The sequence below is a fragment of the Callithrix jacchus genome, chromosome 3, assembly GCF_049354715.1.
Source record: "Callithrix jacchus isolate 240 chromosome 3, calJac240_pri, whole genome shotgun sequence".
Lineage (NCBI taxonomy): Eukaryota > Metazoa > Chordata > Mammalia > Primates > Cebidae > Callithrix > Callithrix jacchus.
The window spans coordinates 128,512,912-128,801,269 of NC_133504.1; the positions used below are offsets into that span (position 1 = coordinate 128,512,912).

At 36.4% G+C, this 288,358-nt stretch overlaps 4 protein-coding genes and 2 pseudogenes across 6 annotated transcripts; 5 read left to right on the top strand and 1 right to left on the bottom strand.

Moving 5' to 3' along the window:
* The first annotated feature begins 16,219 nt into the window (after positions 1 to 16,219).
* Positions 16,220 to 210,765, top strand: LOC100413404 (UDP-glucuronosyltransferase 2B4). 2 transcript variants are annotated; one of them, XM_008993237.5, is made up of 6 exons: positions 16,220 to 16,975; positions 18,568 to 18,716; positions 24,932 to 25,063; positions 30,804 to 30,891; positions 31,736 to 31,955; positions 37,731 to 39,370. In XM_008993237.5, exons 1-6 carry the CDS (start codon positions 16,255 to 16,257, stop codon positions 38,008 to 38,010), a joined length of 1,590 nt encoding a protein of 529 aa, XP_008991485.2. In that variant the 5' UTR covers positions 16,220 to 16,254; the 3' UTR covers positions 38,011 to 39,370. The 2 variants fall into 2 exon arrangements, with proteins under 2 accessions (XP_008991485.2, XP_054109289.1); XM_054253314.2 differs by lacking the exons at positions 31,736 to 31,955; positions 37,731 to 39,370 and adding an exon at positions 210,527 to 210,765.
* LOC100412562 (UDP-glucuronosyltransferase 2B7) lies at positions 78,265 to 97,496 on the top strand. Its single transcript, XM_002745778.6, has 6 exons — positions 78,265 to 79,032; positions 80,622 to 80,770; positions 83,185 to 83,316; positions 87,813 to 87,900; positions 89,034 to 89,253; positions 96,750 to 97,496. The coding sequence occupies exons 1-6, from the start codon at positions 78,312 to 78,314 to the stop codon at positions 97,027 to 97,029; spliced, it is 1,590 nt and encodes a 529-aa protein (XP_002745824.1). The 5' UTR covers positions 78,265 to 78,311; the 3' UTR covers positions 97,030 to 97,496.
* LOC100415073 (putative UDP-sugar transporter protein SLC35A4) lies at positions 126,408 to 131,731 on the bottom strand (annotated as a pseudogene).
* LOC103792017 (UDP-glucuronosyltransferase 2B4) lies at positions 162,710 to 180,235 on the top strand. The gene is made up of 6 exons (XM_008993230.4): positions 162,710 to 163,465; positions 165,085 to 165,233; positions 169,336 to 169,467; positions 172,210 to 172,297; positions 173,227 to 173,446; positions 179,268 to 180,235. The coding sequence occupies exons 1-6, from the start codon at positions 162,745 to 162,747 to the stop codon at positions 179,545 to 179,547; spliced, it is 1,590 nt and encodes a 529-aa protein (XP_008991478.1). The 5' UTR covers positions 162,710 to 162,744; the 3' UTR covers positions 179,548 to 180,235.
* LOC100411743 (UDP-glucuronosyltransferase 2B7-like) lies at positions 205,373 to 209,703 on the top strand (annotated as a pseudogene). The gene is made up of 3 exons (XR_013533451.1): positions 205,373 to 206,135; positions 207,314 to 207,400; positions 209,552 to 209,703. The product of XR_013533451.1 is annotated as a UDP-glucuronosyltransferase 2B7-like (transcript).
* A 59,751-nt stretch (positions 210,766 to 270,516) lies between the features above and the next one.
* LOC100388812 (UDP-glucuronosyltransferase 2A3) lies at positions 270,517 to 284,353 on the top strand. The gene is made up of 6 exons (XM_002763546.8): positions 270,517 to 271,277; positions 277,087 to 277,235; positions 281,026 to 281,157; positions 282,501 to 282,588; positions 283,287 to 283,506; positions 283,990 to 284,353. Exons 1-6 carry the CDS (start codon positions 270,563 to 270,565, stop codon positions 284,267 to 284,269), a joined length of 1,584 nt encoding a protein of 527 aa, XP_002763592.4. The 5' UTR covers positions 270,517 to 270,562; the 3' UTR covers positions 284,270 to 284,353.
* Positions 284,354 to 288,358: the final 4,005 nt, after the last annotated feature.

A 288,358-nucleotide genomic window follows, 5' to 3' on the forward strand; every position in this document is an offset into this window, starting at 1 on the left:
CCTAAACTTGTCTTCACCTTAGAGCATTTGCTCTTGCTGTTCTCTTTGCTTGGAACATGTTACCTGCAAATATTCAGTGCTGATTCCTTCCTGTCATTTTGGTCTCTGCTTATTTGTCCTCCAGAAGCATCATGTGAACCACCCTATGCCAAGCAGTCCCTGCCTCATTTTATTTGCCACAACACACTTAATGCTGAGATTACCTTGTTCATCTATTTACAATTTCTTAGGAACTTTGTCTCTCTGATACACAGGTGTATTTCCCTCTCTTTGAAGCATACGAGGACTAAATAAATATTTGCTGAATCAACGAATATACTGTATTATTTAAACTTCATGCAAATCAGCGGCTTAGAGAAGTTGACAAATGACCTGACATTTCAAGTCTTTTCTCTTTCTTTTTTCGTTTTAGACGGAGTCTCACTCTGTTACCCAGGCTGGAGTATAGTGGTGCGATCTTGGCTCACTGCAACCTCTGCCTCCCGGGTTCAAGTTATTCTCCTGCCTCAGCCTCCAGAGTAACTAGGATTACAGGCACGTGCCATTGTGTCTGGCTACTTTTTGTCTTTTTAGTAGAGATGGGGTTTCAAGTCATTGGACTGCCCTGCGTCTCCATTTTGTGATCTGTGAAATAAGATGATAAAGATATGTACCTCATCAGGTGACTGCAAAAGTTACATGAGTATAAAGTTTTCAATTTCAAGTTATTATCATTAAGTAAATTGATAACATTCATACATTAGCAAGCATAAGAGCTGACACTTGAACCTGTGACTTTTAATTCCAGTTTCAACCTTGTTATTTTTCCAGCAAACCAGGAATTTCCTTCTTTCTCTTCTCTATAGGCAAGCGCTTGCTACATTAAGTTGTTAGTGAAGGGGATGGGCTTTGGAATAAAAGACTTGGAGATTCTGTGAGAACATTGACCTCCTGGAATAAATCAGCAAATTATTTAAAAATGTAGAAATACACTCACTATTATTATGAGCTGCTTGGTTCTAATCTAAATTGAAATTAAAAGCATCCCTCACTTTGAATTACATTATTAGTACATGAATACTTTTGGATGTATCAGTTGATGTGATGTATCCATTGTTCTTAGCAGGGGTTAAGGATGGATGTTGGATTTCCACATAATAAGTCCTCTTGCTACCCTCAACCTTTCCCTGCATGGGCCCGGTGAAAGTGAGGGGTGACGCTCACAGACTCATTGGGGAACAAAGCATGGTCTCGTTTGCACTGTCTCCTAAGCAAATCAGTTAGAATAAGAGCAAAAGAACAAATTAGCTTGAGAGACTTACTGAATTGGGATTGCCCCTTGAAGTGTTTACATTTATTTCCATCATGCCCCTTCTCTTCCAGGGAGCCTTTCTAGAGCTTTCTAGACAGCCTAGTGGGCATGGTGGCTGCTGTGGTGCCCACCACGACACAGCTTTTGTGCTTGTCTGCACCATAGAGTATGGGCATGTGCACACCTTCACTTCCTTCTCTGATTATAAAAGTAATAATACCTGACCCTTACATAGTGCTTGACAGGTTCCAAAGCACATTTGTATACAAAAATGATTCTGAGGGACCTTTAGAGATTATCGTTTTTGCTTTACATGAGAAAATACAGATCTGAAAGGTGAAGTGAATTACCCCCAGAGATGGGACAGGTGTGAGAAATAGGACTTGAACATTCCGAATTGGTGTTCTTTTTACAGTACCTACAGGGATATCTTCTCCTGGAACAGAATTAATTTGTTGGCTAGTTAATAGCTTCTCACATTCTACAAAAGATTTGAGGTGTCTTGTACTAATAAGATATGAGTGGAACTAGAAACTGAAACTAAAGAGAACACACAATATCCAGAACTACTAGGCTTAATATTGTTTCTAGAGTTGAATTTAATTTGTCTTTGAGCTTCCTGGCAGCCAAGATAAAAAGAGAGACACAGTCAGTTACATATTTCTTATTAGAAAAGGAAAAGCATGCTACAGAGAAGTAGAGATTTTACTAGAATTTTATTCAAAACAATTCTAAAACAATTCAAAACAATGATAAGGAAACTCATCCTCAAATAATTTATACTACTTCTTCAAGGTCACATAGCAGTAAGGAGTAAGCCAGCAATTGAGATCCAGACCTTGTCTGATTCCGCAGCCCATGTCCTCCCCACTCTATTCATGCTGCCTGTAATGTGTTAGAGATGTAAATTAACTAAATGCAAGCATATTATCTTCTAGTGGTTCTACTTTATTCAAAGATATGTTTCACAGGACCCAGATTATAGGTTGATCTTCTGCAAACACCATTTCTCTCATCCAGGCTTCAGTAGGAGGTGGGTGTAGAAAAGCTCATGTTACAGTGCTGCTTGTGAGTGTTTCCCCAGAGTGGTGATTGTGGCCACGTGTTGTTGTTATTGAATGTTAAGCACTTTATATACAATACCTTCTTTAGTCTTCCCAGTAGCCCAGTAAGAAAGTACTTAGTCCCACTTTCCAGATGAAGAAAGTATGGCTTATGGAGGTTAAATGACTCAAGGCCATACAGGTGCTCAGTGGCGGGATTCAGATACAGATCCTCCTGGCTCTAATTGGCATGTGCTTCACCATTGTGCTAGAGGGCCTCATGTAAAGCACATAGTAATGTTGTTAATCCCTTGAAAAATGGATCTGGACTCTTGTTTGGAAAAAAGGCCATCTTGCCTCAGCATTTAGGTGACTGTAGGAAGACCTAGAGACAAGTAGGAATTTTCCTAAAAAGGGAGTTGGGTCAGCCTAAGCATGTGGTCAAGCTTTATGTGCACAGTTCCAATCATAATGCATGAATAATATGACTTTGAAGTGAAAAATATTTAAAGATGGTGTAAAAGTCTGAGGATTTTTTTACAACTACAGGAAAATCTTAAAAATAGTTCAGAGGATTTTATTCTATGGGGTTTCTATGGAATTTACAAAGGTGAATTAAACACTAGATATAGTAATGTCAAAAATTGACTTCAACAAGTTTAATTTTGGGAAATGCAGCCGAAGTAATAATTCTAGTTTAAAATGGTTAATTTAGAATGGTTCTCCTTGACAGTCATTAAATATCAGGATCAATTATGTAAAAGATGTCCTTCCAATTTTGTGACTGGTAATAATAACTGCTATTCTCCTCTCACTACTGTAAAAATAGGCAATGTTCACTGTCTTCTTCTGAATACTTGATAAGAAATAGCTCAATTAATCCTTATAACAACCCTATGAAATGAATATAATTATTAACTAAATTTTATAGGTGAAATGTAGAGAAGTGAGTAACTCACTCAAAGACATTCAGTTGGTAAATGATTGGTTCACTGCACTAGTCTGTCTCTACATATATGATGTATCAGATAAAGCTATACATGCCTCTCTTCTCCATTGCAGGGAAAAATGCAACCAGTTCATATGCGAGTACTTTTAAATCATTACAAGCAGAAATTAAAAATGACTGGGGCAAGAATTCAGAAAAAGTGTAACATTACTTACTTAGTTATGAGGAGAGTATTTCTGACTACCCTAATTCTTGCAGTGGGACAAGTGTAAAAAAATGTCTCTATCGAGCACAAGTACATAGACGTTCTGCAGGGCCTGGGTCAGTTCTTTGAATTAGATTGGAAAGATATCATGCTATTGCTTAATCAAACCCTAACTAACAATGAAAGAGATGCTGCTCTAGCAGTGGCTCAAGAGTTTAGGGACAGCTGGTACCTTAGACAAGTGCATAACCTAATGACACCAGAGGAAAAGGATAGCTATACTACAGGTAATCAAGCAGCCCCTGGCACGAACCCTCACTGGGATCCAGATTCAGAAGAGTGGGACTAGAGCCATAGGCATTTCTTGACCCGAATATTTGAGGGATTAAAGTGAACTAGGAAGAACCCTACGAACTATGCAATGTTATCCACCATAACTCAGGGAAGGGAAGAAAACCCGATAGCCTTCCTTGAGAAATTGTGGGAGGCTTTAAAAAAGTACACTTCCCTGTCACTGGATTTCATTGAGGGTCAGTTAATACTAAAGGACAATTTCATTACTCAGTCAACAGCTGATATTAGGTGAAAGCTCCAGAAGCTGGCCTTGGGGTCAGAGCAGAGTCTAGAATCATTACTGAACCAGGCAACCTTGGTGTTTTATAATGTAGGCCAGGAGGAACAGGCTGAAAGAAACAGGAGAGATGACAGAAAAGCTACTGCCTTAGTCATGGCTCTCGGGCAAGCAGACTCCAGGGGTTCAAATGAGAGAAAGGCTCGGATTAGCCAGTAGCCTGGCAGAGATTGCTACCAGTGTGCTCTGAAGGGACATTTTATAAGAAATGGTCTATGGAGGAATGGACTACCACCTCATCCTTACACACTGTGCCAAGGGAATCACTGGAAAGCACACTGTCCCAGGGGATGAAGATTCCCAGGGCCTGGGGTGTCTAACCAGATGACCCAATGGCAGGATTGAGGGTGCCTAGGGCAAGTGCCAGAATAAGGCTTCAGCCTCACAGAGCCCTGCGTAACTCTGGCCATAACAGGCCAGGAGGTTAATTTTCTTCTGGACGTTGGCACAGGCTTCTCAGTATTTCTCTCCTGCCTTGGGGACTTGGTGCTTGTTAAATCTCTTCCCTCAGACTCTCTCTCTCTCGGCCCATCTTGGGAAGGACCATTTTCGGTTATTCTGTCTAGCCCAATGGCAGTTAAGGTGGTGGAAATTGATTCATGGATTTATCACACTTGGCTGAAGCCTTGGACACCTCCTAAAAAAGTCGTAGACCCTCCACTCTGCAGTCTGAAGATTCATGAGACGGCCTTTCATATACCTCGGAGCCATTAGAGGATCCTCACCTGCTTTTCCAACAAGGTCCCCAGTAAACTAACTCCTTATGAGTCTAATTTGTATCCTGGCATTAACAGGACTGTAACTCTTAACTTTGCCATCTCTCAAACTCCAATTATTCCTTTCATGGGGTGTTAAAAAATAGAAAAACTTGATGCTGGTATTAGGAAAGTTACTACCTCTATTTAGTTACTGTAAGCTATCTCAGGAGTTAATTAATAACATAAAAATGTTGCTGATTCTCTCTGCAAGGGCAACTCTCTCTGCAAAACAGCTTAACTCTTTAGCTGCCATAACTCTTCAAGGTAAATGGGCCCTAATTCTTCTAACAACTGAGAAAGAGGGAAACTGTCTCTTTCTAGGAAAAATTCTGCTACTTTGTAAGTCAGTTAAGCGTTGTTTTAAACAAAGTTAAAGAACTCAGGAATCAATTAAACACAGAACTAAAAACCATCCAGAAATAGTATTGTGGAGCTTGTTTAACAACTGGCTGTCCTGGCTATATTCTCTCCTAGGCCTGTTTATAACCATTCTATATTTGTTGGCCTCTGGGCTTTTTATCTATAACTTTTTTGTCACATTTGTGTCACCTAGAACCATACAGTGACAAATAATCCTGCCGCTGGAAACACGAATGTCCTTGGCTCATAAGCTCTATTGTGGACCTCAGAATCAACCTGCACCCCTGAAAGTCTCCCCTCTGGAGGAAACCTCAACTGCAGGACCCCTTCTATGCCCAGTTTCAGCAGGAAGTAGCTGTAGAGCGATTGACACCCGTGTTCCAACGGAAATTGGACTTTCCTGTTCAGAGGGGGACTGAGGGAATGTATTCTCTTCTCGAGTCCACAAGAGGGCGTAGTTTCAAAGGCAAGAACTTCCCAGTGCCATGCCTCCCCCACCTCTCCATCCAGGGATTAGAGATCTTTGTTTAAATCTTCATGCCCCCCCGCCACCAAAAATAATAAATAAATAAATAAATTTTGATGCCCAAAGGAAAGAATCAAAGACCAATCACTCCAGCGGAAGTTTAAAGGACCTTCTTTCATAGATCAAGTGGCATGAAGAGGGAGGGAATTCCTCCCAGGTTAAAAGTCCCCTTCTTCCACACCGCTTCAGACTCCATATCTGGATCCCCTTCCACACTAACTTGTAGAAGGTTTTCTCTCTTACCTTTTTCTTTCCCCTTTTTCTCTCTCTCTGCCTAAGTAAATCTCTTTCTGCAAAACTCTTTGGGGTCCAATATCTACTTCGAGCACACCACACTTGGTGTGGTCCCCTCTCCCATTCTTGGGTGAGTGAGAGATCAAAAGCCTGGATAAACGTCCTCTCAGGGAGCTGAGCCTCCCTGCACCCCCAAACCTGGCAAGAATACTGTCTGACTCATGGAACTCTTGTAACGATTAAATGAGAAAATCAATATAAAGTGCTTAGCCTGGCTGGGTGCAGTGGCTCATGTCTGTAATCCCAGTACTTTGGGTGCCAAGGTGGGTGGATCACGAGGTCAAGAGTCCAAGACCAGCCTGACCAACATGGTGAAATCTCATCTCTACTAAAAATACAAAACTAAGCCAGGTATAGTGATGCACGCCTGTAATCCCAGCCACTCAGGAGGCTGATGCAAGAGAATAGCTTGAACCTGCAGTGAGCCAAGATCATGCCACTGCACTCCAGCCTGGGTGACAAAGGGAGACTTTGTCTCAAAAAAAAAAAGTGCTTAGTCTAATAATTGACATATAAACTTTCAGTAAATACAGTTGAAACTTCAACAACATGGGAATTAGAGACACTGACACAACACAGTCAAATCTATGTGTGACTGTCAACTCCTCAAAACTTAACTACTAATAGCTGACTATGTATTATATACTGCATTCATATAATAAAGCTAGAGAAAAGAAAATATTATTAAAATGTAATTAAGAGAATCATAATGAAGAAAGAACATATTTACTACTTATTAAGTGGAAGTGGATGATCACAAAGGTTTTCACTCTTGTCATTTTCACATTGAGTAGGCTGAGGACAAGGAATAAGAAGAGGGTTGGTCTGGCTGTCTCAGGGGTGACAGAGTCAGAAGAAAATTTATATGTAAGTGGACTCATGCAGTTCCAACCTGTGTTGTTCAGTGGCAAACTGAATGTGCCATATTAGATGGCCCATTAAAAATGGTATAAACTGTGTACTGAGTCCATTCAGATAGAATTAGTCATGAAGAATTAAAGCAAATAGTTTGACAAGGAGTGGGGTTCCCCAAACAGAACATTCCTAAGTAATTCAGGTGTCAGAAGTGAAGTTCCTAAACTCAGTTATTATCTGTAGAGGCATTAGAGGTTCTGATTATCAGGCTCTGTAGAATTTTTTTTCACCCTAAGAGAGATGAGGGTGATCTCATGGTAAAGCAGAGAAAACACTCAAGAGGTGGATTTCTAGTCTAGCTGTGCCTTTTACTAGCTCTTGACTTTTGACACTTGGTTTAATGTTTTGAGTCTTCAGTTTATTGAGCAGTGGAATGAAGAGTTAGTGTAGATAATCTCTAAATTTTCTACCAGCTCTCATATTCTTTCACTCTAAATTAGTTTAGGTGATACAAAACTAGATAAATTCATCAGTTAAAAAAAAGTTGCTCGACTTTCTTCAAATTGTCTTAAAGAAAACAGAGAGGAAATACATGCACATTAAGACAAAAATTCAGAAATAGGTTGTTGAAGATTTTGTTTTTTATTCCAAAATGTTCATTTAAGGCCAAATGACCATTTCTTGTCTTTCACTGATTCCTTTGGAGAAATGTCCTCAGCTCATTCACTGGCCTAGGAACTTCTGCTTCCTTCCGTGGTTAAAGAAACTTCTTTAAAAAATTATTGCACTGCAACAGTAGGAGTAAACCCAAAGGATTCAGGAGCAAATGATCATTTAAACTGAAGATCTGTTAGCATAGTGCCTTGGGATGGTTTTTCACTTTCTTTCCACAATACTTCAGGAAAAGTTTTTCTTTCACTTGAGACTTGTTCAAACTGGTTATTGTAATTTACCTTAAAACATTGGTGACAGGGAGTGATGGTTAAACACAGAATAAATTTTAGAACTGGTTCTTTGCCTTTCAAGGTTTCAAGGTAATAAAATATTCCTCATAAAAGTCTCTCTTTTTTCTCTGATAGTGCTTTAGGAATAGTAGTATTTTTTTAGCAGGCAGACACATCAGAAATTTAAACCTCCAGATTTAACAGATAAGGCAACTGAGGATAAGTGATTTGGCCAAGGTGACACAAACAGTTAACTTAGGCCTTTGGCCCTCGAGCAAGTGTTTTCAGTACCACACCACAGTTCCTTCCTGTATTGGGCTGTGGCTTCCTAGTTCTTACATAATAACTCGAACTTGCCACAGCAGTAACCATTTCCCACCAACATGAGAACTTCAGAAGAGTAGAAAGATTTTTCCATCTTTCTGAAGTCATACTTATAAATGAAATTGAAGCTTGTGATTTACCTCCGTTAAATACACAAGATGTGGCTGCCAGTCTCCTAAAACAAATGAACACTAGTATAACAAAGTGAAAACACACATGACTGAACTGAAGTTTCCAAGACAATTAGCAAGCCAGCTCCAAGTGCAGATGGAGAACCCACTGAAGGGGAGACAACATGGCAATCATTCTGGAATAATCCTGCAGCAATACAAAGTCAATTCTAAGAAAAAAGAACAAAGTGGGAGGAATCACACTACCAGACTTCAAAGTTTACTACAAGCTTACAGTAATCAAAACAGCATGGTACTGGTACCAAAACAGAGATATAGATCAATGGAACAGATCAGAGGCCTCAGAGGCAACACAACATATCTACAACCATTCGATTGTAGACTATTGTAAAAAAGACTATTTCTTTTTTAATTTTTTATATATATTTTATTGCACTTTTTCTTTGACTTCAGCAACTGCTATATCAATGCATATGTACTCCTTTTATCACACAAATTCAGGCCCACAGCTTACTGCCTAGCCTATTGGCTTATGGCAATGACCAAACAGACCTACAGGTTATGACATCACTGCTTGACCAAGCTGCCCAATTGCATCAATTTTTCCACCAAAATTGGAGAAACTTAACTAACAATTTTAACTTACCAAAAGATTAGCTACACAAACTATCTGCAATGCCCAGTTTGTCAGCTCACAGGCACATCCCCTCCTTTAACAAGTGTTAACCCTAGAGGACTAGAACCTAATCAGTTAGGGCAGACAGATGTTACACACATTCCTGAATTTGAAAAAGTCAGATATGTGCATGTATCTGTTGATACCAGCACTCATCTAATTAGTGCACATGCTCTTCCTGGAGAGTCCACTTCATATGTCATTAAACATCGTCTCTTAACTTCTGCATTTATGGGGCGTCCCACAAAAATTAAAACTAATAATGGTCCAGCTTATGCTAGCTCACAATTTCAACGATTTTTGTCACACATGAAACATCCAACATTCCACAGTCATCCATATAACCCCCAGGGTCAGGCCATAGTATAATGTGCCCACTCCACCTTTAAAAATATGCTCAGAAAATAAAAAAGGGGGAAATGAGTAAAGACTCTGAAACAGTACTAGCACAAGCCTTTTTACTGTTAATTTTTTAAATTTAGATGACAATTTAAATCAGCTATAGAAAAACACTTTGCTAAACTCTCTCCAGACATAAAAGCTGCAGTTTTAGGTAAGGTTGTAAATAGTAATAAATGATGCAGTCAAAATGATTTTCTGACATGGAGGAGAAGATATGCTTGTGTTCACACCCCCTCAGGTCCTCTTTGGATTCCATCAGGACACACCAAACCATCCCATGGTGTTGGTGCAACCCAACCTGATACCAGAAATGAAGGAGATGACCCTGCAGGACTCATAGCTCTGGAAAATGTGGCTTCCTTGGACAACACAGGCCTCAAACAGAATGCTGAAGAAGGCAACTCAGAAGGCTAAGAGAATCTTGCTCCAGACGAAAACACCGTTCACTCCAGATATTATTTTTTCATTCTCTGACTCTGCCTGAAAGCTGTACCTGCTACACTCTATTGAGCCCATTTCTAAACTTGCTTTTTTCCCACATGTTACTTAGACAGATACTCCCTTCCCAGCCTCTAATGCCTCAACTACTTGACTAAGAGGAATTAACATACCCCCAGTGGTGTCCCTCGGTAATGGCACACATTAGACTGAGGTGCCAAGTAATACTACATGTCACTCCTTGATTAGAAAAAGATGTTGTTGATTATACTCATGATTGTCTTATGTTATTTACTAATTCTAGGCTGCAGAGCCAGAATATGAGCAGTGACCACCACGTATGACAGACCTGTTGCTCCACACACCTGTGATCTTCAATCAACAAAACCTCATGCAAAAAAACAGAAAAGGAAGAGCTGTATGAGTTCAGTCAGGGTAGTGGGAAAAAAATTATAAAATGTACATAAACCTTCTTGGAAGGTCAAAGGATCTTGCAAAATCTCAGAATAGGATTTGGCTGAAGGCAGCCAGATTCTCTTATCTGTTGCCTGAAAGCTTAGGTTACAACAAGGAGATATGAAGAAATGGATTTAGATAAGTTAGTTTACCTAGGCCTTGGAACCTGGCCTTTAATCATCTGTAGGACTGCTGTCTCCAGGGAGGGTGATCATGTTAATTATCCACAAGTGTGTTGACTGGAAGCTTCTGTCATTAAATCTATGCTGAATAAATGCCTGCAGCAAAAGCTGGCGAGGGTCATGGCAGTTGACTCTATGACACCCTCCTCGGTGTCTGGGAGTGGCCCAGACCCCTAGTCCACTCTTTCACTGGATATCTGCGTCTGAGTGCATTTGTTCATCTGTTGCTGGGTCAAGATCTAGGTAGGTCTACCTACAAATATATGTAGGTAAGACCCAACATATTTCCAAAAAAACTGTTCTTTAAAAATTAGGTAGAAATTAAGACATTTTTAGATTTTAAAATTGCAGTGAAAGTGTACTATTTACATACCATATACTAAAAAAAAATTTTAGCTCTAAATAAAAGGCCGCTATTAGGAACACAAACACATGTAAAGGAATAAAGATTTGTAGTGAAGATAAATTCATGACAATTTTAAAAGAAAATTGTAATGTTGGTTGTGATTCTACTTTTTATTTCCTTAATAATTTAGAAGACACTTGCTTAAAAGACAATTAGTAATCCATGTTATTCGGCACCTGATGTATAGAGATACAATTTGTCACACCAATAACAGAAACAGAAGAGTGATGAAACTATATAGGAGCAGAATATTTTTATGCTATTAAATATTATGGCAATTTTTATGCTATTAAATATTACATTAATAATATTAATATTATTAATATTAAATACCACAACCAATAGGTCAAAAAAAATCACAGGGGTAATTACAAAATACTTTAAAATCAATGAAAATGCAACATCTCAAAACATTGGGGATACAATGAAAGCAATGCTTAGAGGAAAACTTATATCAATAAATGCCTATGTTAAAAAATGATTAAAATATGAAATGTTAAAGATATATACACAATAAAAATAATATATTTTAAAAAGTATTATTTTATCACTAACTGTGTCTATTCTCATGAAATCAAGTGTATGCTTCTCTAAGAAAATGATGACCATTTTTCATCCCTATGTAACTGCTACTTCCATCACCTAACACACATCCACATTTGCCTACCAGAGACCAAACAACTGAAGCAACTAACTGTAGATTCTAAACAAAGCTGTGGTGATGAAATAACATCTGCATGTGTATTTGTAAATAGTTAGCTGGACACATAAAATGAGTAATTATTCTGGAAATTTTAGCTAAATAAAGATGACATACAAATAAAAATGCATGTATTTAAAAATTCTTTCTATACCATTATAAAGCTCACAATTTTTTTTCTTATATTTAAATGGAAGGATCTCACAAGCTAAACTTGGCAACATGCTTACAATGTTTGTGAAGAAAATGTCTACTTAAATATCAAGGTATTTATAAAGGCAGATCCTAAGTGGATCCTAAGTGAAAACTAAGAGTGAAGGTTTTCCATAGCTTTTTTCCCATAAACTCCTTTAGCTCAGAGATATGATTACATACATTACCCAGCAATTAACACAAAAGTAGTACAATCTGGTGTGACCTCAGTCATGTCGAGGTCACCACCTGAGACATCATCCACCACCTGCGGAGGTCTGGCCTGCACACTCTGACTCAACTATGCATGAATGAATGCACTCTCACAGCATTTCAGTGATTCAAGTGGGCTAGGGATGGTCGTCAGCTGCTTTCAGAGAATGAACTGCAGTCAATTGACCAAGATTCCCTCTCCATCATTACATATATTCAGTCAGATTTTACAACAAAGGTTCTAAGTTAACACACTTGTGCATAATTAACATGGTGAAAAGAGTGGTTTTATGAATGATAAAAGCTTTAGGTTTTGAGCCCAGAGTAACAGTATTAACAGGTAATTCTCTGATTTTCCCCTGAGAGGGTCATCAACACAAAATTTACGTGAGTAAACAGAGTAGAGACAAAGGGATATGGGGTAATCAGACTTAAACTGGGAAAGCCTTTTATTTTCTCTGTCTCTTTCCTATGCTAATGCAAATGCCTGCCTCTGCCTTCAGCCTGTCCCAATAAACCCTTTTCACCTTCCAAAAGTCTGAGATTACAATCTATAACTATTCCTAATATTTAATGTTTTGCCAGCTACCCTGAGGGAATCTCAACCATCCTGTGCCTTAGTACATTTTTGCTGCTTTAACAAAGTACCTCAGATTGGGTAAAATACAAAAATAGATATGTGTTTTTCACAATTCTGGAGGCTGAGTAGTGCAGGATTAAACCTGTAGTGGGTTTATCATGTGGTGATAGCTGTTCTCTGCTTGGAAAAATGCTGCCTATTCTTGCACCCTCTGAAGAGGAGAAATACGGTGTTCTCAGACGGTATAAGTTACAAGGACAAAAAGGCTAAACACTGCATAAATCTTCTTCTATATGGGCCTTAGCTGCAATCAGTAGTGAGAAACCCTCATGTCCTAGTTGCCTCTTTTAGGCCCCACTTCATAACTCCATCACATTGGCCATTGTTTCAATATGAAGAGTAGTTCACACAAAGTTCTTATTTATGTATATTGCAGTTACTTAACAAATTAATTATTTTCTTACAAAAAATAAGGAGGTGTAAACTCTGTGACTGTAATTCTTTTGAGAGATGTGAAAGAAATGTTTTCTGAAAAGAAATCAGAACAACCTACATAGAAGAAAAGTAAATCAATATAATAATAATTATACCAGATATAGGAGGGGTTTACAAGTGGTCCTTGAAGTTATAGATTATCTCTTAATTCTGCTTTCCAGGAAAAAAACAAGCTTATCTTTATCATCAGTTTCTAATGACTATAATCCATTTCCATGAACTGTTTACCTGCCTACTAATACAGTTTGAAGGCATGTCCTCATCCATATCTCATGTTAAATTCCCAATGGTAGAGGTGGGGCTTGGTGGGAGGTGTTTGGATCATGGGGGTGGATGCCTTGTAGCTTGGTGCTATCCTCACGATAGTGAGTTTCCATGTAAGGTCTGGTTGTTTAAAAGTACGGGACACCTTTCCCCATCCCCAGGTTGACTCTTGCTCCTGCTGTTACCATGTGATGTGTCTACCCCTCCCCACTACCCCTCACTTTCTGCCATAATGGTACACTTCCCGAGGCCATCCCAGAAGCCAAGCAGTTGCCAGCACCAGGCTTCCTGTAAAGATTGTAGAACCATAAACAATTAAGCTCCATTTCTTTGCAAATTACCCTATCAGAGGCATTTATTTAAAGCAATGTCAAAATTGCTTAATACACATAATTTATTTGTAGTTTAAGGGATATAGGCCTATGTCATGCACTGTCCTAGGGAGAAGACATGGGTAGTCTTAGGACTTAGACTGGCTTGTAGGATTGGGGTAAGACATATAATTCTGATCTTTTTTTCAACAGTAAGAAGAAAGATGTGAAGAACACATCTATAGAAAATTTTCTGTAGATTCCAGAATCTATCAGCCTGACTACGGAGGAGTTTCCCTTCCTTAAATACAGACACCAAAACAAAGTTGTAAGAAACATTAAAAAGTAGAAAGATATGAATCTTCTGATGAAACAAAATAAATCTTCAAAATTAATCATGAAAAAATTGATACCTATTAATTTATGGCAGAAAATTCTAAATAATCATCTTATAAACATCAGTAAGCCACAAATGAACAGCATAAATAGAACTAAATGAATTCAGGAAAACAATACATGAAGGAAATGAGATATCAAAACCCACCCATGCAGATATGCACTAAGCAAAGCTGTGTGAGGAGTTTCTGTGCGTTCAGGGGAAGCTGCAGTATGGGGATGGAACACGCAGACTGGTGCACAGTCATAGGGGCTGCCTCACTGGAGCTCTCAATTGCTGAGCGTGGTCCTCTGGTGCAGCAGCTGTGGTGTGGGCCACCAGGGCACCCGACACTACCCTGTAAGTAGGCATGCATGGAAAGGCTGGGGCCCCAGGAGAGGGTAGAAGATCAAGGAGTGCTCAAATCAGACCGGCCATGTCTGATGTGCAGAAACAACATGCAGGAATCAGGTCTGACTGTTACCCAAAGGCTAGGGTTTCTTATTCATGAAATTTGAACTTAGAAAGACCGCCATTCCTGGCCACACTGTGCTACAAATTCTCCTGCACCCACCCCTCTAGGCTCCACATCAGTTGGCTTCCTGCTTTGCTACTTTGTTTGCTCCTGTGGCTTCATTTCTGAGAGATGCAAGTCAGCGGTGGCCAAGTGTCTTTGCTCCTTTGTCTGGCCAAGGGAGGTGAGGAAACTTCCATTGCAGAGGCTGTGGCAGAGAGGCTTTCTGTTGCCCCAGGGGCTCTCTCCAGAGAGGAGCCAAGTTGGTACTAGCTAGATAGCTTGGGCAGGGAATGGCTAGAGACCCAGGCCAGAAAGATCTTCCTGAGGAGTTTATGTGGAAATAGGCACCTATATTTCACTGTAATCACTTTTCTGTGGGGCTGCTGTGGTATGCTGAGGCCTACTCCAGTCACTAGTCACCTCAGATTTTCTAGTACCTGGAGGTATCATCAGTGAAGGCTGAGAAACGGCAAGAATGGCAGCCTAGGCTTCTCTCTGGTAGCTCCATCCCAGGGAGGTATGGACCTGTTTCTGGCACAAACACACCTCTAAGAGGTGGCTGGAGACCCCAGTTGGGAGATAAGAACCCTTGTCAGAAGGAATGGTATCAGGTACCTGCTTCAGGTAGTCTAACCACATTTTCTTTAAGCAGCTGTGCTGTGCTGGGGGTACACTTCAGCCTTTGGTTGCCTTGGACACTCCAAAGCTAGAAGGCTGAAATGGCTAAGTTGCCCAAACAGCAAAGATGTCAGCCTGCCCCGCCCCCTGGGATCCCTTTACCAGGAAGGGCCTGGAACCTCTGTCAACTGAAGAACACCAGTGGTGTTAGCCAGAGATCCCAGTTGGAAGGCTCCACCCAGTGATGAGGATGGGGGTCAGGGACTCAATTAGAAAGGCAGTCTGGCCACATTTTTATATGGCTGCTGTGCTGTCCTGGTGTATCATTTTTACTCCAGTCAGCTTGGACTCTTCAAAGCTTGCAGACTGGAGTCGATAAGTCACTCAAATAGCAAAGATGCTGGTCCATACCTCTTTCTGGGAGCTCTGTCACAGGGAGTTTTCAAATTTCTGTGGGCCTGAGAACAGTGGTGGGAGTGACTGGAGTCCCAGTGAGGTGGAACAGGATCTGGTACCTGCTTAAAGAAGCCGTCTGGCAATGTTTTTGTAGAGCAGACATGCAGCAACTGGTGGATTCCTTCCACCACCAATACATTTGAACTCTCCAAAGCTCAAAGGGCAGAACAGCTAAGCTGTCCAAATAGCAAAATTGGCAGCCTGCCCTGCACACCATGCCTCAGTTGATAGTGATGTATGGTGTATAGATTACATGTGAACAAAGTATACAAAAAATTATTTGATCCACATTTTGTTATTTGATCTTTAGTTCTGTGTCAAACAGAATGCAGAAACATGAACCTCCCATGACTAAGGTTCTGGAAACTTTTAAAATATATTACAAAAGACAAGTCATGTGTCCATACAAGAACATTGATATTGCTGAAAGATGGCACTTATAAACATAAAAGGGACATCAAACACACTTGCATAAACAGGTCATCTACCTTCATTTATCTCCTTGCCATCTACATGCTCAGACTGTTAATCTGATGATAATGTATTTACCTTGAAGTGTAAGTTACATTTTAACTTCTTGATTGATTTATCCACGAATATAACCACAGGAAACGACAGAAAGAAACAGCAAATTGAAAGAAAAGCATTGCATTGCACCAGAATGTCTGTGAAATGTACTTCAGTGTTTCTGCTCATACAACTGAGCTGTTACATTAACTCTGGGAACTGCGGAAAAGTGCTGGTGTGGCCCACAGAATTCAGCCTTTGGATGAATATGAGGACAATCCTGGATGAGCTTGTCAACAGAGGTCATGAGGTGACTGTGCTGGCATCTTCAGCTTCCATTGTTTTTGATCCCAACAGCCAATCTACTCTTAAACTTGAAGTCTATCCTACATCTTTAACGAAAACTGAGTTTAAGGATATCATCCTGAAGCTGGTCAACAGATGGTTAGACCTTCCTAAAGACACATTCTGGTCATACTTTTCACAAGTACAAGAAATCATGTGGACATTTGGTGACATATATATAAATTTCTGCAAGGATTTAGTTTCAAATAAGAAACTTATGGAAAAACTACAGGAGTCAAAATTTGATGTTGTTTTTGCAGATGCTATTATTCCCGGTGGTGAGCTGCTGGCTGAGCTACTCAACATACCCTTTGTGTACAGTTTCCGCTTCTCTCCTGGCTACTTTATTGAAAAGCATAGTGGAGGATTTCCATTTCCTCCTTCCTATGCACCTGTTGTTATGTCAGAATTAAATGATCGAATGACTTTCATGGAGAGGGTAAAAAATATGATCTATGTGCTTTATTTTCAATTTTGGTTCCAAATATTTAATATGAAGAAATGGGACCAGTTTTACAGTGAAGTTCTAGGTAAGTAATTTTTTCAGTGGGCATGATGGAGATCTAATTTTCTTGTGCCTTTGAAACTGTTTCCTGTGCCTTTGAAGCTGAACTTATATAAAACAATAAAGTCAGGGTAGTGAGTTTGGTTTTGATTTTTTTTTTTTTTTTTTTGGAGTCTTGCTCTGTCTCCCGGGGTGCCAGCTTGGAGTGCTGGAGTGCAGTGACACTAGCTTGGCTCCCTGCTGGGATTATAGGTACGTGTCACCATGCTTGGCTGATTTTTTTGTATTTTATTAGAGACAGGGTTTCACCATGTTGGCCAGTCTGGTCTTGGACTCCAGACCTCAGGTGATCCACCTGCCTCGGTCTCCCAAAAAGTCTAGGATTATAGGTATGAGCCAGCACTCCTGGTTTGTAGTAGAGGTTTTTGTAAGTGAATTTATGAAATGAAAACACAATATGATCTATGAATCACACAAATATTATATAAAAGTTTAAATTATAAGATCATTCAATACCCTGTGGCCATTGCTCATACTGAACACGCTAGGAAGCCATAAACCAGTATATTAGTGCACCTAATATTTCTTTAAACAATCACACATCTCTTTTAGTATACATTTTTTCATCCTAAAAAAAGGCCCATCAACAAACATCTTGCTAAATGCATACATGTAGGTTGAGTAGTCACACATTTTTCTACAAGTCTCTATGTAAGACTACAGATATTTTTTCTTGTATACCTCAGTTTCCTTATTCTGGAATTAAAATATGTCCTCATGTTACCAGGTTTCCTTCACAGGTGAGTGAAATAGTGTCTCCATCTCAAATGCAAAAACAAATAAGGAATTTGTAGTTTCTAATGTCTCTACATTCCTTTACTAAATGATTGGAAATCATTCTTTTTAAGGCAATCATGTTTTTGAAGTCTGAACATTGTTATATCTGTATCTTTTTTTTGAAACTATGTCTATTTATTAAAAAATATGAGCCAAATAAATTTGAGTACAAATCTCTATTTCAATAATTTCTCAACATTTTCTAGCTGTAATTTACAAATGTTTTTACTTAAAAGCTAATATTACTAATACCTTAGGGTGAATCAAAAGCAGTGTTGGGTACAAGTATTTCAGCCATACTCTCAAAACAGCCCACAGTTCACTTGAGTAACTAAAGATGAAAAGATTAGCTTCATGAGTTGTGGAAACTAGACTATTTCTTTGAAAATTGTTTCATAGGTAAAGCAGAATTATTTGATCATGTGGCTCAAAGAGTTGTTTAAGTATTTATATGCTACTATTTTGAAGCTTTAAAGGGTAAAGAAATGGATGTTTAATTCTCTAGGGATTATTTTAATAATTGTTTATGCTTGTGAGTATAATGATGCGGCATTCACGATGTCATTTATCCTCAAAATTATCTTATCACTTTGATTTTCTTATAAATACACATGGGCAAAATATATAATTCATCAAAATTAAATTATGTCTATATTTGAATATATGTTTATGTATTTCAAAGCACAGATACTTTGCCTACATTGTTTCCATCCATTTCAGAAAACTACCAAGTGTCATTATCTTGTGTCATCTACCTTTTCTGTTCTTTATTCTTGTCAGGAAGACCCACTACCTTATCTGAGACAAAGGGGAAAGCTGACATATGGCTTATTCGAAACTCCTGGAATTTTCAATTTCCTCATCCACTCTTACCAAATGTTGATTTTGTTGGAGGACTCCACTGCAAACCTGCCAAACCCTTACCTAAGGTAAAGAAAAAATATTTTTTAAAATTTTGATTTGTTTGCTTTGAATTTTTGGTAGGAATGATCCTATAGTCTTCATTCCAAGTGATTGACTCACAGTGAAAGAAAGATGGGAAGTGGGCAGGGTGAAGCGGATACCAATTAGAAACTCATGTACATGTCCATTTGTTGATACCATCGCAATTATGTGAGTTTAATCATTACTAAAGATAGAGAAGGAACTAAGGAGACTTTAAAAATAGGGTTGGTTAAATTAAAGCCTTGATTATGCAACACATAAGCATGTAAGAAGGTATTGGTCATTCATTGAAGGAATATTTATCAAAGGTTTAGCACAGACCCCAGGCAACAAAAAAAATAATAGACACAATTTCTGTTTCCACACACATTACATTCTACTTCAAAAGATATGTATATGTGCAAGTAACAAAAACTATGCAAAGCTATTATTTTGAGGAAAAACCCAATGCCAAGAAAATATCAGTGAGATAACAGAAAGTATTCTGAAATAACTGATAATTAAGATGGGAGCTGAACAATGGGAAAGGCTGAGTGAGAATCAGGTGATACTGAGAGTCAAGTTAGAACCAGATACTTATTAGGAGTTAAAATATTTATTAAGCACCTTTGGAAACTGCTAAAAAAAAGTTAAGAAATGTTGATATGTGATAAGATAATTTTGTTTTTAAAGAAAGGAGACAAATTGGGAAATTTTGCATGGAATCTGGTAGCAGATGAGGGAAAAATAAGCTACAGTGTTGACAGAAATAATTTTGCCATCATTTACACTAATAGTACCCACTTCATATTGTGTTGTGTGGAAAAAAGGTTAACATAGAAAAAAACACTTAAAATGTCTCTGTTATATAGTCAGTGATTTAGAAATAGTATTAATTTTGCAATTATGGTTATTTTATTATGATTACTAATACTACTGATTACTTAACCTATACAAGCCATTTGAGATAACATTCTCCATTTAGCAGAACCAGAACCAGATTGTTCAGCACATCAAGATTACATTCTCTTGCAAAGTCATAGGTAGCAGATATCCTGTGGACCTGAGTAAAAGTAGATATGCTAGTTTTGCCAGTAGGAAGAGCAAGTTGAATTTCTAAAATTCAACTCTAAGTGATGAGGATCTTAAGTACTGTGACTTAAAATAAAATAATTACTTAACAACACAAATGTGTAACCCTAATAATAGTTGCAGCCAAACTTAGTGTTCATCTGATTTTACTCAAGGATGTAACTCATTGTACACTGAGATCCCAGAGGTTTACATCTTAGAACAGAAACACACCCTATTAGAGCAGGTGTTTTTAGCCTTATGACAAGCAAATCAGTAAAGTTGCCTGGGGGAACTTGTGTCTAGACACCATCTGCCTACAGAGAAGCAGTGAGAAAATGAATGACATACTTATAATAAGGACCAAATAATTTCTATCAATTGTATCTGAATAGTAAACTTACTTTACAATAACAAAAGAATTCTGTCTGCATACCAGTAGAAGATGATATATTTTATAAAGGAACACAAGAATCTCATATATTTTAAATTAATATTATACTTTTAAGACATTTGTAGAAAGTGAGTATTCTTTAATACATTACTAAGTAATCTCCTAAGATCTTTGTCTACATAAAACTGAGAATTTATTCCATGGTTAAAATCCAATATCTATGTTGCATGCAAATTGTATTGCTTTATATAACTTTCCAAAGAGACAAAAGCTGAGGTAAGATTAATTAAATTTTTATGCCACCCTGTTCTGCTATTGAAAGATTTCCCTATTCACATTAAGGGAAAGTGATAGTGACAGTAGGAGGGGGAAGACAGTAGGAGGCATAGAAAGACAAGAAAAGGATGACTTCTCTTTACAATACAATCGTGATAATTACTAATACTAGCTGTTGTTATTAATTTGCAGAAAGATTTCAATGTTAGTCAATGGTTATAAGATCATTTCTTTAGTTGTTTATTACATAAAATAATTGTTAACCCAAGTTGCCTTATTTTAATTAAATATTAGATTCTCAGATAATTTATGTATATTTCAAAACAAAAAGACACTAGGCAAAAGGTATCAAGTGTTTAAAGATGCACATAGCCATTGGTTTCATAATATATTCACATGAAATCATACAGAGAAAAAATAATTCAAGATGTATGTACTTAATATTTATGGAAAATATTTGTAAAATTGACATTGGAAGTAACTCAACATCTTAAATTAAGCAATGATTAAAAACATATACTATGTGCATACTATAGCATTATAATAATTTTAGTAATCAAATGTTAACTTACACTGTCAGCCATAATACAAGTAAAGTGAGGTAGAAAATTATACATATAACAAGATGATAAATTTTTCATAGGAAGAAAAGGTATATACAATAAGGTTAAAAATTTTTAAATAAATGTTACGTGCACACGAGTAAATAGAACAAAAGCCATGATGGGAACATACACAATTTACATTCAGAATATCTCTAAATAGAAATTTTAGAAAAATGTTCTTTTCTTTTTAAAACTTTCATACGTTTATCAAATTACTTACATTGATTTTGTATTATTTTTATGACGTTCTCACAGAATGGTAAACAAGCAGCCCACATCAGTGATGAATCAGTAAACAGAGGTTAGATTACTTCAACACTGGGTGGATAAAGAAGGCTCTGGGCATCAAGCCAGTGAGAGCAAACACTGAACATGAGTTACATTAAATGTGGCAACAGGTAACTGCAATTACACAAAATGCCTAGATTCCCCATGTACTACCTATAATAGTAGTACAATGGCTCTCACATTAACACTGATGTCAGAAGATTAAAAACCGTATTTTTAAAAATACACAGCAACATATGGTCTTCACAGTCAATATTTGGATTTTTTTCTTTGTTTTATAAACAACAGTTAAAAAAAGTTTTACCCTAATGATTAAATCTGAAAGTATATAAATTTAAAAATTGGCACAGATTGGAGTAAGCAAATCAGAATAATTATCAATCAATTTTGGCCAAGCACATCTTCACCAGGAGTTTATGTAGTGTGAGTGAGCTACTCATGAGGGTGACCAGATCTCCCACGTGGGAAGGCCTGGTGGCCTCTTCTATCATGGTGCATATGCTGCCTCTGAGACACAGCAAAGTAATGATGAGAGTTCCTCATATGCAGTTATAAGTAGCACATCAATTTAACAGTGTGATTTCAGGGCAATAGGGGTTTCACCTAAACAATAACCTGAGAAATACAATCATACAACTATCTAACTATATACTATACAATTCTGTGTTACAAATGAGACTCTCAGGAGTAATTCAAAGAAATTTCAAATCAAATTTTATGGGAGAGAGATCCAAGAAGGTTGATAGAAGCTCGGGATTGTGGCTCCCAGTGAAAGCGCAGAAAACGAGAGGACACCACACTTTTAGACGAATTTTTATTGCTCACAGACCAGGAGATTCCCAGTGGAGGAGCCCCACGGGTCACCACCATGGCTTTTGTGGCCGGCACAGTGGTTTTGCCGGCACCTTGGCATGGCGGTTCTTGGTGCAGAGTAAACGGGACTGGTTCCCCTTTTGGCCAATGTTTAGAGCTCCGGGAAGGCAGAGTTGCCTATTAATGAAGGCAAACCAGAGATTTCTGGGCAGAAAAGAACCATCAATCTTAACACTGCTGTTTTAGCCGGTGCAGTGGGTTGCTCAGATTCTGACTCTGGGAATCAATAAATTGGAAATCCACTCAGAAACCTAATTAGATGGTGATAATTACAAAGAAGACAGATAGATAAATTTATAATGAAGGGAAGAAACCAGCCTAAAAAGGCTGAGAATACCCAGAATCAGAACGCCTCTCCCTCTACAGGGGATTACAGTTCCTCATCAGCAAGAGAACAATGTCTGATGGAGAATGACTGTGTTCCATTAACAGAAATAGGCTTCAAAAGGTGGATGATGAGAAACTTCTGGGAGTTAGAAGAACTTGTTTTAACCCAGTGCAAAGAAACTAAGAACTTTGAAAAAAGGTTTGATGAAATGCTAATAAGAATAGACAATATAGAGAGAAATATAAGTGAATTAACAGAGTTGAAAAACACAACACGAGAACTTCACAAAGTATGCACAAGTTTTAAGAGCCGAATTGATCAAGCAGAAGAAAGGATATCAGAGGTTGAAGACCAACTTAATGAAATAAAATGAGAAGATAAGAATAGAGAAAAAAGGATAAAAAGGAATGAACAAAGTCTCCAAGAAATATGGGACTATGTGAAAAGACCTAATCTGCGTTTGATAGGTGTACCTGAATGCAACAAAGAGAATGAATCCAAGCTGGAAAATACTCTTCAGGATATTATTCAGGAAAACTTTCCCAACCTAGCAAGGCAGGACAATATTCAACTCCAGGTAATACAGAGAACACCACAAAGATATTCCTCAAGAAGAGCAACCCCAAGGCACATAATCATTAGATTCACCAGGGTTGAAATGAAGGGGAAAATACTAAGGGCAGCCAGAGAGAAAGGTCAGGTTACCCACAATGGGAAGCCTATCAGACTCACAGGAGATCTCTCAGCAGAAACCCTACAGGCCCGAAAAGAGTGGGGGCCAATATTTAACAACCTTAAAGAAAAGAACTTTCAGCCCAGGATTTCATATCCAGCCAAACTAAGCTTCACAAGCGAAGGAAAAATAAAATCTTTTGTGAACAAGCAAGTTCTCAGAGATTTCATTACCACCAGGCCTGCTTTACAAGAGCTTCTAAAAAAAGCACTACATATAGAAAGGAACAACCAGTATTAGCCTTTCTAAAAATATACCAAAAAGTAAAGAGCATCAACATGATGAAGCATTTACATCAACTAATGAGCAAAATAGCCAGCTAACATCAAATGTTAGTAACCCTTAATTTAAATTGACTAAATCCCCTAATCAAAAGATACAGCCAAAACCCATTGGTATGTTGCATCCAAACCCATCTTACATGCAAAGATAGATAAAGACTCAAAACAAAGGGATGGAGAAAGATTTGCCAACCAAATGGAGAGTAAAAATAAATAAATAAATAAAAAGAAGAGGTTGCAATTCTCACCTCTGATGGAATGGATTTTAATGCAACAAAGATCAAAACAGGACATGATGATAAAAGGATCAATGCAACAAGAAGAGCTGATGATCCTGGATGTGTACGCACCCAATACACAATACATAAGACTTGTAAAGAGACTTGGACTCCCACACAGTAGTAGTGGGAGATTTCAACATCAATATTAGATAGATCAACGGGACAAAATATTAATAAGGGTATCAAAGACGTGAACTCAGATCTGGAACAAGTAAACTTAATAAACATTTATACAACTCTCCACTTTAAACACACAAGATATGCACTCTTATCAGTACCACATCACACCTACTCACAAGTTTAAATGAAATATTGGTTGGCCATTATTAAGCACAATTGATGGTATAAGGGAGGTTTTCAATACTCATTTTTAGACTGTATTCTAGCCTGGGCAATTAAGTAACACTCCCATTCTCTCTCCCTCTTCCTTTTTTTCCTCTTCTTCATTCATTTTTTTATCTTTCTTTCTTTCTCTCTTAAAAAATAAAAAAAGAAATTTCAAATCAAAACCTGACTCCAGAATGTCAGTGATTCTTAACCATCACCTTTTATAATTTTTTTTTTTACTTATTTCAAAAAAGACTGGAAAACTCTGACAAAATTTAAGTGAAGTGTAAAGGATTATAGAGTAAGATAAATGTAGATATAAAATCATCCCAACTGTGAGTAACTTTTCTGTAGAAAACCTGCCTGAAAAAAAATATGTGATTTAGCATAATGACAATATAGAATTAAAGGCAAGTGGTACCACCTTTCAAGACCTATATTAGTAACTATAATATTGTAAGTGAAGAGTCTGGGTATAATACTTCTAACATTATCTTCTAGACCACTATGTAATAGCTCCATTTCATTTCTCTCCTGCACACACACACATTTTCACAAATAATTTTAGTAGAGGCCACCCATCTCATAGTATACATCTTCTTGATGAGAAACTGAATGATTGAATCAGTTAAAAGCTAAAATTTACTCCAATAATAACTAATAATATTTGCTTTTCTCTCTTTAGTTATTTGTACCAAACCTTTCAGTGGTGCTTGCTGAGCTGATACTCTTTTGTGATGGAACAAATTCTTTTTTTTCACAGGAAATGGAAGAGTTTGTCCAGAGCTCTGGAGAAAATGGTATTGTGGTGTTTTCTCTGGGGTCACTCATCAGTAACATGACAGAAGAAAGGGCCAATGTAATTGCATCAGCCCTTGCCAAGATCCCACAAAAGGTTAGATCAACTGCTTTAGTGGTTTGGAAAACTACTGAAAGAGGTTGTCAAAATCTATAAATAATCCAATTACAGAAATTTCCTGCCTAGAAATTTAGTGTTGGGATAGCACTAATTATCAGATATTAGTTCAAAATCAGAAATACACATGGAAGATGCTAAAATAATACAGAAGCTATTTTATGGATAACAGGAATATATATATATTTAAGAAGTGTAGGAAAAGTTTTGGTATTACCATGATGTTGGGGCCAGGTAAGAGATACCACCAAATTCTTCCCCTGTCATTTGATACTTATGTTTAAGGATTCCTGTGGGCATTGTACACACTACAGATGTTATCAGAAGAAGTTACATTTAAAGGGGTGACTTCACTAGCACAGTAATAATAGCAGGTATTTCAAAATGTGTAACATGCATCATGCAATTTAGGCTTGCCACATAATCCAGCCTCATATACTTCATGCACATTTTGGAATACACACAACTGTATGATGTTCAGGTTACTATTCAGAGAAAGGACGACCTAGGCTGACATACAACTAGTCCACATTCCCACCCAGTCAGATAGATTTAGAGAAAGAGAAAAAGCAGCCTCCCTTGCTGGACTGAGCCCAGCCAATGTCTGAAGCAGGAAGATGAAAGAGAAAGAGTGGAGATGGATCCTGTTCTGAAGGTGGATCCTGTGCTGTATAAAATGTGGCCCCACAAGGACTCTGTACTATCAGGTTAACAACTTGTCCCAGTGGAAGCAGCAGAAGGAAATATAGGAAGGAGTCAAACAGAAGGAAGCCAGGCAGGGGAAAATAGATGCCCCCTCTGTAAACATAGTAGAAACATACTTTCTTCTGTGTAGAATTTACCTGGGTGTCTTGGTCAATTACTTTTTAGTTCCTTATCTAATATAGTCTTCTTGTAATAAACTATACTAATGTTTTTGCTGAAAATTCAGTTACTTTAATACTGACAAAACAAATAAAAGTTAAATACTCTAAGTTATTGTTCAGTTCATAAGAATTGCTTGGGAGTTCTAAAATTAGTAACTGAAATATAAAAACGTCTTTGCTACAGCAGAACATATTAATCACTGTTGTCGAGCTTTGTAGCACATTGTCTAAGTGTTTACAATCGATTGACCAAATTCAGCAAAATACAAGTTTGAATTGATTCAAAAGCTGTCTCTTTATTTATGATACCAACAGGTTCCTCATTTCAATACTGAAAAAACATCTAAAAAAACATATTCTTCTGAGTTTTCACACTTACATAAAATTAAATTGGGTGACAGATGTTTCACCCACCAAATCCTTTTGGCTTGAATGGATTGGTGAAGTATCAGAAACATTTTTTTAAAAATATATTGTGTAACTAGAATACTATTAACACTTCATTTACTATAAATATATCAATATGTGGTAAATTGTTGAGACAGTATCTGTTGGTGTTTACCCTATATTCCTCTGTACCCCAATCTCCCAAGCAGGTACTTAGGTCCTTTACCTTTCCTCCCCTCATTTATTTTCCTAGGAATCCTGCTTGGAGTCCTGTAGGGGAGAGTTCAACCTCTGAAAGTAAAAAGAGGTTTTCTAAGGATACCAATTAAACTGAATCTCCAGAAAGCATTTTCAAAGTGGGAGGAAAAGAATGAATAAAATGAATGCATAATCTCTGCCATGATGGGCATTTGTTATCTAAAGTAATCCTTTCAAAATGCTTTCAAGTATTCATTATAACCTCATCTTTTAGAGAAAATAAAAATAGAGCAAGAACATATTTTCTTCCTGAATTAGTTGAATGAAAGTTGTCAGATCTTGAGTAGCAGAGCAATATTCTGTGGAGTGGAGTTAGAGAGCATATGCCTAAGAATGGAGGGTGGTGGCTGTGCACCACAGATTCAGTGCTTGGGATGTGTCACAGGAGCAGTGCTCAGCTTCCATGGCCCATATGACTGGGGGCAACAAATGCCATTCATCTGTGACATTTAGGAGACACAGGAACAAATTTGTGTTTGATACTTTCATCTCTCTCATTCTTCCCATTGATTCCTAATCTGCTTTAAAATCTAAGGTTGGGGCCGGGCGCAGTGGCTCATGCTTGTAATCCCAACCTTTTGGGAGGCTGAGGTGGGTGGATCACCAGGTCAGCAGTTTGAGACCAGCCTGGTCAACATGGTGAAACCCCATCTCTACTAAAAATACAAAAATTAGCTGGACCGTGGTGGCGCATGCCTGTAATTCCAGCTACTCAGGAGGCTGAGGCAGGAGAATCACTCAAACCAGGGAGGCAGAGGTTGCAGTGAGCCGAGATTGTGCCATTGCACTCCAGCCTGGGTGACAGAGCGGGACTCATCTCAAAAAAAAAAAAAAAAATCCAAGGTTGGTAGAGTTTCTCTCTTGAGCCAACACTGTTTTGCCTGTTCCTTCTTGACCTTGGATCATTTTTAGATGTTTTTCAGGCCTTCTATAACCACATGCTACTGTATCACTCATTTTTCCTGGGATGCTCCATGCAGTTCTTTTGCCCTATTGAAACCTGCTGCTCCTCAATCCCCTCTGCTGAGCATACAATTTTTCTAGGAACTATCTACAATAGAGTCTATTTATTTATGCCTGGTTTGCAGGGCTTGTAGCTCCCTGTTGATTTTCTGAAACATTACTTCTGCATTTTCCAGTAAAAACCGACATTCTGCTTTGAGACTTAACTCCTGACATCCATCTCTATCCTTCTGTGGCATATTAATCCATCACTTGTTTTTGTCAAGAACTTTGGCACCTGGATCTCAGTTTTACTTGTCACTCCAAGTGCTGTCATCTCTAACCATTCTGTTGACTCTCACAGCTCTGAATGTTTAGTTTTTAGCCCTTTTATACGCCAGAAAAAAAAGACTCAGGAAAAATAGAAAAACAATAGCTCTTCATGGAAAGAAAAAATTAAATAACAAATGGGTGCCCCCAAAATGCAAGAGTCATGTGAATATACATTTAAAACAAATAATTCAAACTAATTTTTCCTCCTGAGTTGAAGGATTTATATCTCCAAGAGTCTAGTTCCATGTCTGGGAATTGAATCCAAGCTGCGGTGCCTGCCAAATCCTAGCTATTGGACTATAGGCTGGAGTGCATTTTTGCAAACCTCACAGGGGATCCAAGGCAGGCAGTTTGAATGTACAAAGGTTTTTAACTTAAAAAAAAAAATCTTATTTCTTAAAAAATATTTTTCTGCCTTTTTATAAAAATCTCACCAAGGGAGTTTCTAAGGCTATATTTTTTGTGTATTTTTTATATGTATAAGATAGCTGTTTAAGAAAAGAGCTCCCTAAAACATGTTAAAAAATATAGCGAATTTATTTATTTTATTAGCAATTCAAGCCAAATAAGGCTTCTGCATGGAAAGTCCCAAAGATAAATTTCCAGGTTTAGAATACTATGGACGTAAGTGGCATTTTAAAAATGGGCACAGAAGATGCAATCTTCCCTTCCAGGATCTCCCCACAAATTCACTTTCAGAAATAGGCTGAAATAGCGAAGTTCCAATTGCCACAGACCATTAAGGATGAGGTTTTTGTGTTTAGTGTCTTCAATATCCCAGTAAGAGACCTGTTCATCTGTGGCACTGAGTAGGCCCTCCTGGGATTGAACTTTTCCAGGACTAACTAGGCAGGAAGCTTGGTTGAGACAATGAAAGCTCCTTGTGGATGGGACTTCTTTTTAAAATTTTTTTTTTAATTTTTAATTAATTAATGTATTGTAGATATAGGGTCTTGCTCTGTCACCCCGGCTGGAGTGCAGTGGTGCACTCACAGCTCACTGTAACCTCACACTCCTGGGCTCAATAGATCCTCCCACGTCAGGCTCCCTAGGAGTTAGGACTACAGGTGCATATCACCATGCCCTGGCTAATTAAAACATTTTTTTTTTTTTAGAGATAGGATCTCCCTTTGTTGCCCAGGCTTTTCTTGAAATCCTGGCCTCAAGCAGTCCTCCTACTTAGGCCTCCCAAAATGCTGGGATTACCTGCGTGAGCCACTGCATCCAGCCAGACTTCTTGTGAAGACAAACTCTCCCAAGAACTTGGGATATATGAGCAAACTGTGCTGCTTAGTATGTGATGTGTCTCAGTCCTTTCAGACTGGCCACCAGATGTGATCCAAAAATACTCTGTCTGTATGGTGGAGACCTGGAAAGAGTGCTCCAACTACATCACTAGTGAAGCTCTTGAAGACATTAAACAAGATGAGAGAATCTTTACGACAAATACATCTAAAATTAGCAATATTGATAATACTCTTAATTTGTCTCAAAAATTGTTTCTTGAAATTTTCCTGGAAGTAGTGTTGATAATTCATAATTTCAAAGAAGTTATACATGCTACCTTTGTAGCATTAACTCATTTCTTACAAGTAGTTTATTTTATCAACTTGCTTTTTTGTCAATCAAGGACACCAAACTCTAATATAATTACTTATAGACAAGTAAAATGCATGAACTACTTATATTACTAAAAAATGAAGACATTAATATTTGATTTGGAAGATAAAAATTAGTATAATATACATCAAACAAAATGAACATATAGGTCATTACTAAATTGTTACTGCTTTTCACTAGCATTATAATAACTACTTGAATTTTTTTCATACTTAGAATTTTTATGTGTTTAAAATTAAATTAATTTTGTTTCTTAACTTTTATTTTAACTTCAGGGGTATATATGCAGCTTTGTTACATAGGTAAACTTGTGTCAAGGGGGTTTATTTTACAGATTGTTTCATCACCCAGGAATTAAGTCTGTACCCATTAGTTATTTTACCTGATCTTCTTTCCCCTCCCACCCATCGCCCTCCAATAAGCCCCAGTGTTTGTTGTTCCCCCCATGTTTCCATGTGTTCTCATCTTTTAGCTTCTACTTAATAGTGAGAACATGTAGTATTTGGATTTCTGTTTCCATGCTAGTTTGCTAAGTATAACAGCCTCCAGCTTCATCTATGTCCCTACAAATACAAAGTCTTGTTCTTTTTTAGGGTAGCATAATATTCCATGGTGTATATATACTCCATTTTTTTAAATTTAGTCAATCATTGATGGACATTAAGATTGATTCCATGTTTTTACTATTGTGAATACTACTGCTATGAATATACATATGCCTTTATAAGAGAGTCATTCATCATCCTTTGGGTATATCCCCAGTAATGGGATTGCTGGGTTGAACTGTATTTTAGCCTCTTGGTTTTAGAGAAAGTGTCACGCTGACTTCCATAATGGGTGAATCACTTTAAACTCCCACTAACAGAGTATAAGCGTTCCTTTTTCTACACAGTCTTGTCAGCATCGATTACTTTTTGAGTTTAATAAATAGCCATTATGACTGGTATGAGATGGTATCTATGTGGTTTGATTTGCATTTCTCTAATGAGCAGTGATATTAAGTGTTTTTTCGTATGATGGTTGGCTGCATCGAGGTCTTCTTTTTAAAAGAGTAACAGTTTTTTAAATATTTGAACTTTTCATTGATATCTCATTTTTCTAAGCTATTATTTTGGAAAATCCTGGTTTCCTTATATACTTAACTAATTATAAAAGTTAAGAAAATGAAATGTAAGTACTCTATTTACATCAGTCTTGGAGTAGTCTTTATTATCTAACATCCCTTGATCTCATTCTTAATCTCTTTAGAGTTCTAACATTCTGTAACTTTGGAATTTCACTCATGGAATAAGATGTTTTCTTTACTGTAACAGGTTCTGTGGAGATTTGATGGGAAAAAACCTCAGGCCTTAGGACACAATACTCGGGTGTACAAGTGGATACCTCAGAATGACCTTCTTGGTATGACTATGGAGTACAAATACTGAATATATTAGTAATAGCCAATTAGAGTGTTAATAATTCATCATGAAATAAGACTATTTGTTATGGAAAAGCTTAAAAAAACAATGGAACTTCTTTATGTTTATTCCAGTCCTATAGGAATAATAATAAGCAGTAATTGTCAGCATTTTATGACATATGCTCACATTCTTTATGGTCGGAATCAGAGTATCTTTACTTCAGGTGTTATTACGTCTTACAGAATTTTTTAATAACTTCATGTGTTGTCCCTTTGTCTCCTATTTCTATAACTTTACACGTGTTCTTTCTTTTTATGCAGGGTTATTTATAATGTCACTAAAATAACAGCTCCTCTGCTATCATCAGGGGCTCTGCATTTGCTGAAGAATTAAATTCCTAATCTTAATCACAAAGTGATGACACATTTCATGATGAAGAGTAACTTGTCCTTCCTCAATCCTGACATCACCATCACCCAACTGCCTGCTGCCTTACACATGTCATATCACATTCTGTGACTGCACTTAAGAGAACACATTCTTACATGTCCATCACTTTTTGGGGGGGGTTTCTTTTCTACATATTTTATTTCTTTTATTTAGATTGTAATTTTTCTTTTGTCCAACTGGTGGGCTTGTATTAATTTTTTTCAGTCTGAAGTCACACACACTGTATACTTTCACTTACATCTACGGCCAAATTAGGTGCTCCTTCCTCTGAAACACAATTTTAATTTAGTTCAATGTTTTAGCTAGAAATCACTGGCACTTTTAGAGTCTTTAGTTGTGGATTTCTCATTTTATTCCTATGAATAATTTTGCTCAAAATAATTTAATCCTAGGTCATCCAAAAACCAGGGCTTTTATAACTCATGGTGGAGCCAGTGGCATCTACGAGGCGATCTACCATGGGATCCCTATGGTGGGCATTCCAATGTTTGCGGATCAACCTGATAACATTGCTAACATGAAGGTCAAGGGTGCAGCTATTGGATTGGACTTCGATACAATGTCAAGTACAGACTTGCTGAATGCACTGAAGACTGTAATTAATGATCCTATGTGAGTATAATAATAATTTTTACTAGGTGGTATTTATAGACAGCTTATCTTGTAAGTACTAAGTATGAGATTCATCTTTTTTGCAAGAGACTAATTTTGAAAGAATTTAAATGATGTAGCCAATCTGAAATCTTCTTTGATTTTTGAGCAGTTATTAAAAGATTGTGTTTGGACCCCATACATTTAAGGGACATCCAATTAGTGAAACAATTTTCTACACAAAAATAATTTTAAAGTAATATAGAAAATATTTAAAAGACATTTAAAAAGATTGATACAATCAATTCATAATAGGAAGAATAAACTTGAAGACGCATCATTAAATATTTTAATTAAATACCTAAAATGTCTAAAAGTATAACTACTTTCCTGATGAAACATTCACTTTTATTGTTACAATTATTGTAACAGACTTGATAATTAGATATAATTTCCATAACTTAAAACCCATCTAATTACAGTATAAAATCCCTATATATTTAGAATGCTTAGAGTCATGAAGCCATCTGAAATTATACTGTTTATGGTGTTGTGTAAATGATGTCTTTCACCCAGTATAATCTTTTATTTTTTTAATGGTTTTTAGATTTATTCATGTTGTAGTGTGTATTAATACTCCTTTTTACAACAGTGTAACATTTTATAGTATGGATATGCCATATTTTATTTGTTCACTTATCATTTCATTGGCCTTTTGATTGTTTCCACTTGTGGCTATTAGGAACATTGCTACACATGTTTTTGCATAAACATATTTTCCTTTCTTTTGGGTTGATACTGTAAGTGGGATTCCTGGCTGATGTGGGAAGTGTATGTTTATGAAGAACTGCTAAACTGTTTTCCAAATTACTTGCTCCATTTGCCATTATCACCAAAGTGCAAGAGGGTTCCAATTCCTCCACACTGTTGCCAACACCTGTTACTGTCTTTTTGTTGTAGCCTTGTTGGTGGAGGTGAAATGATCTCTCATTGTGCTTTTGAATTGCATTTTCATTATGGTTAAAAATGTTGAGCATTGTTATATGTGCTTATTGAAGATATATCTTCTTTGGAAAAAAGTCTATTCCAATACTTGGAATGTTTTTTAACTTTGCTCCTTATTACTGAGTTTTGAGAACTGTTTACATGTTATGGATATAATCTTATATCAGCTATGTAATTTTCAACTGTTTTGTTTCATTCTGGGTGTGCTAATGTTTTACTTTTTTGATGATGGATTTTAATTTTCATAAGTTGAATTTGTAATAATTCACTTATTTATACTCCAAAGGAAACAATGTAAAAAATGCCTAAAATTCCCAATCCAGCTACCATCAATTCAGCATTTATAATTACTGTCAATAATCTTTTTATATGAAAGGTATCACCTAAAGGAACATTTTAAAACAGGTTGGACCATAAAACATGTTGGACAAATATAAAAGAAATATAAGGTGATATATTTAAATGTGAATATATAAATACTTCCATTAACTCAAAACAGACTTCAAAAAGAAGAGCAAATAATTAGTAAGAACAAAAAATATTAGAATAACAGAGTTAACAAATGGAACATGATACACTTTCACATACATATATGTATAAGTACACATACATATATATGTATAAATGCACATATATGTATTATATATATTGACTGGGAGACATTTTCTTAGAGCATGTTGAACCGTTAATAGTTATTTGAAGTGATATTTGGTGGGCTGTAAGACTCAGTAAATATAAAAAATTCAATATAATAAAGAGTATATAATCCAGTCTTAGTGGAAGTAAGGGAGGTTATAAAAATAATAACTAAAATAACTTTGATTTTGGAAATTTAAAAATATACTTCAAAAAAAAATTAAAGTTCTGCCTCAGCCTCCCGAGTAACTGCATTTACAGACATGTGCCACCATGCCTAGCTAATTTTGTATTTTTAGTAGAGACAGGGTTTCACGATGTTGGTTAGGCTGGTCTCAAACTCCTGACCTCAGGTAATCCACCTGCATTGGCCTCCCAAAGTGCTGGGATTACAGGTGTGAGCCATCACTTGAACCTGGAAGATGGAGGTTGCAGTGAGCCAGGATCATGCCATTGTATTCCAGCCTAGACAACAATAGAAGAACTTGGTCAAAAAAAAGTAAAAAGTTAAAAATTAAAGTCAAGAAGTAAATCATGACTATGCATACATTTTTATCTCAGCAATGCTGCTTTCAATTATATACTGAACAGATATGTATAAATATGCAAAACCTGTGCTATATATAATATGGACAGGAAACAGGAAAATACTGGGTAGAAGAGGTCAGTTCCCCAGCAAAGTTCCCACCTTCAGGCCTGAAAACTGATGGCCTTACATGAGAACACACATTCCTGTTTCCAAGCCCCAAAGTCGCCTTTTGGCCCCCCATATTCCCCTATTCTGTACCTATGTAGACCCCAAACCACCGGCTCCATGAGATGAACAGAAGAGCAGAAGAATGGCAGAATGGTGCATTAGAGAGAAAAGAAGGAGATTCTGAATGGTGAGAGTAGTTCAGCTAGGGACAGTCGGAGAGGAGAGGAAATTGGACGCTGGATGGCCAGACTCCAGGGGAAGATCATCTTCCCACTCTATTACCATTCCAGCTCCCCATACACCACACTGACAGCTACTTCCACCACTAAATAAAAGCCATGCATTCTGTCATAAACATTTACATGTCATCCTTCAATTCCATGTGCTACCTGATTCTTCCTAAATGCCAGACAAGGACCTGAATACTAACAGGGCACTGAACTGGTCAACACTTAAGCCATTAGAAGATGGCAAGGCTAAAAGAGTACCCTGTAACACTACCCACGTGGGCTTTGGGAGTTACAAACACCCACCCCAGGAAGGTGCCTTGGGACCATAGGCCAAGGGTGCTCACCCAGGCTCCTGCACCTGGCTTTCTGTGTGCTCTTCCTCCTGTAAGGAGTTTGAGTGTGAACAGGGAGTGAACAGATGAGCCACACACCTGTCAGACATCTTGTGAGGGGGGCCACAGAACTTTTGAATTTCATATACAAAAGTGTTTGACAGAATTATTACTACTATCCAAAAATTGTTAGCAACTCAAATGTCTATTGGTTATAAAATGATGACATAATCCATGTGTTAGCAATCAATAAAATACTACACAGCAATGGAACTAACCAACAACTGCTACATAAAATTTTTAAAGACTCTAATGAATACATATTATATAATTTGATTATATAAAGAAGCAGAACTAATGTATGATATTTGAAATCAGGCTAATACTTAATTGGAGGACAAAGCTAGTGACTAAATAGTTCAGGAACAGAAAATTATTCTAGGTAGGTTGTGATATCCTGTACTGTGAACTGAGCAGTAGGTAAATTGGTATCTTCTCTTCAAGATGATCTTACACTTTTGACCTACTCACTTATTGTATGTATATTTATCTTTCGGTTTTAATATTTAAAGGTTTATTGTATAAGATATGTAATATATTTTAAATTATAGGAATCAAATATCAAAATAATCATAAAACAACAGAGAAAATCCTAGGGGTTCCATCTTAGTGTGGCCAAGAAAAGCCTCTCTTAGAGGTAACATTTCGAGGGAAGCCTCAAAATGAGAGAGAAGCATGCCTTGAGTTGTTGCAAGAAAGAATGCTCCAACAGTGGGAGAGAGGGGACAACATGTGTAAAGGTGCTAAGATGAGAACACCTGTGGGAGCATAAAGAATAATAGAAGGTCAATGTCTCCAGAAGACCTAGTGTCCACGGAAAAAGTGTTAGGAGAAGAGCTTGCCAGTGTTTGACATTGCAGGGTCCTGTAGACTAAATAACAGAGTTGGATTTTTATTTTATTTTATTTTTTCATTATACTTTACGTCCTGGGGTACATGCACAGATCATGCAGGATTGTTACATAGTTATACATGTGCCATGCTGCATCCATTCCCCTGTCATCTATATTAGGTATTTCTCCTAATATTATCCCTCCCCAATCCTCCAACCCCCTGCTATTCCTTCCCTTGCTCTCCCACCCCACAACAGACCCCGGTATGTGATGTTCCCCTCCCTGCGTCCCTGTGTTCTCATTGTTCAACACTCACTTATGAGTGAGGACATGCAGTGTTTGGTTTTCTGTTCTTGTGGCAGTTTGCTGAGAACAATGGTTTCCACATTTATCCAAGTCCCTGCAAAGGACATGAACTCATCCTTTTGTGTGGCTGTATAGTATTCCATGGTGTATATGTGCCACATTTTCTTTATCCAGTCTATCAGTGATGGGCATTTGGGTTGGTTCCAAGTCTTTGCTATTTTAAACAGTGCCACAATAAACATACTTGTGCATGCATCTTTATAATAGAATGATTTGTAATCCTTTGGGTATATACCCAGGAATGGGATTGCTGGGTCAAATGGTATTCCTGGTTCTAGATCCTTGAGGAATCACCACACTGTCTTCCACAATGGTTGAACTAATTTACACTCCCAGCAACAGTGTAAAGTTTTCTTATTTCTCCACATCCTCTCCAGCATCTGTGGTCTCCAGATATTTTAATAATCACCATTCTAACTGGCATGAGGTGGTATCTCAATGTGGTTTTGAGTTGCATTTCTCTAATGACCAGTGATGATGAGCATTTTTTCATATATTTATTGGCTGCATAAATGCCTTCTTTTGAAAAGTGTATGTTCATATACTTTGCCAACTTTTTGATGGGGTTTTATTCTTACTGTGATGAGAAGTCAAGCAAAACTCTTATTCAGGGGAGTGTCAAAATCTGACTTTTATTTCAAAAATATAATTCTGGCTACTGGGTAGGAAACAGTAGGAGACACGGGATAGGGTAAAAGCAGAGTGACTAGCTATGAGACATTTAACTCACCATGACCACAATTCCTTTTGAGAACTTAAAAACGATATTTCTCAAATTATATTTTCACTCTTTCTTAAAGCACTTAAAATTGCTCATGATGTTGAGCATGTTCTCATATGCCTATTCCAGCACTAAAAGACTATAATTGGATTGTTCATAACACAAAGGAGAAATGCTTAAGGGAAGGATACCTTATTCTCCATGATGTGATTATTTCACGTTGCAGCCTGTATCAAAACTTCTCATGCAACCCATCAATATATACACACCTACTATGTACCCAAAAAACTAAAAATGAACAAATTAAAAAATAATAATGAAATAACTCATATTTTCATGCTTGAGAAAAATTAGTTTTCTCACCTGATTTTTTCCATTTTTAGGTTAAAAATATTTATTAATGATAAAATTTCAATTTAGAAGCCAAACTTTCTATAATGACTCAAATTAATATACACAAATTCTATGTCAGTTCTATGACATTTACTTTGAATCATTTGACACTTTGAAAACCTTTCATGGGGCGGATGTGATAACTCACACCTGTAATCCTAGAACTTTGGGAAGCTGAGAGGGGTGGATCACTTGAGACCAGAGTTCGAGATCACCCTGGCCATCATGGAAAAACTCTGCCTCTACTAAAAATACAAAAATTAGCTGGGCATAGTGGCATGTGCCTGTAATCCCAGCTACGAAGGAGGCTGGGCAGGAAAATTGCTTACCCCCCCAAGGAGGAGGATGTTACTGTGAGCCAAGATTGTTCCACTGTACTCCAGCCTGGGCAACAGAGTGAGACTATATCTCTAAACAAACAAACAAACAAACACATGTAAAAAATAAAAATCTTCCAGGGACTTGATATGCTCAGACAAATTAACTTAATTTCAATATTGGTGTCTCTATATTTATCCTTCAGATATAAAGAGAACATTATGAAATTATCAAGAATCCAACATGATCAACCATTGAAGCCCATGGATCGAGCAGTCTTCTGGATTGAGTTTGTCATGCGCCACAAAGGAGCCAAACACCTTCGGGTCGCAGCCCACGACCTCACCTGGTTCCAGTACCACTCTTTGGATGTGATTGGGTTCCTCCTGGCCTGTGTGGCAGCTGTGATATTTATTATCACAAAATGTTGTCTCTTTTGTTTCTGGAAATGTGTTAAAACTGGAAAGAAGACAAAAAAAGATTAGTTGTATTTGAGGCGTGAAGCTGGGAAACCTGATAGATGGGACTTTTTCAGTTTATTTCAACAAGAAAGGTTATGATGCAAGGTTTCTTTCTTTCTGTGACTGAACATCATTTCAAAACACGCTTACCTTGTCAAGTAAAAATTTGTTTTTCAGAGATTCAATACCTGTTTAATGGTTAGAAATATTTTTTGTCAAGAAGGAAAACACTAACAAAAATATAAAACTAAAGCAACATGATCTTCCATTTAAATTTGTTGAGCTTCTATTGAAATTTGTTGCTCCTGTTCAGAGGTAACATGAAAAAATTTTCACTAAGCTTAACAACATTTCACATATTATACATAAACACAAGAACACAAGAAGCTCACTGAGTGTGTCAGTACTGATTTGCAAATACTCAGAATACTTTGGCTTCATATGAGCAGGGTTTCGATGGTTTAACTGTTGCTAAAGGAAATATTAAGCAATTGAATTGTATTTTTAAAAAAAACCCTTTATATTCCTTTTGATATTTTGAAAGAGTAGTGCTGCTTGGCTTTTATGGTGCATCCTGCGTCAGTGTCAGATTTTTCCTAAAAGTTATGGCAAAATGTTTACCATTTTACAGCTTAAGTCGTTTCCTGATGGAACATAGGTGGAATTAGAAATACAGCAACTCCTACCTGCTTCCTATAGTAAAATTGAACTATTTTACAAAGATGTTGGTTCTATGAGTCAATTCAGGCTTTCCTAACTCAGGTTTTCCAAATGATATCAACAAAATCAATACATGTCTGCCCAGAAACACATTAAAAATGGAGAAATGAGTGAGTGAGTGGTAGAAAGAACACTGGGCTAAGGAGAGCTGAGATCCAGTTCCACTTTTCTACTGAGCCAGTGTTTCACCATGAGCCTCAGTTTACCCATTTTTTTCAGGTAATTTAAAAATATTCATCTGGTTGATTTTATTTTTATTTTGAAATTATTTCAATACTTTCTAGGAAACAGGTGGTGTTTGATTAGAAGGAAACGTTCTTTAGTTGTGATTTCTGAAATTTTGGTACACTCATCACCTGACCAGTGTACACGGCACCTAATGTGTAGTCTTTTATCCCTCTCCCCACTCTGACTGTTCCCTGAGTCCTGAGAGTCCATTATATTATTCTTATGTCTTTGCATATTTAGTAATATATATGTGTACATATAATATATACACATATATATTGCTAAATATGTAGATTTGTATTTGTATTCATTTATATAAATCACATCATACACACACACATACACACACACACACACAAACAAGGTTAATAATGTTTTCTCGATCTTACAAGCTTCATTTAATTCACATTAAACTTATTTTACAATACACTTAAAAGATTGGTATCTATTGTTTAGTGTGAACTACAATGACAAACCTAAAAAGACAAACATGTAAATACAATCTTAATGAAAGTGTAAATGGGCACTTCAAAGTAAAAATCACCAAAAACATAAAAGATGATAAAGTTACCGATGCTCAGGAATATGGAAATATGCCAAATAAATTAGAGCTATAGAGAAGGTTGGTAACCTATAAAAACCTGAAAAATCTATTTTTGAGGGAGTATAATATAAAATAACCTTCTAAAATAAAATGTAAGTATACAGTGTGAAACTGAAATTCTACATCTAGAAATCTGCCATGCAGAAATCCTTCCATATAAGCACATATATGAAAATAATATTTTCTCCAACACTTAAATAGTTGCAGTCAATGAACACGTGTTCCTCCTACAAATGTGAGTGTAGTCATTGTGGAGAACAGCCTATTCCATTGCTAAACAGAAAAAGTCATTTCCATAAAAACAGTAATAAAAATAATAAAAACCAGATATTTTATGGCAAAGTTATCTCAAGGTAAATGCTGCATCGGCAACTTCTGCTAGCTAGTATTCCCTGGGCAAAAAAAAAAGTTTAAAAATAAAATTAATTAATAAAACTATACTAGGAATTGTCTTTAAGACATGCAGCAAACAAACAAATATTTATTAAAGAACATCTACTAAGGGTTGTTAACAACAGCAAGGGCCTGTGGCATCTAAACAATGACTTGTTTTCTAGCCTACCCTCACTCAGTGTGACAGAAATTTTACTGCAGGCAGGTGTAGACAACAGCATTAGGCTCTACTTCCATGAAACTTCTACAGGAGGGCTATATTATTATTTTCGAGGGAAAAGTCTCCTGAGTTTTGCATGCACACACCTCACCTATATGTTACAGAAGCTAAATTCCAGGCAAGAGAGGCCAAAAATGTGTCTTTTCATTTTTCTAGCCACTGTCATAACACAGAGCGTTTACTCAGGCATAACATACTAAGAACTCTGAGTACCAAATAGTCATTATTATTCATTCATAGAATGGAGGTTCCCTGAAAAAAGAAGCAAACTAAAAAAGAGACTAGCATCTTACCCTTATGGCACAAAATGTGCCGCTGACTGTGCCCCAAGCTCTGAAGCCACGGTTGATACATTTCACCCAAAGAAAGTGTCAGGCCATCAAACAAAGTTCTCTAAAGCTCTCATGACAGTAATTTACTTTATTTGAAAGAATATGTAGGAAGTTCAAGCCTAAATGTATTCTCAAAATATGAAGGATTTAATAGTAGACAGTTTAAAAGAAGATGGTAATTTCATAAGAGATACAAACAATATAATGAGCAAGCTAATAAAACAAAACAAAAGAAAAAAACAAAGAAAAGGACAGTAAAGTAGAGCCTTTCTTGTTTGCAAACCTATCTGAAATGTCTCAAAAGCTATCAATGCTAATGTGACTGAATGATACTATCTCAGATTGTGAAGTAATGTTTGACCCCGAGCTACTACCAAAAGCAAAGGATGAATCAACCACAATTTATGAAGGCTAATAGCTAGACTGGGTATAAAAAACAAACAGAAAGGAGTCAATGAGGGCTTCTACTAAAACCACTATTGTTATAGGCCCGTGAAAATGCCCCAGGATGTACCCTCTGTGTAGAAATATCAAGGAAATGACACTACGGAGGAAAGAGATTTTATTATATAATTCATCTACTCACTAAACAATTAACAATTGCAATTTTAAAAAGGTGTGCATTTAATTCTCAGAGTAACTGTAACATATTATCTAAAATAAGGAAGGTTTAACAAATTTTAAATGATATATAAAGAAATTGGAAAGTCAGATTGCTACATGGGGAAAATAGACAAAAAAAGGGTTATGAAAGTGATGAGTTGTAGATTTAACAAACAAAACTTTAATTTAGATATTATAAATATTTTCAAAGACCTAGAGGGAACCACATCTAAAGCTGAAAAGGAAGGTATAATAATAATGTCACAACCAATAGAGAATACATAGAAAGAAATAGAAGTTATATTTTCTGAAAAGAACCAAGTGAACATGCCAAAATGAAAATTATAATAACAAATAGCAAATGCACAAGCAGGATTCTGCTTTATATTTGAAGCAGAAGAAGCAAGGGCCAACAAACTTGAAGACAGATCAATAGACATGATATAATCCAAAGAACAGAGAAAAAAAAAAAAGAAAAAAATTAAACAGAGCTTTATAGACTTTTGAGGTACACTTAAGCACAGGAACATATGCAAAGTAGGAGCACTAGATGACAAAGAGAGAGACAAAGATTCAGTGGAAATTTTTCAAAATCATGTCCCAAACTTTCCATAAATAATTTTAAAAAACCACTAATTTACACATTTCAGAGCTTCAATATATTCTTAGTCTAGGAAAAATACAAAAAGATCCAAACACTGACACAGCAATCATAATCAGTTGAAAGCTAAAGGAAGAAAATTATAAAGTGCAAAGAGAAAAAAAGGCATTAAATACAAGGGAAATAAATAACATTAATAGCGAGTACTTATCAGAAACAATGCTGCCACTAAGGCAATGGCATGAAAAGAAAAAAATGTCAACCAAAAATCCTATATTCTACAAAATTATCTTTAAAAAGTAAAGGGGAAATAAAATCATTCCTAAACAAACATAAAATAAGATTTATTGCTAAGCAATCTGTCTTCCTTAAAAAATTTCCAAAGAAATTTTCCAGGCTGAAAGTAATAAATAGAGAAAAAAAATTCTAATCCACATTTAAAAAAAGAGCACCTGAAAAAAATTATTATGGAAGTTAACGAATTGTATAATCCATATTTATTCAACTTCCTTCAACAATATAGTTCTATTGTTGGGTCTTTAACATATACATATGTAATACATTAGTCAATAATAGCGCTAAGGTGGTGTATGGATGAAAAACTGAATTGGAGCAAGAAATAATATCAAATCATAATTTGAATTTATAAGAACAAAAAAGTTGTAAATAAAACCTATATATCCAATGATATAGATGTATATTTACCAATGATATAGGTACATATACATCTATATCATTGGATATATAGGTTTTTTTCACTCTTCAATTTTTTTTCAATTCAGAAAAGACATAACATTATATAATGCAATAATAATAACAATGTTATTTTGGTTTGGAAATGTAATATATACATTTAAGTGTAATAAATACAATAGAAAAGCACACAACAGAAGAGGAAATAAAGATTTGCATGAGATACAAATATTTAAAAATGAATTAATAATAAAATTAACAAATACATTAATAATAGTGTATTTTCTTTTTTTTCTTTTTTTTTAATCGCATTTAGGTTTTGGGGTACATGTGCAGATCATGCAAGACAGTTGCATAGGTACACACATGGCAGTGTGTTTTGCTGCCGTCTTCCCCTTCACCCACATTTGGCATTTCTCCCCAGGCTATCCCTCCCCCCTTACCCCCCTCGCTGTCCCTCCCCTATTCCCCCCAGTAGACCCCATTATGTAGTACTCCCTTCCCTGTGTCCATGTGTTCTCTTTTTTCATCACCCACCTACAAGTGAGAACATGCAGTATTTCATTTTCTGTTCTTGTGTCCGTTTGTTGAGAATGATGTTCTCCAAATTCATCCATGTCCCTATAAAGAACACAAACTCATCCCTTTTGATTGCTGCATAATATTCCATGGTGTATATGTGCCACATTTTTCCAATCCAGTCTATCATTGACTGGCATTTGGGTTGGTTCCAGGTCTTTGCTATTGTAAACAGTGCTGCAATGAACATTCATGTGCATGTGTCCTTATAGTAAAATGATTTATAGTTTTTTGGATATATGCCCAGTAATGGGATTGCTGGGTCAAATGGAATTTCTAGTTCTAAGGCCTTGAGGAATCACCACACTGTCTTCCATAATGATTGAACTAATTTACACTCCCACCAACAGTGTAAAAGTGTTCCTATTCCTCCACATCCTCTCCAGCATCTGCTGTCTCCATATTTTTTAACGATCGCCATTCTAACTGGAGTGAGATGGTATCTCAATGTGGTTTTGATTTGCATCTCTCTAATGACCAATGATGATGAGCATTTTTTCATGTTTGTTGGCCTCATGTATGTCTTCTTTTGAAAAGTATCTTTTTATATCTTTTGTCTATTTTTGAATGGGCTTGTTTGTTTTTTTCCTGTAAATTTGTTTGAGTTCTTTGTAAATGCTGGATATCAGCCCTTTGTCAGATGGGTACACTGCAAACATTTTTTCCCATTCTGTTGGTTGCCAATTCACTCTAGTGACTGTTTCTTTTGCCGTGCAGAAGCTATGGAGATTGATTAGGTCCCATTTGTCTATTTTGGCTTTTGTTGCCAATGCTTTTGGTGTTTTGGTCATGAAGTCCTTGCCTACTCCTATGTCCTGAATGGTTTTGCCTAGATTTTCCTCTAGGGTTTTTATGGTGCCAGGTCTTATATTTAAGTCTTTAATTCATCTGGAGTTAATTTTAGTGTAAGGTTTCAGGAAAGGGTCCAGTTTCTTCTTTCTGCATATGGTTAGCCAGTTTTCCCAACACCATTTATTAAACAGGGAGTCCTTTCCCCATTGCTTGTTTTTGTCAGGTTTATCAAAGATTGTATGGTTGTAGATATGCTGTGTTGCCTCCGATGCCTCTGTTCTGTTCCATTGGTCTATATCTCTGTTTTGGTACCATGCTGTTTTGATTACTGTAGCCTTGTAGTATAGTTTGAAATCCAGTAGTTGATGCCTCCCACTGTGTTCTTTTTGCTTAGAATTGACTTGACTATGCGGGCTCTCTTTTGGTTCCATATGAAGTTCATGGTGGTTTTTTCCGGTTCTGTGAAGAAAGTCTATGGTAGCTTGATGGGGATAGTGTTGAAGCTGTAAATTACTTTCGGCAGTATAGCCATTTTCACGATATTGATTCTTCCTAACCATGAACATGGAATGTTTCTCCATCTGTTTGTGTCCTCTCTTATTTCGTTGAGCAGTGTTTTGTTATTCTCTTTGAAGAGATCTCTTACGTTCCTTGTAAGTTGTATTCCTAGGCATTTTATTCTCTTTGTAGCAGCTGTGAATGGCAGTTCGTTCTTGATTTGTCTCTCTTTCAATCTGTTATCAGTGTATGGGAATGCTTGTGATTTTTGCACATTGATTTTATATCCTGAGACTTTGCTGAAGTTGCTTATCAGTTTCAGGAGTTTTTGGGCTGAGGCGATGGGGTCTTCTAGGTATACTATCATGTCGTCTGCAAATGAGACAATTTGGCTTCCTCCTTTCCTATTTGAATACCCTTTATTTCTTTTTCTTGCCTGATTGCTCTGGCTAGAACTTCCAATACTATATTGAATAGGAGTGGTGAAAGAGGGCATCCTTGTCTATTGCCAGATTTCAAAGGGAATGCTTCCTTTTTTTGCCCATTTAGTATGATATTGGCTGTTGGTTTGTCGTAAATAGCTTTTATTACTTTGAGATATGTTCCATCAGTACCGAATTTATTGAGGGTTTTTAGCATAAAGGACTGTTGAATTTTGTCAAAGGCCTTCTCTGTGTCAATTGAAATAATCATGTGGTTTTTGGTTTTGGTTCTGTTTATGTGGTGAATTACATTTATAGACTTCTGTATTTGGAACCAGCCTTGCATCCCCAGGATGAATTCTACTTGATCATGATGGATAAGTTTTTTGATGTGCTGTTGCAATCAGCTTGCCTGTATTTTATTGAAGATTTTTGTATCTATGTTCATCATGGATATTGGCCTGAAGTTTTCTTTTCTTGTTGGGTCTCTATCGGGTTTTGGTATTAGGATGATGTTGGTCTCATAAAATGATTTTGGAAGGATTCCCTCTTTTTGGATTATTTGGAATAGTTTCAGAAGGAATTGTACCAGCTCCTCTTTGTGTGTCTGGTAGAATTCAGCTGTGAATCCATCTGGACCTGGGCTTTTTCTGTGGGGTAAGCTCTTAATTGCTGCCTCGACTTCAGACCTTGTTATTGGTCTATTCATAGTTTCGGCTTCCTCCTGGTTTAGGCTTGGGAGGACACAGGAGTCCAGGAATTTATCCATTTCTTCCAGGTTTACTAGTTTATGTGCATAGAGTTGTTTGTAATATTCTCTGATGATGGTTTGAATTTCTGTGGAATCTGTGGTGATTTCCCCTTTATCATTTTTTATTGCATCTATTTGGTTGTTCTCTGTTTTCTTTTTTATCAATCTGGCTAGTGGTCTGTCTATTTTGTTGATCTTTTTGAAAAACCAGCTCTTGGATTTATTGTTTTTTGAAGGGTTTTTCGCATCTCTATCTCCTTCAGTTCTGCTCTGATCTTAGTTATTTCTTGCCTTCTGCTAGGTTTTGAGTTTTTTTGATCTTGCTCCTCTAGCTCTTTCAATTTTGATGATAGGATGTCAATTTTGGATCTCTCCACTCTTCTCATACGGGCGCTTATTGCTATATACTTTCCTCTGGAGACTGCTTTAAATGTGTCCCAGAGATTCTGGTATGTTGTGTCTTCATTCTTGCTGGTTTTGAAGAACTTCTTTAATTCTTCCTTCATTTCATTCTTTATCCATTCAACATTCAAGAACCAGTGGTTCAGTTTCCATGAAGTTGTGCGGTTCTGAGTTAGTTTCTGAATTCTGAGTTCTTTTTTTTTTTTTTTTGAGACGGAGTTTCGGCTCTTGTTACCCAGGCTGGAGTGCAATGGCGCAATCTCGGCTCACCGCAACCTCCGCCTCCTGGGCTCAGGCAATTCTCCTGCCTCAGCCTCCCGAGTAGCTGGGATTACAGGCATGCGCCACCATGCCCAGCTAATTTTTTGTATTTTTAGTAGAGACGGGGTTTCACCATGTTGACCTGGATGGTCTCAATCTCTTGACCTTGTGATCCACCCGTCTCGGCCTCCCAAAGTGCTGGGATTACAGGCGTGAGCCACCGCGCCCGGCACCTGAATTCTGAGTTCTAACTTGATTGCACTATGGTCTGAGAGACTGTTTGTTATTATGTCAGTTGCTTTGCATTTGCTGAGGAGTGCTTTACTTCCAATTATGTGGTCAATTTTAGAGTAGGTGTGATGTGGTGCTGAGAAGTATGTATATTCTGTGGATTTGGGGTGGAGAGTTCTGTAAATGTCTATCAGGTTTGCTTGCTCCAGGTCTGAGTTCAAGTCCTGTATTTCCTTCTTAATTTTCTGTCTGGTTAATCTATCTAATATGGACAGTGGAGTGTTAAAGTCTCTCATTATTATTGGTTGGGAGTCTAAGTCTCTATGTAGATTGTTAAGAACTTGCCTTAGATATCTGGGTGCTCCTGTATTGGGTCCATATATATTTAGGATCGTTAGCTCTTCTTGTTGTATTGATCCTTTTACCATTATGTAATGGCCTTCTTTGTCTCTTTTGATCTTTGTTGCTTTAAATTCCATTTTATCAGAGATGAGAATTGAAAGTCCTGCTTTTTTTTGCTCTCCATTTCCTTGGTAAATCTTCCTCCATCCCTTTATTTTGAGCCTTTTTGTATCCTTGCGTGTGAGATGGGTTTCCTGGATACAGCACATTGATGGGTTTTGGCTTTTTATCCAATTTGCCAGTCTGTTCTTTTGATTGGTGAATTTAGCCCATTTACATTTAGGGTTAATATTGGTATGTGTGAATTTGATACTGCCATTTTGATGCTAGCTGGCTGTTTTGCCCATTAGTTGGTGCAGATTATTCTTTTAGTTATTTATTTATTTATTTTGATGCTCTTTAGCATTTGGTATGTTTTTTGGAATGGCTGGTACTCGTTGTTCCTTTCTATGTGTAGTACCTCTTTCAGGAGCTCTTGTAAAGCAGGCCTGGTGGTGACAAAATCTCTGATTACTTGCTTGTTTGCAAAGGATTTTATTTTTCCTTCACTTATGAAGCTCAGTTTGGCTGGTTATGAAATTCTGGGTTGAAAGTTCTTTTCTTTAAGGATGTTGAATATTGGCCCCCATTCTCTCCTGGCTTGTAGAGTTTCTGCCAAGAGATCTGCTGTGAGTCTGATGGGCTTCCCTTTGTGGGTGACCTGACCTTTCTCTCTGGCTGCCCTTAGTATTTTCTCCTTCATTTCAACCCTGTTGAATCTGATGATTGTGTGCCTTGGGGTTGCTCTTCTTGCGGAATATCTTTGTGGTGTTCTCTCTATTTCCCGGACTTGAATATTGGCCTGGATTGCTAGGTTGGGGAAATTTTCCTGGATAATATCCTGAAGAGTATTTTCCAGCTTGAATTCATTCTCTTTATCACATTCTGGTACACCTATCAAACGTAGGTTAGGTCTCTTCACATAGTCTCACATTTCTCATTATCCACCTTCTGAAGTCTGATTCCATCATTTCATCACCCTCATTCTCCATCCAGCTTTGTTCCCTTGCTGGCGAGGAGTTTTTGTCCTTTGTAGGTGGTGAGGTGTTTTGGTTTCAGGTGTTTTCCTCCTTTTTGTGCTGTTTTCTCCACATCTTTGTGGGTTTATTCTCCTGTGGTCTGAGTAGTTGCTGACTTTTCGGTTGGTTCTCTGAGTGGACCCCCAGATTGTTGATGGTGAAGTATTTCTGTTGCTTAGTTTTCCTTCTAACAGTCTAACCCCTCTGCTGTACGACTGCTGAGGTCCACTCCAGGACCTGCTTGTCTGGGGTACACCTGTGGCAGCTGTGGAACAGTGAGGGATGGTACCAGTTTCTTCTGCTATCTTAGTCCCAGAATGATGCCCACTAAATGTCAGTCTGATCAGTCCTTTTTTGAGGTGACTCTTTGAATATTCAGGGGTCAGGGACCTGCTTGAGGAGACGGTCTGTACTTTATAGGAGCTCGAGTGCTGAGCTGTGAGCTCCATTGTTCATTGAGGACTGTTTGGCAGATACTTGTAAGTCTGCTGCAGCAGAAATCATAAAACCCCTTTTTTTTTTCCTCAGATGCTCTGTCTTGGGGCGTTAGGGCTTTCTTTATGAGTATCCGTTACACTTTCCTGCGCAGCTAGGGGGCAGTCTACTCACTATTTGCCTGCCGAGGCTCTGCCCTGTTGGCTTTGTCTCTGCCCTACTGTGGCAGGCTCTGCTCTGTTGCCTTGGCTTTTACTCTGTTGCTGAGGGCTCCACCCTGCTGTCGTGTGCTCCACTCTGTTGCCTCTGTATTGGTGGAGTCTCTCTGTTATGGCGGGTTGCCTCAGCAATGGCAGGCTGCAACAGCAATGGGAGTATACTTCCGTAGGGGTGGATTGCCTCGGCAATGGGAGATGCCCCTCCTTCACCGAGCTGCACCGTCTGGGGCTTAGTTGCATCTGCAGTGAAACTTTCAACCCCGGGCATATGGAATCACCACCCTGCTTGTCCCTGTGGGGGTGGGACCTGCTGAGCCTGGTCACCTGGCTCTCCGCCTCAGAGCCCCTCTTTTTCCCTTTTCTAAGTTGAAAGGTTGACTCTCTCCCAGGTATTTCAGTCGCCCGCTGATTGGGGACCGGGATCCATGCGATTTCCTGTGCAGCAACCCACTGCGCGGGCTCAAATGTTGCCTCTCTGAAATCAACCTGGTCTGGGTCACTGTCCAAGTCCCGTTCAATCAAATGGATATGCTAATCTGCCCTCCCAAATCTCAGATTGCTGGTTTAACAGGGCATCCAGACCAGTACGCCTTGTGTGGAGTGCCGCTGTGCTGCTGCGCTGGCAGCAATGGCAGTACCAGCCAAAACAGCCGTGGCGGCACTCCATGTCTCTCCTCCACCTGGGAATCCCCCCATTCTGTGGGCAACAAAGATCCCTCTGAAAATACGGCTTGAACTCACCCTCTGAGCCTTCGCTGAGAGCCGCAACCCCGAGCTGCTGCAAACCCAAGCTGCTCCTACCCCCCCCATCTTGAAGAGAGTCACAATGTATTTTCATATATTAAAAATGAAATTAAAAAATACCCTTTGCTAAAAGTTGAAGAACACAGAAAACAAAAAAGATACAAAAAGTTATAAGAAAAGAGTTATTAAGGGGAAAATTTACAAATGTAAAAGAAAAAATCCAAAGCTAGCAGAAAAAAGGAAAATAGCAATTAGTCCTAAAATATCCAGACTGAAGAATAAAGAATCCAGAAATACAGTCAAACATAGGGTCAACTAATTTTTGAGAGGTATATTAAAGCTGTACATTGGAGAAAGAAGAATCTCTTTAACAAATCCCAGTGGGTAAACTAGCCATATACAAATGAACAAAATCGAACCCCTGTCCTCAAACCATATACAAAAATAAGCTCAAAATTGATTAAAAAAACTGATACATAATATCTAGAACTACAAAACTCTTAGCAGGAAGAATATGGGTATAACATTGTAATCTTGAATCTGGCAAGGTTTTTAGATATGACACAGCAGCAGAAGCAACCAAAATAATATTTAGAAATTGGATTTTAAAAAATTAAAATATTTTCACATCAAAGAACACCATCAATAAAGTCAAAAGAGAAACCAGAGTTTGGAATATATATTTGCAAGTTACATACCTGATAAGTGACCTGTATAAAAAATATATAAAGAATGCTTACAGCTCAATGTTAAAAAGACAACCTAATCAAAAAATATTTAAAAGATTTAAATAGAAATTTTATCAAGGAATATGTAAATGTTCACTAAGAACATAAAAAAAGTGTCATGTTTGATTATATAGTTGAGAGAAATATATAATGTCTTCCCAATGCCAAGTGACTTTTCATTTTTGCTAATAGTCAGGGAAATCAATTGTCATGACCAAACTGAGATAGTTGTTCAGAAAAGCTGCCTAGAATGCACACAGTTTATTTAGCAGAACTATAACAATATAAAATTAAAGATAAATAAACAAATAGCAGTAGTCTTAAGAATCTCTATTAGTTGACTAAAATATTTTAGAGTCTGTTTTATATTTTTTTAACAGTATCTCCCCTCATTAGTGTGTAAAGTTGCTATTTTAGTTCTTATATATACTCAAATACACACACAGGCACACTTGCATGATTATGCATTAATAATGGAAATTTATTTTGTGGGCCATAGTTCCTTCTGAAGGAACTGAGTGATGAGGTTTCTTTAAAACTTTGGCACTACTAATATGTGACGTTGGTCACGTTGGGGTCACCACCTGCAGGGGTCTGTCCTGCAGACCTTGGTTCTACAACACATGAATAAATACTCAAACACAGAGTCCAGTGAACAAGCAGACTAGGGGGTCATGTGCTTCCCAAGGAGTGAATTCGCTGCTACACAATCCCCACTAGTTCTCCTTCCTCATATTATTCAGTATAGATTTAACAACAGGGCCTCATGTAGACACACGTGTGGATAATTAACATGGTTAAGACAGTAGTTCTTTGAAAGATTAAAGCTCCCCTAATGTATAGATATTGTAAATGCAACAAAATGACAGCTCTTCTTTCATTACCAGCTGCTGCATTTTCTATGGGAATAAATCCCCAGTCTTTATCATGGAATGCTGGTAACACATTTTATGATGGAGTGTGACCTGTCCTTCCTCTATGCAAGTACCACCACAATCCCACTCTCTGCTGTCCTGGATACTGTGCCCTATGGTACTCAGTGACTTCACCATTTCTCTAAGATAACATGTTCTGGCATGCATCCTGCTTTTTTGGGGGAGGGTGGTGATGGGAAGTGGGTGATATGCAATTATCTTTATCCACAGTGTGTACTCTTTGTCTACTTGACAATCTTGTATTAATTCTTCAAGTCTCAAGTCAGGTACCACTTCTTAATATGTAGCTTTCACTTATTGCCCCAGATGACTTGATGCTTCTTCCTCAGTGATCTGAAAGTGATTTTAATGCAGTTTTACTATTACAGTAATTTATTATCTAGAGAACACTGCCCATTTCATTGCCTCATATTGTGCATTGCTCATTTTATTTCTAAGACTTATAATGCCTAATTTTTCAAAAAATCTTAGGTCATCCCCAAACCAAAGCTTCTCTAACTCATGATAGAGCCAATGGAATTTATGAGAGAATCTACCATGGAATCCCTATGGTGGGCCTTCCTTTATTTGCAGATCAACCTGATAACTTTACTTACATGAAGGCTAAGGAGGAAGCCATTAGATTGGACTCAAACCAATGTAAATTACAGATTTGCTCAATGCATTAAAGGCAGTCACTAATGACCCTACTTGAATGTAAATTTTTTTAGCCACATAGCATGTATTCATAATTCCTCACATGAAAGCCCAGGGAGCAGCAGTGACTCTGGACATGAGCACAATGCTGAGTATATATATATATATATGTTGTGTAATGCTTAAAGGCCATGATCAATACACCATTGTATCATAATATTTTTTGTTGTCGTTGTTTAGTGAAAAACATTTGACAGAGGTTTTAGAATCATGCATGAGTTGTAAAATAGCCAAAAAGTAAAATAAAAGGAACTGCTAAAGATGGTAACAGAAGGGTTGTAAAGAAAATTGATAACACAGTTGAAGCAGGGAAACATAAATATTATTACAATACTGACTAATTTTCAGCACATTTATGTGGCCTTTCAGCATGAAAGCTCAGCATTAAATTTTTTTAATGTACAATTTAAATTTTTTAATGTATAATTGAAGATATACAAAGTGATATTACATAATACAAATACATATTAACAAGGTTACCATAATGGAGCTAATAAACATGGTCATGATCTGACATTAGTTACTTATTTATTTTTGTTTTTAAAACTTTTCTAAAACTATTTATTTTCAGTAATCAGCACAACCTAACCAATCTCTAATTCCCATTACATTTGTTTTCCAAATTTTTATGCTAAAATTTTGATCTCATCATTAATAAATTATAATCTACTAAAGCTTCCAAATTTGCCTTTTCAAAATTATTGAAAACAGTAGATATTAGTATAAATGCAGCCATTTCTTTGTTCTTACGGTGGTGGTTGCTAGCTTATTAAGAAGAAATATAAAGCCAAAATATACTTGACCAGAAATAGGTAAGTTGGAATATTTCTGTTTAACAGCCAAAATTTTTAAAACCAGAAATATGTAGTTGATACATTATTTCAGTACATACATTAATTTCAGTTATGCTATTACTATTATATTGGTAATATCAATAATTTTTAATAAACATAATGCTGATGTTGAAAAATATAATTTCTAATTAATTGATACATAAATGTGTATGACATGACATGTATTTTATTGGTTCTCTATTTATTTATTATATTTTTTATTATACTTTAAAATCTGGTGTAAATGTGAAGAACGTGCAGATTTGTTACATAGGTATACACGTGCCATAATGGTTTGCTGCATCCATCACCCCGATGCCTACATTAGGTATTTCTCTTAATGCTATCCCACCCATAAGCCCCCACTCCCCCACAGGTTCCAGTGTGTGATGTTTCCCTCCCTGTGTCCATGTGTTCTCATTGTTTGACACCCACTTGTAAGTGAGAACATGCAGTGTTACATTCTGTTCTTGTGTTAGTTTCCTGAGACTGATGGTTTCCAGCTTCATCCATGTCCCTGCAAAGTGTACAAACTCACACTTTTCATAGCTGCATAGTATTCCATGCTGTAAATGTGACACATTTTCTTTACCCAGTTTATCACTGATGAACATTTGGGTTGGTCCTAAGTCTTTGCTATTGTGAACAGTGACACAATAAACATACATGTGCATGTGTCTTTATAAGAGAATGATTTATAATCTTTTGGGTATATGCCCAATAATGAGGTTGCTGGATCAAATGGTATTTATAATTCTAGATCCTTGATTAATCACCACACTGTCTTCCACAATGGTTGAACTAATTTACACTCCCACCAACAGTATAAATGTGTTCTATGTCTCCACATCTTCTCTAGCATGTTGTCTCCTGACTCTTTATTGATCGCCATTCTAACTGGCATGAGATTGTATCTCATTGTGGTTTTGATTTGCATTTCTCTAATCATCAGTGATGATGAGCTTTTTTTCGTATGTTTGTTGGCTGCTGCATAAATGTCTTCTTCTGAGAAGTGTCTGTTCATATTCTTTGTTGCTTTTTGATGGAGTTGTTTGTTTTCTTCTTGTGAATTTGTTTAAGTGGTCATAGATTCTGGATATTAGCCCTTTGTCAGATAGGTAGATTACAAAAATTTTCTCCCATTCTGTAAGTTGCCAGTTCACCCTAATGATAGTTTCTTTTGCTGTGCAGAAGCTCTTAAGTTTAATTAAATTCCATTTGTCTATTTTGGGTTTTGCTGTCACTGCTTTTGGTGTTTTAATCCTAAAGTCCTCATCTGTGCCTATGTCCTGAATAGTATTGCCTAGTTTTCTTCTAGGATTTTTATGGTTTCAGATCTTACATGTAAATCTTTAATCCATTTTGAGTTATTTTTTTTATAAGATGTAAGGAAGGGATTCAGTTTCAGCTTTCTGTGTATGACTAGCCAGTTTTCCCACCATTTATTAATAGGCAATCCTTTCCCTATTGCTTGTTTTTGTCAGGTTTGTCAAAGATCAGATGGTTGTAGATGTGTGGTGTTATTTCTGATGCCACTGCTCTGTTCCATTGGTCCATATCTCTGTTTTGTTGTTGTTGCTATGGTTGTCATTTTAGATGGGTCTCTATCTTTTGCCAGGCTAGAGTGCAGTGGCACATTCTCAGCTCACTGCAAAACTCTGACTCCCTGTTTTATGCAATTCTCCTGCCTTGCTCGCCTGATGGCTGGTATTACAGACATGAGCCATCATGTCTAGCTAATTTTTGAATTTTTAGTAGAGACAGGTTTTACCATGTTGGCCTCTGATCTGCCTGTTCTTGTTCTCCTGACCTCATGATCTGCCTGACTCGGCCTCCCAAAGTGCTGGCATTACAGGCAGGAGCCACTGCCCTTGGCTTGGTTCTTTGTATCATGTAACTTCCTTGTTGTCTTTCCCAATTGTATAAAAATACTTAACAGAATTAGTGCCCTCCTCTGAAAAACACAGTCCTCCCACTGTGTGTGTGTGTGTTGTTGGTTTTTTGTTTTTTTTTTTGAGACGGAGTTTCGCTCTTGTTACCCAGGTTGGAGTAAAATGGCTCTATCTCGTGGGTTCAGGCAATTCTCCTGCCTCAGCCTCCTGAGTAGCTGGGATTACAGGCACGTGCCACCATGCCCAGCTAATTTTTGTATTTTTAGTAGAGACAGGGTTTCACCATGTTGGTCAGGATGGTCTCAATCTCTTGACCTCATAATCCACCCGCCTCAGCCTCCCAAAGTGCTGGGATTACAGGCCCCACTGTGTTTTTTAAATAACAAGGAGAAAAGTTACCTCCATTGCTGTTGCTACATGCTATGCTTTAGCAGTTTTGGTTTTAATTTGGTAAGCAAGACACTTACATGCACCCATTTTCTTTTGCTATTAGTCCATAATTATTTCAACACTAGAAACAAATGGAACTACAATGCCTTAAAGTAAAATATTGAAAGCCACTTAGATTTTAAAATCACAATACAAGAAAAACCAGTAAAAAAAAGTAAATATTTATTGACAATCACTATATGATGAGAATAATTCTACCAGGTAGTCTAAGAATCATTACATTACTACTTACAGTAATCAGGCAAGAAAGATAAGATTCTTATTCATTCAATTTAACAAATAAAAAATTCAGAACAGATACATTAAAAAAAACAGTAGATATCAGGCTAGTATTCAAACTAAGACCATCTGTTTTCATACTTTTAGCCATGAATCCACTGATATAATGTTCATACTAACTCTTGTTCAGTGGCAACTTCTTATGCGCTTTACCCTGATGTGAACCTGGTCTTATCAGGTGTGTCTCCTATCTCTAGACTTTGATATTATTTCAAAACTTGTACACCGGGTCCATTAAAAATTGTACTGGATAATTTAACCTCTATACTCTCAAAGATTTTTTTAACCCTTTGGAGTTATCTGATTTTAATTTCTATGCTAGAAATACTCATTTATTCTTAAATTATCTCATCACATCTTTAAATATTATGCATCCAATTATTTTTAGCCCATAAACAAAAATTGATATAACCACAAAGAAATAAAATATTTTATTTTTTATCCACTTTTATGTGACACTCAGTTTTAACATCTACACAAAATTTTCACATATTTATATTTTCTGGTTCATTATATAAGTTGGTGTCTATTTTATGTTATTTTAGCTATAAAGACAAAGTCATGTGGTTATCAATCATTCATTATGATAAGTCTCTAAAGACCAAAAACTGTTCTGGATTGAGCTTCTCATACACCACAATGGGGACAAGTACCTTTTGCCATCTTCCCACAAACTCACCTGGTGCTAGTACTGCTCTCTGAGTGTGTTGGCTTGTGTGGCAATTGTTACTCTATTTGTCATAATATGTTGCTTGATTATCAAAAGTCCATGAAGACAAGAAAGTAGAAATAGAGTGTAGCACGGTTTGACATCTAAGGCAGGTAGGCATAATACAGAAGATCATGCCAATTAAGGCACCACCATGCATCAAGATATGTACCAACTTCTTGGCTACATTTTGTAAGACCTGTGCTTTCTAGATTTGTTCAAAATTTTTACTCTTTGTAAATCATTAAGTAGTGTACAATCTTAATTTCAGAAAACCTATAATAATTCAGTCAATGCTTAATTGTGTATATTTTAAAACTGAAAATAAATGAGATTCATTTGAAATTGAGTCTGTTTACTTGAGAAGGTCAGACAAAAATTCAGACGAATTTTCATCACTCACGGACCAGCAGATTTCCAGTGGAGGAGTCCCACAGGTCGCCAGCGCAACTCTTATGGCCGGCACAGCAGTTTTGCCAGCACCTCGGCGTGGCAGCTCTTCATGCAGAAAGGGAGTTGTTCCCCTACCGACCGGTGTTTGGAGCTCCAGGAAGGCAGAGCCACTTGTTGTGGACCCAAGGAGGAAGCCAGACCAGAGATTCCCAGGCAGAAGAGCACCATCAGTCTTATCACTGCTGTTTTGGCCAGCACAGTGGGTTGCTCGGATCCCAGCACTGGGAATCAATAAATTGGACGTCAACTCAGAAAACTAATTAGAAATGTGGTAACTGTAAAGGGGACAGATGGATAAATTTATAATAAAGGGAAAAAACCAGCCTAAGAAGGCTAAGCATACCCAAAATCAGAACCCCTCTCCCTCTACAGGGGATTGCAGTTCCTCATCAGCAACAGAACAAGCCCTCATGGAAAAGGACTGTGTTCCATTTTCTGAAGTAGGCTTCAGAAGGTGGATCATAAGAAACTTCTGGGAGTTAAAAGAACTTGTTCTAACCCAATGTAAAGAAACTAAGAACTTTGAAAAAAGGTTTGACAAAATGCTGAAAAGAATAGACAATATAGAGAGGACTATAAATGAACTAACGGAGTTGAAAAATACAACAGGAGAACTTAGTGAAATATGCACAAGTTTAAATAGCAGAATGGATCAAGCAGAAGAAAGGATATCAGAGGTCGAAGACCAACTTAATGAAATAAAACCACAAGACAAGAATAGAGAAAAAAGGATAAAAAGGAATGAGCAAAGTCTCCAAAAAATATGGGACTATGTGAAAAGACCTAATCTATGTTTGATTGGTGTACCTGAATGTGAAGGAGAGAATGAATCCAAGCTGGAAAATACTCTCCAGGATATTATCCAGGAAAATTTTCCCAATCTAGCAAAGCAGTACACTATTCAACCCCAGGTAATACAGAGAACACCACAAAGATATTCCTCAAGAAGAGCAACCCCAAGGCACATAATCGTTAGATTCACCAGGATTGAAACAAAGGAGAAAATACTAAGGTCAGCTAGAGAGAAAGGTCAGGTTACCCACAAAGGGAAGCCTATTAGACTTACAGCAGATCTCTCAGCGAAAACCCGACAAGCCAGAAGAGAGTGGGGGCCAATATTCAACATACTTAAAGAACAGAACTTTTAGCCCAGAATTTCATATCCTGCCAACTAAGCTTCACAATTGAAGGAAAAATAAAATCTTTTATGAACAAGCAAGTACTCAGAGATTTTATTACCACCAGGCCTGCTTTACAAGAACTTCTGAAAGAAGTATTATACATAGAAAGGAACAACCAGTATGAGCCTTTCTAAAACTATACCAAAATGTAAAGAGCATCAACATAAAGAAGAATTTACATCAACGAATGGATAAAATGGCCAGTTAACATCAAATGGCAGTAACCTTAAATTTAAATTGACTAAATCCCCCAATCAAAAGATACAGCCAAAATCTAATGGTGTATCCAAAGATACACAAAGACTCAAAACAAAGGGTTGGAGAAAAATTTACCAACCAAATGGAGAGCAAAAATAAATAAATAAATAAATAAACAAAAAGCAGGAGTTGCAATTCTCACATTGCATAAAATAGATTTCAAAGCAACAAAGATACAGTGGTAAAAGGATCAATGCAACAATAAGAGATCTTAACACCCAGACACATAAGACCCATAATGAGATTTAGACTCAATAAATGTTTATAGAGCTCTCCATTTTAAGCACACAAAATATACATTGTCCACTTTAAATACACAAAATATTGATCAGCCATTATTAATATCCATTTTTAGAATGAAGCAATATTCCTGTTCTCTCTCTCCCTCTTTTTCTTCTTCTTTCTTCCTCTCCTTCTCTCCTTTTTTTCTAAAAAAAAAGAGAAGGTCAGAAAGACTGGTTTTTCTGAGCATTTTTTGGAATCTTCTTGTTTTGTACATATATTTTACATATTTGTATATTTTATATATATTCATTATTTATATTTATGTATTTATATATTGTATAATAAATTTATATATTATATATGAATAATATATTTATGTATTATATTTTTATTGTTTTATTTCAACTTTTAAGTTGAGAAGTACATATGAAGGTATGCATTTTTGTTACAGAGGTAAGGAAACCTCTTTTGTATAAGCAAATGCAATCACATGGAAGATATGTGTCCCTGTCAGCAACAACAACAACAAATAGAGCAAGATCCTTGTTAAAAACTATAAGACAACTTTTACTTTGACTACTGAAGCAGGAGCTAGAGACTGCAGTATGAACTGAGCTCATCTCCAACTGAGACTAAGGTATCTGAGACTTTTCAAGAAAATCTGTTCAGGCCTAAAAAGGGAATATGAGAAAATAAAAATAAGGAAAAGAAAAAAAGAGTGGTGGGCTCTATGGAATTACATCAAAATTCAGTGAAAAATGGTCGATAATTATTAGACAAGGTGAGTTAAACACTGTAGCTTTGCAATTGCAGGATCACATTTTATTGAGCAAAGCCTCAGTATGAAAGCTAGGGTCAGCTTCCAGGACAAATCCATGACGTAGCACACAAGCAAGATGGACTAAACTTGACCAAGTCTCCTAGCATAATGTTTAGACAAGTCCTTTGGGTTACATGGCAGTTTCCAATCAATATCCTTCATGAAATACCAAATATTTTCTCATGAAAAGTTTTTTTGTTTCAAAATTCTTGATGGTTGTAACTGGCTTCCTATCTAAAACTATGCAACATGGCAAAATCTTCAGTTAGAAAGACTAAAGATGTTTTGCACATGAGGCCCTGAATATGCGTGAGTTACTATTTTTGCTTTAGTAATGACCCTTTGTAATTGGATAGTAATCCACAAAATAAAAGAAAAGGCTAGTTGCCTTTAGTTAGGGATTATAGATGTGGTCAAGCAAGTTTAGTTCAGTCTCTCTAGATTATGTTGCCTGATTCCTTTCCTGCAATAAGATCTCACATTTCTTGCCCTTACCTTGTCAGGTATAATATTTCCAACTACTTTAATACCTGATATACTGAGGATATAAAAACCAGAAATGTATATAATTGTTTTACTTATTTTCTCCTCATAAGGACAAATAAATTGTAGACGGAATGAAGTGTCCAATATTCTGTGAAACAATTTTTAAAGTCTATACTGGAGAAAACATAAGAAATGGCAAAAGCTTCCAATACCTGCACTTAAATATTGCTCATTACAGCCCTTGGACTCAGAAAAAGGTTTGAAAAGCAAATAACAGACAAGAAGGGAACTAACTTAAGAGCAGTTCTGACAGGAGGTATGTCTAAAACAGTTGAATGAGCAAGGTTTAGAGATTATTTCTGACACGTGAAATTTTATAGTGCTCTTCTCTATGAAAAAATATTTTGGCAATAATTGATAAAATGAATTACTATAATGTCTAGAAAAGAAATATACACTAAGTATTTTTCTTTATTAAACTTTGAACATATATTCATGTCATTAGAAAAAAATAGCAAAGTTAAAGAAAAAAATGTAATGCATTAGTGCTCTTTATAGTAATGTCTTCTTTATAAAACAGGGGAAACCTTATATATAAAAAATTGTCTGGAGAAATAATGAAACTCAACATGTACTACACAACCTAAATATCAGTCTACTTATATTTTCTTAATGAAACAACTCCTGAAAATGCATCAACGGCCTCACCAAAATAGATCTCCTTTTCACTTCTTAGACCATATATCAGGATATAAAAAACTATGTCTATTCATGAGTTATCAAAGAATAATTGCATTTGTTTTAATTTTGAGAATTCTTTTCACATAAAGCACTATGTACAAATATAGTTAGGGAAGTATGTAAACATGAAGGTTTACTTGATAGAGACCCATAAAAGCACATAGCATGTTAATTTCCAAAAATTACAATATTGTGCATGAGTCTGTTTCTTCGAGATTGTGTCTACAAGCTTTTAAATATCTCAGCAGTTAGCAAAATTTAAACACAGACACTCAAAGTACTCACATGGAATGACTGAATTGAAAATAGCATCTTCATCATTGTGATAATCTTTTTCTATAAAATTTTGACTATGCTGCTTAAAGACTGGAACATGCAAGCACCACAGTTGATGACAAAAATGTAATAATTGTGAATTTAATCATGAAGGAAACATATGCATCTAACTCTATCTATGTCAATGACAAATGGTTTATGCAGGAGTTTTCACAACTAGTATCTCTGTGGAATGCAACGTTTCTCAAAAGATAAAGCAAAGGTGCTAATTAGAAGTTTCCTTCGAATATTCTTTAAATGTATCTTTAATATTCTTAAATATATTCTTTAATATTCTTAAATAATACCCATATATATTCTTAAAACCCAATAATAATCATAAAAATTACTGAATAACAGTAAAGAGTAGGATCTTAGATTATGGGATACGTCTTCCTGCATCTACCACTTGACAATCACTCCAGTGTTCTCTATTGATGAAGCTTAAAATTCAACTAGCTGGCAAAGGATGAATGTTTATGGGATCCTGATTCAGTATCATAAGGCTATATTTGCACCCAAGGAACAAAAATTGAAAACTTGTAAAGCGGGAGAGACTCAAGATGGTGCTGTGAGAAAAACCCAGGATTGGAGCTCGCGTTGAATCCGCAAATGGTGAGTCAGAGCTGCATTTACAGACTGATCTTTGTTGCCCACAGAACGGGGAAACTCCCAAGTATAAAAAGACACGGGACACCAGGCAGTAGGTCTGCCTGGAGATGCCGGCAGCCGGGGCAGCGGTGGCTGGCCCTACCCAGCAATCCCCACAGGGCACGGTTGTCCAGGTGCCCTGTTGAACTGGCAACCTGAGACTTGAGAGGGCTGGACTTGAGACTGAATGAGACTTGGACAGTAGTCCAGCCCAGGGGATTGCAGGGAGAGATCGAGACTGAACGAGACTTGGACAGTATCCCAGCCCAGGGGATTGCAGGGAGAGATCGAGACTGAACGAGACTTGAACAGTAGCCCAGCCCAGGGGATAGCAGGGACAGATCGTTTGGGATACACAGTGGGACGAACAAAACTGCGATTTCAAACTATCCCGAGCAGATGGTCCAAGATGCTCTGTGGGGGAGGGGCGTCCACCACTACCGAGGCAACCCGCCCCAACTGAGATACACGCCCACTGCTGACGCAGCCTGCCGTTGCCGAGGCAACCCGTCCCTACTGAGATACACGCCCACTGCTGACGCAGCCTGCTGTTGCCGAGGCAACACGCTACAACGAAGAGACTCCGCTGCAGGGCATGGCGGAGACCACAGCAGAGCCTGCAGGAACAGGGCGAATCACGCAACAGCAGGGTGGAGCCTCGGCAACCAAACAGTGGCTAGTCTGCCTTCTAGCTGGGCAGGACACCTCATTGAACATCCAAAAATAAAGCCCAAACCCCTCAACACAGAGCATTTGAGAAAAAAAAAAAAAGGGTTTTTTAATGAGCTCTGTTGCAGCAGAATCAAACATAGCAGCCTAACAGCCCTGAATGAACAACAGAGCGCACAGCTCAGCAATTAAGCCCGTATAAAGTACAAACTGTCTCCTCAAGCAGCTCCCTGACCCCTCTATATCCAAAAGACTGACATTAGGCAGGCATCATCCTGGGACAAAGATAGCAGAAAAAGAAACTGGTAGCATCCCTCGCTGTGCCACAGCTGCTAGAGGTGCACCCCAGACAAGCATGGTCTGGAGCGGACCTCAGCAGTCGTACAGCAAAGGGGCTAGACTGGTAGAAGGAAAACCAAGCAACAGAAATACTTCATCATCAACATTCCGGGTGTCCACTCAGAGACCCAATCAAAAAGTCAGCAACTACGCAGACGACCAGCGGACAAATCCACAAAGATGGGAAGAAACCAGTGCAAAAAGGAGAAAAACACCCAAAACCAGAACACCTTGCCTCCTAGAAAGGACCAAAACTCCTCACCAGCAAGGGAACAAAGCTGGACAGAGAATGACTGTGACGAAATGACGGAATTAGACTTCAGAAGATGGATAATGAGAAACTTTTGTGAGCTAAAAGATCATGTATTAAATCAAGGCAAAGAAACTAAGAACCTTGAAAAAAGATTCGAAGAAATGATAACAAGAATGGATAACTTAGAGAGGAATGTGAATGAATTAAAGGAGCTGAAAAACACAATACGAGAACTTCACAAAGCAAATACAAGTTTCAATAGCCGAATTGACCAAGCAGAAGAAAGAATATCTGAAGTCGAAGACCAACTCAATGAAATAAAATGAGAAACCAAGATCAGAGAAAAAAGCGCAAAAAGGAATGAACAAAGTCTCCAAGAAATGTGGGACTATGTGAAAAGACCTAACCTACGTTTGATAGGTGTACCAGAAGGGGACGAAGAGAATGAATCCCAGCTGGAAAATACTCTTCAAAACATCATCCAGGAAAATTTCCCCCACCTAGCAACACAGGCCAACACTCAAATTCAGGAAATACAGAGAACACCACAAAGATATTCCGCAAGAAGAGCAACCCCAAGGCACATAATCGTCAGATTCAACAGGGTTGAAATAAAGGAGAGAATACTAAGGGCAGCCAGAGAGAAAGGTCAGGTCACCCACAAAAGGAAGCCCATCAGACTCACAGCAGATCTCTTGGCAGAAACACTACAAGCCAGAAGAGAGTGGGGGCCAATATTCAACATTCTTAAAGAAAAGAACTTTCAACCCAGAATTTCATATCCAGCCAAACTGAGCTTCAGAAGTGAAGGAAAAATAAAATCCTTTGCGAACAAGCAAGTACTCAGAGATTTTGTCACCACCAGGCCTGCTTTACAAGAGCTCCTAAAAGAGGCACTACACATAGAAAGGATCAACCAGTATCAGCCATTCCAAAATCACACTGAATGCTAAAGAGCTTCAACATAATGAAGAATCTACAACAACTAACAGGCAAAACAGCCACTTAGCATCAAAATGGCAGTATCAAATTCACACATAACAATATTAACCCTAAATGTAAATGGACTAAATGCACCAATCAAAAGACACAGACTGGCAAATTGGATAAAAATCCAAAACCCATCAGTGTGCTGTATCCAGGAAACCCATCTCACATGCAAGGATACACAAAGGCTCAAAATAAAGGGATGGAGGAAGATTTACCAAGTTAATGGAAAGCAAAAAAAGCAGGAGTTGCAATTCTCATCTCCGATAAAATAGACTTTAAAGCAACAAAGATCAAAAGAGACAAAGAAGGCCATTACATACTGGTAAAAGGATGGATACAACAAGAAGAGCTAATGATCCTAAACATATATGGACCCAATGCAGGAGCACCCAGATACATAAGGCAAGTTCTTAATGACTTACAAAAGAACTTAGACTCCCACACAATAATAGTGGGAGACTTTAACACTCCACTGTCAATACTAGACAGATCAACCAGACAGAAAATCAATAAGGATATCCAGGGCTTGAACTCAGACCTGGAGCAAGCAAACCTGATAGACATTTACAGAACTCTCCACCGCAAATCCACAGAATACACATTCTTCTCAGCACCACATCACACCTACTCAAAAATTGTCCACATAATTGGAAGTAAAGCACTGCTCAACAAATGCAAAACAACTGAAATCATAACAAACAGCCTCTCAGACCATAGTGCAATCAAGTTAGAACTCAGAATACAGAAACCGACCCAGAACCGCACAGCTTCATGGAAACTGAACAACTGGCTCTTGAATGTTGACTGGATAAACAACGAAATGAAGGCAGAAATAAAGAAGTTCTTCGAAACCAATGAGAACGAAGACACAACGTGCCAGAACTTCTGGGACACATTTAAAGCAGTCTCTAGAGGAAAGTATATAGCAATAAGTGCCCATATGAGGAGAATGGAGAGATCCAAAATTGACACCCTATCGTCAAAATTGAAAGAGCTAGAGGAGCAAGATCACAAAAACTCAAAACCCAGCAGAAGACAAGAAATAACTAAGATCAGAGCTGAACTGAAGGAGATTGTGACACGAAAAACCCTTCAAAAAATCAATAAATCCAAGAGCTGGTTTTTTGAAAAGATCAACAAAATAGACAGACCACTAGCCAGATTGATTAAAAATAAAAGAGAGAACAACCAAATAGATGCAATAAAAAATGATAAAGGGGAAATCACCACAGATTCCACAGAAATTCAAACCATCATCAGAGAATATTACAAACAACTCTATGCACATAAACTAGTAAACCTGGAAGAAATGGATAAATTCCTGGACTCCTGTGTCCTCCCAAGCCTAAACCAGGAGGAAGCTGAAACTATGAATAGACCAAGAACAAGGTCAGAAGTCGAGGCAGCAATTAAGAGCCTACCACACAAAAAAGCCCAGGTCAAGACGGGTTCACAGCCGAATTCTACCAGACACACAAGGAGGAGCTGGTACCATTCCTTCTAAAACTATTTCAAACAATCCAAAAAGAGGGAATCCTTCCCAAATCATTTTATGAAACCAACGTCATCCTGATACCAAAACCCGGCAGAGACCCAACGAGAAAAGAAAACTTCAGGCCAATATCCATGATGAACATAGATGCAAAAATCTTCAATAAAATATTGGCAAGCCGATTGCAACAGCAAATCAAAAAACTTATTCATCCTGATCAAGTAGGCTTCATCCCAGGGATGCAAGGCTGGTTCAACATACGCAAGTCTATCAACGTAATTCACCACATAAACAGACCCAAAAACAAAAACCACATGATTATCTCAATTGACGCTGAGAAGGCATTTGACAAAATTCAACAGTCCTTTATGCTAAAAACCCTCAATAAACTCGGTATCGATGGAACGTATCTCAAAGTAATAAAAGCTATTTATGACAAACCAACAGCCAATATCATACTGAATGGGCAAAAACTGGAAGCATTCCCTTTAAAATCTGGCACTAGACAAGGATGCCCTCTCTCACCACTCCTATTCAATATAGTACTGGAAGTTCTGGCCATAGCAATCAGGCAAGAAAAAGAAATAAAGGGTATTCAAATAGGAAAGGAGGAAGCCAAATTGTCTCTATTTGCAGACAACATGATAGTATACCTAGAAGACCCCATTGCCTCAGCCCAAAAACTCCTGAAACTGATAAGCAACTTCAGCAAAGTCTCAGGATATAAAATCAATGTGCAAAAATCACAAGCATTCGTCTACACCAATAACAGACTTAAAGAAAGCTAAATCAAGAGCGAACTGCCATTCGCAATTGCTACAAAAAGAATAAAATACCTTGGAATACAACTCACAAGGAACGTAAGGGACCTCTTCAAGGAGAACTACAAACCACTGCTCAACAAAATCAGAGAGGACACAAACAGATGGAGAAACATTCCATGTTCATGGTTAGGAAGAATTAATATCGTGAAAATGGCTATACTGCCCAAAGTAATTTACAGAATCAATGCTATCCCCACCAAGCTACCATTGACTTTCTTCACAGAACTGGAAAAAACCACCATGAACTTCATATGGAACCAAAAGAGAGCCCACATAGCCAAGTCAATTCTAAGCAAAAAGAACACAGCGGGGGGCATCACACTACCGGATTTCAAACTATTCTACAAGGCTACAGTAATCAAAACAGCATGGTACTGGTACCAAAACAGAGATATAGACCAATGGAACAAAACAGAGGCACCGGAGGCAACACAACATATATACAACTATACAATCTTTGATAAACCCGACAAAAACAAGCAATGGGGAAAGGATTCCATGTTTAACAAATGGTGTTGGGAAAACTGGCTAGCCATGCGCAGAAAGCAGAAACTGGACCCCTTCCTGACACCTTACACTAAAATTAACTCCAGATGGATTAAAGACTTAAACATAAGACCTGGCACGATAAAAACCCTAGAAGGAAATCTAGGCAAAACCATCCAGGACATAGGAGTAGGCAAGGACTTCATGAACAAAACACCAAAAGCATTGGCAACAAAAGCCAAAATAGACAAATGGGACCTAATGAAACTCCACAGCTTCTGCACGGCAAAAGAAACAGTCACTAGAGTGGATCAGCAACCAACAGAATGGGAAAAAATTTTTGTAGTCCACCCATCTGACAAAGGGCTGATATCCAGTATTTACAAAGAACTCAAACAGATTTACAGGAAAAAAACAAACAAGCCCATTCAAAAGTGGGCAAAGGATATGAACAGATACTTTACGAAAGAAGACATATATGAGGCCAACAATCATATGAAAAAATGCTCATCGTCACTGGTCATCAGAGAGATGCAAATCAAAACCACATTGAGATACCATCTCACGCCAGTTAGAATGGCGATCATTAAAAAATCTGGAGACAACAGTTGCTGGAGAGGATGTGGAGAAAAAGGAACACTTTTACACTGTTGGTGGGAGTGTAAATTAGTTCAACCATTGTGGAAGACAGTGTGGCGATTCCTCAAGGCCTTAGAAATAGAAATTCCATTTGACCCAGCAATCCCATTGCTGGGTATATATCCAAAAGACTATAAATCGTTCTACTATAAGGACACATGTACACGAATGTTCATTGCAGCACTGTTTACAATAGCAAAGACCTGGAATCAACCCAAATGCCCATTGATAATAGACTGGATTGGAAAAATGTGTCACATATACACCATGGAATATTATGCAGCAATCAGAAATGATGAATTTGTGTCGTTTGTAGGGACATGGATGAATCTGGAAAACATCATCCTCAGCAAACTGACACAAGAACAGAAAATGAAACACCGCATATTCTCACTCATAGGTGGGTGATGAAAAATGAGAACACATGGACACAGAAAGGGGAGTACTAAACAGTGGGGTCTATTGGGGGGAAAAGGGGAGGGCCAGTGGGAGGGGGAGGTGGGGAGGGATAGCCTGGGGAGAAATGCCAAATGTGGGTGAAGGGGAGAAGAAAAGCAAAGCACACTGCCATGTGTGTACCTACGCAACTGTCTTGCATGCTCTGCTCATGTACCCCAAAACCTATAATCCAATAAAAAATTAAAAAAAAAAGAAAAGAAAACTTGTAAAGCATAACATTTCAAATTTCTCATTTGTTATTATTCTAAACGTCATTGTTTCTTCAGACAGTGAATCTTGGTAAAATTCAGATGAATAGGAGGCATGGCTTTCTTTTGCAAACAACAGTTTTGAAAGTTGGGGCATGTAGAGGTTCTGAGAAAAATGAGCTTAGAGTTGGCCCACTGGATTCACCACGCCACTGGTGGTCACTTCTCTAAGTCCAAATGTATAATAAAAAATGAGATACTAGCAGATTGGATTTTTAATTTCAGTAGTATCTAGCAGGGACTTAGAGGCAGTCTTGTGCTGGGCCCAAGTGTACCTTCACCTAGCACCAGTCTACTCATACTCCCAACAAACCAAAACTGGCGTAGCCAGTTATTTGGTGCTTTTCTTATGATGGATACTAACTTTCACCCATTCAAACCACATCAAGATGTATCATTGATTTCATTGTAAGTTCCTAATTATTAGTCTGATTAATCACTTTTTTGGTTTATGATCCAGTGAGAGTTTCGTTTATCTATTGCACTCATTTTTTCAAGTGATGTTTTTCTTTGATTCTTCTTTGATATAGAGACTTTATTAAGAATGAATTTGTCTTCATAAATATCTAGAGTCCTGACTTACTATGACAGTGGCTCAGAATGATTGAGAAAAAAAAGATTAATAAAGGTCAGGTAAACGAGTGAAATTTAATGCATAATCCTTAGTCAGATAAGGTGAACTTTGTTGTTTGGATTGATCAGTCATAATGAGGACATGCAGTTCGCAAGAGGTAGAACAGAATGAAATGAAAAATGAGACAAATACATTGAATCAGGTCATAAATGCTTTAACAAAGTGTGTAACTGGTTGTTAAGACCAAGAAAACAAACAAAATCAAGAGGGCTTTGGAAGAAAAACAGGTAATCAGGAAATTTTTAATGTAAGGTATTAACAAGAAACACTCTTAGGTTTTAATCAGTTTACTCCAATTTCTAGGGTATTGTTGATTTCTCGTGAGGGCTCTATCAGTCAAGCATTTGGTTTCATTTTATTTCATGCAGTCAACAAACATTTCATATATTTAGGGAGCCCTTTTCTGATTTCAAAAATATCTAAATATGTTTGCATTCATCCTTCTCACCTTATCACATTCCTGTTTTATATTAGTGACTCTTGCATCTCTGAACGTTTTAATCATGCCTATTTAAAAATCTCATTTTGTTCAGGCATGGTGTCACATCTGTAATCCCAACACTTTGTGATGTTAAAATTGAGGGATTGTTTGAGCCCAGTAGTTTGAGATCAGCCTGCACAACATAATGAGAGTTCATCACTACAAAAAATTTAAATACTAGTTGGGTCTGGTGGCATGCAACTCTGGTCCCAGCCACTTGGTGAGCTGAGATGAGAGAATGAATTGAGTTTGGGAGGTTGAGGCTGCAGTGAGCTGTGATCACACCACTCACTCCAGTCTGGAAAACAGAGTGAGAGAATCACTTGAGCTTGGTAGGTTTAAGCTGTAGTGATCCCTGATCACACCACTGCCCTTCAGCCTGGACTACAGAGAAACACCTTGTCTTAAATATATATATATATAGCTCAAAAATTAAAGTCCCATTCTGATTGTTTCCTCTATCTAAAGTCCTAGGGTGAAAATCTTCCCCTGTGTATAACTGGCTATTGCCTTATGTGGTTTTCTTAAGGAAATTTTCAACAGGTGTTGATTTCTGCAACATCCCTCATATTCTTGTGCCGGTCCCATGTGTACCCCTCACCTATCACCAGTCTATTCGTACTCCCAACACATTGTAAGGGCACTTCTTCACTATATTTAAAATTACCTATGTTGCTGTCTAGGCAGATCTCTAGTTACACACACATTTTATTATTATTATTTTTTTTTTTTTTTTCACAAAAGTCACTGCACTCCGTAAATTTTTGCTCCTTACTTCTAGGTACCATGCCTCGTTTGGTTTCCGCCCAAACATCACGTTTTCATAGTTCTTACAAGTGACTATTTACAGAATTCCTTCCAATTTTAACAACTGGTGGACATCCATCCTTCATTTTATACTAGTTTGTGTGTGCTGTCCAATGCCATTATTTCTGTTGCTGGTGTATGCTTTTGGAGCAGAAGAAGAGACAGAAACTTAATCACTTATGATCACCTCAGTATACTACATTGTTGAATTTATTTAAGGGTAGTTTTTAGGACACCTATTTCATATATAAAACTCTATGAGGAAACATTTTAAAATGCTTAATACTTGTTGCAGTAGTTGTAAAAATATAAATTCACACAATTTATAAGATTTTGTTGTGTTTTTAATGTCCATATGTTATGAATTTTATAGTTGCTTAGAGGCTTCTGTTGACCAACTCAAAGCTTATATTTGTGGATTTTTGAGACATCACCACAAATACTTTCACATTGTTTTCAAACCGTGGTCCATCCCTTTGAAATGCGGCAAGGCTTTTGGCTTTCTCAGAAAAGAAAGTATAGTGAAAGTGGCAACATAATTTTGAAAACTGTTAGAAAAGGCAGTACATTATCTCTGTTTCTCTGTCTCTATTTGTCTATCTGTCTGTCCCTGTCTTACTTAAATCTTTTTCTCTCTCTCTCTGTGTTTCTCCTTCTCCCTCTCTCTCTTTTACTCCCTCTATACACTTTGGAGCCTGGTGTCACACCCAAAGTCCTGATGATAAATGACAATTTTGGGGAGAGATGCAAAGAGGAGACTAGGAAGTTATGATTATTCAGTCCCACAGGAATTAGAGTCTTTGGACCTCAGTCACCAAGTATGTGAATGAATGACCTTCAGATAATTACATCCCAGCCACCATATGAAAGTAATGGCCTAAGAAATACAGTGTATGAACCACCTGGCTGAGTTCACCCAACACTCATGATATGGGAGTTGTAATAAAATGCTTGTTTTTCAAAGTCTCCACAATTGAGGGCGGTTTGTTATAAAGTGATAAATAACTACAAGGATATTTCTAAAAATTTAATTATACATTCATAAAAATTTACAGTTAATGTAGAGTCAAGGAAATGGAAACTACAAATGTGGCATTTTGAAAATAACTGTAAAGCAGAAAGGGGAGTCAGCACAGGATGTTGGTTAAGAGCTCTTGCACTCTGGATCCAGTTAGCCTGAATTCAAGTCCCTGCAAAACAATTACAGAATTTTGTGGGGTTAGGCAAGTAGCCTTACCTTTATGCCTCAACTTCTCTACCAGTGAAACAGAGATGAAGTAACGCCATTATTTACCTCATGTGGCTGATGAAAAGATAGATGCATTAACTCGGTAAAGCACTACACACAGTTGCTGTCCATAGCAAATTAAATTTACATTAATTACAGTCATTATTAAGTAGACAGAAAATTTTCCATAATTATTTGAGTCATTACCTTAATTACTTCATATATTTTTTTAAAATGTAACATGGTTCAAGTGGAAGTGACATAAATAACAGCATTTGCTGTTTTTAAATATGTAGGAATTACATTTACTATAATTTAGTTAATCAAGGTCTGACAAATCAGGGCCTCTGAACAAAATCTGGCCAGCCACATGTTTTTTAATATTTGAGGTAAAAATTACATAAAATAAAACGACCATTTAAACAATTTTAAAGTGAACAATTCAGCGACATTCACAGTAATGTGTAACTATCACTGCAATCTAGATCCAAAACTGTCACCAACCTGAAAGGATCTGTATGCACATTAGGTAGTCACTTACCATTCAAGCAGTCTGTAGCCTGGTAACCTAAACTTTTGTGTTAAAATCATTCTGTAGTATATTAGGAGATTTTTTAAAGGCATACACAATATAATTTTCAACTAAATGTTTTATTTTCTTAATTTTTGCATGTGCCATTTGTTCTTAAATTGAAATTTTCTGGTATATAAAAACTTACTTTTCATGTATTTTACCCAAGTTTTTTTTTTTTTTTTTAATTGTACTTTAGGTTCTGGAGTACATGTGCTGATCATGCAGGATTGTTGCATAGGAATAAACATGGCAAGGTGGTCTGCTGCATTCATGTCCTCATCACCTACATCTGGTATTTCTCCCCTTGTTATCCCTCCCTATGCTCCCCACCCCCTGCTGTCCCTCCCCTACCCCAAGTTTTAGGGAGTTGTTTTGTTTTGATTTTTGTAAATTTGTTTAAATTTCGTATAGATGCTGGATATTAGACCTTTGTCAGATGCATAATTAGCAAACATTTTCTCTCATTCTATGGGTTGTATGCTTACTCTTTTTTTTTTTTTTTTTTTTTTTTGAGATGGAGTTTCGCTCTTGTTACCCAGGCTGGAGTGCAATGGCGCGATCTTGGCTCACCGCAACCTCCGCCCCCTGGGTTCAGGCAATTCTCCTGCCTCAGCCTCCTAAGTAGCTGGGTTTACAGGCACGCACCACCATGCCCAGTTAATTTTTTGTAATTTTTAGTAGAGACAGGGTTTCACCATGTTGACCAGGATGGTCTCGATCTGTTGACCTCGTGATCCACCCACCTCGGCCTCCCAAAGTGCTGGGATTACAGGCTTGAGCCACCGCGCCAGGCAGTCTGCTTACTCTTAATGGTTTCTTTCATTGTACAGAAGCTCTTTGGTTTGATTGAATGCCATTGTCGATTTTTGCTTTTGTTGTAATTGCTTTTGGTTTCCTCATTATAAAAACTTAGCCCATTTCTATCTCTAGGATGGTATAGCCTGGCCAATAAGCATTTGAAATATAAAAACAAAAACCTCAATGTTACTGATCATTAGAGAAATGCAAGTGAAAACGACAATGATATTCCATCTCACACAATTCAGAATACAGTCTCACTTCAGGTAGTGGTGGGGATGCAGAGAAAAAGGAGTGCCCATACACTGTTAATAGGAATGCAAATTAGCACAGCCACTGTGGAAAGCCACTTGTGGTGATTCCTTGAAGGCCTAAAAGGGGAACTACCATTAAATTCACCAATTGCATTCCTGGGTATATACCTAACAGAATATATAGCATTCTATCTTAAAGACATCTGCACATGTATGTTCATTGTAGGACTATTCACAATAGCTACAATACAGAATTAATCTAAATGCCCATCAATGATAGACTGGACCAAGAAAATGTCTGTAGAACAGTATGCAGCCATGAAAACAAACAAGGTTCCTTTTTTTGTGGAAACATATATAGAGCTAGATGCCGTGATTCTTAGCAAACTAATGCAGGAGCAGAAAATGAAATACCACATGTTCTCACTTATATTGGGAGCTAAATGATGAGAACACATCAACACATAGAAAAAAAACAACAGACATAATGGAGGGTAGAGGATGGGAGGAGAGAGAAAGGATAAGAATAATTAAAAACGTCTCATGGCTTTTAGGTTTAACACCTAATGACGAAATAATATGTACCACAAACCTCCGTGACATGAGTTTACCTATATAGCAAAACTGCACATGTATTCCTGAACTTAAAACAAAAAAATGCTTTTTTCTCCTTGATTGTTGGTTTAATTTTTCTTAAATATATGCAGAAGGTAGAGATACTTTACAAGAAATTTTGTTCCAGTGTCTTCTCAGATGGTAGCATTAGAAGTTCCATGAACTAAATTTCAGGTGAAACTGTAATAACTAGTGAAAATTGTGTTTTATAACCACCATTTGATAGCTCTGAAAATAGCCCTGAACGAATACAACAAACAACGTAACATATGCTGAAGAATATCTACCAATTTGTGGTGAAAACAGCAAGAGTCTTTGGCATTTAAACCACGACGTGCTCATTTGCCCATCCTCCTAATTCACAGTGACAGAAACTTTCTTTGCTCCAGGGAGATGCTGACACTACCACAGGGCTCCCACTCCCCAAAGCTCCCAGCTGAGGACCAGGGTGTTGAGAGGAGACGTCTCTCAGAATCTTATCCACACCCAGTGAGGCATATGCTATAGAAGCTAAATTCTAGGCAAGTGTGGCTAAGAAATTTCTTCTCTCCTTAATCCAGCCAGTCATAACTCAGAGGTTTAACTTAAAAATGTCATGGAGAATACCGAGTACCAAATAATCACAGTTCAAGCTCATTCATAGGATGGAGTTAACATGATGGGAGAGAAAAACTAAGAATGAAGGCCAGAGGCTTACTTATTATTATACTTTAGGTTCTGGGGTACATATGAAGAATGTGCTGATTTGTTACATAGGTATACACATGCCATGGCAGTTTGTTGCATCCATCCCCCTGTCATCTACATTAAGTATTTCTCCTAATGCTATCCCTCCCTAATCCCATCACCCCCTGCTATCCCTCATAGCATCCCTCTAGACCCCCATCACCTGACAGGCTCTGGTGTGTGATGTTCCCCTCCCTGTGTCCATGTGTTCTCATTGCTCAACACCCACTTATGAGTGAAAACATGCAGTGTTTGATTTTCCGTTCTTGCGTCAATATGCTGAGAATGATGGTTTCCAGCTTCATCCGTGACCCTGAAAGGACATGAACTCATCCTTTTTTATGGATGCATAATATTCTACAGTGTATAGGTGCCACAGTTTCTTTATCCAGTCTATCATTGATGGGAATTTGGGTTGGTTCCAAGTCTTTGCTATTGGAAACAGTGCTGCAATGAACATACTGTGCATGTGTCTTCATAACAGAATGATTTATAATCCTTTGGGTATATACCCAGTAATGGGATATAGAGAAGTGTGTCACTGTCTCTGCCTCCAGCTTTATAGACAAGGTTAAGACATACTGCACAGGGAGAGTTAGGCCATAAAAACATAGCTCCAAATCTCTTCCCAAAGAAACCAATTTTATTTTTGAAAATGTAGATACTGGTGCATATGTGTAATTAATACATATATTTATTTTTTGTTAAGTGTATAGTTAAAAAATATGAAGTTTATTTTCTCAATTAATCCTTTGACCTGAATTATGTCTACTCTGATAAAATTTTTGCTGTTTCTTTTTTTCATTTATTGCATTTACTTCATATTTCTTAGTCCAAGTCATTTTTGTTCAACTAAGAAAAAGCTTTTCTTTCTTTAGTTCCTGTACACTATTCTCTTTTATTTTCACCCCAAGTATTTTTAGAGATTATATTTAGCCTGCTATTGAGCTCTTGAAATAAGGTGAGATCTATGTTATAAGCAGCTAAACTCTTTTTCACAAAAGTTACTGTATAATGAAAATATTTTCACTTGACTAGAGTTAGACTTTGTCATCGTGCCATAATTAGAAATCTTTAAAAGATATATTATAGGCCCTCATGTTACCTCATAATACTAATTGGATTATAATAATTATTAATATATTGCTGTAACACAAATTACTAGAGTATAAATATATCATCACATACCCCTTATGCAAAGATTGAGAGCATATGACCTAATTTCTACATAAAGTGTGACAAATGTGAAGTGTGGTTTTGATTTTACATACTTTATATGAATTTCATATAACTGGAGTAACAGGTAAAGTTGAGTGCGCACAAGTGAAATGAAGCAGACGGCTAGACAAAGCGTACAGATTTGGTGAGATTGTTACTAGTTGAGAATAATGATGAAAATAAAATACAAATGTAAATTTTAGAAATATAAAGATAAATGTGAAAGGGGTATAAGTAATGTGTATGAAACAAACTGATATATGAAGTATAAAGGAGGCAGGAACTAACACTTTGGTAATCTCTAATATCAGAAATTATCTGTATGTTTACTGTTTTTAAAGTTTTTACATAAAATCACATATATGTAAAATATATGCATAAATAATGTATTATAAAGCTTCATGTGGAATGTTAAAATTATCCCACATTTGAGGCATCATTAAAATGACTCAAGCAGAAAAGGTATAAACTGGAATATTCTAAAAATCTGGGGACTATTAAAACACTCTTTATATTATTTAATATGTATAGATGCTTTTTGAAAAATATATTTTTATGAGAGAAATTTCTAAATTTCTTTAAATTATATAGTCCAGTAGAGTCTTAAACTGAAAGTGGTAGTTTGAGAATGTTAAAAATTGTTTTCAGTAAGACCACGGTGCACAATCATACATCTATTCTACAAATATAGTACATTTAATGTTATTTACTTTAGTGCATGAGACTTTCCTAGTATATTTTGTTACTTAGCACTTGTACTATACTTATACATTGTGATGATGGGAGACACACACCCACATGACATGCATCACAAAGACATGGGCCAGGCAACTGTAAAGCATGCTAATGGCTTTTAGGATCAGCCAGGTTCCTAGAGTTTCATATGCACACGAAAATGGACAAGACTTGCTGAGACCAGCTCTGCTAGATTAGATCGAAAGTGTGAGAACCATGAAACCATGAGCTAAACATGTTTTTGGTTTTTTTTTATCTACAAAAAATTGGGTAGTTTGTCATGTAGCAACAGAAACTAATAAAAGACTACTTTCTTTGAGTTCTCTTATCTGATAAATCTTAGAATCTGCTTTTACTCCACATATTGACTCTGTTTTCTGCATTTTAGCAGCTAGTGATGTGCTACTAATGTTTAGCAGCTACTTCACCCGTAAATGAAATAAAAAAGAAAAAATATTTTATAGCACTTTGCCAATTTTGGTAATGTAAATCACCCCATTATGTCTAATACAATTAAAATGTTATAGCAACCAGCTAAGGAAAAAACTTGAAAATTAATGACAAACTCTCCTGAGTCTCTTTGAGTGAGTATAAGATAATTATATGAATTTAGCATATTAATCATGAAATCATATCAATATTGGGCAGTAGCCTTGAGACATTCATATGCTCAAATTTTATGAACATAGCTTTTATTATTGGGATCTATTTAGTTTTCTTCAACTCATGCTGCAAATTCATATCTAGGCCAATGCATTTTATCTCGAAGACATTCTTTTTCTTTATTTATTTATACCAAATATAAGCATATAAAGTCATAACACCATTGTATACTCCTTAAGTATACACAATGACAATTTGTCAATATGCAATGAAGATAACTCAATAGATTTTTAAAAATTATTTATGTAGCAAAGTACAAACTTCTGTTTCTCAGGAAAAATCTAATCTCCATGAGGAATTTTGAGGAACAAATATATGCCCATCTGTACAGCTTTTTTATATCTACAACTCCTCCCATCTCAAATTATGCTTATTATCAATATGTGTTCTTTCAACATACATCATGTTTTTACCTCTCAAAAATTGTTACTCTTTTAATATTTCAATAAACTCATGTAGTTATTCCACTTTTTTGAACACCTTTCTAAATATTATCTAAAAGATTACATCTAGCAAAGATTATTTTTCTAGGGAAAAATATGTAATCACAAAGTACTCTAGGAAAGAATCACCACCACAAATGACACCTTGAACATTTCAACAAGATGTTTGAAATTTCTATTAAAATATGTTTAAAGCTCTATATTATGATAGAAGCTGAAAAAGAAATGTAAAGTAGCAATGTATTGTATATCTCAAACAATGCTTTTAATTCATTCATTGAAAAATTAGGAATTCCTTTTAGAATTTAGTTTTATTGAATTAGCCAACTGTTCTCCAGCTGGCATCAGTGAAGTCCTTCAGATCAGCTGAGTCAGTAGATTTATCAGTATGCTAGACCTGAAGGAATACCTCAAAAGGAAAACTGATCATTTTATAATGTTTAAGTTATTATCTACAGAATAGTTAAGAGGAACTATGATCTTGTAACAGGGTCTGCATAATTCTAGAACAATAGCCAAATAACACTGAGGAAGTGAGTCAGAGAGCAAGCTACCCTAATGATTAATGCTGCATGTACTACAAGCTTGGTTAACTTTTTTTTCTCCCTTTATCTTTGATTATTTTAACAAGGTTTATAAAGATGTTATCATCTTGAAACTCTCAACATCTTGCATGATGGTTGTAAGAATCAACAATTGTATGTTATATAATAAGTTAAGGTTAAAAATATTATGTTACATAAAAGAAGCCAGGCACTGCAGCCTTGTAGTATAGTTTGAAGTCAGGTAGTGTGATGCCTCTAGCTTTGTTATTTTTGCTTAGAATTGTCTTGGCTATGTGGGCTTTTTTTTGGTCCCATATGAAATTTAAAGTAGTTTGTTTTTTTCAATTATGTATAAGAAAGTCAATGGTAGCTTGATAGGGATAGCATTGAACATATAAATTACTTTTGGAAGTATGGCCATTTTACAATATTGATTCTTCCTAACCATGAGCATGTAATGGTTTCTCATCTGTTTGTATCCTCTCTTATTTCCTTGAGCAGTGGTTTGTAGTTCTCCTTGAAGAGGTCCTTCACATCCCTTGTAAGTTGTATTCCAAGGTATTTTATATTACAAGCCTACAGTAACAAAAACAGCATGGTACTGGTACCAAAACAGTTATATATACCATTGGAACAGAATAGATGCCTCAGAAATAATGTCACACATCTATCCAAACAGCTAATATCCAGAATCTACAAAGACCTTAAACAAATTTACAATAAGAAAACAAACAGCCTCATCAAAAAGTGGACGAAGGGTATGAACAGACACTTCTCAAAAGAAGAAATTTATGCAGTCAACAAACATTTCTTAAGTATCTAAAACTAGCGATACCATTTGACCCAACAATCCCATTACTGGGTATATACCCAAAGGATTATAAATCATTCTACTGTAAAGACAAATACACACATATGTTTATTGCTGCACTGTTCACAATAACAAATACCTGGAACCAGTACAAATGCCCATCAATGATAGACTAGATAAAGAAAATGTGGCACATATATTTCATGGAATACAATGCAGCAATAAAAAAGGATGAGTTCATGTCCTTTGCAGGGAAATGAATGAAGCTAGAAACCATCATTCTCAGCAAGCTAACACACGAACAGAAAACCAAACACATGTTCTCATTCATAAGTGGGAATTGAACAATGAGAACACATGGACACAGGGAGGGGAACATCACATACCGGGCCTCTTTGCCACCCACGTGCTCAGGCTGTTGATTTAATGGTTATGTATGTACTTTGAACTGCAAGGGTTACATTTTAACTTCTTGACTAATTTATTTTTGGATACAACCATGAGAAATGACAGAAAGGAACAGCAATTGGAAAACAAGCATTGCACTGCACCGGGATGTCTGTGAAATGCACTTCAGTACTTCTGCTAATACAACTGAGCTTTTACTTTGGCTCTGGATATTGTGGAAATGTGCTGGTGTGGGCTCCAGATTACAGCCATTGGATGAATATGAAGACCGTCCTGAATGAGCTTGTTCAGAGAGGACATGAGGTCACCGTATTGGCAAAGTCAGCTTCCATTATTCTTGACCCCAACAACTCATCCACTCTTAAAATTGAATTTTTTCCTACATCTATAACTAAAACTGAGCTGGAGAATATTGTTATGCAGCAGGTTAAGAGATGGTCAGACCTTCCAAAAGATACTTTTTGGTCATATTTTTCACAAGTACAAGAAATCATGTGGATGTTTAGTGATATAAGTAGAAATATCTGTAAAGATTTAGTCTCAAATAAGAAATTTATGAAAAAACTACAAGAGTCAAGATTTGATGTCATTTTTGCAGATGCTATGTTTCCCTGTGGTGAGCTCCTGTCTGAGATATTTAACATACCCTTTGTGTACAGTCTCAGCTCCACTCTTGGCTACACTCTGGAAAAGTATGGTGGAGGATTTCTTTTCCCGCCTTCCTACATACCTGTTGTTATATCAGAATTAAGTGATCAAATGACTTTCATCGAGAGGGTAAAAAATGTGATTTATATGCTTTATTTTGACTTTTGGTTCCAACTCTTTGAAATGAAGAAGTGGGATCAGTTTTACAGTGAAGTTCTAGGTAAGTAATTTTTCCAGTTGGTATCATTAAGATATAAATTATTTGTGTCTTTGAAGCTTAACTTATGTAAAGCCAGAAAGTTTAGGGTAGTGGAGTTTTTGGTAAGTCAATTTATGAAATGAAAATACAAGATGATCTATCAATCTCACAAATATTATAGAAAAGCTTAAATTATAGAATCAGTTAAAACCCTGTGACTATCATTCATATCCAGAAAATCATAAACCTATATATTAGTGCACCTAAGACTTTAAGTAATGACACATCTGTTTTACTATACATTGTTTTACATTGTAGAAACTGTAAAAACCATCAAGTAGCATCCTACTGAATGCATAGGTTTAGAAAGAATCGTTACATATTTTTCTACAACTATCTATATAATTGCAGAAATTGTTCTTCCTTGTAAACCTCAGTGTTCTTATTTAGAAATTAAAAGATGTTCCCATGTTACCAGAAGATTCCTTCACAGTTGAGAAAAATAATGTCTGTATCTCAGATGCAAAAATCAATAAGGGTAAATTGAAGTTTCTAATGTTTCTGTACTCCTTCACTAAAGAATTGGAAATCATTTAAAGTCTAATCATTTCATTGAAGTGTGAAGGTTGTTATATCTATATAGTTTTTTTTGAAACTATGTCTCTTTATTAAAAAATATGAGATAGATTAAGGTTGAATACAAACCTATATTTCAATAGTTTTATAAAAATTTCTATCTATAATTTATAAATATATTTACTTAAAAATAATATTATTAAGATCTTAGCTTGAAGCCAAAGGATTGGTTGACACAAGGAGTTCAGCCATACTCTCAAAATAGTCCACAGTTCAGTTGAAGAACCAAAGATAAAAGAATTAGCTTAATGAATTATGTAAACTAGACTATTTCTTAGAAAATTATTATTATTATTATTTTGAGGTGGAGTTTTGCTCTTGTTACCCAGGCTGGAGTGCCATGGCGTGATCTCGGCTAACCGCCTCCTGGGTTCAGGCAATTCTCCTGCCTCAGCCTCCGGAGTAGCTGGGATTACAGGCACGCGCCACCATGCCCAGCTAATTTTTTGTATTTTTAGTAGAGACTGGGTTTCACCATGTTGACCAGGATGGTCTCAATCTCTTAATCCACCCACCTCGGCCTCCCAAAGTGCCAGAATTACAGGCGTGAGCCACCACGCCTGGCCCAGAAAATTATTTTTATGGGTACAGTAGAATTACTTGACTATGAAGTTCAAAGAGTTGTCTAAATGTCTATATGCTACTATTGCAACTTTAAAGAGAAAATAAATTGATGTTTAATTCTCTATGGCTTATTTTAATAATTGTTTATTATTGTGAGTAATCTGATCTGACATTAGAGATGTAGCTTACTTCACAATTCTCCTACCAGTTTGTCTTTCTTATAAATACATAAGGGTAAAATATATAATACTTAAAAAATAAATTATGCCTATATATAAATATATTTATATATTTTTCAAAGCACAGACACTTTGCCTACATTTTTGCCTACATTATCCTAACCCTTTCAGAAAATGACTTAAAGTAATTTTCTTGTGTAATCCACCTTTTCTTTTCTTTATTACTATCAGGAAGACCCACTTCATTATTGGAGACAGTGGGGAAAGCTGACTTTTGGCTTATTCGGAAGTCCTGGAACTTTCAATTTCCTCACCCACTTTTACCAAATATTGACTATGTTGGAGGACTCCACTGCAAACCTGCCAACCCTCTACCTAAGGTAAACAAACTTTTGTTGGTTTTACTTTGTTGGCTTTGAATTTTCAGTAGAAATGATTCTATAGTCTTCATTCAAAGTGTTTGACTTACACTGAAAGAAAGATGGGAAGTGGGTGGGGTAAAGAAACTCATGTTTCTTTAGAAGCCAATTAGAAACACATGTAAATGTTGATACTATCACAAATATGGGAATTTCATTAATATTACAAATAGGAATACTAAGGAGACTTTGAAAATAGGGTTGGTTAAATTAAAGTCTTGATTATGCACACCTAAGAAGATATTGGTCATTCATTCAAAGAATATTTATAAAGGGATTATCACAAGACACAGGTAAGTGCAGAATTTTCAAAGAAGAAAAATAGACACAGTTTCTGTCCCACATACCTTACATTCTACTTTGAAATGTAGAATATAAGCAAGTAATAAAAATTATATAAAATTATTATCTCAAGGGAAAACCCAATGCCAAGAAAGCATTAGTGGCGATAATAGAAATTATCCTGAAATTACAGATTAGTAAGATGAAAGCTGAATGATATGCAGGAATAGTAAAAGAATGACATGGTCAGGCCTGTTTTCAAGTCTCCAGGTTGAGTTTTCATGGAGTGACTAAGAATCAGATGATGCTGAGAGGCAAATTAGATTCAGACAACTATTAGGAGTTGAAATATTTATTAAGCACATTGAAAAACTACTAAAAGAGTTAAGAAATAAAGATATATGAAAAGATTTTCTTTTTTAAGAAATTCTTCCAAGATATTCAATGGATTAAATTGCAGAAGGGCCAGACGGTTAAGAGCTGACCATTCAAGAAATTTTGAATGGATTCAGGTAGCAGATGATGGAAAAGTGGACTAGAATGTTGATAGAAATAATTATGACTACATTTACAGAACTAGCTCCAACTATATTTTGTGTTGTGTGGAAAAAAATACTAACATGGACAAGATACTTAAAATGTCTCTGGCATATAGTCAGGGACTCAGAAATACTGATTTTGCAATTATAGTTATTTTGTTATTATTAGTAATACTACTAATTACTTAACATCTGTAAATCACTTGAGATATTAATTTAATAGAACCAGATTGTTCAGCACATCAAGACTATATTATTTTGCAAAGTCATAGATGACGGATATCTTGTGCACCTTATTAAAAGTAGACATATCAGTTTTGGCAGTAAGACGAGCTAGCTGAAATTGTAAGATTTACCATGAGTAGTAAGGATCTTCACCAGTATTCCAGCTTAAAACACTTCCTCAACAATATAAATGTGTGCCTTTAATATTTGCAGGCAAACCCAGTTTTCATCGGATCTTCCTAAAGCATTTTAATTATTATGCATCAGATCCCAGAGGTTTACATATTAGAGCATAAACAAATTCTATTAGAGCAGGTGATTTTTGCCTTATGACAAGCAGCTCAGCAAAGCTTCCTGGAGGAACTAATCTCAACATCATAGCTTCCTGACAGAAGAGAGAACATGAACAATGCATCTATAATAAAGACCAAATAATTTCAACCACTTGTATCTGAATAGTGTCTTTAGTTTCAATACGAAAAAAATTCCGTCCGCATATAAGATTATATTCTTTATTAAGGAACACCAGAACCTCATATATACTAAATTAATATCACATTTTAAGACATATGTACAATGTAATCTCTGATGGTAGTTTGTATTTCTGTGGAATCAGTGGCGATATCCCCTTTATCATTTTTTATTGCATCTATTCAATTCTTCTCTCTTTTCTTTTTTATTAGTCTGGCTAGCAGTCTGTCTATTTTTCTGATCTTTTTTAAAAAACAGCTCCTGGATTTATTGATTTTTTTGAAGGTTGTTTTGTGTCTCTATCTCCTTAAGTTCTGCTGTTAGCTTATTTCTTGTATTCTGCTAGGTTTTGAGTTTTTTTGATCTTGCTCCTCTAGCTCTTTCAATTTTGATCATAGGGTGTCAATTTTAGATCTTTCATTGTTTCTCATGTGGGCATTTCGTGCTATAAATTTCCCTCTAGACACTGCTTTAAACAAACCAGTAAATCTGGAGTTACTACATTGTAGTCATGTAACTACATCATATCCAAGTTACATTATACTCATGGGGTATAATATTTTTTAACATTGTCTCCCTGACTACAATATAATAGCCCCATTTCTTTTCACCCTTACACATATGCACACACATACATGTATACATAGACATATTTACAGAAATATCCTCACCAGAGGCCACATATCTCATATTTACAACGTGCAAAGAAACTGAGTGAGTCAGTTAAAAAAACACTTACTCCAAAAATTCCTGAAAATACTTGATTTTCTCTCTTTAATAATTTGTACCAATTCTTTCAGCAGTGACTGCTGTCTTGATAGTCTTTTGTAACTGAAAAAATTCTTTTTTTTTCCACAGGAAATGGAAGAGTTTGTCCAGAGCTCTGGAGAAAATGGTGTTGTGGTGTTTTCTCTGGGGTCAATGATCAGTAACATGACGGAAGAAAGGGCCAACGTAATTGCATCAGCCCTTGCCAAGATCCCACAAAAGGTAAGATAAAGTGCCTTAGTAGTTTGGAAACCACTGAAAAAGGCTGTTAAAATTTTAAATAACCAGTTTTAGAAACTTCTGACAAATGTGAAGCTGGCCAAAAGCTAGAAAATGAGAATGAGGATAATCCTGGAGAAATTGTGGCAACTTAGAAAATGGCGGTTGCATTTAAAAAAAAAAGTTTTAAGTATGATATTTACATACACTCCCTATGTAAATATGCTGACAGTAAATTGTATGGAGAATGGTATTTAAAAAGTGTTTGGAGACTTTTCACCTCCTTTCCTTTAAAATTTAAATTGTATATGTGATCTACAAAGAAAGAATATTAAAGAGTAGATTGAACTCTTTATACCCGAATACAGCCTTAAATATGCTTATATAGCATCCACTGACAGAAGTAATACTTGTGTGCCAGACTTATGGGTTGCATGTGGCCCTGGGGGTGTAATAAACTTGGTATGCATGACCGGTTCCTACTAACCTCTGTGGGAACTCAGTACTCCATAAGTATCCACAAAAAGGAACTTGAGACCCACAGTTATTTTTAATTTCTGATATTAACAGTCTTGCAAATGGCTGAATTTAACTCAACATATTTCAGGTAAGTGAAAATGGTGCTTAATGTAGTCTTTAGAATGACTTTCAGGTGTTTTCAACTAAAAATATATATCCAGAACTGTGTCCTTGTAGAAATACAAGTAAGATATGATAATTTTCCTTCAAAACAGTTTTTCTAACTCAGCAGTATCCAATGAGTAAAGAATACTTGACTGACTCTTGGGCCACCTCTATTACTTATTGTACTCAGGAAGCTCTTGGTGGATGTTTACAGTTATCGGATGTTGTATTTCTATTTGTACTTTACATTAAATGCTTATGTGAAATATGTGACAACAAATAGAGAAGACTGGCTCTGTTAGTAATTATGCAGTATAAATTCTATTTAAGGATCTGTGGTAGTGCAATATGATCAAATGTCATTAATTTAGGAATAATAACTGCCACCTGTAGGGAGTAGGGTAGTAAGGAGAATTAATTCCAATCCTGCGATTAAAAGTGTAAACTACAGACTCTACCTTAGTACATTTCAGAATCTGGAAGTTTTACTTTTATAAAGACGATACCTGGAAGGTATTGCTAATGTATTTTACTCCAACATAAGGAGCAAACTTTTTAAGTATATAAATAAATATTTCTGTATGGTTAGTCTTTAACAATTTTTAAAATAAACTTTATGGATATGACTAATTAAAAAGAAACTTCCCGACTGAAAAACCTGTTGGGGAAACACTATCTCAGCTATTAGTTCAAAATAAAAAAATATACATGGAAGATGCAAAAATAAAACAGAGAGTGTTTTTCATTGATAATAAATTTGGTATTAATAGTATAATCAGGAATAAATTTATGTAAGAAATATAGGAGAAGTTTTTGTATTATCACGATATTGAGGTCAGGAAAGAGATACCACCACATTCTGCCCCTGTCATTTGACCCTTTTGTTTAAGGATTCCTGAGGGCACTTGTACACACTACAGATGTTAGAAAACATTACATTTTAATGAGTAACTTCACTAGCACAATAACAGCAGCAGGGTTTTCAAAAAATCTGACATGCCTCATGCAGTTTAGGCTAGCCATGTAATCCAGCCTCTTGTACTTCCTGTACATTTTGGAATAGGCCTATTGTCATGGTCAGGGAACTATTCAAAGAACAGACAACTAGTCCAAGTACTTACACAGCCAGATAAATTTAGGGAACGAGGATAAGCAGCCTGATCTGCTGAACTGTGCCCACCCAATGTCTGAAGCAGGAAGATGAAAAAGAGGGGGTGGAGATAGATCCTGCCCTGAAGGTGGACCCTGTGCAGTATAAAATGTGGCTCCACGAGGACTGTGCACTGTCAGATTTACAACTGCTCCAAATGGAGGCAGCAGAAGGAAATATAGGAAAAAGTCAAACAGAAAGAAACCAGGCAGGGAAACAGGTTCAGATGCCTCCTCCATAAAATACAGTAGATATTTATTTTCTTCTATAGAGAATAACCAGTGACCTTTGTGTATTTGTCAATTAGTTTTTAATTTCCCATATGATAAAGCTTTCTTGTAATGACCTCTTCTAAATTTTTCCTGAAACCTGAGTTACTTTAGCACTGATGTAGCATATAGAACTTAAACATTGTAAATTCTCGTTCAGTCTATGAGGATTGCTTGAGAGTTTCAAAATTAGCAACTTAAACATAAAAAGGTATTGGCTGTAGAAGAACATATTAATCATTGTCGTCATGCTTTGTAGTACATTCTCTAAGTGTTAATAATCATTACTGGGTATATATCCAAAGGACTATAAATCGTTCTACTATAAGGACACATGCACACGAATGTTCATTGCAGCACTGTTTACAATAGCAAAGACCTGGAACCAACCCAAATGCCCATTGATGATAGACTGGACTGGGAAAATGTGGCACATATACACCATAGAATATTATGCGGCAATCAAAAATGATGAGTTTGTGTCGTTTGTAGGGACATGAATGAATCTGGAGAACATCATTCTCAGCAAACTGACACAAGAACAGAAAATGAAATACCACATATTCTCACTCATAGGCAGGTGATGAACAATGAGAACCATGGACACAGGGAAGGGAGTACTAAACACTGGGGTCTATTGGGGGGAATAGGGGAGGGACAGCAGGTGGGGAGCTGGGGAGGGATAGCCTGGGGAGAAATGCCAAATGTGGGTGAAGGGGAGGAAGGCAGCAAAACACACTGCCCTATGTGTACCTATGCAACTATCTTGCATGTTCCGCACATCCCAAAACCTAAAATGCAATAAAAATAAATAAATAAATAAATAGATGCAAAACCAAAATAAATAAATAAATAAATAGTCATTGACCAAATTCAGCAAAATACAATTTTGATTTTATTCAACAGCTGCATTTTTATTCATAATACCAACAGTTCCCTCATTTCTATGCCAAAAAGAAAAAAAAAACAAATTAGCAATACTGATAATACTCTGAATTTGTGTCAAGAATTGTTCTTGAAATTTTTTTTGGAAGTACTGCTTGATAATTTTTAATTCCAATGAAGCCACATGTACTACCTTTGCAGCATTAATTTACTTCTTATAAGTTGCTTATTTTATGGACCTGCTATTTTGTCAATCAAAGGACAACAGGCCATAATATAATAACCTACAGACAAGTAGCTATATGTGAACTACTTCCCATATTACTCAAAAATAAATGAATACATTAAAATTAAATTTGAAAGATGAAAACTAATATAAAATACATAAAACAAAATACACATATTGGTCATCACTAAATTGTTACTGCTTTTTTACACTAGAATTATAATGACTACCTATAAATGTTTAAACATTGTTTTATTTTCTTTTTTTAAAAATTAAATTAATTTAACTTATTTTAAGTTCAGGGGTACATATGCAGGTTTTTTTACATAGGCAATTTTGTGTCATGAGAGTTTGTTGTACTGATTGTTTCATCAGCCAGTTATTAAGACTAATATCCATAAATTATTTTTCCTGATCTTCTGTGTCCTCCCATCCTCCACCCTCTAATACACCTCTAAAAGACTGTGTCGGTCCCATCTATATATCCACATGTTCTGATCTTTTAGCTTCCATTTGTAAGTAAGAACATACTGAGTTTGGATTTCCATTCAGATGTCAGTTTACTAGGAATGATGGCCTCTAGCTCCATTCATATCCCTGAAAATACAGAATTTTGTTCTTTTTTATGGCTGCATAGTATTCTGTGGTGTATATGTACCATATTTTATTTATTTAGTCCATAATTGATGGTCATTTATGTTCATTCCATGTCCTTGCTCTTGTGAACAGTACTGCAATCAACAAACGTGTTCACAGGCTTTATAAAAGAACGATTTATAGTCCTTTGGTCACATACCCAGGAATGGGATTTTCGGGTTTTGTGGTATTTTTGCTTCTAGGTTTTTGAAGAATCACAACACTGTCTTCCACAATGGTTGAACTAACTTACACTTCAACCAACAAAGTATAAGCATTCCTTTTCTATACAACCTCACCAGCATCATGATATTTTTTGAGTTTTAATAATAGCCATTCTGACTGGTATGAGATGCTGTCTCATTACCTTTTTGATTTGCATTTCTCTAATGATCTGTGATGTTAAGCTTTTTGTCATATGATGGTTGGCTGCACATAGGTCTTCTTATAAAATAACAGTTTCTAAAATACTTGAACTTTTCATTGATAGTCTAATGTTTCTATGGTATTGTTTCGTGAAGTCATGATTTCCTTATACACCTAACTATAGAAGTTAATAAATGAAATGTGGGTATTCTATTTACATCAGTCTTTGAGTAGTTCTTATTTACTAACATCCCTTGATCTCATTCCCACTCATTTTACTGTTTTAACATTCTATACCTGTGAGTTCCACTCATGGAATAAGATATTTTCTTTACTGTAACAGGTTCTGTGGAGATTTGATGGTAAAAAGCCAGATGCCTTAGGTCCCAATACTCGACTGTACAAGTGGATACCCCAGAATGACCTTCTAGGTAAGACTCTGGTAGACAATACTGGTGACTCTGGTGAATAATATAGGACTCTGTTGAACAAATACTAATACTAATACTGAAACAAGCTTATTAAATATTTGTTATGGAAAAACAAAATGTAACTTCTTTATATTTATTTTCCAGTCCTAGGGGAAAAAGAATAAGCTATAACTGTTGGCATCTCATAGACTCACATTCTTTATGGTCAGAATCAGAGGAAATCTTTATTTCAGGTGTCATTATATCTCACAGTATTTTTCTTTTTTTGAGACAGAGTCTCACTCTGTTGCCAGGCACCAGGCTGGAGTGCAGTGGCACAATCATGGCTCACTGCAACCTCCGCCTCCTGGGTTCAAGCAATTCTTCTGCCTCAACCTCCCGGGTAGCTGGAACTACAGGTGCATGCCACCATGCCCAGCTAATTTTTGTATTTTTAGTAGAGACGGGGTTTCATCATGTTGACCAGAATGGTCTCGATCTCTTGACCTTGTGACCCGCCTGCCTCAGCCTCCCAAAGTGCTGGGATTACAGGCTTGAGCCACCGCACCCGGCCCTCACAGTATTTTTCAGTACTTTCTGGGCTGTCTTTTTGTCTCTTATTTCTACATTACACCTGATTTTCCTCTCCTGCAGGGTTACTTCAATTATCACTAAAAATAATAGCTCTTCTATCACCAGTGACTGAATTTTCTGGAGGATTAAATTCCTAATCTTAATCATAAAGTGATGACATGTTTTATGATGAAGTGTGACCTATCTTTTCTCAATTCTAGCACCACCACCAACCCACTGCCTGCTGCCTTGTACACTCCACATATCATACTCTGTGACTACACTTAAAGTAACACTTTATTTCATGCCAGTCTTTTGGTTTTGTTCTTTTATTCACATTTTTTTAAACTACAATGCACTTTTTCATTAGTCCAACTGAAAATCTTGTATTAATTTTTGCATTCTGAAATCACACAAACTATATATACAGCACAAGTATGTGTTTTTTCCTCTGAACTCTGAAGAGCAATATTAAATTAGTTCAATGTGTTATCTAGAAAACACTGTCACTTTCAGAGCCTTTCATTGTGCATCTAATTTTATTCCTATTAATAATTTTGCTAAAATATATTCAATCCCAGGTCATCCAAAAACCAGGGCTTTTATAACTCATGGTGGAGCCAATGGCATCTATGAGGCGATCTACCATGGGATCCCTATGGTGGGCATTCCGTTATTTGCGGATCAACCTGATAACATTGCTCACATGAAGGCCAAGGGTGCAGCCGTTAGAGTGGACTTCAACACAATGTCGAATACAGACTTGCTGAATGCACTGAAGACTGTAATTAATGATCCTATGTGAGTATAACAATATTTTCCACTAGGTATTTATAGATAGCTTCTTTTGTTAATAATGTGAGTTTCATCCTTTTTATGAGACTAATTTTGAAAGAATTTAAATGATATAACAAACCTGAAATCTGCTTTTATTTTTTATCAGTTATTTGAAAGTTGTATTTGAACCCCATATATCTAATGGGTAACTAGTTAGTGGAGCAATTTTCTAAATGATAATACTTTTAAACTGATATAGATAACATAAAAAATACATTTCTTAAAAAACTGACATAATGAACTCTTACTAGAAAGGAAAAATAAACTTGAAATAATATAAAATATTTTAACTAAATATCTAAAATGCCTCAGTATATAACTACTTGCAGAAAAATTAATTTTTATTGTTATAATTATTCTAACAGACTTGAAAATGAGATTTAAATTTTGATAGCATAAAGCCCACATATTTATGGTATAAAATCCAAATAGATCTAATATGTTTAAGAATCATGAAGCCATCACCATTAAATGATTTTAGAACATTTTTATCAACAAAAAGGAAACTGCAATAACCCAGAAGTCACTTCAGATGGCCGCTTAGCCCTAGTCTAATACCAATTGGTTTTCTTTCTCTATAGATTATTCTCTCTAGACATTTCATATAAATGAAATCATACAGTTTAGGATGCTGTGTAAATGACATTTCACCTAGCCTAATTTTTTGTTGTTTTTTATGGTTTTTAGTTTTATTCATGTTGTTGTGTCCTTTAATACTTCAGTTCTCTTTACAGCAGTGTAATATTTCATAGTATGGCTATGTCACATTTTATTTGTTTACTTATTTGTTCGTTGGCTTTTTGATTGTTTCTAATTGTGACTATTATGAACATTGCTACACATATTTGGCATAAACATGTTTTCCTTTCTTTTGGGTTGATACTGTCAGTGGAATTTCTGGCTCATGTGGGAACTGTGTGGTTATGAAGAATGGTTAAATTGTTTTCCAAAGTACTTCCATTCATCATTATCACCAGCAGTACAACATGGTTTCAATTCCTCCACACTGTTGCCAAATCTGTTTGTCTTTTTGTCACAACCTTCTTAGTGGGTGTAAAATGATCTCTCATCCTGGTCTTGAATTGCATTTTCTTTCCTTCTTTTTTTTTTTTTTTTTTTTTTTTTTGAGACGGAGTTTCGTTCTTGTTACCCAGGCTGGAGTACAATGGCGCGACCTCGGCTCACCGCAACCTCCGCCTCCTGGGTTCAGGCAATTCTCCTGCCTCAGCCTCCTGGGTAGCTGGATTACAGGCACGCGCCACCGTGCCCAGCTAACTTTGTTTGCATTTTTAGTAGAGACGGCGTTTCACCATGTTGACCGAGATGGGCTCGATCTCTTGACCTCGTGATCCACCCGCCTCGGCCTCCCAAAGTGCTGGGATTACAGGCTTGAGCCACCGCACCTGGCCTGAATTGCATTTTCATTAATGATAAAGATGTTGAGAATTTCTCTATGTGCTTACTGATCATTCATATATATATATTAACTGTAAAACTGACAATTATTTATTTATATTGTATTTGGGCTCTGGGGTACATGTGCACATCCTGCATCCTGCAGAACTGTTGCATATGTACATACATGCCATGGTGGTTTGCTGTCTCCATCCCCGCCCTCCATCGCCTACATCAGGTATTTCTTCCAGAGTTATCCCTCCTCATCCTCCCTACCCCTGCACTGCTGTCCCCCGCTCCCTTCCCCTCCACCCCCTCAGCTAGCCCTGTAAGTCTTGTTCCCTTCCCTGCGCCCAAGTGATCTCACTGCTCATTACCCACCTATGAGTGAAAATGTGGTGTTTGGTTCTCTGTTCTTGTGTCAGTTCGCTGAGAATGATGGTTCCTAAGTTCATCCACGTCTCTACAAAGGACACAAACTCGTTGTTTTTTATGGCTGCATAGTATTACATGGTGTATATGTGCCACATTTTTTGGTTCACATATTTTCTTTGAAAAAATGTCTATTCCAATCCTTGGAATATTTTTAAACTTTGCTATTTGTCTTATTATTAAGTTTTAATAACTATGTATTATGAGTAAATCAGATATAAAATTTTTAAATATTTTCTCCCATTTTGAGTGCATTAACTTTATACTTTTATGATGATGGTCTTTGAAACCCAAACAATTTAATTTTAAGTTAAATTTTTGATAATTTATTTTCTTCACACCCCAAAGATAAGAATGTGCAAAATGCCTCGCACAGTCCAGCTACCATCAATTCAGCATTTATAACCATTATCAATAATGTTTTTTATAAGGAGGGTATCATCAAAAGGAATACTTTAAAAATACTTTATCACAAAGAAAATAGAAGGATAGCAAATAATTAAATAACACCTTTAAATAAAATGAGAGATAATTGAAAAGAAACATAAACCAGCTTGGACAAACAGAAAATAAATATAAAATAAGTGGTAGATTTAAATGTAATTATATAAAGACTCACTCAATCTAAACAGTAAAAAAAAAGAGCAAATAATGAATAAGAACATAAAACATTTGAAGAATGCAATTAACAAATGGAATCTCAAAATGTAAAATAATACACACACATGCACATATATACATACACAATACACATTTATGTATTATATATATATACATATATATATATCAATGTGAAGACATCTTTTCCTAAAGTATGTTGAATAGTTAATAGTTATTTGAAGTGACATGATGGGCCATAAATAAAGACTTAATAAATACAGAAAGATGCAATATTATAAAGACTATATGGTCCAGTCATAGTGGAAGTAAGGGAGGTTATAAAAATGATAAATAAAATATCTTGAAATTTAGAAACTAAAATAATACCCTTGAAAAAAAATTAAAGTCAAGAAGTAAATTAATTATGCATGCACTTTTATCTCAGCAGTTCTACTCTCAATTATATACCTAACAGCTATGTATAAATATATAAATCTAATCCTATATAGAAGAATGCTTATGACAGAATTAACAATAGTGTCCAAAAACTGTTAGCAACCCAAATGTCAATTAATCATAAAATGAAGACGTAATCTATGCTTTATCAATCAACAAAATACTATACAGCAATGGAATTACACAACAACTGCTACATTAAAAAAACACAAATGAGTACATATTATATACTTCAATCAAATAAACAAGCAAAACTAATGTATGCTATTTGAAGTCAGCATAATGCTTAATTGAAGGTCAAAAGTAGTGACTAAATGGTTCAGAAAAAGAGAGTTATTCTAGGCAGGATGTGATATTCTATACCATGATCTGAGCAGTAGGTAAATTGGTGTCTTCAAGATAATGCTCAAGATGATCTTACAGTTTTTAGCTATTTACTTAGTGTATGTATATTTTGTATTTAACATTTACATATTTATTTTATAAGTTATATAATGTATTTTAAATTCTAGGAATCGAATAGTCAAATAAGTGCAGAACATAGAGAAAATCCTAGAGGTTCCAGCATAGTGTGGCCAGCAAAAGCCTCTCTTAGACGTAACACTTAGAGGGAAACCTCAAAACGGGAGAGAATGGTGCCTTTGGTTAAAGCGAAGAAAGAGTGCTCCAAGAGCAGGAAAGAGCTGACCAAATGTGTAAGGTGCTAAAATCAAAACAGCTTTGGGAACTTAAAGAAAAATAGAAGGCCAATCTAGAAGAGCATGTGCGGGGGAAAAGTGTCAACAAAAGGGCTTGGCAATGTCTAACAATGTGGGGTTCCATAAACCAAATAACCAACTTGGATTTTATTATTAAAATAATGAGAAGCCAGGCAAAAGTCTTAATCAGGGAGGTATCACAATCTGACCTTCAATTCAAAAGATCATTCTGGCTACTGGGTGGAAAACACTAGGAGACAAAGAGTAGAGTAGAAGCAAAGTGGCTATCTATGAGGCATGTCACTCACCATGACACAATTCCTTTTTAGGAACTTAGAGGTGATAACTCTCACATTGCATTTTCACAAACTTTCTTAAGCACTTAAAATGGCTCATAATGTTGAGCACATTCTCATATGCCTGTTTGAGAACTAAGAGTGTAATTGGATTGTTTGTAACACAAAAGATAAATGCTTAAATAAACAAATATCTTATTTACCACTATGTGATTATTTCACATTATATCAAAGCATCTCATGTACCCCATAAATATATACATTTACTACATACCCACTAAAAGTTAAAATTTAAAAAGTAAAAGATTTTAAAAGGCTTATATTTCCTCTTCTTGAAAGAAACTAATTTTCTCACCTGACTTTCCATTTCTAATTTAAAAATATCTGTCAGCTCCTTCAAGTCGTTTATGTTCTTCTCTATGCTCGTTATTCCAGTTAGGATTTCAATAGCTGAACTGATCAAGTCAAAGAAAGAGTATCAGAGATTGAAGATCAACTCAATGAAATAAAGTGATGAGGTAAGATTAAAGAAAAAAAGAGTGTAAAGAAATGAACAAAGGGTCCAAGAAATATGGGATTATGTGAAAAGACCAAATCTATGTTTGATTTGTGTACCTAAAAGTGACGGGGAGAATGAAACCAAGTTGGAAAACACTTTTCAGGATATTATCCAGGAATATCCTGAACATAGCAAGGAAGGCCAACATTCAAATTCAGGAAATACAGAGAACACCACAAAAATATTCCTTGAGAAGAGCAACCCCAAGGCACATAATCATCAGATTCACCAGGGTTGAAATGAAGAAAAAAATGCTAAGGGCAGCCAGAGAGAAAGGTTGAGTTACCCACAAAGGGAAGCCCATCAGACTCACAGTGGATCTTTCAGCAGAAACTCTACAAAATAGAAGAGTGGGGTCAATATTCAACATTGCTAAAAAAAGAATTTTCAAATCAGAATTTCATATCCAGCCAAAATAAACTTTATAAGCAAAGGAGAAATAAAATCCTTTACAGACAAGCAACTGTTGATATTTCATCACCATCAAGCCTGCCTTACAAGAGCTCCTGAAGGAAGCACTAAAAATGGAATGGAAGAACCAGTTTCAGTCACTACAAAAACATACCAAATTGTAAAGACCATCATCACTATGAAGAAACTGTGTCAACTAATGGGCAATACAACCAGCAGGTATCAAAATGGTAGGTTCAAATTCACACATAACAATATTAATCTTAAATGGAAATGAGCTAAATGCCCCAATCAAAAGATACAGACTGGCAAATTGGATAAAATGTCAACCCATTGGTGTGCTGTATTCAGGAGACCTATCTCATGTGCAAAAGCACACATAGGCCCAAAGAAAGGGATGGAGGAAGATTTGCAAAGCAAATGGAGGGCAAAAAAAGCAGGGGTGGCAATCCTCATCTCTGATAAAGCAGACATTAAACCAACAAAGATCAAAAGAGACAAAGAAGGGCATTACATAATGGTAAAGGGATCAATGCAACAAGAAGAGCTAACTATTCTAAATATATATGCACCCAATATAGGAGCACCCAGATACATAAAACAAGTTCTTAATGACCTACAAAGAGGCTTATGCTCCCATGCAATAATAGTGGGAGACTTTAACAACCCACTGTCAATATTAGATAGATCAATGAGACAGAAAATTAACAAGGATATCCAGGACTTGAGCTCAGATCTGGACCAAGTGGACCTAAGAGACTTCTACAGAACTCTCCTCCCCAAATCCATGGTATATATATTCTTCTTAGCACCACATCACACTTACTCTAAAATTGACCACATAATTGGAAGTAAAACACTCCTCAGCAAATGCAAAAGAATGGAATTTATAACAAACTGGTTCTCAGACCACAATGCAATCAAATTAGAACTCAGGATTAAGAAACTCACTCAAAACTGCACACCTACATGGAAACTGAACAACCTGCTGCTGAATGACTACTGGATAAATAATGAAATAAAGACAGAAGTAGATATGTTCTTCAAAACCAATGAGAATGAAGACACAATCCACCAGAAGTTCTGGGACACATTTAAAGCAGTGTCTAGAGGGAAATTTATAGCACTAAATGCCCACAAGAGAAACAAGGAAAGGTCTAAAATGGACACCTTAACATCATGATTAAAAGAACTAGAGAATTTATAATCCTTTGGGTATACACCCAGTAATGGGATTCCTGGGTCAAATGAAATTTCTATCTCTAGATCCTTGAGGAATCACTACACTGTCTTCCACAATGGTTGAACTAGTTTACACTTCCATCAACAATATAAAAGTGTTCCTATTTCTCCAGCATCTGTTGTCTCCATATGTTTTAATGATCGCCATTCTAACTGGCATGAGATGGTAACTGAATGTGGTTTTGATTTGCCTTCCTCTAATGACCAATGATGATGAGCATTTTTCTTATGTTTGTTGGCCTCATATATGTCTTCTTTTTAAAAGTGTCTGTTCATTTCTTTTTCCCACTTTTGGATTTCATTGCAGCACTGTTTACAATAGCAAAGACCTGGAACCAACTCAAATGCCCATCAATGATAGACTGAACAAAGAAAACATTGCACATATACACCATGGAATACTCTGCTGCCATAAAAAAAAAACGATTAGTTTGTGTCCTTTTTAGGGACATGGATGAATCTGGAAACCATCATTCTCGGCAAACTGACACAAGAACAGAAAATCAAACACTGCATGTTCTCACTCATAGGCAGGCAGGTGTTGAATAGTGAGAACACAGGAAGGGGAGCATCACACACTGGGGTCTGTTGTGGGGGCTTGGGGAGGTACAGCAGGGGATGGGGATATTGAGGAGGTATAACTTGGGGAGAAATGCCAAATATAGGTGAGGGAGGGAAGGAGGCAGCAAACCATCTTGCCATGTAAGTACATATGCAACAACCCTGCATGATCTGCACATGTACCCCAGAACCTAAAGTACAAAAAAAAAAAAGTGGAAACATCATGCTACCTGACTTCACACTATACTACAAGGCTACAGTAATCAAAACAGCATGGTCATGATACTGGTACAAAAACAGAGATACAGACCATTGGAACAGAACAGAGGCCTCAGAAGTAACACTCATAAGTGGGAGTTGAACAATGAAATCACACACGAATACAGGGAGGGGAACATCACACACTGGGGCCTGTCAGGTTGTGGTGGGTTAGAGGAGGGATAGGAGGAGTTGGGAGGATTGGGTAGGCATAGCATTAGGAGAAATACGTAATGTAGATGATGGGGTAATAAATGCAGCAAACGACCGAGGCACATGTATACCTATGTATACTATGTAACAATCCTGCACTATCTGCACATGTACCCCAGAACTAAAAGTATAATAAATAATTTTTTAAAATATTTGTCAATTAGGAAGGTCCAATTTAAAAGCCAAACTTTCTATGATGACTCTAATTAAAACACACAAATCATATATTAATTCTTTGATATTTACTTTGAATTGACACTTTAAAACCTTTTATGAACTTGATATACACAGGCCAATTAACTCACTTTCAGTGTTGGTATCTTTATTTTTACCCCGCAGATATAAAGAGAATATAATGAAATTATCAAAAATTCAACATGATCAACCAGTGAAGCCCCTGGATAGAGCAGTCTTCTGGATTGAGTTTGTCATGCGCCACAAAGGAGCCAAACACCTTCGGGTCGCAGCCCACGACCTCACCTGGTTCCAGTACCACTCTTTGGATGTGATTGGGTTCCTCCTGGCCTGCGTGGCAACTGTGATATTTATCATCACAAAATGTTGTCTGTTTTGTTTCTGGAAGTTTGCTAGAACAGAAAAGAAAGTTAAAAAGGATTAGTTATGGCTAAAGCTTGAGCTGGAAAACCTGATAGATGGGACTACTTCAGTTTATTCCAGCAAGAAAGATTGTGATGCAAGATTTTTTCCTCCCTGTGACAAGAAAAAAAACTTTTCAAGTAAAAATTTGTTTTTCAGAAGTTTACCATCCAGTTGTTAGAAATATTTTGTGTGAATGAACAATAGGAAAAATAAAAAAATAATATAAAGCCATATGAGCTTATATTGAAGTTTGTTGTACTTACATTGAAATTTGTTGTTCTAATTCACAGGTTACAGGAAAAAAATTTTCTTCAGATTAACTATATTACACACATTGTACATAAATACAAGAACAGTAAGAGAAGTCCACTGACAATATCAGTACTGTTTTGCACATACTCAAAATATTTTGGCTTCATTTTCAACAGGATTTTGTTGTTTTAACTGTTGCTAATGAAACTATTAAATTGTTAAATTGTATGAAAAGTCTCTCTTGTCCTTTTGATGTTTTGAGATGAGTAGTGTTGCTTGGTTTTTATGATGAGAAGTGTTGCTTGGCATGTAGCATTATTGTCACAAACTTTTTTTAAATTCATGGCAAAATGTTTACTATTTTAGTGCTTAAGTCATTTCTCAGTGGAAACTGTGTGAAATTAGAAATATAGCAACTCGGGGCCGGGTGCGGTGGCTCAAGCCTGTAATCCCAGCACTTTGGGAGGCCGAGGCGGGTGGATCACGAGGTCAAGAGATCAAGACCATCCTGGTCAACATGGTGAAACCCCGTCTCTACTAAAAACACAAAAAATTAGCTGGGCACGGTGGCGCGTGCCTGTAATCCCAGCTACTCAGGAGGCTGAGGCAGGAGAATTGCCTGAACCCAGGAGGCGGAGGTTGCGGTGAGCCGAGATCACGCCATTGCATTCCAGCCTGGGTAACAAGAGTGAAATTCCGTCTCAAAAAAAAAAAAAAAAAGAAAAGAAATATAGCAACTCTTACCTACTTCCTTCTGTAACTTCAACTATTTTACAACATCTTTGGTTTCATGAGCCAATTTTATTTTTTCTAGATGTTTAAAAATATTCATCTGATTAATTTTATTCTAACATTTTAAATTACTTCAATAGTTATTTGGGAACAGGTGGTGTTTGATTAGATGGATAAGTTCTTTAGTGGTAAGTTTTGAGATTTTGATGCATGCATCACGTGAGCAGTGCACACTGTACTCAATGTGTATGTAGTCTTGTATCCCTCAGCCACCTCCAACCTTCCCCTCTAAATCCTGAGAGTCCATTATATCATTATCATGCTTTTTCATCCTCATAACTTGGCTCCCACTTATAAGTCAGAATATACAATCAGTTTTTTATTCCTAAATTACTTTACTTAGAATAATGCTCTCCCACTCCATACAAGTTGCTCTTAATGCCATTGTTTTGTCTCTTTTTATGGCTTAGTAGTATTTCATGGTGTATATATCTAGTATGCATATATGTGTATATATATAAATATATATATGAATAATTTTCTTATCCACCTGTTGATTGGTTGATGAGCATTTAGACTGCTTCCATATTGTTTAAATTGTGAACTGTGCTGTTGTACATATGTATATGCATGGGTTTTTTTTTTTTTAATAAAGACATTTTCCTCTTGGAAGATGCACAGTAGTGAGACTTCTGGATCAAATGATACTTCTACTTTCAGTTCTTATAGTAACATTCATACAGTTTTCCATAGTAGTTTTACTAGTTTACATTCTCACAGCAGCATAAAAGTGTTCCCTTTATACCACATCCATGCCAACATTGTATTATTTTGGGATTTTTAACTTATGGTCATTCTTGCTTGAGTATAATGGTATTGCACTGTGGTTTTGATTTGTATTTCCTGATAATTAGTGAAGTCAAGCATTTTTTCATATATGTTGGCCATTTACATATCTCTTTTTAAGAATTGTCTATTCATGACTGTAGCCTACTTTTTGATGGGACAATTTGTTTCTCTCTTGTGAATTTTTTTTTTTTGAGTTCTTTGTAGATTCTGACATTTGTTCTTAGTCCGATGCATAGTTTACAGATACTTTTCACTACTCTGTGAGTTGTCTGTTTACACAGCTGATTATTTCTTTTGCCAGCTGAGCTTTTAAGTTTAATTAAATCCCAAATATTTATCTTTGTTTTAGTTGCATTTGCTTTTGAATTTCTGGTCTTAAGGTTTTTGCCCAACCCAATATGTAGAAGAGTTTTTCCAATGTTATCTTCTAGAATTTTTATTGTTTCACATCTTAGATTTAATTATTTGATCCATTGTGAGTTGATTTTTTTATAAGGTGAGAGACGAGGACGCAGTTTCATTCTTCTATCTGTGAATTGCCAATTATTCCAGCCCCATTTGCTGAATAGAGTGCCATTTCCCCATTTTATGTTTCTACTTGTTTTGTCAAAGATCAGTTGGGTGCAAATATTTGGCTTTATTTCTGGATTCTCTATTCTGTTCCACTGATCTACTTGCCTGTTTTCAGGCCAATACCATGTTCCTTTTGTAACTATAGCCTTCTAATATAGTTTGAAGTTAGGTAATGTGATGTCTCCAGATTTGTTCTTTTTTCTTAGTCTTTCTTTGGTTATGCAGGTTTCAAAGCTGAGAATCAAATTAAGAATGCATCTATTTTCACAATAGCTTCAAAAAAGGAAAAAAATTACTTAGGAATACACCCAAACAAGAAGGTGAAAGACCTCTACAAAGAAAACTACAAAACGTGACTGAAAAAATCTAGATGAAACAAACAAATGGAAATACATCCTATGCTCATGGATGGGTAGATTCAATTTTGTGAAAATGACCATATTGTCAAAAGAAATCTATAAATCTCATCAACATACCATTATGATTCTTAACAGAACTAGAAAAAAAATCCTAAATTTAATATGGGTTTTATCATAATTTTTGACCTTTAATAACAAATGTAAATTCTTAATTTTAGGTTGTGATAATATAGAAATTGCACTCTAAAAGGACTTAGTAAGTTATCCATCTTGCTAAACATGCATGTACATATACATGTCCATTTCTTTTAAAATAAGACACAGCTTCACTTAACTAGCAAATAGATATGTTGTGAAATACAATATTTTGAAGACAGCTTGAAATAATTATTATTCTATATAACTATAAATGATTACATCTAATTTTTTTATCTTCCACAGAGTCTTTTAATTTTTCCCTTCTACAAATATAATATGGAAACACAAACTTTTTAGCATGCCAAAAAATATATACAAATAATACAAAAAAATTTTAAATTTTGAGGAAAATAGCTAAAGCAAGCCATAAATCTCCTTTAAGATACACATCAGAGAAGCACTTTATGATAAAACTAGTAGAGATTTACAGAAACCTAGCTGTCTTTGACACTAAAAAATCTTACCATTAACCAGTTCTTACAAAAGGTATTCTCCAGCATAAGGTTTGATTAAAAACTAATATATGTGTTTATTTATAATTATACACACATAAATTATGTCATACACACACACACACACACACATACACACACACACACTGAAACATTGATGCTCGAGAAAATATTGGAAGAGTTTACAGCAGAACATTTCATACAGGTCATCCAGGAATAGATACAGATAAAAGAAAAACAGACCTTACATAGTACCAAAGATTAATAATGTTCTTTTATTATGCTTATAAACCTGAATTAATTCACATAAAACCTATGCTACACCACATATAACAAAATATTGGTATTCATTGCTCAGTGAGAACTACAAAATCACCTACCAAAACAGAAAATCTAATAAAAATTGATAAAAATATGTTCCAAAATGTAACATCCCATTATTAATTCACTAGTGTCATTCCAAAAGCTTGATAATGTTTCTCATATACTGTCTTATTTTATCCACTTACAATTTGTTTTTAGGACATTTGTTCTATTTTTTAAAAAAAAAATCTATGAATAAATATAATACAATGTTTAAAATTTTCAGTAATTATAGAAATATAAATCATGCAATTTTGATATATTTTGTTTTAATATTTTATGAATCATACAATAGTTTAATAAATTCTGCTGCCTTCTTCAAAAGGCTATAATTTTTGTTATTTTGAGACATGACAATAAACATATTGACAATTTTCCTATTAAGTAATATCCCTTCCCTTTGAAGTTTGGCAAACATTGTAGCTGTCTTAACAAAAAGAAAGTAATGCAAATAATGCAGCTAAAGTTTCAAAGCTCTTGTGGAAGAACAGCATGTTCTCTCTCGTTTCTCTTTCTCTCTTTCTGTTTATTATTTTCACGTCTCCTTTTTCCTCACTATTACCCAACACTTCATCAATTCAAAATGTAGTCTCCATAATAAATGACAATTTGGTAGAGAGACACAAATATATGCCTAAAAATCTTGGTAGCCCACTTGCACTTTGAGCTTTTCCACACAAATCACTAAGTATGAAAGTGAATGATCTTCAGATAATTACAGACCCAGACACTAAGGGAAGTAGCTACCTAAGAAACTGTGGAAAGAGTTAACTGAGCTCACCTAACACACAGACTCTGAGAGATGATGATAAGATTAAAGTTGTTTTAAGGCTACATTTGGGAACAAATTGTTATGCAGTGATAGATAGCTGTAATAAAAATTCTACATATTTTGAATTACACATTTGTAATAAAATTACAGTTAATATAAATCTTCATAAGTGGGAAACCACATTTTGAAAATGTCTGTACCCCAAATAGGAGACTCAACATAACATGGTAGTTAAGAGCTGGCACTCTGGATCCAGAAGGCCTTGATTAAAGTCTCAGAAACCACTACAAAAGGCTATATTTTTTGTTATTACAAAGTGATGTGGGGTTGGACAAGTTACTTGGATTTTATTTGCCTCAGCTTCTTCCCCAATGAAATGGCAATGGTTGTCATAACATTATTGGTATCATGAGGTTGCTGAAAGAATGAATAGAATAATATTGAAAAGCACTAAAACAATTGTTTGTATGGCGAAGTAAAGTTTGCATTATTATCATTAAACAAACCAAAAAATTTCCATAATAATAATTTTAGTGTTCATATAATTACATAATATATTACAGTTTCAAAACATGTTTCTAATGTAAATAATAAAAATGACAGCATTTACTACTTCAAGCATGTAGGAGTTAAATTTGTAGTATAAACCAAGTGCTGACCAACTGTGACCTCTTGGTCAAATCTGGTCATCCACTTGTTTATTTAAAAAGTAATTGATAGGCCTAGGCCCGGTGGCTCAAGCCTGTAATCCCAGCACTTTGAGAGGCCGATGTGGGTGGATCACGAGGTCAAGAGATCGAGACCATCCTAGTCAACATGGTGAAATCATATCTCTACCAAAAATACAAACAATTAGCTGGGCATATTGGCACGTGCCTGTAATCCCAGCTACTCAGGAGGCTGAGGCAGAAGAATTGCCTGAACCCAGGAGGTGGAGGTTGCCATGAACTGAGATTGTGCCATTGCACTCCAGCCTGAGTAACAAGAGCGAAACTCCATCTCAAAAAAAAAAAAAAAAAGGAATTGATATAGAAATTTCACATCACAAATCTATACACTTTACTCATTTAATGTGTGTAATTCAGTGGTATTTAACACATTTGCAATGTTGTGCCACTATCACCACTATCTAGATACAAAGTATTTTTTTTCCACATCAGAAGGTAACTTTTTACTCTTTTGACAGGGATCTTGCATTCTGCCATCCTCTATGCCTTGCACCCTGGCATTATGTGTTGGCATCATTCTATAGCCTATTGGGTAATATTTGTTAATGCAAATAAGTATATAACTTCAACAAAGTGTTTTTTTTTCCTTTTCATTGCATTTTAAGTTTTGGGGTACATGTGCAGGACATGCAAGATAGTTGCATAAATACACACATGGTAGTGTGATTTGCTGTCTTCCTCCCCTTCACCTACATCTGGCATTTCTCCCCCTGCTATCCCTCCCCAGCTGCCCCCCCCCCGCTATCCCTCCCTAGTCCCCGCAATAGACCCCAGTGGGTAGTGCTCCCCTCCCTGTGTCCATGCATTCTCACTGTTCATCACCTGCCTATGAGTGAGAGCATGCAATATTTCATTTTCTGTTCTTGTGTCACTTTGCTGAGAATGATGTTCTCCAGATTCATCCATGTTCCTACAAAGGACACGAACTCATCATTTTTTATTGCTGCATAATATTCCATGGTGTATATGTGCCACATTTTCCCAGTCCAGTCTATCATTGATGGGCATTTGGGTTAGTTCCAGGTCTTTGCTATTGTAAACAGTGCTGCAATGAACATTCGTGTGCATGTGTCCTTATAGTAGAATGATTTATAGTCCTTTGGATATATACCCAGTAATGGGATTGCTGGGTCAAATGGAATTTCTATTTCTAGGTCCTTGAGGAATCGCCACACTGTCTTCTACAATGGTTGGACTAATTTACACTCCCACCAGCAGTGTAAAAGTGTTCCTATTTCTCCACATCCTCTCCAGCATCTGTTGTCTCCAGATTTTTTAATGATCGCCATTCTAACTGGCATGAGATGGTATCTCAATGTAGTTTTGATTTGCTTTTCTCTAATGACCAGTGATGATGAGCATTTTTTCATATGTTTGTTGGCCTCATGTAGGTCTTCTTTTGTAAAGTGTCTGTTTATATCCTTTGCCCATTTTTGAATTGGCTTCTTTGTTTTTTTTTCTGTAAATCTGGTTTAGTTCTTTGTAAATTCTGGATATCAGCCCTTTATCAGGTGGGTAAACTGCAAAATTTTTTCTCATTCTGTTGGTTGCCAATTCATCCTAATGACTGTTTCTTTTGCTGTGCAGAAGCTGTGGAGTTTGATTAGGTCCCATTTGTCTATTTTGGTTTTTGTTGCCAATGCTTTTGGTGTTTTGGTCATATAGTCCTTGCCTACTCCTGTGACCTGAATGATTTTGCCTAGATTTTCTTCTAGGGTTTTTATGGTGCTAGGTCTTATGTTTAAGTCTTTAATCCATCTGGATTTAATTTTACAAAGTGTTAAATAAAACATTTTGTTGTTTTCTCGATAAAAGAGTGTTTTATTTAACAGTTTTTTGAAGTTATATACTTATTTGCATTAAAAAATATTATCTAATAGGCTATAACATGCCCTATTTGTTTCTAAATAGCAATTCTGTGATGTATAAAATTAAATTTTATGTTCTAATTGCTCTGTTGTTAAGTATATTCAAAAATGTTGTGATTTATATTGTTACGAATTCTTTCCAACTTAATAATGAAGTCTCCTTCTTGAGAAAAGCCATAAACCAAGACCCTGGAAAGCTCTGATGGAGATGGGGAGGTGAGTTTCCAATATATGTTAGGTAACGTATAATGAAATGAGAAAGTAAGACCAAAATGCATCATATAGGAGAAATTTATTACTCAGAGTTCCTAAGTTAGTGTTGATGATGGTCGAAAACTGACAGAAAGTCCAGAGGTGACAGGGAGCGCAACAAGCTACCTGGAAGTGGATGGGAGAACCTCTATGGGAGGGCTCTTATTAAGGTCCATAGTCAATATTTCCTAAGCTTCTCTGCAGGAGTTGAGAAATGGCTACCTAAAGGAAACACACATGAAGGGGAAAATTATTATATGTTTCTGCCATTGATCATTAGGTTATATCATGGTCATCACCACTGTGAGTGAGGTGTTGCATTTCTGGGCCATTAGGATGAGAAAAAAGTAGATTCTCTCTCAAACAACTACACGAGGAAGGGAACTTTTAACAAAGTCAAAAGTGACAAGCTATGACTATGTCTTAAATAACTCATGTTGTCTAAAAAGGAATGCCAAGGCAGAATAAACTTATGACAAGAAGTAGACACATATTTTAGAAGAAAACTTTGACCTACTCACTTTCAGATTGATAGCATAAAAAGTACCCTGAATCAGCTCTGAAATGTAAGAAGGATAAATAGTAAAAATCTTTTTTAGAGACAACTATTTAAACATATTAGGAGAAGTTGACTGCAGTGGCATGCCCCTATAGTCCCGCCTACTCAGGAGGCTGAGGGAAGATGACTTGAGCCCAGGAGTTTAGGGCCAGCCTGGAAAACTTTGTGAAACCACATCTCTTTACGATTTTACCCTTTTCTGGTTTAGGGAGAAAAAAAAAAAACGCAGCTCACAGCCAGCACTCATTTAGTTTTACAGAAATACACTCTTTGAGGCTGAAATAAATCTGACTCATTTTCAATGTGAATATACATTGTAAAAACTCTTCTTGGAGTTATACCTAAGCAAAACTAACATCAGAATCGTCTGAATCATCTATTTGAGATAAACTGAATTAATTAAAGTAATCTTCAGCCAACAATTGCTTGAGAACAATGTTAAGATCACGCTACATTTTCCAGGATTTGACATTTTCAGTGATCGAAAATTTCTATATTTTGTAAATGTAAATACTACTACTAAAAATAGAATGCTAAAAATAGAATGATTTTTTTTTTTTGTTTCCAAAGTTATTGTGCTAGAGCATGCAAAAATAGTAATAAAAAGAAGACATTTTGTGGCAAAATTATCTCACGGTACATGCTGCATCTGAAAGTATTCTGGCAAGCATTCTCTGGGCAAACAGAGAAAGGGTTAAAAAAATAAAATTAATTAACAAATTGAACAATATATGAGAAATTGCCCTCAAGATATGCAGCAAATAAATAAACATTTACTAAGGAACATCTACTGAGGTTTGTTAAAATCAGGAAGACCCTGTGGCACTTAATCAACGACTTGCTTTCTAGCCTACCCTCATTCAGTGCAACAGAAATTTTACTGCAAGCATGTGCAGACTAGACAATTGGACTCCCCATCTGTGAAACCACTACAAAAGAATTATATTGTGTTTTGGGGAGGGAGTAAGATTCCTGAATTTTTCACACACAGACACTTCACCTATATGTTGAAGAGGCTAAATTCCAGGCAAGAGAGACCAGAAAAGTTTCTCTTCTTTCATCTTGTTACTGTAAAAACACAGAGGTTTTACTCAGGCAAAGCATACTAGCAACTCTGAGTACCAAATAATCATTATAATAATTCATTTATAGGATGGAGGTTCCACAAGGGAAGAAGTAAATCAAGACTGTAGGCTAGTGCCTTATTCTTTGAGGGGCTGAGGTTGACACCTTTTTCCCAAGGAAAGAGTCACACCATTAAAAAAAGGGTTCTAAAGCTCTCATGGAGTAATTTACTTTATTTGAAAGAATGTATAGGAAGTTCAAGCTTAAAGGTATTGTCAAGATATGAAAGGGTTTTTGGTAACAGTGAAAGAAGATGGTAATTTCATGAGTGATAACAAGACCACAAGAAAGCTAGTTAATCAGAAAAAGAGAGAGAGAGAATGATAGAAAAGAAGAGCCTTTCTTGTGTCCAAATCACGCTGAAATGCCACAAAAGCTATCACTGCAAAAGTGCCTAAATGTTATTGGATCAGGGTATTAAGTAATTTACACCCCAAGGCAATACCACAAGCAAAAGATCAATCAGCCAGTAAATTGTGAAGGTTGAGAGCTAGAATGAGCATGTAAAACAAACAAACGAGAAAAACAGAAAATAGTCAAAGAGTGTTCCTATTAAAACCACTGTTATTCTAGGGTTTGTGAAAATGACCAAGGGTGCACTTTCTGAGTAGAAATATCAAGGACATAACACTGCAAGGGAAAAATCTTCATAAAAATAATTTGTCTACTCATCAAACAAATAACAGTTAAAATTAAAAGAAGATGGGGTATAATTTCCAGAGTAACTGTAATATATTATTTAAAATATTGAGGGCTTAAGAAACTATATAAGGAGTAAAAAGAAATAGGAAAGTGGGATCACTATATGGTGTAAATGGGCAATAAAACATCCCTGTGAGATGAATGAGTTGTACAAGCACAGTGGCTCATGCCTGTTGTCCCAGCACTTTGGGAGGCCAAAGCGGGTGGATAACTTGAGGTCAGGAGTTTGAGACCAGCCTGGACAACATGGAAAACCCTGCCTGTACTAAAAATACAAAAATTAGCTAGGCATGGTGGCATGCACCTGTAGTCACAGCTACTCGGGAGGCTGAGGCAGGAACATTGCCTGACCTTCTGGGAGATGGAGATTGCAGTGAACTGAGATTGCACCACTGTACTCAAGCCTGGGCAACAGAGCAGGACTCCATAAATAAATAAATAAAATGTAAAATATAAAAACCTTTAATGGACTTGATATGCTCAGACAAATTAACTTACTTTCAGTGTTATCTTTATGTTTACATTCAGATGTAAAGAAAACACTATGAAATTGCTAAGAATTCATCATGATCAACTAATGAAGCCTTTGGATTTAGCAGTCTTCTGGATTGAATTTGTCATGCATTACAAAGAAGCAAAACACCTTTGAGTTACAACCATGATGTCACCTGGGTCCAGTACCACTCTTTGGATGTAATGGGGTTCCTGCTGGCCTGTGTGGCAACTGTGATATTTATCATCAAAAAATGTTGTGTATTGTTTCTGTAAATTTTATAGAACTCAAAGGAAGAAAAAAAGAGATTAGTTGTATTTGAAGCTGAGAAACCTGACAGATGGGGCTTCTTCAGCTTATTCCAACAAGAAAGGTTATGATGCAAGATTTTTCTTTCCATGATGGAATATCTTTTCAAAACTTACTTACCTTGTCAAGTAAAAAATTGTTTTTTGGAGATTTAATACCTATTTAGTGATTAGAAATATATTTTTTTCATGGGAGGATCCAAGATGGCTGAATAGGAACAGCTCCGGAGTGCAGTTCCCAGAAAGAACAACACAGAGGGTGAGTGCCAACCGCATTTTGATATAAATTTTCACTGCCCACAGACCAGAAGATGCCTGGGCCGAAAATCGCCATGAGTTTTCAGCACAGCAGTTTCAGCTGGTGCTGGGTTAGCACACAGAAACTCACAAATCTGGGTGGCCATTTCTACTGGTGCCTGGAATGCCTGGGAGACAGAGCCACCCATTCAACTGAAAAGGAGGGGGCAGAGATAGAGAGCCAGGTGATCTGGCTCAGCGGGTATCACCCCCACAAAACAAGCAATCTGAAATGCTCTGGATTGAGAGTTTTGCAGCAAGTGCAGCTGGATCCAGGACTGTCCAGCTCAGTGTGGGGAAGGGCAACCACCACTACTGACAGTCTGCCACTACCAAGGCACTTCACACAGCAGCTGCACAGAGCCTGCAGCAGCTCAGCAATATCTCTGCTGGCAGACCATGACTAGACTACTCCCTGTGGGTCAGGGCATCTATGAAAAATGTCAGAAGCATGACAGGAACTTATAAATAAAGCCAACCTTCCTAGGACAGAGCACCTGGGAAAAAGAGGAAGTGAGGAAGTTATGAATTCCGTTGTAGCAGACTTAAAGGCATCTGCCCAGCAGCTCTGCACAGAACAACAGAGCTCCCAGCATAGCAATTGAGCTCCTATAAGGGACAGACTGTCTCCTCAAGCAGCTCCCCAACACCTATATACATATAGAGACACCTCATAAAGGAGAGGTCAGGCTAACATCTGGCAGGTACCCTTTTGGAAGAAAGAAAACAGGAAAAGAAACCAGCGGCAACCCTTACTGTTCTACAGCACCCACAGGTGATCCCCAGGCAAGTAGGGTCTGGAGTCGACCTCCAGCAGTCCTACAGCAGAGAGTCCCAACTGTTAGAAGGAAAACTAAGAAACAGAAAGAAATAACTTCAACATCAACAAAAAGGATGTACACTAAGAGACCCCATCCAAAAGTCACCAACTACAAAGACCACAGGTAGATAAAGCCACTAAGATGGGAAGAAACCAGTGCAAAAAGATGAAAACACCAAAAACCATAATGTCTCTCCTCCTCCAAAGGATCACAACTCCTCACCAGCTAGCAATAAAAAACATGGAGAATGAATCTGATGAACTGACAGAAACAGGTTTCAGAAGGTGGGTAATAACAAACTTCTCAGAACTAAAAGAACATGTGCTAACCCAATGCAAACAAACTAAGAACCTAGAAAAAAGGTTAGATGAGATGCTAACTAGAATAAAGAGCTCTGAAAAGAATATAAATGACTTGATAGAGCTGAAAAACACAGCATGAAAATTTTGTGAAGCATACACAAGCTTCAATAGCTGAATCAACCAAACAGAAGAAAGGATATCAGAGATTGAAGATCAACTCAATGAAATAAAATGAGAAGGCAAGAATAAAGAAAGAGTGAAAAGAAATGAACAAAGCCTCCAAGAAATATGGGATTATGTGTAAAGGCCTAATCTACATTTGCTAGGTGTACCTGAACGTGATGGAGAGAATGAATCCAAGCTGGAAAAAACATTCTTCAGGGTATTAACCAGGAAAACTTCCCCAACCTAGCAAGCCAGGCCACCATTCAAGTCCAGGAAACAGAAAACCGCAAAGATACTCTTCAAGAAGAGCAACTCCAAGGCACATAATCGTCAGATTCACCAGGGTTGAAATGAAGGGAAAAATGCTAAGGGCAGCCAGAGAGAAAGGTCAGGTTACCCACAAAGGGAAACCCATCAGACTCACAGCAGATCTCTCAGCAGAAACCCTACAAGCCAGAAGAGAGTGGGGGTGAATATTCAACATCCTTAAAGAAAAGAACTTTCAACCTAGAATTTCATATCCAGCCAAACTAAGCTGCATAAGTGAAGGATAAAGAAAATCCTTTATGGACAAGCAATTGCTGAGAGATTTCATCACCACGAGGCCTGCCTTATAAGAGCTCCTGAAAGAAGCACTAAATATAGACAGGAACAACCAGTCCCAGCCACTCCAAAAACATACCAAATGGTAAAGACCATCAACACAATGAAGAAAATGTGTCAACTAACCGGCAAAACACCCAGCTAGCATCAAAAGAGCAGGATCAAATTCACACATAACAATATTAACTTTAAATGTAAATGGGCTAAATGCCCCAATCAAGAGACACAGATTGGCAAATTGAATAAAAAGTCAAGATCCGTCTGTGTGCTGTGTTCAGGAGACCCATCTCATGTGCCAGGACACACATAGGCTCAAAATAAAGGGATGGAGGAAGATTTATCAAGCAAATTGAGAGCAAAAAAAAAAAAGCAGAAGTTGCAATCCTAATCTCTGATAAAATAAACTTTAAATCAACAAAGATCAAATGAGACAAAGAAAGAGCATTACATAATGGTAAAAGAATCAATACATCAAGAAGAACTAACAATCCTACATATATACACACCCAATACAGGAGCACCAATGTACATAATGCAAGTTCTTAATGACATATAAAGAGACTTAGACCCCCACACAATAATAGTGGGAGACTTTAACAGTCCACTGTCAATATTAGATAGATCAGTGAGACAGAAATCTAACAGGGATATCCAGGACTTGAACTCAGACCAGGACCAAGCAAATCTAACGACATTTACAGAACTCTCCACCCCAAATCCACAGAATATACATTCTTCTCAACACCACATCACACCTACTCTAAAATTGACCACATAATTGGAAATAAATCACTCCTCAGCAAATGCAAAAGAATGGAAATCCTAACAAACAGTCTTTCAGACCACAGCGCAATCAAGTTAGAACTCAGAATTCAGAAACTAACTCAGAACCTGATAGCTTCATGGAAACTGAACAACTGGCTCTTGAATGTTGACTAGATAAACAATGAAATGAAGGCAAAAATAAAGACGTTCTTCAAAACCAACAAGAAAGAAGACACAACATACAACAATCTCTGGGACACATTTAAAGCAGTGTCTAGAGGAAAATATATAGCAATAAATGCCCACATGAGAAGCAAGGAAAGATCTAAAATCGACACCCTATCATCAAAATTGAAAGAGCTAGAGAAGCAAGATCAAAAACACCCAAAACCTAGCAGAAAACAAGAAATAACTAAGATCATAGCAGAACTGAAGGAGATAGAGACACAAAAAACCCTTCAAAAAAATCAATGAATCCAGGAGCTGGTTTTTCAAAAAGATCAACAAAATATACTGCTAGCCAGATTAATAAAAAAGAAAAGAGAGAATAACCAAATAGGTGCAATAAAAAATAATAAATAGGAAATCACCACAGATTCCACAGAAATTCAAACTATCATCAGAGAATATTACAAACAACTCTATGCACATAAACTAGTAAACCTGAAAGAAATGGATAAATTCCTGGACACTTGCATCCTCGCTAGCCTAAACCAGAAAGAAGTCAGAACCCTGAATAGACCAATAACAAGGGCTGAGGTTGAGGCAACAACTAATAACCTACTAACCAAAAAAAGCCCAGGTCCAGATGGGTTCACAGCCACATTCTTCCAGACATACAAAGAGGAGCTGGTACCATTCCTCCTGAAACTATTCCAAACAATCCAAAAAGTGGGAATCCTCCCAAACCATTTTATGAGACCAACATCATTCTGATACCAAAACCTGGCAGAGACTCAACAATAAAAGAAAACTTCAGGCCAATATCCATGATAAAAATTTTCAATAAAATACTGTCAAACTGATTGCAACAGCACATCAAAAAGCTTATCCACCATGATCAAGTAGACTTCACCCCAGGGATGCAAGGCTGGTTCAACATATGCAAATCTGTAAACATAATTCACCACATACAAAGAACCAAAGATGATTATCTCAATAGATGCAGAGAAGGCCTTTGACAAAATTCAATTGCCCTTTATGCTAAAAACCCTCAATAAACTAGGTATTGATGGAATGTATCTCAAAATAATAAAAGCTATTTATGACAAATCCACAGCCAATATCATACCAAATGGGCAAAAACTAGAATCATTCCCTTTGAAATCTAGCACTAGACAAGGATGCCCTCTCTCACCACCTATTCCATATAGTATTGGAAGTTCTAGCCAGAGCAATCAGTCAAGAAAAAGAAATAAATGGTATTCAATTAGGAAAGGAATGAGTCAAACTCTCTTTTGGCACATGACATGATTATATATTTAGAAGACCCCATTGTCTCAGCCCAATATCTCCTGAAACTGATAAGCACCTTCAGCAAAGTCTCAGCATATAAAATCAATGTGCTAAAATCACAAGCATTCCTATACACAAATAACAGACTTAAAGAGAGCCAAATCAAGAATGAACTGCCACTCACAATTGCTACGAAAAGAATAAAGTACATAGGAATACAACTAACAAAGACTGTAAAGGACCTCTTCAGGGAGAACTACAAAGCACTGCTCAACAAAATAAGAGAGGACACAAACAGATGGAGAAACATCCCATGCTCATGGTTAGGATGAATCAGTATCATCAAAATGGCCATAATGCCCAAAGTAATTTACAGATTCAATGCTATCCCCATCAAGCTACCAATGACCTTCTTCACAGGACTGGAAAAATCCACCTTAAACTTCATATGGAACCAAAAGAGAGCCTGCATAGCCAAGTCAATTATACATAAAAAGAACAAAGCTGGAGGCATCACACTACCTGACTTCAAACTATACTAGAAGGCTACAGTAATCAAAACAGCATGGTACTGGTACCAAAACAGAGATATAGACCAATGGAACAGAACCGAGGCCTTGGAGGCAACACCGCACATCTCTAACCATCTGATCTGTGACAAACGTGACGACAAAAAGCAATGGGGAAAGGATACCCTGTTTAATAAACGGGGTTGGGAAAACTGGCTATCCATGTGCAGAAAGCAGAAACTGGACCCCTTCCTGACACCTTACACTCAAATTAACTCCAGATGGAATAAACATAAGACCTAACACCATAAAAACCCTAGAAGAAAATCTAGGCAAAACCATTCAGCACATAGGCATAGGCAAGGATTTCATGACTAAAACACCAAAAGCATTGGCAACAAAAGCCAAAATAGACTAATGGGACCTAATCAAACTCCACAGCTTCTGCACGGCAAAAGAAACAGTCATTAGAGTGAATCAGCAACCAACACAATGGGATAAATTTTTGCAATCTACCCATCTGACAAAGGGCTAATATCCAGAATCTACTAAGAACTAAAACAGATTTCCAAGAAAAACACAAACAAACCAGTTCAAAAGTGGGGAAAGAATATGAACAGACACTTTAGAAAAAAAGGCATATATGAGGCTAACAAACATATGAAAAAATGGTCATCGTCACTGGTCATTAGAGAAATGCAAATCAAAACTACATTGAGATACCATCTCACACCAGTTAAAATGGCGATCATTAAAAAATCTGGAGACAACAGATGCTGGAGAGGATGTGGAGAAATAGGAACACTTTTACACTGTCCGTGGGAGTGTAAATTAGTTCAACCATTGTGGAAGACAGTGTGGCGATTCCTCTAGGACCAGAAATAGAAATTCCATTTGACCCAGCAATCCCATTACTGGGTATATATCTAAAGGATTATAAATCGTTCTATTATAAGGACCCATGAACACAAATATTCACTGTGGCACTGTTTACAATAGCAAAGATTTGGAACCAACCCAAATGCCCATCGATGATAGACTTGACAGGTGAAATGTGGTACATATACACCATGGAATACTATGCAGCCATAAAAATGATGAGTTTGTGTTCTTTGTAGGGACATGGATGAATCTGCAAACCATGATTCTCAGCAAACTGATACAAGAACAGAAAATCAAACACCACATGTTCTCACTCACAGGGGCGTGTTGAACAATGAGAATACATGGACACAGGGTGGGGAGTATCACACACTGGGATCTGTGGGGAAGAAATAGGAGAGGGAGAGTGGGGGGGTGGGGGTGGGGACTTGGAAAGGAATAACATGGGGAGAAATGCCAGACATAGGTGATGGCGAGGAAGGCAGCAAACCACACTGCTGTGTGTGTACCTGTACAACAATCCTACATGTTCTTTACATGCACCCTAAAACGTAAAATGCAGTAAAATAAAATAAAATAAAGAACATCTAGTAAGAGTTGCTAACAACAGCAAGGGCCTGTGGCATTTAAACAATGACTTGTTTTCTAGTCTACCTTCTCTCAGTGTGACAGACATTTTACTGCAAGCAGGTGTACACAACAGCATTAAGCTCTACCTCCATGAAACTTTCACAAGAGGGTTATATTATTTTTTTGGAAGGGAAAGCCTCCTGAGTTTTTTATTCACACACTCATGCATATGTTACAAAGGCTTCCAGGCAAGAGAGGCCAAAAATGTGTCCCTTCTGTCATCTAGCCAGTGTCATAACACAAAGCTTTTACTAAGGCACAGAATACTAAGAATTCTGAGTACCAAATAGTCACTATCATAGTTCATTCACAGGATGGAGATTCGCTGAGAAAAGAAGCGAACTAAAAAAGAGGCTAGGATCTTATTCTTAGTGGCACAAAATGTGCCACCTCCTCTGCCCCAAGCTCTGGAGCCAAGTTTGATACATTTCACCCAAAGAAAGTGTCAGGCCATTAAACAAAGTTCTCTAAAGCTCTCATGAGAGTAATCTACTTTATTTGAAAGAATATGTAGGAAGTTCAAGGCTAAATGTGTTCTCAAAATATGAAGGGTTTAATAGTAGACAGTTTAAAAGAAGGTGGTAATTTCATGAGAGACACAAACAAGATTATGAGCAAGCTAATTAAAACAAAACAAAACAAAAAAAAAAACAATGAATAAGACAGAAAAGTAGAGCCTTTCTTGTGTCCAAAGCAACCTGAAATGTCTCAAAAACCATCACTGCTAATGTGCCTGAATGATATTTTATCAGATTGTGGAAAAATATTTGCCCCGGGCTATTACCAAAAGCGAAGGATAAACAAACCAATAATTTATGAAGGCTAACAGCTAGATTGAGCATGAAAAAACAACAAATAAGCAAACAGAAGAGTCAAAGAGGGCTTCTGCTTAAACCACTGCTATTATAGGCACGTGAAAATGCCCCAGGATGTACCTCTGTGTAGAAATATCAAGGAAATGACATTACGGAGAAAAGAGATTTTATTAAATAATTCATCTACTCACTAAACAAATAACAATTGCAATTTTTAAAAGGTGTGGGTCCACTTTTGAATGGGCTTGTTTGTTTTTTTCTTATAAATCTGTTTTAGTTCTTTGTAAATTCTGGATATTAGCCCTTTGTCGGATGGGTAGATTGCAAAAATTTTTTCATTCTGTTGGTTGCCGATTCACTCTAATGACTGTTTCTTTTGCTGTGCAGAAGCTGTGGAATTTGATTAAGTCCCATTTGTCTATTTTGGCTTTTGTTGCCAATGCTTTTGGTGTTTTGGTCACGAAGTCCTTGCCTAAGCCTATGACCTGAATGGTTTTGCCTAGGTTTTCTTCTAGGGATTTTATGATGTTAGGTCTTATGTTTAAGTCTTTAATCCATCTGGAGTTAATTTCAGTGTAAGGACATGAACAGACACTTTACAAAAGAAGACATACATGAGGCCAGCAAACATATGAAAAAATGGTCATCATCACTGGTCATTAGAGAAATGCAAATCAAAACTACATTGAGATACCATCTCATACCAGTTAGAATGGTGATCATTAAAAAATCTGGAGACAACAGATGCTGGAGAGGATGTGGAGAAAAAGGAACACTTTTACACTGCTGGTGGGAGTGTAAATTAGTTCAACCATTGTGGAAGACAGTGTGGTAATTCCTCAAGGGCTTAGAAATAGAAATTCCATTTGACCCAGCAATCCCATTACTGGGTATATATCCAAAGGATTATAAATCGTTCTACTATAAGGACACATGCACACGAATGTTCATTGTAGCACTGTTTTCAATAGCAAAGACCTGGAACCATCCCAAACGCCCATCAATGATAGACTTTACAGGGAAAATGTGGCACATACACACCATGAAATACTATGCAGCCATCAAAAACGATGAGGTCATGTTCTTTGTAGGGACGTGGACAAACCTGGAGACCATCATTCTCAGCAAACTGATGCAAGAACGGAAAATGAAATACCGCATGTTCTCACTCATAGGTGGGTGTTGAACAATGAGAATACATGGACACAGGGAGGGGAGTATCACACACTGGGGTCTGTCAGGGGCAAATAGGGGAGGAACAGCGGGCGGGTGGGCGGGGGGGTGGTGGGGAGAGATAGCATGGGGAGAAATGCCAGATATAAGTGATGGGGAGGAAGGCAGCACATCACATTGCCATGTGTGTACCTATGCAACAATCTTGCATGTTCTTCACAAGTACCCCAAAACCTAAAATGCAATAAGAAACATAAAAATAAAAACAAAAGGCGTGGTCTAATTCCCAGAGTAACTATAACATATTATCTAAAATAAGGAGGGTTTAACAAATGTTAACAGATCTATAAAGAAATCGGAAATTCAGACCACTACATGGGGAAATACCGGGGAAAAAAAAGTGCTGTGAAAGGGATGAGTTGTAGATTTAACAGACAAAACTTTTTCAAAGTCCTAAAGGGAACCACACCTAAAGCTAAAAAAGAAGGTAAAATACCAATGTCACATCCAATAGAGAATACATAGAAAGAAATAGAAGTTATAATTTTTGAAAAGAACAAAGTGAACATACTGAAATGAAAATTACAATAACAAATGAAAAATGCAAAGCAGGATTCTGCTTTGATATATTTGAAGCAGAAGAAGTAAAAAGAGCCAACAAACTTGAAGGTAGATCAATAGACATGATATAATCCAAAAAATAAAAAATAAAAGGCAGAAAAAAATTTAAAAAAATTACACAGAGTTTTATAAACTTTTGAGACACACTTAAGCACAGTAATGTATGCAAAGTAGGAGTACTAGATGACAAAGAGAGAAACAAAGATTCAGTGGAAAATATTCAAATTTGCTCCAAACTTTCCATAAATGATTTTAAAAAAACACTAATTTACACATTTCAGAGGTTTGATATATTCTTAGTTTAGGAAAAACACAAAAATATCCAAACACAGACACAACAATAATAATTGGCTGAAAGCTAATGGAAGAAAATTATAAAGTGCAAAGAGAAAAACAAGCCCTTACATGCAAGGGAACTAAAATAACATTATTGCTGAGTACTTATCAGAAACAACAGCAGTGGCATGAAAAGAAAAAAATGTCAACCAAAATTCCTATATTCTACAAATCCATCTTTAAAATGTGAGGGGAAATAAAGTCATTCCTAAACAAGCATAAGATAAAATTTATTGCTGAGTAATCTGTCTGCCTTACAACATTTCCAAAGAAATTACCCAGGCTGAAAGTAATAAACACAGAAAAAAATTCTAATCCACATAAAGAAAGAGCACCTGAAAAAATAATTACAGAAATTAACAAATTGCATAAATCCGTATTAATTCAACTTTCTTCAACAAATTAAGGAAGTATGTAAAGCATTTATGTAGTTGTATTCTTGGGCCTTTAACATATACATATGTAATACATTAGTCAATAATAGCACTAAGGTGGTGTATGGATGAAAAACTGTATTGGAGCAAGAAATAATACCAACTGTTAACTTGATTTATATCAACAACAAAAAAACGGTAAACAAAAACCTATATAAACAACGATATAGGTAGATATTTGCTCTTAAAATATTTTTAACTTCTAAAAAGATATAGCCTTATATAATGTAAAATAATAACAATGTGATTTTGGTTGGTAAATGTAATATACACATTTAAGTGTGTTAAATACAATAGAAACAGCACACAACAAAAGAGGAAACAAAGATTTGCATGAGATATCAATAGTAAAAAATAAATTAAAAATAAAATTTAGAAATTAACCAAAATACATTAATAATGAACAATGTATTTTTGTATATTAAAGATGAAATAAAAAAACCTTTGTGAAAGTTGAAGAATAAAAAAACCAAAAAAAAATACAAAGGTTATGAGAAAAGAGTTATTAAAGGGAAAATTTACAATGTTAAAAGAAAAAAATCCAAACCTAGCAGAAAAAAAGAAAGTAGTAATAGGTGCTAAAATAACCATAATGAAGAATAAGGAATCCAGAAATACAGCCAAACATAGGGTCAACTAATTTTTGACAAGAATGTTAAAGCTGTACATTGGAAAATGAAGAATCTCTTTAACAAATCCCAGTGGGTAATCTAATTAGCTATATGTAAATGAATAAAATTGAACCCCTGAAATCAAACTGTATACAAAAATAAACTCCAAATAGATCAAAAACTGAAATATAAGATCTAGAACTGCAAAAAACTTAGTAGGAAGAATATGGGTATAACATTGTAACCTTGAATCTGGCAACGTTTTTAGATATGACACCAATAGGTGAAGCAACCAAAATAATGTTGATAAATTAGATTTAACCAAAATTAAAATCTTTGCACATTAAAGAACACTATCAATAAAATCAACAGAGAAACTAGAGTTTGGAATGTATATTTGCATGTTACTTAACTGATAAGTGACTTGTATACAAAATTTATAAAGAATGCTTACAGTTAAATGTTAAAAAGGCAACCTAATCAAAAAATGTTTAAAAGATCTAAACAGGAATTTTACCAGAGACTATGTAAACGTCCAATCAGAACATTTAAAAAATGTTTTATGTTGGATAATATAGTTGAGAGAAATACATGGTATCTTCCAATGACAAGTAACTTTTACTTTGTGTTCATAGTCAGGGAAATAAACTGTCATGACTAAACTAAGATAATTATTCAGAAAAGCTTCCTGGAATTAAAACAAGTTATTTAGCAGATCTATAACAATATAAAATTAAAGATAAATAAACAAATAACAGTAGTCTTAAGAATTTATATTAGTGATTAAAATATTTTATTGAAGAGTCTGGTTCCCATATTTTTTAACAGAATCTCTCCCCATTAATGTGTAAAGATGCTATTTTAATTCTTATTATATATACTCAGTCAAATACACACACAGGCACATTGCATGACTATGCATTAATAATAGAGGATTGTGCTATTTTGTAGCACATTGCACCTTCTGAAGGAACTGAGTAATAAGGTTTCTTTAAAACTTTGGCCGGCTGGGCGTGGTGGCTCACGCCTGTAATCCCCGCACTATGGGAGGCCGAGGCAGGTGGATCACGAGGTCAAGAGATCAAGACCATCCTGGTCAACATGGTGAAACCCCGTGTCTACTAAAAATACAAAAAATTAGCTGGGCATGGTGGCGTGTGCCTGTAATCCCAGCTACTCAGGAGGCTGAGGAAGGAGAATTGCCTGAACCCAGGAGGCGGAGGTTGCGGTGAACCGAGATCACACCATTGCACTCCAACCTGGGTAACAAGAGTGAAACTCCATCTCAAAAAAGAAAAAAAACTTTGGCCACACTAACGTGACATTGGTCATGTTGGGGTCACCACCTGTGGGGGGTCTTTTCTGCAGACCTGGATTCCACAACAGATTACTGAATACACTCAAACACAGAGCACAGTGAACAAGCGGACTAGAAGGTCAAGTGCTTCCCAAAGAGCAAAATCGTAGCCACGCAAAACCCACTAGTTCTCCTTCCTCACATTTATTCAGTATAGATTTCACAACAAGGCTTTGAGTAAACACACGTGTGGATGATTAACATGGTTAAGAAAGTAGTCCTTTGAAAGATTAAAACTTGGGTACAGATGCCCAGAGCAAACACCATTAAAGGATAATGTCCCTAGTCAACCTCCCCTACCACCCTAAAGGGCCATCTGGCTCAAAGATTACATGAGTAAAAAAAAACTAGTTAGAGTAGAAACAAAGCAATTTGGGGAGCTTATCTTATTATCTAATTAAAGGGACAAAGCTGCCTTCAGCCAAGTAATAGAAAACTCTTTGGCATTCCAAAAGGGTTTGTGAATATATCCTATAACTTTCCTTTAATATTTCTGCCACCATTCTGATTGAACCCCAACATATACCCCTTGTATGTTTTTACTATCAGGCTCTGTTGACTGATGGGCACCAATGCATTCAGCCATGGGTCTGTCAAGTGAGGCAGTCATTGCTCTTATTCTGGCTTTGCATCCTAGAATTAACAAGTAACATAAGGCAATTACGAGTACAGTAAGAAACATTCTTTTCAATTCAAGTCTCAACTCCCAGGAACAGGTGTCTAACCAGGAGAGATGATTTGCACACCTTTCCATATGGCTGTTTGTTGTTGGGTGTGTAGATCTACAGCATGAAGAGATTTTAAAATTTTAGTTTTAAGTTTCTTTACATCTGCAGTTGAATTGTCATGAAAAGTTCCCTATAGGTGTTGTTTCACCTGATCTTAAGTATTGATTGATTCCATGGTAGAGAAGTGACACAGGTATGTTTATGTTTCCAGTCACAGATTAATTGCTGTTCAAACGCCAGTGCATCCTGTCACTCCCCAACACATTCCACAGCAGCCTTGAAGGCTTGCAGACATGCAACAATTTTCAGATGTATACTTTGCTGTAAGAAAAGCTCATTAGACACAATTTGGGCCAGATTATACAAAAGTAGCTGTTTGTACTCACTCAGTAATAGATGCCACTGCAACACTGGCAGTTGCCAGGATGACTATGGCTGAGACTGTAAAGGCTATGAGTGCAACTATGAATATTCTGTTTATGACCTGAAACAGAGCATGTTCTCATGTGAGGATGGCAGAGGAGCCTTGCCAACAGCATGTTAAATTGAGCTGTAGAAATGCCTCAGATTGTCTTCTTAATATCATGACACTAGTAATTTTTAAATTAAATATGTTGTGATTAGTGATACATGAGGCAAGCCTGTCCCACACCTGGATCACAAATGTGAAGTTTTGGGGTGTAATAGAAATGTTAGTTTCTATAAGGAAAACATATGGATGGGTAGTGCAAATCAGGCACTGATCAACGTGATTATGAATAAAGGTTAAAGTAGAGTTGCAACTGGAATTATGATATGTCCCGTGCCAGGTGTTAAGGAAGGTGCTAAGATGTCCCAAGCACCATAAGGTGCCTTGGGGTGGCATGGGTTTTACTCAAGGTTTGGGATATCCCATCCCCCCATCAGCCCAAATTATAGCAGAACAAGATGTGGTTATGAAACTGTGTTAATACTATCATAGATGAAGACATTATAAGGCTGCCCTGCAATCCGCCATGGGGGCTCCAGTCTAAAATGTTATAATTGCCTAACTGGAATTTATGGGCTTGTTTCCCATGACAGACCTCCCAGCTAAAGTGGAATCCATTATTTTCCCGGGTTTGTGCTTTAGCACATGTAGGAATGCTTGGGAAACCCGTATGGATTACATTGCCTGGTTTGAGGCCACCTGCCGCTAAGAATCTTAAGGTATCTCCATTACCATGATGTAGCCATACTTGTTTGGGCAGGTACACAGTAAGGGTTAGAATCTTTATAATTTACACATAGTGGAAGGATAGTGGAGTGATACGCAATGTTATCTGGCACTTTAGTCTAATGTGTGTAGTTGCTGTGGGACCCCACTAGGGGTAAATCTATTCCTTTTATCCAAGTAGTTGTACTCTTAGAAGCTGAGAAACGGGGTGTTTGTTTAAGTAACAGTAGAGAAAAAAACCCTGATTCAGAAGATGGGCTCAATATAGTGTGGCAGATAGCTTTTATAATCTTTGTAAAAAAGCAAGTTAGTACTTTAAGAGAAACTTGTGCTTGTATTTTAATGTCCAGCTTACAGAAAAACTGAGTAATACTTCTTTAACTTTAGCTAATATGTTTACACACAGAATTTCTTTTACAATTAACATTTTTAAAACTTTATTAGACATTTAAAACAAAACTCATATGACATTTCTAGCATAAATTTCTTTCCATAACATCAGGCACGACTTTTACAATCTTCAACATCCCTTTCTTTTTCTTTCTTTCTCTCTTTCTTTCTTTCTTTATTCATTTTCAAGATGGAGTCTTGCTCTGTTACCCAGGCTAGAGTGCAGTGGTGTGATCTCAGATCTCAGTTCACTGTAACCTCCATCTTCTGGGATCAAGCAATCTTCTTGCCTCAGCCCCCAGCATAGCTGAAATTATGCATATGCACCACCACACCTGGCTAATTTTAGAGACAGGGGTTTCACCGTGTTGGCCAGGCTGGTCTTGAACTTCTGTCCTCACGTGATCCACCAGCCTTGGCCTCCCAAAGTGCTGGGATTACAGGTGTGAGCCATCATGCCTGGCCTCAGTCCTCCATTTCTAAGACATTGTATCATTCACTGATTGTTTAATAACCTTAGACAAAATCTAATGTTTAACAACTACTGATTAATACAGTGGTCCAGGAATACAATGATACAATTGTCCAAGAATTGAACCAACTCTTTTTAACCAGTTTCTTTCTTTTTTTAATATCTTATAAAGATAAAATATGACTCTTTTTATTTTTATGGTTTAAACGATATGGAATAAAAAGCTATATGATACAGAGCATAAATAATGAAGCAGAGAGTGAAAAGTCTCTCTTCAACCTCTTGCTCTGAGCCTACTGAAGGGGTTATTCATCTACTCTCTTCTCTTTGGATTTACTTGCATTTAAATGTACATGTAGAAAGATACTAATTTGTGTTTTGCAATAGACAACTGTAAGTTGACTTATCTCATGTATAATAATCAATATGCTCTTAATATAAAAATTCACTTTGTACCACTTAATGGCATGCAGGCTGTGTTAAAAGAACATCTGGGAAAATGGCAAAACTCTATGTCCCTGAAGTTTATTTTTATTCAGAGTTGGGTGTATTTTTTTCTTTTGCGACCATTAGTCCTTTTATACATAGTAGAATAAATCATAATGTTTTAAAAATCAAAAGGTATTTGGGGAGATGAAAATATGATTTGATGATTTCTACTGATTATACGTGCTGTTTCCTTCATATTTTCTTAATTTAAAAGAGTGGTTAACTTACGTGTATTTGGCATATTTTTGAGTTGATAATCTCAAATAACTTTTCACTTACTACACATACTTGAAAATCTGCTCTCTCAGATTTTCAAGTTAAAAGTATTCTGTCTGGTTAAAAGTGTTCAGAATTGTGGATCTGTCATTTCACAGACATATCAGTTTACCTTTTGACTAGGTGATAGATTAAAAAAAGGGCAGAGTATAAGAAATTATCCTTCATTAGATACTAGTTCATTCTCTCATGTGGATTTTAAAGTATTGAAAAAAAAATTGTCTACCTTCTATTAAAAATAAGACAAATTCTTAAAAAGTATATGTTGTTTGTAGGACTGAGAAGTTTTGGGAAATATGTCTTGGCTTAACTAGCTGGCCACCCTTGAAAGCCAGTAATACCAAGTGGATAAGCTTAGTTGTTCACAGTGACAAGGGACATTCTGAGGTTTCCCATGTATTGGGAGGAGGCCCAAGACAAAGAGGTCTTGTGAAACTCAGCTAGAGACTTGACTGTGAGACAGAGTCCTAGAAGAATCTGCATTAACTGTGCCCTGCCCAGCGGCATGCTGCTACAGCCTTTGTGCTGAGAACCACCAGCATCATGGAATGAGTTTGCTTCTCCAGGTAGACACTCTGAGCTTCTTTTGCTTACCGACACTGTTATTAACCCTGAGTGCTGGAGCGCCGTGTAGCATCATATGCCTTCTCTACAATATGCAAAGTCAAATTATGCTTAGATTGTTAGAAACTGTCCATTCTTTGTTTTCACATGTGTGGTTGTTGCTGTAGAAAATAATTACTTATCCTTACATCTACCTTTCTGGTCTCTCTCTCTCTCTCTCTCTCTCTCTCTCTCTCTCTCTCTGGCAAAATGAATGAATGTATAGGTGAATTTATTTATTTGTTTATTTTGAGACAGAATCTACCTCTATAGCCGAGGTTGGAGTGCACTGCTGTGATATTGGCTCATTGAGACCTCCGCCTCACAGCTTCAAGTGACTCTTCTGTCTCAACCTTCTGAGTAGCTGTGATTACAGGCATATGCCACCACATCTGGCTAATTTTTTTATTTTTAGTAAAGACAGGTTTTCATCATGTTGGCTGGGCTGGTCTTGAACTCCAGAACTCAAGTGATCTACCTGCTTTGGCTTCCCAAAGTGCTGGGATTATAGACTTGAGCCACCATGCCTAGGCAGCATTGGTAAATCTTATATATAAATTTAAAATTCACTAATACATTCATTTTGGCAAAGTATAAAGAGTATAGAATTTGAATTTAGAAGATTAAGGTTCAAGTTCTGCTTTTGTCACCTAATAGTATTATTTTCTTTCTAAGGCTCTATTTTCATTTGTATTCCCCAACTTGGTTGAGGCTTGCAAGTTTCAAATGAGGTCATGTGTTTAAAAACATTTTGTGAACCACAAACTGCCATAAAAATGTTGATTATTGTTATTATTTTAAATTTACTGTAGGTGGTATAATAAAATGTTAGTAATAAATGCCCCATGAGTTGTCTTAATCCCAGAGAAGACATACAAACTAATATATCCAATGTGGGTCATCAAAAGGCATATTTATATAAGGGCTACTGCTAAGCAGTGACAATCGTGAATGTACTAATTTCATACTGGGATCTGCAAGCAGCCTTGGGTGGAGAAAGGACAACGCACAGAACAGAAATAAATAAAGGCTTAGCTTCTACAGGCCTTGTGAAAAGGTTTTAGGGTTGAGTTCAGCCTTTAAGGTTGATAGTGTTTTATAATTTATATTGATGATTAAAGAGTAACATTTATCAATTTTTAAAAGAATAATTTTGAGTTACCAAATATATAATTATGATCAAATGTGTACTCCACACTTTTCAGTGAAATTATCTATCTCTTCTGGTAAAAGTGAGTCCTTTGCTTAGACAGACAACAGCATAGGGAAAGAGATGGTTTTCCTATGGCAAGTTTCACATCCTGGAAAATGCGTTCTCAGTTAGACGCTGGGGCCGTCTCTGGGTTAGAAAGTGTCAGGGGAAGTGGCTCAGGCTCAGGGAGGGACAGGTTCTGTGCTTTCCAGTTTCAAGAAGTGTTTCTGGTGATGCACTGGGACTTAGTTTTCATTCTTCTGGCCTCGTAGATGAGTGGCCAGTTTCATTTCATTGTTTGGCTCTATCTTCAATTTATGTGCTTGCCCTTTCCATTAGAAACTCCTTTAACTCTTCTGCTGAAAATGGACTCTAGGGTTCAACTTTAGAGAAATCTTCAAACATTTTATTTATCGGTCTAGCTGTTAGGTTTATTTTCATGAGATCTTTTCTGAAGCAGGACGTCTAACACATCTAGGTGTTCATAATGTGAACATGATTTGTATTTTCAGAGAAAAGTTTTATCTTGAGTCTGAATGAACTGTTGAATTAGCTGAGTTATGACTTCAGCCATTGGCTACTGACCAGTCTTTCTATTGTTTATGGCATAGGAAATAGGCCATTTGGACACAGGTGTTAAGGAAATGAATAGCACTTACTTTTTTAGTGTGTGGTTGTGGGAACCACTGTACACCCTAGAACACTTCATTAAGACCTTATTGCTTATGTAGTTGAAGAGACATTGATTGAGCTACAGGTACCTGGTCAGATATTGATTGAGAGACCTGTACCTGGTCTCAGGTTGCTCTGTGTAGAGCTTGTCCAGGCTGTTGGGAGCTGGGAGACTGCTTGGCCTGGACAGGACCCAGAGTAAGAAACATGGTACCTCCTATAAGCCTGAGAGTGGGCTGTGGGCTTCAAGATGGCTTTCAGGTGATCAGAGAGGTCAGAAGCGTAGGCTTAAGTCAGGGCCCAGGACCAACGTTCCTTGAGATGAGTCAAGCCCCAGCCCTCTCTGGGGTTTGCCAAACAAAGGTTAGCTGTGGGGAGCCAGAAGTCTTGACAGGGTATGGGGCATCTGTCTAGGCATTGCTGGAACTGGGGGAGACTGTGGGAGTGGCTAGGGTAATGGTTGTACAATCTGTGGCAGTTGGGTCTTCCCTGCATGACAGTGGGAGATTGAATATCCCTTATGGGAGAGTCATGCACAGTGGCTGGGCTGGAGGAGCCAGCACCAGGCTTGGGGGCAGTGGCTCTTCTGGGATGACCAAAGGAGGCCAGGAAAGCCACTTGATGCCCACACCCTGTTTTGATCATCTGCTTTCATGGAGGATAAATGTTTTAATCCCAAGAAGACATACAAACTAATATACCCAGTTTGTGTCATCAAAAGGCATATTTACATAAGGGCTACTGCCAAGCAGTGACAATCATGAATGTGCCAGTTTTATACTGGGACCTGCAAGCAGCCTTAGGTGGAGAAAGGAGAAGACACAGAACAGAGACAGGATCATTTCTAAGGCCCAGGTGTTGATGTTACCTTAATTATTGAGTTTGAAAGAACTTGATGAGAGGGCAGGAGGATGATAAGAACATCCTTAATCAAACCCATACTTCATGTATTTTAGGACTACGCCTTCATCCATCCATCTCCAGAGAATACCTGACTGCTCATACTTCTCCAGCTTTTCTCACAAGGCAGCTGTTACTGGGCTGCTGAGGGAAGTGGAAGGAGGCCTGGGAGGGGACTCTGAAGGTGGCACCCAATCTACAGGATCTGAAGTCAGGGTGGAGAAGGCCAGAGAATAGTGGCTGCCATAGTACGAACACATGGCCAGGCTGATGATGAGCAATGTGGCCGGGAAGAAGGTGGCTGTGAGCTGCAGCTGCAACAGGACTGCTGAGAGCATGGCATCGACCATCAGTGAGCAGGACACAACCAAGAGGTGTGTGATGCTGCTGCCGTGCTTCATTACAGTGGACATGAGCAGTCCATTTAGCCCTGGCACAGCACCACAAGTTCTGCCCATGCTGAGAAGCCTTTCAGAGGCCTGGGCCGGGGCCAACAGCAGCATACAGATCTAGATTCAGGAGCTCACCAAAGGTGTAGAGGAAGACATTCTAAAGTGCCGGGGCAGCTGCTGTCTCCTCATGAGCAGCCCTGTATGCAGGGATGACAGGCCTGAGATGAGGCAGTCCTGGATGAGGAGCAGCAGGCCCAGTGGAGTGACATGTAGGAAAATGGGGCTGGCAGCAGCTGCTGGAGGGAATGCTGGAAGAGTGTTCCCAAGGTCTTAGAGGCTACCTGCTGGATAACAGGCCACATAGTCAGCAGCAGCAGCAGTGCTAAACCCTGAGGTGCAGAGAAGCAGTGCTGGAAGCAGACAGTGGAACAGGGCCCTGCTTCCAATTCTCAGCCCCTGGTAGGTGCTAGGGTTCATGTCATGCTGAAGATAGATCACTAGGTTGGTGTTAGTGCCACAGAACAGAGCTGAGAGTGTGAAGGGAGCAGCTTGGTGCCAGAGTGGAGCCCCATAGGGCCAGAAGTCCCACAATATGCTGTCTGTGAGCTTGAGACCGGGGAAAGTCAGTGGTGTAATTCATTCTGAGTCATAAAGCCTGAGAATTGGGGAGCCAATGGTATAAATCCTGGTCAGAGTCTGAAAGCCCAAGAACCAGGAGCGCTGACTTTTGAGAGCAGAAGATGAATGCCCCAGCTAAAACGCAAAGCTGAATTCACCTTTCCTCCATCTTTTTGTTTGATTTTGTTCCACAACATATCCAAATGGTGATCTCTTTCAGAAACAACTTCACAGACAAACCCAGAAATAATGTTTTGCCAGCTATCTGGGCATTCCTTAGCCCAGTCAAGTTGACACATAAAACTAATCATCACAGAATTGCCATTATAAAAGGAACCATAACTTCATGTGGAAGCAAGCCAGCTATGATTAAATGAGAACATGTAACAAAATTCTGGGTCCAGATTCTCAATGACTGATTCAGCCTTGGGCAAGATTTTGAGCTTTGTATTTTAGAGTCTCTTCTGATTAAAAAGAGATAGTAAAAGTAGTCATAGAAGAGTCTTAATCTATAGCTGTCTGTATTTTCTGTGAAATCTTGGTTTTACAAAATTTTAATTTGGCGGGCAACTTGGAACTCTTTAATCAGGAAATAAATTCCAGCATAGCTGGTTTTATAGCGAAGTAATTAATAGAAGTTATGTTATCTAAATAAATTGTTAACACATGTACTCAATTACGGAGCAGAATCTTATTTGATGGGACTATGAATACATATTTGTTGAATACCTCCTATGTGACCAACACTTTACATTTATGAGCTCATTAACCTTTATATCATTTCTGGGAGTTCTCATTTACTTACCTCAGAGATGATAAAAATGAGGCTCAGAGGAGTTAAATAATTTTTCTAGGTCACATAGTTAGCAGGAGGTGAAGTTGGGATTTCAATCTTTGAGAGCACAAAAATAGCACAATTATTATTAGTGTGGAATTCTGAGTTAGATTTAACCTCCAGTTCTGTCTCTTACTAGCATTGTAACCTTGAGCAAGTGACTTTATCTATCTAAACCTTCATTTTTAGATTTAGCCACTTAAGAGGTCTGTTCCATTTTAAAGATTCAATTGCAGGTATCTCTTTAGCATGGGCTGGCACAGTAAGTGAGGTATACAGTGGCCCCTGCTTATAAGGGTTTAGCATATTAAATAAGAGATGAAGCATAAAGATGAGATGTGAGCATTTTTTCATAACGTATGCTAAAATATTAAATCATTCAGTTTTAGCAAAAGATACTAGCATGATACATATGGTATATTAGACAGAACTTTGGAGTGGATCTGGGATATGCAAAATCTTCCCCCATCTTTACCGCTAGCACACTGTGTATCTTAGAGCATATTATTTGACTTCCATGTCCTCTATCTGTGTTTCATCTGTTCACACATTCATGAAACATCTAAAGAGAGACAGCAGTGTGTCCAGGCACACAGTACCAGGAATCTAGGCACTGGAAAAGGAGCTAAGACTTGGCGTCTGTTCCCATGATGGGCCATGGAACTTACAGCCTAAGGGAAAAGAGACAGACATAAAATTTTATAATACAGTGTGAAGAGTGGTATAATAGTGTTCAGAGTCAAGGGAGGCTTTATGGAAGAGTTGACAATTGAAGAAGCAATGAAGATGAGAAGGGACTCTGTCTTATTGAACTTTATGGTAATATTTCCCAAAGCATTGAATGCAGTATCCGACACATAGTAGGCACTCAGTAATGAATTGAATATTAATTTGCAAGCCTGACTTGTTTCAACATCCATTCCTTCCTATGTTTCTCGTCATAGCACCTCCACCTCTTTAGGGAGATCCATAGAGACTCAGGTCAAGTCACTAATCATCTTAGTGACAGTACAGCAGGGTGGTTAAGAACATAGGTTCTGAAGTCAGACTTCTTGGTTTCAGTTTCTGGCTCTGTTACTTGTTAGCCATCTGACCTTGAGCAGTTACTTAGCTCTCTGTGCCTGTTGTCTTATCTATAAAATGGGATAATAATAATACCTGGCATTATTAAATGGACAAAAAATAAATGCAAAGAATGTAGAGTGGGGACAAAGCACTAAGAATAGTAACTGCTTAATAAATATTAGCATTTTTTATTTTTCATTTTGATACATTTTGCACTGAGTTTATTTAGTAGATTGCCACTTCACAAATACTCAGTTACCTGCAAAAGCAGAATTTTTCTGATTGACAGTGGACAAAGGGAGAAGGTGAATTTATTTTAGGAAGCATGTTGCTTTTTCTTCACCTGCTCTTGCTTTAAAGAATGGATCATAGGGTCCTGGTTAATGCCACAAGGAGCTCACATATATTTTGCTAATTAAAAGGGGAGAAATACCAAATGTGGGTGAAGGGGAGAAAGGAAGCAAAACACACTGCCATGTGTGTACCTATGCAACTGTCTTGCATGTTCTGCACATGTACTCCAAAAACTAAAATGCAATAAAAAATAAATAAATAAATTATTGCCTAAGTTTCATGAAAGTATTTAAAACAATATATGTGCTTAATGCCGCTTAATATATATGCTTAATGTGTGCTTAATATACATGTGCTTAATATATGTGTTTAATATATGTACTTAATGCTGCTTTAATTATAAGAAACTTATTAGAGTAGCTCTCATTGGTTTACCAAATTAGCTTAATTGATAACCTCGCCCAAGGTATTGTATACAGATGCATTTATACAGACTTCTGATTTCACTCCTCACCCCCTGCCTTACTGAGACTCAAACCTGGTAATATGTGTTTTTAATTATTTCACATGAATCTGCTGATGAAACCTGGTTATAAAACACTGCCCAGGTGTTGTCTGATTAAAAACTTGCTTTAGATTTTGCTTTCAACAATTGGAAAAAGCTCTTAAAGATATTTCAGTATATCTGGTTACCAAGGATTAATAGTGGTGAATATAGAATAAGAGTAGCTAAGAAGATGGAAGTCTGTGATTTTTGATTGTCTTATTAAATCCTCAACAGCAGCAGCAGCAGCAGCACCATCATTGATTAGGTTATGGCAGGAAATGCTATAGATTTGCTACAAATTATTTTAGATAGAATATGAGTGAAAATAAAATAATCATATCAGATGTTGTCTGATAAATGTAAGCAGTGCATTTATGAGCCAAGTTGCAAAAGAAATGTTGAGTACATCTTTGAAGCGAGGTTGCCTTCCATGGATTATAGGAAACAAACAAGTATTCTCAAGGTGTGTGGAACAAATAAAAACCAAATGTGTCAAGATGCAAAGAGCAGTCAGCTTGTACAGATGTCCACACTTACTAATTATAACTTCCTAGATGTGGAAGGAACTGCTGAATACCCTCCCTCCTGCACAGCTCCAACTATGGCACTGCCCTAGGTAGCCTTCAAAAACACACAGCTGATTTTGCCTCACTCAGATTGCAGTCCTCAATACTTTTCTATTAATATGATAGGATAAAATCAAAATGCCTTATCAAAGTATATAGGGCCATTCACAATTTTTCTACTATATATTTTAAATCTTCTTTCTCTTCACCTGCCACATTTTTATCCTATGTGCTCAAGCCAGCTGGAGTCTATACATGTTGTCTTCCAAAGTGCTTTGAGAAAAAAAGAAAATCACATGACACATTATTCTGTTATAGACCCTAACACAGTACCTGGTAGGGGCTCAATTCATAGTAGTTGTTTAATAAATATTTGTTGACAAAGGAATAAATCAAAACACAATCACTATAATGATCTCTTTACATGTGGATTTTTCCCTTTTGGGATATAAGCCCATCCTGTGCACATAATGTGCACAGTTACTGGCACATAATCAATAGTCATTAAGAGTTTGTGGGGATCTGGCAAAATGTCCAAACAGGAACAGCTCCATTCTATAGCTCCCAACAAGACCAATGCCAAAGGCAGGTGATTTCTGCCTTCCCAGCTGAGGTAGCCAGTTCATCTCATTGGGACTGGTTAGACAGTGGATATAACTCATGGAGGTGAGCAGAAGCATGGGGTGTGAAAGGGGAAGTGAAAGGGGTCTGGGAACTCCCTCCCATGGCCATGGAAAACAATGAGAGACTATGCTATCTGGCCCAGATACTATGCTTCTTCCATGGTTTTTGCATTCCACACACTATGAGATTTCCTCATGTGCCTATACCACCAGTACCCTGGATTTCAAGCACAAAACTGGATGGCCATTTGAGTAGACACCGAGCTGGCTGTAGGATTTTATTTTTTTTCATACCCTAGTGGTTCCTGGAACTCCAGCAAGACAAAACAGTTCACTTTCCTGAAAAGGGGGCTGTAGCCAGGGAGCCACATTGTCTTGCTCAGTAATCCTACTCCCACAGAACAAAGCAAGCTAAGAATCACTGGCTTGAAATTGTCACTGCCAGCACAGCAGTCTGAAATTGACCCAAGACACTCAAACTTGTGGGGAGGGGTATCCACCATTACTGACGCTTGAGTAGGCAGCTTTCCCCTGACCATGCTAAGGACTGGACATAACAACACAGCGAGGCAAAGCAGCTGTGACCAGACTGCCTCTCTAGATTCCTCTTCATTGGGCATGCCATCTCTGAAAGTAAGGCACCAGCCCTAGTCAGGGGCTTACAATAAAATTCCCATCTCCCTGGGACAGAGCACCTGAAGGAAGGTGTGGCTGTGGGCACACCTTCAGCACATTTAAACATTCCTGCCCACCAGCTCAGAAGAGAGCAGCAGATCCTGACAAGAAGGGTTCTACCAGCACAGTGTTCAAGCTCTGCTAAGGGACAGACTGCCTCCTCAAGGGGGTCCCTGACCCCATGCCTCCTGAATAGGAGAGACTTCCCAACAGTGGTTGACAGACACCTCATGCAGGAGAAATCCAGTTGCCACCAGGCTTTTGCCCCTCTGGGACGAAGCTTCCAGAGAAAGGGGCAGGCAGCAATCTTAGCTCTTCTTCAGTCTCTGCTGATGATACCCAGGCAAATAGAAATGGAACTCCAGCAAACTCCAGCAGACCTGCAGCAGATGGGCCTGAATGTTAGAATAAAAGCTAATGAACAAAAAAGCAGTAACATCAACATCAAAAAAAAGACCCCAACACACAGAAAGGCCATCCAAATATAACCGGTCTCAAAGATCAAAATTAGATAAATCCACAAATATGAGTAAATCCAGTGCAAAAATGCAGAAAATTTCAGAACCCAGAATGCCTCTTCTCCAAATGATTGCAACTCCTCTCTAGAAAAGGCAAAAAAAAAAAACTGGACAGAGAATGAGTTTGTCAAATTGACAGAAGTAGTCTGCAGAAAGTGAGTAATAACAAACTCCTCTGAGCTAAAGGAGCATGTTCTAAGATGATGCAAGAAAGATAAGAACCTTGCAAAAAGGTTACAGGAATTGCTAACTGAAATAACCAGTTTGGAGAAGAATATAAATGGCCTGATAGAGCTGAAAACACAGCATAAGAACTTTGTGAAGCACACACAAGTATCAATAATCAAATTGATCAGGTGGAAAAAAGGATATCAGAGATCGAAGATCAACTTAATAAAACAAAGACTGAAAACAAGATTAGAGAAAAAAGAATAAAAAGGAATGAACAAAACCTCCAAGAAACATGAGACACTGTGAAAAGACCAAACCTATGATTGATTGGGGTCTCTGAAAGTGATGGGGAGAATGGAACTAAGTTGGAAAACACCTCAGCATATTATCCAGGAGAACTTTCCCAACCTAGGAAGACAGGCCAACATTCAAATTCAGGAATTACAGAGAATACCACAAAGATACTCCTTGAGAAGAGCAACCACAAGACACACAATTGCCAGATTCTCCAAGGTTGAAATAAAGAAAAACCTGTTAAAGGTAGCCAGAGAGAAAGGTCAGTTTACCTACAAAGGGAAACCTATCAGAGTAACAGGGCTCTCTCTGCAGAAACCCTACCAGCCATAAGAGAGTGGGGTTTAATATTCAATACTATTAAAGAAAATGATTTTCAACCCAGAATTTCATATCCAGCCAGACTAAATTTTTAAGCAAAGGAGAAATAAAATCCTTTAAAAATATGCAAATGCTGAGGAATTTTGTCACCACCAGTACTGCCTTGTAAGAGCTCCCAAGGGAAGCACTAAATAAGGAAAGGAAAAATCAGTGTCAGCACAGCAAAAACAAACAAAAATATAAAGACCAATGAGTCTGGGTGCAGTGGCTCATGCCTGTAATCCCAGCACTTTGGAAGGCCGAGGCAGGTGGATCACAAGGTCAAGAGATTGAGACCATCCTGGTCAACATGGTGAAACCCCATCTCTACTAAAAATACCAAAAAATAGCTGGGCATGGTGGCACATGCCTGTAATCCCAGCTACTCAGGAGGCTGAAGCAGGAGAATTTCCTGAACCCAGGAGGCAGAGGTTGCGGTGAGCCAAGATCATCGTGCCATTGCACTCCAGCCTGGGTAACAGGAGTGAAACTCCGTCTCAAAAAAAAAAAGACCAATGACACTATGAAGAAATTGGATCAACTAATGTGCATCATGATAAGAGGATCAAATTCACACACAACAATATTAAACTTAAGTTTAAATGGGCTAAATTTTCCAATTAAAAGACACAGACTGGCAAATTGAATAAAGACTCAAGACCCATTGGTGTGCTGTATTCAGGAGAATGTATGTCTATCTAACATACAAAGACACCCATAGGATAAAAAAAAAAGTGATGGAGAAATATTTACCAAGCAAAATAAATAGATAGATAGATAGATAGATAGATAGATAGATAGATAGATAGATAAAGCAGAGGTTGGAATCCTAGTCTCTCATATAACGGACTTTATGCACCCAATATGCCAGATTCATAAAACAAGTTATTGGAGAACTACAAAGAGACTTACACTCCCACAAAATAATATTGGAAGACTGTAACATCCCACTGTCAATATTAGATCAATGAGACAGACAACTAACAAAGAAATTCAAGACTTGAACTCAGCTCTGGACCCAGCAGACCTAATACATACCTACAAATCTCTCCACCCCATATTAAAGGAATATACATTCTTCTGAGCACCACATAGCACTTACTCTAAAATTGACTACACAATTTAAAGTAAAATATTCCTCATCAAATGCAGAAAAATGGAAATTATAGCAAAACATCTTTCAGACCACAGTTCAATCAGATTAGAACTCAGGATTAAGAAATTCACTCAAAACCACACAACTACATGGAAACTGAACAAATTGCTCCTGAATGACTACTGGGTAAATAATAAAATTAAAACTGTAATAAATTAATTATTTGAAACCAATGAAAACAAAGACAAAACATACCAGAATCTATGGATTACAGCTAAAGTAGTGTTTAGAGGGAAATTTGGATCACTAAATGTCCATAAGAGAAAGCAGGAAAGATCTAAAACTGACAACCTAAGATCACAATTAAAAGAACTACAGAAGCAAGAGCAAACAAATTTAAAAACTAGAAGAAGACAAGAATTAACTAATACCAGAGCAGAACTAAAAGAGATAGAGACATGAAAGACCTTCAAAAAATCAATGAATTCAGGAGCTGGTTTGTTGAAAGATCGACAAAATAGATAGACTGCTAGCCAGATAATGAAAGAAGAAAAAAAAAAGGGAAGAATCAAATAGACAAATAAAAATGATAAAGGGTATATCAACACCAATCCCACAGAAATACAAACTACCGTCAAAGAATACTATAAACACCTCTACACAAATAAACTAGAAAATCTAGAAGAAATGGATAAATTTCTGGAAACGTACACCCTCCAAAGACTAAATCAGGAAGATATCAAATTCCTGAATATACCAATAATAAATTCTGAAACTGAGGCAGTAATTAATAGCTTACCAACCCAAAAAAGCCCAGGATCACATGGATTCACAGCCAAATTCTGCTGTGTAAAGAGGTGTAAAGAGGAGCTGGTAGCATTCCTTCTGAAATTATTCCAAACAATAGAAAAAGAGGGACTCCTCCCTAACTCATTTTATGAAGCCAGCATCATCCTGATACCAAAACCTATCAGAGACACAACAACATCAACAAAGAAAATTTCAGGCCAATATACCTGATGAACGTTAATGCAAAAATCCTCAAGAAAATACTGGCAAAGTGAATCCTGTAACGTGTCAAAAAGCTTATCCACCACAATCAAGTCTGCTTCATCCCTGGGATGCAAGACTGGTGCAACATATGCGATCTGTAAACATAATCCGTCACTTAAATAGAACCAATTACAAATACCACATGATTATCTCAATAGATGCAGAAAAGGCCTTTGATAAAATTCAACACCAATTCATGCTAAAAACTCTCAATAAACTAGTTATTGATGGAACATATCTCAAAATAATAAGAGCTGTTTATGACAAACCTACAGCCAATTTTACACTGAATGGGCAAAACTGGAAGCATTTCCTTTGAAAACAGGCACAAGACAAGGATGCCATCTCTCACTACTCCTATTCAACATAGTACTGGAAGTTCTGGCCAGGGTAATCAGTCAAGAGAAAGAAATAAAGGTATTCAAATAGGAAGAGAAGAAGTCAAATTGTCTCTGTTTGCAGATGACCTGATTGTATATTTAGAAAACCCCATCATCTCAACCCAAAATATGTTTATGCTGATAAGCAACTTCAGCAAGTCTCAGGATACAAAATCAATGTGCAAAAATCACAAGCATTCTTATACATCAATAATAGAAATATACAGAGCCAGATAATGAGTGAACTTCCATTCACAGTTGCTACAAAGAAAATAAAATACCTAGAAATACAACTTACAAGGGATGTGAAAGACTTCTTCAAGGACAAGTAAAAATAACTGCTCAAGGAAATAAAAGAGGATGCAAACAAATGAAAAAAATTTCATTCTCATGGATAGGAAGAATCAATATGGTGAAAACGGCCATACTGTCCAAAGCAATTTATAGATTCAGTACTATTCTCATCAAGCTACCATTGACTTTCTTAATAGAATTAGAAAAAAAATTCTTTAAATTTCATAAGGAACAAAATAAGAGCCTATATATCCATATATCCAAGACAATTCTAAGTAAAAGAACAAAGCTGGAGGCATCATGCTCCCTGACTTCAAATTATACTACAAGGCTACAGTAACAAAAACAGCATAGTACTGGTAGCAAAACAGATATGTAGTCCAACGTAACAGAACAGAGGCCTCAGAAATAACACCACACATCTACAACCATCTGTTCTTTGGCAAACCTAACAAAAACAAGCAATGGGGAAAGGATTCCTTATTAATAAATTTTGTCAGGAAAACTGGCTAGCTATATGCAGAAAAATAAAAGTGGACCACTTTCTTACAATTTATACAAAAATTAACTCAAGATAGATTAAAGACTTTAACATAAGACCTAAAACCATAAAAACCCTAGAAGAAAACCTAGACGATACCATTCAGGACATAGGCATGGGCATAAACTTTATGACTAAAACACCAAAAGCATTGGTGACAAAAGCCAAAATTGACAAATGGGACCTGATTAAACTAAAGAACTTCTGCACAGCAAAATAAATTATCATCAGAGTGAACAAGCAACCTACAGATTTGGAGAACATATTTGCAAACTATCCATCTAACAAATGGTTAATGTCCATAATCTATAAAGAACTTTAGCAAATTTACAAGAAAAAAACAAACAAAAAGTGGGTGAAGGATATGAACAGACACTTCTCAAAGAAGACATTTGTGCAACCAAGAAACATACAAAAAAATAAAAATAAAAATAAAGCTCATCATTCCTGGTCATTAGAGAAATGCAAATCAAAACCACAATGAGATCATCTCATGCCAGTTAGTATGGTAATCATTAAAAAATCAGGAAACAACATGCTGGAGAGGATGTGGAGAAATAAGAATGCTTTTACACTGTTGGTGGGAGGGCAAATTATTTCAACCATTGTGGATGACAGTGTGGTTGATTCCTCAAGGATCTAGAACAAAAAATACCATTTGACCCAGCAATCCCATAACTGAATATATAGTCAATTATTCAAGTATAAAGACACATGGACACATATGTTTATTGCAGCATTGTCCACAATAGCAAAAACTTGGAACCAACCCAGATGCCCATCAATGTTAGACTGGATAAAGAAAATGTGCCACAAATACACCATAGAATATTATGTAGCCATGAAAAAGGACGAGTTCATGTCCTTTGCAGGAACATGGATGAAACTGAAAACCATTATTCTCAGCAAACTAACACAGGAACAAATCTAAACACTGCATGTTCTGACTCATAAGTGGGAGTTGAACAAAGAGAGCACATGGACACAGGAAGGGGAGCATCTCACACCAAGACTTTTCAGGGAGTGGGGGACTAGTGGAGGAAAAACACCTAATGTAGATGATGGGTTGATGGGTATGGCAAACCACCATGACAAGTTTATACCTATGTAACAAACCTGCAGGTTCTGCAAATGTATCTCATAACTTAATGTATAATAATAATAAAGTGAAAAAAAAGCAAAGAAATAAACAGAGCCTAAGAAATTTTTGAAGTATTATCAAATAAACCAAGATATGCACGTGGGAGTCCCAGAAATAGAAGAAACAAAAAACACAGAGAATATTTAAAAATCTAATGGCAGAAAATAACAAAAATGTAATTTAGTACATAAATCTACAAATCCAAGAAGCTCAACAATTCTCAAGGAGAGTATAGTAAAAAGGATTCACATCAAGCACCAAGACACATTATAATAGGATGCTTGCAGTCAAAACAGTCAGAGAAACTTGAAAGCAGCAAGTGAGAAATGACTTATCATAAACTAGTCATTCTTCATAAGATTCTCAGCCAATTTCTCATCTGAAATATTAAAGCCAAAAAATCAGTTGGTTGACATATTTGAAGTGCTAAAAAATGTTAATAAAGAATTGTATGTCTGTAGGATTTCAGTCAAGGTGGCGGGAAAAGTTGTAAAATAGATGCAAACCTTCTTGGAAGGTCAGAGGTTCTTGCAAAAGCCTCAGAATAGGATTTGGCTGAAGGCAGCTAGATTCTCCTATCTGGTGCCTGAAAGCTTAGGTTAGAAACAAGAGGATATAAAGAAACTGATCTAAATAAGTTAGTTTACTTAGGCCTCAGAACCTGGCCTTTAATTATCTGTAAAACTGTTATCTCTGGGGAGGGTAACCATGTTAATTATCCACAAGTGTGTTGACTCAAAGCTCTGCCATTAAATCTATACTGAATAAATGCCCACAGCACCAGCTGGTGAGGCCCTTGGCTGCTGATTTCTTTACAGCACCCTCCTTGGTGCCTGTAAGTGGCCTGGACCCCTAGCCTGCTCTTTCACTAGTTATGTGTGTCTGAGTGCATTTGTTCATCTGTTGCTGGGTCAAGGTCTGTGGGTCGGACCTGACAGCTGATGCCCTACATGAGAAACAGTGTAACAGATCATGGATCATGACAGAACCCTTGAAAACAAAGGTGAAGAAGACTGCACAGTTGGTAAGTCAGTAAGATGATAAGTCAGTAAGTCATTGGTGCCACTTAGGATTCCCAAGTTCGAGAGAATTGTTCAGGCTAGGGTTTCATCACGGGACAACAGTTGTCAGCACAACAGAAGCAGTATATGAAAGTATTGAAACAGCTTCTCTAACATTACGGACCTAAGTTAAGGCTGCTATGGTCCCACTCTACACAGAAGAATCCAAAAAGAAAAGGGAAGAGGAATTGTCACCTACCTTACGTTCTCCTTCAGCCCAGCAATTACCAGGTAAAAATACCAAAGAGGAAATGGAGATTTTGCCTGAGCCCCCTTCCCCAGTAAATTGGAAAAAGGACAGGGTAGACAATATAACTATGGGACTCTGTCTTAGGCAAGTCGCATTAGAAGGTGAGCTCTTGGCCTGCCCAATAACGCAAGATCAACAAGGCAATCAGGTGTATGCTTACAAAGAGATAAGAAAAAGCATTCGAGAAAATGAAGTGGCTAGCCCATTTACAAAAGGATTAATGAAGGCCATAGCAAACAACTTTCATATGAGCCCATGGGACTGGTCAGTGCTAGCTAAAACAACTTTAAACACCAGTCAATACATCCTCTGGAGGGCAGAATAGCAGCTAATAAAGACCACTTTTTCCTCCCCTATCCCTAACATAGCTGTCTCAAAATCATATCTGGGTAAAATAAAAGTCTTTAAAAGGAGAGAAACTACAAAGAGCCCATGAATTAATTGGGGAGCAATTAAAAGCCAGCCATATAGAACCATGTAACAGCCCTTGGAGTTTGCCCATTGTTGTCATTCCCAAAGAGTCTGGCAAATGGACACTTTTGCATGACTTATGGGCTATTAATGCTAATCTGCAACCTATGCAGCCCCTTCAACAGGGACTCCCTTCCCCCATGGTGATTTATCAAGATTGTCCTATAATGGATATTGACTTAAAAGACATTTTATATATTTTACTTGCAGAACAGGATAGAGAAAAAATTGTGTTTACAATACCAGCTATCAATAATGAAAGTCAAGCTTGTCAATTTCATTGGCAAGTGCTTCCTCAAAGAATGCTGCACAGTCCTACCATGTGTCAGCATCATGAAAATCAGGCTTTACCCCCCGGAAGAAAATAATTTTCTAATTGCAGGACTATTCATTTTATGGATGATATATTACTGGCAGCCCAAACGGAGCCAGTACTTTTACGTTTATACACCTCAGTCATAAAGAATACACAGTTAGGAGGTTTAATCATAGCACCTGAAAAACTGCAGATGTCTTCTCTTTGGAAATATCTTGGGTACATATTAACTTTTTTGTCAGTAAGACCTCAAAAGCTTCAATTAAATATTAGTAACTTACATACCTTAAATGATTATCAGAAATTGCTAGGCAATATTAACTGGCTTTGACTCACCTTAGTGATACTGACAGATAAGCTGCAAAAAATAGCCTTGGATTCTCCAGGTATTTAATCCATGCAGCAAAACGAGAAAAATGAGGAAATAGAATAAGCCATTTCCAATAGGCAACTAGGTGGCATAGACCTGCACTATTCAGTTCAATTGTTTGTCCTTCCTACCAAACACACCCCTACAGTGTTAATAGGACAATTGACCCCAGAGCTACGTTTTGTGGAATGGGTTTTTTGCTCACATACCGGGATGAAAACACTCTCTCCCTATATTCAGGTAGTTAGTAAAGTCATCTATTCAGGCCACAGACGATGGAATCAGTTGCTAGGTTATGACACTGATATGATCAGGATTCCTTTAAGTAAATAGAAATTCGAAGCAGTATTGCCATTATCTACGGATCTGCAAATAGCTCTCTCTGTACACAGGCCGTATAGAGCATGCCTTTCCTGCTGACAAGCCTCCTTCAGTTCTTATCTCATACTTCTGTGGTTTTGCTACAAAAGTAGTTCAACTTCCATATCTAATGCTTTAACACTCTTTATCAGTGGCTCTGGTAAACATGGAAAAGCTGTTGTTTGGTGGAGACCACATAATTCCCTCACTCAATCTGGATATACTAGCACTCAGAGAGCTGAAGATGGAGCTTTAATATCAGCCCTGAAAACTTTTTCCGCTTAGCCTAACAATACTGTTAGTAACTCTGCTTACCCTATTTATTGCCGAACCTTGAGACAGCCCTCAATAAGTCCACTCTGGAGCCTACCTTATGTGCACTTTTTCTCTAACTTCAGCAATTGCTAGATCAATGCATACATCCTATTTTTATCACACACATTCAGGCCCACAGCTCACTGCCTAGCCCATTGGCTTATGGAAATGATCAAGCAGACCTGCAGTTTAGGACATCACTGCTTGACCAAGCTGCCTAATTGCATCAATTTTTCCACCAAGATTGGAGAAAGTTAACTAAACAATTTTAACTTACTGAAAGACAAGCTAAATATATTATTCTACAATGTCCAGATTGTCAGCTCATAGGCGCATCCACTCCTTCAACAGGTGTTAGTTAACCCTAGAGGACTAGAACCTAATCAGTTATGGCAGACAGATGTTACACACACCTCTGAGTTTAAAAAACCCATGTATCCATTGATACCAACACTCATCTAATTAGTGCACATGCTCTTCCTGGAGAGTCCACTTCATATGTCATTAAACTTCGTCCTATAACTTTTGTATTTATGTAGCAGCCCACAAAAATTAAAACTGATAATGGTCCAGCTTATGCTAGCTCACAATTTCAACAATTTTGTCATACGTGAAGCATCCAACATTCCACAGTCATCCGTATAACCCCCAAGGACAGGCCATTGTAGAATGTGACCACTCCACCCTTAAAAATATGCTCAGAAAACAAAAAAGTGGGAATATGAGTAAGGACTCTGAAACACTACTAGCACAGCCTTATTTACCCTTATTATTTTAAAATTTAGATGACAATTTAAATTAGCTCTAGAAAAGCACTTTGCTAAAACCTCTCCAGACATAAAACCCACAATTTTATGAAAGGATGTAAATAGTAATAAATTGTGTGGTCCAAATGATTTGCTTAAATGGGGAAGAAGATATGCTTGCATTCACACCCCCTCAGGTCCTCTTTGGATTCCAGCAGACACATCAAACCATACCATGGTGTGGATGGGACACAACTGATACCAGAAATGAAGGCGATGACCCTGTAGGACTCACAGCTCCAGACAATGTGAATTCCTTGGACAACACAGGCCCCAAACAATGCTGAAGAAGGCAACTTAGAAGGCTAAGTGAATATCACTCTGGATGCAAATACCATTCACTCCAGATAATTTGTTCCTTTTTTATTCTCTCACTCTACCTGCAACCTGTACCTGCTACACTCTATTGAGCCCATTTCTAAACCTGTTTTTTTCGCACATGTTACTTAAGCAGATTCTCCCTTACCAGCCCTCTAACGACATGACTGCTTAACTAAGAGGAATTAACATATCCCCAGTGGTGTCCCTCAGTAATGGCACACACTAGACTGAGATGCCAAGTAATACTACATGTCACTCCTTGATTAGAAAAAGATGTTGTTGATTATACTCATGATTGTCTTATGTTATTTACTAATTCTAGGCTGCAAAGCCAGATTATGAGCAGTGACCACCAGGTATGACAGACCTGTTGCTCCACACATCTGTGCTCTTCAATCAACAAGACCTTAGGTAAACAAAAAAAAAAAGGACCGGGCACGGTGGCTCAAGCCTGTAATCCCAGCACTTTGGGAGGCCGAGGCAGGTGGATCACGAGGTCAACAGATCGAGACCATTCTGGTCAACATGGTGAAACCCCGTCTCTACTGAAAATTACAAAAAATTAGCTGGGCACGGTGGCGCGTGCCTGTAATCCCAGCTACTCAGGAGGCTGAGGCGGGAGAATTGCCTGAACCCAGGCGGCGGAGGTTGCAGTGAGCCGAGATTGCGCCATTGCACTCCAGCCTGGGTAACAAGAGCGGAACTCCGTCCCAAAAAAAAAAAAAAAAAAAAAAAAAAAACAGAAAAGAAAGAGATGTAGGAGCTCAGTCATGGTAGTGAAAAAAAATGTAAAATGGACACAAACCTTCTTTGCAGGTCAGAGGATCTTACAAAAGCCTCAGAATAGTATGATTTGGCTGAAGGCAGCTAGATTCTCCTATCTGGTGCCTGAAAGCTTAGGTTAGATAACAAGCGGATGTATAGAAACTTATCTAGATAAGTTAGTTTACTTAGGCCTTGGAACCTGGCCTTTAATCATCTTTAGAACTGCTATCTCCAAGGAGGGTGATCATATTAATTAGCCACAAGCATTTTGACTGAAAGCCTCTGTCATTACATCTATACTGAATAAATGCCTGCAACACCAGCTGGTGAGGGCCACAACTGTTGACTTTTTACAGCACCCTCCTTGGTGTCTGTGAGTGGCCCAGATTCCCAGTCCACTCTTTCACTGGATATCTATGTCTGAGTGCATTTGCTCATGCATTGCTGGGTCAGCATCTCTGGGTCGGACACAACATATTTCCAGAAAAACTGTTCTTCAAAAAATTAGATAGAAATTAAGACATTTTTAGATTTTAAAAATGCAGAGAAAGTGTACTATTTCCATATTGTATGCTAAAGAAAATATTTTAGTTCTAAATAAACTGCTGCTCTTCAGTAACACAAACACATGTAAAGGAAAAAAGATTTGTGGTGAAGGTAAATTCATTACAATTTTAAAAGAAAATACTATTGTAATGTTGGTTGTGATTCTACTTTTTATTTTCTTAATAATTTAGAAAACACTTGCTGAAAAGACAATTAGTAATCCATGTTGTTAGGCACCCAACATACAGAGATATAATTTGTCACATGAATAAGAAAAAGAAGAGTGATGAAACTATATAGGAGCAGAGTATTTTTATGCTATTAATGTTAACAACCAATAGGTCAAAAAAATCACAAGAGAAATTAAAAAATACTTTAAAACCAGTGAAAACACAACATATCAAAATGTTGGGGATATAGTGAAAGCAATGCCCAGAGGAATACTTATATCTATAAATGCCTATATTAAAAAATGATTAAGGAAAAAAACCGTGATTTTCTATATATTCACTTGCAATGTAGAACTTCCAGCCAACAATATACAGATGCTTTACCTTCACAATTCAATTAAGTTTCAGCTGACAACTGTTTTTTCTACAATTTAACTCAATTATGACAGTATCCACCAGGCAATAGCACCAGATTCCAGAAATGAAAGGCTTAATTTCACTGCTCTTCAATTCAGATGCCAGTTGCAAGTAGTGGGTCTCCAAGTTATCCACTAACAATTGTCTGGCTTCACTACAAATTATGACCCCATTCTCCAGCAGAATAATTTACTAGAGTTACTCACAGGCTTTTCAGGGGATAGGCTCTAGCATTATCCAACATTGTTTAGACCGCCCGTCCCACTTAGCTAAAGCCTTGTTATCTTTCCAGGATGGGTCTCATTTTTTGTTTATTTCCTGGAAGAAAAGTTTCTATAATTATTTTTTTTTTCCCTGAATGCTGCTTCTCACTAAAAGCAAATCCAGCCATTCCCAGGAGAGTTGAAATGGCACTCATCTCTCCTAAGGTGCTCTGTTTCATGAACCAGTATCATTTAATCCACTGAGCATGTTGTTTCCACTGTATAGTAATAACCTAAGTAAAGTTAGAATACATGTTTTGCACCCCAAAATATTAGATACCAGACAATGTGTATAAGTAAGTGGTAGTCACACAAAAATGTAATTTAGTTTGGGTATGACAAAAAGCCTCCCATATCCTTCCTTATTTTAGGGTGGAGCTGTTTCCCAGGGGAACTCCGATTCAGCATAAAATGCCCACTGGTTTACTTCTGCCAGCAATCCATTGTTTTTTTGCATTCACATTTGTGGATAACTTTCTATCCATAAAATCAAAAGTGATGTGTTTTTGATAAGCACACTGTGGCATGTTGGGCATGCTGTCATTATATTGTGTCCATTATAAAGTTTCTAAGCATTTTGTAATCAAAATGTAGAGGTATGCAATTTTCTGTTTTCTGACAGCCATATAAAAACACAATTTAAAGTTCTAGTAGAAAGCAAGTCTCAGAAATTTCTTCCCAAATGACATCCTCTCTAGTAGACAGAGCCTGACAAACAGGAGTCAAAAGACTGGCTATTTACTAGAGTTCTTTTTAGTCATTAACAGTTGGTCCAGTTCATCAAGGTATGGTACAACAGAGTGTCTCCCAGAGTGATGTCACTCAATTTTACAGGATACCTTTTGACTTTGTCAGGTTCTAAAAGTGGGGCTGATCTTGGCAAACATATAGCTTTATACTTTGACATCTAGTATAATTTTGCTAAGAGATAATATTATGCTCTTGCTTTGAGCCTTTCTGGAGATAATAATATATTGCTGGATTACCTTCATTGCATAACACACTTATTCATTTCATTGTCCTCAGCCATAATTTCTCTTTCTCTCAATCTGTCATTTATTTTTACCCCAAATTTTCTACCACTAGAAGTGTTGTGAGGTCCACCTGCTGTGCTGGCCCTGATTCCTAGCATCAATTCTAGTCTAGAAAGTTCTTTCTCTTCAGTCTACTACCATTTTTATAGCATATGGTTTTATAAATACAGAACTAATGGACTATTTTGACCACTATCCAACATAGTAGTGTTTACTGTTCCAACCTTGCCAGGTAGAGTGAATGAGCACTCAATTTTATCACGTCCTTAAAAATTTTGAAACAAAGGTTTAAAGTTATAGTTGCAGATTCTGGCTTGGCGATTATCCCTACTTTTGGCACGGACACTTGCATCCCTGGTCTTGGGACCACTGTGGCAGGTGCAGGGAAAAAAAAAAAGTTGAGATTGAGGAAAAAGTGTAAAGTTGCACCAGCATCCTCCTCATTCCCTCTTTCCCAGAGCCCCCAGAAAAGTAAGGGTATGTGTGGAGTAGACATCCTTTCTTAGGAGGGATCACCCTTCATGTTGAGTGTGAGCACACACTTATGAAGGCATGTAGGACCATCCTTCATGTCTTTTTATCCCTCTGATTTAGATAGTGTGTTACATCATTTGTGCTGCTTTACAAAATACCTGAAGCTAGGTAATCAATAAAGGACAAAAATTTCTATTTCGCATTTGTGGAGGCTGGGAGTTCAAGATCGAGGACCAAGCAGTTTCAGCGTCTAGTGAGGGCTGCTTTCACTTCCAATGTAGGCCCTTGTCCCTTTGTCCTCAGTGGTAGAAGAGACATACAAGACAAACTCATCCTCAAGCTTTTTTATAAAACACTACTCCATTTATGAATGTAAAGCCTAATTATCTCTGAAAGGCTCCACCTCTTAATGCTGTTGTGTTAAACATTAAGCTTCAGCGTTAATGTTGGAGGGAACACGCACATTCCAACCATAACAGAAAGTAAACGTTTTAACTTTCCATTTAAATTATGTACTAAACTCTTACTCAGAGAATGATATGCAACATCATATGTTCATCTGAGACAATATTTCCGCCAGCTCCTGGACATGATGGCTGTACAATATGTCTGTACTGTGTGCAAAGAAAACTAATCTCAAAGTGTTTCTATCCTCTTACTAAACAGCAATCAACAGAGAAGACTTCTGTGACCAAATGTTAATGAGTAGAGGGTGTTCCCCACACATCAAACAAGGAATCAGTTATTCAGTAGACAGCAACTGGGTGTCCTCCAATTCAATTCTGACACTACTTGGAAGACAGCATCAGATTTCACAAGTTGGGGGCTCAGCCACACATGACATGCCTTAATGCCAGTTAGAAGTCCTGATATATTTTACCTATGCTTTAACCAACCAGGTGCAAATCAGCATTCCCCCAACTCCTTCCTTGACTTCAACTAATTTGCTAGTGCACTTCAGATAACTCAGCGAAACACATTTATTAGTTTATTATAAAAATTATTGGCCAGATGCGGTGGCTCATGCCTGTAATCCCAGCACTTTGGGAGCCCAGACAAGTGGATCATGAGGTCAGGAGTTAGAGACCACCCTGGCTAACACAGTGAAACCTCATCTCTACTAAAAATACAACAAAAGATGAGCTGGGCGTGGTGGCATCCACCTCTGGTCCCAGCTACTCAGGACATATGCCTCATCCTGCACTGCACAAGCATTCAAGGACCTAAGAAGGAATGGTGGGGGACAAAGAAAGACACAGATATAGAGACACAGAAAGCTGCACCATGCAGTCTGGGAGGTGAGGATGTCATTCTCACGACCCCAGCCTGTCCTAATGTACTTTATTTTATAAGTTCATAAAGCACATAGCAGAGGGAGGGTACAGTTACTTAGAAGAGCCTGTGATTATTATTCTCATATTTCAGCTAAAAACTATCTTGCAGCAAGGTCAGCGAAAGCGTTTATCTCTCTGGGCCTGTCTGTTCTCTCTGAGGCATACACATCCTCCTACTGTGCTTTCACTCCCCTGAAGTTCAGTCTCTACAGATGGGGTGTGTTGCTTCAGCTCCCTACAGGGAGGCTGAGGCAGGAGAATCGCTTTAACCTGGGAGGCAGAGGTTGCAGTGAGCCAAGATCACACCTTTTCACTTTGGCCTGGGTGACAGAGCAAGACTCCATCTCAAAAAAAAAAATTACACAAGATACAGGTACAGTGGAAGAAGTGTGGGGCTTGTGCAGCCCCCTGAGATGTGCCATTCTCCAGAAACCTCCACATGTTTACCTCCATGTATCTGGAAACTCTATGGATGCTGTCCTTTTGAATTGTTTTTAAAGGCTTCATTATGTAGGCATGGTTGATGAAACCATCGGCCATTAGTGAGCAACCTTTAATTTCTCTACCCTCCCTGGAGGTTGAGGGATGGCAACTCTCTTTTTTTTTTTTTTTTTGGAGGTTTCAGTGGGACAGGAGAATCACAAGGAATCAGGTGTTCAGAGGAATGTATTGAGTAGAGGTGAGGAACTAGGATGTTGAAAAGGAAAAAAAGGAGAGAAGGAGAGAAAGAAAGAGGAAGAAAAAGAGAGAGAGAGAACAAAAATATTGCTTCATTCTAAAAATGGGTATTAATAATGGCTAATCAATATTTTGTGTATTTAAAATGGAGAAATCTATAAATATTTATTGAGTTTACTTGTTCCGGATCTTAGTTGAAGTCCTGGATATCCTTATTAATTTTCTGTCTCGTTGAGTCTAAATCTCGTTATGGGTCTTATGTATCTGGGTATTAAGATCTCTTATTGTTACATTAATCCTTTTACCACTGTATCTTTGTTGCTTTGAAATCCATTTTATCAAATGTGAGAATTGCAACTCCTGCTTTTTGTTTATTTATTTTTGCTCTCCATTTGGTTGGTAAATTTTTCTCCAACCCTTTGTTTTGGGTCTTTGTGTATCTTTGGATACACCATGAGGTTTTGGCTGTATCTTTTGATTGGGGGATTTAGTCAATTTAAATTTAGGGTTACTGCCATTTGATGTTAACTGGCTATTTTATCCATTCGTTGATGTAAATTCTTCTTTATGTTGATGCTCTTTACTTTTTGGTGTATTTTTAGAAAGGCTCATACTGGTTGTTCCTTTCTATGTATAATGCTTCTTTCAGAAGTTCTTGTAAAGCAGGCCTGGTGGTAATAAAATCTCTGAGTACTTGCTTGTTCATAAAAGATTTTATTTTTCCTTCAATTGTGAAGCTTAGTTTAGCAGGATATGAGATTCTAGGCTGAAAGTTCTGTTCTTTAAGTATGTTGAATATTGGCCCCCACTCTCTTCTGGCTTGTAGGGTTTCTGCTGAGAGATCTGCTGTAAATCTAATAGTCTTTCCTTTATGGGTAACCTGGCCTTTCTCTCTGTCTGCCCTTAGTATTTTCTCCTTTGTTTCGATCCTGGTGAATCTAACGATTATGTGACTTGGGGTTGCTCTTCTTGAGGAATATCTTTGTGGTGTTCTCTGTATTACCTGGGGTTGAATAGTGTCCTGCTTTGCTAGATTGGGAAAATTTTCCTGGATAATATCCTGAAAAGTATTTTCCAGCTTGGATTCATTCTCTCCATCACATTCAGGTTCACCAATCAAACATAGATTGGGTCTTTTCACATAATCCCATATTTCTTGGAGACTTTGCTCATTCCTTTTCATCCTTTTTTCTCTATTCTTGTCTTGTGGTTTTATTTCATTAAGTTGGTCTTTGACCTCTGATATTCTTTCTTCTGCTTGATCCATTCTGCTATTTAAACTTGTGCATATTTTACTAAGTTCTCGTGTTGTATTTTTCAGCTCCGTTAGTTCATTTATATTCCTCTCTATATTGTCTATTCTTTTCAGCATTTCGTCAAACCTTTTTTCAAAGTTCTTAGTTTATTTACATTGGGTTAGAACAAGTTCTTTTAATGCCGGGAAGTTTCTTATCATCCACCTTCTAAAGCCTAATTCAGATAATGGAACACAGTCCTTTTCCATCAGGGCTTGTTCCGTTGCTGATGAGGAGCTGCAATACCCTGTAGAGGGAGAGGGGTTCTGATTTTGGGTATGCTCAGCCTTCTTAGGCTGGTTTTTTCCCTTTATTGTAAATTTATCCATCTGTCGTCTTTACAATTACCGCCTTTCTAATTAGGTTTCTGAGTCGACGTCCAATTTATTGATTCCCAGTGATGGAATTCAAGCAACCCACTGCGCCGACCAAAATAGCTGCGATAAGACTGATGGTGCTCTTCTGCCCAGGAATCTCTGGTCTGGCTTCCACAACAAGTGGCTCTGCCTTCCTGGAGCTCCAAACATGGTCAGTAAGGGAACCAGTCCCGTTTACTCTGCATGAAGAGCTGCCGTACCAAGGCATCAGCAAAACCACTGTGCCGGCCACAAAAGTCACACTGGCGACCTGTGGGGCTCCTCCACTAGAAATCTGCTGGTCCATGAGTGACAAAAACTCATCTGAAAGTGTCGTGTCCTCTCGTTCTCTGAGCTTTCACTGGGAGCTACAATCCTGAGCTGTTAGTGATCAGACATCTTGTATGGCAACTCTCTAATCCTGCTTTGGCCTTTCCAAAGATAGTCCTTCATTGTGAAGCTGCATGGAAACTGCCAGCCATCAGTCAATTAATTAGATTACAAAACACATCATTTTGCAGATTCTAATGACTTTAGCAGTTTTATGCCAGAATACTGAGTGGAAGACCAAATATGTATTTTGCAATATCACACCTACATTAAATTTTTCTTACAATATCACTCTTCGTGAACTTTGCGAATGTTGTTTTGTGATGATATGCCATACATTACCTCTAAATAAAGAATACATTTTTCGAGGGGGAGGACTCAAGATGGCGCTGTGAGAACAACCCAGGATTGGAGCTCTCATTGAATCTGCAAACAGGTGAGTCGGAGCTGCATTTCCAGACTGATCTTTGTTGCCACAGAACGGGGACACTCCCAAGTATAAAAAAGACATGGGACGCCAGGCAGTAGGTCTGCCTGGCGAAGCCGGCAGCCGGGTCGGCGGTGGCCGGCCCTACCCAGCAATCCCCACAGGGCGCGCTTGTCCAGGTGCCTTGTTGAACCGGCAACCTGAGACTTGAGAGGGCTGGACTTGAGACTGAACGAGACTTGGACAGTAGGCCAGCCCAGGGGATTGCAGGGACAGATCGTTTGGGATACCCAGTGGGACGAACAAAACCGCGATTTCAAACTATCCTGAGCAGACGGTCCGAGACGCTCTGTGGGGGAGGGGCATCCACCACTACTGAGGCAACCCGCCCCAACTGAGATACACGCCCACTGCTGATGCAGCCAGCCGTTGCCGAGGCAACCCGTCCCTACTGAGATACACGCCCACTGCTGACCCAGCCAGCCGTTGCCGAGGCAACTCGTCCCTACTGAGATACATGCCCACTGCTGACGCAGCCTGCTGTTGCCGAGGCAACATGCTACAACGAAGAGACTCCGCCGCAGGGCGTGGCGGAGACCACAGCAGAGCCTGCAGGAACAGGGCGAATCACACAACAGCAGGGCGGAGCCTCGGCAGCCAAACAGTGGCTAGTCTGCCTTTCTAGCTGGGCAGGACACCTCAACGGACATCGAAAAATAAAGCCCGAATGCCCCAACACAGAGCACTTGAGAAAAAAAGGGTTTTTTTAATGAGCTCTGTTGCAGCAGAATCAAACATAGCAGCCTAACAGCCCTGAATGAACAACAGAGCTCACAACTCAGCAATTAAGCTCCAAAAAAGTACAGACTGTCTCCTCAAGCAGCTCCCTGACCCCTCTATATCCAAAAGACTGACATTTGGCAGGCATCATCCTGGGACAAAGATAGCAGAAAAGAAATGGGTAGCATCCCTCACTGTGCCACAGCTGCTAGAGGTGCACCCCAGACAAGCAGGCCCTGGAGTGGACCTCAGCAGTCATACAGCGAAGGGGCTAGGCTGGTAGAAGGAAAACCAAGTAACAGAAATACTTCATCATCAACAATCTGGGTGTCCACTCAGAGACCCAATCGAAAAGTCAGCAACTACGCAGACGACAAGCGGATAAACCCACAAAGATGGGAAGAAACCAGCGAAAAAAGGAGGAAAACACCCGAAACCAGAACACCTCGCCTCCTACAAAGGACCAAAACTCCTCACCAGCAAGGGAGCAAAGCTGGACGGAGAATGACTGTGACAAAAAGATGGAATTAGACTTCAGAAGGTGGATAATGAGAAACTTTTGTGAGCTTAAAGAACATGTATTAAATCAATGCAAAGAAACTAAGGAACTTAAAAAAAGATATGAGGAAATGATAACAAGAATGGATAACTTAGAGAGGAATATGAATGAATTAAAAGAGCTGAAAAACACAATACGAGAACTTCACGAAGCATGCACAAGTTTTAATAGCCGAATTGACCAAGCAGAAGAAAGAATATCTGAAGTCGAAGACCAACTCAATGAAATTAAACGAGAAACCAAGATTAGAGAAAAAAGCGCAAAAAGGAATGAACAAAGTCTCCAAGAAATGTGGGACTATGTGAAAAGACCTAACCTACGTTTAATAGGTGTACCAGAAGGGGATGAAGAGAATGAATCCAAGCTGGAAAATACTCTTCAGGACATTATCCAGGAAAATTTCCCCCACCTAGCAAGACAGGCCAACACTCAATTGCAGGAAATACAGAGAACACCACAAAGATATTCCACAAGAAGAGCAACCCCAAGGCACATAATCGTCAGATTCAACAAGGTTGAAATAAAGGAGAAAATACTAAGGGCAGTCAGAGAGAAAGGTCAAATTACCCACAAAGGGAAGCCCATCAGACTCACAGCAGATCTCTCGGCAGAAACACTACAAGCCAGAAGAGAGTGGGGGCCAATATTCAACAGTCTTAAAGAAAAGAACTTTCAACCCAGAATTTCATATCCAGCCAAACTGAGCTTCAGAAGTGAAGGAAAAATAAAATCCTTTGCGAACAAGCAAGTACTCAGAGATTTTGTCACCACCAGGCCTGCTTTACAAGAGCTCCTAAAAGAGGCACTACACATAGAAAGGAACAACCAGTACCAGCCATTCCAAAATCACACTAAATGCTAAAGAGCATCACATAATGAAGAATCTACAACAACTAACAGGCAAAACAGCCACTTAGCATCAAAATGGCAATATCAAATTCACACATAACAATATTAACCCTAAATGTAAATGGACTAAATGCACCAATCAAAAGACACAGACTGGCAAATTGGATAAAAATCCAAAACCCATCAGTGTGCTGTATCCAGGAAACCCATCTCACATGCAAGGATACACAAAGGCTCAAAATAAAGGGATGGAGGAAGATTTACCAAGCTAATGGAAAGCAAAAAAAGCAAGAGTTGCAATTCTCATCTCTGATAAAATAGACTTAAAGCAACAAAGATCAAAAGAGACAAAGAAGGCCATTACATAATGGTAAAAGGATCAATACAACAAGAAGAGCTCAGAATTCAGAAACCGACCCAGAACCGCACAGCTTCATGGAAACTGAACAACTGGCTCTTGAATGTTGACTGGGTAAACAATGAAATGAAGTCAGAAATAAAGAAGTTCTTCGAAACCAATGAGAACGAAGACACAACATGCCAGAACCTCTGGGACACATTAAAGCAGTCTCTAGAGGAAAGTATATAGCAATAAATGCCCATATGAGGAGAATGGAGAGATCCAAAATTGACACCCTATCATCAAAATTGAAAGAGCTAGAGGAGCAAGATCAAAAAAACTCAAAACCCAGCAGAAGACAAGAAATAACTAAGATCAGAGCTGAACTGAAGGAGATTGAGACACGAAAAACCCTCCAAAAAAATCAATAAATCCAAGAGCTGGTTTTTTGAAAAGATCAACAAAATAGACAGACCACTTGCCAGACTGATTAAAAATAAAAGAGAGAACAACCAAATAGATGCAATAAAAAATGATAAAGGGGAAATCACCACAGATTCCACAGAAATTCAAACCATCATCAGAGAATATTACAAACAACTCTATGCACATAAACTAGTAAACCTGGAAGAAATGGATAAATTCCTGGACTCCTGTGTCCTCCCAAGCCTAAACCAGGAGGAAGCTGAAACTGAATAGACCAATAACAAGGTCAGAAGTCGAGGCATCAATTAAGAGCCTACCACACAAAAAAAGCCCAGGTCCAGACGGGTTCACAGCCGAATTCTACCACACACACAAAGAGGAGCTGGTACCATTCCTTCTAAAACTATTTCAAACAATCCAAAAAGAGGGAATCCTTCCCAAATCATTTTACGAGACCAACATCATCCTGATACCAAAACCCGGCAGAGACCCAACAAGAAAAGAAAACTTCAGGCCAATATCCATGATGAACATAGATGCAAAAATCTTCAATAAAATATTGGCAAGCCGATTGCAACAGCAAATCAAAAAACTTATTCACCATGATCAAGTAGGATTCATCCTGGGGATGCAAGGCTGGTTCAACATACGCAAGTCTATAAACGTAATTCACCACATAAACAGAACCAAAAACAAAAACCACATGATTATCTCAATTGATGCAGAGAAGGCATTTGACAAAATTCAGCAGCCCTTTATGCTAAAAACCCTCAATAAACTCGGTATCGATGGAACGTATCTCAAAGTAATAAAAGCTATTTATGACAAATCAACAGCCAATATCATACTGAATGGGCAAAAACTGGAAGCATTCCCTTTGAAATCTGGCACTAGACAAGGATGCCCTCTTTCACCACTCCTATTCAATATAGTTCTGGAAGTTCTAGCCAGAGCAACCAGGCAAGAAAAAGAAATAAAGGGTATTCAAATAGGAAAGGTGGAAGCCAAATTGTCTCTATTTACAGACGACATGATCGTATACCTAGAAGACCCCATCACCTCAGCCCAAAAACTCCTGAAACTGATAAGCAACTTCAGGAAAGTCTCAGGATATAAAATCAATGTGCAAAGATCACAAGCATTCGTCTACACCAATAACAGACTTAAAGAAAGCCAAATCAAGAATGAATTGCCATTCACAATTGCTACAAAAAGAATAAAATACCTTGGAATATAACTCACAAGGAACGTAAGGGACCTCTTCAAGGAGAACTACATACCACTGCTCAACGAAATCAGAGAGGACACAAACAGATGGAGAAACATTCCATGTTCATGGTTAGGAAGAATCAATATCTTGAAAATGGCTATAATGCCCAAAGTAATTTACAGAATCAATGCTATGCCCATCAAGCTACCATTGACTTTCTTCACAGAACTGGAAAAAACCACCATGAACTTCATATGGAACCAAAAGAGAGCCCGCATAGCCAAGTCAATTCTAAGCAAAAAGAACACAGCGGGGGGCATCACACTACCGGATTTCAATCTATACTACAAGGCTACAGTAATCAAAACAGCATGGTACTGGTACCAAAACAGAGATATAGACCAATGGAACAAAACAGAGGCACCGGAGGCAACACAACGTATCTACAACTATACAATCTTTGATAAACCTGACAAAAACAAGCAAGGGGGAAAGGATTCCCTGTTTAACAAATGGTGTTGGGAAAACTGGCTAGCCATGTGCAGAAAGCAGAAACTGGACCCCTTCCTGACACCTTACACTAAAATTAACTCCAGATGGATTAAAGACTTAAACATAAGACGTGGCACCATAAAAACCCTAGAAGGAAATCTAGGCAAAACTATCCAGGACATAGGAGTAGGCAAGGACTTTATGAACAAAACACCAAAAGCATTGGCAACAAAAGCCAAAATAGACAAATGGGACCTAATGATAGTCCACAGCTTCTGCACGGCAAATGAAACAGTCACTAGAGTGGATCGGCAACCAACAGAATGGGAAAAAATTTTTGCAGTTACTATAAGGACACATGTACACGAATGTTCATTGCAGCACTGTTTACAATAGCAAAGACCTGGAATCAACCCAAATGCCCATTGATAATAGACTGGATTGGAAAAATGTGGCACACATACACCATGGAATATTATGCAGCAATCAGAAATGATGAGTTTGTGTCATTTGTAGGGACATGGATGAATCTGGAGAACGTCATCCTCAGCAAACTGACACAAGAACAGAAAATGAAACACCGCATATTCTCACTCATAGGTGGGTGATGAAAAATGAGAACACATGGACACAGAAAGGGGAGTACTAAACACTGGGGTCTATTGGGGGGAAAAGGGGAGGGCCAGTGGGAGGGCGAGGTGGGGAGGGATAGCCTGGGGAGAAATGCCAAATGTGGGTGAATGGGAGAAGGAAAGAAAAGCACACTGCCATGTGTATTCCTACGCAACTGTCTTACATGTTCTGCTCATGTACCCCAAAATCTAAAATCCAATAAAAAATTAAAAAAAAAAAAGAATACATTTTTCAAAATGAGAGGTATGTAAATAACTTCATTGGTATTAACATACGTATTGCATTTGAACTTAAGTTTCAACTTAATTTTACTTCACATTGCAGCAAAAACTCATCTCATTGAAATGTAGCATAAAGTCACAGACTAAGGAACAACAAGTTAAACTTTTTTTCCTCAAAAAGTTACATGGCTATGTAAACAAAATATATTGGACAGGATAGTAAGAGTTTTAAATCTCCAAATTTGTCTATCTATCTTGATTGACAGCAGGTGTCCTCTTCCCAGTGATATTCCTTAGAGGGACCCAGGGAGCTGAGTACATGGAATACTCAATAAGAAATAGCTTGATGATGGTGTGGCAGGTTAGGCTTTTTTTCACAAACTCAAGACAGGTACTGGGGACTGTTGGTATATCCCACTTTCTTTTGTTCAAAAAATCTAAACTGGGTTACATGATTAGAGCTCCATCATTATTCTTAAATGCTTCTTAGCTTGCCATATTCTGAACTTTCCATCGAGAGGTGGCCATGTGTTTATTAGGATAGTCCATTTCCCAGAAGTAATACAAATCAGTAATTGAGTTTAGGGTCAAATAACTTTACACCTAAAAAATCTCCCACACAAGGCCATTGAAATAAATAGTCACAAACAGGTTGTATCGGCTTTTGTGATGTTTTGAAAACACATACTATAGTATGCCCAATCACTTAAAGCAATTAACTTTATATTGGTAGACTAACTAAAAGCTAAAAGATGATATCTTCTATAATGAAAAAAATTATGTCCTTCGTGTCCTAAAGAAGAAGGTCACTGCAGCATGTTATCACCTCTGCAAGTAGAATGCATAAGTCTGAAACTAAGAAGTGGATATAGCCCCTTATACTATTACAAGCAATAGATGTTGTAGTAATTTATTTTTACAGTCTTCAAGACCTTAGGGTTTAGTAGGTTCTCAGGTCCTATTGTCTGAAGAAGAAATGCATTGTTCAGGAATTAAATGCACTGTTCTGTAAAACTGTAAGCTGAACCTGTCCTTTCTTCATTCTGAGCAAACTGACACAAGAACAGAAAACCAAACACCACATGTTCTCACTCATAAGTGGGTGTTGAACGATGAGAACAGCTGAACACAGGGAGGGGAACATCACATACTGGGGCCTGTTGTGGGGTGGGGGAGCTAAGAAAGGGATAGCAGGGGTGAGGGGATTGGGGAAGGATAATACTTAATGTAGGTGATGGGGGGATGGATGTAGCAAACCACCATGGCATGTGTATCCCTATGTAACAATCCTGCACGATATGCACATGTACCCCAGAACTAAAAGTATAATAACAAAAAAAGAAAAAAGAAATTAGCAAAATGAAAGTCAGGATGTTGCTACTCAATGAACACAGAACACTATTTTGAATCCAGAAGACTCACTGGAATGCTTCTTGGTACTATCATGTTTAATATTAGTTGTCAATAGAAAGCTGTGGTAACCCATTGTGGTCATAACCACTAAGAACTTGGATTTGATATCTGCTCCATTTTCTTGCTCTTAACAGCTCCCAAAGTTGCTGTTCCATTATCCTTTGACGGTTTCTTGCAGAGATATTTAGAATATTCAGCAATAATTATTTATCATTAATTTTTTAATTAAAACATTTACAATCAAAGTACTAAAAAGAATCAAATACTGTAAAAGGCATTAAAATACTATCTGGGCTTGTGTCCTTTACACAAAATGTATTATGACTATAGTTATACTCTGCTGTAGTTAATCATGTGTCTGGTGCTCTGTTCAATGACAGTATAGTCCAACAATGGCTAGTGGATGCAAAAAGCCCTAAATCCTTCCCCAGATCACAAATTTTTCACTGTCATTATATGAAAGGTTAAAGATATAAACACAATAAAATAATATATTAAAGGAAATTATTATTTATCATTAACTGTGTTTATATTCATAACATAAAGTGTATACTTTTCTGGGAAAATGATTACCATTTTTCATCCACATGTAGCTGCTCCTTACATCATCTAACACACATCCAGGTTTGATTACCAGAGACCAAACAATTAAAGCAATTAACCTTAGAATCTAAATCAGTTTGTGTGTTTGTAAATCGTTAACTGTACACACAAAATGAGTAATTATTTTGGAAATTATAGCTCAATAAAGATGACATACAAATGAAAAGTACATGTATTTAAAAATTCTTTGTATACCATTATAAAGCTCACAATTTTTTTTTCTTTTTTTCTTTTTTTTTTTTTTTGAGATGAAATTTCACTCTTGTTACCCAGGCTGGAGTGCAATGGTACGATCTCGGCTCACTGCAACCTCCTGGGTTCAGGCAATTCTCCTGCCTCAGCCTCCTGAGTAGCTGGGATTACAAGCATGTGCCACCATGACCAGCTAATTTTTTTTGTATTTTTGGTAGAGACGGGGTTTAAGCACGTTGACCAGGATGTTCTCAATCTCTTGACCTCGTGATCCACCCGCCTCAGCCTCCCAAAGTGCTGGGATTACAGGCATGAGCCACCGTGCCCGGGCAATTTTTTTTTTTTTTTCTGTTTTGTAAATGGAAGGATCTCACAAGCTAAACTTGGCAACATGCTTATAATGTCTGTGAAGAAAACATCTACTTAAACATCAAGTTATTTATAAAGGCAGATCCTAAGTAGAATCCTAAGTGAAAACTAAGGGTAAAGGTTTTCCATAGCTTTTTTCTCATTAACTCCTTTAGTTCAGAGATAATGGTTAGATGTTTTACCCAGCAATTAACACTAAAGAAGTACAATCTGGTGTGACCTCAATCATATTGGGTTCACCACCTGAGATGTCATCCACCACCTGCGGAGGTCTGGCCTGCAGATCCTGACTCAATTATGCATGAATGAATGCACTCTCACACCATTACAGTGATTCAGCTGGGCTAGGGATGGTTGTCAGCTGCTTTCAGAGAATGAACTGCAGTCAATTGACCAAGATTCCCTCTCCATCATTACGTATATTCAGTCAGATTTTACAACACAGGTTCTAAGTTAACACACTTGTGCATAATTAACATGGTTAAAAGAGTGGTTTTATGAATGATAAAAGGTTTAGGTTTTGAGCCTAGAGTAACACTATTAACAGGTAATTCTCTGATTTTCCCCTGAGAGGGTCATCAACACAAAATTTACATAAGTAAACAGAGTAGAGACAAAGGGATATGGTGTAATCAGACTTAAACTGGGAAAGCCTTTTATTCTTTCTCTTTCCTATGCTAATGTAGATGCCTGCCTCTGCCTTCAGTCTGTCCCAGTAAAACCTTTTCACCTTCCGAAAGTTTGAGATTACAATCTATAACTATTCCTAATATTTAATGTTTTGCCAGCTACCCTGAGTGAATCTCAACCATCCTGTGCCTTAGTACATTTGTGCTGCTTTAACAAAGTACCACAGATTGGGTAAAATACAAAAATAGATATGTGTTTTTCACAATTCTGGAGGCTGAGTAGTGCAGGATTAAACCTGTAGTGGGTTTATCATGTGGTGATAGCTGTTCTCTGCTTGGAAAAATGCTGCCTAGTCTTGCATCCTCTGAAGAGAAGAAACACTGTGTTCTCAAACAGTGTAAGTTAGAAGGGTGAAAAAGGCTAAACACTGCATAAATCTTCTTCTATAGGGGTCTTAGCTGCAATCAGTAGTGAGAAACCCTCATGTCCTAATTGCCTCTTTTAGGCCCCACTTCATAACTCCATCACATTGGCCATTGTTTCAATAGGAAGAGTAGTTCGCACAAAGTTCTTATTTATGTAGATCGTAGTTTCTTAACAGAGCAATTATTTTCTTACAAAAATAAGGAGGTGTAAATTCTGTGACTCTAATTATTTCGAGAGATGTGAAAGAAACATTTTCTGAAAAGAAATCTGAAAAGCCTACATAGAAGAAAAGTAAGTCAATATAATAATAATTCTACGAGACATAGGAGGGGTTTATAAGTGGTCCTGGAAGTTATGGATTATCTCTTAATTCTGCTTTTTAGGGAAAAAAAAAAGCTTATCTTGATTAATTTCTAATGACTATAATCCATTTCCATGAACTGTTTACTTGCCTACTAATACAGTTTGAAGACTTGTCCTCATCCAAATCTCATGTTGAATAGTAATTCCCAATGGTAGAGGTGAGGCCTGGTTGGAGGTGTTTGGATCATGGGGGTGGATGCCTTGTAGCTTGATGCTGTCCTCGCAATAGTGAGTTTCCATGTAAGATCTGGTTGTTTAAAAGTACGGGACACCATTCCCATCCCCAGGTTGACTCTTGCTCCTGCTTTTACCATGTGATGTGCCTACCCCTCCTGTCCACCCCTTACTTTCTGCCATAATGGTAAGCTTCCCAAGGCCATCACAGAACCCAAGCAGTTGCCAGCCCCAGGCTTCCTGTAAAGATTGTAGAACCACGAACAATTAAGCTCCATTTCTTTGCAAAGTACCCTATTAGAGGCATTTATTTATAGCAAGGTCAAACTTGCTTAATACACATAATTTATTTGTTGTTTAAGGGATATAGGCCTTATATCATGTACTGTCCTAGGGAGAAGAAATGGGCACTCTTAGGCCTTAGACTGGCTTGTACGATTGGGGCAAGACATATAATTCTTATCCTTTTTCAGCAGTAAGGAGAAAGATGTGAAGAACACATCTATGGAAAAGTTTCGAAGATTCTAGAATCACTACCAGCCTGACTGAGGAGGAGTTTCCCTTCTGAAGCAAGTCCATAATGAGTAGAAGAGATGATTGCTTCCTCAAATACAGACACCAAAACAAAGTTATAAGAAACATTAAAAAGTAGGAACATATGAATCTTCTGATGAAACAAAATAAATCTTCAATAATTAATCATAAAGAAATTGATATCAATTAATTTATGGCAGAAAATTCTAAATAATCATCTTATAAACATCAGTAAGTCGCAAATGAACAGCATAAATAGAACTAAATGAATTCAGGAAAACGATACATGAAGGAAACGAGATATCAAAACCCACCCATGCATATATGCACTAAGCAAAGCTGTGTGAAGAGTTTCTGTGGGTTCAGGGGAAGCTGCAGTATGGGGCTGGAACACGCAGACTGGTGCACAGTCATAGGGGCTGCCTCACTGGAGCTCTCGATTGCTAAGCATAACCCTCTGGTGCAGCAGCTGTGGTGTGGGCCACCAGGGCACCCGACACTACCCTGTAAGTAGGCATGCATGGAAAGGCTGGGGCCCCAGGAGAGGGTAGAAGATCAAGGAGTGCTCAAATCAGACCGGCCTTGTCTGATGTGCAGAAACAACATGCAGGAATCAGGTCTGACTGTTACCCAAAGGCTAGGGTTTCTTATTCATGAAATTTGAACTTAGAAAGATGGCCATTTCCGGCCACACTGTGCTACAAATTCTCCTGCACCCACCCCTCTAGGCTCCACATCAGTTGGCTTCCTGCTTTGCTACTTTGTTTGCTCCTGTGGCTTCATTTCTGAGAGATGCAAGTCAGCGGTGGCCAAGTGTCTTTGCTCCTTTGTCTGGCCAAGGGAGGTGAGGAAACTTCCATTGCAGAGGCTGTGGCAGAGAGGCTTTCTGTTGCCCCAGGGGCTCTCTCCAGAGAGGAGCCAAGTTGGTACTAGCTAGATAGCTTGGGCAGGGAATGGCTAGAGACCCAGGCCAGAAAGATCTTCCTGAGGAGTTTATATGGAAATAGGCACCTATATTTCACTGTAATCACTTTTCTGTGGGGCTGCTGTGGTATGCTGAGGCCTACTCCAGTCACTAGTCACCTCAGATTTTCTAGTACCTGGAGGTATCACCAGTGAAGGCTGAGAAACGGCAAGTATGGCAGCCTAGGCTTCTCTCTGGTAGCTCCATCCCAGGGAGGTATGGACCTGTTTCTGGCACAAACACACCTCTAAGAGGTGGCTGGAGACCCCAGTTGGGAGATAAGAACCCTTGTCCGAAGGAATGGTATCAGGTACCTGCTTCAGGTAGTCTAACCACATTTTCTTTAAGCAGCTGTGCTGTGCTGGGGGTACACTTCAGCCTTTGGTTGCCTTGGACACTCCAAAGCTAGGAGGCTGAAATAACTAAGTTGCCCAAGCAGCAAAGATGTCAGCCTGCCCTGTCCCCTCAGATCCCTTTACCAGGAAGGGCCTGGAACCTCTGTCAATTGGGGAACAGCAGTGGTGGTAGCCAGAGATCCCAGTTGGAAGGCTCCACCCAGTGATGAGGATGGGGGTCAGGGACTCAATTAAAAAGGCAGTCTGGTCACATTTTAATATGGCTGCTGTGCTGTCCTGGTGTATCATTTTCACACCAGTCAGTTTGGACTCTTGAAAGCTTACAGACTGGAATTGATAAGCCACTCAAACAGAGAAGATGCTGGCCCATACCTCTTTCTGGGAGCTCTGTCACAGGGAGTTTTCAAATTTCTGTGGGCCTGAGAACAGTGGTGGGAGTGGCTGGAGTCCCCTTTCAGGGAGTCCTACCCAGTGAGGAGGACCAGGATCTAGTACTTGCTTTAAGAAGCAGTCTGGCCATATTTCTGTAGGGCAGATGTGCAGCAGTTGGTGGATTCCTTCCACCACCAGTACATTTGAACTCTCCAAAGTTCAAAGGGCAGAACAGCTAAGTTGCCCAAACAGCAAAAATGGCAGCCTACCCTGCACACCATGCCTCAGTTGATAGTGATGTATGGTATATAATTTACATGTGAACAAAATATGCAAAAAATTATTTGATCCATGTTTTGTTATTTTATCTTCAGTTCTGTGTCAAACTGAATGCAGAAACATGAACCGCCCATGGCTAAGGTTCTGGAATCTCTTCTAAAATGTATTACGTAAGACTAGTGATGTGTCCATACAAGAACATTGATATTAGCTGAAAGATGGCACTTATAAACATAAAAGGGACATCAAACACACTTATGTAAACAGGCCATCAACCTTCATTTATCTCCTTGCCATCTACATGCTCAGACTGTTAATCTGATGATAATGTATTTACTTTGAAGTGTAAGTTACATTTTAACTTCTTGATTGATTTATCCACGAATATAACCACAGGAAACGACAGAAAGAAACAGCAAATTGAAAGAAAAGCATTGCATTGCACCAGAATGTCTGTGAAATGTACTTCAGTGTTTCTGCTCATACAGCTGAGCTGTTACATTAACTCTGGGAACTGCGGAAAAGTGCTGGTGTGGCCCACAGAATTCAGCCATTGGATGAATATGAGGACAATCCTGGATGAGCTTGTCAAGAGAGGTCATGAGGTGACTGTGCTGGCATCTTCAGCTTCCATTCTTTTTGATCCCAACAGACAATCTACTCTTAAACTTGAAGTTTATCCAACATCTTTAACTAAAACTGAGTTTGAGGATATCATTCTGCATCTGGTCAACAGATGGTTAGACCTTCCTAAAGACACATTTTGGTCATACTTTTCACAAATTCAAGAAATCATGTGGACATTTAGCGACACAGTTATAAAATTCTGCAAGGATGTAGTTTCAAATAAGAAACTTATGGAAAAACTACAGCAGTCAAAATTTGATGTTGTTTTTGCAGATGCTTTTATCCCCTGTGGTGAGCTGCTGGCTGAGCTACTCAACATACCCTTTGTGTACAGTCTCCGCTTCTCTCCTGGTTACACTATTGAAAAGCATAGTGGAGGATTTCCATTTCCTCCTTCCTATGCACCTGTTGTTATGTCAGAATTAAATGATCAAATGACTTTCATGGAGAGGGTAAAAAATATGATCTACGTGATTTATTTTCAATTTTGGTTCCAAATGTTTAATATGAAGAAATGGGACCAGTTTTACAGCGAAGTTCTAGGTAAGGAGTTTTTTCAGTGGGTATCATGGAGATCTAACTTTCTTGTGCCTTTGAAGTTGTTTCCTGTGCCATTAAAGCGGAGCTTATATAAAGCAGTAAAGTCAGGATAGTGGAGTTTTTTTGTTTTTTGTTTGTTTGTTTGTTTGTTGTTTGTTTTATTTTGTTTTGTAGTCTTGCTGTCTCCCAGGCTGTCAGGTTGAAATACTGGAGTGCAGTGGCAAAATCTCTGCTCACTGCTGGGATTACAGGTGTGTGTCACAAAGCTCAGCTAATTTTTTCTATTTGTATTAGAGACACGGTTTCACTATGTTGGCCAGGCTGGTCTCACACTCCTGAACTCAAGTGATCCACCTGCCTTGGCCTCCTGAAAAGTGCTTGGATTACAGGTGTGAGCCACCATGCGTGGCCATAGTGAAGTTTTTTGTAAGTGAATTTATGAAATGAAAACACAAGATGATCTATCAATCACACAAATACTATAGAATTGGTGACATTATGAGGTCATTTAAAACCCTGTGGCCATTGCTCATACAGAACAGTCTAGGAAGCCATGAACCGATATATTAGGGTACCTAATATTTCTTTAAACTATCACACATCTGTTTTACTATACATTTTTTTAATCTTAAAACAGTCAGACCTGTCAACAAACATCTTGCTGAAGGCATACATGTAGATTGAGCAGTCACACATTTTTCTACAACAATTATCTGTGCAACATTGCAGAAATTTTTTCTTGTATACCTCAGTTTCTGTATTCTGAAATTAAAATCTGCCCCCATGTTACCAGAAGATTTTCTTCATATTGGAGAGAAATAGTGTCTCTATCTCAAATGCAAACACTAATAAGGTAATTTGTAGTTTCTGATGTCTCTACATTCCTTCACTAAAAGATTGGAAATCATTCATTTTAAGGCCAATCATCTTGTTGAAGTCTGAACATTGTATATCTATATAGTTTTATTTTTGAAACTATATCTGGTCATTAAAAATATGAGCCAAATTAAGGTTGAATATAAATCTCTATTTCAGTAATTTCTCAACATTTTCTAGCTTCAATTTACTAATGTATTTACTTAAAAGCTAATATTATTAATATCTTAGGATGAGTCAAAAGCAGTAGTGGGCACAAGTATTTCAGCCATACTCTCAAAATAGCCCACAGTTCACTTGAATAACTAAAGATAAAAGAATTGGCTTCATGAATTGTGGAAACTAGACTATTTCTTAGAAAATTCTTTTGTAGGTACAGCAGAATTAGTTGATCATGGGGCTCAAAGAGTTGTTTAAATGTTTATGTGCTACTATTGAAGATTGAAAGGGTAAATAAATGAAAGTTTAATTCTCTAGGGATTATTTTAATAATTGTTTATGATTATGAGTATACTGATGTGGCATCAGCAAGTCATTTACCCTCAAAGTACTCTTATCACTTTGCCTTTCTTACAAGTACACATGGGCTAATTATGTAATACACAAAAATTAAATTATGCCTATATTTGAATATATATTTATGTATTTCAAAGCACAGACACTTTGCCTACATTGTTCTTATCCTTTTTAGAAAATTACCCAGTGTAATTATCTTGTGTCATCTACCTTTTCTTTATTCCTGTCAGGAAGACCCACTACCTTATCTGAGACAATGGGGAAAGCTGACATATGGCTTATTCGAAACTCCTGGAATTTTCAATTTCCTCATCCACTCTTACCAAATGTTGATTTTGTTGGAGGACTCCACTGCAAACCTGCCAAACCCCTACCTAAGGTAAAGAAAATTTTTGGGGAGTTTTGATTTGTTTGCTTTGAATTTTTCGCAGGAATGACTCTACAGTTTTCATTCAGAGTGACTGACTCACAGTGAAAGAAAGATGGAAGTGGGCAGGGTGAAGCGGATACCAATTAGAAACTCATGTACATGTTGATTTGTTGATAGCATCACAATTACACAAATTTAATCATTATTCTAGATAGAGAGGAAAATAAAGAAGACTTCGAAAATAGGGTTCATTAAATTAAAGCCTTGATTATACAACACATAAGAAGGTATTTGTCATTCATTAAGAGTATTTACAAAAAGCTTAGCACAACTGGCAACAGAAAAAAAAATAGACACAATTTCTGTCTCCACACACATTATATTCTACTTTGAAAGATAGAATATGTGCAATTAATAAAAATTGTGCAAAAGTTATTATCTTGAGGAAAAACCCAATGCCAAGAAAGCATCAGTGGTGATAATAGAAAGTATCCTGGAGTCACTGATAATTAAAATGAGAACTGAACAATGTGCAGAAATCAGTGAAAGAATGAGTGGGACAGGAAGACACAGAAAAAGAAGATAAAGTGTTTGGGACAGTTCTCAAGACTCCAAGTTGAGTTTGCAGGACAAGGCTGAGTGAGACTCAGATGATACTGAGAGGCAAGTTAGAGCCAGATATTTTTTAGAAGTTAAAATACTTATTAAATGCTGTTGGGAACTACTCAAAGAGTGAAGAAATGATGATATGTGAAAAGATTTTTTTTTTATAGAAAGAAAGAGCATACCAAGAGTTAAGAAATGATGATATGTGATAAGATCATCTTTTTTAAAAAAAGGAAGAAAACACAGACCATTCAGGAAATTTTACATGGAACCTGGTAGCAGATGATGGAACAGTGAACTAGAATGTTGATAGAAATAATTTTGCCTACATTTACAGTAGTAGTACCCACTTCATATTGTGTTGTATGGGAAAAAAGTTAATATAGACAAAACTCTTTAAATGTCTCTGTTATATAGTCAGTGATTCAGAAACATTATTAATTTTGCAATTATGGTTATTTTATTATCATTACTAATACACGAATTACTTAAAATGTACAAGTCACTTGAGATATCATTCTTCATTTACTAGAACCAGAGTGTTTGGCACATCAAGATTACATTCTCTTGCAAAGTCACAGATGGCAGATATCCTGCAAACTTAAATAAAGTAGACATACTAGTTTTGCCAGTAGGATGAGCAAGTTAAAATTCTACAGTAAGAGATAAGGATCTTAAGTATTGTAGCTTAAAATAAAATAATTATTTAACAATATAAATGTGTACCCCTAATAATATTTGCAGCCAAACTCAGTGTTCATCTGATTTTACTTAAGGATGCAACTCATTCTACACTGAGATCCTGGAGATTTACATCATAGAACAGAAACATACCCTATTAGAGCAGGTGTTTTCAGCCTTTTGACAGGCAACTCAGCAAAGCTTCCTGGCAGAACTTGTGTCTAGACACCATAGTTGCCTACAGAGAAGCAGGGAGAAAATGAACAATGAACGTATAATAAAGACCAAATAATTTCTACCACTTGTATCTGAATAATAGCAGTTTACAATAACAAAAGACTTCTGTCTGCATAGAAGATGATATTCCTTATAAAGGAACACAAGAACCTCATATATTTTAAATTGATATCATACTTTTAAGACATATATAGAAAGTAAGCATTCTTTAACATATTATTCAGTAATCTCTTAAGGTCTTTATCTACATAAAACTGAGAATTTATTCCGTGGTTAAAATCTAATATCTATGTTGCATGCAAATTGTATGTGCATATAGTAACTTTCTAAAGAGACAAAAGCTGAGATAAGACTAATAAAAATTCTATGCCACCCTGGCCTACTATTGAAAGATTTCCATATTCACATTAAGGAATAGTGACAGTGCCAGTAGGAGGGGAAAGAGAGTAGGAGGTATAGAAGGATAAAAAAAGGATGACTAGTAGACAGTAGTGATAAATACTAATGCTAGCTGTTGTTATTAACTTGCATAAAGATTTGAATGCAAGTCAATGGTTCTAAAATCAGTTCTCTAGTTATTATGTGAAATAATTGTTAAGCCAAGTCACTCTCTTTTAAATTAAATATTAGATTCTCAGATAACATATATATATATATATATTTTTTAAACAAAAAGACACTTGGCCAAAGGTATCAAGTGTTTTAAAAATGCACAGAGCCTTTGGTTTTATAATATGTTCACATGAAATCATACAGAGAAAAGTAAATCAAAGTGTACATAAATTTTATGGAAAATATTCATTAAACTGACATAGGAAGTAATTCAACATCTTAAATGAAGGAATGATTGAAAACTTAGACTATGTGCATACAATAGCATTACAATAATTTTATCAATCAAATATTCAATTACACTGTCAGTTGTAATGCAAGTAAAGTGAGGTAGCAACTTACAAATATGTCAAAGTGACAAGTTTTTTGTAGAAAAAAAGGTATATACAATGAAGTTAAAATTTTATAAATAAAAGTCACATGTACAGGTGTAAATAGAACAAAAGCCATGATGAGAACATATACATTTTAAATTGGTAATATTTGTAGATAGAAATTCTAGAAAATTTTTCTTTTACTTTTAAACTTTTCGTACTTTTATCAAATTACTTACATTTATTTTGTATTATTTTTATGAAATTGTCACAGAATGTTAAACAACCACTCCACATCAGTAGTGAATCAGTAAAAATGTCAGATTACTTCAACATTGGGTGGATAAAGAAGGCTCTGGGCACCAACCCAATGAGAGTAAACACTAAACATGAGTTACTTTAAATGTGGCAACAGCTAACTGCAATCAAAATACCTAGATGCCCTATGTATTACGTGGAATATAGTAGTACAACGATGTCTACTAATAGTATTAACACTGATGTCTGAAGATTAAAAATTATATTTTAAAAAATACACAGCAACATATGGTCTTCACAGTCAATATTTGATTTTTTTTCTTTGTTTTATAAACAACAGTTTAAAAAGTTCTATTAAATCTGAAAGTATATAAATTTAAATATTGGCACAGATTGGAGAAAGCAAATCAGAATAATTATCAATCAATTTTGGCCAAGCACATCTTCACCAGGAGTTTATGTAGTGTGAGTGAGCTACTCATGAGGGTGACCAGATTTCCCACATGGGAAGGCCTAGTGTCCTCTTGTATTATGGTACAAGTGCTGCCTCTGAGACACAGCAAAGTAATGATGAGAGTTCCTCATATGCAGTTATAAATAGCACATCAACTTAGTAGTGTGATTTCAGGGAAAAAGTTGTTCCACCAAAAAAAAAAACCTGAAAAATACAATCATACAACTATCTAACTATATAGTATACAATTCTGTGTTACAAATGAGACTCTCAGGACTAATTCAGAGAAATTTTAAACCAAAAACTGACTCCAGAATGTCAGTGATTCTTAACCACCACCTTTTATGATTACGTTTTCCTTGTGTGAAAAAAGACTGGAAAATTCTGACAAAATTTAAGTGAAGTTTAAAGGATTATAGAGTAAGATAAATGTAGACATAAAATCATCCCAACTGTAACTTTTCCTCAGTACTTAGAGTTAGGAAAGAAACCACTGATGGCTTCAAACTAAAAGAATCCTATAAAAAACCCACCTGAAATAAAGATATGTGATCTAGTAGAATGACAATATAAAGGTTCCAAGAACCTATATTAGTAACTATAAGTGAAGAATCTGTGTATAATATTTTTAGCATTATGCTCCTAATTACTTTGTAAATAGCTCAATTTCTTTTCTCCCTTAAACACACACACACACACACACACACACACACACACACACACAAATGCATATATATTTACACAAATACCCTTAGTTGAGGTCACCCATCTCATATTATCCATCTTCTTGATATGAAACTGAATGATTGAGTCAGTTAAAAGCTATAATTTACTCCAACAATTCCTGATAATACTTGATTTTCTCTCTTTAGCTATATGTACCAATTCTTTCAGTAGCACTTGCTGAGCTGATACTCTTTTGTAATGGAACAAATTCTTTTTTTCACAGGAAATGGAAGACTTTGTCCAGAGCTCTGGTGAAAATGGTGTTGTGGTGTTTTCTCTGGGGTCAATGGTCAGTAACATGACAGAAGAAAGGGCCAACATAATTGCATCAGCCCTTGCCAAGGTCCCACAAAAGGTTTGATAAATTGCCTTACTGGTATGGAAAACAACTGAAGAGGCTGTCAAAATCTGTAAATAATCCAATTACAGAAATTTCCTGCATAAACATCTAGCTGTTGGAATAGCACTAATTATCAGATATTAGTTCAAAATCAGGAATATACATGGAAGATGCTAAAATAACACAGAGGGTATTTTTATGGATAATCAATTTGGCATTAATATAGTGATCAGGAATAAATATATTTAAGAGGTATAGGGAAAGTTTGGTATTACCATGATATCAGGGTCAGGTAAGAGATATCACCAAATTCTTCCCCTGTCATTTGATCCTTATGTTTAAGGATTTCTGAGGGCATTGTACATACTACAGATGTTATCAGAAGAAATTAAATTTAAGGGGTAACTTCACTAGCACCATAATAATAGCAGGTATTTCAAAATGTGTAACATGCATCATGCAGTTTAGGCTTGCCATGTAATCCAGCCTTATATACATCCTGTACATTTTGGAATAGGCACAATTGTGTGATGTTCAGGGTACTATTCAGAGAAAGGATGGCCTAGGCTGTCATACAACTAGTCCACATTCCCACCCAACCAGGGAGATTTAGAGAAAGAGAAAAAGCAGCCTCCCTTGCTGGACTGAGCCCAGCCAATGTCTGAAGCAGGAAGATGAAAGAGAAAGGGTGGAGATGGATCCTGTCCTGAAGATGGATCCCGTGCTGTATAAAATGTGGTTCCCACAAGGACTCTGTACCATCAGGTTAACAACTTGTCCCAGTGGAAGCAGCAGAAGGAAATATAGGAAGGAGTCGAACAGGAGGAAGCCAGGCAGGGGAATAGGCTCAGATGCCCCTCTATAGAACATTGTAGGAACATAGTTTCTTCTGTATAGAATGCACCTGTGTGTATATGTCAATTACTTTTTAGTTCCTTATCTGATGTAGTCTTCTTGTAATGACGTATAGTGACATTTTTGCTGAAAACTCAGTTGCTTTAATACTGATAAAGCAAATAAAAGTCAAACACTCTAAGTTATTGTTCAGTTCATGAGGATTGCTTGGAAATTCTAAAATTAGTAACTTAAACATAAAAATGTCTTTGCTACAGAAGAACATATTAATCACTGTTGTCAAGGTTTGTGGCTCATTATCTAAGTGTTTACAATCAGTTGAACAAATTCAGCAAAATACAAGTTTGAATTTATTCAAAACTGTCTCTTTATTTATGATACCAACAGGTTCCTAATTTCAATGCTGAAAAAAACATTTAAAATTAGCAATACTGATAATACTCTGAATTTGTCTCAAAAATTGTCCCTTGAAATTTCTCCTGGAAGTAGTGCTCGATAATTCATAATTTCAAAGAAGTTATACATGCTACCTTTGTAACATTAACTCATTTCTTACAAGTAGTTTATTTTATCAACTTGCTTTTATGTCAATCAAAGGACACTAAACTCTAATATAATAACTTAAAGACAAGTAAAATGCATGAACTACTTCCCATATTACTAAAAAATGGATAGATTAATATTTGATTTGGAAGATAAAAACTAGTATAAAATACATCAAACAAACATAAAGGTCATTTCTGAATTGTTACTATCTTTCTCACTAGAATTGTAATGACTACTTAAATTTCTTTCATACATATAATTTCTTATAATTTTTGTGTATTAATTTTATCTCAACTTTCATTTTAAGTTTAGGGATACATGTGTAGGTTTGTTACACAGATAAACTTGTGTCATGGGGCTTGTTTTACAGGTTGTTTCATCACTCAGGCATTAAGTCCGGTACCCATTAGTTATTTTACCTCATCTTCTCTCTCCTCCCACCCTCCACCCTCCAGTACCTCCCAGTGTATGTTGTTCTCCCATGTTTCCATGTGTTCTTATCTTTTACCTTCCATTTAATCGTGAGAATATGTATTATTTGGATTTCTGTTTCTATGCTAGTTTGCTAAAGATAATAGTCTCCAGCTTCATCTATGTCCCTATAAATACAAAATCTTGTCCTTTTTTATAACTCCATAATATTCCATGATGTATACGTACCCCGTTTTCTTTATTTAGTCAATCATTGATGGACTTTAAGGTTGATTCCATGTCTTTACTAATGTAAATACTACTGCTATGAATATACATGCACATGTGCCTTTATAAGAGAATGATTCATCATCCTTTAGGTATATACTCAGTAAAGGCATTTCTGGGTGGAATTGTATTTCAGCCTCTCGGTTTTAGAGGAAGTGCCACAGTGACTTCCATAATGGTCTAACTAACTTACACTCCCACTAGCAGAGTATAAGCATTCCTTTTTCTACACAATCTTGACAGCATCTATTACTTTCTGAGTTTAATAATAGCCATTATGACTGGTATGAGATGGTATATATTGTGGTTTTTGTTTGCATTTCTCTAGTGAGCAATGATGTTAAGCTTTTTTTCATATGATGGTTGACCACATGTAGGTCTTCTTTTGAAAAGAGTAGCAATTTTTTAAATATGTGAACTTTTCATTGATAATCTCATTTTTCTAAGCTATTATCTTGGAAAATCCTGATTTTCTTATATACTTAACTAATTATAAAAGTTAAGAAAATGAAATGTAAGCATTCTATTTACATCGGTCTTTGAGTAGTCTTTATTACCTAACATCCTTTGACCTCATTCTTAATCTCTTTAGAATGCTAACATTCTATAACTTTGGAGTTTCACTCATGGAATAAGATGTTTTCTTTACTGTAACAGGTTCTGTGGAGATTTGATGGAAATAAACCTCATGCCTTAGGACACAATACTCGGGTGTACAAGTGGATACCCCAGAATGATCTTCTTGGTATGAATCTGGAGAACATGCTGAATATGTTAGTAACCGCCCATTAGAGTGTTAATAATTCATCATGGAATAAAATTATTTGTTATGAAAAAAGTTAAAAATACAATGAACTTCTTTATATTTATTCCAGTCCTATAGTAACAATAATAAGCAGTAATTGTCAGCATTTTATGACATATACTCACATTCTTTATGGTCAAAATCAGAGTATCTTTATTTCAGGTGTTATAATGTCTTACTGAATTTTTAAATAACTTCATGGGTTGTGTCTTTGTATCCTATTTCTACAACTTTACACCTGTTCTTTCCTTTTATGCAGGGTTATTTCAAATGTCACTAAAGTAACATCTCTTCTGCTATTACCATGGCCTCTGCATTTTCTGTAGAATTAAATTCCTAATCTGAATCATAAAATGATGACACATTTCATGGTGAAGTGTGACTTGACCTTCCTCAATCCTGACATCACAAGCACCCAACTGCCTGCTGCCTTACAAATGTCATATCACATTCTGTGACTGCACTTAAGAGAACACATTCTCACATGCCCAACTCTTTCCTTTTATTTCTTTTTCTTTCTCTTTCCTTCTTTCTTTCTTTCTTTCTTTCTTTCCTTCTTTCTTTCTTTCTCTCTCTCTCTCTCTCTTTCTTTCTTCTTTTGGACATTTTATTTCTTTTATTTAGATTGCACTTTTTCTTTAGTCCAACTGGTAAGCTTGTATTAATTATTTCAGCCTGAAATTGCACACACCATATCACTCTCACTTACATCTCCATCAGAATTAAGTGCTCTTTCCTCTGAAGCTGAAACACAATTTTACTTTAGTTCAATATTTTAGCTAGAAAACACTGTCACTTCAAGAGCCTTTAGTTGTGTATTTCTCATTTTATTCTTATAAATAATTTTGCTAAAATTAATTCAATCACAGGTCATCCAAAAACTAGAGCTTTTATAACTCATGGTGGATCCAATGGCATCTACGAGGCAATCTACCATGGGATCCCTATGGTGGGCATTCCGTTATTTGCGGATCAACCTGATAACATTGCTCATATGAAGGCCAAGGGTGCAGCCATTAGATTGGACTTCAACACAATGTCGAGTACAGACTTGCTGAATGCACTGAAGACTGTAATTAATGATCCTTTGTGAGTATAATAATAATTTTTACTAGGTGGTATTTATAGACAGCTTGTCAATAACAAGTATGAATTTCATACTTTTTGCAAGAGACTAATTTTGAAAGAATTTAAATGATGTAGTCAATCTGAAATCTTCTGCTATTTTTGAGCGGTTATTAAAAAATTGTGTTTGAAACCCATACATTTGTGGGTATCCAATTAGTGAAACAATTTTCTACACAAAAATAATTGATAATATTAAAAAGACATTAAAAATAATGCAATTAATTCATAATAGGAAGAATAAACTTGAAAAAATGTCATAAAATATTTTAATTATCTAAAATATCTAAAAGTATAACTATTTTCTTGATGAAAAATTCACTTTTGTTGTTATAGTTATTGTAACAGATTTGATAATTAGATATAATTTCCATAACATAAACTCCATCTATTTACAGTATAAAATCCCCTATATATTCAGAATGCTTACAGAGTCATAAAGCCATCTGGAATTATACAGTTTAGGGTTTTATGTAAATGACTTCTTTCACCTGGCATAATTTTTTATTTTTATAATGGTTTTTAGATTCATTCATGTTGTAAGTATATTAATACTTCAATTCTTTTTACAGCAGTGTGATATTTTATAGTATGGACATGCCATATTTTATTTGTTCACTTATCATTTTATTGGCCTTTTGATTGTTTCCAATTGTGGCTATTAGAAACATTGCTACACATGTTTTTGCATAAACATGTTTTCCTTTCTTTTGGGTTGATACTGTAAGTGAAATTCCTGGCTGATGTGGGAACTGTATTTTTATGAAGAACTGCTAAACTGTTTTCCAAATGACTTGTTCCATTTGTCATTACCACCAGAGTACAAGAAGGTTCCAATTCCTCCACACTGTTGCCAACACCTGTTATTGTCTTTTTGCTGTAGCCTTGTTAGTGGAGGTGAAATTGATCTCTCATTGTACTTTTGAATTGTATTTTCATTATGGTTAAAAATGTTGAGCATTGTTATATGTGCTTATTGGACATATATCTTCTTTGGAAAAATGTCTATTCCAATCCTTGGAACAATGTCTATTCCAATCCTTTTAAACTTTGCTCCTTGTCTTATTATTGAGTTTTAAGAACTGTTTATATATTATGGACATAATCTTATATCAGATATTTAATTTTCAAATATTTTGTTTCAATCTGGGTGTGCTAAGGTTTTACTTTTTTGATGATGGTTTTTAAAGCACACAAATTTTAATTTTCATAAGTTTAATTTTTAATAATCGATTTATTTTTATTTCAAAGGAAACAATGTAAAAAATGCCTAAAATTCCCAGTCCAGCTACCATCAATTCAGCATTTATAAGTACTATCAATAATGTTTTTTTAAGAAAGGTATTACCTAAAGGAATACTTTTAAAACAGGTTGGACCAATATAAAAGAAATATAAAATAAGGTGTTATATTTAAATGTGAATATGCAAATACTTCTACTAAATCAAAACATACCTTATAAAGAGGAGCATATAATTAGTAGGGATATAAAGCATTAGAAAAACAGAGTTAACAAATGGAATCTTATACTGGAACATAATACACCCTCACATATATATCTATGCATTAATTTACATACATATATATGTATAAACACACATATATGTATTATATATGTCAACCGGAAGACACATTTCCTTAGAGCATGTAGAACTGTTAGTAGTTATTTGAAGTGACATTTGGTGGGCTGTAAATCCAGACTCAGTAAATATAAAAAGATTCAATATAATAAAGTCTATATAATCCAGCCTGAGTGGAAGTAAAGGAGATTATAAAAATGATAACTAAAATAACTTCAATTTTGGAAATTAAAAAATACACTTCAAAAAAATTTAAAGTCCTGCCTCAGCCTCCAGAGTAGCTGGGATTACAGGCATGCATCACCACGCACAACTAATTTTGTATTTTTAGTAGAGACAGGGTTTCACCATGTTGGTTGGGCTGGTCTCAAACTCCTGACCTCAGGTGATCCACCTGCATTGGCCTCCCAAAGTGCTGGGATTATAGGTGTAAGCCATCACTTGAACCTGGAATACGAAGTTTGCAGTGAACCAGGATCATGCCATTGCACTCCAGCCTAGGCAACACGAGCAAAACCTCAAAAAAAAAATCTAAAAAATTAAAAATTAAAGTCAAGAAGCAAATCATGATTATGCATGCACTTTTATCTCAGCAATGCTGCTTTCAATTATATACCCAACAGATAAGTATAAATATGTAAACCTAGTGCTATATATGATGTGGACAGGAAACAGGAAAATACTGGGTAGAAGAGGTCAGTTCCCCAGCAAAGTTTCCACTTTCAAGCCTGAAAACTCATGGCCCTACATGAGAACACACATTCCTGTTTTTGAGCCCCGAAACTGCCTTTTGGTCCCACATCCACCAATTCTGTACCTGTATAAACCGCAATCCCCTGGCTCCACAAGGAGATGAACAGAAGAGCAGAAGAATGGCAGAATGGTGCATTAGAGAGAAGAGAAGGAGCTTCTGAATAGTGAGAGTAGTTCAGCTAGGGACAGTTGGAGGAGAGAGATTGGACGCTGGATGGCCAGACTCCAGGGGAAGATCATCTTCCCACTCTGTTACCATTTGAGCTCCCCATACATCTGACTGAGAGCTACCTCCACCACGAAATAAAAGCCATGCATTCTGTCATAAACATTTACATGTCATCCTTCAATTCCATGTGCGACCTGATTCTTCCTAAATGCCAGACAAGGACCTGAGTACTAACAGGGCACTGAACTGGTTAACACTTAAGCCATTAGAAGAGGGCAAGCCTAAAAGAGTACCCTGTAACACTAGCCACTTGGGCTTCAGGAGTTGCAGACACCCACCCCTGGATGCTGCCTTGAGGCAAGAGGCCAGGGGTACTCACCCAGGCTCCTGTACATCCCCCCCCCCGTAAGGTGTTTGTGTGTGCATGGGGAGTGAACAGATGAGCCACAAACCTGTTGGACATCTTGGGAAGGGGGCCATGAAACTCTTGCATTTCACATACAAAAATGTTTATGACAGAATTATTACTACTATCCAAAAATTGTTAGCAACCCAAATTTGTATTGGTCATAAAATGATGACATAATCCGTGTATTAGCAATCAACAAAATACTACACAGCAATGGAATTAATCAACAATTGCTAACTAAAAATTTTATAAAATGACTCTGATTAATGCATATTATAAAATTCAGTAATATAAACAAGCAAAACTAATGTATGATATTTGAAGTCAGGCTAATACTTAATTAGAGGACAAAGCTAGTGACTAAATAGTTCAGGAACAGAAAATTATTCTAGGCAGGATGTGATATCCTGTACCATGAACTGAGCAGTAGATAAATTGGTATTTTGTCTTCAAGATAATGTTGAAGATGATCTTACACTTTTTTTTTTTTTTTGAAATGGAGTTTCGCTCTTGTTACCCAGGCTGGAGTGCAATGGTGCGATTTCGGCTCACCGCAACCTCCACCTCCTGGGTTCAGGCAATTCTCCTGCCTCAGCCTCCTGAGTAGCTAGAATTACAGGCACGCGCCACCATGCCCGGCTAATTTTTTGTATTTTTAGTAGAGACGGGGTTTCACCATGTTGACCAGGATGGTCTCGATCTCTTGACCTCGTGATCCACCCACTTTGGCCTCCCAAAGTGCTGGGATTACAGGCTTGAGCCACCGCGCCCGGCTGATCTTACACTTTTGACCTACTCACTTAGTGTATGTATATTTATCTTCTGGTTTTAATATTTAAAGGTTTATTTTATAAGATATATGACATATTTTAAAATTCTAGGAATTAAAGTAATCATAAAACAGCAGAGAAAATCCTAGGGTTTCCATCTTAGTGTGGCCAAGAAAAGCCTCTGTTAGAGGTAACATTTCAAGGGAAGCCTCAAAATGAGAGAGAAGCATGTTGTTACAAGAAAGAATGCTTCAACAGTGGGAGAGAGGGGACAAAATGTGTAAAGGTGCTAAGATGAGAACACCTGTGGGAGCATAAAGAAAAACAGGAGGTCAATGTCTCTAGAAGACTTAATGTCCATGGAAAAAAGTGTTAGGAAAAGAGCTTGCCAGAGTTTGACATTGCAGGGTCCTGTAGACTAAATAACAGAGTTGGATTTTATTCTTATTTTATTTTATTTTTTCATTATACTTTACATCCTGGGGTACATGCGCAGATCATGCAGGATTGTTACATAGGTATACACATGCCATGCTGCATCCATCCCCCTGTCATCTACATTAGGTATTTCTCCTAATGTTATCCCTCCCCAATTCCCCAACCCGCTGCTATCCCTTCCCTAGCTCTCCCACCCCACAACAGACCCTGGTGTGTGATATTCCTCTCCCTGTGTCCGGTGTTCTCATTGTTCAACACCCACTTATGAGTGAGAACACGCAGTGTTTGGTTTTCTGTTCTTCTGTCAGCTTGCTGAGAATTATGGCTTTCATCCTCTTGTATGGCTGCATAGTATTCCATGGTATCTATGTGCCACATTATCTTTATCCAGTCTATTACTGATGGGCATTTGGGTTGGTTCCAAGTTTTGCTACTGTGAACAGCGCTGCAATGAACATACTTGTGCATGTGTCTTTAAAATAGAACAATTTATAATCCTTTGGATATATACCGAGTAATAGTATTGCTGGGTCAAATGAAATTTCTGTATCTAGGTCTTTGAGGAATCACCACACTGGTGTCCACAATGGTTGAACTAATTTGCACTCCCACCAACAGTGTAAAGGTGTTCCTATTTGTCCACCTCCTCCATAGCATCTGTTGTCTCCAGATATTTTAATGATCGCCATTCTAACTGGTGTGAGATGGTATCTCAATGTGGTTTTGATTTGCGTTTCTCTAATGACCAGTGATGGTGAGCATTTTTTCATGTTGGTTCGCTGCATAAATGCCTTATTTCAAAAGAAGGCGTTTATGTTCTGTTCATACCCTTTAACCACTTTTTGATGGGGTTTCATTCTTAATATGATGAGAAGTCAGGCAAAAATCTTACTCGGGGGAGTGTCAAAATCTGACTTTTATTTCAAAAATATCATTCTGGCTACTGGGTAGGAAACAGTAGGAGACACGGGGTAGGGTAAAAGCAGAGTGACTAGCTATGAGACATTTCACTCACCATGACCACAATTCCTTTTGAGAACTTAAAAATGATATTTCTCAAATTATATTTTCATTCTTTATTAAAGCACTTAAAATTGCTCATGATGTTGAGCATGTTCTCATATGCCTATTCCAGCACTAAAAGACTATAATTGGATTGTTCATAACACAAAGGAGAAATGCTTAAGGGAAGGATACCTTATCTCCACGATGTGATTATTTCACATTGCAGCCTGTATCAAAACATCTCATGCAATCCATAAATATATACACCTACTATGTGCCCCAAAATTAAAAGTTAACAAATTAAAAAAATAATAATAAAGTAACTCATATTTTCTTTGCTTGAGAGAAATTAGTTTTCTCACCTGACTTTCCATTTTTACTTTAAAAATACTTATCAATGATAAAATTCTGATTTAAAATTCCAGTTTCCATGATGACTCAAATTAAATTGCATAAATTCTGTGGCAGAGCTACTGCAAGCTGAGATAGTGCCACTGCACTCAAGCCTGGGCAACACAGTGAGACTGTGTCTCTAAACAAACAAACAAACAAACAAGCAAATAAATAAATAAATGTAAAACATAAAAACCTTTCATGGACTTCATATGCTCAGACAAACTAACCTACTTTCAATATTGGCGTCTCTATGTTTATCCTTCAGCTATAAAGAGAACACTATGAAATTATCAAGAATCCAACATGATCAACCAGTGAAGCCCCTGGATCGAGCAGTCTTCTGGATTGAGTTTGTCATGCGCCACAAAGGAGCCAAACACCTTCGGGTCGCAGCCCACGACCTCACCTGGTTCCAGTACCACTCTTTGGATGTGATTGGGTTCCTCCTGGCCTGCGTGGCAGCTGTGATATTTATCATCACAAAATGTTGTCTCTTTTGTTTCTGGAAATGTGCTAGAACTCAAAGGAAGGGAAAAAGAGATTAGTTGTATTTGAAGCTTGAAGCTGGGAAACCTGATAGATGGGACTACTTCAGTTTATTTCAACAAGAAAGGTCATGATGCAAGGTTTCTTTCTTTCTGTGACAGAACATCATTTCAAAACACGCTTACCTTGTCAAGTAAAAATTTGTTTTTCAGAGATTTAATACCGGTTTAATGGATATAAATATTTTTTGTCAAGAAGGAAAACACTAACAAAAATATAAAACTATATAAAGCTACATGATCTTATATAAAAATTTGGTGAGCTTATACTGAAATTTGTTGCTCCTGTTCACAGGTAACATGAAAAAATTTTCACTAAGCCTAACAACATTTCACATATTGTACATAAACACAAGAACGCAATAAGTTCACTGAGAGTGTCAGTACTGATTTGCAAATACTCAGAATACTCTGGCTTCATCTGAGCAGGATTTTGATATTTTAACTGTTGCTAAAGGAACTATTAAGCAATTGAATTGTATTAAAAAAAAACCTTTATATTCCTTTTGATATTTTGAGAAGAGTAGTGCTGCTTGGCTTTTATGGTGCATCCTGCTTCAGTGTCAGATTTTTCCTAAAATTTATGGCAGAATGTTTACCATTTTAGAGCTTAAGTCATTCCCCAATGGAACATAGGTGGAATGAGAAATACAACAACTCCTACCTGCTTTCTACAGTAAAATTGAACTAATTTACAAAGTTGTTGGTTCTATGAGTCAATTCAGGCTTTCCCAACTCAGGTTTTCCATATGATATCAACAAAATCAATACATGCCTGTCAAAAAACAAATTAAAAATGGAGAAATGAGTGGGTGGGTGGTGGAAAGAACACTGGGCTAAAAGTCAGGAGGGCTGAGATCCAGTTCCACTTTTCTGCTGAGCCAGTCTTTCACCATGAGCCTCACTTTACCCATGTTTTCTGGTCATTTAAAAATATTCATCTAGTTGATTTTATTCTCATTTTTAAAATTATTTCAATACTTTTTAGGGAACAGGTGGTATTTGATTAGATGGAAAAGTTCTTTAGTTGTGATTTCTGAAATTTTGGTACACTCATCACCTGAGCAGTGTACACAGCACCCAATGTATGGTCTGTTATCCCTCTCCCCACTCCAACCGTTCCCCGAGTCCTGAGAGTCCATTATATTATTCTTATGTCTTTGCATTTTCATAGCTTGGCTCGCACTTATAATTGAGAAGATTCAAGTTTTGGTTATGTAAGCCTGAATTACTTCACTTAGAATAATGGTGTCCAACTCCATCCAGGTTGCTATTAATGGCATTATTTTGTTCCTTATGATGACTGAATAGTATTCCATGGGGTGAGTGTGTGTGTGTGTGTGTGTGTGTGTGTGTATCACATTTTCTTTATCCATTGGTTGAAGGACATTTGGGTTTGTTCCATATTTTTACAATTGGGAATTGTGCTGCTTTAAAGATGTGTGTGTATAAGTCTTTGCATATAATGACTTCTTTTTCTCTGGGTAGATACCCAATAGTAGAATAACTGGGTCAAAATGTAGATTTACCGTTGGTTTTCTAAAGAATCGCCTAACTGTTTTCTACAATGGTTATAGTAGCTTATAGTCTCACTAAAAGCGCTCCCTTTTACCAAATCCATGCCAAGACTGCAATATTTTTTGGATTTTTAAATGATGTCCATTGTTATAGGTGGACAGTGATACTGAATTTTGGTTTTGATTTGGATTTCCATGATGATTACCTATGTTGAGCATTTTTTATATTCATTGGACATTTGTAATTTTCTTTTGAGAATTGTCCATTCATGATCTTAGCCTACTTTTTGATGGTATTATTTGTTTTTATCTTGTTGATTTGTTTGAACTCATTGCAGATTCCAGATTTTAATCCTATGTCAGATGCATAGATTGTGAATATTTTCTCCCACTTTGTGAGCTGTCTGTTTACTCAGCTGATGATTTCTTCTTCTGCACAGAAGCTTTCTCCACTCTATGTTTTTGTTTGCTTTGTCAAAGATCAGTTGGCTGTAAGTATTTGGCTTTATTTCTGGATTCTCTATTCTGTACCATTGGTCTACATGCCTGTTTTTATACCAGTGTCATCCTGTTTCAGTAGCTACAGGCTTGTAGTAGTTTGAAGTCAGGTAATCTGATACCTTCAGATTTATTAGTTTTGCTTAGTCCTGCTTTAGCTGTGCAGACTTCAAGCTGAGAATCAAATCAAGAATTCATCCTTTTTTACAACAGCTGAATCAAAAAGAAAAAAAAAAAGCATAAAATACTTAGGAATATACTCCACGAAGTAGGTGGAAGACCTCTACTAGGAAAACTACAAAATACTGCCAAAAAAAAAAAAAAGAGAGAACTAAAATAACATTAATAACTGAGTGCTTATGGCATGGAAAGAAAAAAAAGTCAACAAAAAAATTCTATATACTAAAAAATTATCTTTAAAAAGGTAAAATAAAGACTTTCCTAAACAAATAAAAAGTAAAACTTATTGCTAAGTAATCTGTCCGCCTTACAAAATTTCCATAGAAATTTTCCAGGCTAAGAGTAAATAAACACAGGAAAAAAATTAATCCACATTAAAAAAGGAGCACCTGAAAAAATAATTATGGAAATTAGCAAATTGTATAAATGCATATTTATTCAACTTCCTTCAACAAATTTAAGAAGTATGGAAAGCAGATATATAGTTACATTTTTGGGCATTTAACATATACATATGTAATACATTAGTCAATGATAGCACTAAAGGTGGTGTATAGATGCAAAACAATATCGGAGCAAGAAATAATACCAAATGATAGCTTGAATTTATAAGAACAAAAAATGATAAACAAAAACCTATGTAACCAATGATATAGGTATATATTTGCTCTTACTTTTTTTCACTTCTCAGAAAACATAACATTATATAACTTAGTAACAATGTTATTTTGGTTTGCAAATGTAATGTATACATTTAAGTGTAATAAATACAAAAGAAACAGCACATGGCAGAAGAGGAAATCAAGATTTTCATGAGATATCAATATTTTAAAATGATAACAAATTAAGTAACTAACAAATATATTAATAATAAACAATGTATTCTTGTAAGTCAAAGTTGAAATTAAAAAAAAAAACAACAACCTTTGGTAAAAGTTGAAGATTACAAAAACCACAAAAGATACAAAAAGTTGTGAAAAAGGAGTTATTAAAAGGGGAAAATTTACATCGGTAGAAAAAAAAATCCAAAGCTAGCAGAAAAAAAGCAAATATGAATTAGTGCCAAAATAACCACACTGAAGAATAAGGAATCCTGAAATGTAGCCAAACATAGAGTCAACTAATTTTTGACAGGAATGTTAAAGCTATACAGTTGAGAAAGAAGAATCTCTTTAACAAATCCCAGTGGGTAAACTAAGGGGCCTTATACAAATGAATAAAATTGAACTCCTGTCCTCAAACAATGTACAAAAATAAACCCAAAATAGATGAAACACTGAAATGTTAGATCTAGAAATATAAAACTCACAGCAGGAAGAATATGGGTATAACTTTATAACTTTGAATCTGGCAAGGTTTTAGCTATGACACCAGGAGCAGAAACAACTATTGTTGGAATAACAATAGCGGCCATTATCAGAAAAAGGTCTTACAAATTCTTAAATTTTACTTAAATCTTAGCAGACCTTGGTGTTACCATATGATGCACAATCCCTCTTCTGCGTATTTCTCCATAAGAATTAAAATCAGGATTTCAAAGAGATATTTGCACATCTGTATTCATAATAGCACTATTAAGAAAATTAAGCCCTCAAAACAATCCCGGCTTCATTAAGGAATGAACAGATAGACACTATGTGGTTTATGCTACAATGTGGATGAAACTTGATGTAGTTAGGCTAAATGAATAAATCATAAAAAGACAAACTGTAATTCCTCTATAGAAGGTATCTAAACTAGTCAAACTCATAAAAAATAGTAGAATGGTGACTATCACATGAAAAGGACATCATAAAATGAAAAGTTGTTTATAGCATAGAGTTTTAACTTTACAAGAAGAAATCGTTTTGGAGATTGGTTGCATAAGATTGTGTATTTAGCAGTACTATCTACTATGTGTACACTTAGAAGTGTTTAAGATGGAAAATTTCATATTATGTATGTTTTATAATAGCTTCTCCAATTCCAGCTAATATTTGATATTCCATCCTTTGTTGCTTGCAGCATTCTTTTCAATAGTGTTTGCTGTGTTAATGCTCTTTTTAATAGAGCAAATTCTTTCTTCATAGGAAATGGACATTTTCTCAGAGCTCTGGAGAAAATAGCATTGCAGTGTTTCATCTGGGATTGATGGCCAGAAACATCACAGAAGAAAAGGTCGATGTGATTGCAACAGCCCTTGCCCAGTTCCCACAAAAGTTTAAAGTGCCGTAATGGTGGAAAACTAAAAGAGTCTTACATTATGTAAAGAGTTAAAGGGTGAAAATTTCCTGCCTGAAAAGTTAACGTTTAGGATAATTTACCTCAGATGTCAGTTTAAAAACAACAGACATGACAGATGATAAAATAGCACAAAGAGTGTTATTGATTAATAATACTTTGGCATTATTTTCTCTGATTGTGATCAGGGAAAAATCCATAATAGGAGGTGCAGTGTGGCATTTTGGTATTATCATGATAGTGCAGGCAGGTAACAGATAGCACCAAATTCTGCTCTGCCATTTGGTTCTATTCCTTACAGGATTCCTGAGGACACTGAACACACTACAAATGTTATCAGAAATGCATTATATTTTATGGGTAACTTCAGTAGAACATAACAAAAACTAGGTATTGAAAAAAATCTAAAACGTATCATGGAGTTTAGGCTTCCCATGTAATCTGGGTCTCTTTCTTAATTTTGAAATAGGCATATTTTGTATGTTGCTTAGAGGGCTATTCAGAGAAAGGAAGCCCAAACTCACCCACCCTGAGTCTAGGTACCCACTTAGCCAGGTAAATTTAGAGAAAGAGAAAAACCAAACTGCCTTGGTGGACTAGGCTTTGCCACTGTCCAAAAGGAGGATGTAACAGAAAGAAGGGAGATCAAATATTGCCCTTAAAGTACATAGAATCTCACTTACTCCACAGCCGAGGCTGGAGTACAGTGGAGTGATCTTGACTCACTACAACCTACACCTCCTGGGTTCATGTGATTCTCCTGCCTCTGCCTCCTGAGTAGCTGGGATTACATGTGCGTGCCACCATGCATGGCTAATTTTTGTGTTTTTAGTAAAGATCGTGTTTTGCAATATTGGCCAGGCTGATCTCAAACTCATGACCTCATGTGATTCACTCTCAGCCTCCCACAGTGCTGAGATTATGGGCATGAGCCACCTATATAGTCCGGCCTATAACAGACCCTATGAATCACTACTGTCAATGCTTTAGAGTGTGCCATCAAAGCGTTAACAGCAGAACAAAATTTAGCATCATCACAATTTTTTTCAACAGCCCTATTATTTATAAACTGCCAATTAGTATTTTTACATATAAGTCATTTCCAGTGATAGCAATTGTGATAATGTTCTGGATATATGTAAAAAATAATCACTTGAAATATTTTCTTGGAAGAAGTGTTTATTAATTTGAAATCAGAAACAAATTATATGTACCTTCTAAATAGATTAATGTATTTCAAATACACAGATTATTCCATACATTTATTTTTTTGTAAATTATTAAATATCAGACTCTAACTTATGGAACAAATGAATATAAACTCCCTCCAATTTCATTGTTTTGCAAATGAAAAGCTTAATATTATATTTGTAAGATTAATGTGAATGTAGTAAATACATTTGTAAAAAGGCAGAGACTATTAGTAATTTTTTACTCTCTTTTATGCTAGAATTATGTCTGCCTAACAATTATGTAAATATTTAAATTTTTCATTTATTATCACAGTTGTCCAGGTCATAACATATGAAACATCATGGTTGCATTTAATGTGATAACATAAAAATTAGTCAAGATAATATAGTTGTTCTATTTCTTCAGTCTCCTAGTAGTTCTCATTACTTAACCTGCCTTGTCCTCATTTCCTTATTAGCTGTATGGAAGACATTTCACTAGTTGATCTCAATCTTTTTAGAATCCTAACAAACATGCTATAATTTGAATTTTATTCATAGAACAAGGAACTTCCTTTTATAAAACTTTTAAGTTCAGGGGTACATGTTAAGATTTGTTGCATATGTAAACTTGTGTCATGGGGGTTTGTTTTCCAAATTATTTCATCACCCAGGCATTAAGCCTAGTACGCATTAGTTTGTTGTTCTAATCCTCTCCTTCATTCTACCCTCCAACCTTAGAAAGGCCCTAGTGTGTATTGTTGCCCTCTACGTGTCTATGTGTTCTTATCAGTAGGCTCCCTTATCTACATATTTCTATGGAAATTTGATGACAGGAAATCAGATGCTTTAGCATCAATACTCAACTACATAATCGGTAGTCAACAATTACCTTCCACGTAAGACTCTGAGGAACAAATATTGAAAACTTAGGAAAGAGCATATGAGGATGAAAATGGTTAGACAGAAAACAAACTGTAAGAAATGATTCACTTTTTATTATTTAAAAACTCAGAAATAAAATCTAACTTCTTTACATTTATTTTCCAGTCCTGGAGAAAATGAAATAAACTACAAGGGGTTGGCATTTTATTATACACGGTCACATTCATTATGGCTAGAAACAAACTATCTTTATTTCAAATGTAGTTACCATTCACAAAAAAAAATCAATAATTTTCTGTGTTGTCTGTCTCCTAATTCCATCATTACACCTACCCTTTCTCTTAATGTAGATATTGCAAATGCAACTGAAAAACGACAGCTCTTATTTCATTACCAGCTGCTGCATTTTCTAGGAGAATAAATCATGAAATGCTGGTAACACATTTTATGATGGAGTGTGACCTGTCCTTCCTCTATGCAAGTACCACCACAACCCCACTCCCTGCTGCCCTGGATACTGTGCCCTGTCATGCTCAGTGACTTCATCATTTCTCTAAGAAAACATGTTCTGGCATACATCCTGTTTTTTTGGGGAGGGTGGTGATGGGAAGTGGGTGATATGCAATTATCTTTACCAACATTGTGCGCTATTTGTCCACGTGACAATCTTATTTTAATTCTTTAAGTCTCAAGTCAGGTATCACTTCTTTAAAATGTAGCTTTTACTTATTGCCCCAGAGGACTTGATGCTTCTTCCTCAGTGATCTGAAAGTGATTTTAATGCAGTTTTTTGTTTTTTGAAACGAAGTTTCCGCTCTTGTTACCCAGGCTAGAGTGCAATGGCACGATCTCGGCTCACCGCAACCTCCGCCTCCTGGGCTCAGGCAATTCTCCTGCCTCAGCCTCCCGAGTAGCTGGGATTAAAGGCACACACCACCATGCCCATCGAATTTTTTGTATTTTTAGTAGAGACAGGGTTTCACCATGTTGACCGGGATGGTCTTGATCTCTTGACCTCGTGATCCACCCACCTCGCCCTCCCAAAGTGCTGGGATTGCAGGCGTGAGCCACCACGCCTGGCCAATGCAGTTTTGCTGTTACAGTAATTTGTTATCTAGAGAACACTGCCCATTTCGTTGCCTCATATTGGGCATTGCTCATTTTATTTCTAAGACTTATAATGCAAAAATTTTCAAAAAATCTTAGGTCATCCCCAAACCAAAGTTTCTCTAACTCATGATAGAGCCAATGGAATTTATGAGAGAATCTACCATGGAATGCCTATGGTGGGCCTTCCTTTATTTGCAGATCAACCTGATAATTTACTTACATGAAGGCTAAGGAGGAAGCTGTTAGATTGGACTCAAAAACAATGTAAAGTACAGATTTGCTCAATGTATTAAAGGCAGTCACTAATGACCCTACGTGAACGTAAATTTCTTTAGCCACATAGCATGTATTCATAATTCCTCACATGAAAGCCCAGGGAGCAGCAGTGACTCTGGACATGAGCACAGTGCTGAGTATATATATGTATATATATATATGTTGTGTAATGCTTAAAGGCCATGATCAATACACCATTGTATCACAATATGTTTTTTGTTGTTGTTGTTGTTTTAGTGAAAAACATTTGACAGAGGTTTTAGAATCATGCATAAGTTCTAAAATAGCCAAAAGTAAAATAAAAGGAACTGTAAAGATGCTAACAAAAGGGTTATAAAGAAAATTGATAAAACAGTTGAAGCAGGAAACCATAAATATTATTATAATACTGACTAATTTTTGGCAAATTTATGTGGCCTTTCAGTATGAAAACTCAGCAAATGTTCATTTTACAATTTTTTAATGTGTATTGAAGATGTACAAAGTGATATTATGGAATAAAAATACATATTAAAAATGTTACCATAATGAAGCAAATAAACATGTTTCTGATCTCACATTAGTTACTTATTTTTTTTGTTTTTGAAACTTTTCTAAAATCACTTATTTTCAGTAATCAGCACAACATAATCAATCTCTAATTCCCACTATATTTAATGTTTTCCAAATTTTTATGCTAACATTTTGATCTCATCATTAATAAATTATAAACTACTAAAGCTTCCAAATTTGCCTTTTCAAAATTACTGAAAAGAAGAGATATTAGTATAAATGTAGCCATTGCTTTGTTCTTACAGTGGTGGTTGCTTGGTTATTTGAAAGAATTATAAAAACCAACTATAGTTGCCCAGAAATAGATAAGTTGGAATATTTCTGTTTAATAATAAAATGTTTTTAAACCAGAAATATGTAGTTGATATGTTTAGTACATATATTAATTTCAGTTATGCTATTACTATTATATTGGTAACATCAATAATTTTTATAAACAATGCTGATGTTGAAAAATAAATATAATTTCTAATTACTTGATACATAAACGTGTATAATATGTTATTTTAGTACATACATTCATTTCAGTTATGCTATTACTATTATATTGGTAACATCAATAATTTCTGATAAACAATACTGGCGTTGAAAAATAAATATAATTTCTAATTAGTTGATACATAAATGTGTATGACATGACATGTATTTTTATTGGTTCTTTATATTTATTTACTTATTATATTTTTGATTATACTTTAAGATCTGGTGTAAATGTGAAGAACATGCAGATTTGTTACATAGGTATACACGTGCCATGGTGGTTTGCTGCATCCATCACCCTGACATCTACATTAGGTATTTCTCCTAAGGCAATCCCACCCTTAAGCCCCCACTCTCTGACAGGTTCCAATGTGTGATGTTCCCCTCCCTGTGTCCATGTGTTGTCATTGTTTGACACCCACTTTTGAGTGAGAACATGCAGTGTTTGAGTTTCTGTTCTTGCGTTAGTTTCCTGAGACTGATGGTTTCAGCTTCATTCATGTCCCTGCAAAGTATAGGGACTCATACATTTTTATGGCTACATAGTTTTCATGGTGTAAATGTGACACATTTTCTTTACCCAGTTTATCATTGATGGGCATTTGGGTTGGTTCCAAGTCTTTGCTATTGTGAAGAGTGCCACAATCAACATACATGTGAATGTGTCTTTATAACATAATGATTTATAATCTTTTGGGTATATGCCCAGTAATAAGGTTGCCGGGTCAAATGGTATTTATAATTCTAGATCCTTGATTAATCGCCACACTGTCTTCCACAATGGTTGAACTAATTTACACTCCAACAGTGTAACAGTGTTCCTATTTCTCCACTTCTTCTCCAGCATGTTGTCTCCTGACTTTTTAATAATCGCCATTCTAACTGGCGTGAAATGGTATCTCGTTGTGGTTTTCATTTGCATTTTTCTAATCATGTGTTGATGAGCTTTTTTTCATGTTTGTCAGATGTATAAATGCCTTCTTCTGAGAAGTGCCTGTTCATATTCTTTGTCTGCTATTTGAATGGGATTGTTTGTTTTTTTCTTGTGAATTTGTTTAAGTTCTCCATAGATTCTGGATATTAGCCCTTTGTCAGATGGGTAGATTACAAAAATTTTCTCCCATTCTGTAAGTTGCCAGTGCACTCTAATGATAGTTTCTTTTGCTGTGCAGAAGCTCTTAAGTTTAATTAAATTCCATTTGTCTATTTTGGATTTTGCTGTCATTGCTTTTGGTGTTTTAATCCTGAAGTCCTGGTCTGCGCCTATGTCCTGAATGGTATTGCCTAGGTTTTCTTCTAGGGTTTTTATGGTTTTGGATCTTACATTTAAATCTTTAATGCATTTTGAGTTAATTTTTGTATAAGGTGTAAGGAGGGGATTCAGTTTCAGCTTTCTGCATATGACTAGCCAGTTTTCCCAACACCATTTGTTAATAGGGAATTCTTTTCCCATTGCTTGTTGTTGCCAGGTTTGTCAAAGATCAGATGATTGTAGATGTGTGGTGTTATTTCTAAGACCTCTGCTCTGTTCCATTGGTCCATATCTCTGTTTTGTTGTTGTTGCTATGGTTGTTGTTGTTTGAGATGAGTCTCTGTCTTTTGCCAGGCTGGAGTGCAGTGGTGCATTCTTGGCTCACTGCAAACTCTGACTCCCTGTTTTATGCAATTCTCCTGCCTTGCTCTCCTGAGAGCTGGGATTACAGGCACAAGCCATCATGCACAGCTAATTTTTGTATTTTTAGTAGAGACAGGTTTCACCATGTTGACCAGGATAATCTCAGTCTCCTGACCTCATGATCTGCCTGCCTTGGCCTTCCAGAGTGCTGGGATTACATGCGGGAGCCTCTGTCCTTGACCTGGTTCTTTGTATCATGTAACTTCCTTGATTTTTTAAAAAAAGAAAAAAGACCAGTAGATATCAGGCTAGTATTCAAACTAAGGCCATATGCTTTCATACTTTCAACCACGAATCCGCTGTTATAATGTTCATACTAACTCTTGGTCAGTGTGAACTTCTTATGCACTTTGCTCTGATGTGAACTTGACCTCATCTGATTTGTCTCCTATCTCTAGACTTTGATATTATTTCAAAACTTGTACACCAAGTCCATTAAAAATTGTACTGTATGATTTAACCTCTGTACTCTCAATTTTTTTTAATCCTTTGGAGTTACCTGATTTTAACTTCTACTCTAGAAATACTTGGTTTATTCTTAAATTATCTCATCACATCTTTAAATCTTATGTATCCAATAAATTCTAGCTCATAAACTAAAATTGGTATAACCACCATGAAATAAAATATTTTATTTTTTATCCAGTTTTATGTGGCACTCATTTTTAACATCTACACAAAATTTTCACATATTCATATTTTCTGGTTCATTATATAAGTTGGTGTCTATTTTATGTTAGTTTAGCTATAAAGAGAAAGTTATGTAGTTATCAATCATTCATTATGATAAGTCTCTAAAGACCAAAAACTATTCTGGATTGAGCTTCTCATACACCACAATGAGGACAACTACCTCCTGCCATCTTCCCACAACCTCATCTGGTGCCAGTACTGCTCTCTGACTGTGCTGGTTTGTGTGGCAATTGTTACTCTATTTATCAAAATATGTTCCTTGATTATCAAAAGTTCATGAAGACAAGAAAGAAGGAATAGAGTGTAGCACTGTTTGACATCTAAGGCAGGTAGGCATGATACAGAAGATAAGGGCAATTAAGGCACCACTTTGCATCAAGATATGCACTAAATTCTTGGCTACATTTTGTAAGACCTGTGCCTTCTAGATTTGTTCAAAATTTTTAATCTTTATTAAACATTAAGTAGTGTACAATTTTAATTTCAGAAAACCTATAATAATTCAATTTTAATGCTTAATTATGCATATTTTAAAACTGAAAATAAAATGAGATTCACTTGAAATTCAGTCTGTTTTCTTGAAAAGATCAGAAAGACTGGTTTTGCCGTGCATTTTTTGGAATCCTCTTGTTTTATACATATATTTTACATATTTGTATATTTTATATATATTTTATATTTTATGTATTTATATATTATATAATAAATTTATATATAATATATATTTTTATAATATGTTTATATATTATATTTTTATTATTTTATTTCAACTTTTAAGTTGAGAAGTACATGTGGAGGATATGCATGTTTGTTACATAGGTAAGGAAACCTCTTCTATATAAGCAAATGCAATCGTATGGAATATATGTGTCCCTGTAAACAGCAACAAAAAAAAAAACAGAGCAAGATCCTTGTTAAAAACTGTAAGACAAATTTTATTTTGACTACTGAAGCAGGAGATAGAGACTGCAGTATGAACTGAACTCAACTTCAACTAAGACAAAGATAACAGACTTTTCAAGAAAATCTGTTCAAGCATAAAAAGGGAATATGAGGAAATAAAAATAAGGAAACCAAAAAAAGAGTGGTGGGCTCTATGAAAATATAAATTACATAAAAATTCAGTGAAAAATGATCGATAATTATTAGACAAGGTGAATTAAACAATGTAATTTTGCAATTGCAGGATCACATTTTATTGAGCAAAGCCTCAGTATGAAAGCTAGGGTCAGCTTCCAGGACAAATCCGTGACGTAGTGCACAAGCAAGCTGGACTAAACTTGACCAAGTCTCCTAGCATGGTGTTTAGGCAAGTCCTTTGGGTTACATGGCAGATTCCAGTTCATATCCTTCAATGAACACTAAATATTTTCACACAAAAAGTGTTTTTTGTTTAAAAATTCTAGATGGTCATAACCGGCTAGAATATCTAAAACTATGCAAACGTGGTAAAATCTTTTGTTAGAAAGACTAAAGATGTTTTGCACATGAGGCCCTGAATATGCTTGAGTTACTATTTTTGCTTTAGTAATGACCCTTTGGAATTGGATAGTAAGCCACAAAATAAAAGAAAAGGCTAGTTCCCTTTAGTTAGGGATTATGGATGTGGTCAAGCAAGTTTAGTCCAGTCTCTCTAGATTATGTTACATGATTTCTCTCCTGCAATAAGATCTCACATTTCTTGCCCTTACCTTGTGAGGTATGATATTTCCAACTACCATAATAACTGAAATACTGAGCATATACAAACCAGAAAAGTATAAAATTATTTTACTTATTCTTTCCTCAAAGGACAAATAAATTGTACATGAAATAAAGAGCCAAATATTCTGTGCAAAAATTTTTAAAGTCTATACTGGAGAAAATGTAAGAAATGGTGAAAGCTTTCCAATACCTGCATTTAAATGTTGCTCATTACAGTCTTTGGACTCAGAACAAGATTTACAAAGCAAATAACAGACAAGAAGGGAACCAACCTAAGAGCAGTTCTGACAGGAGTTATGTCTAAAACAGCTGAATGAGCGAGGTGTAGTGATTATTTCTCACACGTGAAATACATTTTTATAGTACTCCTCTCTATGAAAAAGTATTTTGGCAATAATTGATAATAAAATGAATTATAATGTCTAGAAAAGATATATATACTAAATATTTTTCTTTATTAAACTTTGAACATATACTCATGTCATTAGAAAAAAATCGCAAAGTTAAAGAAAAAAATATAATGCATTAGTGCTCTTTATAGTAATGTCTTCTTTATAAAACAGGGGAAACCTTATATATAAAGATTACTCTGGGAAAATAATGAAGCTCAACACGCACTACACAACCTAAATTTAAGTCTACTTTTATTTCTTAACGAAACAACTCCTGAAAATTAATCAAGGGCTTTACCAAAATAGATCTGCTTTGCAATTCTTAGATTATATATCCAGATATAAAAATCTATGTCTACTGATGAGTTATCAAAGAATAATTTCATTTGTTTTAATTTTGAGGAGTATTTTCACATAAAGCACTTTGTACACATATAGTTAGGAATGTATGCAAATATGAAGGTTTACTTGATAGAGACCCATAAAAGCACAGAAGTTGATGACAAAAATGTAGTAATTGTGAATTTAATCATGAAGGTAACATATGCATCTAACTCTATCTATGTCAACGACAAATGGTTTATGCAGGAGTTTTCACAACTAGTATCTGTGTGGAATGCAACGTTTCTTAAAAGATAAAGCAAAGGTGCTAATTAGAAGTTTCCTTCGAATATTCTTTAAATATATCTTTAATATTCTTAAATATATTCTTTAATATTCTTAAATAATATCCATATATATTCTTAAAACCCAACAATAATCATAAAAATTACTGAATAACAGTAAAGAGTAGGGTCTTAGATTATGGGATACGTCTTCCTGCATCTACCACTTGACAATCACTGCAGTGTTCTCTATTGATGAAGCTTAAAATTCAACTAGCTGGCAAAGGATGAATGTTTACGGGATCCTGATTCAGTATCATAAGGCTATATTTGCACCCAAGGAACAAAAATTGAAAACTCATAAAGCATATTGTTTGAATTTCTCATTTGTTACTATTCTAAATGTCATTGTTCCTTCAGACAGTGAATCTTGGTAAAATTCAGATGAATAGGAGGCATGGCTTTGTTTTGAAAACAACATTTTTGAAAGTGGGGGCATGTAGAGGTTCTGAGAAAAATGAGCTTAGAGTTGACCCACAGGGTTCACCACCCCACTGGTAGTCACTACCCTAATGTCCAAATGTATAATAATAAATGAGATACTAGCAGATTGGATTTTTAATTTCAGTAGTATCTAGCATGGACTTAGATAGAGGGAGTCTTGGGCTGGGCCCAAGTGTACCTTCACCTATCACCAGTCTACTCATACTCCCAACAAACTAACACTGGCATAGCCAGTTATTTGGTGCTTTTCTTATGATGGATACTAACTTTCACCCATTCAAACCACATCAAGATGTAGCATTGATTTCACTGTAAGTTCCTAATTATTAGTCTGATTAATCACTTTTTTGGTTTATGATCCAGTGAGAATTTTGTTTATCTACTGCACTCATTTTTTCAAGTGATGTTTTTCTTTCAATTCTTCTTTGGTATAGAGACTTTATTAAGGATTAATTTGTCTTCATAAAGATCTAGAATACTAACTCTTGACAGTGGCTCAGCGTGCTTGAGAAAAAAAAAAGATTAATAAATGTCAGGTAAACGAGTGAAATTTAATGCATAATCTTTAGTCAGATAAGGTGAACTTTGCTGTTTGGATTGATCAGTCATAATTAGGACATGCAGTTCGCAAGAGGTAGAACAGAATGAAATTTAAAAATGAGACAAATACATTGAATCAGGTCATAAATGCTTTAACAAAGCATGTAACTGGTTGTTAAGACCAAGAAAACAAACAAAATCAAGAGGGCTTTGGAAGAAAAACAGGTAATCAGGAAATTTTTAATGTAAGGTATTAACACACAACACTGTTAGGTTTTAAGCATTTTACTCCAATTTCTAGGGCATTGTTGATTTCTCCTGAGGGCTCTATCAGTCAAGCAGTTGGCTTCATTTTATTTCGTGCAATCAACAAACATTTCATATAATTAGGAAGCCCTTTTCTGATTTCAAAAATATCTAATCATGTTTGTATTCATCCTTCTCGCCTTATCCCATTCTTGTTTTATGTTAGTGACTCTTGCTTCTCTGACCATTCTAATCATACTTATTTAAAAGTATCATTTTGTTCAGTCATGGTGGTTCACATGTGTAATCCCAACACTCTGGGATGTTAAAATGGAAGGATTGTTTGAGCCCAGGAGTTTGCGATCAGGCTGGACAACATAATGAGGGTTCATCACTACAAAAAAATTAAATACTAGTTAGGTCTGGTGGCATGCAACTCTGTTCCCAGCCACTTGGGGAGCTGAGGAGAGAGAATGAATTGAGTTTGGAAGGTTGAGGCTGCAGTGAGCTGTGATCACACCACTCACTCCAGTCTGGAAAAGAGAGTGAGAGAATCACTTGAGCTTGGTAGGTTTAAGCTGTAGTGATCCCTGATCACACCACTGCCCTTCAGCCTGGGCTACAGAGAAACACCTTGTCTTAAAATATATATACATACACACACACACACACACACACACACACACACGTATCAAAAATTAAAGTCCCATTCTGATTGTTTCCTCTATCTAAAGTCCTAGGGTGAAAATCTTCCCCTGTGTATAACTGGCTATTTCCTTATGTGGTTTTCTTGAGGAAATTTTCAACATTTGTTGATTTCTGCAACATCCCTCATATTCTTGTGCTGGTCCCATATGTACCCTTCACCTATCACTAGTCTATTCGTACTCCCAACACATTGTAAGGGCACTTCTTCGCTATGTTTAAAATTACCTATGTTGCTGTCTAGGCAGATCTCTAGTTCCATACATATTTTATTATTTATTTTTTTCACAGAATTCACTGCACTCCATAGAGTAAATTTTTGTTCCTTACTTCTAGGTACTATGTCTCATTTGGTTTCCTCCCAAACATCACTTTTTCATAGTTCTTACAAGTGACTATTTATAGAATTCCTTCCAATTTTAACAACTGGTGGACATCCATACTTCATTTTATACTAGCTTGTGTGTGCTGTCCAATGCCATTTTTTCTGTTGCTTGTGTATGTTTCTGGAGCAGAAGAAGAGGGAGAAATTTAGTCACTTATGATCACCTCAGTATACTATGTTGTTTAATTTATTTAAGGGTAGTTTTTAGGACACCTATTTCATATATAAAACTCTATGAGGAAACATTTAAAAATGCTTAATACATGTTTCAGTAGTTGTAAAAATATAAATTCACACAATTTATAGGATTTTGTTGTGTTTTTGATGTCCATATGTCATGAATTTCATACTTGCTTAGAGGCTTCTGTTGACCAACTCAAAGCTTATATTTGTGGATTTTTGAGACATCACTGCAAATACTTTCACATTCTTATCAAACTGTTGTCCCTCCCTTTGAAATGTGGCAAGGATTATGTTTTCTCAGAAAAGAAAGTACAGTGAAAGTGACAACATAATTTTGAAAACTGTTAGAAAAGTCAGTACGTTATCTCTGTTTCTCTGTCTCTGTTTGCCTGTATGTCCCTGTCCTTTACTTATACCTTTCTTCCTCTCTGTCTTTCTCCTTCTCCCTCTCTCTCTTTTACTCCCTCTATACACTTTGGAGCCCAGTGTCACATCCAAAATCCTGATGATAAATGACAATTTTGGGGAGAGATGCAAAGAGGAGACTAGGAAGTTATGATTATTCAGTCCCGCAGGAATTAGCCTTTGGACTTCAATTACCAAGTATGTAAATGAATGGCCTTCAGATAATTACATCCCAGCCACCATATGAAAGTAATGGCCTGAGGAATACATTGTATGAACCACCTGGCTGAGTCCACCCAACACTCATGATATGGGAGTTGTAATAAAATACTTGTTTTTCAAAGTCTCCACAATTGAGGGCAGTTTGTTATAAAGTGATAAATAACTACAAGGATATTTCTAAAAATTTAATTATACATTCATAAAAATTTACAGTTAATGTAGAGTCAAGAAAATGGAAACTACAAATGTGGCATTTTGAAAATAACTGTAAAGCAGAAAGGGGAGTCAGCACAGGATGTTAGTTAAGAGCTCTTGCACTCTGGATCCAGTTAGCCTGAATTCAAGTCCCTGCAAAACAATTACAAAGTTGTGTGGGGTTAGGCAAGTAGCCTTACCTCTATGCCTCAACTTCTCTACCAGTGAAACAGAGATGAAGTAACGCCATTATTTACCTCATGTGGCTGATGAAAGGATAGATGCATTAACTCGGTAAAGCACTACACACAGTTGCTGTCCATAGCAAATTAAATTTACATTAATTACAGTCATTATTAAGTAGACAGAAAATTTTCCACAATTATTTGAGTCATTATCTAAATTACTTCATATATTTTTTAAAAATGTAACATGGTTCAAGTGGATATGAAATAAAAATAACAGCATTTGCTATTTTTAAATATGTAGGAATTACATTTATTATAATTTAATTAACCAAGGGCTGACAAATCAGGGCCGCTGAACAAAATCTGGCCAGCCACATGTTTTTTAATATTTGAGGTAAAAATTACATAAAATAAAACGACCATTTAAACAATTTTAAAGTGAACAATTCAGTGGCATTCACAGTAATGTGTAACTATCACTGCGATCTAGATCCAAAACTGTCACCAACCTGAAAGGATCTGTATGCACATTAGGTAGTCACTTACCATTCAAGCAGTCTGTAGCCTGGTAACCTAAACTTTTGTGTTAAAATCATTCTGTAGTATATTAGGAGATTTTTTTAAAGGCATATCACAATATAATTTTCAACTAAAAGTTTTTTTTTTCTTAATTTTTGCATGTGCCATTTGTTCTTAAATTGAAATTTTCTGGTATATAAAAACTTACTTTTCATGTATTTTGCCCAAGTTTTTTTTTTTTAATTGTACTTTAGGTTCTGAGGTACATGTGCTGATCATGCAAGATTGTTGCATAGGAACAAACATGGCAAGGTGGTCTGCTGCATTCATGTCCCCATCACCTACATCTCGTATTTCTCCCCTTGTTATCCCTTCCCATGCTCCCCACCCCCTGCTGTCCCTCCCCTACCCCAAGTTTTAGGGAGTTTTTTTTGTTTGTTTGATTTTTGTAAATTTGTTTAAATTTCATATAGATGCTGGATATTAGACTTTTTTCAGATGCATAATTAGCAAACATTTTCTCTCATTGTGTGGGTTGTCTGCTTACTCTTGATAGTTTCTTTTGTTGTACAGAGCTCTATAGTTTTATTGAATGCCATTGTCGATTTTTGCTTTTGTTGTAATTGCTTTTGGTTTCCTCATGATGAAAATCTAGCTCATTTCTATCTCTAGGATGGAATAGCCTAGCCAATAAGCATTTGAAAATTTTTTTTTAAAAAAAAGCTCAGTGTTACTGATCATTAGAGAAATGTAAGTTGAAACCACAATGATATTCCATCTCACACAAGTCAGAATACAGTCTCACTTCAGGTACTGGTGAGGATGCAGAGAAAAAGGAGTGCCATACACTGTTAATAGGAGGGCAAATTAGCACAGCCACTGTGGAAAGCTAAATGTTGTGATTCCTTGAAGGCCTAAAAGGGGAACTACCATTAAATTCACCAATTGCATTCCTAGGTATATACCCAACAGAATATATATCATTCTATCTTAAAGACACCTGCACATATATGTTAATTGTAGGACTATTCACAATAGCAACAACATAGAATTAATCTAAATGCCCATCAATGATAGACTGGACCAAGAAAATGTGGTACATATATACTGTAGAACACTAGGCAGCCATGAAAACAAACAAGGTTACGTCCTTTGAGGAAGCATATAGAGCTAGATGCCATGATTCTTAGCAAACTAACGCAGGAGCAGAAAATGAAATACCACATGTTCTCAATTATATTGGGAGCTAAATGATGAGAACGCATCAACACATAGAGAAAAACGAGAGACTTAATGGAGAGTAGAGGATGGGAGGAGAGAGAAAGGATAAGAATAATTAAAAATGCCTCATGGGTTTTAGGTTTAATACCTAATGATTAAATAATATGTACAACAAACCTCCACGACATGAGTTTACCTATATAGCAAAACTGCACATGTATTCCTGAACTTAAAACAAAAAATGCTTTTTTCTCCTTGATTGTTGGTTTAATTTTTCTTAAATATATGCAGAAGGTAGAGATAATTTAAAAGAAATTTTGTTCCAGTCCCTTCTCAGATGGTAACATTAGAAGTTCCATGGACTAAGTTTCAAGTGAAACAGTAATAACTAGTGAAAATTGTGTTTTAAAACAACCATTTGATGTCTCTAGAAATAACCCCAAACGAATACAACAAATAAAGTAACATCTGATGAAGAAAATCCACTCATCCGTGGTGAAAACAGTGAGAGTCTTTGGCATTTAAACCACAACATGCTTACTTGTCCATCCTCCTAATTCACAGTGACAGAAATTCCCTTTGCTCCAGGGAGATGCTGACACTACCACAGGGCTCCCACTCTCCAAAGCTCCCATTTGAGGCCCAGGGTATGCTGTTGAGAGGAGATGTCTCTCAGAATCTCTTATCTACACCCAGTGAGGCATATGCTACAGGAGCTAACTTCCAGGCAATGTGGCTAAGAAGGTTCTCCCATCTTTTATCCAGCCACAGTCATAACTCAGAGGTTTAACTCAAGATTGGCACAGAGAATCCTACCAAATAAACATACCTCCAGCTCATTCATAGGATGAAGTTGCCATGATGGGAGGAAATAACTAAGAATAAAGGGCAGAGTCTTACTCTTCCTATATTTTTATTATACTTTAGGTTCTGAGGTACCTATACGGAACATGCAGGTTTGTTACATAGGTATACACCTGCCATGGTGGTTTGCTGCATCCATCTCTCTGTAATCTACATTAGGTATTTCTCCTAATCCTATCCATCTCGTAGCCCCCCACCACCTGCTATCCCTCCCCTAGACCCCCCAACTGACAGTCCCCAGTGTGTGATGTTCCCCTCTTTGTGTTCCTGTGTTCTAATTGTTCAACACCCACTAATGAGTGAGAACATGCAGTGTTTGGTTTTCTGTTCCTGTGTCAATATGCTGAGAACGATGGTTTCCAGTTGCATCCATGTCCTTGCGAAGGACATGAGCTCATCCTTTTTTTTTTGTGGTTACATGGTATTCCATGTTGTATAGCTGCCACATTTTCTCTATCCAGTCTATCATTGATGTGTATTAGGGTTGGTTCCAAGCCTTTGCTATTATAAACAGTACCACAATAAATATATGTGTGCTTGTGTCTTCATAATAGAATAACTTATAATCCTTTCATTATATACCCAGCAATGATATAGAGAGAAGTGTGTTGCTGTCTCTGCCCCCACCTCTGTAGCCAAAGTTAAAACATGCTGCACAGGGAGAGTCAGGCCATAAACACATAGCTCCAAATATCTTCCCAAAGAACCAGTTTTATTTTTGAAAATGTGAGAAGTTTTGTTTTAAAAAATGTGAGAAGCTTTAGAGCACTCTAAAAATGTAGATATTGGCACTTATGTATAATTAATACACATATTTATTTTTTGTTGTGTTTGTTTAAAAATATGAAGTTTTTCATTTTCTCAATCAATACTTTGACCTGAATTATGTCCACTCTGATAAAATTTTTGCTGTTTCTTTTTTCATTTATTATGTTAACCTCATATTTCTTAGTCCATGTCATATTTTTCAACTATTAAAAAGCTTTTCTTCCTTTAGTTTCTGTACACTATTCTCTTTAATTTTCACACCAAGCATTTTTAAAGATTATATTTAGCCTGCTATTGAGCTCTTGAAATAAGGTGAGATCTATGTTATAAGCAGCTAAACTTCTTTTTCCACAAAATTTACTGTGTAATGAATATATTTTCACTTGACTAGAGTTAGAATTTGTCATCATGCCGTATTTAGAAATCTTTAAAAGGCATATTATAGGCCCTCATGTTACTTCATAATCACAATTGGATTATAATAATTATTAATATATTGCTATAACATAATTAAATTTATCATCACACACTCCTTATGCAAACATTGAGAACACGACCTAATTTTTACATAAAGTGTGACAAATGGGAAGTGTGGATTTGATTTTACATACTTTACATGAATAGCATATAACCAGAGTAACTAATAAAAGGTGAGTATACAAAAGTGAAATTAAGTGACAGTGTTATTATTTGGGAATAATGATGAAAATAAAATGCCAATGTAAATTTTAGAAATATAAAGATATATGTGAAAAGGGCATAACTAATATGTATGAAACAAATTGACATATTAAGTTTAAATAAGGCCAGAATTAACACTTTGGTAATCTCTAATATCAGAAATTATTTTTATTTTACTATTTTTAAAGTTTTTATATAAAATCATTTGTATGTAAAATATATTCATAAATAATTTATTATAAAGTTTCATATAGAATGTTAAAATTATCCAATTTTTTGAGGCATCATTAAAGTGACTCAAACAGAAAATATGTAAACTGGAATGTCCTAAAAATATGGGGCCTATTGAAACACTCTTTATATTATTTAACATGTATAGATGCTTTTGGAAAAATATATATTTTGTGTGCGAAAAATTTCTAAATTTCTTTTAATTATACAGCTCAGTAAAGTCTTAAATTGAAAGTGGCAGTTTGAGAATTTTAAAAATTGTTTTTGGTAAGGCCTATGATGCACAATCATACATCTATTCTATAAATATAGTATATTTAATGTTATTTACTTTAGTGCATGAGACTTTCCTAGTATATTTTATTACTTAGCACTTGTACTACACTTATGCATTGTGATGATAAGAGACACACACCCACATGATATCCAACTACAAAGACGTGGGTCAGTCAACTGTAAAGCATGCTAATGGTTTTCAGGATCAGCCAGGTTCCTAGAGTTTTATATGGACATAAACATTGGCAAGACCTGCTGAGAGAAGCTCTGCTACCCTAGATCAAAATTGTGAGAAGAACCATGAAACCATGAGCTAAACAGCTTTTTAATTTTAACATACAAAAGATTGGGTAGTTTGTCATGTAGCAACAGAAAACTAATAAAAGACTTCTTCCTTTGAGTTATCCTATTTGATAAACCTTAGAATCTACTTTTACTCTACATATGGATTCTGTTTTCTGCATTTTAGTAGCTAGTGATGTGCTATTACTGTTTAGCAGCTACTTCTTCAGCAAATAAAATAAAAAAGAAAAAGTATTTTATAGCACTTTGCCAATTTTGGTAATGTAAATCACCCCATTATGTCTAATAAAATCAATGTTGTAGCAACCAGCTAAGGAAAAACTTGAAAATTAGTGACCAACTCTTATGAGTCTGTTAGAGTGAGTATAAGATAATTATATAAATTTAACATATTAATCATATAATAATATCAATATTGGACACTAACCTTGAGTCATTGATATGCTCAAATTTTATGAACACAATTTTTATTATTTGGAACTATTTAGTTTTCTTCAACTCATGATGCAAATTCATATCTAGGCCTATGCATTTTATCTTGAAAGCTTTCTTTTTCTTTATATACCAAATATAAGCACATAAAGTCATAATACCACTATATATTCCATAAGTATACACAATTACAATGTGTCAATATGTAATGAAGATAACTCAGTACATTTTTAAAAATCATTTACATAGCAATGTAGAAACTTCTCTTTCTCAGGGAAATCTAATCTCCACGAGGAATTTTGAGGAATAAATATATGCCCATCTGCATAAATTTTTTTCATGTCTACAACACTCCCCATCAAAAATTATGCTTACTATCAACATGTGTTCTTTCAACATATATCATGTTTTTACCTCTCAAAAATTGTTACTCTTTTAATATTTCAATAAACATGTAGATATTCCACTTTTTTTGAAAACCTGTCCAAATACTATTTAACATATTATCTCTAGGAAAGATTATTTTTCTAGGGAAAAATATGTAATCACAAAGTACTCGAGGAAAGAATCACTACCACAAATGACACCTTGAACATTTCAACAAGATGTTTGAAATTTCCATTAAAATAGGTTCAAAGAACTATATTTTGATAGATGGTGAAAAAGAAATGAAAAGTAACTATTGTATATCTCAAACAATACTTTTAATTCTTTTATTAAAAAAATAGAAATGTCGTTTAGAATTTGGTTTTACTGAATCTGCCAACTGTTCTCCAGCTGGCATCAGTGAAGTCTTTCAGATCAGCTGGCATCAGTGAAGTCTTTCAGATCAGCTGAGTGAGTAGATTTATCAGTATGCTAGACCTGAAGGAATACCTCAAAAGGAAAACTGATCATTTTATAATGTTTAAGTTATTATCTACAGAACAGTTAAGAGGAACTATGATCTTGTAACAGGGTCTGCATAATTCTAGGACAATAGCCAAATAACACTGAGGAAGTGAGTCAGAGAGCAAGCTACTCTAATGATTAATGCTAAATGTACTACAAGTTAGTTTATTTTTTTCTTCTCCTTTTATCTTTGATTATTTTAACAAAGTTTATAAAGATAGTATCATCTTGAAACTCTCAACATCTTGCATAATGTTTGTAAGAATCAACAAGTATATGTTATATAATAAATTAAGGTTTAAAATATTATGTTACATAAAAGAAGCCAGGCACTGCAGCCTTGTAGTATAGTTTGAAGTCAGGTAGGATGATGCTTTGTTATTTTTGCTTAGAATTGTCTTGTCTATATGGGCTATTTTTTGGTTCCATATGAAATTTAAAGTAGTTTTTTTTTTTCCAATTCTGTGAAGAAAGTTGATGGTAGCTTGATGGGAATAGCATTGAATTTATAAATTACTTTGGACAGTATGGCTATTTTCACAATATTTATTCTTCCTAACCATGAGCATGGGATGCTTTTCCATCTAGTTGTGTTCTCTCTTATTTCCTTGAGCAGTGGTTTGTAGTTCTCCTTTATTAGGTCTTTCACAACCCGTGTAAGTTGTATTCTTACGTAATTTGTACTACAAACCTACAGTAACAAAAATAGCATAGTACTGGTACCAAAACAGACATATAAACCAATAGAACAGAACAGATAGCTCAGAAATAATGTCACACATCTATCCATCTGACAAACTGCTACTATCCAGGATCTAAAAAGAACTTAAACAAATTTACAAGAAAAAACAAACAACCTCATTAAAAAGTGGATGAAGGATATGAAGAGACACTTCTCCAAAGAAGACATTTATGCAGCCAATAAACATTCCTCAAGGATCTAAAACTAGAGATACCATGTGACCCAGCAATCCCATTACTGCATATATAACCAAATAATTATAAGTCATTCTACTATAAAGACACATGCACACATATGTTTATTGCCACACTGTTCACAGTCTCAAACACTTAGAACCAACCCAAATGCCCATCAATGGTAGACTGGATAAGAAAATTATAGCACATAAATACCATGGAATACTATGCAGCCATAAAAAAAGAATGAGTTCATGTCCTTTGCAGGGACGTGGATGAAGCTGGAAACCATCGTTCTCAGCAAACTAACACAAGAACAGAAAACCAAACACCACATATTCTCATTCATAAGTGGGAATTGAACAATGAGAACACATGGACATGGGGAGGGGAACCTCACACACCAGGCCTGTAGGAGGGTGAAGGTAGGCGAAGGATAGGGTTAGGAGAAATACCTAATGTAGATGACAGGTTGTTGGGTGCAGCAAACCACCATTGCACATGTATATCTATGTAACAAACCTGCACAATCTGCACATGTACCCCAGTAAAGTATAATAGTAATAATAATCAAGACAGTCATAAAATACCACATGCTATCTGATTCCATGTATTAAAAAAATTGTCCATAATAGGCAAATCTATAGGGGAAATGCAGAAACTAGGGATGGAGAGAAAATGGCTGAATTCTATTACGCTTATTTTGGGGTGATATAAAGACTCTCAAACTGATTGTTAGGGTAGATGCACAATTCTGTAAATATACAATGGAACATTAAATTTTATACATTAATTGATAAATTGTATGATACATAAATTATATGTCAACAAAGTTTACAAAATAGCTTTGAATCATGTTTAGTTATTTTACCTTTTGTTTTTGTCAAATGGACTGCAGAAACATGAGCCTCTCACTGCTACTGTTCTGGACATTCTTCTAAAATGTATTATATAAGACAGGTGGCTTCTCCATACAAGATCACTTATATTAGCTGAAGTACAACACTTATAAACATAAAAGAGACCTTAAACACACCAACACACACCTTTGTACATAGGTCATTTACATTCATATGCCTCCTTGCCATCCACACGCTTAGACTGTCTATTAATTGATAATGTATGTACTTTGAACTAGTTATATTTTAACTTCTTGACTAATTTATCTTTGGATACAACCATGAGAAATGACAGAAAGGAACAGCAATTGGAAAACAAGCATTGCACTGCACCAGGATGTCTGTGAAATGCACTTCAGTACTTCTGCTAATACAACTGAGCTTTTACTTTAGCTCTGGGAATTGTGGAAAGGTGATGGTGTGGGCTCCAGAATGCAGGCACTGGGTGAATATGAAGATCGTCCTGAATGAGCTTGATCAGAGAGGTCATAAGGTGGCTGTACTGGCATCTTCAGCTTCCATTCTTTTGATCCCAACAACTCATCCACTCTTAAACTTGAAGTTTTTCCTACATCTTTAACTAAAACTGAGATGGACAATATCATCATGTAACAGGTTAAGAGATGGTCAGACCTTCCAAAAGATACATTTTGGTCAGATTTTTCACAAGTACAAGAAATGATGTGGATGTTTAGTGACATAATTAGAAATATCTGTAAAGATTTAGTCTCAAATAAGAAATTTATGAAAAAATTACAAGAGTCAAGATTTGACGTCGTTTTTGCAGATGTTATTTTTCCCAGTGGTGAGCTGCTGGCTGAGCTACTAAACATACCCTTTGTGTACAGTCTCTGCTTCTCTCCTGGTTAAACTATGGAAAAGCATAGTGGAGGATTTCCATTTCCTCCTTCCTACGTACCTTGTTACATCAGAATTAAGTGATCAAATGACTTTCATGGAGAGGGTAAAAAATATGATCTATGCTTTTTCTTGACTTTTGGTTCCAACTCTTTGATATGAAGAAGTGGGATCATATTTACAGTGACGTTCTAGGTAAGTAATTTTTCCATTTGGTATCATTAAGATCTAACTTATTTGTGTCTTTGAAGCAGAGCTTATGAAAAGCCATAAAATCAGGGTAGTGGGGTTTTTGGTAAGTGAATTTATGAAATGAAAATACAGGATGATCTATCAATTTCACAAATATTATTGAAAAGTTTAAGTTATAGAATAAGTTAAAACCCTGTGGTCATCACCCATACAGAGCACTCCAGGAAATCATAAACCTATACACTAGTTCACCTAAGACTTTAAGCAATTACACATCTGTTTTACTATACACTGTTTTACATCTTAGTAAAATCCATCAAGTAACACTGAATGCACAGATTTAGAATGAATAGTTACACATTTTTCTACAACTATCTATATAACTGCAGAAATTATTTCTTCTTATAAACCTCAGTTTTCTAATTTAGAAATTTAAAGATGTTCCCATGTTACCAGAAGGTTTCCTTCAGAGTTGAGAAAAATAAGTTGACATACAGAAATGTCTGTATCTCAGAAGCAAAAATCAATAAGGGCAATTTAAAGTTTCTAATGTTACTATACTTCTTCACTAAAGAATTGGAAATCATTTATTTAATTTTTTATTATCTTTTTTAATTTTTTATTGCATTTTAGGTTTTGGGGTACATGTGGAGAACATGCAAGACAGTTGCATAGGTACACATATGGCAGTGCTATTTGCTTCCTTTCTCCCCTTCACCCACATTTGGCATTTATCCCCAGGCTATCCCTCCCCACCTCCCCCTCCCACTGGCCCTCCCCTTTTCCCCCCAGTAGATCCCAGTGTTTAGTACTCCCCTCCCTGTGTCCATGTGTTCTCATTTTTCATCACCCACCTATAAGTGAGAATATGCGGTGTTTCATTTTCTGTTCTTGTGTCAGTTTGCTGAGGATGATGTTCTCCAGATTCATCCATGTCCCTACAAACGACACGAACTCATCATTTCTGATTGCTGCATAATATTCCATGGTGTATATGTGCCACATTTTTCCAATCCAGTCTATTATCAATGGGCATTTGGGTTGATTCCAGGTCTTTGCTATTGTAAAGTGCTGCAATGAACATTCGTGTACATGTGTCCTTATAGTATGAAAATATATATCCAGAACTGTGTCCTTGTAGAAATACAAGTAAGACTTATGATAATTTGCCTTCAAAACAGTTTACCTACCCCAGCAGTATCTGAGTGAAGAATATTTGACTGACTCTTCGGCCACCTCTATTACTCATTGTACTCAGGAAGCTCTTGGTGAGTGTTTACAATTATGGGATGTCATATTCCTATTTGTTCTTTAAGTCACATGCTTATATAAAATATGTGACAAAAAATAGAGAAGACTGGCTCTGTTAGTGATTATGCAGTATAAATTCTATTTAAGGATCTGTGATAGTATAACATGATTGAATGTCATTAATTTAGGAATAATAACTGCAACGTTTGGCGAGTAGGGTAGTAAGGAGAATTAATTCCAATCCTGTGATTAAAAGTGTAAATTCTAGACTCTACTATTGTACATTTCAGGATCTAGGAGTTTTACTTTTATAAAGATGGTGTCTGGGAGATGTTGCTAATGTATTTTACTCCAACACAAGGAGCAAACTTTTTAAGTGTATTAATAAATATTTCTGATGCAGCAAATAGTAAACACTGTAAATTATTTTTCAGTTTGAGAATTGCTTGGGAGTTTCAAAATTAGCAATTTAAACATAAAAATGTCTTTACTGTAGCAGATCATATTAATCACCGTTGTCAAAGCTTTGTAGCACATTGTCTAAGTGTTAATAATCAGTTGACCAAATTCAGCAAAATACAACTTTGAGTTCATTCAGCAGTTGTATTTTTATTCATGATACCAACAGGTTCCGCATTTCTGTGCAAAAAAAAAAAAAAAAAAAAAAAAAAAATCCAAATCAGCATTACTGAAATACTCTGAATTTGTGTCAAAAATTGTCACTTGAAATTTTTCTTGGAAGTAGTGCTTGATAATCTGTAATTCCAATGAAGTCACATGTACTACCTTTGCAGCATTAATTTGTTTATTGTAAGTTGCTTATTTTATGAACCTGCTATTTTGTTGATCAAAGGACAACAGGCTCTAATATAAGAACCTATAGACAAGCAGATAGATGTGAACTACTTTCCAGATTACTCAAAAAGAAATAAATACATTAAAATTAAATTTGGAAGATGAAAACTAATATAAAATACATAAAACAAAACTGTAGGTCATTACTAAATTGTTACTTTTTTTACACTAGAATTATAATGACTGCCTATATTTTTATACATTTTTTAGATTTTTAGTTTTTTTAAATAAATTAATTTAACTTTTACTTTTAACTTCTATTTTAAGTTCAGGGGTACATATGCAGGTTTTTTACATAGGTAAACTTGTGTGATGAGAGTTTGTTGTACCGATTGTTTCATCACCCAGATACTAAGACTAAAATATCCGTAAATTATTTTTCCTAATCCTCTCTGTCCTCCTACCCTCCACCCTCTAATAGACGGTATATTGTTCCCATCTATGTGTTCACATGTTCTCATCTTTTAGCTTCCATTTATAGGTAAGAACATGCCATATTTGGATTTCCATTCCGAAGTTAGTTTGCTAAGAATAATGGCCTCCAACTCTATCCATTTCCCTGCAAATATATAATTTTGTTTTTTTTTATGGCAGCATAATATACTGTAGTGTATATGTACCATATTTTGTTTATTCAATCCATATGTGATGGGCATTTATGTTGATTCCATGTCCTTGCTATTGTGAATAGTACTGCAATTAACATACGTGTTCATAGGTCTTTATAAAAAAAACACTTTAAAGTCCTTTGGTCATATACGCAGGAATGGGAATCTGGGTTTCATGGTATTTTTGCCTCTAGGTTCCTGAAGAATCACCATACTGTCTTCCACAATGATTGAACTAACTTACACTCCAACCAACAGAGTATAAGCATTCCTTTTCTATACAACCTCACCAGCATCATATTTTTTGTTTTTAATAGTAGCCATTCTGACTGGTGTAAGATGCTATCTCATTATGGTTTTGATTTGCTTTCTCTAATGATCTGTGATGTTAAGCTTTTTTGTCATATGATGGTTGGCTGCACATAGGTCTTCTTTTAAAAAATGTAACAGTTTTTAAAATATTTGAACTTTTCAATGATAATATCATTTGTCTATGGTATTATTTTGGAAAGTCATGATTTCCTTATATGCCTAACTAATTATAAAAGTTAAGAAATGAAGTATGAGTACTCTATTTACATCACTCTTTGAGTAGTTGTTATTTAGTAGCATCCCTTGATCTCATTCCTACTCTTTTTACAGTTCTAACATTCTACACCTTTTGAGTTCCTCTCATGGAATAAGATATTTTCTTTACTGTAACAGGTTCTGTGGAGATTTGATGGGAATAAACCAGATGCATTAGGTCTCAATACTCGGCTGTACAAGTGAATACTCCAGAATGACCTTTTAGGGAAGACTCTGAGAAGACAATCCTGGTGACTTTGGTGAACAATACAAAACTCTGGTGAACAAATACTAATACTGGATATATTAGTAACAGCACATTAGAGTGTTAATATTTCATGTGAAACAAGATTATTGAATATCTGTTATGGAAAAACCAAACGTAACTTCTTTATATTTATTTTCCAGTCCAAGGGGGGAAGAATACTCTAAAATATTGTCATTTTATGATGTACATTCACATCCTTTATGATCAGAATCAGAGGGAATCTTTATTTCAGGTGTTATTATATCTCACAGAATTTTCAATACTTTCTGGGCTGTCTCTTTGTCTCTTGTTTCTACAACTTTACACCTGTTTTTCCCTTTTCTCCAGGGTTATTTCAAATGCTACATAATAGCTCCTCTATCACCAGTGACTCTGCATTTTCTGGAGGATTAAATTCCTAATCTTAATCATAAAATGATGAGACATTTTACAATGAAGTGTGATCTATCTTTTCTCAATCCTAGTACCACCACCAACCAACTGCCTGCTGCCTTGCACACTCCACAAATCACACTTTGTGACTACACTTAAAATAGCACTTTATGTCATGCCAATCTCTTTGGTTTTGTTCTTTTTTGCACATTTTTTTTAAAACCAGAATGAACTTTTTAATTAGTCCAATGGGAAATCTTGTATTAATTTTTGCAGTCTGAAGTTACACAAACCATATAGTCTTCACGTATATATCTAGCACAAGTACCTCTTTTTCCTCTGAACTCTGAAAAGTAATATCAAATTAGTTCAATGTGTTATCCAGAAAACACCATCACTTTCAGAGCCTTTCACTGTGCATCTATCTCATTTTATTCCTATGAATAATTTGGATAAAATTCATTCAATCCCAGGTCATCCAAAAACCAGAGCTTTTATAACTCATGGTGAAGCCAATGGCATCTACGAGGTGATCTACCATGGGATCCCTATGGTGGGCATTCCTTTGTTTTCAGATCAACCTGATAACATTGCTCACATGAAGGTCAAGGGTGCAGCCGCCAGAGTGGACTTCAACACAATGTCAAGTATAGACTTGCTGAATGCACTGAAGACAGTAATTAATAATCCTTTGTGAGTATAACAATATTTTCCACTAGGTGGTATTTATAGATAGCTTCTTTTGTCAGTAGTGAGTGTGAGTTTCATCCTTTTCATAAGAGACTAATTTTGAAAGAATATAAATCATTTAACCAATCTGAAATCTTTTATTTTTTATCAGTTATTTTAAAATTGTATTTGAACCCCATATATCTAATGAATAACCAGTTAGTAAAACAATTTTCTAAACTAAAATGCATTTAAACTGATATAGATAATATAAACAATGCATTTCTTAAAAAATTGACATAATGAATTATTAGTAGAAAGGAAGAATAAATAAAATAATATAAAATATTTTAACTAAATATCTAAAATATCTCAGGATATGACTATTTTCTTGCTGAGAAATTACTTTTTATTATTATACTTGCTATAACACACTTGAAAATGAGATTTAATTTTGATAGCATAAAACCCACCTGTTTATGGTATAAAATCCAAATAGATTTAAGAATGTTTAATGAATCATGAAGCCATCACCATTACATAATTTTAGAACATTTTTGTCAACATAAAAGAAACTACAGTGACCCAGAAGTGGTCTCACATGACCACTTAGCCCTAATCTAACACCAATTTGTTTTCTTTCTCTAAAGGTTATTCTCTCTAGATATTTCATATAAATGGAATCATATAGTTTAGAGTGCTGTGTAAATGACATTTCACCTAGCCTAGTTTTTTGGGGGTTTTTTATGGTTTTTAGTTTTATTCATGTTGTTGTGTGTTTTAATACTTCAGTTCTCCTTACAGCAGTATAATATTTTACAGTACGGATATGTCATGTTTTATTTGTTTACTTACCAGTTCATTGGTATTTCGATTGTTTCCAATTGTGACTTTTATGAACATTACTGCACACATTTTTGCATAAACATGTTTTCCTTTCTTTTGGATTGATACTATCGGTGGAATTGCTGGCTCATGTGGGAACTGTTTGTTTATGAAGAACCGTTATACTGTTTTCCAAAGTACTTGTTCCATTCATCACCACCACCCAATTCATCCAGATGTAAACCTGTTTGTCTTTTTGTTACAGCCTTCTCAGTGAGTATAAAACGATCTCTCATCCTGGTCCTGGATTGCATTTTTCATTACAGCTGAAGAAATTGAGAATTTTTATATGTGCTTACTAATCATTCATATATCTTCTTTGAAAATATGTCTACTCCAATCCTTGGAACATTCTTAAACTTTGCTATTTATCTTATTATTAAGTTTTAATAACTATATGTCATATTTGATATGTAATTTTTAAATATTTTGTCTCATTTTGGGTGAACTAACATTTTACTTTTATTAGAATGATTTTAGAAGCACAAAAAAATTTTAAGTTATATTTTTGATAATTGATTTTCTTAACACCACAAAGATAACAATGTGGAAAATGACTTCTGCAGTCCAGCTACCATCAATTCAGCATTTGTAACTACTATCAATAATGTTTTATATAAGGAGGGGGTATCATCTAAAGGAAAACTTTAAAGATACTTTATCAGAAAGAAAATAGATAGCAAATGATAAAAAATATCTTTAAGTAAGATAGGAAATAATTGAAAAGAAACATAAACTAACTTGGACAAATAGAAAGTTAATATAAAATACAGTGGTAGATTTAAATGTGATTATACAAATACTTTCACTCAATCTAAACAGACTTTTTAAAAAAGCAAACAATGAGCAAGGATATAAAACAATTGAAGAATACAATTAACAAATGGAATCTTATAATGTAAAATAATACATACACATGCACATATATACACATACAATACACACACATGTATCATATATATACATTTATATATCAACTTGAAGACACATTTTTCTAGAGTATGTCAAATATTTAATAGTTATTTGAAGTAACATGTGGTGGGCCATAAATCAAGACTTAATAAATATAAAAAGATTCAATATTATAAAGACTACATGATCCACCCATAGTGAAAAAAAGGGAGGTTATAAAAATGATAACTAAAATGTCTTTAAGTTTTGGAAATTAAAATAATACACTTTAAAAAAATTAAAGTCAAAAAATAAATCATAATTATGCATACTCTTTTATCTCAGCAATTCTACTCTCAATTATATATACAACAGGTGTGTATAAATATATAAATCTAATCCTATATAGAAGAAAGCTCACAACAGAATTATCAGTGTTGAAAACATTTAGCAACCCAAATGTCTATTAATCATAAAATGAAGATGTAATATATGCTTTATCAATCAACAGAATACTACACAGCAATGGAATTACCAAACAACTCCTACATTAAAAGAAAAAACACTAATGAGTACATATTATAAAATTCAACTACATAAACAAGCAAAATTAATGTATGCTGTTCAAAGTCAGCATAATACTTAATTGAAGGACAAAAGTAGTTACTAAATGGGTCCGAAAAAAAGAGTTATTCTAGACAGGATGTGATATTTTATACCATGATCTGAGCAGTAGGTAAATTGGTATCTTCTTTAAGATAATGCTTAAAATTATCTTACATTTTTTAGCTATTCACTTAGTGTATGTATATTTATGTTTTATATTTAATATTTAAATGTTTATTTTATGAGATATATAATGTATTTTAAAATTCTAGGAATCAAATAGCCAAATAAGCACAGAAAATAGAAAAAATGCTAGAGGTTCCATCATAGTGTGGCCATTAAAAACCTCTCTGAGAGGTAACACTTAGAAGGAAGGCTCAAAAAGGGAGAGAAGCGTGTCTTTGGTAGTAGCAAGAAAGAGTGCTCCAAGAGCTGGAAAGGGGACAAAATGTGTAAGGTGCTGTGATCAGAACAGCTTTGGGAGCTTAAAGTAAATAGAAGATCAATCTAGAAGGCAATGTGCAGGGGAAAAGTGTTAAGAAAAGAGCTTGCCAGCGTCTAACAATGTGGGGTCTGTAGACCAAATAACAGACTGGGATTTTATTCTTAAAATAATGAGAAGCCAGGCAAAAATCTTAATCAAGGAAGTGTCACAATTGGACCTTTATTTCAAAAGATTATTCTGGCTACTGGGTGGGAAACACTCGGAGACAAAAGAGTAGAGTGGAAGCAAAGTGACTATCTATGGAGACGTGTTACTCACCATGAAACAATTCCTTTTGAACAACTTAGAGGTGATAATTTTCACATTGCATTTTCACAATCTTTCTACCAGTACTCAAAATGGCTCATGATGTTGAGCACATTCTCATATGCCTATTTGAGAACTAAGAGTGTAATTGGATTGTTCATAACACAAAAGAGAAATGCTTAAGGGATGAATATCTTATTTGCTATGATGTGATTGTTTCATATTGCATCTAAACATCTCATGTACCCCATAAATATATATACTTACCACATACCTGCAAAAAGTTAAAATTTAAAAAGTAAAAAATTTGAGAAGACTTATATTTTCTCTGCATGATAGAAATTAATTTTCTCACCTGACCTTCCATTTCTACTTTAAAAATATCTGTCAGCTCCATTAAGTTGTTTATGTTCTTCTCTATGCTGGTTATTCCAGTTAGTATTTCGATAGCTGAATTAATTAAGTTGGAGAAAGAATGTCAGAGATTGAAGATCAACTCAATGAAATAAAGTGATAAGGCAAGATTAGAGAAAAAAAGTGTGAAAAGAAATGAACAAAGCCTCTAAGAAATATGGAATTATGTGCAAAGACCAAATCTACATTTGATTGGTGTACCTGAAAGTGACGAGGAGAATGAAACCAAGTTGGAAAACACTTTTTAGGATATTATCCAGGAGGATATCCTGAACAAAGCAAGGAAGGCCAACATTCAAATTCAGGAAATACAGAGAACACCACAAAGAAATTCCTTGAGATGAGCAACCCCAAGGCACATAATCCATAGATTCACAAGGGTTGAAATGAAGGAAGAAATGCTAAGGGCAGCCAGAGAGAAAGGTTAGGTCACCCACAGAGGGAAGCCCATCAGACTCACAGTGGGATCTCTTGGCAGAAATTCTACAAACCAGAAGAGGGTGGGGGTCAATATTCAACATCCATAAAGAAATTAATTTTCAACCCAGAATTTCATATCCAGTAAAATAAGCTTTATAAGTAAAGGAGAAATAAAATCCTTTATGAACAAGTAACTGCTGAGAGATTTCATCACTACCAGGCCTCCCTTACAAGAGCTCCTGAAGAAAGTGCTAAACATAGAATGGAAGAACCAGTACCAGCCACTGCAACAACATACCATATTGTAAAGACCATCATCACTATGAATAAACTGCATCAACTAATGGGCAAAACAACCAGCTAGCATCAAAATGGCAGGAGCAAATTCACATATAACAATATTAATCTTAAATGGAAATGGGCTAAATGCCACAATCAAAATATACAGACTGGCAAATTGGATAAAATGTCAAGACTCATTGGTGTGCTATATTCAGGAGACCCATCTCATGTGCAAAAACAGACATAGGCTAAAAGTAAGGGGATGGAGGAAGATTTACCAAGCAAATGGAGAGGAAAAAAAAACAGGGGTGGTAATCCTCATCTCTGATAGAACAGACTTTAAACCAACAAAGATCAAAAAAGACAAAGAAGGGCATTACGTAATGGTAAACAGATCAATGCAACAAGAAGAGCTAACTATCCTAAATATATATGCACCCAATAAAGGAGCATCCAGATAAATAAAGCAAGTTCTTAATGATCTACAAAGAGACTTAGACTTCCACACAATAATAGTGGGAGACTTTAACACTCCACTATCAATATTAGACAGATCAATGAGACATAAAATTAACAAGGATATGCAGGACTTAAACTCAGATCTGGATCAAGTGAATGTAATAGACATCTAGAGAACTCTCCACCCCAAATCCGCAGAATGTACATTTTTTTCTCAGTGCCACATCACACTTATTGTAAAATTGGCTGCATAATTGGAAACAAAACAATCCTCAGCAAATGCAAAAGGACGGGAATCATAACAAACTGTTTTTCAGACCCAGCACAATTAAATTAGAACTCAGGATTAAGAAACTCACTCGAAACCACACAACTACATGGAAACTGAACAACCTACTCCTGAATGGCTACTGGATAAATAATAAATTGAAGGCAGAAATAAAGATGTTCTTCAAAACCAATGAGAACAAAGACAATGTACCAGAAACTCTGGGACACATTGAAAGCAGTGTCTACTGGGAAATTTGTAGCACTAAATGCCCATAAGAGAAGCAAGGAAAGATCTAAAATCAACACCTTAACATCATAATTAAAAGAACTGAAGGAGCAAGATCAAACAAATTCAAAAGCTAGCAGAAAACAAGAAATAACTAAGATCAGACCAGAACTGAAAAAGATAGAGACAGAAAAAAAAACCCTAAAAAATCAATAAATCCAGCAGCAGGTTTTATGAAAAGATCAAGAAAATAGATTGACTGCTAGCCAGACTAACAAAAAAGAAAAGAGAAGAATCGAATAGATGCAATAAAAAATGATAAAGGGAATGTCACCACTGATCTCACAGAAATACAAACCACCATCAGATATTACTACAAACAACCCCATTCAAATAAACTAGTAAATCTAGAAGAAATGGATAAATTCCTAGACACTTACACCCTCCCAAGAAGTTGAATCTCTGAATAGATCTATAACAAGGTCTGTAATTGAGGCAGCAATTAAGAGCCTGGCAACCAAAAAAAGTCCAGGACCAGGCAAGTTCATGGCTGAATTGTACAGAGGTACAAAGATGATCTGGTACTGTTCCTTCTGAAACTATTCCAAACAGTAAAAAAAGAGAGAATCCTCCCTAACTCATTTCATGATGCCAGCATCATCCTGATACCAAAACCTAGCAGAGATACAACTAAAAAAGGACATTTCAGGCCAATATCCATGAGCATGGATGCAAAAATCCTCAATAAAATACTGGCAAACCGAATCCAACAGCACATCAAAAAGCTTATCCATCATCACCAAGTCGGCTTCATCCCTGGGATGTGAGGCTGGTTCAACATAGGCAAATCAATAAATGTAATTCATCACATAAACAGAAGCAAAGAAAAAATCTACATAATTATGCTCAAGGAAATGAGAGAGGACACAAGCAGATGGAAAAACATTCCATGCTCATGGTTAGAAAGATTCAATATTATGAAAATGACCATACTGCCCAAAGTAATTTATAGATTCAATGCTATTCCCATCAAGATACCATTGACTTTCTTCACTGAATTATAAAAAACACCTTAAACTTCATATGGAACCAAAAAAGAGAGCCTGAGTAGCCAAGACAATTCTAAGAAAAAAAATAAATAAATAAAAGTGAGAGACACCACACTATTTGACTTCAAACTATACTACAAGGCTACAGTAATCAAAACAGCATGGTACTGGTACCAACACGGAAATACAGACCAATGGAACCATACACAGACCTCAGAAATAACACCACACATCTACAACCATCTGATCTTTAACAATCCTGACAAAAACAAGCAATGGGGAAATTATTCCATATTTAATGAATGGTGTTGGGAAACTGGCTAGCCACATGCAGAAAGCTGAAACTGGATTCCTTCCTTACACCTTATAAAAAATTAACTCCAGATGGATTAAAGATTTAAACATAAGACCTAACACCATAAAATCCCTAGAAGAAAACCTAGGCAGTACCATTAAGGACATAGCCATGGGCAAGAACTTCATGACTAAAGTATCAAAAGTAATGGCAACAAAAGCCCAAAGTAGACAAATGAGATCTAATTGAACTTAAGAGCTTCTGCACAGCAGCAGAAATTATCATTAGAGTGAACTGTCAACCAACAGACAAAGGGCTAATATCCAGAATCTACAAAGAACTTAAACAAATTTACAAGAAAAAAAAACAAATGGCCCCATCAAAAAATGGCTGAAGCATATGAACAGACAGTTTTCAGAAGACATTTATACAGCCAACAAACATGAAAAAAAAACTCATCATCACTGGTCACTAGAGAAATGCAAATCAAAACCACATTGAGATACCATCTCACACCAGTTAGAATGGCAATCATTAAAAAATCAGGAGACACATGCTGGAGAGGATGTGGAGAAATAGGAACACTTTTACACTGTTGGTGGGAGTGCAAATTAGTTCAGCCATTGTGGAAGATAGTGTGGTGATTCCTCAAGGATCTAGAACTAGAAATGCCATTTGAACCAGCAATCCCATTACTGGGTAAATACCCAAAAGATTATACATTATTCTATTATAAAGATAATGCACACGTTTGTTCACTATGGCACTGTTCACAATAGCAAAGACTTGGAACCAACCCAAATGCCCACCAATGCTAGACTGGATAAAGAAAATGTGGCACATATACACCATGGAATACTATGCAGCCATAAAAAAGGATGAGTTGATATCATTTACAGGGACATGGATGAAGCTGAAAACCATCATTCTCAGCAAACTGACACAAGAACAGAAAACCAAACACTGATGATCTCACTCATAGGTAGTAGGGGAATATCACACACTGGAGCATGTTGGAGGGTGATGGGCTAGGGAGAGATGGCAGGGATTGGGGGGATTGCAGAGGGACAGCATTAGGAGAAATACCTAATGTAGATGATGGGGTGATAGATGCAGCAAACCACCATGACACATGTATACCTATGTAACAATCCTGCACATTCTGCATGTGTACCCCAGAACTTAAAGTATAATTAATATATATTTTTTAATTTGTCAATGAGAAAAGGTCAGTTTAAAGGCCAAACTTTCTCTGATTACTCAAATTAAAATACACAAATTCTATGTCAATATTTTGACATTTACTTTGAATCATTTGACAGTTTCAAACCTGTCATGGACTTCATATAACTTACTTTTAGTGTTAGTATCTTTATTTTTATCATTCAGATATAAAGAGAATGTTATGAAATTATCAAATATTCAACATGATCAACCAGTGAAGCCCCTGAATCAAGCAGTCTTCTGGATTGAATTCGTCATGCGCCACAAAGGAGCCAAGCTTCTTCAGGTTGCAGCCCACAACCTCACCTGGTTCCAGTACCACTCTTTGGATGTAATCAGGTTCCTGCTGGCCAGTGTGGCAACTGTGATATTCATCATCACAAAATGTTGTCTCTTTTGTTTCTGGAAGTCTGCTAGAACAGGAAAGAAGGTTAAAAAGGATTAGTTATAGCTAAGGCTTGAGCTGGAAAATCTGATTGATGGGACTACTTCAGTTAATTCCAGCAAGAAAGATTGTGATGCAAGATGTTTTCCTCCCTGTGACAAAAAAAAAAAAAATCTTTTCAAAACCTACTTGAAAATTTTTTTACTTTTGTCAAGTAAAAATTTGTTTTTCAGAAGTTTACCACCCAGTTAATGGTTAGAAATACTTTGTGGCAATGAAGAAAACACTAGGGAAAATTAAAAAATAATATAAAGCCATATGAGCTTATATTGAAATTTGTTGTACTTATATTGAAATTTGCTGTTTTAATTCATAGGTTAAAGGAAAAAATTTTTCTTCAACTTAACTATATTATACATTCTACATAAACACAAGAACAGTAAGAAGTCCACTGACAATATCAGTACTGCTTTGCACATACTCAGAATACTTTGGCTTCATTTTGAACAGGATTTTGTTGTTTTAACAATTGCTAAAGAAACTATTACATAGTTAAATTGTATAAAAAATCTCTCTCATCCTTTTGTATAAAAAGTCTCTCTCGTCCTTTTGATATTTTGGAATGAGTAGTGTTGCTTAGCTTTTATAATGCATGCAGCTTTATTGTGGTACTTTTTCTAAAACTTATGGCAAAATGTTTACTGTTGTAGTGCTTAAGTCTTTCCCATTGGAAATTATGTGAGATTAGAAATATAGCAACTCTTATCTCCTTTCTGTAACACTGAACTATTTTACAATATCTTTGCTTTCATGAGCCAGTTCTACTTTTTCTAGATGTTTAAAAATATTCATCTGGTTGATTTTATTCACACTTTTATGCTGCTGTGAGAATGTAAACTAGAATTTACTAGTTTACATTCTCACAGCAGCATAAAAGTGTTTTTACCATATCCATGCCAACATTGTATACTTTGGGATTTTTAACTTATGGACATTCTTGCGGAACTTTTTAATTTTCCTGATAATTAGTGAAGTTGAGCATTTTTTCATATGTGTCAGTCATTTACATACCTCTTTTTAAGAATTGTCTATTCATGACTATAGCCTACTTTTTGATGGGGTTATTGGTTTTTCTCTTTGGAGTTTTTTGAGTTCTTTGTAGATTCCTGACATTTGTTCTTTGTCAGATGCATAGTTCATGAATATTTTTCACTACTCTGTGAGTTTCTGTTTACACAGCTGACTATTCCTTGCCAGCAGAGCTTTTAAGTTTAATTAAATCACAACTATTTATCTTTGTTTTAGTCGCATTTGCTTTTGGATTTTTGGTGATAAGGTTTTTGTCCAACCCAAGAAGAGTTTTTCCAATGTTATCTTCTAGATTTTTTATTGTTTCACATGTTAGATTTAATTATTTGATCCATTCTGAGTTGACTGTTTATAAGGTGAGACACGAGGATGCAGTTTCGTTCTTCTACATGTGGATTGCTAATTATTCCAGTCCCATTTGTTGAATAAAGTGCCCTTTCCCCATTTTATGTTTTTGTTTGCTTTGTCAAAGATCAGTTAGCTGTTAAGTATTTGGCTTTATTTCGGGATTCTCTATTCTGTTCCATTGATCTACCTGCCTGTTTTCATTCAAATACCATGTTGTTTTTGTAACTATAGCCTTCTGATATAGTTTGAAGTTGGATAATGTGATGCCTCCAGATTTGTTCTTTTTTCTTAGTCTTTCATTGGCTATGCAGGTTTCAAAGCTGAGAATCAAATTATGAACTCATCTATTTTCACAATAGCTGCAAAAAGGGGGAAAAATACTTAGGAATATACTTAACCAAGAAGATTAAAGACTTCTACAAAGAAAACTACAAAACACAGCTGAAAAAAATAATAGATGACACAGACAAATGGAAATACATCCCATGGTCATGGATGGGTAGAATCAATTTTGTGAAAATGATCATATTGCCAAAATAAATCTGTAAGTCCAATTTAATTGGCATCAAAATACCATCATCATTCTTAACAGAACTAGAAAAAAATCTTGAATTTAATATGGGTTTATTATAATTTTTGACCTTTAATAACAAATGTAAATCCCTAATATTAGGTTGTGATAATATAGGAAATGCACTCTAAAAGGACTTAGTAAATTATCAATCTTGCTAAACATGCATGTACATATACATGTCCATTTCTTTTAAAACAAGACACAGCATCATTAAACTAGCTAATAAATATGTTGTGAAATTCAATGTTTTTTGAGGACAACTTGAAATAATTATTATTCTACATAACTATACTTTACATGATCATATCTAATTTTTTTCATATAATTTTCCATAGTCTTTTGATCCTTCACTCCTATAAATATAATATAGAAACATAAAGTTTTTAGCATGCCAAAAAATACATACAAAGAATACAAAAAGTTTATTAGTTTTGTGGAAAATATCTAAATTAAGCCGTAGATCTCCTTTAATCTTCATATCAGGAAAGCACTTTATGATCAAAGTCTTACCATTAACCAATTCTTACAAAAGGTATTCTCCAGCAGAAGGTATGATTAAAAACTAATATATATTTCATATATATGTATATTTGTAGTTATATACACATAGGTAAATCATGTCATACACACATACACACACACACACACAAACATTTGATGCTAGAGAAATTACAGGAAGAGTTTATAACAATATTTCATACAAACCATCCAGGAATAGATACAGATATAAAGAAAAACAGAACTTACATAGTGCCAAAGATTAATAGTGTTCTTTTATCATGCTTATAAACCTGAATTAATTCACCTAAAACCTATGCTACAACACGCATAACAAAATATTGGTATCCATTGTTCCGTGAGAACTACACATCACCTACCAAAACAGAAAATTTAATAAAAATTGATGAAAATATGAATAAGCAATTCAAGGTAAAATTGGCCAATAAGATATAAAAGATTAAAAAGTTACTGATGGTCAGAACAATAGAAATAATGCCAACACATTAATGCCATAGAGAAGATTAGTACTCTATTAAAAACCTGAGAATTCTACTTTAGAGGGAGTATAATTTAAAATAATACTTTTAAATGAAATGTAAATATATCATTATAAACTAAAGTTCTACATTTAGAAATCTGTCATACAGAAATCCTTGCAGATAAGCACATGTATGAACAGAATGATTCCTCCAGCAGTTAAATAGCTTTCAGTCAATGAAAACATATACCTCCAACAAATATATGAGTATAGTCATTGCAGAGAGCAGGTGGATTATCACATTGCTAAACAGAAGAAGTAGCTTCCAGAAAAACAAAAGGTATTTTTTTCAGTAAAATAAAATATATGTAAACTGATACAAAAAAGAATCTTGAAAAATGCATGTAATTTCAAGGATAAGAATTTATATTTTTATCCTATACAATTCTGCAATGTTTAACTTTTCACAATGTTTTCACATATTAATTATGTGATTTAAAATTTAATTTGTGGAATAAACACATCCATTCAAGACAAGAAGCTCCAAAATGTAACATCTCATTATTAATTTACTAGTGTCATTCCAAAAGCTTGATAAAATTTCTCATATATTATCTATTTTATCCACTTGCAGCTTGTTTTTAGAAGATTCATTCTATTTTTTAAATATCTGTGATTAAATATAATACAATATTTTTCAATTGCAGTAATCGTAGAAATATAAATTCATATAATTTTAATATATAGTTTACTATTTTTAATATTTTATGAATCATACAATAGTTTAATAACTTCTGCTGCCTTCTTCAAAAGGCTATATTTTTTGTTATTTTGAGACATCACAATAAATACATTGGCAATTTTCCTATAAAGTAGTATCCTCTCCTTTTGAAATTTGTCAAACTTTGTAGCTGGCTTAACAAAAAAAAATGTAATGAAAATAATGCAGCTAAAATGTCAAAGCTATTGTGGAAACACAGCATGTTCTCTCTCTGTTTCTGTTTCTCTCTTTCTGTTTATTTTCATGTCTGTTTTTCTCTCACCATTAACCAACACCTCATCAATTCAAAATGTAGTCCCCATAATAAACGACAATTTGGTAGAGACACAAATATCTGCCTAAGAACTCCTGGTAGCCCACTAACATTTTGAGCTTTTCCACACCAATCACTAAGTATGAAAGTGAATGATCTTCAGATAATTATAGACCCAGACACCATAGGAAAGTAGCTACCTAAGAAAGTCCGTGGAAGGAGTTAACTGAGCTCAACTAACACACAGACTCTGAGAGATGATGTAAAATGATTACAGTTGTTTTAAGGCCCTAATTTGCAAACAATTTGTTATGCAGTGATACATACCTGGAATAATGATACTACATATTTTAAATTATACATTTGTAATAAAATTACAATTAATATATATCTATGTAAGTGGGAAACCACATTTTGAAAATATCTGTACCCCAAATAGGAAAGTCAACATAACATGGTGGTTAAGAGCTGGTGGTTCAGATGGCTAGATTCAAGTCTTGGAAACCACTACAAAGTGATATGGGGTTAGACAAGTTACTTGCATTTTATTTGCCTCAGCTTCCTCAACAATGAAATGGCAGTGGTTGTCAGAGCATTATCAATATCAAGGGGTTGCTGAAAGAATGAATGGAATAATATTGCAAAGCACTAAAACAATCCTTTGTATTGCAAAATAAAATTCACATTATCATTAAACAAACCAAAAAATTTTCATAATAATAATTTTATTGTTCATATAATTGCATAATATAATTTCAAAACATGTTTCTAATGTAAATAATAAAAATAACAGCATTTACTACTTCAAGCATATAGGAGTTAAATTTGTAGCATAAACAAGAGCTGACCAACTGTGGTCCCTTGGTCAAATCTGGTCAGCCACTTGTTTATTTAAAAAGTAATTGATATAGAAGTTTCACATCACAAAACTGTACACTTTACCCATTTAATGTGTATAATTCATTAGTATTTAATACACTTGAGATGTTGTGCCACTACCACCACTGTCTAGACACAAAGTATTTTTTTCATGTCAAAAGGTATAAATTTACCTTTTGACATGAAAAGATAATCATTTGAGATGATTGCTTTAGGCAATCATCTCTCATTTCCTATCTTCCATGCCTTGCAACCTGGCATTATGTGTTGGCATCATTTTATAGCCTATTGGGTAATATTTTTTAATGCAAATAAGTATATAACTTCAACAAAGTGTTCTTTTTTCTGCTTTTAACATGCCCTGTTTGTAAATAGCAATCTGTGATGTATAAAATTAAATTTTTATGTTCTAATTGCTCTGTTATTAAACATATTCAGAAATGTTATGATTTATATTGTTATGAGTTCTTTCCAATTATATATTGAAGAGTCTTTCTTGAGAATAGCCATAAACCAAGACCCTGGAAAGCTCTAATGTAGGTGGAGAGGTGAGTTTCAGATGTATGTCAGGTAGAATATAATGAAATGAGAAAGTAAGACCAAAATGTATCAAATAGGAGAAATTTATTACTCAGAGTTCCTAAATGATGTTATCGATGATGATAGGCAACTGACAGAAAGTTCAGAGGCAGTAGAGAGCTCAACCAGCTGCCTGGAAGTGGGAGGGAGAACCCCTGTGGGAGGGCTCTTATTAAGGTGCATAGGCATTATTTCCTAGGCTTCTCTGCAGGAGTTGAGAAATGGCTACCTTAAGGAAACACACATGAAAGGGGAAAATTATTATATGACTCTGCTATTGCTCATTAGGTTATATCATGGTCATCACCTCTGTGAGGTGTTGCATTTCTGGATCAACAGGGTAAGAAACAAGTAGACTCTCTCTCAAACAACTACACAAGGAAGTTTTAACAAAGTCAAAGTGACAAGCTATGACTAGGTCTTAAACAACTCATGTTAAGTCTAAAAAGGAATGCCAAGGCAGAATAAACTTATGACAAGAAGGTAGATGCATATTTTAGAAGAAAACTTTGACCTACTCACTTCCAGATTGATAGCATAAAAAGTACCATGAATCAGCTCTGAAATGTTACAAGGATAAATAGGAAAAATTGTTTCTAGAGACAACTATTTAAACGTATTAGGAGAAGTTCACTGCAGTGGCATATGCCTATAGTCCCAGCTACTCAGGAGGCTGAGGAGGGTGGATTACTTGAGCCTGGGAGTTCAGGGCCAGCCTGGGATACTTTGTGAAACCACATCTCTTTACAGTTTTACCATTTTCTGGTTTAGGAAAAAAATAGTGCAGCTAACAGCCAGCACTCATTTAGTTTTACAGAAATACATTCTTTGAGGCTGAAGCAAATCTGACTCATTTTTGATGTGAACATACATTGTAAAAACTCTTCTTGGAGTTATTACTAAGCAGAACAAATATCAGAATGGTCTGAATCATCTATTTGAAAAAAAATGAATTCATCGAATTAATCTTCAGCCTGTATGGTAAAGAGGCTAAATTCCAGGCAAGACAGACTCAGGCAAAGCATACTAGGAACTCTGAGTACCAAGTAATCATTATCATAATTTGTTTACAGGATGGAGGTTCCACAAGGGAAGAAGCAAATTAAGACTATAGGCTAGCACCTTACTCTGTAGGAGCCGAATTTGACACCTTTTTCCCAAGGAAAGAGTCACACCATTAAAGAAAGGGTTCTAAAGCTCTCATGGGGTAATTTACTTTATTTGAAAAAATGTGTAGGAAGTTCAAACTTAAAGGTATTGTCAAAATCTGAAAAGCTTTTTGGTAACAGTGGTTATTTCATAAGCAATACAAACAAGAAGGTGGTTATTTCATAAGCAATACAAACAAGACAACAAGAAAGCTGGTTAATAGGAAAAAAAGAGAGAGAGAGGATAATAGAAAAGAAGAGCCTTTCTTGTGTCCAAACCATGCTGAAATGCCACAAAAGTTATCACTGCAAAAGTGCCTAAATGTTATTGGATCAGGGTATGAAATAATTTATGCCCCAAGGGCAATACCAAAAGCAAAAGATCAATCAGCCAATAATTTGTGAAGGTTAAGAGCTAGACTGGGTGTATAAAACTAACAAACAAACAAAAAAACAGAAAAGACTCAAAGAATGTTTCTATTATAACCACTGTTATTCTACAGTTTGTGAAAATGCCAAAGGGTGCAACTTCTGAGTAGAAAAACCAAGGAAATAACACTGCATGGAAAACAAACTTCATAAAAATGCTTACTCACCAAACAAGTAAAAGTTAGAATTAAAAGAAGATGGGGGTATAATTTCCAGAGTAACTATATCAATATAGTTAGAATGAGAAGGATGATTTAGGATATCTGGTAGAAAAACTTTCTAAGTGACAAAAATGTTTGAGAGAAAGCAAAGCATAAAATTTTTTAAAAATTGCAGCTTGAGGATGGAATGGAAAAGAAAAATTCATTTTCTAGGGACAAATATAAGCCAGCTGCAGACATTTACATAAGTAACAAGAAGCCAAATTTAATCACCAAGGCAATGGGGAAAATGTCATCACCACATGTCTGAGACCTTCATGGCAGCCCCTCCCATCACAGGCCTGGAGGCCTAGGAGGAAAAAAAATGGGCCCAAGACACCATGCTCTGTGCAGCCACAGGACATGGTGTCATGCATTTTAGATCCTTTAGCTGTAGCTGAGGCTAACAGGGGACAGTGTACAGCTTCGGATATTGTTTCAGATGCTGGAGCCCCATGCCTTCATGGCTTTCATGTGTTGTTGGGACTGTGGGTGCACAGAAGTCAAGAACTGAGGTTTAGGAACCTCTGCCTAGGTTTCAGGGGATGTATAGAAATGCCTGGATGTGTAAGCAGAAGTCTTCTACAGTAGATGAGCCTTTATGGAGAACCTCTGCTAGGGCTTTGCAGAAGGGAAATGTGGCGTTGCAGCCCCCACACAGAGTTTCTACTAGGGTACGGCCTAGCAGAGCTGTGAAAAAAGGTCTACCATCTTCTAGATCCAGAATGGTAGATTCACCAACAGCTTGCACTGTGCACCTGGGAAAAGCCAAAGACACTCAATGGCAGCCCATGAAAGCAGCCAGGATGGGGGCTATGTCCTGAAAAGCCACAGAGGTCGAGCTACCCAAGGCTATGGAAGCCCACCTCTTGCACCAGCATGGCCTAAATGTGATACAATGAGTCAAAGAACTATTTTGGATCTGTAAAATTTTATAAATGTCCTATTGGTTTTTGGACTGGCATGGGACATGTAACCCTTTTGTTTTGACCAATTTCTTCCATTTGGAATGGGTGTATTTATCCAATACCTGTACTGTCATTGTATCTAGGAAGCAACTAACTTGCTTTTTATTTTACAGGCTCATAGGTGAAGGCACTTTTCTCAGATGTAACTTTGAACTAGGACTTTTGAATTAATGCTAAAATGAGTTAAGGGGAACTGTTGAAAGGGCATAGTTTTATTTTGAAATGTTAGAACATGAGATTTGGGAGGGGCCAGAGGCAAATAATATGGTTTGGCCATGTCTCCTCCAAAATCTCATCTTGAATTATAGTTCCCATAATGCTCATGTGTCATGGGAGGGACCCAGTGGGTTGTAATTGGACCATGGGAGTTGTTTCCCCATGCTATTCTCTCAAAAGTAAGTTCTCACAGATATGATGGTTTTATTAGGGGCTTCCCTCTTCACTCAGCTCTCATTCTTGTCCTTGCTGCCACCATGTGAAAAGGGATGTGTCTGCTTCCCCTTCTGCCATGACTGTAAGTTTCCTGAGGCTTCCACAGTGCTAATATATCATTAAAATATCTAGTTCTTAAAAAATATCTTCAACTTTCCTTCTCTCACTTGCTCCCACACTCACCATGTGCAGTGTCACCTCCTTGTTCACCTTTTTCTATGATTGTGAGCTTCCAGAAGACCTCACTAGAAGCAGATGATGGAGCCATTCTTGTACAACCTACTAAACTGTGAACAAATTATAACTTTTTTCTTCATAAGTTATGCAACCACATGTATTACTTTATACCAATGCAAAAATGGCCCAAAATAATGAATTAAAGATTTAACTCTACAATCTCGAACTGTAAGAATCCTAAAGGAAACCTAGGAAACACCTTTCTTGATATTCGCCTTTGGAAAAAATTTATGACTAAATCCTTATGTATTAGCCCATTTTCAAACTGCTATTAAGAATTTCCCAAGACTGAGTAATTTATAAAAGAAAGACACTTAATTGATTCACAGTTCCAGATGACTGAGAAGGCGTCATAAAACTTAAAATCATGGTAGAAGGGGAAGTAGCTATGTCTTACATGATGGCAGGCAAGAGAGTGAGTGTGTGAAGGAAAAACTGTCAGACACTTATAAAACCATCAGATCTCATGAAAACTCACTCAAAATCCCAAGAACATCATCGGGGGAACACTGCCTCCATGATCCAATTTTCTTCCACCAAGTTTCTTCCTTGATATGTGGAGCTTATGGGGATTACAATTTATGATGAAATTGGGGTGGAGACACAAAGCCTAACCATATCATTTTACCCATGGCCCCTTCCAAATTTCATTTCCTTACATACAAAATCAATCATACCTTTTCAACCATACCCCAAAATCTTAACTCACTTTAGCATTAACTCAAAAGTTTATGTCCAACAGCTGATTGTAGACAAGGCAATTTCCTTCAACCTAGAACCCTAGAAAAATAAAAGCAAATCAGATACTTTTAAGATACAATGAGGGTATAGGCATTGGATAAATGCTCTTATTTCCATTAGGAGAAATTGACCAAAACAAAGGGGCCATAGGCCCCATGTAAGTTAGACATCTATTGGAATCTTAAAGCTGCTAAATGATCTCCTTTTACTTCATGTCTCACATCCAGGGCACACTGGTGCAAGAGAAGAGCTCCCATGGTCTTGGGCAGCTACACCCCTGTGGCTTTGCAGGGTACAATGACCCTCCTAGTTTATTTCACAGGCTAGTGTTGAGTGTCCTTGGCTTTTCTAGTGTGTCATGCAAGCTTTTGGTGGACCAACAATTCTGGTATCTGGAGGATAGTGCCTCACTTCACAGATCCAGCACACAGTGTCCCAGTGCAGACTCTATGTGGGGCTCCAATCCCATATTTCTCTTCTGCACTGCCCATGCAGAAGTTGTTCATGAGGGCTCTACCCCTGAAGAAAACGTCTGCCTAGACATCCAGGCATTTCCATTATCCTCTCAAAGCTAGATAGAGGTTCCCAAACCTCAGTTCTTGACTTCTGTGTACTCCTAGGACCAATAGCATGTAACCACCAAGGCGTGCAACTTGCACCCTCTGAAACAATGGCCGGAGCCATACCTTGGTTCCTTTAGCCATGGCTGGGACACAGCACCAAGTCTCAAGGCTGCACAGGGCAGCAGTGGGGCCCTGGACCAGGCCCACAAAACGATTTTTCTCTCCTAGGCTAGCAGACCTGTGATGGGAGGGGTTGCTGTGATGAGCTGTAATGTGCCCTGAAGGCATGTTCCCCATTGTTTTTGTGATTAACATTTGGCTTAATATTAAAAAGTATACTCTTTTATACTTATATGCTCAGCTTCCCTTTTAAACATAAACATAAACATATGCTTGAAAAACATACAAAGAAAAAATGGAAAAAGTCCAAAGCCTAAAATCATGATTCTTTATAGAAATATCTCTCCCCTTTTCTGTTGAATGTCAAAAAAAATCAAAACTGATATTTATTCCTAGAACTACTTTACTGCACCATAAACCTACACTGAATTCTGAGTCTAGAAACCAAGTGCAACCATTAAGAATTGGAAATAGTGTGCAAATGTGAAGAAATATGATGGAATCACATCCCAAGTTAAAGACACAGAGATACTCCACAGAGTGAGACCCAGCTGAAAGGGTTTTGGTTAAAATATAATAAATACTTCATTTCTAAAATGTTATGGCATAATATTCAATGCCTTAATTTAAAATTATAGTCAATGTTTTCACAGTTACTAAAGTAATATAATCCTCCTATATTCACTTTATGAATACCTTCTTTAGTATTTTTATACTTTTTTTTTATAATTTCAAATATTTAATGACATTTTAAATATAAAATAATTAGGACAATAAACTTTTGCTATGACCTATCACTTAGCTATACTACTCGCCCTGCTCTAGAAATATGAAGTAATAACAGATCACATTACATAGAACAAAAAATAATTAAGCTTTGCACATAAGTCATATTGTCTGTCAGTCTGATGGGCTGCCAGGAATATATGAAGGAGTGAGACATCTGCCATTCCCATGGGTAAACTAAAAATAACACATAAATGAAATGTTGAGGAGCTCAGCCATCAACTTTCCACAGTAAGCTAAAGGGTCTGCAAAAGAGATATTAAACTTCGCTGCCTACAGTCTTCTGAGTGACTCCTCACTTATTGCAACGTGGTCACTCATACTTTTGAAAATATATTTCTCCATTTGTGATAGCTTTATTTGCATGGTCACCATAAAAGTTTCAGCAGTTCAAAAGAAGCTAAATACTGTTAAATTAACAGAGTGACTACAATTCATGGACCATACAAGTACTTTTCTAGTTCTTCCAGAATCAAAAAAACAGATGCAGCAGGAAAGGAACACAGAAGCCACTCAGTCTCTCTGATCAGCTATTGCTCTAACAAAACCCTGAGCTCTAAACAAGTACCAGAAGCTAATAACCCAGAGTAATCATAAAAAGTTTAAAGTTTCAATTTCTCAACCAGTTGATGGTGAGTCTGACCTTTGTACAACCTGTTTACCCTAATGTTCAAAGTTATAGTTAGCTGCTCTAATGGAATGGTTAATAAAATTAAACAAAATAGCTCAAATTACATAATTCTTTAAAAGTGCTTTTATAAAATAGGAATGTAAACACAATTAAACATAACTGAAAACATTTCGAATTGAGTCTAAGAAAGTTCATTATCAAGTGTTACTTATTTACATAAGATGTTTCGATTCTGTTCTTTAGATTTGAGTGTTCATTTAGCAGAATTCTTTCTCTCAGTGTGTTTTTCTTAATGTTGGGATGATAGAAAGTGTATATTTTGATCATGCTTATCTACTATTGATTTTTAAATCAAAATGTATATAATGTATTTTGAAACTTTAAATAGTGGTTATTACGGGCTGTATCATGTCTCTCTCATTCCAAGTTCATATGTTGGTATTCTAACACCCAGTACCTCAGAATAGAACTGCAGTTGGAAATAAATTATTTAATGAAAAAATGAAGGTGAAATTAGGGCACATAGAGCCCATCCCATATGAAGATAAGGACATAGGCATACAGAAGGGAGACCATGTGAAAACACTGAAGGAAGACAGCCAGCTACAAGACAATGAGAGAGGCCTTAGGAAAAACTAACCTTGTTGGTGACACTGTGATCACACATTTCTAGTCCCAAAAATTGTGAGAAAATAAGTAACTATTGTTTATATCATCTAGTCTGTGGTACTTTTACTTTGTTAGGACAGACCTAGCAAACCAACAGAGTGGTATACAGCAATATACTTAAATTTTGAAGGTTAAGGTTAAATTTTGATGTAATATAAGAAGTTAATTTTGAGAAAGTCAAGTATGAATTAAGGTATGAACAAAAAATTATGCACCATTCAGAAGATAATACATATATAACTGGTTATATATGTTTATTGACTTAGTTATTTCAGAAACACAATACATAATTTCAAGCAAATACTTTTTGTGTTTATTTTCTGGGAATCCTTTTGCACATTGAACAGTTGCCTTCACATTTTTCTTAGCTTTTATAAATTTATAGTAGTAATACATTATCTTCAAATTTTTAATATATTACTTTGTTCAATCATGGAAAGATATATTTTGTGTGCTTAGGAATATAGAGTTAGGTTTTAAGATTATGGTAATCATTTTTTTGCCAACAGAGTTCAAACTGGATGAATAATTAGAGAGAAGTAAAGAAAAACAGATAGAGTTCAATATATACCATCCAGCCTGTTTTAATTCCTTGATTAAGAATATGCAATCAACTTCAAGGAAGGTTTTTTTTTTTTTTTTAAGTTTAGGGAAAATTCTTTAGGGAATAGTAGATTACATTTACAATTTTCAATTTTATGTGTAACTATTAAGTAATTGATTGTGGTAAAAACAGATACCATAAAATTTCCATCATAACAATTTTTAAATTTACACTTTAGTAGTGTTAACTATATTCACATTATTGTGCAACAAGTCTTTAAAACTTTTTCATCTTGTAAAGTGCATTGAAAACACCACTTCCACCTTTCTTCAGCCCCTGGCAGCCTCCATTTTATTTTGTTTGTATAAATTTTACTAATTTTGATACCACATATAAGTGGACTCACATAGTATTTGTTTTTTAGTGACTGACTTATTTCACATATTATAATAGACTCAAAGTTCATTATGTTGTTATATATGACAGAACTTTCTTCTTTTTTAAAGCTAAATAGTTTTTCATTGCATATATAGACCACGTTTTCTTTGCCCATTCATTTATCCATGGATACTTGGGTGGCTTCCCTCTCTTTACTCTTGTAAATAATGTTGCCAAGAAATTGTATGTGCCAATACTTCTTCAAAATCCTGCTTTTCATTTGTTTTGGATAATTACCTAGTAGTGACATTGTTCCATCATATGTAAATTCTATTTTAATTTTCTGGCGTGTATGCATGTGTGTGTGTGTGTGTGTGTGTGTGTGTGTATAAAGCTCTGTGGCAAAGGTAAATATAGAGTCCAATATAGAGTTCTTTAACTTTATAATGTTTTATATATATGTGTATGTGTGTAGACATTATACATGCATAGGTGTACATATTTATGTTACATATGTGTGTCTAAATATGCCGATATGTTTATATAGGTATATAATGTGTGTTGGCACATATATACACTATCCTAATGGTTATGAGGTGATAGCTCATAACCTATTTGAGAGGTTTTATATACATATATATGCATGTGCATATAGCATCCTAATGGTTATGAAGTGATAACTCATTATATTTTTGATTTATATCTCTAATTATTAGTAATGTTGAACATATCTTTATATGTTTTTTGACTATATGATAATTTTTGTATAAATACATGCTCAAGTTCTTTTTTTAAAAAAAAATGGGTTGTAGTTGCTAAGTTGTAGATGCTCACATGCACTACTATAATGCTTTCCAAAATTGTTAAGTAAATCTAGTGCCTGTTATGCAAATTGAAAAATAAGATTCAAGTTCCTAAAGGAAAGTCATACTTTCTCCATTGTGTGAATAGCTTCTTATAAGAATTGGAGATTGTACTTACCTTTTGTGGAATCTGAGCCAGGGTTGATGTGATGAGATCAGCCTTTTCTTTTGTAAGGTTTTGCACAGCTGACTCCAGAGAAAACACAACACCATCTTCTTCAGAGTTCTGAACAAATTCTTTTATTTCCTACAGAGAAAACATTTTTTGCATTGTAAGGATGCAATATCACATAGAATAATATAGTTTATATATAAGTCTAAAATAAAAATTTGAAGTTGTCATATGTATAGTTATATTGTCCCTATATTCTAGGATGTATTTTAGAATAGACATGAGAAAGTTTGTGTTAGAAACTTATGACTTGAGTACATAATTAGTTACTAGAAAATGCACACAACAAAATAATTATACAGAACATTTAAGTAAGAAATGATCAGCTCATTTAATATTTAATAGACATCAAATTCTAAAAGCATAATGGTTTGCAAACTCAAGGAAACATTTCAACAACATCAAATGTCAACCTGTTGACATTTTAGATGTCCACAAAATGTTAAATTTGAGAAACCCAACATCAATTCTCCCACAAAAATTCAACCAGTAGCTATTCAAGTACAAAAATGCCACTCTGAATTCACCAGATCTCAAGAGAGAAGGAGAAAACCTCAAGACTCATAGACATGAGAAAACTGATGATTGGTAAGATGAATAATTGTTTTTGGACTGTACCATCCCCTTCCACACACCAACATGTCACCACTGTGAGAGAACTTTCTTTTACCTGCTGTTATAAAAATGGGAGGAGGAAATTTCAAGTGGACATTCAATTTTTTCATGGGTGTGTAAATTTGGCAGGAAAGCCCACATTTGTCCCACTCCACAAGAGGTATTAAGAGGGTTCAAAGGGCTGAACCACCAAAGGTAAATTGGAAACAAGAGTGGAAGTACTAATCACAGTGATTGGCACACAGATTTTGGTGTGCCTTGCATTTCTACACAGGGATGCCACACTGAGGAGTCTGACCAGAACCATAGCACTGCAGGGGGCAAGATCTAAGGGAAAGTCTAGATCTTTAACAATATTTTTTATACAATTTCCAAGTAGTCGTGTGGAAATTTTCCATGACTGGGGAACAAGTATAAGGTTTGAAATTAAGTTTGAATGATTGCTTTACTCTCTCCCAGACCTAGAAATCACCCCAAACCTGGGTTTAAGTTCCAGTGTAGCATTTTAGTTCAGATGTTCACAATAAGTCTCCAAAGAATGAAAAAAAAATTCGAGCAAATATTTAGTTTTGATTAAGTATTAAATTCTGGGGTCAAATATTAAGTCCTTCCCCAAGCAAAAAGCAACTGGTGGTGAGGAATTAGGTTCCAATATTAAGTAGTAAGGTTGAACAACACAAGAATACACCTTACAAAAGTAGAACATGTGGATATCTCTTTAAATATGGAAACAACAATGTAAAGGTGAAAGGATAGTAAAACACACACACACACACACACACACACACACACAACACCACTAAGAAAACAACAACAGAACTGAACTAATGCAGTAGAAGAAATAAATAAAATTTCTTAAAGAAGTCAGAGCACTCTTTATATAAGAGGTCAGGAAACACAGAAAATAGAAAGTTAAAAAATCCTTTGGAAATATTTAAAGATCAACAAGACAAAAGTTGGTTTTCTGAGATTATAAATTGAGAAAGCTTCAGCTAGAATAACCACAAAAGATGACTCAAATAAAATAGATGAAAATGATACATAACAAATCATATACAAAAATACAAAAACTATAAGAAACCATTATAAACAAGTACATGCCAATAAATTAAAAATATCTAAATTATACAGAAAAATTTTTAGACATCTACAACAAATCGGGATTGAATTATGAATAAATAGAAACATGAACAGGGAAATAGTGAGTGACAAGATTCAAGCAGCAATAAAAACTCACATAAAAAATGTACTCATTTCATTCAAAGTATAAAAATGTTAAACCATTTTTCTCAAATGTTTCTTCCAAAACATTGAAGAGAATTGAATGCTTTAGAAATACGATTTTATGCTGGAATCAGGATTACCTTGATACCAAAACCAGAAAGAGTGAGCCAAAAAAAAAAAACCAGAAACTACAATCTGTAGGCCAACATTTCTGGTGAATATAGATGCAAAAATTCTCAGTAAGTACTAGCTAACAAAATACAACAGCACATCAAAAAGATTACACATTCTGATGAACTGGGTTTTACCTCAGGGATGCAGGGACGGTTAAACATACGCAAACCAATAAATGCTATACACAATATCAAGATATGAAAAGAGTATATAATTTTTGTATGTCTGTTTAAAAAATGTCCTAATATGAACAGAGTGATTTTAACACAAAATGCCAGATTACCAAGATAGGGCAAGTTTGAATGGAGAGTGACTGTCTAATGTGTATAAGCATCCTTTTAGGTTGATGACAATTTTGGATTTAAAGTGACAGTTACACAATACTGTGAATGCCACTGAATTGTTTACTTTTAAATGGTTAAGGAGTAGAGATCCAAGATGGCAGATTACTAACAGCTGAGGATTGAAGCTCCCAGTGAAAGTGCAGAGAATGAGAGGACACCACACTTTCAGATGAATTTTTGTTGCTCACGGACCAGGAGATTACCAGCGGAGGAGCCCCACGGGTCGCCAGCACGACTCTTGTGGCCAGCATGGTGGTTCTCAGCGCAGAGTAAACAGGACTGTGTCCCCTTCTGGTTGACGTTTGGAGCTCTGGGAAGGCAGAGTTGCCATTTCACTGATTGAAAAATGGACTCAAGAGGGAAGCCAGACCAGAGATTCCTGGGCAGAAAAGCACCATGAATCTTAATGCCACTGTTTTAGCTGGCACAGTGGGTTGCTCAGATGCCAGTGCTGGGAATCAACAAGTTTGACGTCCACTCCGAGACCTAATTTGAAAGTTGGTAATTACAAAGATGACAGGTGGATAAATTTACAATGATGGGGAGAAATCAGCTTAAAAAGGCTGAGAATACCCAAAATTAGAATGCCTCTCCCTCTACAGGGGATCACAGTTCCTCATCAACAGGGGAACAAGGCCTGATGGAGAACGAGTGCATTCCATTAACAGAATTAGGCTTCAGAAGGTGGATAATAAGAAACTTCTGTGAGTTAAAAGAACATGTTCTAGCCCAATGTAAAGAACCTTGAAAAAAGGTTTGACGAAATCCTAACGAGAATAGACAATTTAGAGAAGAATATAAGTGAATTAATGGAACTGAAGCATACAATATGAGAACTCCATGAAGTATGCACAAGTTTTAACAGTCGAATTGATCAAGCAGAAGAAAGGCTATCAGAGGTCGAAGAACAACTTAATGAAATGAAACGAGAAGACAAGATTAGAGAACAAAAAGTAAAAAGGAATGAGCAAAGTCTCCAAGAAATATGGGACTATGTGAAAAGACCTAATTTATGTTTGATAGGTGTACCTGAATGTCATGAAGAGAATGAATCCAAGCTGGAAAGTATTCTTCAGGATATTATTCAGGAAAACTTTCCTAACCTAGTAACGCAGGACAATACTCGACTCCAGGTAATACAGAGAACACCACAAAGATATTCCTCAAGTACAGCAAACCCAAGACAACAATCATTAGATTCACCAGGGTTGAAATAAAGGAGAAAATTAGCTAAGGGCAGCTAGAGAGAAAGGTCAGGTTACCCATAAAAAGAAGCCTGTCAGACTCACAGCAGATCTCTCAGGAGAAACCCTAAAAACTAGAAGAGAGTGGGGGTCAATATTCAATATCCTCAAAGAAAAGAATTTTCAACCCAGAATCTCATATCCAGCCAAATTAAGCTTCATAAATGAAGGAAAAATAAAATTTTTCACAAACAAGCAAGCACTCAGAGATTTCATCACCACCAGGCCTGCTGTACAAGAGCTTCTGAAAGAAGCATTACACACAGAAAGGAACAACCGGTATTGGTCATCCCAAAAACTTACCAAAAGTTAAAGAGTATTTCACAATGAAGAATCCATATCAACTAATGGGCAAAATAGCCAGATAGCATTAAATGACAATATTAAACTCACAAATATCATTATTAATCCTAAATTTAAATGGATTAAATGTCCCAATCAAAGACACAGACAGGCAAATTGAATAAAAAGTTAAAACCCATCAATAGGCTGTATCCAGATCCATCTTATAAGCAAGGACACACAGACTCAAAATAAAGGATTGGAGGAAGACTCACCAATCAAATGGAGAGCAAAAAAAAAAAAAATAGACTTTAATAGTAACAAAGACTAAAAGAAACAAAGAAGGACATTACATAATGGTAAAAGGATCAATGCAACAACAGAAGTTAAAGGTCATAAATATATATGCACTCAATATAGGAGCACCCAGATACATAGGACAAGTTCTTAATGACTTATAAAGAGACTTGGAGTCCCGCACAGTAATAGCGGGAGACTTTGACACCACATTGTTAATATTCGACGGATCAATGAGATAGATAATTAACAGGGACATATATGATAAGAACTCAGACCTGGAACAAGTAAACTCAGTGAATATTTATAGAATTCTTCACCCCAGGTCCACAGAACATACATTTTTCTCAGTACCACATTACACTTATTTTGAAAGTGACCACATAGTTGGAAGTAAATCATCCTTCAGCATTTGCATAGCATTTCACAGACTTAAATAAAATATTGGTTGGCTGTTTTTTTGTTATTTTCTTCCCTTATTCCTTCCTGTTTCCACTGTTAAGCACAATTATTGGTATAGAGGAGGTTTTTAATACCTATTTTTAGATTGCATTCCAGCCGGGGCAATAGAGCGAGACTCCTGTTCTGTCTCCCTCTTTCTCTTTCTCTTTTTTTCTTAATTTCATTTTAAAAAAAGCAAACTTTAGCTTATTTATATATCATTACCCAAACCAGACAAAACAGAACAGCAACAGCAACAAAAAGAAACAGACAGAGAAGACTGCAGCCCAATATCCCTCATGAATATGGACACAGACGTACTGAACAAAATATTAGCAGAGAGAACTCAGGTATACATAAAACAATTATACACTATGACCAAGTAGTGTTATTCTAGGAATGTAGTCTCGTCCAATATTCAATAAATAAATAAATAAATAGTTAAAATAGTACCTGTTATTTTACGTAATTTTTACCTCAAATATATTAAAAAAAAAAAGTAAACGTGGCCTACCAAATTTTGCCCAGAGGACCCCATTGACTAGCCAATACTTGGTTAATTTAATTGAGTAAATTATTTAATTTAATAAATTAAATTAAATTTTATCAAAAAATTAATTCTGACATTTAAAATAGCAAATGCTGTCATTTTTATCTTTTACATTTGAAACAGGATACATTTAAATATATATTGAGGCAACTTAGGTAAGAACTCAAATCATTGTGAAAATTTTTCTTTCTACTAAATATTTATTTAAATAATACTAATTTAATTTGCTACATATAGCAACTGTTTGTAGTGCTTTGCCAAGTTAATGTATCCATCCTTCATCAGCCACATGATGTAGATAATGGCATTACCTCATCTCCATTTCACTGATGAAGTTGAGGCATAGAGATGAGACAATTTGCCAAGCCCCACATAATTCTGTAGTGGTTTTGCAGGGACTTGAATCCAGGCTAACTGGATCCAGAGTACAAGAGCTCTTACCCACCATGCTATGCTGACTCCCCTTTTTGAGTTACAGTTGTTTTCAAAATCTTACATTTGTAGTTTCCACTTTCTTGCCTCCATATTAATTGTATGTTATTATAAATGTATAATTAAATTTTTAGAAATGTCACTTTAGTTATCTATCACTTCATAGCAAACTACTCTCAAATGTGAGGACTTTGAAAAACAATAAGCATTTTGTCAGAACTCTCATAGCATGAGTGTTGGGTAGGCTGAGCCAGGTGGTTCAGACACAGTATTTCTCAGGTCCTTACTTTCATGTGGTGGCTGGGATATAATCATCTGAAGGTCATTCATTCACTTGGTGATTGATGTCAAAAGACTCCAATTCCTGTGGGACTGAATTAAGCATCACTTCCTAGTCTCCTCTGTGCACCTCTCCCCAAACTCTCATTTATCATAAGGACTTTGGGTGTAACACAGGGTTCAAAGTGGATAGAGGGAGAAAAAGAGAGAGGGAGAAGGAGAGAGAAAGAGAATGAAAGAGGTATAAGTAAAAGAGACAGACAGAAAGACACACAGAGACAGAGAGACAGACAGAGATTATGTACTGCCTTTTCTAATACAGTCTTCAAAATTATACTGTCACTTCCACTATGCTTTCTTTGCTGAGACAGTAACAAGCCTTGCTAAATTTCAAGGGGAGGAATCATGGTTTGATTAGAATGTCAAAGTATTTGCAGCCATGTCTCAAAATGACCAAAATATAAGCTGCTGTGTTACTCAACAGAAGCCACTAAGCAACTAGCAAATTTATTATATATTGACATTAGAAACACAGTAAAATTATAAAAATGTGCAAATTTAAATTTATACAACTACCAAAACATTATTATGCATTGTAAAAATTTATAGATATTTTAAACATAAAATAGGTTTCCTATGAACAGGCCGCAAATTAATCATACGGCATAGAATACTGAGGTGATCAGAAGTGGCTCAATTATTTCCTACTTATTCTACTGCAGCACAGACACATCTAGAAGAAAAAAATGACATAGAACAACATATACAGCCTCATATAAAATGAAGAAAAGGCATGGTGACTTATGCCTGTAATCCCAGGCATAAATCATGGGAGGCTGTGGAAGGCAGATCACCTGGGTCAGAAGTTCAAGGTCATTCTGGCCAACATTGGGAAACCTTGTCTCCACTAAAAACACAAAAATTAGCCAGACATGGTGGCGTGTCCCTGTAATCCCAGCTGCTCTGAGGATAAGGCATGATAATTGATTGAATTGGGGAGGTGGAGGTTGCACTGAGATGAGATTGTGCCTCTGCACTCCAGCCTGGGTGTTAGAGTGAGACTCTGTCTAATTTAAAAAAAAAAAAAAAAAAAGGAAGACTGTTTACTGATTGTTAAAATCAGAGGGAATTCTGTGAAGAGATGCTTGTAAGAGCTATGACAAAGTGACTTTTGGGAGGAAAACTAATGAGGCATAGTCCCTAGAAGTAGGGAACAAAATTTACAGAGTGCAGGGACTTCCTGTCAAAAAATAAATGAGGGAAAAAAATTGTGGAACTAGAAATCTCCCTAGACTGCAGCAGAGAAATTTGACAAAAATGAGAAGGGAATGCTCTTAAAATATGGAACATGAGGGATATTGCAGAAAGCAACACCTGTTGAAGATTTCCTCAAGCAAACTACATGAGGAATTAAGCAGTCATACACACCTGGAAGATTTGCACTCAAGGATTGTGTACAGAGGAAAGAATCAGAATAAGATTTTGATTTTCAGTTTTTATATTTTTTAAGGCATTGCTCAGTCATTCAGGTTGGAGTGCAATTGTGTGATCAAGGCTCACTTCAGCCTCAACCTACCAAGCTCAAGTGATTCTCTCAACTCAGCCCCCTGAGTAGCTGGGACCACAGGTCATGTTACCACACCCAAATAATTTTTTATTTTTTGTAGTGATGAGCTCTAGCTGTGTTGTCCATGCTGATTTCAAACTCCTTGGCTCAAACAATCTTCTCATTTCAGCATTCCCAAGTGTTTGGATTACAGACATGAACCACCATACCTTTACAAAATGGGATTTTTAAATAAGCCTGATTCAAATGTTCAAAGATGAAAGAGTCACTAACATAAAACAAGAATGAGATAAAGTGAGAAGGATGAATACAAAAATAATTAGATATTTTTTGAAATCAAAAATGTGCTCCCTAATTACATAAAATGTTGGTTGATTACATGAAATAAAGTGGAACTGAATGCTTGACTGATACAGCCCTTAAGAAAAATTACTTAATGCTCTATAAATGGCCAGTAAAATCATTAAAATCTGAATGTGTTGCTTGTTAACACCTTATGTTAAAAATTTTCCTGGTAAGTTTTTCTTCCAAAGCTCTCTTATTTCTAGTTGTTTTCTCGGTCTTAACTACCCATTACATGCTTTGCTATTTGTTACCTAATTCAATGTGATTGTCTCAATTTTTATTTCTTTCTGTCCTCCTCTTGCAACCTGCATGTTATGATTATTGATTAATCCAACTGCAAAGTTCACCTTATCTGACTAAGGATTATTCATTAATTTATACTTGTTTATCTGATCTTTAGTAACTTTGTTTCTTTGCTGAGTCATGGTCATGATGCCTTAGGATTCTAGATCTCTTATGAATAACAAATTTATCCTTAATACAGTCTCTATATTAAAGAAAAATCTAGCAAAAACATCACTTAAAATATGAGTGCAATACATGAACAAAATTCTGACTGGATCATAAACCCAAAAAGTGATTAATCAGTTTAACAATTAGGGACTAATAATGAAATTAATAATACATTTTCATATATTTTGAATTGGTAAAAATTAATATCCATCATCAGTAAAGCACCGAATAATTGATGACTCCAGTGCAGGTTGGTTGGGAGTATGAATAGATTGGTGATAGGTGAAAATGAAGGGTACATATAGACCCAACACAACAAAACTCCCTGCAACCAAGTCTGAGCTAGCAACAACTAAAATAAAAAATCAACCTGCTAGTATTTCAATTCTTACTTATTGTACATTTGAACATTAAGCAAGTAATCACCAGTTGAATTGTGCACCCACTGGGCCAACTCTAAGCTCACCTTTGTCAGAATCTCTATATGCCCCCACTTTCAAAAATGTTATTTTCAAAAGAAAGTAGAGTGAATTGGCAACCAACAGAATGGGAAAAAATGTTTGCAGTTTACCCATCTGACAAAGGGCTGATATCCAGAATTTACAAAGAACTCAAACAGATTTACAAGAAAAAAACAAACAAGCCCATTCAAAAATGGGCAAAGGATATGAACAGACACTTTACAAAAGAAGACATACATGAGGCCAACAAACATATGAAAAAATGCTCATCATCACTGGTCATTAGAGAAATGCATATCAAAACTACATTGAGATACCATCTCACGCCAGTTAGAATGGCGATCATTAAAAAATCTGGAGACAACAGATGCTGGAGAGGATGTGGAGAAATAGGAACACTTTTACACTGTTGGTGGGAGTGTAAATTAGTTCAACCATTGTGGAAGACAGTGTGGCGATTCCTCAAGGACCTAGAAATAGAAATTCCATTTTACCCAGCAAACCCATTACTGGATATATATCCAAAGGACTATAAATCATTCTACTATAAGGACACATGCACACGAATGTTCATTGCAGCACTGTTTACAATAGCAAAGACCGGGAACCAACCCAAATGCCCATCGATGATAGACTGGACTGGGAAAATGTGGCACATATACACCATGGAATATTATGCAGCAATAAAAAATGATGAGTTTGTGTCCTTTGTAGGGACATGGATGTATCTGGAGAACATCATTCTCAGCAAACTGACACAAGAACAGAAAATGAAATGCCGCATGTTCTCACTCATAGGCGGGTGATGAACAATGAGAACACATGGACACAGGGAGGGGAGCATCACACACTGGGGTCTATTGGGGGGAATAGGGGAGGGACAGTGGGGTGGGGGAGCTGGAGAGGGATAGCATCGGGAGAAATGCCAGATGTGGGTGAAGGGGAAGAAGGCATCAAATCACACTGCCATGTGTGTACCTATGAAACTATCTTGCATGTTCTGCACATGTACCCCAAAACCTGAAGTGCAATTAAAAAAATAATAAAAATAAAATAAAATACATAAATAAATATGATCATGTTAAAAAAAAAGAAAGTCTTCTACTGATTTGAATTTTACCAAGATTCAGTGCCCAAGGATACAACTTTTAGAATTATAACAAAAGAGAAATTTGAAATTTTACGCCACACCAGTTTTCAATTTATTGTCCCTTGAATGCAAATATACCTTTATGATACTGAATCAGAATCCTAAAGCATTCATCCTTTGCCAGCTAGCTGAATGTTAAACTTCATCAACAGAGGGCACTAGAGTGATGGTGAGGCGGTTGATGCAGGAAGGCACATCCCTTCCAAGGACCCACTCTTCAGTTATTCAGTAATTTTTATTATTGACATTGAAGTTTAAGAACATGTATGTTAAAGAATATACTTAAGAATACTAACGAGTATACTTAAAGAATGTAAGAAGAAAACTTCTTATTAGAAATTTCCAAACTAATAAGTCAGACATTCCCAACTTGACAAGGTAAGGCCAAGAAGTCGTGAGATCTTATTGCAGGAAAGAAATCATGTAACATTGTAATCTAAAGAGGCTGGACTAAACTTGCTGCATCATGTGTATAATTTCTAACTAAAGAGAACTAGCCTCTTCTTTTATTGTATTACTATGCAATTAGTAATACATACATATTAGCACGTTTGTTTTATCTTTTAAGTAATTAGCTCATTTGTCATGTCTTTTCTGAAATATTGCATTCTGCATAAAAATTAATTTGGAAAATCCTACAAAAACCGTTTGTCAACAGATAGATTCAGCTTCATATGTTATTTCAAGATTAAATTTACAATTATTTTATTTTTATGTTCAAGTTTATATCCCTGTCTTTAAGCAGCATATTCAAAATTTTAAAAAAGATTATCACAAAGATGAAGAATGTTAGATCAATTCAATCACTCTACATGCTTGCTTAGAGTTTCTGGGCTTAAATTTTGCTAACTGCTGAGCTATTTAAAAGCTTGTAGAATCAATTGCAAAGAGGCAGACACATCACATTATTGCAATTTTGATAATTCAATATATTATGGAATTTTTTAAACTCTCTATCAAGTATACCTTCATGTTCACATATTTTTCTAAATATATGTGTACATTTCACTTTATGTAAAAAGGCTTCTCAAGAGTATAACAAGTGAAATTATTATTTTATCACTCATGGATAGAAGTAGATGTGTGTATCTAGATATATGGTCTTAGAATTTTAAAGAAGACTTATTTTCAGATATACTTTATTAGGAAAGTATATTCTGATACATTTTCAGAAGACACTTCATTAAAAAATAAAAGCAGAATGGAAATTAGCTTTTGTAGTACATATAGTACAAAATGTAGTACATTTTGTAGTTCACTATTGCATTAGACTAATATTTATCTATAAGGTTTCTGCTCTTTAATAAAAAAGACATTGCTATAATTAAAGAGCACGAATGCATTACTTTTTTTCCTTTTTGCACTTTGTTATATTTTTCTTTCTAGTGCCATGATGGTATGTTCAAAGTTTAATAAAGTAAAATATTCAGTGTATATTTCTTTTCTAGACATTATAACAATTTATTACCAATTGTTGCTAAAAATATTTTTTTCACAGAAAAGAGTACTATAATCAACTTTTCCATGTGTTAGAAATGATCATTATGACTGTCTTCCATTCAACCGTTCAGACACATCTCTTGTTATACAGAAGAACTACTCTTTTTTTTTTTTTTTTGAGATGGAGTTTCGCTCTTGTTACCCAGGCTGGAGTGCTATGGCCCGATCTCGGCTCACTGCAACCTCCGCCTTCTGGGCTCAGGCAATTCTCCTGCCTCAGCTCCCTGAGTAGCTGGGATTACAGGCACGTGCCACCATGCCCAGATAATTTTTTGTATTTTTAGTAGAGATGGGGTTTCACCATGTTGACCAGGATGGAAGAACTACTCTTAAGTTGGTTTCTTTCTTCTCTGTCATTTGCTTTGCAAACCTTTTCCTGAGACTAAAGGCTATAATGACCAATATTTAAAGGTAGGATTTGGAGAGCTTTTGCCATTTATTATGCTTTCTTCAACATAGGCTTTACAAATTAATGCACAGAATATCTGGCTCTTTATTCCATCTATAATTTATTTTTCATGTTGTGAGGGGATAATAAGTAAAATGATTATATACATTTCTGGGCTGTATATCCTCAGTATTACATGTGTTAAAGAAGTCAGAAATGTCTTACCTGACTATGTAATGCTAAGAAATAGTGAGATCCCATTGCAGGAGAGAAATTATGTAACATTATAATCTAGAGAGACTGGACTAAACTTGCTGGACCATATCTATAATTCCCAACTAAACAGAACTAGCCTCTTCTTTTATTTTGTGTATTACTATCCAATTACAAAGAATCATTACTAAAATGAAAATAGTAACTCAAGCATATTCAAGGCCTCATGTGAATAACATCTTTAGTCTTTCTAATCAAAGATTTTACAAGGTTGTATAGTTTTATATAGGAAGTCAGTTACAACCATCTATAATATTGAAACAAAGAACATTTTCATTAAGAAATATTTTCTATTTCATGAGGGATTTGAATTTTAAACTCCCATGTAACACAAAACACTTGCATAAACACCATGTTAAGAGACTTAGCCAAATTTAGCTTAGCTTATATGTGCACTAGGTCATGAATTTGTCTTTAAAGTCACCCTAGCCTCCAAGGTGAGTCTTTGCTCAAAAGAATGTGATCTTGCCAAACTACAAAACACAATGTGTATCCCACCTTGCCTAACAATTATCATTTCCTACTTAATTTTTATGTAAGTTTCCTTTTCCATATAATCCACTAGCTCCTTATTGTTTTTCTCATTTTTATTCATATCAGTTTTCTCATCAAAAGCCTCAGCTACCTCTGTCTTAGAGTGGAGCTCAGTTTATACTGTAGTCTCTATCTCCTACTTCAATAGTCAGAATAAAATCTGTCTTGCCATTTTTAAAAAGGATCTTACTCTGTTTTTCTTTAACAGGGATACATGCAGTCCATATCATTGTATTTATTTATACAGAAAAGGTTTCTTTATCTATGTAACAAACCTGCATATCCTACACATATACCTCTGAAGTTACAATAAATGTTAGAAATACCAAAATAAAATAAAATGTAAATAAAAAAGAGGTTTCTAAAAATGCACAGTAGAAACATAACATTTTTGACCTTCTCAAATAAACAGCCCGAGTTTCCAGTAAATCTCATTTTTTTTGGTTTAAAAATATATATAAGCAAGCATTAAAATGGAATTATTTTAGGTTTTCTGAAACTGAAATAGTATACTACTTAATGTTTAACAAAGAGTAAAATATTTGAGTAAATCAGGAAGGCACAAGTCTTGTGAAATATAGAGGAGACTTTTGCCACATCTTGGTGCATATGGTGGCATTAAATGAAATGACCTTCCCCATCATTCTTGCCTGCCTTAGATCTCAATCAGTGCTACTCTTTTTTCTTTATTGTTTTAACAAACTTTTGATAACCAGACAAGCAACATAAACTTTTGATAACCAAACAAGCAACGTATTATGACAAAAAGAGTAAAAATTGCCTCACAAGCCAGCACAACCAGAGAGCAGTACTGGAACTAGGTGAAGTTGTTGGCAGGTGGCAGCAAGTACTTGGTTCCTTTGTGGCACTTGATGAACTTGATCCAGAAGAATTTTTGGTCCATGGGCTTCATAGGCTGATCATAATGAATGATTGATTGATAACCATATAACATTCTCTTTACAGTTAAAGGAAAATCAAATAAACTTACAGAATTAACCAGAAAAGATAAATATGTGAAAATTTTGTGTAGATGTTGAAAATGAATATAAAAAATAAAAGTGAATGAAAAATTAAATATTTTACTTTATGGTGGTTATAGAGATTTTGTTGTATGGGTTAGAGTTTGTTGGATGCATATGATTTAAAGATATGAAAAGAGAATTTAAGAGAGAACAAGTATTTCTAGGCTAAAAATTAAAATTAGTTAAGTCTGAAGGGTAAAGAAAAATCATTTGAGAGTACAACAGTTGAATTAATCATTAATGAAATTGCAATGAACCAGGTGTACAAGTTTCAAAACAGTATTAAAGTCTGGAGATAGGAGATAAACCTATGGCAAGGTTCAGGTACATGTCAGGGGAAAGCTGATAAGAAGTTGGCATTGATAATTGAAGTGATCTAGATGAGGGACATGTTTATTTGCTTTGTTATGGTAGTCTTTTTACTAAGTATTTGTACCCCATAATATCACTTTGTATACCTTCAATAGACAAAATAAAATGTATTTAAAGACTAACATCTGATGAGATCTCATCCTAAAAGTCCCTCATAACTGTGCTGAAAATTAGTCAGTGCTGTAATCATATTCATGCTTCTTTTCTTCAACTTTGTTCTCAATCTTCCTTATAATTCTTCTGTTATCATCTTCAGCAATTCCTCTTACTGTGCTTTTTGGCTATTTTAAATCTTATGCACTATCCTAAAACCTCTGACAAATGTTTTATCTAAAAACCACCAAAAAACATATTGTTGTACAATGGTTTATTAATGATTGCCTTTATGCATTACCGAAGAGAAAAAAAAAAAAAAAGCCACAATGTACTCACCATTGTGCTCATCTTCAAAGTCACTGCCGGTTCCTTAGCTTTCATGTGAGAACTTATCAATACATGCTATGTGATTTTTAAAAAATGCATTCATGAAGAGTCATTAATGATTGCCTTTAATTAAGTGAGCAAATCTGTGATTGACATTATTGCTGAGTCCACTCTGACAGCCTCCCCTTTAGCCTTCACATGAACAAATTTATAGGGTTGGGTTTACCCTCAGGCACCATTTCATTTTGTCATTTGGGCCAGGAGAAAATGTTAAACTTTTTAACACCTCACCCATTTCCTCTTGACAAAAACTGAAATTACTAGTAGTCTATGTGTTGAATATTTTACTACTTTGACCTGTGTGTAACACCAGCTTTCTGCTAAGGGACCACTAGACATAACTCTAGGTAGAGTGGGGTCAGTTCCTGAGACATTGTCACTTTATTGCAATCTTTTAGTATTGATGTAGTACCCTACATAGTTGAGTACTTTACCTTAGGTGTCTCAGATTATTGATGTTTGATTTTCACCGGGAGCATGGTTGAGAAGGGCCACTGTCATGTATCCTCAATGCCTGGACTTGCAGGACAACAGTGGACAGCCATGGCTGCATCAGCTCTGAGACAGAGACTGTGCTGGAGGCAGTAGGGCTAATGGCCCTGCGGAGGCCCCTTCACTGAAAGACATTCCTCTTTTCCTGCCTGCCATACTTTCCTATCTCCTGTTCCTCTTGATGTCGTTCCTTACTCCAATAGAGTTTTGCATCCACATACCTCTTTAGTGCTGTTATTGACAAATATATTACATATGTATAAGTTAAATGCCCAGCATTACTATATATATGCTTTATGTACTTGCTTCTTAAATTTGTTAAGAAAGTTGAATAAATTATCTGTTAAAATTACATCATTATATATTCAGGTGCACTTTTTTATTATATGGAATCGAACTGCTTTCTGTGTTTATTTACTTTTAGCTTGAAAAACTTTCTTAAGAATTTTTTGTGAGGCAGATTAGTTAGCAGCAAATTTCTGTTTTTGTTTGTTTAGCAATGTCTTTATTTCAGCTCTATTTTTTTTAATGATCTTGTAGTATACAGAATTTTTAGTTGGCAGTTTTCTCTTTCAGTACTTCAAATATGACATCATTGCCTTAGGGACAGCGTTGTTTCTGATGAGTAGTCAGCTATTAATGTCATCTGAGTTTCGTTGTATGTGATTACTTTTGTCTTTGTGCCTTAAAAAGGCTTTCTTCAGCATTTGACCTATTATTATTGTGTATCTGTTTGTATCTTTTTGTGCTTACTCCGAACTAAAAATTTACAGAACCTCTGAAATCAACCTCTGAAATGTGTAAATTAGTATTTTTAAATCATTTATGGGATGTTTTTGGCATTATTTTTGAATAGTTTTCACTGAATCTTTCTCTTTTTCTTCTTTATAAGTTGCTGTGCCTAAGTATGTCCCAAAAGTCTGTAAGGCTCTGTTTCTTTCTCTTCACTTTTTGTTTCTTTATTCTTTAGATTATAAAATTTCTATTGATGTATCTTCAGGATTTTTTTTTTTTTTTTGCCCTTACTCTTCTGCCACAAATATGAAGCAGAATCCTGCTTGTGCATTTTCCATTTCTATTATTATATTTTTATTCCAGTATGTTCACTTAGTTCTTTTAAAAAAAAACTTCTGAGGAGGACTCAAGATGGTGCTGTGAGAACAACCCAGGATTGGAGCTCGCGTTGAATCCGCAAATGGTGAGTCTGAGCTGCATTTCCAGACTGATCTTTGTTGCCCACAGAACGGGGAAACTCCCAAGTATAAAAAAGACACGTGACGCCAGGCAGTAGGTCTGCCTGGTGAAGCCGGCAGCCGGGGCGGCGGCGGCCGGCCCTACCCAGCAATCCCCACAGGGCGCGCTTGTCTGGGTGCCTTGTTGAACCGGCAACCTGAGACTTGAGAGGGCTGGACTTGAGACTGAACGAGACTTGGACAGAAGCCCAGCCCAGGAGATTGTAGGGAGAGATCGTTTGGGATACCAGTGGGATGAACAAAACCGCGATTTCAAATTATCCCGAGCAGATGGCCCGAGACGCTCTGTGGGGGAGGGGTGTCCACCACTACCGAGGCAACCCACCCCAATTGAGATAAACGCCCACTGCAGACGTAGCCAGCCGTTGCCGAGGCAACCCGCCCCAACTGAGATACACGCCCACTGCTGACGCAGCCAGCCATTGCCAAGGCAACCTGTCCCTAATGAGATACACGCCAACTGCTGACGCAGTCTGCCGTTGCTGAGGCAACATGCTACAACAAAGAGACTCCGCCGCAGGGCGTGGTGGAGACCACAGCAGAGCCTGTAGGAACAGGGCGAATCACACAACAGCAGGGCGGAGCCTCGGCAGCCAAACAGTGGCTAGTCTGCATTCTAGCTGGGCAGGACACCTCAACGGACATCCAAAAATAAAGCCCAAACCCCTCAACACAGAGCATTTCAGGGAAAAAAATTAAAAAAGGGTTTTTTAATGAGCTCTGTTGCAGCAGAATCAAACATAGCAGCCTAACAGCCCTGAAGGAACAACAGAGCACACAGCTCAGCAATTAAACCCCTATAAAGTACAAACTGTCTCCTCAAGCAGCTCCCTCACCCCTCTATATCCAAAAGACTGACATTAGGCAGGCACCAGCCTGGGACAAAGATAGCAGAAAAAGAAACTGGTAGCATCCCTCGCTGTGTCACAGCTGCTAGAGGTGCACCCCAGACAAGCAGGGTCTGGAGCGGACCTCAGCAGTCGTACAGCGAAGGGGCTAGACTGGTAGAAGAAAAATCAAGCAACAGAAATACTTCATCATCAACATACTGGGTGTCCACTCAGAGACCCAATCGAAAAGTCAGCAACTGAGGGAGGACTCAAGATGGCGCTGTGAGAACAACCCAGGATTGGAGTTCTCGTTGTGTCTGCAGAGAGGTGAGCCTGAGCTGCATTTCCAGACTGATCTTTGTTGCCCACGGAACGGGGAAATTCCCAAGTGAAGTGGAGACGCGGGACGCCAGGCAGATATTCCGCCTGGTGAAGCCGGCAGCCGGGGTGGCAGCGGCCGGCCCTACCCAGCGCTCCCCACAGGGCACACTTGTCCGGGTGCCCCGTTGAACCGGCAACCGGAGATGTGAGAGGGCTGGACTTGTGACTGAGCTAGACTTGGACATTGGGCCAGCCCAGGGGATTGCAGGAACAGAGCGTTAGGATTGGCCCAGTGGGACGAACAAAACTGCAACAGAAATACTTCATCATCAACATTCAGGGTGTCCACCCAATCGAAAAGTCAGCAACTACGCAGACGACCAGCGGACAAATCCACAAAGATGGGAAGAAACCAGCACAAAAAGGAGGAAAACACCCGAAACCAGCACACCTCGCCTCCTAGAAAGGACCAAAACTCCTCACCAGCAAGGGAACAAAGCTGGATGGAGAATGACTGCGACGAAATGACGGAATTAGACTTCAGAAGATGGATAATGAGAAACTTTGGTGAGCTAAAAGATCATGTATTAAATCAATGCAAAGAAACTAAGAACCTTGGGAAACGATTTTAAAAAAAGATTCAAGGAAATGATAACAAGAATGGATAACGTAGAGAGGAATATGAATGAATTAAAGAAGCTGAGAAACACAATACGAGAACTTCGCGAAGCATGCACAAGTTTCAATAGCCGAATGGACCAAGCAGAGGAAAGAATATCTGAAGTCGAAGACAAACTCAATGAAATAAAATAAGAAACCAAGATTAGAGAAAAAAACGCAAAAAGGAATGAACAAAGTCTCCAAGAAATGTGGGACTATGTGAAAAGACCTAACCTACGTTTGATAGGTGTACCAGAAGGGGACGAAGAGAATGAATCCAAGCCGGAAAATACTCTTCAGGACATCATCCAGGAAAATTTCCCCCACCTAGCAAGACAGGCCAACACTCAATTGCAGGAAATTCAGAGAACACCACAAAGATATTCTGCAAGAAGAGCTACCCCAAGGCACATAATCGTCAGATTCAATAGGGTTGAAATAAAGGAGAGAATACTAAGAGCAGCCAGAGAGAAAGGTCGGGTCACCCACAAAGAAAAGCCCATCAGACTCACAGCAGATCTCTCGGCAGAAACACTACAAGCCAGAAGAGAGTGGGGCCAATATTCAACATTCTTAAAGAAAAGAACTTTCAACCCAGAATTTCATATCCAGCCAAACTGAGCTTCAGAAGTGAAGGAAAAATAAAATCCTTTGCGAACAAGCAAGTACTCAGAGATTTTGTCACCACCAGGCCTGCTTTACAAGAGCTCCTAAAAGAGGCACTACACATAGAAAGGATCAACCAGTACCAGCCATTCCAAAATAACACTGAATGCTAAAGAGCATCAACATAATGAAGAATCTACAACAACTAACAGGCAAAACAGCCACTTAGCATCAAAATGGCAGTATCAAATTCACACATAACAATATTAACCCTAAATGTAAATGGACTAAATGCACCAATCAAAAGACACAGACTGGCAAATTGGATAAAAAGCCAAAACCCATCAGTGTGCTGTATCCAGGAAACCCATCTCACATGCAAGGATACACAAAGGCTCAAAATAAAGGGATGGAGGAAGATTTACCAAGCAAATGGAAAGCAAAAAAAAAGCAGGAGTTGCAATTCTCATCTCTGATAAAATAGACTTTAAAGCAACAAAGATCGAAAGAGACAAAGAAGGCCATTACATAATGGTAAAAGGATCGATACAACAAGAAGAGCTAACGATCCTAAACATATATGGACCCAATGCAGGAGCACCAAGATACAAAAGGCAAGTTCTTAAGGACTTACAAAAGGACTTAGACTCCCACACAATAATAGTGGGAGACTTTAACACTCCACTGTCAATACTAGACAGATCTCCCAGACAGAAAATCAACAAGGATATCCAGGGCTTGAACTCAGACCTGGAGCAAGCAAACCTGATAGACATTTACAGAACTCTCCACCCCAAATCCACAGAATACACATTCTTCTCAGCACCACATCACACCTACTCAAAAATTGACCACATAATTGGAAGTAAAGCACTGCTCAACAAATGCAAAACAACTGAAATTATAACAAACAGCCTCTCAGACCATAGTGCAATCAAGTTAGAACTCAGAATTCAGAAACCGACCCAGAACCGCACAGCTTCATGGAAACTGAACAACTGGCTCTTGAATGTTGACTGGGTAAGCAACGAAATGAAGGCAGAAATAAAGAAGTTCTTCGAAACCAATGAGAACGAAGACACAACGTGCCAGAACCTCTGGGACACATTTAAAGCAGTCTCTAGAGGAAAGTATATAGCAATAAGTGCCCATATGAGGAGAATGGAGAGATCCAAAATTGACACCCTATCGTCAAAATTGAAAGAGCTAGAGGAGCAAGATCAAAAAAACTCAAAACCCAGCAGAAGACAAGAAATTACTAAGATCAGAGCTGAGCTGAAGGAGATTGAGAAACGAAAAACCCTTCAAAAAATCAATAAATCTAAGAGCTGGTTTTTTGAAAAGATCAACAAAATAGACAGACCACTAGCCAGATAGATTAAAAATAAAAGAGAGAACAACCAAATAGATGCAATAAAAAATGATAAAGGGGAAATCACCACAGATTCCACAGAAATTCAAACCATCATCAGAGAATATTACAAACAACTCTATGCGCATAAACTAGTAAACCTGGAAGAAATGGATAAATTCCTGGATTCCTGTGTCCTCCCAAGCCTAAACCAGGAGGAAGCTGAAACTATGAATAGACCAATAACAAGGTCTGAAGTTGAGGCAGCAATTAAGAGCCTACCACACAAAAAAAGCCCAGGTCCAGACGAGTTCACAGCCGAATTCTACCAGACACACAAGGAAGAGCTGGCACCATTTCTTCTAAAACTATTTCAAACAATCAAAAAAAAGGGAATCCTTCCCAAATCATTTTATGAGACCAACATCATCCTGATACCAAAACCCGGCAGAGACCCAACAAGAAAAGAAAACTTCAGGCCAATATCGATGATGAACATAGATGAAAAAATCTTCAATAAAATATTGGCAAGCCGATTGCAACAGCAAATCAAAAAACTTATTCATCATGATCAAGTAAGATTCATCCCGGGGATGCAAGGCTGGTTCAACATACGCAAGTCTATAAATGTAATTCACCACATAAACAGAACCAAAAACAAAAACCACATGATTATCTCAATTGACGCAGAGAAGGCATTTGACAAAATTCAACAGCCCTTTATGCTAAAAACCCTCAATAAACTCGGGATCGATGGAACGTATCTCAAAGTAATAAAAGCTATTTATGACAAACCAACAGCCAATATCATACTGAATGGGCAAAAACTGGAAGCATTCCCTTTGAAATCTGGCACTAAACAAGGATGCCCTCTCTCACCACTCCTATTCAATATAGTACTGGAAGTTCTAGCCAGAGCAATCAGGCAAGAAAAAGAAATAAAGGGTATTCAAATAGGAAAGGTGGAAGCCAAATTGTCTCTATTTGCAGACGACATGATAGTATACCTAGAAGACCCCATCGCCTCAGCCCAAAAACTCCTGAAACTGATAAGCAACTTCAGCAAAGTCTCAGGATATAAAATCAATGTGCAAAAATCACAAGCATTCGTCTACACCAATAACAGACTTAAAGAAAGCCAAATCAAGAGCGAACTGCCATTCACAATTGCTACGAAAAGAATAAAATACCTTGGAATACAACTCACAAGGAACGTAAGAGACCTCTTCAAGGAGAACTACAAACCACTGCTCAACGAAATCAGAGAGGACACAAACAGATGGAGAAACATTCCATGTTCATGGTTAGGAAGAATTAATATTGTGAAAATGGCTATACTGCCCAAAGTAATTTACAGAATCAATGCTATCCCCATCAAGCTACCATTGACTTTCTTCACAGAATTGGAAAAAACCACCATGAACTTCATATGGAACCAAAAGAGAGCCCGCATAGCCAAGTCAATTCTAAGCAAAAAGAACACAGCAGGGGGCATCACACTACCGGATTTCAAACTATACTACAAGGCTACAGTAATCAAAACAGCATGGTACTGGTACCAAAACAGAGATATAGACCAATGGAACAAAACAGAGGCACCGGAGGCAACATAACATACATACAACTATACAATCTTTGATAAACCTGACAAAAACAAGCAATGGGGCAAGGATTCCATGTTTAACAAATGGTGTTGGGAAAACTGGCTAGCCATGTGCAGAAAGCAGAAACTGGACCCCTTCCTGACACCTTACACTAAAATCAACTCCAGCTGGATTAAAGACTTAAACATAAGACCTGGCACCATAAAAACCCTAGAAGGAAATCTAGGCAAAACTATCCAGGACATAGGAGTAGGCAAGGACTTCATGAACAAAACACCAAAAGCATTGGCAACAAAAGCAAAAATAGACAAATGGGACCTAATGAAACTCCACAGCTTCTGAATGGCAAAAGAAACAGTCACTAGAGTGGATCGGCAACCAACAGAATGGGAAAAAATTTTTGCAGTTTACCCATCTGACAAAGGGCTGATATCCAGAATTTACAAAGAACTCAAACAGATTTACAGGAAAAAAACGAACAAGCCCATACAAAAGTGGGCAAAGGATATGAACAGATACTTTACGAAAGAAGACATATATGAGGCCAACAATCATATGAAAAAATGCTCATCGTCACTGGTCATCAGAGAGATGCAAATCAAAACCACATTGAGATACCATCTCACGCCAGTTAGAATGGCGATCATTAAAAAATCTGGAGACAACAGATGCTGGAGAGGATGTGGAGAAAAAGGAACACTTTTACACTGTTGGTGGGAGTGTAAATTAGTTCAACCATTGTGAAAGACGGTGTGGCGATTCCTCAAGGCCTTAGAAATAGAAATTCCATTTGACCCAGCAATCCCATTACTGGGTATATATCCAAAAGACTATAAATCGTTCTACTATAAGGACACATGTACACGAATGTTCATTGCAGCACTGTTTACAATAGCAAAGACCTGGAATCAACCCAAATGCCCACTGATAATAGACTGGATTGGAAAAATGTGGCACATATACACCATGGAATATTATGCAGCAATCAGAAACGATGAGTTTGTGTAGTTTGTAGGGACATGGATGAATCTGGAGAACATCATCCTCAGCAAACTGACACAAGAACAGAAAATGAAACACCGCATGTTCTCACTCATAAGTGGGTGATGAAAAATGAGAACACATGGACACAGAAAGGGGAGTACTAAACACTGGGGTCTATTGGGGAAAAAAGGAGAGGGCCAGTGGGAGGGGGAGCTGGGGAGGGATAGCCTGGGGAGAAAAGCCAAATGTGGGTGAAGGGGAGAAGAAAAGAAAGCACACTGCCATGTGTGTACCTACACAACTGTCATGCATGCTCTGCTCATGTACCCCAAAACCTATAATCCAATAAAAAATTAAAAAATAAAAAATAAAAAAAAAAGAAAAGTCAGCAACTACGCCGACGACCAGCGGAAAAATCCACAAAGATGGGAAGAAACCAGCGCAAAAAGGAGGAAAACACCTGAAGCCAGAACACCTCGCCTCCAAGAAAGGACCAAAACTCCTCAACAGAAAGGGAACAAAGCTGGATGGAGAATGACTGTGACGAAATGACGGAATTAGACTTCAGAAGATGGATAATGAGAAACTTTGGTGAGCTAAAAGATCATGTATTAAATCAATGCAAAGAAACTAAGAATGTTGAAAAAAGATTTGAAAAAAGATTCGAGGAAATGATAACAAGAATGGATAACGTAGAGAGGAATATGAATGAATTAAAGGAGCTGAAAAACACAATACGAGAACTTCGTGAAGCAAACACAAGTTTCAATAGCCGAATTGACCAAGCAGAGGAAAGAATATCTGAAGTCGAAGACAAACTCAATGAAATAAAACGAGAAACCAAAATCAGAGAAAAAAGTGCAAAAAGGAATGAACAAAGTCTCCAAGAAATGTGGGACTATGTGAAAAGACCTAACCTACGTTTGATAGGTGTACCAGAAGGGGACGAAGAGAATGAATCCAAGCCGGAAAATACTCTTCAGGACATCATCCAGGAAAATTTCCCCCACCTAGCAAGACAGGCCAACACTCAATTGCAGGAAATTCAGAGAACACCACAAAGATATTCTGCAAGAAGAGCTACCCCAAGGCACATAATCGTCAGATTCAATAGGGTTGAAATAAAGGAGAGAATACTAAGAGCAGCCAGAGAGAAAGGTCGGGTCACCCACAAAGAAAAGCCCATCAGACTCACAGCAGATCTCTCGGCAGAAACACTACAAGCCAGAAGAGAGTGGGGCCAATATTCAACATTCTTAAAGAAAAGAACTTTCAACCCAGAATTTCATATCCAGCCAAACTGAGCTTCAGAAGTGAAGGAAAAATAAAATCCTTTGCGAACAAGCAAGTACTCAGAGATTTTGTCACCACCAGGCCTGCTTTACAAGAGCTCCTAAAAGAGGCACTACACATAGAAAGGATCAACCAGTACCAGCCATTCCAAAATAACACTGAATGCTAAAGAGCATCAACATAATGAAGAATCTACAACAACTAACAGGCAAAACAGCCACTTAGCATCAAAATGGCAGTATCAAATTCACACATAACAATATTAACCCTAAATGTAAATGGACTAAATGCACCAATCAAAAGACACAGACTGGCAAATTGGATAAAAAGCCAAAACCCATCAGTGTGCTGTATCCAGGAAACCCATCTCACATGCAAGGATACACAAAGGCTCAAAATAAAGGGATGGAGGAAGATTTACCAAGCAAATGGAAAGCAAAAAAAAAGCAGGAGTTGCAATTCTCATCTCTGATAAAATAGACTTTAAAGCAACAAAGATCGAAAGAGACAAAGAAGGCCATTACATAATGGTAAAAGGATCGATACAACAAGAAGAGCTAACGATCCTAAACATATATGGACCCAATGCAGGAGCACCAAGATACAAAAGGCAAGTTCTTAAGGACTTACAAAAGGACTTAGACTCCCACACAATAATAGTGGGAGACTTTAACACTCCACTGTCAATACTAGACAGATCTACCAGACAGAAAATCAACAAGGATATCCAGGGCTTGAACTCAGACCTGGAGCAAGCAAACCTGATAGACATTTACAGAACTCTCCACCCCAAATCCACAGAATACACATTCTTCTCAGCACCACATCACACCTACTCTAAAATTGACCACATAATTGGAAGTAAAGCACTGCTCAACAAATGCAAAACAACTGAAATCATAACAAACAGCCTCTCAGACCATAGTGCAATCAAGTTAGAACTCAGAATTCAGAAACCGACCCAGAACCGCACAGCTTCATGGAAAATGAACAACTGGCTTTTGAATGTTGACTGGGTATACAACGAAATGAAGGCAGAAATAAAGAAGTTCTTCGAAACCAATGAGAACGAACACACAATGTGCCAGAACCTCTGGAACACATTTAAAGCAGTCTCTAGAGGAAAGTATATAGCAATAAGTGCCCATATGAGGAGAATGGAGAGATCCAAAATTGACACCCTATCGTCAAAATTGAAAGAGCTAGAGGAGCAAGATCAAAAAAACTCAAAACCCAGCAGAAGACAAGAAATAACTAAGATCAGAGCTGAGCTGAAGGAGATTGAGACACGAAAAACCCTTCAAAAAATCAATAAATCCAAGAGCTGGTTTTTTGAAAAGATCAACAAAATAGACAGACCACTAGCCAGATTGATTAAAAATAAAAGAGAGAACAACCAAATAGATGCAATAAAAAATGATAAAGGGGAAATCACCACAGATTCCACAGAAATTCAAACCATCATCAGAGAATATTACAAACAACTCTATGCGCATAAACTAGTAAACCTGGAAGAAATGGATAAATTCCTGGACTCCTGTGTCCTCCCAAGCCTAAACCAGGAGGAAGCTGAAACTATGAATAGAACAATAACAAGGTCTGAAGTTGAGGCAGTAATTAAGAGCCTACCACACAAAAAAAGCCCAGATCCAGACAGGTTTACAGCCGAATTCTACCAGACACACAAGGAGGAGCTGGTACCATTCCTTCTAAAACTATTACAAACAATCCAAAAAGAGGGAATCCTTCCCAAATCATTTTATGAGACCAATATCATCCTGATACCAAAACCCGGCAGAGACCCAACGAGAAAAAAAAACTTCAGGCCAATATCCATGATGAACATAGATGAAAATATCTTCAATAAAATATTGCCAAGCAGATTGCTACAGCAAATCAAAAAACTTATTCATCATGATCAAGTAGGATTCATCCCAGGGATGCAAGGCTGGTTCAACATACACAAGTCTATCAACGTAATTCACCACATAAACAGAACCAAAAACAAAAACCACATGATTATCTCAATTGTCGCAGAGAAGCCATTTGACAAAATTCAACAGCTCTTTATGCTAAAAACCCTCAATAAACTCGGTATCGATGGAACGTATCTCAAAGTAATAAAAGCTATTTATGACAAACCAACAGCCAATATCATACTGAATGGGCAAAAACTGGAAGCATTCCCTTTAAAATCTGGCACTCGACAAGGATTCCCTCTCTCACCACTCCTATTCAATATAGTACTGGAAGTTCTAGCCAGAGCAATCAGGCAAGAAAAAGAAATAAAGGGTATTCAAATAGGAAAGGTGGAAGCCAAATTGTCTCTATTTGCAGACGACATGATAGTATACCTAGAAGACCCCATCGCCTCAGCCCAAAAACTCCTGAAACTGATAAGCAACTTGAGCAAAGTCTCAGGATATAAAATCAGTGTGCAAAAATCACAAGCATTCGTCTACACCAATAACAGACTTAAAGAAAGCCAAATCAAGAGCGAACTGCCATTCGCAATTGCTACAAAAAGAATAAAATACCTTGGAATACAACTCACAAGGAACGTAAGGGACCTCTTCAAGGAGAACTACAAACCACTGCTCAACGAAATCAGAGAGGACACAAACAGATGGAGAAACATTCCATGTTCATGGTTAGGAAGAATTAATATCGTGAAAATGGCTATACTGCCCAAAGTAATTTACAGAATCAACGCTATCCCCATCAAGCTACCATTGACTTTCTTCACAGAACTGGAAAAAACCACCATGAACTTCATATGGAACCAAAAGAGAGCCCGCATAACCAAGTCAATTCTAAGCAAAAAGAACACAGCGGGGGGCATCACACTACCGGATTTCAAACTATACTACAAGGCTACAGTAATCAAAACAGCATGGTACTGGTACCAAAACAGAGATATAGACCAATGGAACAAAACAGAGGCACCGGAGGCAACATAACATACATACAACTATACAATCTTTGATAAACCTGACAAAAACAAGCAATGGGGAAAGGATTACATGTTTAACAAATGGTGTTGGGAAAACTGGCTAGCCATGTGCAGAAAGCAGAAACTGGACCTCTTCCTGACACCTTACACTAAAATTAACTCCAGATGGATTAAAGACTTAAACATAAGACCTGGCACCATAAAAACCCTAGAAGGCAATCTAGGCAAAACCATCCAGGACATAGGAGTAGGCAAGGACTTCATGAACAAAACACCAAAAGCATTGGCAACAAAAGCCAAAAAAGACAAATGGGACCTAATGAAACTCCACAGCTTCTGCACGGCAAAAGAAACAGTCACTAGAGTGGATCGGCAACCAACAGAATGGGAAAAAATTTTCGCAGTCTACCCATCTGACAAAGGGCTGATATCCAGAATTTACAAAGAACTCAAACAGATTTACAGGAAAAAAACAAACAAGCCCATTCAAAAGTGGGCAAAGGATATGAACAGATACTTTATGAAAGAAGACATATATGAGGCCAACAATCATATGAAAAAATGCTCATCGTCACTGGTCATCAGAGAGATGCAAATCAAAACCACATTGAGATACCATCTCACGCCAGTTAGAATGGCGGTCATTAAAAAATCTGGAGACAACAGATGCTGGAGAGGATGTGGAGAAAAAGGAACACTTTTACACTGTTGGTGGGAGTGTAAATTAGTTCAACCATTGTGGAAGACAGTGTGGCGATTCCTCAAGGCCTTAGAAATAGAAATTCCATTTGACCCAGCAATCCCATTACTGGGTATATATCCAAAAGACTATAAATCGTTCTACTATAAGGACACATGTACACGAATGTTCATTGCAGCACTGTTTACAATAGCAAAGACCTGGAATCAACCCAAATGCCCATTGATAATAGACTGGATTGGAAAAATGTGGCACATATACACCATGGAATATTATGCAGCAATCAGAAATGATGAGTTCGTGTCGTTTGTAGGGACATGGATGAATCTGGAGAACATCATCCTCAGCAAACTGACACAAGAACAGAAAATGAAACACCGCATATCCTCACTCATTGGTGGGTGATGAAAAATGAGAACACATGGACACAGAAAGGGGAGTACTAAACACTGGGTTCTATTGGGGGGAAAAGGGGAGGGCCAGTGGGAGGGGGAGGTGGGGAGGGATAGCCTGGGGAGAAATGCCAAATATGGGTGAAGGGGAGAGGAAAAGCAAAGCACACTGCCATGTGTGTACCTACGCAACTGTCTTGCATGCTCTGCTCATGTACCCCAAAACCTAAAATCCAATAAAAAATTAAAAAAAATAAAATAAAATAAAAAATAAAGAAACTACTATTTCTTTCTATATATTCTCTATTTAATATGACATTGTCATTATACCTTAATTTTCAGCTTTAAGTGTGTTTGACTTTAGGTCTATGAGGATGTTTATATCTAATTTAAAGTTTTGCCTATTAAATCTACAACTCATCTTTTTCTTCTTCTTTTTTTTTTTTTTTGACAGAGTCTCACTGGATTGCTCAAGGTGGAGTGCAGTGGCACAGTCTTGGCTAACTGCAACCTATACCTCCTGGGTTCAAGTTAATCTTCTGTCTCAGCCTCTTAGGTAGCCAAGATTACAGCACCACCAGGCCTGGCTAATTTTGTATTTTATTTTATTTTATTTTTAATGAGAAGTTTGTGTTTAATGGCTATGCTGTTTTGGTTTTGCAAGATGAAGTGTTCTGAAGATGGAAGGTGGTGATAATTACACAACAATGCAAATGTACTTCATGCCACTGATCTGTATATATGCTGAGAAATGATTAAAACAATTTTATGCTATGTACATATTACTACAATAAAAAAGGCAGATGTAAAAGAAAGTAAAATTGTGACTTCAGGAAGCCCTTATCTTTTGTTTCAAGGCCCTTATCTTACCCTATAATTAAGCATTTTTTATGTATTTTTATTCATTTAGTTTTGAGACAGGCATTTTTTATGTATTTTTATTCATTTAGTTTTGAGACAGGATCTTGCTCTGTCACCCAGGCTAGAGTACAGTGGCATGATCATGGTCCAGTGCAGTCTCAGACTCCCAGGCTCAAGTGATCCTCCCACCTGAGTAGCTGGGATCCTCCTGAGTAGCTGGGACCACAGGCAGGCATCACTACACCCAGCTGACTTTTGTATTTTTTTGGGAGAGATAGGGTCTTGCCATGTTGTCCAGACTGGACTTGAACTCCTGGGTTTAAGCAATCCTTCTGCCTTGGATTCTCAAAGTGCTGGAATTACAGGTGTGAGCCTCCAAACCTGGTGGTTAAGCAATGTTTTTTTTTTTGACAGAGTCTTGTCCTGCCACCCAGGCCAGAGTGCAGTGGTGCAACCTCAGCCCACAGCAACCTCCACCTCCCAGGCCCAAGCGACTCTCCCACCTCATGCCCCTGTCACCTATATCTGGCACTTCTCCACATGTTATTCCTCCTGAACCTCCCTACCCCCCACTGTCCCTCCCCAAGTCCCCCCAACTGACCCCAGTGTGTGGTGCTCCCCTCCCTGTGTCCATGTGTTCTCATTGTTCAACACTCACCTTTGAGTGTAATGCTAGTAAATTTTTCCTGAATTCAAGAAGGAAAGAGGGAATAATGAGGCATGTGCTATTCTAAGCCACTTCCTATCAATGCCTGAACAATTTTTTCAGATTAACTTTGAAATGATTTTTGCTGAGTATAGTGTCCTTCAGATGGTTGGAGAGGCTTAAAATTTTATTTTTTGGTTTACATCTGTAAGATATTTTGGGCTGACTGACTGCACCATGGACTATGCCATGGTAACCTCTGTGGCCTGCATATACACTGCAGATGAGTTCCTGGAACTAGAAAGTCTGAAGTAATTTAAAAACCACAAAAAGGAGAAGAATGGCCAACCCTGCAGAGCCTAATTAACTTTGAGACATTCCTCTATTGTTCCTTATTCCCACCTCAACTGATAAGGCAACTGTACTGTGAAACCAACCTTGCTCAACTGATAGGTCAACCTCATGACTCCAGACTCTACAACCCCCTCCAAGCTGGCAAAAACCACCCTGAACTGTAACTTCTGTAACTTTTCACTGTCTAACCCAAACCTATAAAACCAACTCTTATCTTATTGCCCTCTGCTGACTCTCTTTTTGGACTCAGGCTGCCTGCACCCAGGTGAATAAACAGCTATGTTACTCACACAAAGCCTATTTAGAGGGTATCTTCATTCAGAACACATGTTTAACATTTGATGCTGAAACTCAGGACAGGGATACTCCTTTGGGGATACCAGTCCTCTGTCCCTGCACTTCCTCTGTGAAGAGACCCACCTGCAACCTCAGCACATCAGACCAGCCACCTTCAGATTGAGTAAGTGGTCTCTCCCTCTCTCTCTCTCTTCCTTTAAACCCTTCTCCTAAATAGAGAAGAAAAGTAGACAAGTCTCTGTCCCTCTCTCTGTTTTTTTCTGTAAAGGAGAGAAGTCTCTTCCTCTTTTTCTCTCTTTCTCATTAGACAAAAGAAGACAAATCTCTCCCTCCTTCTCTCTCTTTTCCTTTAGAGAAAAGGAGACAAGTCTCTCCCCCTTTTTCTCTTTTTTTCCTTTAAATCCTTCTCCTTCTAGTAGAGACAAAGGAGACACTCTTTATTTGTGTAGAGTCACAGGAGGCAAGTCTCTCCCTCTCACTCAAAAACTCCAATGTTTGTCTCAGACTCGGGAAGACAGTCTTCCCTTGGTTTCTGGTCAATAGCAGGGATGCCTGCCTTGATTACTCATCCATGTTACAGCCCAGGACTCAGTCAGGGATGCCTACTAAAAACCCTGGTGGCTGCTCACTCCTTCTCTTCATCTCTACTTCTCTCCTTAAAACACAGAAAATAAAACACCACATGTTCTCACTCATAGGTGGGTGTTGAACAAGGAGAACACATGGACACAGGGTGGGGAGCATCACACACTGGGGTCTGTAGGGGGGAAATAGGGGAGGGACAGCAGAGGGTGGGGAGTCGGGGAGAGATAGCATGGGGACAAATGCCAGATATAGGTGATGGAGAGGAAGGCAGCACATCACACTGCCATGTCTGTACCTATGCATGTTCTTCACATGTACCCAAAACCTAAAATGCAATTTTAAAAAAACTTATCTCCTTTACCAGGGGCAATATTCTGCCCTCTATTCCTCTGTCATCACCTCTAGCCTGCATTCTAAAAAACCTAAAATCTCTTCAACTATCACCCAATCTGAAACCTATGAAACCTAAACATCTCATTTGTTTTTTTTCTGTAACATGGACTGGCCTCAATACAAATTAAACAATAGTTCCCAATGGCCATAAAATGGCACTTTTAATTTTTCTATACTGTGAGACCTAGACAATTTTTGTCAACAAATGGGCAAATGGTCTGAGGTCCTCGACATCCACTTTTTCATATGCCAATCCCTCCCTAATATCTGCTGTCAATTCAATTCATAAAAAATTTTCCTTCTCTCCCTTCCATCTGCCCCTCCTGCCTCCACTAGTAACTCAAAATCCCCCTTGTCCCTCAACCTTTCCAACCTTTCTCCTCCCCGCCTGTCCAAACAAGGCCCTAATCCAGGCCCTAAGCACCCCCGCCTCAGAGCCTCCCTTCTCTTCCCCTGCCCACAAGCCACCTCCTTATGCCCCTCTTGTCACCTCCCCTCCTCATACCAGGTCTGGCTTACAGTTTAGTGCCACAGCTAACTCCTCCACCCCTGCCCAACAATTCCCCCTTTGAGAGGTGGCTAGAGCCAAAGGCATAGTTAGGGTGTATGTTTCTCTTTATTCCACCTTTCTCAAATTGGCCAACTTCTAGGCTCCTTTTCATCAGATCCTACTAAATATATACAAGAGTTCCACTGCACCTGACCACAATAAGTAGCTTTGAAAAAATTATTCCTCTTCGGTATAAACTTTCAAATATCACTAAAATCTGATTAGTCTAAAAAAAATTACTGGCTGGGCGCAGTGGCTCATGCCTGTAATCCCAGCACTTTGGGAGGCTGAGGCAGGCAAATCACTGCCCAGTGGCAGCACATCTCAGAACCACAAATGCTTTCTTCTACCATAAAACAAACCCCAGTCACACCACCACCTCACAAAGAATTCAAAGTGCCCAGACTGCAGTGTCCAGCCACCCCTCCTATACCTTGCTTTAAGTGTCAAAAACCTGGCCACTGGGCCAAGGAATGCCCACAGCCCAAGATTCCTCCTAAGCCCTGCACTATCTGTGCAGGGCCCCCACTGGAAGTTGAAGTGTCTGACTCACGCTACTGTGGCTTGGTGGCTGAAGACTAATACTGTCTGAACACCTCAGAATCTCCCCGGACCATCATGAATGCCAAGCTTCAGGTAACGCTTCTGGTGGAGGGTAAATCCAACCCCTTCTCAATCAACACAGGGGCCACCTACTCCACGCTGCCTTCTTTTTAAGGATCTGTCTCCTTAGCCTCCATAATTGTTGTGGGAATTGATGGCAAGGCCTCCAGGCCTCTCAAAACTCCCCAAGTCTGGTGTCAGTTAGGCTAGCACTCCTTTCCACATTCTTTTCTAATCATACCCATTTGTCCAATTCCCCATTAGGCAAGATATCCTAACAAAATTGTCTGCCTCCTTAACTATTCCTGGGCTACAGCCACACCTCATTGCTGCCCTCCTCCCTGAACCTGTACCTACCTCAATAGTTCCTCTTATGTTCCCCTACCTTAACCTACGGTGTGGGATACCACCTCCCCATCCATTGCTCACCCACCCCTCACCATCCCATTAAAACAAAACCACCATTATCTGGCCCAGCTCCACTACCCCATCCCACAACAGGCTTTAAAAGGCCTAAAGTTTGTTATCAAACTTTTAATTCTTACAAACTCTCCTTACAATTACTCTATCCTACCTGTCCAAAAACCAGCTATGGAATAGTCCAAGACCTCTGCTTCATCAATCAGATTGTACTTTCCTTCCACCCAGTTGTGCCAAACCCTTATACCCTCCTATCTTCTATACTGTCTTCCACAATTCACTATTCTGTTCTTAACCTCAAAAACACTTTTTCCTAAAGCCCAAATTTCTTCCTCATCAATTACCTATCTAGGTATAATTCTTCACCAGCATACAGGTGCTCTTCCTGCCAACTGTATCCAATTAATTTCCCAAACCCCAACCCCATTTACTAAACAACAGTTTCTCTTCTTCCTAGGTATTGTAAGATATGTTTGCTTCTTAGTCTATCCCCTTTTTAATCAATACAGGACCACCCACTCCACCCTGTCTTCTTTTCAAGGACAGCCAGGTGCTTGGATACCAGGTTTTGCCCTCCTAACCAAACCGCTTTATAAACTTACAAAAGGAAACTTAGTTAAACCCATAAACCCCAAATTTACCCCCATTCTACCTTTAGTTCTCTAATGAAAGTCTTAGAAACAGCCCTACACTAGCACTCCCCTACTCCTCCCAACCCAACTCCCTTCACACAGTAGAAATAAAAGGCAGCACACTTGAAGTTCTCTCACAAGAGGCAGACCCACGACCAGTTGTCTTCTTGTCTAAACAACTTGACCTCACAGTCCTAAGCTGGCCATCATGTTTTCATGCCACAGCCACTGTGGCTTGTAACACTCCTAGAATCTCTTAAAATTGCAGCCAGGCACGGTGGCTCATGCCTACAATCCCAGCACTGTGGGAGGCTGAGATGGGGGGATCACGAGGTCAAAGATAGAGACCATCCTGGTCAACAAGATGAAACCCCGTCTCTAATAAAAATACAAAAATTAGCTGGGCACAGCGGTGCATGCCTGTAGTCCCAGCTACTCGGGAGGCTGAGGCAGAAGAATTGCTTGAACTCAGGAGGTGGAGGTTGTGGTAAGCCGAGATCGTGCCATTGTACTCTAGTCTGGGTAACAACAGCGAAACTCTGTCTCAAAAAAAAAAAAAAAAAAAAAAAATTGCAGGCTACGCTCCACTTACTCCCTATAGCTCACACAATCTCCAAAGTTTAGTTTCCTCTTCACACCTCACACACTTACTTTCAGCCCCTCACCTTCTCCAGCTGCATATACTCTTTATTGAAACCCCTACAGTAACAATTGCTCTTGAACATGACTTCAAACCAGCCGCTCACTTAATACCTAAACCCTTAACACCATTAGGGAGATACAGTCTCCTGTATCTCCCTAATCCATACAGCATCCTCCCCATTTCCACATATTTCTCTTTTTCCTATTCCAAACCCAGACCACACATGGTTTATTGATTGCAGCTCTTCAAAGACCAGTTGGTTGGCACTAGTCAAAGCTGGTTATGCTGTTGTATCCCACTCATCTATTATGGAGGTTGTCACACTCCCCCCCACCACCACTTCTCAGCAAGGTAAAAAAATTGCCTTAACCCATACTCTTACTCTTGCCAAAGGACTACATGTTAATATCTAAACTGACTCTAAATATGCCTTCCACATCCTACACCACTATCCCACCCTATGGGCAGAAAGAAGTTTTCTCACCACACAGGGGTTCTCTATTATCAATGCCCCTTTAATAAAGGCCTTCCATAAGGCTGCTTTTCTTCCAGCTAAGGTCAGAGTTAGCCACTGCAGAGGATAGCAAAAACTATCAGATTCTTTTGCCCAAGGAAATGCCTTAAGCAACAAAACAGCCAAAGAAGCATCAAGAAGCAACAGACATCCCAGTATTGCCCCAACAAGGCCAGTATTTTTCTTCTCATCTATCTCTCTTACCTATTTTTCCTATGAAAACTCACTTTACCAGTTGATTCCTACATGAGACAAATGGGTCTTATACAATGGGAAGTTCCTCCTCCCTGCCTCACAAGCTCACCCTATCCTCTCATACTTTCATAATCATTTCCATGTAGAATACAAGCCTCTGGCTCATCTTTTAGAACCCCTTATTTCTTTTCCATCATGGAAGTCCATTCTCAAAATAATCACATTTCAATGTTCTATCTGTCATTCTACTACTCCTCAAGGCTTTCTCAGACCTCCTCCTTTTCCTACACATCAGGCCTGCAGAATTTCCCCTACACAAGACTGACAAATATACTTCAAGTTTTGCCTAGGTAGGCATTTATCCTGTCTCTCACTCCATCCTTGGCTGCCCTCCCCTTGCTCCTCAGACCCCTCTTCCAGACCCCTCTTTCTGTCTGCTCATACCCAATCTTGTTAATGAAAGTGAGTGGTTGCCTGTAGATAACACATGCTTCCTCCTATGCCATGAAAGTGAGTGGTTACTTATAGATACCATGTGCTTCTTCCTACACCATGCTCCTCTCTTCCAGACCCATCTTCCTGTCTGCTCATACTCAATATTTTTAATGAAAGTGAGTGGTTACTTATAGATAACACATGCTTCCTCCTACACCATGAAAAGTCTTCACACAGTTACCATACCAAACCCCACTACAACCTTTAATGGCTCCAGCCCTTCCTGGTTCCCTTGGCATTTGGGTCCAAAGCCCCATCCCCCTCAGAACACTTTCTCACTATTTCAGTTTACACTTCTAGTTCTGTCTAAGACAAGAACATTTTTTCCTCTGTGGTTCTTCTTACATCTGCCTTCCTACCAACTGGACAGGCACCTGCACTCTAGTTTTTCATACTCCCAAAATTCAGTTTGCCAATGGAGACAAAGCCTTCCAGCCCCCTTGTGCTCCCAACATGACACAAGCAGGTCATTTTCTTGATCCCCTTACTTGTAGGGTTAAGAATTACTACTGCACTCAGCACAGGCATAGCAGGCCTTACCACTTCAATCATCACCTTCCATAGCCTCTCTAATGTTTCTCTGATAGCACTGCAGAATTAATTCAATCACTATCTCTTCTTCAAGTTCGAGTAAATTCCCTGGCTGTAGTTGTCCTCCAAAACCACAGAGGTCTTGATTTACTGACTGCAGATAAAGAAAGTCTTTGTCTACTCCTAAAGGAAGAATGTTGTTTTTATGTAAACCAGTCTAACCTCACAAATGATCCCATCAATAGATTGAAAGACAGAGCCCAAAAGCTTGCTAATCAGGCAAATGATTATTCTGGACCTCACTGGACTGGCTGGACACTCTCTAACTGTATGTCACGGCTTCTTCCAATCCTTAGTCCAGATACCTATCTTTCTCTTTCTATTATTTGGACCCTGTGTTTTCCAATTAATCTCTCAATTCCTAGAAAATCATTCACAAGTGATAACCAATCAGTCAATATAATAAATGCTCCCTATAACAACCCCACAATGTCACACCTTGCCCCAAGATCTCCTGAAGCCTAAATTTTTCCCATTTTTAGTTTTCCATGCCACCTGCAATTCCACTTGAAGAATCCCTGAGAAACATCACTCCATCACCCCTCTGTGCTGGCCTTCCTAATATTCCACTACCCTTTTCTCTTCATTTCTTTTTCCTTTATATTACTAACATAAAAAGACATGAATGTAAGTCTTTTAGGCTGACTGAATGCACCATGGACTACGTCATGGTGACCTCTGTGGCCTGCAGGTACACTCCAAATGAGTTCCTGGAACTAGAAAGTCTGAAGTAACTGAAAAGAAAACACAAAAAAAGAGAAGAATGACCAATCTCTGCAGAGCCTAATTAACTCTGAGACATTCTTCTATTGTTCCTTATTCCCATCTCAACTGATAAGTCAGCTGTACTGCATAACCGACCTTACTCAACTGACAGGTCAACCTCATGACTCCAGTCCTTTTGACCCCCTCCCAGCTTGCAAAAACCACCCTGAACTATAAACTTCTGTAACTTTCCACTGCCTACCCTAAACCTATAAAACTAACTGGTTTGGGGTAGGCAGTGGGATTCCTATCTTCTGCTGAGTGTCTTTTCAGACTCAGCCCACCAACACCTGGATAAATAAACAGCCATGTTATTCACACAAAGTTTAGGGTGTCTCTTCATTCAGAGTGTGTGTTTAACAATATCTACATAGAGTTGTTTAATAATTAGGAAAAAAGCAATTGTGCTTTTTTCCCTCTCCGAAATACTGAACACTGTGTACTTATTATACAAAATTAATCAAAATAGTTACCAAAGTCTCCAAGTGTATTCTCTGTAAATTATTGTATTGTCTTTGTGAGAAAGGGAGGTAGAACATGTGTTCTCCTAAACCATATGACACCTTGGACTTAGTGTGGAATGAATGTAAGTGTGGTTGTGTGCATATGTGTCAGCCCATACATTATTAAATATAAAGAGTTTAACTTTTAAAAAAAATCAATTCAAATAATAAAAATATGTTTATGTGTTTTATCTCTAAGTTCTAGAAGGTCAGAACAACTTTTCCCTGATACCTTGCATTTCTTTTTGATACCTTAAATAAATGTTAAACTGGCAAACAACCAGTGAACTTTACCCTTAAAATATTAAATTTTAACTTCTGTGCTTATTATATTGCCATTTCAGCTCTATGCTTAGGAACTACAAAGCCATTGCCAACCAGTGCGTGAGAAAGCTGCCGTTATGAGGTCTGAGAAGTCAGCTTTGGTATTTCTGCTCCTGAAGCTCTTCTTTGCTGGCTATGGATTCTGTGGGAAGGTCCTGGTGTGGCCCTGTGACATGAGCCATTGGCTTAATGTCAAGGTCATTCTGGAGGAGCTCATAGCAAGGGGCCATCAGGTAACCGTATTGACTCACTCAAACACTGTCTTAATTGACTATAGGAAGCCTTCTGCACTGAAATTTGAGGTGGCCCATATGCCACAGGACATAACAGATTGTTCAGAAAGATTTATTGACCTAGTTCTGAATGTCTTGCCAGGCTTACCACCCTGGCAATCAGTTATAAAATTAAATAATTTTTTTGTTGAAACAAGAGAAACTTTCAAAATGATCTGTGAGAGCTTTATCTACAATCAGACACTTATGGAGAAGCTACAGGAAACCAACTATGATGTAATGCTTATAGACCCTGTGATTCCCTGTGGAGATCTGATGGCTGAGTTGCTTGGAGTTCCTTTTGTGCTCACACTTAGAGTTTCTGTAGGAGGCAATATGGAGCGAAGCTGTGGGAAACTTCCAGCACCACTTTCCTATGTGCCTGTACCTATGACAGGACTAACAGACAAAATGACCTTTCTGGAAAGAGTACAAAATTCAGTGCTTTCAGTTCTCTTCAACTTCTGCATTCAGGATTATGACCATCATTTTTGGAAAGAGTTTTATAGTAAGGTATTAGGTAAGAGACTCTTGTTTTATTTTTAATTTAGTTATCAAAAGATATACTTTTTTAAATTGTACACAGTCTATGACACATATATGCAGTATAATGAGTTTTTATTTTAGAAAATGTTGTAGCTGTTCTTCATAAAGAAATTATATTTGTTGTAAGAGTAAGATAACCTACTTTCTTAATACCAGTAATAAACTTAAAAATAACCATCATTAACAGAGATTATTTTTGCATTTCCTCCAAATAGCCCAAATCTACATCACATATTTTTGAGAATCATTGATTATTACTCTTAATTTTTTAGCATTTCTATTGAAATAAGATGCAAATCATTCTTTTCTCCCTCATCATAAATTTTTTAAAAATCTTCAGAAAGTTCTCTTTGAATTATTATTTTGAGTGGTTAAATCAAAATACTTTCTAGAATTCTTTAATTTCTTAGATGATTACCTTGTAGAAACTTGAAAATATATTATAAAAAGTTGAAAGACTTAAGGTCTTGTAGGGCATATATAGTAAAAGTTTTAGTTTACTGATACATATCCATTTGACTTATTTTTATTTATTTGCTTTACTGAAAAAAGTTGTTTGACTTTGTAATTTTCATACAAAGTTGTGATCTGAGGTGGTCAATGCAAGATGCATTTTTTATCCAACTATGTTTGAGAAATATGTAGAAACATGAACAATGAAACAATTATATTAGACACTAAAATATTGTTTAATGTATTCCACTGAATTCTAATACATAAACTGTTTCACAGAACTAATGTTCAGAGGATCTCACTTCAAATATCTGTAGCTCTAGACATGATTTGAATTTACATGCATTGATTTGCTTTAATTAATTTAGTAATCAGTAAGCTCTGCCTAGCTGCAGATAGCCTACTAGGCTTTATGGATGTAGGTAAATAATACAAACATCTTGGCCTCATCTACATGCAGAGATGAAAGTCACTGCCAAAATTTGGTATAATAGGACTATAATTAAAGCCCCTTGATAAGATTGAAATTTAAAATAAGACAAAAATATTATCAAGAATGAATAAAGGGGTGAAAGAACATTTTCCTATAAACAAAATATGTTCTGGCCATGCATTCAGAAAGCCCCAATAATTCTTTAAAAAATCATTTCACTTGATCATTGAGTAGCTTGAAATAAGAAATTTATTCAATAACTAGATTTATTCTGTAGCTTCAACTTACTAAATTATTGATTATTACACATTTTATAGAATTATCAATTATGTATATAAATCAATCGCACATATCAAAACAACTATAGGAAAAGGGATATCAGTAAATTTTAATTCACTGTGTAATCTCCATAAGTTTTTATGAACAGACATGTTTCATTTTATTATACTTTGCTTTACTGTCCTTCACAAAAATTGTAGTTTACAAATTAAATGTTTGTGAAAACCCTGAATCAAGCAAATCAATTTGGCATAATATTTCCAACAGTAAGTACATACTTATTGATTCTATATCACATATTGGCATTTAACATACTTTTTCAAATTTTTTATTATTATCTCTTTTACAGTGATCTGGGATCAGTGATCTTTGATGGTTACATTTGTACTAGTTTTAGGGCACCTTGATCTGTTAACATATAAGACAGTAAACTAAATTATAAATGTTGTGCATGTACTAACTGCTCCACTGATTTGTCTCCCCATCCCACTTCTTCTCAGGCCTTTCTATATCCTGAGACACAGTAATATAACATACAAATGACCTCTACATGTTCTAGGGAAAAGAAGAGTAGCAGGTCCCTCGATTTAAATCAAAATGTTGAAAGGAATACTTTTAATGAGTACTATAGTTCAAATATGGTTTGCCTGTCCCTACAAAATCCTATGTTGAAATTTGATCACCAATATTTGAGGAGATGTTAGGGTCGTGAGAGTAGATCCCTTATGAATACTTTAGTGCTCTCCCTGGTGAAAAGGGCAAGTCAGTTCTCACTCTGTTAGATCCCAGGAGAGATAATAATTAAAAAGAGCTGGGAACATCCACACTCTTTCTCTTGCTTAATCTCTTATTATCTGATCCCTGCACTTGCTGGCTTCCAACATCTTCTACAATGAGTGGAGGGAACCAGAGGTCTTCACCAGAGACAGATATTGGCGCCATGCTTCTTTTATACCCTGAGGAATTGTGAGCCAAATAAACCTTTCTCTTTTATAAGTTAAACAGCCTTAGTTATTCCTTGATAGCGACAAAGACTGGGACAGGCCAAAAACTACACCTATTGTGCCAAACAATTAAACAAGTTGTGAATGCACAGGAAAGGTTTTGGAGGAAACTAAAAGTGCTACATACAAATGATAAGAACAAATAAACATTATCAGTGCTGATATAGAGAGAGTTGTAGTTGTCTAGCTAGAAAATCAAATTAGCAGCCGGGCACAGTGGCTCACGCCTATAACCCTAGCACTTTGGGAGGCCGAGGCAGGCGGATCACGAGGTCAAGAGATCGAGACCATCCCGGTCAACATGATGAAACCCTGTCTCTACTAAAAAAAAAAAAACAGAAATTAGCTGGGCATGGTGGCACGCGCCTGTAGTCCCAGCTACTCAGAAAGCTGAGGCAGGCGAATTGCTTGAACCCAGGAGGCGGAGGTTGCGGTGAGCCGAGATCGCGCCATTTCACTCCAGCCTGGGTAACAAGAGCGAAACTTCATCTCAAAAAAAAAAAAAATTAAATTAGCTAGCAACCTGCAGTGATTCATATCTGTAATCCCAGTGACTTAGGAGGCTCAGGTGGAAGAATGGCTTGAGCCCAAAAGTTTGAAGTTCAAGGTTGCAGTGAGCTATAATTGTTTCACTGTACTCCACACAGGTGATAAAGCAAGACCTCTACAAAAATAAATAAATAAAAAATAAAAGAAAAAAAATTAAACCAGCCACAACATTGCCTTAAGTTTTGGCTTTAGCTAAAAACTAATACATATCATTCAATTACATGAAGCTTCAGAGAGGAAAGGAAGATGCAGAAAAATAGACTGACGCTAGCAGAGGTTAACTAATGAGATTTAAAGAAAGAAACCGCCTCTACGATGTAAAAGTTCACTGCAAAGCAGAAGAAAATTATAAAGAAGACCTAGCTAGTATAATCAGTAAAGGTGGCTACACTAAACGAAAGGATTTCAATGTAGACAAAACAGCCTTCTGTTGGAATAAGATGCCATTTAAGACTTTCATAGGGAGGCGAAGTCAACCCTTGGCTTCAAAACTGCAAGGTACAGGCTGAATCTCTTGTAGTGGCTAATGCAGCTGATGACAAAGTTAAAGCCAATGCTCATTTACTATTGTAATAATTATAGAGGACTCTAAATAATTACATCAAATCTATTTTGTTCTATCAATGGAAGAACAAAGCCTGGATGATATCACATCTATATTCAACATTGCTTATAGAATATTTTAAGCACACTGTTGGGACATATTGCTCAAAAAACAACATTCATTTAAAAATATTGCTGCTTATTGACAATTCACCTAGTGACCCAAGAGCTCTGGTTAAGATGTGCATATCTTAATGTTGTTTACATACTTGATATCATTATCCCCATCTTACATCCTATGGATCAAGGCATAACCTCGACTTTCAAGCCTTACAGTAGAAATATATTTTATAAGGTTATAGCTCTCACTGATGGGGAAAGTATATTGAAAATCTTCTCAAAAGGATTTACCACTCTACATTACATTAAGATTATTCATAATTCATGAGAGGAAGGCAATATATTAATATTAACAAGAGTTTGGAAGAAGTTGATTCCAACTCTCCTTGATGATTTATTTTGAGGGATTCAAGATATCATTTGAGGAATTAACTGTAGATGGGGTGGTCATAGAAAAAGAAATAGAATTATAAGCAGGCCTGAAGGTGTGTTTAAATTGCTATAATATCATGATAAAACTAAAACAGTTGAGGAGGTGCTTTTTAACAGGTGCTTTTTATAGATGAACAAAGAAATTGGTTTCTTGAGATGGAATCTTCTCCCAGTGAAAATACTGTGAACATTGTTAAAATGTCTACAAATGACTTAGAATATTACACAAACTTAGTTGATAAGGCAGCATCAGGATTTGAGTATATTGACTCAAATTTTGAAAGAAATACTACTGTGGGTAAACTGCTATGAAACATCATCACAGGCTACAGAAAAATCTTCCACGAAAGGATAAGTCAATTTATGCAGCAATCTTCACTGTTGTCTAATTTAAAAAATTGCCCAGCAACCCCAACCTTAAGCAAAAACCACCCTGATCAATCAACAGTAATCAATATTGAAGCAAGACCCTAAAGCAGAAAAAAAAAAAAAAACCTCACTTGCTGAAGCTCAGCTGATTATTAGCACTTTTTAGTCATACTTTTATTTAAGGTATGTACTTGTTTTGAGACGTGATAAACACATGAAAGTATGTATACTTTCATATGTTTATCAGACCCAAATTTATGTGAATCACTTTACTGGCATATTCCTTTTATTGAGATGAACTGCAACTTAACCTACAATATCTCCAAGATATGTGTGTATGGCATTTCAGATAAGATGTGAAATTGTTTAACTACTTTAGTATAAAAAGTAAATTTAATTTTCTTTCCTTTGATCACCTTTATACACGTTACTGTGAATTAATCCTTTAAATATAAACTGACTCCAATTGTTTAAAACTGAGTCTTTCTTAAATGAGGCCTAATATCATGTTAATGAAAATCACCTAGAGGTTGGTAATGCAGGCAGCATGTAAGGCACAGAAAACAAATCTGAAGGACATAAATGCATTTGCTTCAAAGCTGAGAGATAGCTCTATTCTAATTTCTGATAATTTCAAACTGAGTATCTTCGGTAAAATTTATTCACTATCAAATTAAACGCATTTGGATTTATGATCTAGAAATAACCTCAAACATTAATATGTGATTACCTTAAACAGAGGCTTTCCATACTATGGTATATAACACTATGAACTTTGATGAGAATTTTAAAGAGAAACAAATTATCTTAAGGGGTTTTATCTTGTTATCGGTTGCAAAATATGTTTTTGTAGATATACTAAGTATTTAGTTATTTGCAATTAACCATCCTTCTGATTAAAAACCTAAAATTAAAACTTGAAAATGTGTTTTCCTTCAAAACACATCATTTGAGTGAAACAAGAAAGTAAGTGTCCGATAGTCATAGTATGTACATGCGTGTTTCACAATCCAGAAGATTGTCATGGGTAAAAATCAGTCAAGGAATTCCTACTAATAAAACAGTAGCCTATCAATTGAAGTAATGATATGCAATACAGCAAGTTAAAGTGGACTTTAATAATAATATTATTAAAAAGTGGACTTTTTCAATAATAAAGTGGGATTATTGAAAGATATATCCCTGACTGTAGATAAGAAAACACAGAGATGTGATTTGATGAAGATACCGTGGGACTAATCTATCATCTGAAATTCACTTGGAGAAGCAAAAAAAAAAAAAATGTAATAAATTTATTTGTAGTTTGGAGTTGTGTCTTTTTTTTAATTGTGAAAATACACTTAATGTAATGTTCTTCCTTTCTTCCTTTCCTCCTTCCTTTCTCTGTCCTTCCTTCTTTTCTTCCTTTTATCCTTCCTTTCTTTTTTTTCTTCTTTGCTTCTTTATTATTTCACTAATATCCCCTTCCACTTAACACCTAAAAGCCATATTGCTCTAGAGGGACTAAAATTATTATTTTCTTAATAGTTTATTGAAAAATTAGTGGTACAATTTTTTATTTAAATTGTATGCTAATTCATTCTATTATTTCTTTCATTTAGGAAGGCCCACTACATTATGTGAGACTGTGGGAAAAGCTGACATATGGCTAATACGAACAAATTGGGATTTTGAATTTCCTCAACCATACCAACCTAATTTTGAGTTTGTTGGAGGATTGCACTGTAAACCTGCAAAACCTTTGCCTAAGGTAAGACTATTGTATTAAGAAATAGTATGTACTTAAAAACATGATTTCAGTTTTTCTCTTAAAAAATTAAACAGACTTATAGAAAGATGATGTTGAATGTCTTCTGTTTGCAACTCCATTTATTTTTCATGTCACAGGGGCTCTCATAGATGATACATGTCTTTTTGGCATTATATTGAGAAATTCGGCAGAAGAATGACATGATTAGAGTAGGTTTTTAAATACCAGTATTACAATAGTTTGGATAATAAGTTGAATTAATAGAGAATTGGAGCCATGAAGATCACTAAAAAGAATGCTCTAGCCTTTCTCACAATTGAACTGAGCTTATGATTGAGAGCATTTATCGTGATAGTACAGAAATAAGTGTATTTTCATGAGACATGTTGAATATATTCCACAGGTATTGGTGAGTAGAGAAAATAAGTGATGAAGGAAGACAAGAAATAAAGGAAAATTTCTATTAATTGAAAGTTTAAGTGTTTAATGATAGTGATGGCTTCTACTCAAATAAATACTTAGAAGTAATCTTGTTTGTAATTTATATGATGAATTCTGGGTTGTGACTACTTAGAGCTAGTGAGAATTTTAGGATAGGCTTTATAAAAATCACTTGAGAAAGACAATGTTTTTTTCTCTGTAGACAGAAATCTAGTGATAGTCATTAGAATAAAGTGGAGCTCATAGAAATAATTTTTCAGCCTTATCACGGGTTTCTTTTGGAGTGAAAATAAAATTGTATACTATATTCCTAAATCATCCAAGGAAATAAATTTATACTTCAAGAAATGTTGAAGGAAATAGTTTTGAGAAGCAAAAGCAAGTAATAGCTGTTACAGTTTTCTTTATTAGTTTTTTAAATATGTCTTGAGTTCTCTGTCCCAAAAGTGGCTCTTAGCTCTAGCCTTGACCTGACAAGGTTCTAAAGTATTTAGTTGCGGATGTTCATGATCTACCTTTCATGGGATACCTTTTATTCTGATGAACAGTCTAATGCCGAAGTGTGCAATCGATACCAAGATTGTCTCTCATAAGAAATGTGTTTACACTGGAAGACACGACTGTGTATCTTGTATGACCTATGTCTTCTTCATTTCTCCAAACATAACCACTCTGTAGGAAACCCTAACCAGGAGAGATGTTATGTTTGTGTTGGTCAAGTGAGAAACAGGGGAGACAACTTAACAAAATACATAAAACAATGGAAGCAGTGTACTTTCACCATTTCTAGAGAAAAAGAGTTCAGCATTCCTTGTAAAGCCACTGGGAAGAAGAAACCTGTTTGGGAAAAGTGCATTCAACCAATGAATAGGGAACAAGAAAGAGAGTAAGGGATCTGTGTGCCAAAATGTTAACTGGGGTCCAGGGTGTTACCTAGGTGAGTTTCCAATGAGGAACTGTAATTGATAGGTTTAATGCAAGCAGGCACAAGTTCCATGAAGTCATTCTGAGACTGAGAGGTAGTCACTTTGGCATATCTGCACAGTCCTTTTGGTGTATGGAGGATCAGTGATGCAAACCAAGTGGGTTGTATCTAGTTGTCCTATAGGATGGTTATCAGGAGGCAGTGTGTAAGTAACGATACTGACTGAACTCATTGAGGAAATTGAAGAAGGTGGAAGATTTTAAACAGTGTTAATGTTGACTAAGACCTGCTCTGGTATGGAAAAGTTCAACTAATATTTTAAATGAATAGCCAGATAACATAAAATTATAAGAATTTACTACAATAGCTATGGTAACAATACTGGGTTTACCTATCACTACAGAGCAAAAAGAAAAACCCTCATTTCTTGTTTTATGGGAATATAATCAAAATCCTATTAGGAAGGTATCAAAGCCAGTAGGATTTCCATAAAAAAATACTGGTCGTGGCCGGTTGCGGTGGCTCAAGCCTGTAATCCCAGCACTTTGGGAGGCCGAGGCGGGTGGATCACAAGGTCAACAGATCAAGACCATCCTGGTCAACATGGTGAAACCCCGTCTCTACTAAAAATACAAAAAATTAGCTGGGCATGGTGGCACCTGCCTGTAATCCCAGCTACTCAGGAGGCTGAGGCAAGAGAATTGCCTGAACCCAGGAGGCGGAAGTTGCGGTGAGCCGAGATCGCGCCATTGCACTCCAGGCTGGGTAACAAGAGCAAAACTCCGTCTCAAAAAAAAGAAAAAAAAATTATATATATATATAGTATACTAAGATGTGTATTGATAAATATACTTTTATTTATTAATTATAAATATTATTTTACTTACCAGGAAACTTATACCTGAAAATCAAGCCCTCTTAAGCTATGGCATCTTTATCTAAAGTAGAGATACAGAAGGAGAACTGACAATTTACATCATTCTCTAGATAATCTCCCATGCCAAACTACTCTTTACTCTCACATTGCCACTTTTACACTCACACGCGCACACACACACACACACACGTAAAAATAATTACAGAAGTAATATTTTTTAAAAAGTTAGATCCATGAAGTAATAATTAGTTAAGTAAAAGCTTTTGTGCTTATAATTTGAAAAGTTTAATTGAGACAGATTTTAGGGCTGTCTTACACTAAATATTTATTCTTATTATTTAAAAAAATTGACATGTAATAATTGCACATGTTTAAGAGGTATGATGTGCTGCAATACATTTATACATTGTATAGTAATTACATCAAGATAGTTAATGAATTCATTACCTTAAATATTTATTATTTCTTTGTGGTGGTAACATTAAAAACCTTCTTTCTAACTGTTTAAAATATGTAATATATTGCTATTAGCTATAGTTACGCAACTAAAAAATATAGAAACAGAACTTATTCTTCTTAATTACAACTTTGTATATACTGATCTACCATTTCTCCTTGCCCTGCCTACTACCTCTTCATCCTCTAATAACAATTCTACTCACTACTTCTATTATGATTAAATTTTTTGATTCTACCTATAAGAGAATCACATGTAAGGAATGCCATGCATTATTTGTCTTTCTGTGCCTGGATTATTTCACTTAACATTAAGTCCTTAACATTATGTCCTGCAGGTTCATTCATGTTGCTACAAATGACAAGATTTCATTCTCCTTTTTTCAATATATATCCAATGAAATTGATATATATAGACACACTGGAGAAAACATACACACACACATATATATATATATATATACACACACACACACACACACATATTCAGTGGAGAATGCTATTTATAAAAAAGCTAATATATAACAGAAATAAAGCTTACATATATTTATATCATGGAATGGATATATATAGCTATATATATATATAAATATATACACACACACCATATATATACACTATATATATATACACACACCACATATATACACTATATATATATATTCAAATGTGTGTGTATATTTATCCAATGGAATAGACATATATATATGTACTTTTTTTATATTTTCTTTATGTATTTCTTCATTAATGGATGTTTAGGTTGATTTATCTCTTCACTATATGAATAATGGTGATGCAAACATGGAAGGACAGATATCTTTATGACATTTTAGTTCATTGAAATACATAGCCAGTAATGAAATTACTGTATCATATAGCAGTTCTATTTTCAATTTTTTTTGGAACCACCATACTGTTTTTCTTACTGATTATACTAATTTGCATTCCCTTCAATAGTGTGTAAAAAATTCTCTTTCTCTGCCATGTAACTATACATTAATAATTTCTCTTTATTTTAGACATATAAGTAACCTTTATTTTAATCTTTGTAATATTACACCACTGTAATGCAGAGACATTTTTGTCTTCAGGAAATGGAAGAATTTGTCCAGAGTTCAGGGGAAGATGGTATTGTGGTGTTTTCCCTGGGGTCATTGTTACAAAATGTTCCAGAAGAAACAGCTAATGTTATTGCTTCAGCTCTTGCCCAGATTCCACAGAAGGTCAGTAAAACCTCCAATTCTGATAAACTGCTACTCACATAATGAGAAAGCACAGCTTTTATTTGGATCTTGAATCTCATTTTCCACTGAGCATAACAAGCACCAAAATTTATACCAAAATTTGTAAAGAATTGTAATAGTGTATATGGGCACAACTGATCATTTGCCTATTGAGTATTGCTGTTACTATGAAAACACTGCTCTTGATTGTCATTTGTTTATAATAAAATAGAAATAATAAATTAAGCCCCATCTCATATTTTAGAATTTGATATCTAAAGGCTTGTGTCACCTATTCCAAAAAATGTTCTGACATGTATTATCTCCAAGGACCAGAAAAGGGAAAACTGATATAAAAAAATATAGAGAAGAATCAGTCTCAATAATATTCTTCACATATGTGTGTGTATAAAAATTGAATTCAGGGTACTTTTGCATAGAAATAAAAGGTCAGATTAACATAGTCTTTCTAAATAATTAGAGTTCTCAAGAGTTAAATGTCAATTACAATTATATCATAGTAACTTATTTAAGTAATCTAATTATGATACTCAACTTATTTTAACTCTGTTATTACTGTAATTCTAGAATTTCACACTGTAGATAGTGCTATATATGAACTATCCAAAAGATATCTTTTATATTTAGCTAAAATACATCAAACTCAGTAAAGGCAAATATGGTAATTAGGAATGTAAAATCTTGTAATTTTAATTTTGAAATTATCTGTTAAGTAGTTTGAACATCTGTGCCATCCTTTATTTTCAAATGCATAAAATTTTTATGTGTCCCACAAATATCAATTATGTAAAAAAGGCACAATCCCAAACAAAATTTTTCATTGAATAATAGAACATAAATTCTCTATCTTATTCTTCTTCGATAAAACAATTAAATATAAGAAAACAGAGGTCAGGAAGGAAATAGAGAAGAAAAGACAACTGTTTATCCAAAACATGCACAATATCTAAAGCAAATTTTATCTGTGGGAAACTGTAAATTTGATGGTAGAACTAGAATGGTTCTGTGAATTAAAATGACACAAAGATCATGTATTTATAAAGTTTTAATTCTCATATGAAAATTGATTAGCCATTGCTGTCTTATTTTTAATTATTCATTTATGTTCTCATTCTCAGTTAATAGGCAACTGGTACACATTATTTTAAAATGTCTTTTGTGAAAGTCCTACTGTATCTTTCAGTGTTTACACAGTACTTCTATGTATCCCTCTCAACCAGCACCTAAAGTAGAGTGGGTTTATAATTTATAACTATACCTACATCCTCAGAATGCTAATATCCTGTGGTTCAATCTGTGAAATACATGTGTTTCTTCCACAGGTGTTATGGAGATACAAAGGAAAAACACCATCCACATTAGGAACCAATACTCAGCTGTATGACTGGATACCCCAGAATGATCTTCTTGGTAGGACTATGAGAAAGTAAAAATATGGACTCGATGAAGAAAAAATGAGGCCGGGCGCGGTGGCTCACGCCTGTAATCCCAGCACTTTGGGAGGCCTAGGCAGGTGGATCACAAGGTCAAGAGATCGAGACCATCCTGGTCAACATGGTGAAACCCCGTCTCTACTAAAAATACAAAAAATTAGCTGGGCATGGTGGCGCGTGCCTGTAATCCCAGCTACTCAGGAGGCTGAGGCAGGAGAATTGCCTGAGCCCAGGAGGCGGAGGTTGCGGTGAGCCGAGATTGCGCCATTGCACTCCAGCCTGGGTAAGGAGTGAAACTCCGTCTCAAAAAAAAAAAAAAAAAGAAAAGAAAAAATGAATAAATGCTAAACAGCTAACACATTCAACAAATATTTTAAAATTATGAAACTTTATTTTACTTACACTTTTGAAGCAGATATAAAGGATTGACTAAAATTGTATAGATTCATACTTTCTATTGTTAAGGTAAGAGTGAAAGGAAATGCAGAAGGAATTAATGCCTCCTATTCTTAAGATAGAAATGATTTTTAGTAGCAGTGCTCCATGTGCTCACCTTTTAAAAAAAATACTGTATGCTTTAGTGAGTTATCTCAAAATTCCCATTTTTAGTCTTGAAATTACTTTAAATTTTTATGATGAACTATATCACCATTTATCACCCAATTTTCATACTAGGTCATCCCAAAACCAAAGCTTTTGTCACTCATGGTGGAATAAATGGGATCTATGAAGCTATTTACCACGGGGTCCCTATGGTGGGAATTCCCATATTTGGTGATCAGCCTGATAACATCGCTCACATGAAGGCCAAAGGAGCAGCTGTAGAAATAAACTTCAAAACTATGACAAGTGAGGATTTACTCAGGGCTTTGAGAACAGTCATTAATGATTCCTTGTAAGTACTACTGCTTGTAAAGACTGATTATGTAATACATAAATTATGTTATACATTATTAAAGATTGATTATGTTATACATCATAACAGAAAATGTTAAATATTAACCTGGTAGACTTTTTAAGGAATGTTTTCCCATATTATTGAGTCATTCCTCACCTTGGTATTGGAATAGTCCTGGAAATTACAGTTCACAGAGTGTCAGTCTTCCTTCATGGAAATATTAGGTATAAGTTAACAACTCGTTTACTAAGCTTTTATTCACATCTTTATTTTTTCCCCATTTTGTTAAGAATATACTCTTTTTCAGTCTCCTTACTATATGTTTAATGCTATGCAACCAATGAAGTTCATATCACAAAAGAATCAATCTTTTTCTCAAAAATGTTTGGCTTGCATAACATAGACTACGATTTACCTATCTGTCTTTTGCGAAAACAAAAATACAACTTTCTAATTTCTATGTGTGTTTTTGCCTTCCAGTTATAAAGAGAATGCTATGAGATTATCAAGAATTCACCATGAACAACCTGTAAAGCCCCTGGATCGAGCAGTCTTCTGGATTGAGTTTGTCATGCGCCACAAAGGAGCCAAGCACCTGCGGCCAGCTGCCCACAACCTCACCTGGTTCCAGCACTACTCTATAGATGTGATTGGGTTCCTGCTGGCTTGTGTGGCAACTGCTATAATCTTGGTCACAAAATGTTGTTTGTTTTCCTGTTCAAAATTTAATAAAACCAGAAAGATAGAAAAGAGGGAATAGATCTGCCCTAATTTAGAAAAGACCTGATGGAGTAATCCTGTTAATTCCAGCCACAAATAATATAATAAAAACATGCTACTCTCCTATTTTTATATTTTATCTTAGCTATACAGCCTAGAATTCCACAGATCATTAACTTGTGAATATGTCTCATTCTTTTTTCTAATTTGCCTTGACATCCTTACTCTCTTCTCTCACTTTGTGAAACAAGGACATGAATACCTATTTCTGATATCGCTGTTTTCATGATGTCATTACTTCTATAACCTTAAGTGATAGGGTGACCTCCAATATGCTGATTCCTGGTGACTGCACAAACAAATGAATTTAGAGAAGTAAAAAATGTAAAATTCACAAAATTCAGTAAACCACACAAATCAGGTGTGTATACTATGCGATTAGCTTGTTATGAGAAACATAATGATTTTTCTGTTTCTATTTAAATAAGCCCTTGTAAATATCCAACATTACTGATATCAGACAATAAATTGCTAAAAATGATGATGGGGCATTACACTCAGAAAAGTTTGCTATATTTTCATATACCTCATCTAGATGTCAAGGCCTACATTCTACCATGACTCAACCACAATTTTGAGTGTGTACTTGATGAAAAATAGGCCGTTCTCATTATTGCCCTCAAGTAATAAAAGGAACTAATCTTTTCTCACACAGAGAAAATGTCAATAAGATATTCAAGATGAGCAGATTATGTTGAGATAAGTAACCATTAGAGATAATATGGTTTTAATTACTGATTTTATAAAATTTTAATTGATAGTACACTTAATAAAGAAGATTTAAATATCTACTCTTTAAAAATCATGAATACTCATTTTTTTCTCTCCAATCAAAAGTATAATGTTTACTGGAGAAAAATAAAGAGATGCTTGCTCTGAAACTAAGAGCAATATACTGCTTTTCATTCTCAATCTTCAAGAAATGCAAATTCATCAAATAATTGTTTACACAGTAAAAATGTAAGGTATTATAATACCTGCTTAACAAATAATATTACGTATTAAATATTTAGATATGTAAAGATATACACTAAACTAAATACATTTTCATAATCTTTACACTAATTAAGCAAATATATTAAAAGTTTTATTTTTTTACTGTCTTATAATCTTAGTGATATGCTTATTTAAAGTCTTAATTTAAGGACTCAATTTATTAAATAAATAAGTTGGCTCAACTTTTCTGAAAATTTTGCAATTCTTACACATGTTGGTAAGGTATATTTATAAATTAATTCTAATTTTAAAATGACTATGTAAAAGGAAATAAAAGTACTTTTCTTGTGTATGTATATAATTAATATGTAAATGAAATTACTAAGTTCGTAAGTTTCTTAAGTTTTTACACTGATACATATTTTGACTTTTACAATATTATTATAATCTATGAAAAGCTGATTATATCTGTTTTAAGCCTCATCTTTTCTCTATCATTAAATTCAGCAACTGGTTAATATGCTGTGATAGGTGGGATTTCTGAGGTTGAGCCTACTAACACTCTGGGGCTTTCTAGGTTGGACACTCATTGTACATGGGACTCCCTGCCTCTCAAGAGCTGTTACTCATAAGGCTCTCTTTCGTCTATCTAGCATTGCCTTTTGAAATAAGTTGCAATCAGAGTCCAACTGGCCTTTCAGTCATAATATGTTCTGTCTTAATCACCACTTTCCTATCAGGAGCCTCCCCAAGTTTGTTCTCTCATGTAAGAAGCTCACAGATGTTCTAAATTTCAGACTATTAAGCTATTAACAAGCCTTTGGACCATGTTCACTTTAGGTTGAACATAGTGTGAGCAGATGTAAATTAAATTATAATCCTATCTGTGTATGTTACAAGTATTAAAGTGTATAAATTAAATAACACATTCTAAGTATTCAACAAGGGTCAAATAAATGATTACACAGTCACCAAATCAATGCTATTTGATCTCATCTTATTTCAGAAATTTTCCTGTAATATCATCTCTTGTTTTTGAAATTATATGAATTATTACAAACAAAGAAAAATCTCAAAGGAATTTTTAGTAATTACCTATAGTCTCACTTCTAGACCTAACAAACAACAGAAATTGCCATCTTTTCATCACATAGTCTTTAAAATTTGCACATGGTGTGGTAACAAAATTGATGTTTTAAAGGTGGCAGAATAGGAATTCCCTGTCTCTTTTCTCCCATGCAGAAAGAGATTTAACAGCATCATATAGACAAAATTGCCATGATGCTAATTCCAGAAATCAGTGAATAGGTTGTGGCACCCCAGAAAAGAGCAAAGCCAAGATGAATTTTATTGAAATATCTTAAAAATGTTTGATCATGTACTCTCTACAGACCCTTCCCTAGCCAGAACAGCATTACACAATCAGTAAAAAAAATCCTTAGTCATCACTTTTCCCACAGGATTATAAGAAGAGTGAAATGTGTTCTAAATGTGGCTCCTTAGGGGACTGATTTCTGTCACCAATCTTAAATCACTTATACAAACCCCAGTATTTGAATGCCTGGGAACAAAGGCAGTGTGACAGTTTGGGGCAGTAGCAGAAAAACTACATTGTTACTACAAAATGACAACAGGGAAAGGAAATATTACAAAATCCTGAAACAAACAAAAAAACAGTTTAACTTTGTAATTACATTCAAAATCCTAGAGAGGATACTGCTCTTGGAATGGATTGCAAAGCTCCCAGAATCTTTAGCTGGGGTGATTGATGAAGGTCTTCCCCTGCACTAAGCCAGTACTTAAAGATTTGGAGATGTGTAGATGTGGGTATTTCTTTAAATTTCAAATTTAAAAAAAGAAAAATGCAAAGCATGCGAAGACATTGGAAAGCAAGACCCATTTAAAGGAACAAAATAAACCTTTTTTCAACCCCAAATAAAGAAAGATCTATTAATTACCTGTCACAAAATTCAAAATATATTAAATTCCTATCAAAAATTTCAAAAATAATTAAAGATGCTTCACTAGCTAAAAGAACAAATACAAGTTTTTAAAATTCAGGAAAATAATACATATATAAGAGTATCAACAATATCAACAAAGACATAAAAAGTGTAGAAAAGAATCAAATGGAAATTCTGGAGCTAAATAACCCCATAACCAAATTGAAAAGTTTGCTAGAAAAGTTCAATAAATAACTTGATCAGCTAGAAAAAAATTCATGAATTTGAAAATATTGGCCATTTGAAACTATTAAGGGAGAGGAGCAAAAAGAATGTGATAATAAAGTGAAGAAAGCCTGAGATTTATGAGACATTGTTAAGCTGACCAGTTATGCATTATGAGAGCTCTCATAGAAGAAAAGGAAAAGATTGAGATAAAAAGTCTATTTAAAGAAATAATGGCTAAAAATTTCCCAAATTCGAGAAAGAATATGTACATAGAATTGTTTTAAAACACAACTACTTTCAACTGAGATCAATTCAAAGAATTTTACACCAACAGATTTAGTTTAGCAGGATACAAAATTCTAGGTTGGAATTTCTTTTCTTTAAGGACACTGGAAACAGACCCCAAGTCTCTTCTGGCTTACTTCCTTCTGAGAGGTCTGCGGCTAGCTAGGTGGGATTCACTGTGTAGGTGACCTGCTCCTTCTTGAAGACTGGTTCTTCAAATCAACAGGTCATACAAAAATAAAGGAAAAAAAAATAAGAAAAAGGAACAAAACCTCTGAGAAATGTACAGATATATATATATACACACACACATGACTCACTGGCCTTTCTGAGAGAAAAGTCGAGAGAATAAGCCACTTGGAGAATATATTTGAAGATATAGTAAGGTCTATTGTGGCTCCCTTGGTGAGAGATCTGGTAGAAAAATAGTCCACACCCTACTGAAACAACCCTATGGAGGAACCTACACAAGCCCATGCGTTTGTGTGTCCCAGCTCTCCAAGACTGTTGAGAATGTAGTCTTCTTCCCTGTTCAAGTGTTGAGCATAGTCACCAGTTGGGCACTTGTAAGCTGCACACTGCAGCCCTGGAGTAAACTAGGACCCTGTTCTTAGCTCCCTCTTTTGGTTACTTGGGGTTGGATTCTAGGTACAGTGAAAAATCTGAAGGGAAAGAGA

Coding starts and splice junctions, on each gene's coding strand:
- LOC100413404 (XM_008993237.5), top strand. CDS start 16,255: ATGTCTGTGAAATGTACTTCAGTGTTTCTGCTCATACAACTGAGCTGT. Junction 16,976..18,567: donor GTTTTACAGTGAAGTTCTAG/GTAAGTAATTTT, acceptor TATTCTTGTCAG/GAAGACCCACTACCTTATCT. Junction 18,717..24,931: donor CTGCCAAACCCTTACCTAAG/GTAAAGAAAAAA, acceptor TTTTTTTCACAG/GAAATGGAAGAGTTTGTCCA.
- LOC100412562 (XM_002745778.6), top strand. CDS start 78,312: ATGTCTGTGAAATGCACTTCAGTACTTCTGCTAATACAACTGAGCTTT. Junction 79,033..80,621: donor GTTTTACAGTGAAGTTCTAG/GTAAGTAATTTT, acceptor TATTACTATCAG/GAAGACCCACTTCATTATTG. Junction 80,771..83,184: donor CTGCCAACCCTCTACCTAAG/GTAAACAAACTT, acceptor TTTTTTCCACAG/GAAATGGAAGAGTTTGTCCA.
- LOC103792017 (XM_008993230.4), top strand. CDS start 162,745: ATGTCTGTGAAATGTACTTCAGTGTTTCTGCTCATACAGCTGAGCTGT. Junction 172,298..173,226: donor ACCCCAGAATGATCTTCTTG/GTATGAATCTGG, acceptor ATTCAATCACAG/GTCATCCAAAAACTAGAGCT. Junction 173,447..179,267: donor ACTGTAATTAATGATCCTTT/GTGAGTATAATA, acceptor TTTATCCTTCAG/CTATAAAGAGAACACTATGA.
- LOC100388812 (XM_002763546.8), top strand. CDS start 270,563: ATGAGGTCTGAGAAGTCAGCTTTGGTATTTCTGCTCCTGAAGCTCTTC. Junction 281,158..282,500: donor TTGCCCAGATTCCACAGAAG/GTCAGTAAAACC, acceptor TTTCTTCCACAG/GTGTTATGGAGATACAAAGG. Junction 282,589..283,286: donor ACCCCAGAATGATCTTCTTG/GTAGGACTATGA, acceptor TTTTCATACTAG/GTCATCCCAAAACCAAAGCT.